At 46.2% G+C, this 267,492-nt stretch overlaps 7 protein-coding genes and 2 pseudogenes across 33 annotated transcripts in view; 3 read left to right on the forward strand and 6 right to left on the reverse strand.

Moving 5' to 3' along the window:
- Positions 1–52,509, reverse strand: part of KIF24 (kinesin family member 24) — a 92,653-nt gene extending 40,144 nt beyond the window's left edge. For 3 of the 8 annotated variants that reach the window (XM_058445476.1, XM_058445478.1, XM_058445477.1), the window contains exons 1-6: positions 52,112–52,241; positions 32,154–32,801; positions 27,689–27,878; positions 17,775–17,872; positions 10,917–11,132; positions 7,390–7,477 (exon numbers count right to left, since the gene is read on the reverse strand). In XM_058445476.1, coding sequence (XP_058301459.1) covers positions 7,390–7,477; positions 10,917–11,132; positions 17,775–17,872; positions 27,689–27,878; positions 32,154–32,776 — 1,215 coding nt within the window. In that variant the 5' untranslated portion in view covers positions 32,777–32,801; positions 52,112–52,241. Of the gene's footprint in view, positions 1–7,389; positions 7,478–10,916; positions 11,133–12,757; positions 12,856–17,774; positions 17,873–27,688; positions 27,879–32,153; positions 32,802–49,499; positions 49,556–52,111 lie in introns of those variants that run through there. The other 5 variants (XM_058445475.1, XM_032163993.2, XM_058445481.1 and 2 more) reach the window with 5 other exon arrangements.
- Positions 3,293–3,522, reverse strand: LOC116476081 (U2 spliceosomal RNA; annotated as a pseudogene).
- Positions 38,073–42,747, forward strand: LOC116475380 (serpin H1-like; annotated as a pseudogene).
- NUDT2 (nudix hydrolase 2) lies at positions 51,823–67,901 on the forward strand. 3 transcript variants are annotated; one of them, XM_032164011.2, is made up of 5 exons: positions 52,576–52,607; positions 59,097–59,209; positions 62,039–62,173; positions 62,351–62,493; positions 66,451–67,901. In XM_032164011.2, exons 4-5 carry the CDS (start codon positions 62,367–62,369, stop codon positions 66,765–66,767), a joined length of 444 nt encoding a protein of 147 aa, XP_032019902.1. In that variant the 5' UTR covers positions 52,576–52,607; positions 59,097–59,209; positions 62,039–62,173; positions 62,351–62,366; the 3' UTR covers positions 66,768–67,901. The 3 variants fall into 3 exon arrangements, with proteins under 3 accessions (XP_032019903.1, XP_032019901.1, XP_032019902.1); XM_032164010.2 differs by lacking the exon at positions 59,097–59,209 and having other exon boundaries at positions 51,825–52,607; XM_032164012.2 differs by lacking the exons at positions 59,097–59,209; positions 62,039–62,173 and having other exon boundaries at positions 51,823–52,607.
- A 22,036-nt stretch (positions 67,902–89,937) lies between these two features.
- Positions 89,938–121,844, reverse strand: SPMIP6 (sperm microtubule inner protein 6). Of its 7 annotated transcripts, none has more exons than XM_058445487.1 (7): positions 121,243–121,844; positions 109,050–109,194; positions 106,132–106,247; positions 104,725–104,800; positions 104,254–104,488; positions 103,006–103,092; positions 89,938–90,165 (listed from the first exon to the last, which is right to left on the reverse strand). In XM_058445487.1, exons 1-7 carry the CDS (start codon positions 121,375–121,377, stop codon positions 90,150–90,152), a joined length of 810 nt encoding a protein of 269 aa, XP_058301470.1. In that variant the 5' UTR covers positions 121,378–121,844; the 3' UTR covers positions 89,938–90,149. The 7 variants fall into 7 exon arrangements, 6 of the variants coding, with proteins under 6 accessions (XP_058301470.1, XP_058301469.1, XP_032019894.1 ...); XM_058445486.1 differs by lacking the exon at positions 89,938–90,165 and adding an exon at positions 102,378–102,544 and having other exon boundaries at positions 106,132–106,244; XM_032164003.2 differs by lacking the exon at positions 89,938–90,165 and adding an exon at positions 102,378–102,544 and having other exon boundaries at positions 104,259–104,488.
- Positions 90,159–100,395, reverse strand: MYORG (myogenesis regulating glycosidase (putative)). Its single transcript, XM_032163995.2, has 2 exons — positions 100,141–100,395; positions 90,159–96,283 (listed from the first exon to the last, which is right to left on the reverse strand). The coding sequence occupies exon 2, from the start codon at positions 96,218–96,220 to the stop codon at positions 94,076–94,078; it is 2,145 nt and encodes a 714-aa protein (XP_032019886.1). The 5' UTR covers positions 96,221–96,283; positions 100,141–100,395; the 3' UTR covers positions 90,159–94,075.
- An 87-nt stretch (positions 121,845–121,931) lies between the features above and the next one.
- On the reverse strand, positions 121,932–180,401 carry FAM219A (family with sequence similarity 219 member A). 9 transcript variants are annotated; one of them, XM_058445489.1, is made up of 7 exons: positions 180,054–180,401; positions 129,657–129,705; positions 129,373–129,447; positions 126,443–126,545; positions 126,121–126,201; positions 125,379–125,433; positions 121,932–124,831 (listed from the first exon to the last, which is right to left on the reverse strand). In XM_058445489.1, the coding sequence occupies exons 1-7, from the start codon at positions 180,078–180,080 to the stop codon at positions 124,673–124,675; spliced, it is 549 nt and encodes a 182-aa protein (XP_058301472.1). In that variant the 5' UTR covers positions 180,081–180,401; the 3' UTR covers positions 121,932–124,672. The 9 variants fall into 9 exon arrangements, with proteins under 9 accessions (XP_058301472.1, XP_032019896.1, XP_032019895.1 ...); XM_032164005.2 differs by having other exon boundaries at positions 121,932–124,828; positions 180,021–180,401; XM_032164004.2 differs by having other exon boundaries at positions 180,021–180,401.
- A 219-nt stretch (positions 180,402–180,620) lies between these two features.
- Positions 180,621–241,306, forward strand: DNAI1 (dynein axonemal intermediate chain 1). Of its 4 annotated transcripts, none has more exons than XM_058445484.1 (20): positions 180,621–180,869; positions 203,389–203,421; positions 205,087–205,185; positions 205,383–205,463; positions 209,585–209,711; positions 210,293–210,417; positions 210,662–210,781; positions 211,793–211,852; positions 213,465–213,599; positions 217,379–217,463; positions 220,998–221,115; positions 221,414–221,457; positions 226,890–227,137; positions 232,293–232,382; positions 232,521–232,608; positions 233,296–233,375; positions 234,578–234,726; positions 234,824–234,923; positions 237,477–237,662; positions 240,980–241,306. In XM_058445484.1, exons 1-20 carry the CDS (start codon positions 180,822–180,824, stop codon positions 241,076–241,078), a joined length of 2,115 nt encoding a protein of 704 aa, XP_058301467.1. In that variant the 5' UTR covers positions 180,621–180,821; the 3' UTR covers positions 241,079–241,306. The 4 variants fall into 4 exon arrangements, with proteins under 4 accessions (XP_058301467.1, XP_058301465.1, XP_058301466.1 ...); XM_058445482.1 differs by lacking the exon at positions 240,980–241,306 and adding an exon at positions 240,349–240,522 and having other exon boundaries at positions 180,645–180,869; XM_058445483.1 differs by lacking the exons at positions 203,389–203,421; positions 240,980–241,306 and adding an exon at positions 240,349–240,522 and having other exon boundaries at positions 180,645–180,869.
- A 38-nt stretch (positions 241,307–241,344) lies between these two features.
- ENHO (energy homeostasis associated) lies at positions 241,345–243,456 on the reverse strand. The gene is made up of 2 exons (XM_032164013.2): positions 243,098–243,456; positions 241,345–242,178 (listed from the first exon to the last, which is right to left on the reverse strand). The coding sequence occupies exon 2, from the start codon at positions 242,015–242,017 to the stop codon at positions 241,787–241,789; it is 231 nt and encodes a 76-aa protein (XP_032019904.1). The 5' UTR covers positions 242,018–242,178; positions 243,098–243,456; the 3' UTR covers positions 241,345–241,786.
- Positions 243,457–267,492: the final 24,036 nt, after the last annotated feature.

Below are 267,492 nucleotides of genomic sequence, written 5' to 3' on the forward strand. Positions count from 1 at the left end.
CCCAGAAGTTCAAGACCAATCTGGGCAACATCTACACAAATTTTTTTTAAAAATTAGCCAGGTGTAGTGGTGAACACCTGTGGTCCTAGCTACTCAGAAGGCTGAAGTGGGAGGATCGCTTGAGCCCAGGAGGTTGAGGTTGCAGTGAGCCATGACTGTACCGCTGTACTCCTGCCTAGGTGACAGAGTGAGACTCTACCTCAAAAAAACAAAACGAAAAACTGTGGTGGTGCTGGGAAACATCATTCAGGGACTTAATAAGAATAATGCATGTGGAAAGTTGAGCCAGCATCATACTATAAATTTTATGTATGTTATCTCACTTCCTTCTCCCCATCTTCCAACCCAATCATCTACCATTATCTACATGTTTCAGGCTCAGAGAGATAAAGGATATGCTCAAGGATACATGGCACTGTAACTGGCTGCCCATTACAGCCAAGGCAATGATAAAACATGAAACAAGTTTATCAAAATTCCTAGGAATGAATACCTCTGACTATATAAAATGGGTATAGGAATGACTTTAAAAAACTGTGAATCTCTAAAACTGAAAACATGCCCATTAATTGTCTGACAAAATCTCGATTCCAAATCTGGGAAATGTGATGAGGCAGTGAGTCCTCTGTAAAGGCAGGAAGTTCTGGTGCCTGCATTGGCAAGAAATCAAATACACTGGGAAGCAGAAACTTCCTGGAGGAAGGACAATCTCATTTGAATAATGAAGCTACCAGTTGTGCAGGCAGGCCATGCCTGAGTAATCCTGAGGGTGATCTGAGAGGGTAACACTCCAAGATGACACTTGAGCAAACACATGGGTGACACCCGAGCGAGTATGAACAGTGACATCTGAGAGTGAAATGTGACACCTGAGTTAGCAAGTGCTGTTGTTTCAAGTCAATAAATGTTTATTTATGAGGATAACTGTGTCAGGTATCCATAAATTATATAAACTTTCCATCTTGATCTCAGCTGGCTCCCTCCTTGTACAACACCATATGTACTGCAGACTGAGGGTATCAATGGCGATAATATGTTGACTAACAAGGAACTTTTTTTCTGCCTTTCTTAGGAACCATACTTTAGAATAGAACGGTGCCATAAACTCTTCCAGGATGCAGGGGTTGACTCAACACCAGACTGCCTGCATTTACAGTCTAAAGGCAATGAAGAGTCTTCTTCCGAGTGTTTCCTTCTTTCCCCTTTATAATCTTCAGTGACAAAGGAATCCTGAGGACCAGACTCACCTGATGCTCCTGGCCAAATGTGGGACTGGCTGGAGGTAGCGGCAAAAGGACCACAGGGAACAGAGTATGAGAAACAATTTCCTTAGGACTCCACAGCGGAGGAAGTTCTGGGGAGAATGGTCAGCCCCAGGGCAGCCCTTCAGCATGTCCCACACACTTTTGTTCTGTGCCTACCTTTGCAATCACTAGAAAGGGGCTCTTAGGTGACCCTCTAAAACAGACACACTTGGGCGCTATACTCAGGTTTTGGATCCTAGGACCCAGGAATCTAATAACGCAAATGTGAAGTGTCATCCCTTAAGCAAAATTTACCTACAGCATTTGTCTCAGGAAAAAGAAACTTAGAAAAAGATATATACCAATGATGGGCTACTATGCCACTGCACACACCCAAGTCCCAAGTATTAATTTTGAAAAAGCAACAACAAAATTTTCCACAAACCCTGTTATCTGAAGATTAAACAGTCCTTTAAACACCTAATTTTAGGCAAATGATAACAGAAGACATTGTTATCAATGTATTAATTCATTCAGTGAGTGTCTTTTCTCTTCTCTTCTTTTTTTTTTTTTTGAGATGGAGTCTTGCTCTGTTGCCTGGGCTGGAATGCAATGGCACGATCTCTGGTCACTGCAACCTTTGCCTTCTGGGCTCAAGCAATTCTCCTGCCTCAGCCTCCCAAGTAGCTGGGATTACAGGCGCCCACCACTAAACAGGGCTCATTTTTGTATTTTTAGTAGAGGTGAGGTTTCACCATGTTGGCCAGGCTGGTTTCAAACTCCTGACCTCAAATGACCTTCCAGCCTTGGCCTCCCAAAGTGCTGGAATTACAGGCGTGAGCCACTGTGCCTGGCCTCTCTTAATTTCTTAAGAAAAATTGATTTCTAATTATGCACTATAGGTAGTATAGTATAATGAAAAGGGCTTCAGAGTGAGATAAATCCAAGCTGAAATCTTTGCTCTGCCAGCTGTTAGCTATGTGAATCTGGGTTATCACTTGATTTTAACCTCAGTATTTTCATCTCTTAGAGAAGTTTACAATATTTACCTTGATTTTGTGATGATTAAATGGGGTAATATTTGCAAAAACCTCTAACAAAGCATTTGGTAGATAGTGCTCACTAAACATTTGCAATTATTATTAGAACACAGTGAAAAGGAAGGCAGGAAAGATCAAGAGTAGAATCAGCTAGAGAGGCTTGAACTTTGGCATTCGCTGGAGGCATTTCTACAATGCCAAACCTGACCGCTTTCCTTGGTCCCTTAAGCTTGGTTGAAGACTCAGATACTTCTCCCTGGAGGAGTGTACCGTGAAGCTATATGAAGCTAAGTCTTGTCAAGTGCCTGCCCTATCCTTTTAGTCCTCTCCCTTCTACTCTAGCCAGGTTTATTGGATGTACTAGAAGAATGACTGCAATGGCTGCATGTTAGAATCACCTGGGGAGCTTTTAAAATAATACCCATCCTCATACTGCTGGTGGGAGTGTAAAATGGTAAAGTCACTTTGGAAAACAGTGTGGCATTTCCTAAAAAAAGTATGGCCCAGCGATTTCACTCCTAGGCATACACCCAAGAAAATGGAACACATTTGTCCACACAAAAACCTTTGTACATGAATGTTCACAGCAACATTATTCATAATGACCAAAAGTGGAAACAACCCAAATGTCTATCAGCTGATGAATGGATAAATAAAATGAGGTATCTATACAATGTAATATTATTCAGCCACAAAAAGGAATGAAGTCCTGACACATGCTGCAACATGAATGAACTCTGAAAATAAACTAAGTGAAAGAAGCCAGAGACAAAAGGTTGCATATTGTATAATTCTGTTTATATGATACGGACAGAATTGGCAAATCCACAGAGATAGAAATTAGTGGTTGCCAGGCACTGGGCGCAGGAGAAATAGGGAGTAACTGCTAATGGAGTTTCATTTTGGGGTGATGAAAGTTTTCTGGAATTAGTGGCAATGGTTGCATAACTTCACGAATATACTTTTAAAAAATCACTGAATTGTATACTTAAAAAAAAAATCCCTCAGGGAGGATGCACCATTCCTGCAGGTCTTGCACTGCCAAGTCAATGCATGCAGTGGACAGAGCAAGCTCCTACTCCATCTCCCTGTTCCAAAAATCCATTTAATAGGTTGTCCTTGAATAGAACATGTTAAACTGCTGAGAAAAGATACTACATTTTCTATTCTGAAACATTGGTCTTAAAAAAAAAAAAAAGATACTACATTTGATCTTAGCCAAAAGACTGAGAAACAATGAATTGTATGCTTTAAAAAACTGAGCGGGGCGCAGTGCATCACGACTGTAATCCCAGCACTTTGGGAGGCCAAGGCTGGTGGATCACCTGAGGTCAGGAATTCGAGACTAGCTTGGACAACATGGTAAAACCCCGTCTCTACTAAAAATACAAAAATTAGGCAGGCATGGTGGCAGGAGCCTGTAATCCCAGCCACTCAGGAGGTTGAGGCAGGAGAATCACATGAACCTGGGAAGCAGAGGTTGCAGTGAGCCCAGATCGCGCCATTGCACTCCAGCGTGGGCGACAACAAGAGCAAAACTCCGTCTCAAAAAAAAAAAAAAAAAAAAAGAATATTATAGCTGGTCATGGTGGCTCATGCCTGTAATCCCAGCACTTTGGGAGGTCAAGGTGAGACGACTGCTTGAGTCCAGAAGATTGAGACCAGCCTGCGCAACATGGCGAAATCCCACCCCATCTCTACTAAAAATACCAAAAAAGTTAGCCGGGTATGGTGGCACACACCTGTAGTCCCAGCTACTCAGGAGACTGAGGTGGGAAGGATCACCCGAGCCCAGGGAGGTTGAGGCTGCAGTGAGCTGAAATCGCGCCACTGCACTCCAGCCTGGGCAACAGGAGTGAGACTCTGCCTCAAAAATAAAAAATAAAAAAAGAATGAATATTATGGTATGTGAATTATATCTCAATAAGAAAATTATATTAAGAAAACCAGTGGATCATACACTTTAAAAAAGGTGAATGTTATGGTATATGAACTACATTTTAATTTAAAATAATAATAATACCCACACCTGGGCCCCACTCCTGAGGGATTCTGATTTAATTGACCTGAGGAGGACACAAGCAAGCATTAAAAGATATTATGATGAAACCGGGAAAACAAGCCACAGAATGAGACAACATGCTTATGATACAAATAACCAACAAGACTCATATCTGGAATATACAAATCAGCAAGGAAAAGACAGATAACTCAAGATGAGGAAAAGACCCAAACTGGCATTCCCAAAAGAGGAACTCCAAATTACAAGTTAAAAATATGAGAAAATATTCAATTTTATTCTCAATCAGGGAAATGCAAATTAAAACCCCACAATAAAATATAATTAAACACTCCAGACTGGCAAAAATTCAAAATATCTATCAATTGAAAGTGTCTGCAAGATGAAGCGCAACGGGATTGCTCGTATACTGCTTGTAGGAATGCACACCACTCTGGGAAACAGTTGGCAGCATTTAGTGTAGCTGAAAATATGGGCCACTGTGCCTGTCATCCCAACACTTTGGGAGGCTGAGGTGAGAGGATTACTTGAGCCCAGGAGCTTGAGACCAGCCTGGGCAACATGGTAGGACCCTGTGTCTACAAAGGATAAAAAAATTAGCCAAGTGTGGTGGCATATGCTTGTGGTCCCAGCTACTTGGGAAGCTGAGATAGGAGGATTGCTTGAGCCCAGGAGGTCAAGGCTGCAGTGAGCCACGTGTTGACGCCACTGGACCCCAGCCTGGGATGGACAGAGCAAGACCCTGTCTCCAGAAAAAAATAAAAATAAAAATAATAAAAAAAGAAAAAGCATATCATCTGACCTAATCATTTCACAACTAGGTATATATCCTAGACAACCCGTGTGCTCTGTACAGAAATACATGTATAAGCACACTCACAGCTGCAATGTTCCAAATAACTCTAAAATAGAAACAACCCCAGTTGTTTATTAACAGGAGAATGTATAAATAAATTGTGGCATATTCCTATGATAAAACACTCTACAGCAAATAAAAATGAAGAAAACTAATGCCAAATGCAAAAACCTCAATGGAACTGAAAAGCATAATATTGAGCAAAAGAAACAAGACACCAAAAAATACAGTGTAGTTCTACTCATGCCAAGTTCAAAAACAGATGAAAACTAAGTTAGATGGTTTGGGGATAAATACATAGGTAGTAAAACTATAACAAATAACAAGAAAGTGATTAGCACAAAAGTCAGGATAATAGGGGGGTGTTATTGGAAAGTCACACAGGGGGTTTGTAGGGTGCTGCAATGTTCTATTTCTTGATCTGAGTAGCTGATTACAAGCGTACTTGTTTCTTTATACTATACATACTTAGGTTTTATGCATTTTTCTGTATAGTGCTATTTTTCACAATAAAAAAGGTTAAATCATTTTTTAAGCAAGGAAAAAAAGGCTCCAAACAATCTAATGTAAAGCCAGGGTTGAGGAACACTTCCTTAAAGGAAGGTTCACCAGAAATCTATTTGTACTTATGTAAATAAATGCCCAGAACAGGAAAAAAAAAATTAAATATTTTACTGTGGACAGTGGATAGCTCAGTGGGGAACAGGGGAAGTGCGGTACGTACAGTAAGTTAGAGGGGCCTTTACTATCTTCTTACATATTTCTGTAATGTTTAAATTTAATGATAAGTATGACTTTTATTACAATAAAAGAATAAATTAATAAAAGAAGCAGATTGAAAAATTCCTTTGGAAGGACACATAAAAAAACTAGTAAAATTAGTTGCTCTGGAAAAGGAAATGGAAGTGGGTATTTTCACTTTTGAATTTTGAACTCATGTGATAGTATTACTTATTAAAAATTGTGTTTAAAGTAAGGGCCAGGTGAGGTGGCTCACGCCTGTAATCCTAGCACTTTAAGAGGCCAAGATGAGAGGACTGCTTGAGGTCAGGAGTTCGAGACCATCCTGGGCGACACAGCAAGACACCATCTCTACAAAAAGTTTTTAAAAATTAGCCAGGTCTGGCTGGGCGTGGTGGCTCACGCCTGTAATCCCAGCACTTTGGGAGGCCAAGGTGGGCGGATCACGAGGTCAGGAGATCAAGACCATCCTGGCAAACACGGTGAAACCCTGTCTCTACTAAAAAATACAAAAAATTAGCTGGGCGTGGTGGCGGGTGCCTGTAGTCCCAGCTACGCGGGAGGCTGAGGCAGGAGAATGACATGAACCCGGGAGGCAGAGCTTGCAGCGAGCGGAGATCGTGCCACTGCACTCCAGCCTAGGTGACAAAGTGAGACTCCGTCTCAAAAAAAAAAAAAAAAAAATTAAAAAAAAATTAGCCAGGTCTGGTGGCATGTGCCTGCAGTCCCAGCTACTTGGGAGGCTGCAGTGAGCTATGATTACACCTCTATACTCCAGCCTGGGCAACAGAGCAAGACCCTGTTGCTTAAAAAAAAAAAAAAAAAGTAAAAAGAATTTAAAGTGCAAATATTTGTCTCCAGCAGCTTTTCCCAGAGCCTACTGCCATAGAGAAACACATTAGCAGCATTTGAAACTGGCCCAATAAGGCTGGGCGCGGTGGCTCACGACTGTAATCCCAGCACTTTGGGAGGTCGAGGCGGGTGGATCACCTGAGGTCAGGAGTTCAAGACCAGCCTGGCCAACATGGTGAAACCCTGTCTCTACTAAAAATACAAAAATTAGCTAGGTGTGGTGGTGGGAGCCTGTAATCTCAGCTACTCAGGAGGCTGAGGCAGGAGAATTGCTTGAACCCATGAGGCAGAGGTTGCAGTGAGCCGAGATTGTGCCATTGCACTCCAGGTTGGGTGACAGAGCGAGACTCCATGTCAAAAAAACAACAACAAAAAAAAGAAACTGGCCCAGTAGTATCCTTCCAATGAATTAAGTTCTCCCACATGCCCTACGTCCCACTAATCGTGGGAGAAACCCTATAGAGAAACAAGCTATCCTCTCAGAAAAGAATTCACATTTTACAGATGTGAAGTGGTGGGCCTGTCATTGCCCTTTGCCTAAATATAAGTCCACTGTACTTGCTTAGTAGCAAAATGAATTTGTTCCCTGTACTTACACTGTTGTGGTGGGGTAATAAAGAAGGAAGAATTAATTACCTCTAAGAGGAGCTCCACACTGTCCACCTGAAGCTCTTGCAGGCCCACTATCTGCACCATGTGCTTGCTATCTTCTCTTGCGAAGAGCCTGCAGATGCAAGAAAGTGGTTGGTATGATGTTGCTACTAAAACAGACTTTGTTCTTGCCTCCCCAGAAACCATTCCACCATTCCTCTATTAAGTGGCAGTTTTCTGGTTGAGTGGGATGGATGCTTATATTCCTCCCAACCCCACCCTCCTGACCTCAGCCGATTCAGGGGTGGTTGTTGATTGTTGTAAAATAAATCAACAACTCTGGCTACAATTAAAAGAATGAGCACATATCTAAACTATGCTAATCAGTGGATGATGTACACCTGGCTACACTGTGATTTGCTAAGAGGTGGATACGGGATCTCTGCTGGTCCAATCAAAATAAAGTCCTGGTCTCTGGTTGTTAGATGCCTGGTGAAGTGATGCTCTCCCTTTGTCCCTGGATGTGAAACATATGGCCCTGTGGCCCTGGGAGCAGTGGAAGCCATTTTGTATCTACAAAGAGAGTTGGCTTCAGGATGAAACTAATAACACAGAAGACAGAATGAAGAGATGCAAATAAACTGGGTCCTTATGGCATCCCTGAGCTGCTGGAATAAACCAATGCTGAAGCCCGACTGTCCTCTAAGCTTTCCAGTTATTTGAGCCAATGATTTCCCTAAATGCTTAAGCTAGTATACATGGGGTTTTCTTTTATTTGCAATGTAAAGAGTCCTGATACATCTTATAAAGGAGCAAGGAAGAGCTGGGCTGCATCTGAATGCCTTAGGTCTGCATTCAAGGTAATAAATGGTTATGGTCTACCATCATCATTAAACGAGATCCACTCAGAGGCATATGTTGAATCTATCAAAGACTCTAAGATTATTTTTCCCTCTTAATAAGATACTGATTAGGGTTAAGAACGGAATTCCACTTCATAATTTAAAATACAAGAATTATTTTCTCAAAAATAATTTTTTTCTCAGTCTACGCTTCATCCCAATTTTCCAGATCTCTACAGAAGGATTGGAGGGAAACAGCCTCACCAATGCCCATCATCTCTCTGAAAACAAATCTATTAAAACAGTCAGCCTTCTGGAGTAAAAGAATCTAGCTGTTGGATGCAGTGGTGTGTGTCTGTAGTCCCAGCTATTCAGAAGGCTGAGGCAGGAGGATTGCTTGAGCTCAGGAGTTTGAGGCTGTAGTACGCTATGATCGCGCCTGTGAATAGTCACTACGTTACAGCCTGCATAACGTAGCGAGAGCCCATCTCTGTCTAAAAATTAAAAAAAAAAAAAAGGAAGATCTAACTTTTAGAGCCCTGCTGTCATTCCTGGGCATATTTCCCAGGCCTTAATCTCTGAGCCTACCCCAGAAAGATTCCTCATGGGCAGCCTAAAACGTACTTCAGTTTTTATGCAAGGGTATAAAAACAATTTATCTTCTACTTCTAGGAACTAATTTTAAGATCCTTAAGCTTTGTTTTCCAGTTTAAGAGGCAGACTGAACATACATACTTTTGTCTACCCTTGTCAAAGCCCCACTATTATAGAAAATAAATCTTATTAAAAAATTGGTCAGGCACAGTGGCTGAAACCTGTAATCCTAACACTTTGGGAGGCCTAGAGGGGAGGATTGTTTGAGCCCAGGAGTTTGAGAACAGCCTGGGTAAGTAACATAGGGAGACTCTGTGTCTACAAAAAATAAAAATTAGCAGGGCATGGTAGCATGTACCTGTAGTCCCAGTTATCTGGGAGGCTGGGATGGGAGGATCACTTCAGCCCAGGAGGATGAGGCTGCAGTGAGCTGTGGTGGCACCACTGTACTCCAGCCTGGGCGACAGAGCAATACCTTGCCTCAGAAAAAGAAAAAAAAAAATCAACAGGGTAAAGCATAACAGCATAAACAGGAAAGGGTGCCATCAATGGACCAGAACATTTCAGAAGCCCCAGAAAGGCAGGAAATAGATATTAGACAATTAAATGCATATATATATATATACATGAACCCCACAGGCCATGACACTTGTAGAATAAGCATAGGTCTTCCCTAGTGAGCCTCAGAGAAGCATCAAACCCTAGAGTTAATATATGCCTATTCCCCTGCTACAACTGAGGAATGCAAATATACAGGGCAATAAAATAATCTGGGCAAGTCATTAAAGAAATGCGTTCAGAAAGAGCTAGATATCCTAACCTCCCTTCACCCAAACAACACACACACACTCACACACACACAGCACAATGGCTTTTATTCTATGGCAATTGTTCTTTAAGGGAAGTGGGCATTCTGACTGGAAAGGGCTCCTAATGAGGGCATTGGAGCTTGATGGAGAAGCTGTGATTGAGCTAATTCGAGACGTCAACACCAAGAAGGTAAAAAAGGCAACTCCTCCTCAAGCATCCCCAGAGTTGCACCCTCTTTTATTTCACAGTTGTTTTGTCAGGACTGAACTCGGAACACCTATACCACCTCAAGTGGCAGATCTGAAGGTCTTCTTTTCACTGGAATAGTCTATAGGAGAGAGGCCTGCCTAAGCCCACTCGCTGGCTTCTCCAGTTATGCTACTCAGTACCCTAGTGACCCTCTACAATGGGGGCCTGCCCTATCATGGTCTCCCTATTGAACTGGAACTGCTCCCCCACTCCCCACTCCATTGCTTGTTTGGAGCACGCAAAGCTTGTGCATCCTTTTGGACAGCTCCATAGAGGCTTAGATACCTTTGTTGCGGGGCTAGTCTCAAGCTGATTAGGTTTCCCTAGCCTTCCAGGAGGCTCAGCCTCAATTCACTCCTCCAACGTCTCAAATCTGGTTAATTCTGTTATGACAACCTTTAATCCTTCCACCTCCCCCATTCCCTCTAACCTCTATTCTCCCATTTCCTCCACAACTTCTTTTGCCTCCTACTCAGTTTAAGTCATCTGTTTCAACCTAAACAAAACTTCATGCAAGAAAAACATAATAGGTGTTTAAAAGTAGAGTTACTGAATACATTTCTAAATTACTATATTATGTTGTGAGAACAATAGTTTAAGCCTAGCAAGGGTTAAAACTCTAAAGAGAAGATTTTCTTTTCTTCTTACTGATTTCAGAAAACTATCATGGTGTTTACCCTAAGATTATTTAGAGGAAAAACAAGAGAAAGTAGAAACATTATTTATAGTTTTTCCAGTATAATAATAGGTCAAAAGAACAGGAAGGGGTTTAAGTACATGTTGATTTCCTGACTTCCTGAAATTATGACCTTCTTCATAGACCAAAATAAAAGGGAAAGTCTTTTGATAGACATTAGAATATTGAATACTTAAAAAAAATTAATGAAAAGCTAATTTACATTTTCCTATAGCTGAATTGACAGCTAGAAAATATGTATCTGATGCAGGAGCCTCATTTCACAAAAGGGCACTAATGTACCAAAGCATCTCATTAAAGCCCATGATTCAGTGATTCTCCGGGACTCTGGCTTAAAACAGCAATGAACAGATTTATCTCTTCCCACTCATATTCAGTACCTTTTTCTTCTATTTAGGAGGTCATAAAGCTGTCCACAGTAAATTTCATAGAAGCTGATCCACACAAAGAGGTGCTTTCTTGGCTGGGACACTTCTAGTTGCCTGAAGATGTCTTTGGCAGCTAGAGCATACAATCCTGGGTTCTCATGAGTTCCTATCATGGTGTAGGTCTTTCCAGCACCTGTCTGTCCATAAGCAAAGCAAGTGGCATTGCCTCTGGGGAAAGGATAATTTGCATTACTTATGCATATTAAGAGAAGTATTAGTTTACCCATAGATTTTTAATGACAAAGGTCAAATGCAAACATAGAATCCTAGAGAAAATTCAGCTATAAACACATAAACCTTTAAGGAGAAGAGGACTTCACATTACAAGAACACAGGAAGAGGAAAAAAAAATCCTCAAACCACTACGCAAGTTTTCCTTTTTTTTTTTGTTTTTTGAAATGGAGTCTCACTGTCACCCAGGCTGGAGTGCAGTGGTGTGATCTCAGCTCACTGCAAACTCTGTCTCCCGGGTTCAAATGATTCTCCTGCCTCAGCCTCCTGAGTAGCTGGAAGTACAGGTGTGTGCCACCATACTGGGCTAATTTTTGTATTTTTAGTAGAGATGGGGTTTCACCATGTTGGCCAAGCTGTCTCAAACTCCTGACCTCAAATGATCCGCCCACCTCGGCCACTCAAAGTGCTGGGATTACAGACGTGAGCCACCATGACCAGCCTGAGTTTTCTTATAGTAATTTTCTTACAGAACCAGTAAGAGAAACAACTCTAGAAGATAAAGAAACAAGGGCTTTAAAGAAACCACTTAGCCAATAAGCATTTGCTGAGTTCCTACCCCATGCTAGGTGCTTTAGAGGATCCTAGAGATGATCTACTATTAATCTGAAAAGTTAAATTTAGTGAAAGAATAGAGAATTAAATACGAGAAATAATAGGAGATCACGTGATAAGCAAGATGGTAGTGACCACTCATAACTAAGGAAGTTTAGATAAAGGGGAAATCGATGTAAGCAAAATATTTGAGGAAGGACTCACAAGAGTAGGAATTGGGCTGGGCCTTGAAGGCAGAAGCTGAAAAGCAGAGAGCTTCCACTGTGGAATAGGAATGGTGTGAACAGAGGCCACAGTAGTAAAGATGGCAGCAGGCATACCAAATCTTGAGGGGAAAAAAAAAGCCTGGGCTCTGGTTTCTGCCCTACCATTAACTAACCATATGACCTTAGGCAAGTCCCCTCACTTTTCTCTGTGCCTCAGTTTTCACTTTTATCAGTAGATTAGTTTCTAAGTAGTAGTAGATTGGTTTCTAAGATCCCTTCCAGTTGTGATGCCCTATGATTCTAAGTGAGAATCATTGCTCTTGTATGTGGGTACATGTGTGCGTACACACCCTTTATGAGTGTGAAGAATTGCAGAATAAGAGGTGGAGAATGGAGTTGGGAGACCAGCGTATCAATCACAGTATGTTTTACGAGAAGGTGGAGACCAAAATTATCTGAGTGTTGTGGGATTCACCACGCAGTGCTAAGTAGAGAATGAACATAATCTTAGAGCTGTTGCAGACTCTTAAACATGAATCTCGTGGATTAATGATAAAAATAGCTGCTTGCAGCAAAAAAAAAAAAAAAAAAAAAAAAAAAAAAAACTATGCATTGTGACAGGAAAATAAATCTCAGGACCCCGAACTCACTTAGCCAAATGGAAAAGTCAAGCTGGGAAATGGGTCCCGCAAACCTGCCTCCCATTTGGTTCCTAAGTAAGATGGCTACAAAGATAAAAAGCTACATATCTCCCTCACATTTTGCCCACTAGGAAATTCCTTGTAGGCCCATGACCTTTACCTTAAAACAGTTGTGTTGAATTTCACCCTGGCAATGTCAATTGATAGCTTATCTTCACAGGTGGAGGACATAGGACAGAGCTCAAAGTCATCCCTCTGCTCACCTGAAATAAATGCATATTTGATGCTTCCTCTGCCCTATTGTTGTCTACATTATCTAATGTAAAATGCAGTTCACTGGGCCAGGTGAAAGCATGAAGAACTGTCTTCTCCAATCCCCAATATGAAAATTGAGTATTCAGTGAAAGACTGATTAAAGACTCGAAAGGATGCAACTGTTTTGTATCTATTGAAACATTTAAAACATATTTCTCTTCCTCCAATATCCACCCTTTCCCCTGTAAATTTTTTTTCCTTTTCTTTTTATTATTTTTTCCCCTTTTATTTGCTCTCAGATCTTACCCTTTAAATACTGAAGCCCTCAAAATCGTCTTTGGAGAAAGGTATAGACCTGTCTCCTGGGCACACGTTCTTAACTTTGGCAAATAAATCTACAATGATTGAGACTTGCCTGGGTCATTTTCTTTGATTTATAGCATGGACAGGGATGGGGGAGGCTGGAGGTGGGCAGAGAGATGAGTACACAGAAAATGATTTGAAGCCAGGTAGAAAACAAAGAAAGAGTAAAATGACAAAAGCAAGGGAACCATGGAAATGTGAGAATCAAGGCATGGGAGTTAATTAGCTGTAAGCTGCTTGGAGCAGAGACCAGCTACTCTTTGCCTTTTGAACCCTGGCTCCCAGCAGTGTGGGTACTATAAATACTGGCAGAGGCGGAGTCAGGAAATGAATTACAGGAGAAAAATTTGAACACACTAAGGAAGATCCAGCAGAGTAAGAGGAAAGAATAATATCTACTTTACTTTCTGAACAGTTTAGGGATGAGCTTTTTCAAAAAGCAATAATACAGGAGTGAAAAACCTTATTATACTTTAAAGAGTGGATACACTTAACTTGCAACTCTTGTTATTACCAAAGTCTTAACATTCAAATTCTAACTTATGTTAGAAACCTACTCCTCAAAAATCATTCCCTAGATTTGGTGCCCTTACTAAGAAATTGAACCTAAGAGATATTTCACATTTTTAGCCTGCTCATAAAATTTAAAAAATTAAATAGCTTTTACAAAACAACAAAGCACAAAAAAATGGGCAAATGAGGATATCCAAATGGTCAGTAAGGACATGAAAAGGGCCAGGCATGGTGGCTCACACTTGCAATCCCAGCACTTTGGGAGGCGAGGCAGGCAAATCACTTGAGGCCAGGAGTTCGAGATCAGCCTGGTCAACATGGCAAGACCCCATCTCTACTAAAAATACAAAAATTAGCCAGGTATGGTGGCACACACCTACAATCCCAGCTACTAGGGTGGCTGAGGCACGAGAATAGCCTGAGCCGGGGAGGCGGAAGTTGCAGTGAGCTGAGATCGCACCACTGCACTCCAGCCTGAGTGTCAGTGAGACTCTATCTCAAAAAAAACAAAAAAAAAAACCCAAAAAACAAAACAAAACAAAAAAAGGCCAGAAGCGGTGGCTCAGGCCTGTAATCCCAGCACTTTGGGAGGCCGAGGCGGGCAAATCACGAGGTCAGGAGATTGAGACCATCCTGGCTAACACAGTGAAACCCCGTCTCTACTAAAAAATAGAAAAAATTAGCTGGGCGTGGTGGCGGGCCCCTGTAGTCCCAGCTACTCGGGAGGCTGAGGCAGGAGAATGGCGTGAACCCAGGAGGCGGAGCTTGCAGTAAGCCAAGATCGTGCCACTGCACTCCAGCCTGGGCTGTGAGACTCCATCTCAAAAAAAAGAACATGAAAAGAAGCTCAGTATCATTAGGCATTGGAGAAACTCAAATTAAACCTACAATGAGATTATTTAATACCCATTAGATTGGCTAAAATAAGAAAGCCTGACAATATCAGATATTGCAGAACTACAATTCTCATGTTACTGTTGGGAGTGTAAAATGGTACACTTTGAAAAGTTGTTTGACATTTTCCCTTTTTTTATCTTCTTTGAGACAGGGTCTTGCTCTGTTGCCCAGGCTGGAGTGTAGTGATCACAGATTATTGCAGCCTTGATCTCTTGGGCTCAAGCAACAACCTTCCAAGTAGCTGGGACTACAGGCATGTGCCATCACACCCGGCTAATTAAAAAAAATTTTTTTAGAGATAGGGTCTCACTATGTTGCCCAGGCTGGTCTTGAACTCCTGGCTCAAATGATTCTCCCATCTCGGCCTCCCACAGTGTGAAATTACAAGCATGAACCACTGTGCCCGACTGACACTTTCTTATAAATATAAACCTATCCTATGAGCCAGCAATTCCATTTCTAGGTTTTTACCCAAAGTAAATTGAAAACATGCTCATAAAAAAAAGTATACAAGTATGTTCTGGCCATCATGGAGAAACCCCATCTCTACTAAAAAATAAAAAATTAGCCGGGTGTGGGATTACAATCCCAGCTACTTGGGAGGCTGAGGCAGGAGAATCACTTGAACCCGGGAGGCAGAGGTTGCGGTGAGCTGAGATCGCACCATTGCACTGCAGCCTGGGCAACAAGAGTGAAACTCCGTCTCAAAAAAAAAAAGAATGTTCATACTTTATTCATAAAGTCCAAAGCCGGAAACAATGCAAATGTCTGTCAACAGAATAGACAAAACAAAGTGTGATAATTTCATAGAAGGGGATATTACTCAGCAATGAAAACCACAGATACATGTAACAACATGTACTAATATAAAACACCATTATGCTAAACAAACATTATGTTAAGCATATAAGTATAATGATTCTATCTCTATGATATTGTAGAACAGATAAAACTAATCTATGCTGACAGAAAGTAAGTCAATGATTACCTAAGACCTGGGGGCGAGGGTGGAGGATTAACTAAATAGGGACACAGGATAACTTTCTGGGGTGATGAAAATGTTCCATGTCTTGTTACAGATATTTGTTACTCACATATATAAAACTATCAAAACTCATCAAATGTGAATACTTAAGATCTGTGCATCTTATTGTATGTAAATTATCCCTTTGAAAAAGTTATTTGAAAAAACAGTCAAAATTCTCTGGAATCAGCAACACTAGCAGGCTACTTGGCATTTTCTATCATACATGCCTACAATTTTAATAGATAGGTAGGTAGATAGCTAGGTAGGTGGATTAGATAGGTAGGTAGATAGATAGGTAGGTGGATTGGATGGATGGATAGACACACAGACAGACAGACAGATAGAGGCGGTGTCTTGCTCTGTTGCCCAGGCTGGAGTGCAGTGCATGACCACAGCTCCTGCAGCCTTGACCTCCTGGGCTCAAGCAATCCTCCCACCTCAGCCTCCCAAGTAGCTGGGACCACACGTGCACATCACCATGCCTGGCTAATTTTTAAAAAAACTTTTTATAGGCCAGGCATGGTGGCTCACACCTATAATCCTAGCACTTTGGGAGACTGAAGCAGGAGGATTGCTTGAGCCCAGAAATTCAAGACTAGCCTGGGTAACATGGCAAAACCCCATCTCTAAAAAAAATACAAAAATATTAGCTGGGCGTGGTGGCAGGCGCCTGCAGTCCCAGCTACTGAGGAGGCTGAGGTGGGAGGATTGCTTGAACCCGAGAGGCAGAAGTTGCAGTGAGCCGAGATTGCACCACTGCACTTTGGCCTGGGTGACAGAGTGAGACCCTGTCTCAAAAATATAAAATAAAATAAAATAAATATTTTTTGGTGTGTGTGGAGATAGGGTCTCCTTATGTTGCCCAGCCTGGTCTCAAACTCTTGGGCTCAAGCTATCCTCCTGTCTTGGCCTCCCAAAGTGCTTGGATTACAGATGCAAGCCACCACATGTGGCCCATACCTATATTTTAAATACTTACGCAACAGAGGCCCTTACTATCATTCCTGTCCCGTTCAATGTTTATTAAGTGTGAATAATAATTTAAAAATACATCTGGCCAGGCGCGGTGACTCACACCTGTAATCCCAGCACTTTGGGAGGCTGAGGCAGGCGGATCACGAGGTCAGGAGATCGAGACCATCCTGACTAACACAGTGAAACCCCGTCTCTATTAAAAATACAAAGAATTAGCCGGGCATGGTGGTGGGTGCCTGTAGTCCCAGCTACTCAGGAGGCTGAGGCAGGAGAATGGCGTGAGACCGGGAGGCAGAGCTTGCAGTGAGCTGAGGTCGCGCCACTGCACTCCAGCCTGGGCGATAGAGTGAGACTCCGTCTCAAAAAAAAACATCTATGAGGCCGGGCACGGTGGCTCACGCCTGTAATCCCAGTACTTTGGGAGGCCAAGGCGGGCTGATCATGAGGTCAGGAGATGGAGACCATCCTGGCTAACAAGGTGAAACCCCATCTCTACTAAAAATACAAAAAAATTAGCCGGGCCTGGTGGCGGGTGCCTGCAGTCCCAGCTACTCGGGAGGCTGAGGCAGGATGAGGCAGGAGAATGGCGTGAACGTGGGAAGCAGAGCTTGCAGTGAGCCGAGATCACGCCACTGCACTCCAGCCTGGGCGACAGAGCGAGACTCCATTTCAAAAAAAAAAAAAATACATCTATGAAAAATTGATAAGTGATATTCACTTATCTGATTCCAAAGAAAAAATTAACTAAACTATAGCCAGAATACACAATTCCTATCATCGAAGTTCAGACTAACTCCAACCACTTGAATCTTTTTCTTCCAAGGACTTTGATGGGATTATATTGTTAACAGCTTAATTTTTCTTTTTTTTTTTTAACACCCTTTCACTATCTATCACAATATATTTTTCCACTAGACAGAGAAATAATATCATCAGTGTAAGAGGAAATTTTACTGCAAATTTCTAAATCCTTGGTAAATCCTATAGAGATACTGCATGTTTTCAGAAGAATCTAAATTTATTAGCTCAAAACACAAATTCATGTTTAAGTCAAAAGCACTGAAAAGCATGTGATGTTTATAAAGAAATATGGCCTAATGGAAAATTGAAAATAAAAAGCAAGAAAAGCAAATAATCATTATCGTACCCATTGAAAATATGCTGAATAAGTGGGTGAGTAGTCTTCATGTATACATCCCGATTGGTGCACGCCTCACCAAAGACTTCATCAAAATAAAAAACATGCTGAAAAATAAATTTGATTTTATAGAAAGAGACACATTCTGGATTTTCTTAATCACTATTCTAGTTAACAGATGATAAACGCCAAAATATGTCTTTAAGTAACAGTAACTGACCATATCAAACTTAGAGGTAAATAAGCAATCACTATTAAATGACAGGGCCTCCTCTTACTTGAGATCTCTGTAGACATGTTCTTACAAGGTAAAAACTAAGGCACGCAATTTTTGTTTTCTCTTAAGAGAAGTAAATTGATAAACACAAGAGTGAGCCAATCCTCCTTAGGTCTAGGAGAGAAAGTGAATTCTATGGGGATTATCCTCGTATTCCAACTAGAGCTAGTATATTTAGAATTTTGGAGGAATTTGTGATCTGGCGCGGTGGCTCACGCCTGTAATCCCAACATTTTGGGAGGCCGAGGCCGGCAGATCACAAGGTCAGGAGATCGAGACCATCCTGGATAACACAGTGAAACCCCGTCTCTACTAAAAATACAAAAAATTAGCCAGGCGTGGTGGCAGGTGCCTGTAATCCCAGCTACTCGGGAGGCAGAGGCAGGAGAATGGCCTGAACCTGGGAAGTGGAGCTTGCAGTGAGCCAAGATGGCACCACTGCACTCCAGCCTGAGTGACAGAGTAAGATTCCATTTCAAAAAAAAAAAAAGAATTTTGGAGGAATTCTAGGGGAAGATCTCAATTCTGTAGGTTACACAGCTTAACTTTTAATTCCATAAATATTTATTGCTCAGCTGGTAGCACATACATTGCAGTAGGCACTTGAAGGTGCCCAAGGATATAGACATTACCATAGCATTTCCCTATCTTACCTCCTAAAAATATTAATCTACACAAGTATGCAAATGACTGGAAGGTAGAAGAATCTTAAGATAAAGCACGTGTTGATTTCAAAGGAAAACATATTCTCTCTGATTATGAAAAAGACTATACTGAGAATGGACCATGGGGGAAGAGGAGGAATTTGAAAGGGAGTGATGGAAGGGGGGAAGGTATTCCAGGCACAGGGGAAGTATGAACAGAGTCAAAGCATAAAAGCACAAGGAATTAACTTTAATTAATTAATGTTTAGGATTCAATGTGATTGAAATACAGTATCACAGTAAGTAGAGAAGTGAAACAGAGGCCGGGCGCAGTGGCTCCACACCTGTAATCCCAGCACTTTGGGAGGCCGAGGCGGGTGGATCACCTGAGGTCAGGAGTTTGAGACCAGCCTGGCCAACATGGTGAAACCCATCTCTACTTAAATTACAAAAAATCAGCCAGGCGTGGTGGTGGGCGCCTATAATCCCAGCTACTTGGGAGGCTGAGGCAGGAAAATCGCTGGAACCCGGGAGGCAGAGGTTGCAGTGAGCTGAGATTGCACCATTGCACTCCAGCCTAGGCAACGAGAGCAAAACTCCATCTCAAAAAAAAAAGAGAGAGAGAGACAGAATACTAGAATAATGAGTTAGGACTGTGTTGTAGGGGTCTTGGGACACCAGTCTTAACTGGGGGGCAGAATGCTCATATTTAATTCAATAAATAGTGGGTAAACAATGAAAAACTAACTTTATAGGCAAGAAGGATGATTTCAGTCTTTACTGGAAGATTAATCTGGCTTCACACTATGAATGGTTTGAGAACAGAGACACTAGTAATTCAGTGGTGAGGTAAAAAGCATCTAAATTATTTGACAACCATGGAAATAAAGAGATGGATACAGAAGAAATTTGATAACTGACTAGAGATGGGGAGCTGGGGAGAGAAAGGGGTCCAAGACGACTTCCAAATGAAAAATCACGGTAATTTGGAAAAAGACAGATAAAAGACCCCATTACATTGGGTCTGAAAAGCATTAATTCAGCAGCTGTAATTATTTCCATAATTTAGAGGCTTACCATGTTGGTAGGTACAACTACATATATATATATATATGTATGAATATACATATGAATATTATTCTTATGTTGGTAGCTCGTATATATAGTATATATACGCACATACATAAAAATATATATACATATATATTCTTATATACATATAGCCCAACTATACGTATATAAGAATAATATATATTTTGTTTGTTGATTTTTTTTCTGAGATGGAGTCTCACTCTGTTGCCCAGGCTGGAGTGCAGTGGCACGATCTTGGCTCACTGCAACCTCCATCTCTCGGGTTAAGCAACTCTCCTGCCTCAGTCTCCTGAGTAGCTGGGATTACAGGTGTCCGCCACCACGCTTGGCTAATTTTTGTAGTTTTAGTAAAGATGGGGTCTCACCATGTTGGCCAGGCTGGTCTCGAACTCCTGACCTCAAGTGATCCATCTGCTTCAGCCTCCCAAAGTGCTGGGATTACAGGTGTGAGCCCATACTGGCTGATATATGTTCTAATATATTATTTGCACCACTGCATTCTAGCCTGGGCCACAGATGAGACCCTGTCTCAAAAAATAAAAAAATTAAAAAAAAAAAGTAACATGTATTTATAGAATATCTCTGGAAAGATACACTTAGAATAGGTAACCCCAATTGCCTTCATGGAGGAAACAGGATTGGAGGGACACTTGTATTTTACACTTTTGTACCTTTCGATTTCAAAATAGGTGAATCTATCCTATTCAGAGGTATTTACTTTTTCATATAAAACACAGAATAATATATATTCTTTTATATATATACAGCTGGGCTACCAAGATGGTGTGTGTGTACATATATATATATATACACACACATATATAGTTGGTCTAATATGTAAGAATATATATATATGAGAAATCCTAGTAATTTCAAGCCTGAGTATAGCATAATGACAGTCCATACACCATGAATGACAGATAAGGCCTTATCTTCTACATTTTGGGCCTGCTCTAAATATCTAGTCAAGAAAAAATTGTATGGACAGATTCAGAAACCTGGACTTGGGCCAATTTACTGTGAGTCACTCTACCCCAAGTTTGAATCTGTTGTGTGTACCATTACATTACATTAGAATGGAAATTTGTTAGATTGTCTAAGAAGAAATTGGGAACACAAATCCAAATCTACAAGTTAGAAAAAAAAGTTACAAAGTAAGAAAATAATGAATCTGAAGAATAATAAAGAGATATGTGAACTTTTAATGCTTTGAAAAATGTGGTAATATTTTAAGAACACTAAAATATTAATAACTACTGAAGTTGGGTGACAGGTACATAGAGAGGTCATTAAACTTTTGATTAAGCTTAAAAAGGTCAATAATAGTTAAACATATTTTTTAAATCTGGTGGTGGTTTTTTTTTTTTTTTTGAGACAGAGTCTCACTTTGTTGCCCAGGTTGGAGTGCAGTGGCGTGATCTTGGCTCACTGCAACCTCCCCCTTCCTGCTTCAAGCGATTCTCCTGCCTCAGCCTCCCGAGTAGCTGGGATTACAGTGCCCACCACCACGCCCAGCTAATTTTTTTGTATTGTTAGTAGAGACAGGGTTTCACCATGTTGGCCAGGCTGGTCTCAGAGCTCCCGAAGGTGATCCTCCTGCCTCGGCCTACCAAAGTCCACCTGCCTCGGCCTACCAAAGTGCTGGGATTACAGGTGTGAGCCACTGTGCCCAGCTTAAAATCTGGTTTTAATGAACATTATTTATATCTATCTCATACATGGTTACTAGGCAAGGAGACAAATTAATTCGTTGCTCAAATTATCACCATAGGTTTTTAGAGTTAAGTATGAAATCAAAAACAAAGAAACCCACTAAATCTATAGTTACCTATAGATGTGGATATATTCGGCATTTCTCAAAAAAAAAATAAGAAAAAAACCCCAACTAAAGTGAGAATACATTTTTTGGTTTCCTTTTATTACAGCGAGTATATGGCAATTCTGTCTCTCCTTCTAAAAGTGCTCATGGATAGCTTTAGCTTTTGAGTAAAGACCTTAGAAAGCATTTATTGATTAAGGGAATTAGTATCTTTCCTTCCAATAAGGTTTAGATATTGGTTTTCCCAGTACTTTTGTAAATATCTTTCATGAAAGATATGTAAACATGCAAGATTATTATAGTTAATGTATATACACAATTCATAACGTCCTTTGCATCACACACATTTTCATTTGCTCACATTTTATCAGTGAGGCTGGAGTAACACCTACGTTGACCTTACTAACCTTGACAGAATCAGAGTTCCACAGTTTGTTTGTTTATTTTGAGACACAGTCTCCCTTTGTCGCCCAGGTTGGAGTGCAGTGGTGTGATCTCGGCTCACTGCAACCTCCACCTCCCAGGTTCAAGCGATTCTCATGCCTCAGCCTCCCGAGTAGCCGGGATTACAGGCACGCAGCCACCACACCCAACTAATTTTTTTGTATTTTTAGTAGAGATGAGGTTTCGCTATGTTAGCCAGGCTGGTCTCAAATTGCTGCCCTAAGTGATCTGTCCACCTCGGACTCCCAAAGTGCAGTTTATTTTTTAAATAAGTTTTTCTTCAGATTATAAAAGTAACATGTGGGCCAGGCGCTTGTAATCCCAGTAACTTGAAAGGCTGAGGAGGGTGGATCACCTGAATTCAGGAGTTTGAGACCAGCCAAGGCAACATGGAGAAACCCGGTGTTTACAAAAAATACAAAAGTTAGCCTGGCGTGGTGGTGTGATGCCTGTAATCCCAGCTACTCAGGAGGCTGAGGTGGGAGGATCGCTTGAGCCCAGGAGGTTGAGGCTGCAGTGTGCCATGACTGCACCACTGTACTTCAGCCTGGGCAACAGAATAAGACCCTGTCTCAAAAAATAAATAAAATAAAATAAAATAAAAGTAACATGTATTTATAGAGTATCTCTGGAAAGATAAACTTAGAACAGGTAACCCCAGTTGCCTTCATGGAGGAAAAAGAATTAAAGGGACACTTTTATTTTACACTTTTGTACCCTTTGATTTTGAAATAGGTGAATCTATCCTATTCAAAGATTTTTACTTTTTCATATAAAAGTAACACAGTTGATTGTGGAAATTTTTAAAAATATGGAATTTATTTATTTATTTGGTCTCAAACTCCTGGGCTCAGGCAATCTGCCTGCCTTGGCCTCCCAAAGCGTGGGATTATAGGCATGAGTCGCCGCACCTAGCCAAATATGGAATATTTTTAAAATTACAATACAGGCCAGGTGCAGTGGCTCATGTTTGTAATCCCAGCACTTTGGGAGGCCAAGTCAGGAGGAGTGCTTGAGCCCAGGAGTTGGAGACCAGCCTGGGCAACACAGCAAGACCTTGTCTCTACAAAAAAAATATACCCATTAGCTGGGTGTGGTGGCATATGCCTGTGGTCCCACCTTTTCAGAAGGCTGAGGTGGGAGGATTGCTTGAGCCCAGGAGGTCGAGGCTGCAGTGAGCCATAATCATGCCACTGCACTCCAGCCTAGGCAACAGAACAAGACCCTGACTCAGAAAAATTAAAAAAAAAAATACAATAGAGAACAAAATATAGAGAATAGAGAAGAAAATAAAAGTATCCTTAAATCTAGGTGTTCAGCCACTGTTAACTTTTTGATGTATTTCAGATTTCAGTATCATCTTTTTTTTCTATATATGTATTTTTTTCTTTTTCTTTTTTTATTTTTTTTGAGACAGAGTCTCACTCTGTCACCCAGGCTGGAGTGCAGTGGCGCGATCTCGGCTCACTGCAAGCTCTGCCTCCCGGGTTCATGCCATTCTCCTGCCTCAGCCACCCTAGTAGCTGGGACTACAGGCGCCTGCCACCATGCCCGACTAATTTTTTGTATTTTTAGTAGAGACGGGGTTTCACTGTGTTAGCCAGGATGGTCTTGATCTCCTGACCTCATGATCCGCGGCCTCGGCCTCCCAAAGTGCTGATTACAGGCATGAGTAATGCCGGTGCGGTGCCTGGCCTCTTTTTATTATTAAGACAGAGTCTATCACCCAGGTTGGAGTGCAGTGGCACAATCACAGCTCACTATAGTCTCAACCTCCCAGGCTCAAGTGATCCTCCCACCTCAGCCTCCCAAGTAGCTGAGACTACAGTCACATGTCACCATGCTTGGCAATTTTTTTTTTTTTTTTTTTTTTTTGAGACAGAGTCTCACTCCGTTGCCCAGGCTGGAGTGCAGTGGTGCAATCTCAGCTCACTGTGAACTCTGCCTCCCAGATTCAAGGGATTCTCCTGCCTCAGCCTCCCAAGTAGCTGGGATTACAGGTGTGTGCCACCAGGCCCAGGTAATTTTTGTATTTTTAAAAAAGACAGAGTTTCACCACATTGGCTAGGCTGGTCTTAAACTCCTGACTTCAAGTGATCTGCCCCCATCATCCTCCCAAAGTGCTGGGATTACAGGTGTGAGCCACTGCGCCTCACCACCAGCTAATTTTTTTTTTTTTTTCCGAGATGGAGTCTCCCTCTCTCTCCCAGTCCAGAGTGCAGTGGCGCGATCTCGGCTCACTGCAAGCTCGGCCGCCTGGGTTCACGCCATTCTCCTGCCTCAGCCTCCGGAGTAGCTGGGACTACAGGCAACCGCCACCACATCCGGCTAATTTTTTGTATTTTTAGTAGAGATGGGGTTTCACCATGTTAGCCAGGATAGACTCGATCTCCTGACTTTGTGACCCACTCGCCTCGGCCTCCCAAAGTGCTGGGATTACAGACGTGAGCCACCGTGCCCAGCCTAATTTTTTTTTTTTAATTTTACAGAGACAGGGTTTCACCATGTTGCCCAGGCTGGTCTTGAACCCCTGGGCTCAAGTGATCCTCCTGCTTTGGCCTCCCAAAATGCTGGGATGCTAGGCATGAGTTACCATACCCAGCCTATATTTTTTCTTAAGAAATTGGTTATACAGGCAAGCAGAGGCCAGACCATGTAGAGTCTTGTTAAAACTTTAAAATTTTATTCTAAGTGCAATAAAGAGTCTTAAAGGATTTTAAGTAAAAGAGTATGTCTATATTTAGCAACTATCCTTCTGTTTGTATTTTACCAACAGTATTTTAATAATCAAGTATGGTTGTTGCATTATTAAACAGATGCTTTTATAGTGCCTATCACAGTTAATAGCTTTCCTAGTACTGAATTTGGATTATACTTGCCGGCCAGTATAAAGTACTGAAACTAACTTGTTAATGTCTTATGTAGGCTTTTGTACTCATATTTATAAATAAGATTGGTCAGGCCAGGCGTGGTGGCTCATGCCTATAATTCTAACACTTTGGGAGGCTAAGGCAGGTGGATTGCTTGAGTTCAGGAGTTTGAGACCAGCTGGGCAACACGGCAAAACCCCATCTCTACAAAAAATACAAAAATTAGCCAGGTGTGGTGGCATGTACCTGTAGTCCCAGCTACTCAAGAGCCTGAGGTGGGAGGATCACTTGAGCTCAGGAGATGGAGGTAGCAGTGAGCCAGGATCATACCACTGCACTGCAGCCTGGGCGATGGAGACAGACCCTGTCTCAAACAGACAGACAAAAACCATTGGTCCATAGCTTATTTGTGTGTTTGTGGGCCAATCTTACTCTCTTTGTAATATGACATCTGCATTAGCTTCCATATTAAATTTGTATTCACTTACTGCCAATTTCAAAAAACTAGAATGAAACAATATGGTTTGTTTCCTTGTTTCACTCATTATATTGATATAAAGTTTAATGGTTTGGTAGGATAGCATACTACGTGTATATGATCATATTTACTAAGTAACAAGATTTGAAAAGATAGGACATTTAATAAAACAAACAAAAAAACCTATTATCTCTAAGTATGTTTAAAAATAAAACCCAAAGAATCTATGATCAATATTTATTTAGCACTCAGTTTGCTATAAACATACCTTTTCTTCTTTCTATTTGAGGAAGAAAAAAGAAAAAGAAGTCTTCCCAGCATTTTTATATCATAGCATTGACAGGTAAGGACTTGGACCTATGAGAGCAAAGGTCCAAAGTTCAAACAGCAGAGAAAGTGCCATGGAAACTGTGGGTATTCAATAAGTATTGAACAGTGGTAATGACAAAAAAAGTAAGGTTATTGTGTTTGGGGATAACAGAAAAATACAAAAGATAAGATGATGCCTCCTTGAGGGAATTACTGTGACAGAAGCATCATTAAGGAAGTCTTAGGTAGACAGTGATTGGATAGGGCTATTACGATGGCTATAAGTAGCCATGGAACTAGATAGCATTACAACTAATTGGTCATTTAGTCCATTTTCAAAATAAATATCTCCCACTGAGACCTAATAGACCATGCATTGATCAGCAATCGATAAAGCCGTTAAAGTGATTGGGTTGGTTTTACAGTGGCCTAATAATTTAGTACCAGTAGAAAGACTCAGTGTATTACTCTGAATATCTCTGTGAAACACAATTTTGGTAACCAAAGAAAAAGAAGAACAATACAAGTTCGAAAGAGGGTGAAAGTGTTAACAAATTTGACTTCAGCATTAAAGAATTTATTCCACTAATGTAAGATCTCAGCTGACTAAGCTGAATTGCTAGCATACCAGATTTTTTTTCTCCCTACCAGTCACTGGTAGGGAGGCAAGAGAACAAGAGAGAGAGAAAGAATAAATATAATATGAACGTTTAGGGAAGTAGATTCAGAGTAAGAGAAACTGTGTACTCTCAAATCTTAACATCCAATGGATTATCTGGTTTTAGATTACTCACAATTGTTTCACAATTTTAGGAGTACCTAAATGATGATTCTTTCCATCTGTGGAGTTTGCTGTTTCCCTATGAGACTAAACAATTATTGCAAGGTACCTTCAGCTTGGAATAAGTTTCTTTCAACACCAAACTCTTTCTCCTTGGACTCTTCATAATCACTGTAGCAGGCAGTGAACATTATTTACATGCCTGAGTTATTAGTGTTTTATTTAAACCCTCATATGTTAGATGTGAAATCATATCTCTGCATTTTATTTACCCACTGCAATCTACCCTGTATAAAGTGGTCTGCTCAGAGCCCAATTTTCACCAATTAAGTATAGCCCAAGACAGCTGAGAATCAAAATAAGCATGTGGCTGGCAATTGTCGGTCCTGTTGCCCAAAAAGATATTGTCCATCATTAAACCCAAGTCTCAAAGTCAGCAGAATGAGAAGTTCACACTGTGAGATGCAAGCAAGAATGGAAATCAACTGTGTGACATCTCATAGTCACTCTGGGGCATATATTCAGTGACTGGTCCTGTTGACAACTACTTAATTATTTGTTTTTTATTTTTATATTCTTTTAGAGGCAGATCCTCCCTCTGTTGCCCAGGCTGGAGTGCAGTGGTGCAGTCATAGCTCACTGTAACGCAGAACTCCTGGGCTCAAGTGATTCTCCCGCCTCAGCCTCCTGAGTAGTTAGGACTACAGGTATACACCACCATGCTGGGCTAGTTTTAAAATCTTTTCTGGAGAGACAGGATCTCGCTATGGTGCCCAGGGTGGTCTCAAACTCTTGGGCTCAAGTGATCCTTCCACTGCAGCCTCCCAAAGCACTGGGATTATAGGCATGAGCCACCACACCTGGCCCCACTTCATTATTTAAATTATTTTTATTCCTTCATTCCTCCTTTTTTTGCTGAATATGTATAATTAAATTCACACAAAGCATGTTAAGTGAATATATGATGTAGCTCCACTGCACAAGAGAAATTGTTTTTGTATCCCCTACTGCACCATCTTTTTAGAAAACGAAGGCCCTGGGTATCAATGACTTAATACAGTGTCACATCAGGAATGAATGTCAACACCTGAACCAGAGCTTGATTTTCAGTGTTCTAACAGAAACTTGTATGCCACCACTCAAACAAAAAGCAAAAAAAATGACATACTTGATAATATTAGTTCCAAATGTAAAAGGAAAACATCATACTTGCAGAATATATTGAGTGAGGTCAACTGCTTCTTTCTTCTCATGCACAAGTAGAGTTTCTTTGTCTTCTACAGTAATAATATTAATTTCTCCACGACGTACCTCCCTCATGCCCAGGGGGCGTTTTCGAACACAAACTCTGATTTTCTCCATCTCAGTCCAAGGATTCTGTTTCTCTGAAGTGTTCTGTCTAGTATGTTTATAAACAGGCTTTTAATTTTTAATAATAGGACAAGATTACTTAACAGGTCAAAGTATTGGTACTTTTTAGCCAGGCGCGGGGACTCATGCCTGTAATCCCAGCACTTTGGGAGGCCGAGGTGGGCGGATCACGAGGTCAGGAGATCAAGACCATCCTGGCTAAGACGGTGAAACCCCATCTCTACTAAAAATACAAAAAATTAGCCGGGCGTAGTGGCGTGCGCCTGTAGTCCCAGCTACTCGGGAGGCTGAGGCAGGAGAATGGCATGAACCCGGGAGGCGGAGCTTGCATTGAACCGAAATCGCACCACTGCACTCCAGCCTGGGCGACACAGCCAGACTCCATCTCAAAAAAAAAAAAAAGTATTGTTATATTTTGCTGTATATTAGGCATAATAGATTTCTTAAAGTTACAAAGTAAAGTGTCAACCCTGAGAAAGTTCTATCTCCATCCCCGCCCTACTCCACCCTTTTCCCTGCAAAAACACAAAAACAGAACAACAACAAAAAACCAACCAACAAACAAAAAACCCCTAAGAGATCTTATATAGGATACTATTTTATACAATTGTTTCATATCAATTCTGATTTCCTTAGCCCTCCAACTGGCTGCTGAAAAAAAATTTTTTTTGAGATAGGATCTCACTCTGTCACCCAGGCTGAAGTACAGTGGCATAACCACGGCTCATTGCAGCCTCAACCTCCAGGGTTCAAGAAATTCTACCTCAGCCTCTCGGGTAGCTAGGACTGTAGGCGTACAACACCACAGCTGGCTAATTTTTGTAATTTTTGTAGGGGCAGGGTCCCACTATCCTGCCCAGGCTGGTCTTGAACTTATGGCCTCAAGCAATCCTCCCATTTTGGCCTCTCAAAGTGCTGGGATTACAAGCATCAGCCATCATGTCCAGCCTGGAAAATAATTTTTTTACTGGGATCTGAATTGGTTTAAAAAAAAAAAAAAAAACCAGCAAATAATTTTCTAATATAATGCATAAAGCACTACTTTTATGGCATGTTTTAAAGCAAATTTTATTTTCTTAACCAACATTTAGGAACTTTAAAATGCATCATTTTTGCAAGAAACTGCAGGCGGAATAAATAAATGAAAGAATAAATGAAATGTACCATTTTGAGATACTGTGGGAAAATCCTGACAATCATTAAAACTGGATGACGGGCCAGGTGCGGTGGCTCACGCCTGTAATCCTAGCACTTTGAGAGGCTGAGGCGGGCAGATCACTTGAGGTCAGGAGTTCAAGACTAGCCTGGCCAACATGGTGAAACCCCATCTCTACTGAAAATATAAAACTTAGCTGGGTGTGCTCACTTAAACCCAGGAGGTGGAGTTCACAGGTGAGATAGTGCCATTGCATTCCAGCCTGGGCAACAGAGCAAGACTCTGTCTAAAAAAAAAAAAAAAAGAAAAATAAATTGGATGATGGACATATTGGGATTCAGTGTTCTATTTTTTTCTTCTTTTGCATATGTTTGATTTTTCACAAGAAAAGGGAATTTTTTGTTTTGTTTTGTTTTGAGACAGGGTCTTGGTCTATCACTCAGACTGGAGTGCAGTGGTGCGAGCACAGCTCACTGCAGCCTCAACCTCCTGGGCTGAAGCCATCCTCCCACTTCAGCCAATAGTAGCTGGAACTACAGGTGCACACCACCATGCCTGGCTAATTTTTGTATTTTTGTAGAGACAGGGTCTCACCATGTTGCCCAGGCTGGCCTCGAATTCCTGGGCTCAAGCAATCTGCCTGCCTTGGCCTCCCAAAATGCCAGGATTGCAGGCATGAGCCACTGTGCTCATCAAAAATGAAAATTTTTAATGCTTTTTTTTTTTTTTTTTTGAGACAGAGTCTTATTGTGTCACCCAGGCTGGAGTGCAGTGGCGTGATCTTGGCTCACTGCAACCTCTGCCTCCTGGGTTCAAGCGATTTTCCTACCACAGCCTCTAGAATAGCTGGGATTGCAGGCACCTGCCATGACGCCCAGCTAATTTTTGTATTTTTAGTAGAGATGGGGTTTAGCCATGTTGGCCAGGCTGGCCTTGAACTCCTGACCTCAGGTGATCCACCCGCCTTGGCCTCCCAAAGTGCTGGGATTAGAGGTGTGAGCCACTGCGCCTGGCCTAATGCATCATTTTAATAAGGGTTTTGTGTTAAAATCTTTAGTTGTTGGATATCAATAACCTAATCATATAAAGCTGATCAAAGAGGACAGAAAATGTTTAGTCCTTTTTAAAATTGTCCAGGGCTCTAGGATGACTCATATGAACAAAAGGCCCATAGTTTCAAGTTCAAGGGGCAAAAAGACATGCATGTTTTTCTAAAAAGCTCTAGTTTTGGCAGGGCAGAGTGGCTCTCACCTGTAATCCCAGTGCTTTGGGAAGCTGAGGTGGGAGGATCACTTGAGGCCAGGAGTTCAAGACCAGCCTGGGTAACATAGTGAGATCCCCAACTCTACAAAAAATTGAAAAATTAGCTGGGGACAGTGGTGCGTACCTGTAGTCCTAGCTACTTGGGTGGCTGAGGCAGGAGGATCACTTGACCTCAGGAGTTTGAGGCTGCAGTGGACTATGACTGCACCACTACACTCCAGCCTGGGTGACAGAGCAAGACCCTGTCTCTACAAAACAAACAAACAAACAAATAAACAAAGAGTCAAATAAATGAAATGGTAATGGTTAAACTAAAATATCCATCCTATCCTTGATGGTGTTAAATAATGCAAAGTGGTATTTTTATTTATAAGTAATTCCAATTTAGATTTTTATGTATTGTTCAGTAAAAAAGTAACATTCAAGAAAATAGGCCAGGCGTGGTGGCTCACGCCTGTAATCCCAGCACTTTGGGAGGCCGAGGCAGGCGGATCACAAGGTCAGGAGATCAAGACCATCCTGGCTAATACGGTGAAACCCCACCTCTACTAAAAATACAAAAAATTAGCCAGGCATAGTGGCGGGCGCCTGCAGTCCCAGCTACTCGGAAGGCTGAGGCAGGAGAATGGCACGAACCCGGGAGGCGGAGCTTGCAGAGAGCAGAGATCGCGCCGCCCCACTCCACCCGGGCTGGGAAAGGGGGCCGCCCCCCCTCCAAAAAAAAAAAAAAAAAAGAAAATATTTACTCCTTCACCGCTGAGGTAACCAATAGAATAGCAACAATCTGCCTTTATAGTCAAGGAACAATCTATTCCTCTCAGAGTTAAAAGAAGAAAACAGTATTACATGCTCTGTGATCTCCTAGACCAAACAAAATGTTTTCAGAAATATTATAATAAAAATTCACTTATGTATTTCAAATTATTAAAGATATTTTTACTGTTAAAACTGGGTCTTCTATTTTTATGGAGTAAAATAACTGATCATGAGATCTTCTGAAACCTTAGCCAATGTAAGACCAGATATAAATTCTTTATCTTAAGGTATGAATAACAGTATTTTTAAAAAGAAAATATGGCTCAAGAATGAATTGTATTTTCCCATAACTCACATATATAATGTTTAAAATAAAACAAGGAGTACTTTTTTTTTTTTTTACAAGAACATATTTCCTATTATACCATCGTTAGTACTAGGGATTACTTGTTATTTCACCTCTTAGGGACCTTATTTCAAATTCTAACTCGAAGCACTAGGTGAAAATAACTTATTGTCACCCTGACTCTCAAACTCTCATCTCCACCAACAATGTCTGTTTGTAGTCACCAAAATTATCTGTTTTTTTCCAGGGTTGAAATTGTAGAAAGCACTCAAAATCAGGATCATATTTCAATGTGTGTAGGTGAACTAACTGCTCCAAAGACCTACTTAATTAAACTACATGCCCTTGTTTTTAACAAAGCATCTTTAAGTCTCCTGGTTGGGTTAAGTGAATTTGATAACCTTAAAAAAGTCCTGTGGATTGTGTAATTTTTTTCTCCATTGTAGAAGGGTTAACTATTTCACTTTCACAGATGTACTAGATGAATCATGTTACGCTATAATAAATAATAGAAACAGATCTGCTACAGATCCTGGCAAGTAGCAGCTGTTTTGATGTACATGAACAATATCAACTTTCTCCCACCTAGAAACTCCCAATTTCTCATTAATTTTCCCACATCCAGGTATTCCTATTATTGATGCAAAAGCTGTTCATGCTAATTTCTGTTATATTCATTTACTGTAAATAAGGAGTAGATGCTGTCTGCTGGACATGAAGGAGAGGCCTGCCCTTGCCTGAGGCTACTTTCCCTCAAAAGAAAGAAAGATAAAATTTATTACCTGATACAAGAATGAGGGATTCCATAGTTATACCCTGAAACATGAGAGATTCTTTGAATAATGGGAACATCACAATCCCCCAGTATTGGAGAAAAGTAATTTGGTGAAAAGAGTGAAGTGCTGATTTCTGTTTGCACATAGGAATCACCAGCTGTGGCATTCAGAATTCCTGTTTTTGTATGATACTGGGAATCATCTGGTAGCATATGTTCTAGCACTTTTAGGTAAGTGGACTTCTGTTCATTTGCAGAGAAATCTGATAAACCGCACATTTCAAACCCATCATTGCTGGCATTTCTGTCTTTATTGTCAGCAGGAGAATCAAAATTCAGTTGTCTGCGAGGGCCAGATCTTAATTCCTGAGACTTGATGCGCAGGCTGCTTGTCTGAAGATGACGCTCTGGGATGCTGACTGCTTTATCTTCTTCTTGCATAATCTTAATAATTTTGATAAGTTGGAAGAGACGTTTGCGGTCGTTCATGTCATGGACTCCTAATTTGGAGTAGTCCTTCATTGTAATCTTGGCTAATTCATCTATTTTCTGAAGGCCAAGGGCAGTGAAATGAGAATAATACTGTGCAAGTTCAGCTTCACAAAGACATTCATATAACCAGGATGCCATTTTGGTGAATAGGTTTCTATAAACTCTGAAGAGAGAAAGAAAAGCCATTCGCTTGAAATAGATATATGTAATACAATTATTTATTTTAAAAACTGAAAACTACAAAACCACAAAACAAACATGCAAAAAATGTTTTATCTGTCAAGTTCTCAATAACATATTTTTCTTCTGAAATTATTGATTAAATAGCATAACGCATGAACAAAGATGCTTTGTATTGCATATGAAGAATTTGTGGTAACATATAATTTGTTAATTTGCTTAATAAAAAGAGACTTTCCATTTTATATATGTATATATATATATATATATACACACACACACACATAGATACACAAATGAACACATACATAACACGTAACTTACTTATTTCTAGGGAGTTCCTTCCAACCTTGCAATGTCTACTTAACACATGCCACAACTATTGAAACCTTGTTCCCAACAACTGATTGTAGCAGGACTAATTTTAGATGCTCAACTTAATGTCAAGGCATGCTGCACAACTGTTTCCCATGAATAATGAACAGGGGCTAAGAACTCTTTCAGAATGAAAAGCAGAATTAAATGGCATACCACAGAGGATTATAAACTAATGTAACTCAAAGGAAGATAGCATTTGTATTTGCTGAGTACTGGCAAAAGTTAAATAGAAGTAAAGACATCATCAGTTCAGCATCAGCCAATTCAGGATTTCAGATCATTCTAAAAGGTGGTCATCGATCTCTACCTGTACAGAATATGAATCAAATAATTTGCCCAGGAAATTAATAGTAAGGTCAAGATTTTAAATAGTTGTACATTTAAATGTTTTTTAAAAATTTTAACATCGAGATATTTAATTAAATACTAACAAATAATGTGGTAATAACACATAATCCTGGTCTATTATTAAAGTCAGGATCCTGAGCTCTCTATATAGCTGTTAATCAAGTTCATGAGACTATCCAAAAGTAAATACAGTACATTTTCTTTTGTTTTGTTTTTTTTTAAATTTTTTTTGCACACAAAAACAATAAACATTTTCTAAAAATACATACAAACAAAAAGATGCATATCAGACATATTAGGAAGGTTGCACATGGGAAGTCGGGGAATAGAAATGGGGGGTGGGAGTTAAAATAAATGTGAGAGGGACTTTATATGGATCAGTGATAATAACTCAATCCTCAATTTGACAAAGAAGAGGCAGAAGGAAGAGGAAGAAAAAGAAAGTGGGATAAAGGATCAGAAAGGGAGGAAAATAGAAAAAATTAGAGTATGACTCCAGGGTAGACCTGTTTTGTTGTCACTGAGTTGGTTGGTTGGTTTGTCTGTTGTATTTTTCATGTTTCGCCATGTTGGCCAGACTGGTCTCGAACTCATAGCCCGAAGTGATCAACCCGCCTCGCCCCCCAGAGTGCCGGGACCACAGGCGTGAGCAACCACGTCCAGCCCCCACATTGCTTCTGGCCTCCGTGGTAGACCTCCGAGACGGAGCGGCCGGGCAGAGGCGCTCCTCACTTCTTCCCAGACACGGGGCGGCCAGGCAGAGGCGCTCCTCACTTCCCAGACGGGGCGGCCAGGCAGAGACGCTCCTCACTTCTTCCCAGACGATAGGTGGCCGGGCAGAGGCGCTCCTCACTTCCCAGACGATGGGTGGCCGGGCAGAGGCGCTCCTCACTTCCCAGACGATGGGCGGCCGGGCAGAGGCGCTCCTCACTTCCCAGACGGTGTGGGTGGCCGGGCAGAGGCGCCTCGCCTCCCGGACGGGGCGAGGCCGGGCAGAGGTGCTCTCCTCACTTCTCAGAAGACGGTACGGGCAGAGGCGCTTCCTCACTTGTGACGATGTGGTGGCCGGGCAGAGGCGCTCCTCACTTCTTTCCCAGACGGGGCGGCCTGGCAGAGGTGCTCCTCACTTCCCAGACGGGGCGGCCGTGGGCAGAGGGGCTCACTTCTTTTCCCAGACAGGCGCGGCCGGGCAGAGGCGCTCCTCACTTCTTTCCCGGACGCGGCGGTAGGGCAGAGAGCGCTCCTCACTTCTTTCCCTGGCGACGGGGCGGCCGGTACAGGCGCCCTCACTTCTTCCCAGACGGGGTGGCCGGGCACAGGCGCTCTCACTTCCCAGATGGGTGGCCGGGCAGGCGCCTCACTTCTTCCCAGACGGGGCCGCCAGGCAGAGGCGCTCCTCACTTCCCAGTCGATAGGTGGCCTGGCAGAGGCGCCCTCGACTTCCCAGATGAGATGGGTGGCCGGGCAGAGGCGCTCCTCACCTCCCAGACGATGGGTGGCCGGGCAGAGGCGCTCCTCACTTCCCAGATGGGGAGGCCGGGTAGAGGGGCGGACGGGCAGAGACGCTCCCTACCTCCCAGACGGGGCGGCGGCCGGGCAGGGGCTGCAATCCCAGCATCCTGGTAGGCCAAGGCAGGCGGCTGGGAGGCGGAGGCTGCCGCGAGCCCAGACCCCGCCACTGCACTCCAGCCCGGGCAACACCGAGCACAGGGTGAGCGAGACTCCGTCTGCAGTCCCAGCACCTTGGGAGGCCGAGGCGGGCAGAGCGTTAGGGGTCAGGAGCTGGCGACCAGCGTGGCCAAGATGGCGAACGCGCGCCGGCAGCCAAGGGAGAAAAAAGAGGCAGCGGTGGCCCGCGCCCGTAGTCCCAGGCAGTCCGCGGCGCGGGCCAGCAGCGAGACGAGGAGATTGCAGCCCGGGCCACAGAGGGGAAGGAAGGAAGGAAGGACGGATGGAAGGAAGGAAGGAAGGAAGGACATTTTCTTTTTTTAAATGGTTTCATAATTCAGAGTTTTTAAAAATTCAGTTAGGTAACTAGTGGTACAACTTTCCTGTTTTCATTTTAATTTCTATTTCATCTTCTTTCTAGCAGAAATAAAGAGTTGAGGGCAAGGTAATAAAGATAACCAAAGAACCTTGAATAATTAGCTTTGGGGGAAATACTACTTAGGCTAAAAGGCTAAATGGGCTGAGTAACACATCCTAAACTAATCCTGGCCTTTTCTATTTGTGGTAGATTTGTTTTTTTTGTTTTTTGTTTTGTTTTGTTTTTTGAGATGGAGTTTCACTCTGTTGCCCAGGCTGGAGTGCAGTGGTGATATCCTGGCTCACTGCAACTTCTGCCTCCAGGTTCAAGCAATTCTCCTGTCTCAGCCTCCTGAGTAGCTAGGATTTACAGGTGCGTGCCACCACACCCGGCTATTTTTGTATTTTTAGTAGAGAAGGGGTTTCGCCATGTTGGCCAGGCTGGTCTCGAACTCCTGACCTCAGGTGATCCACCCACCTCAGCCTCGCAAAGTGCTGGGATTACAGGCGTAAGCCACCACACTGCCCGGTAGATTTGTTTTGTGAAGGCAGATTTGTTTTTTAAAGATCAAAAATTTTCTGCAGGTCCTTCCACGAAGAAGTGAAGTCTATTTCTTCCCTCATTCATCTAGGCTAGCCTTGTGACTTGTTTTGTCCAATACAATATGGTAGAAGTAATGCTATGCAACTTCCATGCCTAGGCCTCAAGGGCCCAGCCAACAGCCATCACCAAAGCCAGACATGTGAAAGAAGTCATCTTAGACTATCCAGGCCCAGTGGCACCACTAGATGATTGCAACCACATGAGTGACCCCAGGTGAGATCAGGAAAAGAACAACCCAAATATCTGGGCAAAGCCCAGCCCAAATATCTGACTCACAGAACTCTGAGCAAATAAAATGATAATTGTTTTAAGCCACTAAGTTTTGAGGGTAATTTGCTACACAGCAGTAGATAACTGCAATATCTCTCTTTAAATAATAATAATTTTTTAAAACAAGTTTTTAAGAAATTATTATTATTATTATTATTATTTTTTAGAGATAGGGTCTTTGGACTCAAACTTGTAGGCACAAGTGATCCTCTCATCTCAGCCTCCCAAGTAACTGGGACTATAGGTGTGTGCCACCATGCCCAGATTAAAATTATTTTTTATTAAACTTTATTTTCTAGAGCAATTTTAGGTTCACAGCAAAATTGAGTGGAAGGTATAAAGACTTCCCATATATCCCCTGCCTATCACATGTATAGCTGCCCCCTGTCATCTGTTTTTTTGGGAGGGATGGTCTTGCTCTGTTGCCCAGGCTGGAGTGCAGTGGTGTGATCATGGCTCACTGCAGCCTCAACCCGCTGGGCTCAAGTGATCCTCCCACCTCAGCCTCCCAACTAGCTGGGACTACAGGTGCACACCACCACATGTGGCTAATTTTTACATTTTTTTTTGTAGAGAAAGGGTCTCCCTATGTTGCCCGGGCTAGTCTCAAACTCCTGGGCTCAAGTGACCCTCCTGCCTCAGCCTCCCAAAGTGCTGAGATTACAGGTATAAGCCACTAAGCCTAGCCTAAATATGCTTCTGCGTACCACATTCCATTTTACAATGTTGAGCCCCTCCTCCTTCTTCTGAGATAGACATCAGAATCACTCTAGACACTTGGGTTTTTTTGTTATTGTTGTTTAGTGTTTGTTTGTTTTTTGAGACAGTCTCGTTCTGCTGCCCAGGCTGGAGTGCAGTGGTGCAATCTTGGCTCACTGCAACCTCCGCCTCCCGAGTTCAAGCAATTCCCATGCCTAAGCCTCCCAAATAGCTGGGAGTACAGGCGCACGCCACCACGCTCGGCTAATTTTTTTGTATTTTTAGTAGAGAGGAGGGTTCACCATGTTGGCCAGGTTGGTCTCAAACTCCTAAACTCGAGTGATCCACCCACCTCAGACTCCCAAAGTACTGGGGTTACAGGCATGAGCCACCATGCCCAGCCCAGTTTAGACACTTTAAAATATATAGATACCTGAGCCCCATCCCAGATCTATAGAAAACCAAAAAACAACAAGAAGTAACTCCCAGGTTTTAGGAAAGGCAGACATAAGAACTTCAGAAAAGTTCCCTAGGTGATTATGATTGCATGCCACTGATTTATATCTATCAAAATTACAAATGCAAATGCACTGATCCAGCAATTCCACCTCTAGGAACTTATCCTTATCCTTCAGATAATACGTACAAGTGCAAAATGATGTAAGTATAATGTTATTCATTACAGCACAGCTTGTAATAGCAAAGTCATGGAATAGAGACTGGTTAAATAAATTATGATAGTCCATTTAATGAAATAATGCTATGAGACAATTACAAAGAGTAAGTAACTGTAAATTGTTATTTAAAAAAGAAAGCTATCCAATATATTGTTAATAAAGCAAGGTACAGAACAGTTTGTAAAAGAGAGAGATAAATGATCTATAATAAATCTATATATTTACTTATCAGACAAAAAATGTCACTGGCAGGATGCACAATAATAGTGGTCTTGAGGGGGTGAGGGGAAGTAGGTGGTAGAGGGTGATTATGGGAAGGAAACTACCATATACTTTTAAATGCTGGTAGTTATTATTACCTTTCCTATTGTCATTTCTATTTCACTGGTGTCTCTATCACCCAGGGCAAGACCTAAAACAGTTTATTTTTTAAATTTTGAAACTATGTGACTGTAGTATTTATTTTAAACATATATTTCTAAATAAAAAATTATATATATTTCTAATTTCACCTCCCTTCCTCCCTCTCAGCCTCCCCAAATTGACCTGATACAATTGTTTCTTAAGATCTTGGTGGCTTTCTAGCCTTTTAAAAAATTGTATATAACATTGTACTCATAACTATATTGAAATCTATGTTTTAACATAAACATTCTCATATGCTATATGTTACGGCCATAAAAAAAATCCATACTATCATAAATATTTGACTAGATTAATTACCTCAGGGAAATGTGACTTCTCTCTAAACTCCTGCAGAGTTTTGGTGATAAAACTGATAGGGCATTTATGACATACATACTCATTTTTTAAAAAATGTATTGCCAGTCTTGTTCCAGAGATAATATAAGATGGTTCTGCCTTGTACTACTGTGTGAATTATTAAAGACAAAAGCAATATGATCCCACTCAGTCAAGCACTGTGCTAGATAGGTGTGCAACAAATATTTTAAGTGAATAGTATCCGCTTAAATTCTGTTCATTTAAAATATTTAGAAATGGGCCGGGCACAGTGGCTCATGGCTGTAATCCCAGCACTTTGGGAGGCCAAGGCCAGTGGATCACTTGAGGTCAGGAGTTTGAGAACAGCCTGGCCAACATGGCAAAACTCTGTCTCTACTAAAAACGCAAAAATTAGTCAGGCATGGTGGTGTGCGCCTGTAATCCCAGCTACTCAGGAGGCTGAGGCAGGAGAATCACTTGAACCCAGGAGGCAGAGGGTGCAGTGAGCTGAGATTGTGCCATTGCACTCCAACCTGGGTGACAGAGCAAGACTCCGTCCCCGCAAAAAAAAAAAAAAAAAAAAAAAAAAAATTTTAGAAATGTTCCATTATCAGCCGGGCGTGGGGGTTCATGCCTGTAATCCCAGCACTTTGGGAGGCCAAGGTGGGTGGATCACGAGGTCAGGAGATCGAGACCATCCTGGCCAACATGGTGAAACCCCATCTCTACTAAAAATACAAAAATTAGCTGGGCGTGTCAGCATGTGCCTGTAATCCCAGCTACTCAGGAGGCTGAGTTTCACTTGCACCTGGGAGGTGGAGGGTGCAGTAAGCTGAGATCGCGCCATTGCACTCCAATCTGGCAATAGAGCGAGACTCTGTATTAAAAAAAAAAAAAGTTCCATTATCTCTACTGTTTTGCCCAAGGCAACGAAGTGATTAAAAGATTCCATGACACCTGCTTATGTGGCCATAGAGCCATTTTCTCTGAGTTTCCTAATTCTTTACGAGTCCCATCACCCAAAGTAATGGCAACATCCTCAGGGCCCTTACGACTTTAAGAAACCAAATATCCACAATGTTGTTACCAACTTCACTCTGAACACTTCATATGGTTTAAAAAAGCATTTTATATAAACGGCTAATTCCATTATGTCAGCAGATAGTCCACATCCATACTACTTTGATGATCTGATTAAACTAAAATGTATTGAGTTCTATTTTATGCCAAGTACTATGTTAGATGCTTTATGTAAAAAATGTTATTTATTGTTAAGTCAGAATTCCGTTTTTAAAAACTCTGTTGAAGCAAACTCCTAAAGTAAAAATAGTGCTTACTGGCTGGGCGTGGTGGCTCATGCCTGTAATCCCAGCACTTTGGGAGGCTGAGGCGAGTGGATCACAAGGTCAGGAGTTCAAGACCAGCCTGGCCAGCATGGTGAAACCCCCGTCTCTATTAAAAATACAAAAATTGGCCGGGCGGCTGAGCACGGTGGCTCACACTTGTAATCCCAGCACTTTGGGAGGCTGAGACGGGTGGATCATCTGAGGTCAGGAGTTCAAGACCAGCCTGGCCAAAATAGTGAAATGCCGTCTCTGCTAAAAATACAAAACAATTAGCTGGGCGTGGTTGGCAGGCACCCATAATCCCAGCTACTCGGGAGGCTGAGGCAGGAGAATCACTTGAACCCGGGAGGCAGAGGTTGCGGTGAGCCGAGATTGCGCCATTGTACTCCAGCCTGGGCAACAAGAGAGAAACTCTGTCTCAAAAAAAAAAAAAAAAAAAAAAGAAAGAAAAAAAAATTGGCCAGGCATAGTGGCACACTCCTGTAATCCCAGCTACTCTGGAGGCTGAGGTAGGAGAATCACTTGATCCCGGGAGGCAGATGTTGCCGTGAGCTGAGATCACGCCACTGCACTCCAGCCTGGGTGACAGAAGGAGACTGTCTTAAAAAAAAAAAAAAAAGTGCTTATTTACTGGTTGTTGTTTTTAGATTGACAATTTCAATGTAAGTTATAGTAGTACCTGTCCTCCGGTTTAGCTTTCTGCCATTTCAGTTACCCTTAGTCAACCAGTCCAAAAATATTAAGTGAAAAATTCCAGAAAGAAACAATTTGTAAGATTTAAATTGTGCACCATTCTTAGTAGCACAATTAAAATCTCTCACAATACCGGCTCCCCCTTCCTGGAATGTCAATCATCCCACTGCCCAGCCTATCCACACTGCATAAACTACCCACTCATTAGTCATTTAGTAGCCATTTTGGTTACCAGATCAACTGTGGGGTATTGCAATGCTTGTGTTCACGTAACCTTATTTTACTTACATAAAGGCCCCAAAGCAAAAGAGTAGTAAAGCTGGCAATTCAGATATGCCAAAGAGAATCTGTAGTGCTTCCTTTAAGTGAAAGAATGAAAGTTCTAGACTTAGGAAAAAGTATAACCTATAATAGGGGTTGGTACTATCCATGGTTTCAGGCATCCACCGGGGGTCTTGGAATATATCCTCTTCGAATAAGGGGGGGATACTACCATACCCTTAAAATCTTAATTTTTTAATTCAAATTGTATTATTGGATTTATTTTTCAGTAGTTACGGGAGCATGGGAGCAAAGGATTGCTTTAAGAATCCTTTCCTCAACATGTAGAAGCCTGATTAGAAAATTAGGGAGGAAAACAAACAAGTCTAAAGCTGGTGGTTTAACAAGATAAATACATGAATAATGCAGCCTGGGCAACACAGTGAGACCCTGCCCCTAAAAAAAAGGCATGAATAATGAACATATAGGTAACCCTCAGCTATAAGTTGTAAAACTTACATAGAAATAGGCTATAGAAGAGTAGAATCCTGTCGCGCTCCAGAGCGAGACTCCCGTCTCGGAGCCAGCCCAGCCCAACCCAGCCCAACCCAGCTCGACCCAGCCCTGACAGGTCCACCGTGGTGCACGCAAACCACCTCCCAGCCATACGCTCCCTCCTGCTCCTCAGCGCCTTCTGCCTCCTGGCGGTGGCCTTGGCGACCGAGGTGAAGAAACCTGCAGCCACAGCAGCTCCTGGCACCGGAGAGAAACTGAGCCCCAAAGCAGCCACACTGGCCGAACACGGCGCCGGCCTGGCCTTCAGCCTGTACCAGGCCATGGCCAAGGACCAGGCGGTGAACATCCTGGTGTCGCCCGTGGTGGTGGCCTCGTCGCTGGGGCTGGTGTCGCTGGGCGGCAAGGCGACCATGGCGTCGCAGGCCAAGGCAGTGCTGAGTGCCGAGCAGCTGCGCGACGAGGAGGTGCACGCCGGCATGGGCGAGCCGCTGCGCTCACTCAGCAACTCCACGCAACGTGACCTGGAAACTGGGCAGCCGCCTGTAGGGACCCAGCTCAGTGAGTTTCGCTGATGACTTCGTGCGCAGCAGCAAGCAGCACTACAACCGCGAGCACTCCAAGATCAACTTCCATGACACGCGCAGCGCGCTGCAGTCCATCCATGAGTGGGCCGCGCAGACCACCGACGGCAAGCTGCCCGAGGTCACCAAGGACATGGAGTGCATGGATGGCGCCTTGCTTGTCAACGCCATGTTTTTCAAGCCACAGTGGAATGAGAAATTCCACCACAAGATGGTGGAAAACCGTGGCTTCATGGTGACTCAGTTCTATACCGTGGGTGTCATGATGATGCACCAGACAGGCCTCTACAACTACTGTGACGACGAGAAGGAAAAGCTGCAAATCGTGGAGATGCCCCTGACCCACAAGCTCTCCAGCCTCATCATCCTCATGCCCACCACGTGGAGCCCCTGGAGGCCTTAAAAAGCTGCTAACCAAAGAACAGCTGAAGATTGGGATGGGGAAGAAGCAGAAGGCTGTCGCCATCTCCTTGCCCAAGGGTGTGGTGGAGGTTCCCATAACCTGCAGAAACTCCTCACTGGGCTTGGCCTGACTGAGGCCACTGACAAGAACGAGGCAAACTTGTCACGCATGCCATGCAAGAAGGACCTGTACCTGACCAGCGTGTTCCACGCCACCGCCTCTGAGTTGGACACAGATGGCAACTCCTTTGACCAGGACATCTATGGGAGAGAGAAGCTGCGCAGCCCCAAGCTGTTCTACTTCGACCACCCCTTCGTCTTCCTGGTGTGGGACACCCAGAGCGCCTCCCTGCTGTTCATTGGGCGCCTAGTCCGGCCTAAGGTTGACAAGATGCGAGACGAGTAGTAGGGCCTCAGGGTGCACACAGGATGGCAGGAGGTAGCCAAAGGCTTCTGAGACACATGGGTGCTATTGGGATTCGGGGGAGGTGAGGTACCAGCCTTGGATACTCCATGGGGTGGGGGTGGACAAACAAACCAGGGTTCCCGTGTGCTTGAACGGACCTTCCCACTAGAATTTACTCCACTTGGACGTACCATGATGCTGAGCCCAGAAACTCCACATCCTGTGGGACCTGGGCCACAGTCATCCTGCCTGCCCTCAAAGTCCCAGATCAAGCCTGCCTCAATCAGTGTTCATATTTATAGCCAAGTACCTTCTCACCTGTGAGAACAAATTGAGCTAGGGGGGTCAGCCAGCCCTCTTCTCCTGACACTAAAACACCTCAGCCACCTCCCCAGCTCTATCCCAGTCTCTCCCAACTACAAAACTAGGTGCTGCAGCCCCTGGGACCAGGCATCCCCAGAATGACGTGGCCCCATTGAGGCAGATCGAGAAAGAGCTCACAGGACAGGCTTCTGGGCAGACTCTGGTCAAGAATGGCATCATAGGGATGAACTTTTTGTTTCTTTTTTAGTTCTTCAAAGATGGGGAGGGAAGGGGGAACATGAGCCTTTGTTGCTATCAAACCAAGAACTTATTTATAGTTTTTTTTCGATAAAATGTTTCCAACAAAAAAAAAAAAGAAAGAAAAAGAAAAGAAATAGGCTATAACCAGCCAGGCACAGTGGCTCGTGCCTGTAATCCCAGCACTTTGGGAAGCAGAGGCAAGCGGATCACCTGAGGTCAGGAGTTCGAGACCAGCCTGGCCAACATGGCGAAACCCCGTCTCTACTAAAAATACAAAAATTAGCTGGGCATGGTGGCGGGCGCCTGTAATCTCAGCTACTCGGGAGGCCGAGGCAGGAGAATCTCTTGAACCCAGGAGGCGGAGGTTGCAGTGAGCCAAGATTGCGCCACTGCACTCCAGCCTGGGCAACAAGAATGAAACTCCTTCTCAAAAAAAAAAAAAAAAAAAGGAAGAAAAGGAAAAGGCTATAACCTACAAATAGCTTCAGATCTCCCTTGGGAAGGAGGGGAGAGGGGAGGACCTAAACTAATTTTTCTCTTTCCACAAATTTAAGTATGTTTGAATTCAAGTTGCCAAAATGTTACTGAAATGACCTTTATTTTACCTGTACCCCAAGATTTTTGCTCTAGATCTCTTTAGACAGGCTTACCATGTACTTAGCTATATCTGCATTGTTCAAATATGTGCTTTTATTTTTATTCACTGTTTTCTTTGTAGCTACATATTTTATTGTAAGACCTCCCTCCATCCTTCTTAGAAATAGATTAACATAATTATTGACATGTCACTAGATTTAGAAGGTAACTAACACTAAAGCATTGGTATAACACATCAGAGACATCCAATAAACATAGGCCCTTGAACTACCACTGCCACCAAACACATTCTTATTCTGTAGGGAGGGAGATGGAATTGAACAGGGAGCAAAATACGTACATGGTTTATTTTTTCTATTTCAAGATGTTAAATAAGATTTTTATTTCAAATATCTGTCAGTAGACTACCAAAGTGTTTCTGCAGTAGTAACTAGTATAGCAGATTACTAGATTAGGAGGCAAAAAAAAACCGAGGACTCAGTCAGGCGCTGCTAAGAACCAGGTGTGATACATGGTCAAATTATTTAACATATATGAGTCTCTGCTTCTTCAAGTGTAAAATTGAAATAATTTATACAGGCATTGACAGTAAAATTAGATATGTTAAAGTACTCTCTACAAGTGTACTGATTACGCATTTGCAGGAGACAGGTTCTGTAACACACCCACTAAGCGTCTGGAACAAAAAAGGCACAGTGATCTACCGATAGCATTAAAAAAAAAAAAAAAAGCTATACATACATACATATTTTTTTTTTTTTCTTTTTAAGAGAAAGGGTCTCACTCTGTCACCCAGGCTGGAGTGTAGTGGTGCAATCACGGCTCACTGTAGTCACAAACTCCTGGGCTCAACCAATCCTCCTGCTCCAGTCTCCCAAGTAGCTGGGACCACAGGTGCATGCCACCAAACCTGACTAATTTTTTTTATTTTTTGTAGAGATGAGGTCTTCCTATGTTGCCCAGGCTGGTCTGGAACTCCTGGGCTCAAGCGATCCTCTTGCCTCAGCCCCCAAAGTGTTGGGATTACAGGCATGAGCCACTGTGCCTGTCCTACATTATATTTTTGTAAGATTTTTTTTAAAGGAGTCCCACAGCTAGCCAGGTCAACAATCTAATCTGTAGCTGATCTAGCCTATAATATTTGGTCCATGAAGGATTATCTTCATATTTTGCAGTCTGGCTTGCAAAGTGCTTAAAATTTTTTTCAATTTGTTGTACTGTTTAAAAAATTAGGAGTAATTAAAAATACCCAGTTCCTGCTTTTCCTGAAAATTAAAAGATGTAGTTACATCGGGCCTGCAATTAGATAAGGAAGTAGTAGACCAAAACAGAGTAGTGGCTGTCCCCTTTAGAAGGGCATATACTCTTCTAATACACCCCATGGTCCTACCTGCTCCTAGTCTTTATAGCAACCGACTTTATTCATTTACATTAAGAAACCCAGTACCCAGTGGTAGTCACTCCCCATTTCCCCCCAACCCATCTAGCCCTAGACAAACACTAATAATGATCACTTTTTTTTTTAAGAGATGAGGTCTCAATGTTGCCCAGGCTGGTCTCAAACTCCTGAGTTCAGGTAATCCTCCTGCCTTGGCCTCCTAAAGTGCTAGGACAGGCATGAGCCACTGCACCCAGCCTAATAATAATCACTTTTAAAGAAGTTACTAACAAAGTTACTGGGCCCACTGGACTATTAGAAACTTATACAAGGCCAGGCACTGTGGCTCATGCCTATAATCACAGCACTTGGGGAGGCCAAGGTGGTTGGATCCCTTAAACCCAGGATTTGAGACCAGCCTGGGCGACATGGTGAAACTCTGTCTCTACAAAAATTACAAAAATTAGCTGGGTGTGGTGATGTATGCCTTTAGTCACAGCTACTTGGGAGGCAGAGGTTGCAGTGAGCCGAGATTGCGCCACTGCACTCCAGCCTGGGCAACGGAGTGAGACTCCGTCTCCAAAAAACAAATTAAAGAAAGTGATACAAAAGAAAATCAGCATTTTCAATCAATTTTGTTATTAAAACATTTCTGTACCCCATATTAGGCATAAGGTCACTAAGAACACAATAAATTCAGTATTATCAGCGAGAGATTAAAGGGTGAAAAATATAGTATACACTTTTCCCCCTACAAGGGAACTTATTTCAAACTCTAGGGATTCTTCTATCTATAGACTACTGATCTCAACAGAAGACAGATGATACTAGACAACTGCTTAAAACAGCTGCTGCAAAGGAATTAGAATATATGATACTTAATAGAATTCTTAAGGCAAGATGTGGATTTGGGGATATAAATCATGTAAATTATATCCATTTTTAAAAAGTAGTTTTCAAGAAATTGTTTCTGTTTTTAACTAAAAAAAAAATAGTTTCAAGTTTGTTTATGGTTAAGTAGCTAATGCTCTACAATTACTACAATTCCCCTAAAGAGCCCCACAATGAGTTTACTACGTTTTTACATTTGGTGAAAAGCATGAGCAATCACCTAAAAATAAACATAACAAAATTTTATAACCTAGTTATCTTAAACCAGTGCAAGTATTACTTTCTCTAAATATAGACGTTTAATTCTGAAAGACTTCTCAGTAACAGGTGGTAACCAACGTTGGGTTTAAATTCAGTGCTTTATTTTTAAAATCTTGGTCTGACAAACTGCAGGAAGTTGTCATTTGCAGATTTTTGCCACACTGCAGTCATAAAATACTTTCAACAAAATATATTTCACGTGTTCAATCAGAAAAATAACTGTTACAATCAGTTTTCATAAATTAACAAGATGACATTCTTTGAGTCCCTTTGGGAACTGTTGCCACCATGGGACCAGGAATTATTTCCAAAAGAGTGACATCGAGAAAGCAAAGAATGACTAAAACAATAATTTCATTCACTGTAATCAAAATTATTAACATATAATTAATTGTGCTACCTGAATAATCCTCCAAGACTTTTTGTGATAGATGTCAATTAGTATCATCTCCCTTTTTACAAATAAAGAAACTGAGGCACAGATAATTTAATTTATTAAAAACCATGATATAAATTTGTTTTAGAAAGTGATAAGATAGCCATATATTGGCTACATAATTCTATACCACTAGTTTTAACTAATCAAATCTCACATAAGCAAGTGGCTAATTTAAAAGACTGTAATAGACACAGTACCACCCCTCATTGCTGGTGAAATCTCAACTAGTCTCTTTGGTCTGGATGTTGTGCAATATTATTAAGTGGGTTACTTCCAGAATCCCAACGTAACTTTAGTTCACCTCGTAGTAAAACAGACAATCTCATTGCTATGTGTAGCAGCAAAAACTGCAGGAATTACTATAAAAATGTCTCCACAGTTGAGCATCTGAACTTGTCAATAACAGAATTCATTATACCTCCTGACAAAATCTGCCCCCCCACTTCTCTCCTTTGGAAGGGGGGTGAAAATACCATTCATGCAGTCACTCAGAACTAAACGAGAAAGCATGCTAGAGGCCTTCTTCTCCCTTAATCCCAAAACTAATCAATAGATCCAGCCAATTTAATCTCCCACATACTTGCCAAATTTCTCCTCTCCTATCCTCATTTCTACCACCACTGCTCTGGTGATTCAGCCCCATATCTTCCACCTATTCATTACACGTCTCATACCTGTTCTCCTGGCCTCCAGTCATGCCCCTCCTCAAACCATCTTCCAGAATGTAGAGCCAGATCACTCTTTTGAAAGCAGTTATAACAATGCTGCTCCCTTATTAAAAACCCTTCAATGGCATCTTATCATCTACACACAGTACAAAGTCCAAACTCCTAAGCATGACCCACAAATCCTTCTATAATCTAGCCCCTTCCTCACTCTACAGTTTAGTCAACTTCTTAGACCATTGTATTTCTCTGTGCATTTATTCACATTGTGCTCTTAAGTGGCCACCTCCACTATCATCAAACTTTCCTTTACCTGTCTACCTCTTACTGATTATAACAACAAATGAAGTCTTTTCTGGTCTCCCCCAATGTGATCAGATGTCCCTTTCATGTCTGCATCATACCTTTTGCATATCTCTATTATTACAGTTAATTATATTAATAATTATTACATGATAATTATTTGACTATGTCTATTTCCCCAATAGAGTATAATTTCTTTGTGGTCAAGGAATGTGTCTTGCCCAGGCAGAGTGGCTCACACCTGTAATCCCAGCACTCTGGGAGGCTGAGGCAGAGCCCAGGAGTTTAAGACCAGCCTGGGCAACATATGGAAAACCCATCTCTATAAATAAGTAAATAAATAAAAATTAATTGGGCATGATGGCACACACCTGTGGTCCCAGCTACTTGGGAGGCTGAGGTGGGAGGATCACTTGAGCCCAGGAGGTTGAGGCTGCAGTGAACCATGATGACACCACTGCACTCCAGCCTGGGCAATAGGGTGAGACTTCGTCTCAAAAAAAAAAAGCAATATGTCTTATTAGTCTTTTTATACCCAGGTTCTAAAACGGTGCCTGGGGCCGGGCACGGTGGCTCATGCCTGTAATCCCAGAACTTTGGGAGGCTGAGGTGGGTGGATCACTTGAGGCCAAAAGTTCAAGACCAGCCTGGTCAACATGGTGAAACCCCATCTCCACAAAAAATACAGAAATTAGCTGGGAATGTTGGCACACACTTTGTAATCCCAGCTACTCAGGAGGTTGACATGAGAATCGCTAGAACCTGGGAGGAAGACGTTGCAGTGAGCCAAGATTGCGCCACTGCACTCCAGCCTGGGCAACAGAGCGAGACTATCTCAGAAAAAAATAAAAATAAATAAATAAAACAGTGATTGGAAATAATAAATATTCAATAATTGTTTAATGAATAAATATCCCTACACTATATTAAAACTCTATAAAAGCATTTGATATCATTTGTGCTAACGGGTGGTAGAAACTATTTATCAGGGTAATTTGATTACTCAAGAAAATTGTGACAGAGATGCTGGTGCCCTGAGTCACTGCTCCTGGACACCAAAATTATGCAAGTTTGTATTACTCAAATGAATCGATATGGACACAGATATGGTCACAGTTCCAAGAGGAACCTTTATCTAATCTTCAAGAAATATTTTTTGAGAGACTTGTATAAGATAGGCCCTGTTTTATGCACCGGGAATATAAGTGAACAAAACAGACAAGGTCAGCCAGGCACAGTGGCTCATGCCTGTCATCCCAACACTTTAGGAGGCCATGGGAGGATTGCTTGAGCCCAGGAGTTTGAGACGAGCCTGGACAACATAGTGAGACCTTGTCTCTACAAATAAACAAAATTAGCTGGGCATGATGGTACATGCCTGTGGTCCCAGCTACTTGGGGGGCTGAGGTGGGAGGATTGCTTGGGCCTGGGAGTCAGAGGCTGCAGTGAGCCATGATCACACCACTGCAGTTCAGTGTGGACAACAGGGCGACAGAGTAAGAGCCTGTCTCAAGAAAACCCCCCAAAAAACAGATAAGGTCACTGCCCTCATGACACTATTATTTTAATGGGAAGAGATAATTAATAATCAATAAGCAGTAATTTTAGATGATGATAATCACCACAGAAGAATAAAGCCGGATGCAGGGCTTACTTTACATTGGATGATCAGAGAAGGCTTCATTCAGAAGAGAATATTTGAGGTGAAACCTGAAATAACATGGAGTCACTTATGTAAAAATCAGGAGGAAGAGGGTTCCACGTGAGCACATTAGCCCAAAGGTGGAAATGAGCATGGCATGATCAAGCCATCAAACACGGACAGGTTGGCTGGCATAGTAGTTGAGAAGGAGAATAGTATGAGGAGAGAAAGGTAGGGGCCAGATTATGTAGGGTGTACTGGGCCACATAAAAGTGTCTGAATTTTACTTTTAAGTGAAGTAGGAAGTCATTAGAGGATCTTAAGTGGAGAAAGTATACACTATGATACATGTCTTTAAAGTTCACTCTCCCAGTTCTGTGAGGAATGGATCACAGCAGGTGGGCAAAAGTGGAAACAGGGAGATCATTTAGGAAGCTACTGCATTGAACTGACAAAAAAAAATGCTGACTTGGAAAAAATGTTTCCTTTCATGAAGGTTAATTAGAATAATGTAAATTAACTGCTAAATTTAGTGTCTGATATATAAACACTCAACAATATATTATACTATTATTATTAGTTTATACCTACAGAAAACTCTTCTTATTCAACACGATATGAACATCAAAACCCTTGAGACAGTAACTTGGGAGGTATACAATGACCCTACACTCAAGGTTTAAGAAGTAGAACTCTATTATTTATTTAACAAAATGTGTTGAGGATCTACACTGTGCAAATTATAAACTGGTTTGCTGAGCCAGCATAGGGAAACTGGATTAATAGGTCAGGCATCATAGAATACTAGATCTGGAAGGGATCTAGAAGAGTTCAGCCCCTCACTTTACAAATGACAAAAGAGCAGCCCAGAGAAAGAAACTGTGGTTCTCCCTAAACTAAAAACTGAGAGGATCATACCTTAGGTTGCCCCAAGGACACACTCTGAATAACTAAAGATTTTCATTAACAATATAAAACCACAAATTTTAAATAAAATGCTATCTTAGCAGTACATTAATGTGCTATACTAAGAAAAATGTAATATGTATATAAAGCCCTGGATACAGTGCTTCGTACGAGGTGAACACTCAATAAATGGTAACTACTACTTTCAGCAGCTAAAAAAAAAAGTCTGTATGGTCTTTGGAAGGCTGAGAGTGTGTGGTCTACCTGACATCGACTACTTGACTTGACAGTAGAGACACAGGAATTTTAATCTAATTCAATTCTTTGATTTTCCAGATGGAAAAAATGAGGTCTAAAGGGGCTAGATTCAGGCGTTCAAGGCTGCGGTGAGCTATTATCATGCTAGTGCACTACAGTCTGGGTGACAGAGCAAGACCTTTTCTCTAAAAAATAAATAAATAAATAATAATAATAATAAAGGGACTAAATGACTTGCAAAGCCACCCACAGTGGATTAGAGACAGAGACAGAGCCAAAGCCAAACCCACATGTAGTGGGTTTCCACTACACGTCACAGCTATAAGATAGTGTTTCAAACTTTTATAAAAGGGTAACAAGAACATAGCTGCTGTACTGAACTTTTTCACTCCCTTTATTAAGGCCACCAGTGAGCTATGAATTTGATATAAGGAAGAATCACACCAACAATCAGGCTGTGAATATATAATCCATGAGTTAACAATGAAACAGTCTTAGGAACGCAATTCTATCATAGACACCTGATGAACAGATGGGCGTTCACCTGAGCAGCTGTTACATGCACTTCAATACAGAGACTACAGAGCCTCTCTACTTGTAGAATACAAACACAAAGAAGATGCTTTAAAACATTTTCCAAAGCACACTTAAAATGTGACAATAGCTGCCGGTCACTAAGAAGCTAAAGGGAGATATATTCTCTTGGCATACAGCAACGGAATGGTTTATTTTAAGCAAAGACTAAAAGGAGTCTAATAAAATTATCGGGAGACCAAGGCTAAAAGCCACAAATGCAGGAAGAGTTGTAGCAACCAATCCAAAAAAGTTTAGCCTTTCACAAAGAGTAGAAAGGCCAGCTGTGGACTGTGTGTGGACTTTTAGGTCTTTTTTGCATTTAAGATTAGGGTGGCCTCCCCCTAGCCTCGAAATAAAAAATCGTCTCTGAAGCGGAGAGACAACGAGGCAGGGCATGAAGAAGAATCCAATCTATTTCCTGTAAATTAAATTCAACTCAACAAATATTTCCTGAAAATCTACTATGTGCAAGGCATCGTGAACGATGCTTGCCTTACCTCAAAGGCTTCAAAATTTTATGGGAAAAGGGAAGCGAATGGACTTCCCGGAAGTAAACAACCCAAGGCCGAACAGAAGTGTCCTAAGAGAGGTGCCGGTCAGGGCTATCCGTTCAAAAGCAAGAGGACTTTGGGACTCAAGAGTTTAGTGTCCCAAAGTGAGAGAAGTGGCGTTCAAGATAATTGCTGAAGAAAAGGCAGAGATATGGGGATGAAAGGAAAGCAGATGAACTTTAGGAAGAACCAAGAGGGGCCAACTCCCGGCTCCCTCACAACTGCCAGTTTCCTCCCGCGCTCAGCGGACGTCACGCGCACCCCTGTCCGCAGGCAGGCGCCACGGTTCCAGACCAGACCTACCCCTCCTCTATTCTCCCCGCCCTTTCTCACCTCGGTCCAAACTCCTCGGTCTGTCCTGTCTGAGAAGAGGAGAAGACAGTGCCGTCAGGAGTGAGCCCCAAAGCCCGCAACCTAACAGTCCCGTCAACCCGGGAGTCACCGTCGGCGGCCAGGCCGCATCTCCATGGCAACGCCGCCAAGCGCCAGTTCGAACGCTCGCGCTGCGGCCCGCGCGTCGCCAGTTCCGCACCGCCCACCAATGGGCACCCAAGGAATCGGTTGGCGTTCGTTGACTTCCCCTGTAGAAGACCAATCAGAGGTCTGAAGAAACCGTGGGCGTAACTCTCAATTTCCGACCTTCAGCCAATCGTTCTGCTTGAGGGAAGATCTCGCGACGTTCTCAGTGTGAGATAGGCACCTTTTAGGCGGGTCGAACATCCTTCTGCCGAATTCTATTGGTGGGCCCAAGGGTAACCAGGCTCTTCTGATTGGCCGGTGTACTTCCAGTTTCCGTCCAAGGTCCGCCTCCTGCCTCCCTCTGCTTCGGGTGAGTATCCTTAGGGCCCACTTGATTTTAGTTCTCAGTGGAGGAAATGAGCCTTGGAGCGATGGGAATCTGCCTCCGGCAAACCTCTGGTCGCTGCAGGGCCCGAGATGGATGCGTCCTCCTCCAAGTTGGCAGTGAGGTGTGGGCAGGCCAGGTCCCATCCGCTCTCAGGACCTCAGTTTTCCTGTCTGCACCGGGAGAAGGAAGGTTCCCTGACCCTGTGAGCCTTGCTTGCCCCCGTCCGAGTGGGGATGGGGTGGGTCGTCCAAATCCCAGAGGCGGGAGAGGTCCAGGTTTAGGGCCCAGAGGCCCGGGCGCCGAACCTTCCCCTCCCTGGGCCTCAGTTTCATTTGTTGCTACCCATTAAACCCCGCCTGCTTTCCAAAAGAGATTTTATGTTTTCTAATTGCTTCAGTTATTGAATGGATAATGTCGTGGCAGTTATAGAAGAAGTAAAGAAAGTCGAACAAGAGCCCCACCGCCTTAAAAAAAAAAAAAAAAAGTGACAGCGTAAACAATGCAGGCCGGGTGCGGTGGCTCACGCCTGTAATCCCAGCACTTTGGGAGGCCAAGGCGGGCGGATCACGAGGTCAGGAGATCGAGACCATCCTGGCTAACACGGTGAAACCCCGTCTCTACTAAACAAAATACAAAAATTAACCAGGCGTCGTGGCGGGCATGTATAGTCCCTGCTACTCAGGAGGCTGAGGCAGGAGAATGGCATGAACCCAGGAGGCGGAGCTTTCAGTGAGCGGAGATCGCGCCACTGCATTCCAGCCTGGGCGACAGAGCGAGACTCCGTCTCAAAAAAAAAAAAAAAAAACTGAATGCAATCAAATTGTCAAATGTAAAACGCTATTACAGAGTCAAGGTTATGATCATTGATGTTAGGAGTCAGGCAGACCTACATTTGAGTCACTTACCCAGACATCTCTGAGCTATAGTTCCCTTTCTACTCTTCTGAAAAATGGCAGTAATGCCTCAGCGGGTTGTTGTGAAGATTAAGTGAAATAATGAAGGTAAAGCACTTGACACAACGCCTGGCAAGTAGTAACTTCTTAAAAAATGGTAGCGGCCGGGCGCGGTGGCTCACGCCTGTAATCCTAGCACTTTGAGAGGCCGAAGCGGGCACATCACGAGGTCAGGAGATCGAGACCATCCTGGCTGACACGGTGAAACCCCGTCTCTACTAAAAACACAAAAAATTAGCCTGGCGTGGTGGCGGGTGCCTGTGGTCCCAGCTACTTGGGAGGCTGAGGCAGGAGAATGGCGCGAACCCGGGAGGTGGAGTTTGCAGTGAGCAGAGATCGCACCACTGCACTCCAGCCTGGGCGACAGAGCGAGACTCCGTCTCAAAAAAAAAAAAAAAAAAGGTAGCTATTATTCTTATAATAAGAACAGGCAAATACACTAGTCAGTGCATTGGTGTACTTACTGTAATTGAGTATCCAATTTTGCCCAAAATTAGTCAGTTAAGGGAAAAAATGGTAATTCTTACTAATAAGGAAACAAATCCATTCTTCAAAAGATAAATTATTTTTCTAGTTTCTATATTAAAAGGAATTTATGCTGTGGGACCTTATAAGGAATATATATACTGTGGTGAACAGTGTTGAGCAGTTTTACAGACAAAATGAAAAGTCATTTCTTTAAAACAGGGAAGCTTTCTGATGGTCTTTTATGACACACAGGTAACAGTAACTCATATATTTAGTACCTCTGATAATGTCAGACCCTCTATATATATCATTTATAAACTCCACAACAACCATGCAAAGTAGGTGTTAACTTCATTTTACAAATGAGAAAGTTAAGTATCTTGCTCTATTAACTTCAATAACTAGGCCTTTCTGACTGCATAGACAGCCATACTTTTCTGTGTTTCTGACTAAAGGAGGATGAAAATGCTTGGAATACCAGATAGATGCAGGGGCAGGTTGGACAGCGTGACCTACCTAAATTGGAGGAAATGTGGGCTGCAGAGGTACCTATGGTAGGAGCAATATCTTGCCCTAATAGAAAATTTTCACCGTGGTCTTGGTAGAGAGGGGAGGAGAAAAAAATTGTTTTAATAAAAATAATTTTAAAAAAGAAAATTCCCACCTTGGGAAATGAAGAGATAGGATGAGATGATCACTGAACTTTAGACCCATCTGTTCATTTATCTTATGGGTAGACTATAGCACTTCAAATTCAACTTGTCCCAAACAAATGATTCACTTGCACCCCCTCCTCCACCCAGGCACTCAAACCAAAGCCTTTCTCTTTCCCTTGGCTTATGAAACATCTCTCTGTCCCTTAGACAATGAAATATCAATATTGTCCATTTTACTTTGAAATATCTCTCAGATTCATCCCTTCGTTTCCTTTCTCACAGCCTCTGCTTTGATCTAACTGGAATCATTTGTTAACTGGTCTGTTGCAGTAGACTTGTAACTGTTTAATCTCTCTGCCTCCAATCTGTCCTAATTCGTTCCCCAGCTTGCTTGCAGCTAGAATATCTTTGTAAAATGTCAGTCTGACCAAATTATAGCCTTGCCTAAAACCAGTCAGAGGCTTCATTGCCTGCAGAATATAAACTAAGCTGTTTACCAATGAGATGTCATTTTGTACTTGAGGGTGTTGCCCACACTCCTCCCTTTGCTGGCAGTGCCTTTACATCCGCCTCCCTTCTGCCTGGTAAACTAGCGACCCATCAGAATCCTCATGGGGTACCTTGTTAACCTAAAGATGCTTCTTTGCTGCCTTTCCATCTTATGTGGCACAAAACACACTGTAACTTGTCTGTTGGAATGTCTTCTACTTTCACTAGCCTGTGAATCTCTAGGAAGTTGGTGCTTGGTAGTATTCAGCTTCATATCTATCTATCAATCCTTCACACTGTCTGTTGCATGGGATACACACAACAAATTCCCTGAGTTAGCTTTCTAGAATTGTACAGCAGATGGCACTAATAGGCTGCTTAACAAATCCCCTTCACTAAGAATGATTTTTGTCCCAACCTTGTCTGACTTTGGCCTTATCCTAGAAGCCAATATTTATGCCATTACAGGTAAAATCTCCTGTTTCCTCCCTCAGCCAATAGCAAAAATAGCAAAATGACTCAGCAGCTTCATCTCTGCAAGAAGAATGGAGTGGCAGATGTCCAGGGAAAGGTGCATTTGAGGGAATGTTTTCTTTGTCTCATGGCAGTTGGGGCTTTTCTTTTACATTTCTTTCTTTTTTCTTCTCTTCCATTTGTTATTGTTCTTACAAGAAAGAGCTTTACTCATGGGTGGGTGCCTCATTTCTGTCCACTCCAAAAGGGAAGAAAGAAACTGGCAAATTGGAAAAAAGATGATGATGATGTGGGAAGTGAGGGAGTAGTCATATAGAATTGCAGTCACATAGAATTGCTTGTGGGCAGGCAAACAGTTGGCTTTCCTCCTCATCTGGAGGAGGGCCTGGGCAAATTTTCTGGACACTAGTGCCCTAAGTTAAGTGGAACATGTGGTTTTAGGTTCCCGCTTCCCAGAAAAGAGCAGAGGAGGCATAGAAACCCTTATGAGATGTGTGCTATTAGGAGCCTGAGGCTACATTTTACCCCTCCTTCAGAGTCTTCTTCGGATACCAGGATTTAACATCTACAGCCCTCTCCCCCCAGCTAAAACCTTTTTGGTGGAAATGATCCCAGCTAGACATCTTAACCTCCAAATGAATATAGATTAAAGACTGGGAATTTGGGGCCAGGCACGGTAGATTGCACCTGTAATCCCAGCACTTTGGGAGGCCAAAGTGGGAAGATCACTTAAGGCCAGGAGTTCAAGACTAGCTTGGTCAGCATAGCAAGACCCCATCTCTACAAAAAAAGTGTTTTTAAATTTAGCCAGATGTGATGGCTCCTGCTTGTAGTCCTAGCTACCCAGGAGGCTAAGACAGGAAAATTCCTTGAGCCCAGAAGGGATGCAGTGAGCCCTTGAGGCTGCAGTGAGCTATGATCATACCATTGCCCTCCAGCCTGGATGTCACAGAGAGACACTGTCAAAAAAAAAAAAAAAAAAGGACTGGGAATTTTGAAACTGGAAATGATTTTGTAAATCGTTTGTGTGTCTGTCCTCTCTCAGGGCCATTTGTGTCCTAAGCCCTACTCTTTCATGGTGAACAGAGCTATGAAAGGGACAAAAATTATAGACTTTGGAGTTAGACTTACTTGGACTGAGATCCCATCCTTTACAGGCCAGCTATGCCCTTGTGCAAGTATTTTAACCTTTTGAAATAATATCAGTGTCCTTGTAAACTAGATATAATAATGCTGTTCTTGAAAGGTTATTTTGAGCTTTAGAAACAATAGTTGTCAAAAGTCTTGCACAGTATAGCTGGTACAGTATATATAGATGCTTAATTGATAACGCGGCATGAAACACTGTTTCTGCTAAAGGGATATTAGACTATGGAGAACAGGTCAGAGGGAAAATTTGGAGAGCTCTTCCTGTACCTAAAGTTACATTTCTGAGGGCTTTTTACAGCTACTCTGATTAATTTGATGAAAATATTGAAAGAAACAGCATAGCCATGTATTCGTAAATTCTTTTTTTGGTACCTAGGTCCCGAATCTCCTAGGCTCTGAGGGAATTTTGTATATGGAGAAAGCCAAGAATATCTTTCCTTAGCTTCTAGAACCTTCTGATGACATTGAGGGTTTTTTTGTTCAGGTTTTTTCTAACCACCTCAGGCACTCTGCCACTTTTTTGAAGTGTGAATTGCCTGCTGTCAGCCTGGAGTTCTCACCTCCGCAATCCTGGCTGCAGGCATATTTGCATATTGGATGCTGTGTTCCTTAACCCCGTGAGGTTTGAATCCACTTGGAGTCTGTGTGTGAAAGCTGGCTACTTTCAAACCCGTGGACAGTTTCAGCTTTGTGGTCTCCAGAAAAACAGAAAACCCCCAACAATAGTTCCATTCACTTTTATGTAAATGGCACTCTTCAGGAAAACACTGGGCTATTTCCCAGGGCCCCAGAACATACTCAAACATTTGTTTGAGTGGGAGGTGGGGAGAGAGTTCTTTTTAGTCAATGAACATCTGTTCAGAACTGCTGTGCTGGGTCCCAAGAAAACAGAGCTTATAATCTGGCTCTTCCCTGCCAGAGGTATCAGCAGAGATTTACTATACTAGGTATATGTGCTTGTGGTGGCATTGTACTGTGTGAGTTTAGCTAAGCTGGATTCCCAGTATCCTTCCTATCTGCTTCCAGGTGAGGGTTGTCCACAAGAAAATTTCGTGAGAGATTTGGAAAGCTAAATTGAAGTAGCAGCCAGTACACTGTGAAGGACAGAGCAGGGTCTGTACGCCGTGAAGGACAGAACAGGGTACCAGGTGTGGTGGCAGTACCTGTACTTTCTCTCTGATCTGGCTCACCTTGTTGATGAAGGTCATCACACAGCCCCCAGCACCCCTAGCCCTACTGAATTTCCTCCTTCAGCTCCTCTGAGTCCTGGGCCATGTGTGCAGTCAGCTCTGTAGCAGAGGGCTCTGGCTTCTCCAGATCACCTGAGTCGCTGAGCTTGGGACCAGTGAAAGGAAGTTGTGGGTTTCAGTTTGTCCTCATGAGTTCCAGTTGTCCTTGTAGATCCCAGTTTGTTCTCAGACGTTCCAGTTTGTCTTTGTTCTCTTCCACCTCACATCCAGTTTTCTTCCCAACTGCTGGCCTCACAGACTTCGGGCCCAACACCAGGTGCAGAGGCAACAGAGTTGCATGGATTTATCCACCAACTTCCAAAGATACACAATGTCTACTCCTTATAATAAATCTTTAGTTTTCTGTCACTCATAGCATTTGCTTCCCTGATTGAACTTTAAGTTTGTTCAAGCTGTGTTAAGGACACAGAACATGGAGTGATTAGAAGCCAGAAAGCTTCACAGAGGAGGTGACATCTGAGCTGCTTCTGACGAGTAGGAAGTTGTGTGTATAGAGTGGGTAGGAGGAATTCTAGAAAATAGCTGGCTCAAGCCAAGCAATTGAAAGAGCAGTGAGGAGTTCTGTATTTCTAGAAGAACTGTTCTTTCCATGGGTCCAGAATATAGGTGGAGAATGAGCACCTGATCCTAGCTTTTCTGGCGCCTTTGAGATTAACTGTTAGCTGATGTGGTTCTTAGATGTGGTCATCCCTAATACACTGGCATCCACTGAAATACTTTCTTGCTAAGGTACACCCTTGTCACTACCCTAAGATTCGTCCCCCACCCCACCGCTGCTTTCCTCTCCCCAGTGGTTCCATATGGCTAACCCAGGCTTGTCTTTTTGGCTCCCCATGCAGGCGTCTTTGCTTGTCCATGATGTGTTGATGGTGGTAGTGGTATGGAGTTCCTGTCTTAGGCAGGGCACTGTGCCCTCTAGTCTTGGATCCCTAAGCTTATTTAGGGGTTCTAACATTCAATCCATGGGACCTGAGGCAGGAGCAAGGTACCCCACATCTATAACTTTCTAATGCTTTTTGAGCATCTTTATAGGGAGGGCATGGGATCAGCTACCTGTTTCTGCCTCAACCATGGACCAATAATAGGAGATCTTTGTTCACCAGTTCTACAGTGATGGGGTGCTTCCTTTTGGCTTCTGGAATGGGGTAAGTTCTTGGCATAAATAGGGAGTCCAGGAAAATAGAACAATGAAATAGAACAGAAAAATGAAAGCCTACCACTTTATATATGAATTTGTAAACTCAAACAGGGATTTCATTATACATACTATTCAGAACTATCTTCTTTTCATGTGTCTAAAAATTTTTCTTACAAGCAACACATTAGGCTTGACCTAATTTTTTTTTCTTTTTCTTTTATTTTTGAGACAAGGTCTCACTGTATTGCCCAGGCTGGACTGCAGTGGTGCAAACATGGCTCACTGTAGCCTCAACCTTCCAGGCTCAAGCAATCTTCCCACCTTGGCCTCCCAAGTAGCTGGAACTACAGGTGCATGCCACCACACCTGGCTAATTTTTTTCTATTTTGTGTAGAGACAAGGTCTCACGATGTTGTCCAGGCTGGTCTCAAACTCCTGGGCTCAGGCAATCCTCCTGCCTCAGCCTCCCAGAATGCTGGGATTAAAGGCATGAGCCACTGAACCCAGCCTCGACCTCATTTTTTTAATGGCTTCATGCTATTTCATCATATAGATATACTGTACTTTTTGCCTATTCCCATATTGATGGATATTTGTTTCTGGCTCTTTTCCTTTTTGATATTGCAAACAAAGTTGTAGTGAACATCGTTGTATGTACATCTTTTTTTTTTTTGAGACAGAGTTTTGCTCTTGTTGCCCAGGCTGGAATGCAGTGGCCCCGTCTCGGCTCACCACAACCTCCACCTCCTGGGTTCAAGTGATTCTCCTGCCTCAGCCTCCCAAGTAGCTGGGATTACAGGCATGTGCCATCACGCCCGGATAATTTTTGTATTTTTAGTAGAGACGGGGTTTCTCCATGTTAGTCAGGCTGGTCTTGAACTCCTGACCTCAGGTGATCCACCCGCGTTGGCCTCCCAAAGTGCTGGGATTACAGGCATGAGCCACTGCGCCCGGCCCGTTGTGTGTACATCTTTTTTTTTGATGATCATGCCAGGTGGGCTCACTGCACCCTCCGGTTCCCGATTCTCTGCCTCAGGACGGGGTTTCACCGTGGTCTCGATCTCCTGACCTCGTGATCCGCCCGCCTCGGCCTCCCAAAGTGCTGGGATTACAAGCGTGAGCCACCGCACCCGGCCTTGTGTGTACATCTTAAACCTATATTTCTTATGTGAGAATGGCTAGAAATGGAATTGCTTGCTCTTAGGGAGTGTGCATTTTATGATTTGATAATTATTATCAAATTGCCCTCCTAAGGGGATATGCTAATTTACTTTTCTACCAACAGTATATGAGAGCACAGACCATTTCAGAAATCCCCTTTGAGATTATTTCCAATCCTTAAAAACGTTTGTTACGGGTTTAGAAAAGCTTGGAAAGGTCTTGGTGTTGGGTGTTTGGTTTTTGGTGAGAAACTGCTATTGTCTACAGTAACATTACCATCTGTTGGCAGTCTTGAGAATTGCCCTGGAGTAGGTTTCTTTTTTTTGAGATGGAGTCTCGCTCTGTCACCCAGGCTGGAGTGCAGTGGCGCGATCTTGGCTCACTGCAAGCTCCGCCTCCCAGGTTCACGCCATTCTCCTGCCTCAGCCTCTCCGAGTAGCTGGGACTACAGGCGCCCGCCACCACGCCCGGCTAATTTTTTGTATTTTTAGTAGAGACAGGGTTTCACCATGGTCTCGATCTCCTGACCTCGTGATCCGCCCGCCTCAGCCTCCCAAAGTGCTGGGATTGCAAGCGTGAGCCACCGCGCCCGGCCTGCCCTGGAGTAGGTTTCTGTTTGGGCCTCATTTTTATGCCTTTGATAGCTGCAAACTCATCTTGATTGAGCACCAGCAAAGGGGCTGTGGAGGATAGCAGCTCCTGCTCCAGCCGCCCTCTCTGCATCAGCTGTGCTACCCCCGGGCACCAGCAATATCAGGCAGTGGTGACATGTTGCCTGTATTGCCAGCTGCTCGGGAGGCTAAGGGGGGAGGACCACTTCTTTTTTTGAGACAGAGTCTCGCTCTGTTGCCAAGCTGGAGTGCAGTGGCCCGATCTTGGCTCACCACAACCGTAACCTCTGCCTCCCGGGTTCAAGCGATTCTCCTGCCTCAGCCTCCCGAGTAGCTGGGATTACAGGCATGTGCCACCACGCCGGGCTAATTTTTGTATTTTTAGTAGAGACAGGGTTTCACCATGTTGGCCAGGATGGTCTCAATCTCTTGACCTCATGATCCACCCAGGGGAGAGGACCACTTCTGTTCGGGAGTTTGAGGCCAGTCTAGGCAACATAGTGAGTCCCTGTCTCTTAAAAAAAAAAGAAAAAAAAAAAAAGATAAAATAAAAGACTAAAAAAATATCAGGCTGGGCATGGTGGCTCATGCCTATAATCCCAACACATTGGGAGGCTGAGGTAGGTGGATCACTTCAGCCCAGAAGTTCAGGACCAGCCTGGGCAATACAGTGAGACCCTGTGTCTAAAAAAGAAAAAAGAAAATTAGCCAGGCATGGTGGTGCATGCCTGTAGTCCCAGCTACTTGGGAGGTTGAGGTGGGAGGTTTGCTTGAGCCTGGGAGGTCAAGGCTGCAGTGAGCCATGATCACACCATTGCACTCCAGCCTGGTCAACAGTGCTAGACCCTGTCTCAAAAAAAAAAAAAAAAAAAAACTCAACAAAATATTTTTTTCTATATGAAGTTACCCTCCGTAGATGACCTCTTTGCATTGTCAGAAACCACATTGCTGGGGGGTTCTGTGCTTCAGGGGCTCAGGATATGGGCTGGGGGAAATGGGGTTACAGGTTTGATGATAAAACTTGTACTGCCTCTCTCCGATTCTCAGCATCTCTCTTGTTTTAGTGCGTTTGCTTCTGAGGATCTCCAGTGTCACAACAAACGCATGCCAGCCCTGTTTTACAGGGAGCCCTGGAGGAGTTGGGATAGAGGCCACATTGACTGAGGGTAGTTGCCAGGGTCCTGCAGTTATACACAAAGGTCAGTTTCTGATTCCTGGATGCCCTCCATTGGTCCTGGGCATGCTGCCTTTTTCTGTGGGCTATGAGATCACAGTTAGCTAGTCTGCACTACTGTCCAGCACCAGATTGCTACCCCCCTAGTATGGAGCTTCCTATTTTGTGTAACTTCTCAATATTCTGTATCTTCTTTGTTAAGTCCTTAGGATAAGACCATGGCCCTGAGAGCATGTGGCTTGATCATCTTCCGAAGATGCCTCATTCCCAAAGTGGACAACAATGCAATTGAGTTTTTACTGCTGCAGGCATCAGATGGCATTCATCACTGGACTCCTCCCAAAGGTAGAGGCCAGAGGGGCCAGCTTTTGGGAAACTGCCAAGCACTGCTCAGAAATCTACCCTGCCAGGCCCTCCCCAAGGCTTAATTCCCAGTGACTGTGTAGCAAAAGGGGGGGTAGGGAAGGTAGGAGCCCTTGACCCTTTCTACATACAAGGTCTCCAGACCAGGCCAGAGTAGAGCTGAGAATTCTGTGACTGAATTCCAGGGTAGAAACAGCACCTGGTGTTTTTATGAGTATCATTCGCCAGCTCTCCAATCTCTGTGGTGAATGGCTGGGTAAGAGAAAAAACAGTGGGCAGGGAATTGGGGACCTTGAAGTTGACTGAGCTATGTGCCCACCTCTCAGCTTTGAGTTTTTCATCTGTCAAACAAGGGCTTGACTAGAAAATCCTAAGTTTTCAGCCAGGCACAGTGGCACATGCCTATAATCCCAGCACTTTTGGAGGTCGAGGTGGGCAGATTGCTTGAGCCCAGGAGCTCGAGACCAGCCTGGGCAAAGTGGCAAAACCATGTCTCTACAAAAAATACAAAAATTAGCCAGGTGTGGTGGTGCACACCTGTAGTCCCAGCTACTCAGGAGGCTGAGGTTAGAGAATAACTTGAGCTCAAGAGATCAAAGCTGCAGTGAGCTGAGATCGTGCCACAGCACTCCAGCCTGGACAACAGAGCCTGTCTCAAAAAAAAGAAAATTCTAAGTTTTCTTCCAGCCTGTCTCTGATTTCATTTGATCAATTTCCTTTGACTCCTAGTTCAGTGTCCCTATCATTAGGTTTTTCTTTTCTTTTTTTTTTTTTTTTTTGAGACAAAGTCTCGCTTTGTCGCCCAGGCTGGAGAGCAGTGGCGCCATCTCAGCTCACTGCAACCTCCACCTTCCAAGTTCAAGCATGCTTCAGCCTCCTGAGTAGCTGGGATTACAGGTGCCCACCACCACGCCCGGCTGCTTTTTGTATTTTTAGTAGAGATGGGGTTTCACCACGTTGGCCAGGCTGGTCTCAAACTCCTGACCTCAGGTGATCTGCCCGTCTAGGCCTCCCAAAGTGCTAGGATTACAGGCGTGAGCCACTGCACCCAGCCAGGTTTTTCTTTTGAACTAAACACAGAGAGTATGACTTCTACAGTGTTTCTGAACATAGTTGTATTTTGAGTTGGAGCATAGAGAAGTTGGGCTCCCTGATCATAGATTCATCTGCAGATTGTGGCAGGAGCGGAGGAGTGAGGGGATGGGCAGGGCCTTCTTAGACCAGGAGGGGATGGGCAGGGCCTTCTTAGACTGTAAAGATTATGGAGACCTTGAGATTGCAGCTTGATCAGCTAGCTACCTATGCCTTGAGTCTATCACTCAGCACTGAGGGTGGAGTTGGCCAAGTCTCCAGAGGGAAGAACAGTGAAGACTACTGGCCTGAGGCCTTAGGCCAGGCCAAGATCTGTTTGTAAGCTGGCCAGTTTTCATCCACCAGCACTGCTGACCCCACCTCTAGGAGTAAGAAAGCTGCAGTAAGAAGCCAGGCTGTGTGGGGAGAAATGAGAAAAAGGAGCCCTTCTTGGCTGAGGCCCTTGGGATGGTTTGAGTTGGGAGGGACAGACTGTGGCTCAGGTGCCTGCTGGAATGAGGAATAGCCCTCAGACAGAAGGAAGCAGGGACTTTATTTTTTAAATTATTTTGTTATTATGATTTCTATTTTATAGAGACAGGGTCTTACTATATTGCCCAGGCTGGTCTTGAACTCCTGGGCTCAAGTGATCTGCCCACCTGGTCTCCCAAAGTGCTGCGATTATAGGCGTGAGCCACCACGCCTGGCCGGAAGCGGGGGCTTTAAAAGGGAGTGGGGTTAGAAGGGATGGACAAAGATCCAGGATTGAAGGAAAATAAGGAAATGGGAACAGGAAATAAATTTTGCATGTTTGAGTTGTACTGGGGAGAAACAAGGTGAAAAAAGAGACAGAAGCTTCACAAATACTATGAATAGGAATATTCACACTTGTCTCCAGATTACATGAGTCACACTGCCTTGTTCCTCTCACTACCTGATGTCAGTGGACTTCTCCTAATCCTTTCCTGCTTCGGCAGAAGCTACCCTGTTAATTAACACTGATGGGCAGAATACTGAATAGATGGCCCTGGGAGGGGTGTGCTCAGGGACTTCCATACACCTCTGAGGGGAGGTAGGAAGTCCTGAATCAGTATCGCCCGTCACTACTAGCATCCCTCCCACCTTGCTCCCCTGATGCATTACCTGTCTGTCTTTGTGTACACCACTATAGGAGGTGCTTGTGCAGAGAAAATTCCCCAGAAGCCGTAAGCTAGAATGGTTTTTAAGTGCTAAGTTTCTGGGGGTTTTGTTTGTTTGTTTGTTTGAAACGAAGTCTTGCTCTGTTGCCCAAACTGGAGTACAATGGCACAATCTCGGCTCGCTGCAACCTCTGCCTCCTGGGCTCAAGTGATTCTCCTGCCTCAGCCTCCCGAGTAGCTGGGATTACAGGCGTCCACTGCCACACCCAGCTCATTTTTGTATTTTTAGTAGAGACAGGGTTTCACCATGTTGGCCAGGCTGGTCTCAAACTGCTGACCTCAGATGATCCACCCACCTCGGCCTCCCAGAGTGTTGGGATTACAGGCATGAGCCACCCTCCCCCGGCCCTTGGGGAGTTTTTTGTGCAGAAGCTGGCTCTGGGCATTGTAGACCCCTGGGAAGGAGGAGGGCCCCCATCTCCAAACCAAGGAGGGAACAACTGAGAGTTCCTGCTCCCCATGAGCCTGTGAGCCAGGAGGCCTCCCTAGAAACTTACTGGAGCCAAGTGTAGACAGAGTCTGCCAGACCCTTCCCAGTCTTTGCCCGCTCTGGGGAAGCTGAAGATTTGTGGGAGGGGCCTAGAGGTAAAGCTGAGAGCTGCTCCAGTCTGCAGAGCTTCAAGTTCTCCTACAGCAGTTTCTTGGCAGCTGTCTTCTTGGGTTTGGGTGTTGCTAACACATTTTCTTAGAAGTGGTTCTCAGCGGGCCCTTAGTCTAAGTTCCCATCAAGGGTTTCCCTATGAAACTGAGATCTGGCCTTGGCCAGTAAGAAAGAGGAAAACAATTTGGAAAAAGCCTTGATAGCTTCATGGAAACAGCTGCTCATTCAGCCCTGCAGGGTTTTGAGCCTGTTGGCCCTGGAATGTCAGGGTCCACCTGCAGACAATGTTAAGTCTTCATTGGATTGTAGGCAAAGTACTTCCTTGTCAGCTAACTTCCACTTGTTAAGGAAGGACTTCTCCCTCCTTGGAAAAATCACTTCAAGGTCTCCAATAGAAAAGTGATTCCTTAGAGCATGGGATGAAGAAAGTTCCAAAGAATAAGAAAGCAGACGTCTGAAGAAGGTCATCTCACACCATAAAAGAGCAGTATTCTAAACCTGGCTTGCTATACACATGGTCTGTTTCACTCTCTGCAGAGAAGCTGGAGTGGGAAGGTGGGATTGCTCAAACCCCGAGAACTAGACACTACCTGCCCTGCACCCCCTTCCCAGGCATGTTAGGATATTGCCAATCTCCAGGCTTCCTTTAGCCTAGGAACACCTAGAAAAGACACTGAATGGCTGGGTGTGGTGGCTCATACCTGTAATCCCAACACTTTGGGAGGCTGAGGCAGGAGGATGACTTGAGGCCAGGAGTTTGAGGCAAGCCTGGGAAATATAGTAAGATCCCATCTTTACCAAATAAATAAATAAATAAATAATTAGCTGGGCATGGTGGCACATGCCTGTTGTTCTGACTACTCAGGAGGCTGAGGTGGGAGGATCACTTGAGCCCAGGAGTTCAAGGCTGCGGTGAGCTGATTGCACTACTGCACTCTGGCCTGGGCAACAGAGTGAGTCCCTGTCTCAAAACAAAACAGAAAAAAAAAAAAATCTTGTCTGGAAAATCCAGCTTTGGGAACTTTGGAAGATTTCCTCCTCCTTTTGTTCCTCTTTTTTCCTAACTAGGCCATGTGGAACCAGGAGAGGATGACTTGGAAACAGCCCTGAGGGAGACTCAAGAGGAAGCGGGCATAGAAGCAGGCCAGCTGACCATCATTGAGGGGTTCAAAAGGGAACTCAATTATGTGGCCAGGAACAAGCCTAAAACAGTCATTTACTGGCTGGCGGAGGTGAAGGACTATGACGTGGAGATCCGCCTCTCCCATGAGCACCAAGCCTACCGCTGGCTGGGGCTGGAGGAGGCCTGCCAGTTGGCTCAGTTCAAGGAGATGAAGGCAGCGCTCCAAGAAGGACACCAGTTTCTTTGCTCCACAGAGGCCTGAGCTGACTGGAGCAGAGTCATTTGCTTCAGTAGGATCCTTGTGGGCCTTCTAAGATGAAGCCACCCTCAGGTCCAGGGAAGGTTGTGCTGGTATTTGGCTCATCACAGCCAAGAGCAGATAGATTTGTGAAATCGGCTCAACTCCCAGGTGAGAGCAAGCAAAAATCTTGGCTGGGTGGAAAGGAAGGCAAAGAGTAAAAATAAAAAAGGCCAGGCCCAGTAAGTGTACCTTGTACTTTATAAATAAACCTCAAGCAGCTCAAGGTTGTCCTTCTGACCTGTTGGGTTTATTTCTTGGACTCTTGGCATTGGTGGGGAGAAGAAAGCTGAAGTGAATCAGAGTTCTGACCTTAACCAGAGGGAACTCTGTGTCCATACAGTATCCCCAGAGAACTTAAGAGCTAGGGATCCAAATGGAAGAGACCCAGCACTGCCAGGATGGCTCTCTTGCCTCTGGAATGCCAAGCACACCCACCCCACCCCCACCAGGGGCCCTGAGACTTTGTGACCCATAGTCAGAATTTCCAAGTGAGTGGGACTGGAGTGCAGGAATTGGGTCTGCCCTACTCACTAATATATCTTTTACCAGCACCAGGCACATATGTTGTAAGTACTCAGTAAATATTACCTTAAATAGGGCCAGGCATGGTGGCTCACACCTGTAATCCCAGCACTTGAGGCCTAGGTGAGCAGATCACTTGAGGTCAGGAGTTTGAGACCAGCATGGGCAACATGATGAAACCCCATCTCTACTAAAAATACAAAAATTACCTGGGGGTGGTGGCACACACCTGTAATTCCAGCTACTCGAGAGGCTGAGGCAAGAGAATCACTTGAACCTGGAAAACGAAGGTTGCTGTGAGCTGGGATCCTGCCACTGCACTCCAGCCTGGGTGACAAAGCGAGACTGTCTCAAAAAATAAAAATATTACCTTAAATAATTAGAGACTGGCTAGGCGTGGTGGCTCACGCCTATAATCCCAGCACTTTGAGAGGCCGAGGTGGGTGGATAACTGAGGTCAGGAGTTTAAGACCATCGTGGCCAACATGGTGAAACCCCATCTCTACTAAAAACACAAACATCAGCTGGGCGTGGTGGTGCACACTTGTAATCCTAGCTTCTTGGGAGGCTGAGGCAGGAGAATTGCTTGAACCTGGGAGGTGGAGGTTGCAGTGAGCTGAGATGGTGCCATTGCACTCCAGCCTAGGCAACAGAGTGAGACTGTCTCAAAAATAAATAAATAGGCTGGGCACAGTGGCTCACGCCTGTAATCCCAGCACTTCGGGAGGCCAAGGCAGGTGGATCACCTGAAGTCAGGAGCTCAAGACCAGCCTGGCCAACATGGTGAAACCCCCTCTCTATTAAAAATGCAAAAATTAGCCTGGCATGGTGGCTCATGCCTGTAGTCCCAACTACTTGGGAGGCTGAGGCAGGAGAATCACTTGAACCCGGGAGGCGGAGGTTTCAGTGAGCTGAGATCACACCACTGCACTCCAGCCTGGGCAACAGAGCAAGACTCCACTTCAAATAAATAAATAGAGACAGAAGGAATTTTAGACTCACCAAGTCACAACAGAGAGAGGAGGGACAGGCAACCCTGGGCCCCCAGGTCAGTGACACGTGTACTCTGTGCTCTCAGCCCAGGCCTGCCTCCCAAAGTGATAAGCCTTGTCAACATGACTAAGGTCACTGGGAATGAGGCAAGCCCAGACCCAAAGGAATCTGCTGGGCCACCCAGCAGTCACATCATTACACCTGTGCATTCCTCACCTGCAGCTGCCTTCCCCACCCTCAACAAAACCTCATCATTAATGTTTCTCTCTGCCTATCTACTTTTTTTTTTTTTTTTTTTTTGAGACAGTTTCGCTCTTGTTGCCCAGGCTGGAGTGCAATGGTGCCATCTCGGCTTACTGCAACCTCTACCTCCCAGGTTCAAGTGATTCTCCTGCCTCAACCTCCCAAGTAGCTGGGATCATAGGCATGTGCCAACATGCCCAGCTAGTTTTGTATTTTTAGTAGAAATGGGGTTTCTCCATGTTGGTCAGGCTGGTCTCAAACTCCCGACCTCAGGTGATCTGCCTGCCTCGGCCTCCCAAAGTGCTGGGATTACAGGCATGAGCCACCACGCCCAGCCTTCCTATCTACTCTCTTTGTCCGCAACTCCACTGTAAGACCCAGAGGTGCAAGAGTTGGGTCTCAGCCCTGTTTTCCCTTGCTACTAGGGCTCAAGGAATGCAGGAGCAGGTGTTAGATCCCACAGCCCTTCCAGGAGCTGTTAGCAGCTGGATTCATGTGGATTTTATTAGAAAGTTGTTGCCCAATGAAGTGCAGAAGATTGGAAGTGAAGGGACATTGGCAGAGGTCAGCCTGGATTACCAGGGTCAAGAACAGCCACCCCCAAAGGAAGAAAAGACAACTCGCCCAGGTCTTAAGCAGACTTCCAGATGTTTTTAGTCCCCAGCTCTCCGTGCAGACAGGGCAAAAGTACTAGTGAACAGGATCTTGGAGCACAGCCGGGGGCCTGAATGGTTTTGTTCCTCACCCTTCTGAGCAGCATTCTCTGAAGGAGGCCTGCTGCATGAAGTTTTTGGAGCTTAATGTTCTTTTTCCAGGCCAGCAGGGACCACGTCGCACTGATTTAATAAATGCCTGCTGGGTGGTAGTGCTAAACCACAGACGAGCTGCCTCCTAACAAGGGCTGGCCGGCTCCACACTTTCAGAATGGGAGGCTGTGGAATCTCAAGTCTAAGACCTCATACATCAAAGTTGGAAGGGACCTGGAAAATGACCTGATTTGGCTGCTCATTTTTATTGCTGGGGAAATTGAGACTTAACAAGATAGATGGCCCTGGCAGTATCTATAGATGGGGTGCTTTGAGGAGGGGGTGCCAGAGGGAAGACTGCTTTAGAATATATATATATATATGGCTTTGGAGTCATTCCTCTGGGCCTTACAGAGTGTTCCATTAAAATGTAGGTACTTTGGTGAAGAGGTCCCCTGTAAGCTGTATTTCTTTTTTTTTTTTTTTTTTTTTTGAGAAGGAGTCTCGCTCTGTCACCCAGGCTGGAGTGCAGTGGCATGATCTCGGCTCACTGCAATCTCCGCCTCCCAGGTTCACGCCATTCTCTTGCCTCAGCCTCCCGAGTAGCTGGAATTACAGGTGCCTGCCACCACACCCATCTAATTTTTTTTTTTTTTTTTGTATTTTTAGTAGAGATAGGGTTTCACCGTGTTAGCCAGGATGGTCTCAGCCTCCTGACCTCGTGATCCACCCACCTCGGCCTCCCAAAGTGCTGGGATTGCAGGTGTGAGCCACCGTGCCCGGCTGTAAGTTGTATTCTTTGCAGGAATAATTGACAGTAGGGTGGGACTAAAGCATGTTATGGGAGGTGGATGAGGGTCAGAGAGAGGAGCTGAGATTAGGATGTGGCAGGTGAGTAGGCTTTGACAACATTACCACTTTGCTTTTGGCCAGTGGGGCTTGTTCAACCTGAACTCAGACCCCAGAGCATTACAAAGTCCAGCTCCCAGGCCCCACCACCCCCCTCTCAACTGGCAGAGCAGCACTCTGCCGATGCTGCACTTTGGGTTAGTCCAGGCCTCAGGGAGACCTCAGCAGAGTTGTACCAGTTCAGGAGATGCTTCCATGTTGAAGTTTTCCTCCTGAGAATGGGGCTGGTCAGAACTAATCTAAAATTGGAGGACAGCCCTGCCCCAGCCCCTCTGAGGGAGAGCTCTCCCCTGGGACCTCAGCCAGTTTACCAGCTCTTTGGCTGTCAGAGTCCCAGAGTTCTAGAGTCCAGTCTTTCCCAGGTTCTTTTGTTCTTTTTTTTTTCTTTCTTTTCTAGAGATGGAGTCTCACTCTGTTGCCCAAGCTGGAGTACAATGGCGCGGTCTCAGCTCACTGCAATCTCCACCTCCCAGGTTCAAGCAATTCTCCTGCCTCAGCCCCACCGAATAGCTGGGATTACAGGTACCTACCACTGTGCCCAGCTAATTTTTGTATTTTTTAGTAGAGGCGGGGTTTCACCATGTTGGCCAGGCTGGTTTTGAACCCCTGACCTCAGGTGATCCGCCCGTCTTGGCCTCCCAAAGTGCTGGCCCAGGTTCTTTTTTTTGGGGGCGGGGGACAGAGTCTCTCTCTGTTCCCCGGGCTGGAGTGCAGTAGTGCAATCTCGGCTCACTGCAAGCTCCGCCTCCTGTGGCCCAGGTTCTTTATGTAGAGTTTCAGTGGATTAAGTGAGCAGGGCAAGCAAAGAGATTGCTGATGTGGTCGTCTTTACACTCCACAGGAGTTTCCCTGGGGAATAAGCTTAGGGAGTGGGGAGCTAGAAGAGCATCTTGCTCCATCATGGAGTTGGCTCCAGAGTGTAGCCTATTGCTTCTTTCTACAGGGATCAGAAGAAAGATGACAAAGGTTGGGCATGTGGCATTGGCTCACACCTGTAATCCCAGCACTTTGGGAGGCAGAGACAGGAGGACCACTTGAGCCCAGGAGTTAGAGACCAGCCTGGGCAGTGTAGTGAGACTCCATCTCTACCAAAAAAAAAAATTAGCCAGGCATGGTGGTGTGTACCTGTAGACCCAGCTACTCAGGAGACTGAGGAGGAGAGAACTGCTTAAGCCCAGGAGGGTGAGGTTGCAGTGAACCAAGATTGTGCCACTGCACTCCAGCCTGGGTGCTAGAGTGAGACCCTTATCTCAAAATTAATTATTATTATTATTTTTTTTTTGAGACGGAGTCTTGCTCTGTCACCTAGGCTGGAGTGGAGTGGCGCAACCTCAACTCACTGCAGCCTCTGCCTCCCGGGTTCAAGTGATTCTCCTGCCTCAGCCTCCTGAGTAGCTAGGTCTACAGGTACACACCACCACACCCAGCTAATTTTTTTTTGTATTTTTAGTAGAGACAGGGTTTCACCATGTTAACCAGGATGGCCTCGATCACCTGACCTCGTGATGTGATCTGCCCGCCTTGGCCTCCCAAAATGCTGCGGTTATAGGCGTGAGCCACCGTGCCCAACCAATTAATTTTTTAAAAAAAGGAAGAAGAAGAAAAATGACCAGTCCTTCCCAAGTTCTCCATAGAGAGTCACTTAGGGAAGGAACCTAGGCAGAACCACAGTTTGGAGAGGAGCAGCCTCTGGCTTGAGATACCTTTGTTTAAACATTTATGTCATCACTTTTGTGGCTCCTAAAGTCCTGCCTCCTTCAAATAGCTTTCCCAGGATACTCAGAAATTGCTGGTTTCCATTTCCCTTATGGCTACTTCCCCTCTCTCAAAACTCATCTGGCACCTTAGGAAGTTGCTTCATTAAAAAAAAAAAAAGATCTGTATCCAGTATGACCATTGCTCCTTTAGCTCAGGGGTCCCCTCCCACCCACCCTCTCAAGATGACCAGTGTTGGCTGGGCACAGTGGCTTATGCCTGTAATCCCAGCACTTTGGGAGGCCGAGGTGGGTGGATCACCAGAGGTTGGGAGTTTGAGACCAGCCTGGCCAACATGGTGAAACTCCGTCTCTACTAAAAAATACAAAATATTAGCTGGGAGTGGTGGCAGGCGCCTGTAATCCCAGCTACTCAGGAGGCTAAGGCAGGAGAATCGCTTGAACCCAGGAGATGGAGGCTTCAGTGAGCCGAGATTGTGCCACTGTACTCCAGCCTGGGCAACAGAGCAAGACTTTGCCTCAAAAAAACAAAACAAAACAAAACAAAAAAAACAAAAAAAAGATTACCAGTGTCGTTGGCCCTCCAACCTTAGGCCTTTTCCTCCCTGCCTATTTCATGTGCACTGTGTCTCAGACACTCTCAAAGACCATCATTCTCAGACACACATGCTGAGGCAAAAGGCACAGGGCTGAGAGAAGCTGCGTGGAGTGATGGTCTGGTGTTTATGTCTGGCTCTGTCACTACCTGGATATGTGATCTTGGGTAAGCTCTGAACCTCTCTGGACCTTATTTTCCTCATTACAACAAGGGAGTTGGACAAGATGATCTCAATGGTTTCTTCGAGATCTGACAACCTGTAGGATTGGGTTTGAATTTTGACTCCTCAGATTACTGTGTAAAGATCAAAGCTCCGATAGATGCTTCCTCTGTTTGATTATTCTATTTTTCTAAGACACTCTAGTTTTCTAATTTGAAGTTCAAAGTGCTAAGTGTAAAGTTATTCAGTAAGTATTGCTTAGAATAGTATATAATTTAAAATACCTGAATACCCATTACCAGGGATTAATAAACTTTGACACATGCATGATATGAAATATTATGCAGCCATAAGAAAAAAATAGGATGGTCCTTACACAGAACCTTTGTACCTATTAAAATTTAAATTTAGGCCAGGCGCAGTAGCTCACGCCTATAATCCCAGCACTCTGGGAGGCCAAGGCAGGTGGATCATGAGGTCAGGTGTTCAAGACCAGCCTGGCCAAAATGGTGAAACCCCCTCTCTACTAAAAACACAAAAATTAGCTGAGCATGGTGGCACATGCCTGTAGTCCTAGCTATTTGGGAGGCTGAGGCAGAGAATTGCTTGTACCCGGGAGGTGGAGGTTGCAGTGAGCCAAGATCATGCCATTGCACTCCAGCCTGGGCAACAGAGCTAGACTCCATTTCAAAAAAATAAATAAATTTAAATAAGAACAAAAGCAAAATGCCATATGTGGGGCTATCTGGCCACCAGTGGAATCAGGGGTCTGATGCAGTGTGGTGGCCAGCTGGGACAGGATAAGGGATGGAGCAGTCAGCCATGTTGCTCTTTGCAGCACTTTGGCTTTCTTTCTCTTTTTCTTTCTTTCATTTCCCACACTACACCGATGTAGAGTTTTGCTTTCTTGAGTGGATGTTGAGGGTGACAATGACGACTCCCAGGACAAACGCCAGGCCAAAGGGCTGAAGCCAACATGGCTGTCTGAAATTGGTTCGGTAAAGGAAGAGAATAATGTTGTGCTTCCTTCTTGACCTAATTGCCACTTCTAGTGGAGCTATAATAGTACACCTGTTGGAAGGTGAGAATAGCATAAACTCTATCTTCCAAACTATCTCCTTTGCATTTCTTCCATCACTCCTACCCAAGATCATGCATAGTATTTATTCCCAAGGACATATGGGCACTTATCTTTCGCTAGTCAGTTGAATGTCTTTTCCAATGGTCTAGCTTCTCTGGCAGGAGTCAGAGAATTACAATGTGAAGAACAATTGTGCAACTCTGTTTAAAAGTTAGGAATGAGAATTGGGGTCATTTTAATATGGACTGGATATTAGATCATATTAGGGAATTATTAATTTTCTTAGATATGAAAACCATTGTGTAGGAAAATGGCCTTAGGAAATGCATGCTGAAGAATTTAGGATGTAGTGTCACAATGTCAGTAAGTAATGCAACTTTGAAATGGTTCAGGCCGGGTGTCTGATGCCTGTAATCCCCCACTTGAGGAGGCTGAGGGAGGATCACTTGAGCCCAGGAGCTTGAGACCAGCCTGAGCAACATAGTGAGACCCTGTCTCTCCAAAAAAAAAAAAAAAAAAAAAAAAGTTAAAAAAAAATTAGCCAGGCATAGTGGCACATGTTTGCAGTCCCAGCTTCTCAGAAAGCTGAGGTGGGAGGATTGCTTGAGGTTGAGAGTGCAGTGAGCCATGACTGTGCCACTGTACTCTAGTTTGGGAGCGAGACCCTGTCTTAAAAAAAAAAAAAAAAGTGGTTCAGAAAAAAAATTCACACATACATAAATAAGGCAAATATAGCAAAATTTTAACAACTGTTGACTCAAGATGGTGATATATGGGTGCTCATATACTAGACTTTTAATTTTTCTGTATATATGAAGTTTTTCATGAGAAAATTTGGGAAACAATGAGTGTGAGCGTGGTCTCAACTAGGCAATAAAACTATGCATTTAAAAAAAGGCAGGAAGAGGCCAGGGACAGTGGCTCACACCTGTAATCCCAGTACTTTGGGAGGCTGAGGTGGTATGATTGTTTAAGCCCAGGAGTTCGAGAACAGCTTGGGAAACATGATGAGAACTCGTCTCTAAAAAAAATTTTTAAAAATTAGGTGGGCATCGTGGTGCATGCCTGTGGGTCCCAGCTTCTCAGGAGGCTGAAGCAGGAGGATTGCTTGAGCCTGGGAAGTCGAGGCTGCTGTGAGCCAAGATTGTACCACTGCACTCTAGCCTGGGCAACAGAGTAAGACCCTGTCTCAAAAAAAAAAAAAAAAAAAAAAAAGCAAGAAGACAGCTGGGTACTGTGGTATGCCTGGGATGCTAAAGTGGGATGACTGATTGAGCCCAGGAGTTCCAGACCAGCCTGGCAACATAGCAAGACCCCATCTCTATGAAAAGGCAAGAAAGGAATTGTTAAGATTGGTTGTTTTTGGATGTGGAGACGGATGATACTGTCATCTTCTTTCTACTTTTATGAATTTTTCAAATTTTCTATAATGACAATGTGTTGCCTTTGTAGAAATGATGACTTTTAAAACATTTTATTTCTATTTAGATGTTGTTAAAAGTTAAAGTTTGAAAAAGAGACTTTGGGCTGGGCATGGTGGCTCACGCCTGTAATCCCAGCACTTTGGGAGGCCAAGGAGTGTGGATCACCTGAGGTCAGAAGTTCGAGACCAGCCTGGCCAATGTGGTGAAACCCTGTCTCTACTGAAAATATAAAAATTAGCCGGGTGTGGTGGCGGGCGCCTGTAATCCCAGCTACTCATGAGGCTGAGGCAGGAGAATTGCTTGAACCCAGGAGGTGGAGGTTGCAGTGAGCCGAGATTGCGCCACTGCACTCCAATCTGGGTGATAAGAGTGAAACTCTGTCTCAAAAAAAAAAAAAAAAAAAAAAGAAAAGAAAAGAAAAAAGAAAAAGAGACTTTGGTCCCTCTATGGAAAAAAATAAACACTGATTTGACATGGGCAAAAAATGTTTAAAGGCTAGCCAAGTGCTTTGTGAGCCAATGTAATTTTTAACAGAACTTATGCTTCATAAGACTGGGAGATAGGAAAGGCAGTGGGGGGCGGGGTGGGGGCTGGCAAAGAGAAAGTAAAATCTGTCCCCAGTTTGAAGAGGACATTCAGGTCACAGTTATTCCTTACAGCTAGAACCAGAATTCTCTGTTTCTATGTTCATTCTGGCAGGCTTTAAAAAAAAAATGAGATACATTGGCCGGGCGCAGTGGCTCACGCCTGAAATCTGAGCACTTTGGGAGGCCGAGGCGGACGGATCATGAGGTCAGGAGTTCGAGATCAGCCTGACCAACAAGTGAAACCCTGTCTCTACTAAAAATACAAAAATTAGCTGAGCATGGTGGCGTGCACCTGTAATCCCAGCTACTTGGGAGGCTGAGGCAGCAGAATTGCTTGAACCTGGGAGGCAGAGGTTGCAGTGAGCTGAGATTGCACCACTGCACTCCAGCCTGGCAACAAAGCAAGACTCCTTCTAAAAAAAAAAAGAAAGAAAGAAAGAAATAGAATTCATTTATCATGGCCAGGCATGGTGGCTCACACCTGTAATCCCAGCACTTTGGGAGACTGAGGAGGGTGGATCGTTTGAGCCCAGGAGTTTGAGACCAGTCTGGGCAATATGGCAAAACCCTGTCTCTACAAAAAATACGAAAATTAGCTGGGCATGGTGACATGTGCCTATAGTCCCAGCTACTTGGGAGTCTGAAGTGGGAGGATCAGTTGAGCTCCAGGAGGTGGAGGTTAAGTTGCAGTGAGCTCACATCATGCCACTGCAGTCCAGCCTGGGTGACAGAGGAAGAAACTGTCTTTAAAAAATTCATATATCATAAAATCTACCTTTTTAAAGAGCACAATTTAGTGGTTTTTAGTTTGTTTACAAGGTTGTATAATCATCAACACCATTAACTAATTCTAGAAGATTCTCATCACCCCAAAAAGAAATCCCCATATCTATTAGCAATCACCCTCAATCCCCCAACCACCCTCAAACCCTCCAGTTCCTGGCTACTGCTGCCTACTTTCTATCTATGCCTGGCCATTTCATATAAATAGAATCACGGCCAGGTGTGGTGGCTTACACCTGTGATCTCAGCACTTTGGGAGGCTGAGGTGGGCGGATCACCTGAGGTCAGGAGTGTGAGACCAGCCTGGCCAACATGGTGAAACCCCATCTCTACTTAAAATACAAAAAATTAGCTGGGCGTGGTATGCATCTGTAATCCCAGCTACTCTGAAGGCTGAGGCAGCAGAATCACTTGAACCTGAGAGGCAGAGGTTGCAGTGAGCCGAAATTGCGCCATTGCACTCCAGACTGGGGGACAAGAGCGAGACTTTGTCTCAAAAAAAAAAAAAAAAAAAAGAATCACATAATATGGGGCCTCTTGTGTCTGACTTCTTTCAGTTAGCATAGTGTTTTCAAGGTTTATCCATGTTATAGTATGTATTATTACTTTATTCCATATTTATTATTATACAGCCTTGTTGAAATATAATTCATATACCATACAAGTCACCTATTTAAAGTGAAGTGTAGGCCTGGCGTGGTGGCTCATGCCTGTGATCTGAGCACTTTGGGAGGCCGAGGCAGGTGGATCACCTGAGATCAGGAGTTCGAGATCAACCTGGCCAACGTGGTGAAACCCTGTCTCTACTGAAACTACAAAAATTAGCCAGGCATGGTGGCGGGCACCTGTAATCCCAACTACTCAGGAGGCTGAAGCAGGAGAATTGCTTGAACCCAGGAGGCAGAGGTTGCAGTGAGCTGAGATCGTACCACTGCACTCCAGCCTGGGTGACAGAGCGAGACTCCCTCTAAAATAATAATAATTATAATAATAATAATAATAAAGTGAAGTGACAATTCAAAAGTTTTAATATATTCATAGAGTTGTGCAACCATCACAATCAATTTTAGAACATTTTCATCACCTCCCAAAGAAGAAAACTATACCTATTAGCAGCCACTCCTCATTTCCCCCAAACCTTTCCAGCTTCAACTTTTACATTCCTACCAGCAATGTGTACAGGTTCCAATATTTTTATATCTGCACCAACATCTGTTATTACCTGTCTTTTTTATTATAGTCACTTTGTTTGGTGTAAATTGGTATCCCATTGTGGTTTTGGTTTGCATTGTCTTAATGGCTAATTATTTAGAGCATTTTTTTTTTTTTTGAGACAGAGTCTCGCTCTGTCGCCTAGGCTGGAGTGCAGTGGCGTGATCTCGGCTCACTGCAACCTCCATCTCCCAGGTTCAAGCAATTCTTCTGCCTCAGCCTCCCAAATAGCTGGGACTACAGGCGTGCGCCACCACACCTGGCTAATTTTTGTACTTTTAGTAGAGATGGGGTGTCACCATATTGGCCAGGCTGGTCTCGAACTCCTTACCTCATGATCTGCCCACCTTGGCCTCCCAAAGTGCCGGGATTACAGGCGTGAGCACTGCACCCGGCCTATTGTGCAGTGCTTCTTAGGAGAAATGTCTAATTTTTCCTAAGAATGTATTTGCTTGTCTTCTTAGGAGAAATGTCTAATCAGATCCTTTGCCTATTTTTAAGTTGGGTTATTTGTCCTTTTACTATTGAGTTGCAAGAGTTCTTTATGTACTCTAGATTCAAATCCCTTATCAGATATATAAGTTGCAAAATTTTCTCCCATTCTGCAGACTATCTTTTTACTTTCTTGATGGTGTCCTTTGAAGCACAACAGTTTTTAATTTTAATGATGTTAAATTGGTCTGTTTTTTTCTGTTGTTGCTTGTATTTTATTGTCCCATCTAAGACACCAATGCCTAATATAAGGTCATGAAGATTTAGATGTATGTTTTCTTCTAAGAGTTTTATAGCTTTAGCTCTTACATTCATGTCTGTGATCCATTGGAATTAATTTTTGTATATGATGTGAGGTAGAGGATCCAGCTTTGTGTTTTTTTTAATGTGAATACAGTATTCAGTTGTCTTGGCATCAGTTGTTGAAAAGACAATTCTTCCTTCCATTGAAGTGTCTAGGCACCCTTGCCAAAATTCATTTGATCATGAATGTGAAGATTTGTTTCTGGGCGCCCAATTCTGTTCCATTGCACTGTATGTCTATCCTTATGCCATTACCACACTGCTGTTTTATTTTATTTTATTTTAGAGATGAGTTCTTGCTATATTGCCCAGCTGGTCTCAAATTCCTGGGCTCAAGCTATTCTCTGACCTCAGCCTGCCAAGTAGCTGAGACTACAGGCCTGTGCTGTTTTTGTTTTGTTCATCACTAGTGTATAGAAATACAAATGACTTTCATTTTTTTTTCCTGCAACACTGCTGAACTTGTTTATTAGTTCTAATGGCTTAGTTGTAGATTCCTTAGGACTTTCTAAATATAAGATCATATCATAAAGAGATAGTTTTACTTTTTCCTTTCCAAATTACATTCCCTTTATTTCTTTTTCTTGCCTAATTGCCCTGGCTAGCAAATCCAGTACAACCTTGAAAGTAAATGGTGAAAGTGACATTCTTATCTAGTTCTTGATGTTATGGGAAAAACTTTCAGTTTTTAACCATTAAGTATGATGTTAGCTGTGGGTTTTTTGTAGATACTGTTTATCAGATTGAGGAAGTTCCCATTTTATCCTGGTGAGTTGAGTGTTTTTTTTTAATCATGAAAAGGTGTTGGATTTTGCCACTTTTTTTCTGCATCTGGGATAATCATGTGTTTTTGTCTTTTACATGATCAATATGGGGTGTTACATTGATTGCTTTTTGGATGTTGAACCAACCTTGCATTCCTGGGATAAATCCCACCTGGTCTTGGTGTATAATCCTTTTTTTATGCTGTTAGATTCAGTCAGTATGCTAGTATTTTTTTTTTTTTTTTTGAGATGGAGTCTCACTCTGTTACCCAGGCTGGAGTGCAGTGGCACACTCTTGGCTCACTCTGCCTCCTGGATTCAAGCAACTCCCTGCCTTAGCCTCCCTAGTAGCTGGGATTACAGGCATCCACCACCATGCCCAGCTAATTTTTGTATTTTTACTAGAGACAGGGTTTCACCATCTTGCCTAGGCTGGTCTTGAACTCCTAACCTCAGGTGATCCACCTGCCTCGGCCTCCCAAAGTGCTGGGATTACAGGCATGAGCCGCCACGCCCAGCCTCAGTGTGCTAGTATTTTATTGAGGATGCTTGCATCTACACCTGACACTTGAAAAACTTGGGGGTTGTGGTGTCAACCCCCCACACTGTTGAAAATCCATGTATAACTTTTGACCCCCTCAAAACTTAACTGTGGCTAGATTTACTTGAGTAAAAACTTTAAAAACTTAACTACTAATAGTGTACTGTTAACTAGAAGCCTTACTGATAACATAAACAGTTGATTGACACATATTTTGTATGTTATATGTATTATATACTATATTCTTATAATAAAGTAAGCTAGAGCAAAGAAAATGTTATTAAGAAAGTCATATGGAAGAGAAAATGGATTTATTATTAAGTATAAATGGATTATCATAAAGGTCTTTGTCGTCTTCACATTGAGTTGGCTGGGGAGAAAGAGGAAGACAAGCAGTTGGCCTTGCTGTCTCAAGGGTGGCAGAGGGGGAAGAAAATCTGCATATAAGTGGACCTGCACAGTTCAAACCCATGTTGGTCAAGGGTCAACTGTATATTCATAAAGGCTATTGGTTTGTAATTTTCTTTGTGATGTCTTTGATTATGGTTATCAGGGTAATACTGACCTCATAGAATGAATTGAGAAGCATTCCCTCCCCTTCTATTTTTTGGAAGAGCTTGAAGTATTGGCGTAATTTTTCTTTAAATATTGATAGAATTCACCAGTGAACCCATCTGGTGTTTCTTTGTGAGAGTTTTTTAAATGGCTAATTTAATCTATTTACTTTTTATACATCTGTTCAATTTTCTATTCCTTCTTCAGTCAGTTTCTGTAATTTGTGCCTTTCTAGGAATGTATCCCTTTCATCTATTTTATCTGATTTGTTGGCATATACCTATTGATAGCACTGCCTTATAATCCATTTTTATTTCTGTAAGGTTGGTACTAATGTCCCTTCTTTTGTTCCTAATTTTAGTAATTTTAGTCTCTCTTTCACTAATCAGCATAGCTAGGTTTATGAATTTTGTTAATCTTTTAAAAGGACCAACTTTTGTTCTTATTGATTTTTCCCTATTGTTTTCCTATACTGTATTTCATTTATTCACACTCTAGTCTTTATTATTTTCTTCTTTCTATTTGTTTTGGGATTTAATTTGCTCTTCTTCTTCTAGTTTCTCAACATGGAAGCCTAGGTTATTGATTTGAAATCTCTTTCTTCTTTTTCTTCATCTTCATCTTCGTCTTCGTCTCCGTCTCCATCTCCATCTCAGTCTCCTTCTGTCTCCTTCTCTTTCTCCTTCTTCTTCCTTCCTCCTTCCTCCTTCCTGCTTCCTCCCTCCTTCTTCTTCCTTCTTCCTTCTTCCTTCTTCAATGGGTTTTGTTATGTTATCCAAGATAGTATCAAATTTCTAGGCTCAAGCGATCTTCTAGCTCAGCCTCTGGAGTAGCTGGAATTACAGTCACATGCTACAGTGCCTGGCATGAAATCTTTCTTGTTAAAAAAAACTATATTCTTATTTTTCCCTGGTATACAATACATATTAAGTATATTGCCATGCTATATAATAGATCCACAGAACTAATTCATCTGTTCTAACTAAAACTTTGTACCCTTTGACCAACATCTCCCCATTCCTCCCAGCCTCTGGCAGTGACCATTCTACTCTCTGTATCTTGAGTATGACTTATTTTTAGACTCTACATATAAATGAGATCTTATAGTATTTGTCTTTCTGTGCCTAGCTTATTTCACTTAACATGATGTCCTCCAAATTCATCCAATACAAATGACAGTATTTCCTTCTTTTAAATGGCTGAGTAGCATTCCATTATATAAATATGCCACACTTTCTTTATCCATTCCTTTACTGGTGGATACTTAGGTTGGTTCCATATCTTGCCTATTGTGAATAATGCTTCAGTGAACATAGGATTGTAGATATCTCTTCAACATACTGATTTCATTTCCTTTGGCTGTATACCCAGAAGTGGGGTTGCTGGATCATCTGGTAGTTCTATTTTTAACTTTTTTAGAAATCTTCATACTGTTTTCCATAATGTCTTTCTTCTTTTTTGTGATAGGTATTTATAGCTATAAATCTCCCTCTAAGTACTGCTTTCACTGCCTCACATAAGTTTTAGTATATTTTCATTTTCACTTATCTTGGAGTATTTTTTTTTCTTTTTTTCTTTTTTTTTTTGAGACGGAGTCTCTCTCTGTTGCCCAGGCTGGAGTGTAGTGGCATGATCACAGCTCACTGCAACGTCTGCTCCCCAGGTTCAAACAATTCTCTGCCTCAGCCTCCCGAGTTGCTGGGATTACAGGTGCCCGCCACCATGCCTGGCTAATTTTTGTATTTTTAGTAGAAACGGGGTTTCACCATCTTGGCTAGGTTGGTCTTGAACTCCTGACCTCAGGTGATCCACCTGCCTCAGCCTCCCAAAGTGCTGGGATTACAGGCATGAGCCACCGCACCCGGCCTATCTCAAAGTATTTTTAAATTTCTCTTGTGATTTATTTTCTGATCACTGGTTATTCAGGAGTCTGTTGTTTAAATTCCACACATTTGTTAATTTCTCCAACTTCCTTCTGTTATTAATTTCTAATTTTATTCCATTGTGACTACGGAATATACTTTGTATGATTTCAGTCCTTCTAAATGCATTGATACTTGTTTTATGGAATAATAGATTACCTACCTTGGAGAATGTTCCATGTGCTCTTGAGAAGAATATATATTCTGTTGTTGCTCATGGAGTATACTATAGATGTATTAGGTCTGGTTGGTTTGTGTTGTTCAAATATTCTGTTTCCTTGTTGATCTTCTGTCTAGTTGTTCTATGTATTATTGAAAGTGGGGTACGGAAATCTCCAACTATTGTTTTTTTGCCATGGAAAAACCCTCTTATTTATTTGATTAAACAAAAATAAAATAAGCTGCATAGGAACAATTTTAAAGTCTACAGAGACACCAACCTTGTTTTAGGGCTGCAGTAGTTGATATAGCATCTCCGCGGCCTTCTCCAGCCTACTCTGTGGACCACAGCAATACATTCAAAAGCCTGTTAGCTAACGCAGGTGTTTTTGAACACTTTTCCATTGGCTCTTGACCTGCTCATTGCCTGTCATACCTGCAGCCTGCAATCATAGCATTTAAGATTTAAAAGTGAAAGCCAAAAGAAAAACAAACAAAAACTCACTTTTGCCTAAAGCTTTGGGGGAAATGTTCATTTCCCCACCCATCCAGTGAATTGACAGAATTCACACCACCATGGCAAAACCCAGTTAAAAGAGGCAAAAGGCAGTCAGCACCCCAGAGGAACTTACAGCATGGTTTCTGCAGCCAGGGGAGTTGTTTTGGTAGTACACAGTCCTTGAATCATGTCTGCCTTGGACAAATAAAAATTAAGAGGTTTAACTTAATCATTCTAACATAGGCAACATGCCCATGTTAATCCCTCCAATTCTGCATTCATTTTTTTCTTAAAAAAATAAAATAAACTCAACTGAATCATATCTTGTGCAGTTAAAAATTAAAGCACTAGGCTGGGCACGGTGGCTCATGCCTGTAATCCCAGCACTTTGGGAGGCCAAGGCGGGCAGATCACAAGGTCAGGAGATTGAGACCATCCTGGCCAACATGGTCTTTTTGTACTACTAAAAGTATAAAAAAATTAGCTGGGCATGGTGGCGCGTGCCTGTACTCCCAGCTACTTGGGAGGCTGAGGCAGGAGAATATCTTGAACCCAGGAAGCGGAGGTTGCAATGAGCTGAGATCACGTCACTACTGCATTCCAGCTTGGCTACAGAGTGAGACTCTCTCAAAAAATAAAAATAATAAATAAATAAATAAATAAATAAATAAATAAAGCACTAGCTATTTGGGAGGTTGAGGTGGGAGGATCTCTTGAGCCCAGGAGGTCAAGGCTGCAGTGAGCCATGATCACAGCACTGCACTCCAGCCCTGGCAACAGAACAAGACCCTGTCTTAAAAATAAATAAACAAATAAATAAAGCATTTTGCCAATATAGCACAAGGTCTAATGGACAGTATAAAGCAAGTTTCTAAAAAAATACTAACAACCCTCCCATTTACCCAAGTATACCTAACATGCTAGTAAAAAACAACATCCCTTACCAACCCACCTGCATTAGGAGAAAAGGAAAAAAGAATGAAATCTTACCACCCTAAAAACAAGATAACCCCAGGAAAAATATTTCTCTGAAGAAAGACAAGTACAGAGACTGCTAGAAACATAAAGAATGATTACAGAGCTGGTTATTTAAAGCAAGTAAACACTTTGCTACACACATTAACATTCAGTCAGTGTGCTCTAAGACTGTCTTAAGGAAAATAGTACCCGAGCTTATAAGTTAATACAATCATTAAAAGAAGGTCTAAGATCATGTGGATACACAAAACTTTCAGAACCATTACTGGTTAAGTGATGATGGCAAACATCCCACCAGGCTGGCTTGTTAACCCGTAAGATGAATTTTAAAAACAGACATACTTGAGGTGCCTCTTCACCATGGTGTTTATAAGCCAAACTCACAATAATGACAGTGGTTTTGGACCCTCCTCTCTTCTAACTAAACCAAAAATTAACTAGGGAAGAAAAGAGGCAGAAGGGCCAATACGGTATATTCTGGTAATGTGCTTCTCAACTTTATCAAGTACTTAATAAACAAGTAAAGGGAAAAAACAACCCATCAATGTGTTACTTTGGTAGAAAAAAAAATTAAAACATAAAACAAAAGAGCAACACACTTCATCAGTCATTGCTCAGTAAAAACGGTGATTTTCCAATATTATTGTTATTCGTATATATATATATGTGTATATATATATTTTTTGTTTGTTTTTGTTTTTGAGATGAAGTCTTGCTCTGTCGCCCAGGCTGGAGTACAATGGAGCGATCTCGGCTAACTGCAACCTCCGGCTCACTGCAACCTCCGCCTCCCGGGTTCAAGCGATTCTCCTGCCTCAGCCTCCTGAGTAGCTGGGATTACAGGCACCCACCACCACGATCAGCTGATTTTTGTATTTTTAGTAGAGATGGGGTTTCACCATGTTGGTCAGGCTGGTCTCGAACTCCTGACCTCGTGATCCACCCGCCTTGGGCTCCCAAAATGCTGGGATTACAGGCATGAGCCACTGCACCACCACACCCAGCCCCTTTTCTTTTTTATAATAGCAATGGGATCTCACCATATTGCCTAGGCTGATCTTGAACTCCTGGGCTCAAGCAATCCTCCCACTTCAGCCTCCCAATGTGCTAGGATTACAGGTGTGAGCCACTGCACCTGGCTGTTGTTATTGAAATGTCTAGTCTTCCTTCAATTCTAACAGTTTTTGCTGTGTGTCTCTTTGGACTTGTTGTTTCACCCAACTTTTATGCTAAGAGTTAGACTAAATCATAATTGATCATTGAAGTCCATTAAAAGTGGGTCAAATTGTATGTGTTACACATTTAAAATCTTGCTTATCATTGTATATCACTTTTTAAATAGAATGTAATTTATTTTGTGGCCAGGCACAGTGGCTCTTGCCTGTAATCCTAGCACTTTGGGAGGCTGAGGCAGGCGGATTGCCTAAGCTCAGGAGTTCAAGACCACCCTGGGCAACATGGTGAAACCCTGTCTCTGCTAAAATATAAAAAATTAGCTAAGTGTGTTGGTGCGCACCTGTAGTCCCAGCTACTCGGGAGGCTGAAGCATGAGAATCGTTTGAGCCTGGGAGGCAGAGGTTGCAGTGAGCTGAGATCACACCGCTATACTCCAGCCTGGGTGATAGAACAAGACTCTGTCTCAGAAAAAAAAAAAAAAAAAAATTATTTTGTGCTTTTGATTTTTTCTAGAAATTTACTTATACAAAAAGCACTGTTTATTTGTTTTAAAGAGATGGAGTCTTACTATATTAGCCAGGCTGGTCTCCAACTCCTGGTCTCAAGCAATCCTCCCTCCTCAGGCCCCTAAAGTTCTGGGATTACAGGCATGAGCCACTGTGCCCAGCACCTGAAAAAGCACTATTTGGTAGAGTCATGTTTTAACATAGACTCAAAGCTTCCCTGCCTCTGAACAGGGGCCACAAAGTCCTAGTCTGGCTTCTGTGTCATGTTAAGAGGATGTGGAGTCCAGACAGAATCATCAATGGTCAGGGTCAGGGCTCAACCTGGGGTCCAGAGTGGTTATGTCTGGGAGGCTCAGTGGAATAGCTAGGAGTGGAATTCAAGCATAACACTATTGAGAGGCCAATTGTGGGCACTAGGGAGGGAAGAGGGAGCAAGTGTTCTAAGTGCAACAGACTATGTATGTCCCTGTGCCTGAAAGAACTGGTCCCAGCCAGGTTCTGGCCCCCAAGGTTTGTAAGGTTTAGAAAGTGGCCAATATCTCTTGTGATGTCTCAGGCACAGAGATAAATGTGCAAGGAACTATGTACCTCTTCTGGCCCCTGTGGGGTGGACTCTGGCTGGGTGATAGGGAAGGCAACTAGGTAAATATTGTGGGAGTCAGTGAAGGTGGGTAGCTTACCTCCTTGTATCGGATGTGGTTTCACCTATGACGGGACATGTGGGGCTGAGACCTCAATTTCCCCTTCAATCGGGAGCCCTCCAAGCTCCAGAGCATCTCCTCCTAGAAATTTTCCCTAATAACCACTCATCCTATTTTCCCACCCACACAAAAGAGGATCTGCCTGGAGCACCACCTGTTTCCCCACTACCCCTTCACTGCTCAGGGTGAAGCAGCGTCAAATGATCCTCTCCCCAGCAGGGTGGTCTTAAACTTTTACCTCCTAGTGGCATTTCATAGAGGCAGTAGAAAACCAAAATACCCTTTTGACCTTAAAAAACAGTGCCTTACACCTTTACTGAAAGTGCTTGTTTGCTGAATTGAAGACTTTAAGGAATGAAGTTATAATGGTAGAATCTCAATTGAAATTCCTGTGCAGATATGTGACCCCAAGTGAGGCCCCTATGTTTGGGGAGTAGAGGCTCTGACCTCTAGCCATCTAGCCTTTGGCCCAACTCATTCTTTCTTTTCTAGAAGTGCCATTCCCCCTTCCCCCTGCTGCTGCCCTCTTGAAGCTGTGCTACGGGAGCCCAGTCTCAGTGAGACCAGTTGTCTGCCTTTCCTCAGTCCCCACCAAATCCACTTTCTGTCCCCTCCCGCCCCCATCCTGCTCGGGATTATGTAATAGGAAGTTCTCAACTAGACTCCCTGGGGAGGGAAAAGGGGCCTGAGAGGGAAAAACAGCACAAGAATACAGAGCACAAGAGGCACAACCTTTTCCTGTTCTCTAGACTGAGAGCTCCCCAGAACGGGGCCTCCTCTTCTGTTTTCTCCCATACCTCCCCGCAACCCTGGAGCCATGCAACCCAGGGCTCACCACATAAGGCCAAGTATTCTACCCTCCCCTCAAGCTGCTGGAAAGATCCTTGGGCAGGACTAGCCTTAAGATAAAAAGCAGGCTGCTTCCTTGGGAGCAGGGGTGTGTCTGGAGAGGGTAGGGTATCAGCAGAAGCCCCACTGAGTCGAACAATGGCAGGAAAGGAAACCACGCAGTTGCCACTGCATTTTTCTTCAAGGCTGAGTCTGCACAGACCTTTCCTGGAAGGGATGGTTGTACAGCTGTTTCCAGAATAAAAGGTAGCATTTCTTCAAATGCTTTTCAAAATATGATGGGGTGTGTGTGTGTTTGTGTGTGTGTGTCTCCCTCACAGAAGCAGAGACAGAGGAGCGAAAAGGAGCCAGATCACAGAGGCTTTGAATACCAAAGCTTTGATTTTTTTCTAAATGACATGATTGAATTTCACGAAGATTTCCTTGGCTGCTGTGTGGATTGGTGGTTTGCCGGGTCCAAGAGCGGAAAGGATTAGGAGACCACTACAGTGGTCCAGGCTCCAATTGATTAGGTCTGATGTGGGATAGTGGCCAGGGGACAAAGAGGTCAACATTGGCCCTTACTCAGGGAGGGGAGAAAGGACCAGAGTACTTGGTGAGGGGAACCAGGAGAATAAGATTTGCTCTGGAGCCAGATCCAGGGTCAGAAATCTGGGGAAACAATGACAAAAACTCTCCCAGAAAACCCATAGCTTGGGCTCATAGAGCAGGCTTGGCTGGGGCTCAACCCATTCATATAGTGTTGGAAGGGAAACTGAGACACACTCTCGGGAACAGAAGGTCACAGAATGGGAGCCTAGGCTCCGGTCCCAGGCTTCCTGCAATGGCCATTCAGTTCATCCCCATTACTCCTGAAGAAGGGAGTTCCCATTTATGCATATCACACCCACTGCCCACCAGCCCAGGGGTAGAGGGGAGACCAGTGAGGAATTCTGGCTACGACAAGGCTGCTGGAAGCTCCACAGGGGAGGGTCAGCACCCGCCCCCACCCAGATCCAGATGTGCAGAGAGAGATAAATTTGGAATGTGCAGGGATAAGGGACTGGACAAGGCTGGCAGGAGCCAGAGTTCCTGGCACCCTGGTAAATTAGGGATAGGGATAGCTGGCAGCCCAGTTCTTTTCTCTTTCCCTAGCTCCAAGAAAGATCCTCATGAATCCTCACATTTCAGCATGCCCTCCCAATTACTTGAATCTTTTTTTAGCATCAATGGAGAAAGGGGAAACACTTCTTGGCCTAGAATCAGGCCCACTTGGTGGCAGCTTCAGAGATGCACATTTCAGCTAGCTCCCATCCTTGGAGGTATACACACTGGGATGGGCCATGCTGTTGAAAGGGGGTGAGTTCTGGGTCTGAGATTCTAGATCCCTGGAAACAGGATACCAACGTTCTAGTGCAGCTGTGGTTACTAATTTTCCATATGACCTCAGGCCAATACCCTCCTCTCTCAGAGCTTCAGTTTGTTCATCTGTGCTTTTGTGATTAATGGGGTCAATGGCAGAAGCCAGACAAGAAACCAGATTCCAAGCCAAGGGCCAGTTTGGTGGAATTTGGCCAGACAAGGTGTGCAGTCTGGTTTCCATCCAGGCTGTCAGACACTCCTGCCTGCCTTCAATGCCCTTCTAAAAGGTACTCCTCCTCCAGGGAAGCCTCACAGATTATCTTCTTCCTCCCCATGTCACACACTGCTTGGTCCAGGGCTGTCCAATAATACTTGTTGCAACTATGGAAAAGTTCTATAATTTGCACTGTCCAATATATTAGCCACTAGTCACATATGGCTGTTGAACATTTGAAGTGTGGCTAATGTGCCTAAAGAACTGAATTTTAATTAATTTTAGAAGTAAATTTAAGAAGCCATATGTGGCTACTCACTACCATATTGGACAATACAGGTTCTAGCCAAGGCTTTTCTCTCTTTGTTCCTTGTTTATAATAGTTCATAGGAGTTACCATTTATTGAGCATTTACTCTTTGCCAATTTTTGCATAAGTGTTTTATTTATTTTTTTCCTTTTTTAAATTTATTATACTTTAAGTTCTAGGGTACACGTGCACAACGTGCAGGTTTGTTACATATGTATACATGTGCCATGTTGGTGTGCTGCACCTGTTAACTCGTCATTTACATTAGGTATATCTCCTAATGCTATTCCTCCCCCCTCCCCCTGCATAGGGTTTTATACACATCTCAGTGAATCCTAGAAATTCCATTTTAAAGATGAAGAAACCAAGGTTAGGTAAACTGGTTTCAGGTTGCATAGAAAGCTGGAGAGCCATTCAAATGTGGGTCATGTTCTCCAGCCATTTAAGGAACTTTCCAGGGCCCAGCCTGGGGTTCTCCTTCTACACTTACTCCAGAGCACATGGCTGGACACCAGGGTCTGGGGAGGCTTATCAGTGAGTATCATTTGGTAGATGGTAGACACTTGATGAAAAGGAGAGAAACTATATTCACTTTCCATCTCCCAGGGACCCAGGAATCCTGGCTCCTGACATCCCACCTTGAGGTATCTCTCTTTTTGCCTTTCTCCTGGACTACAGTGTCCTTTGGGTCACAAACTCAGAGTTCAACTGGGTGCTATGTGCAGAGGACTGGGGATGGGGTGTCACAGCAGGCCCAGAGAAAGCCATCCAGGCTGAGAGCTGGGTTCTAGAAGGATCCTTGTTTTTAATCAATAAAACAAGAAATAGTATTATAATAGCTACCATTTATTGAGCACCTACTTTGTGCCAGGCACTTTACATACATTTGTGCTTGTAATTCTTACAACAACCTCGGGAGGTAGGCATTATTATCACCATTTGACATATGAGAAAACAGAGGCTTAGCAAGGTTAAGCAGCTTGTTCAAGGTCACAGAGCTGGTAGATGAGTGATAGAATCAGCACTTGAGTTGTGCATCTCTGAGGGCCCCAAAGCTTTCATCAGGCATTTTCCACACTGAGGAAATAAAGAAGGTAGAGGAGTGGTGTATTAGTCTGTTTTCACACTGCTGATAACGACATACCCGAGACTGGGTAATTTATAAAGAAAAAGAGGTTTAATGAACTCACAGTTCTATGTGGCTGGAGAGGCCTCACAATCATGGTGGAAGGCAAAAGGCACATCTTACATGGCAGCAGGCAAGACAGAATGAGAGCCAAGCAAAAGGGGAAACCCCTTAAAAAACCATCAGATCTCGTGAGACTTATTCACTACCACCAGAACAGTATGGGAGAAACTGCCCCCATGATTGAATTATCTCCCACCAGGTCCCTCCCACAATTATGGGAGCTACAATTTAAGGTGATATTTGGGTGGGGACACAGCCAAACCATATCATTCTCTCTCTGGCCCCTCCCAAATCTCATGTCCTCTCATTTAAAAATCAATCATGCCTTTCCAACAGTCCCCCAAGGTCTTAACTCATTTCAGCATTAACTCAAAAGTCCACATTCCAAAGTCTCATCTGAAACAAGGCAAGTCCTGATCGCCTATGAGCCTGTAAAATCAAAGGCTAGTTAGTTACTTCCTAGATACAATGGAGGTACAGGCATTGGCTAAATACACCCATTTCAAGTGGGAGAAGGTGGCCAAAACGAAGGGGCTAAAAGCCCCATGCAAGTCTGAAATCCCGCAGGGCAGTTAAATCTTAAAGCTCCAAGATGGTCTCCTTTGACTCCATGTCTCACATCCAGGTCACATTGATGCAGGAGGTGGGTTCCCATGGTCTTGGGCAGCTCCACCCCTATGGCATTGCAGGGTACAGCCTACTTCTTGGTTGCTTTTACAGGCTGGCACTGAGTGTCTGTGGCTTTTCCAGGTGCATGGTGCAAGCTGTCAGTGGATATACCATTCTGATGTCTGGAGGATGGTGGCCTTCTTCTCACAGCTCTAGTAGGCAGTGTCCCAGTGGGGTCTCTGTGTGGGGGCTTCCCCTTCCACATTGCCTTAACAGAGGTTCTCCATGAGGGCCTCACTCCTGTAGCAAACTTCTGCCTGGACATCCATGCATTTCCATACATTCTCTGAAATCTAGGCAGAGGTTCCCAAACCTCAGTTCTTGACTTCTGTGCACCCGCAGGCTCAACACTACGTGGAAGATGCCAAGACTTGGGGCTTGCACCCTCTGAAGCCAAGGCCTGAGCTGTACCTTGGCCCCTTTTAGCCATGACTAGAGCAGCTGGGATGCATGGTACCAAGTCCCTGGGCTGCACACAGCAGGGGGACCTTGGGCCTGGCCCACAAAACCATTTTTTCCTCCTAGGCCTCCAGGCCTGTGATGGGAGGCACGGCTGCAAAGGTCTCTGACATGCCCTGCAGACATTTTCCCCATGTCTTAGTGACTAACATTCGGCTCCTTGTTACTTATGCAGATTTCTGCAGGGGGCTTGAATTTATCCTCAGAAAATGGGTTTTTCTTTTCTATCTCATCATCAGGCTGCAAATTTTCCAAACTTTTATGGTCTGTTTCCCTTTTAAAACTGAATGCTTTTAACAGCACCCAAGTCACCTCATGAATGCTTTGCTGCTTAGAAATTTCTTCTGCCAGATACCCTAAATCATCTCTCTCGAGTTCAGAGTTCCACAAATCTCTAGGGCAGGGGCAAAATGCAGCCAGGCTCTTTTCTAAAACATAGCAAGAGTCACCTTTACTCCAGTACCAAACAAGTTCCTCATCGCTATCTGAGACCAACTCAGCCTGGATTTCATGTCCAAATCATTATCAGCATTTTGGTCAAAGCCATTTAACAAGTCTCTAGGAAGTCCCAAACTTTCCCACATTTTCCTGTCTTCTGATCCCTCAAAACTGTTCCAACCTCTGCCTGTTACCCAGTTCCAAAGTTGCTTCCACATTTTCGGGTATTTACAGCAGCGCCCCACTCTACTGGTACCAATTTACTGTATAGGTTCATTTTCACAGTGCTGATAAAGACATAACCAAGACTGGGTAATTTATAAAGAAAAAGAGGTTTAATGAACTCACAGCTCCACGTGGCTGGGGAGGCCTCACAAGCATGACAGAAAGGCACGTCTTACATGGCGGCAGGCAAGAGAGAATGAGAAGTAAGCAAAAGGGGAAACCCCTTATAAAATCATCAAATCTCATGAGATCTATTCGCTACCACCAGAACAGTATGGTGGAAACTGCCTCCATATTTCAATTATCTCCCACTGGGTCCTTCCCACAACACATGGCAATTATGGGAGCTACAATTCAAGATGAGTTTTAGGTGGGGACACAGCCAAACCATATCAGGTGGGGAAACGGATGCATTCTCTAGGGGGTAGGGGTCTGGTTTTGCTACCAGAGCTGTTGATGGAAGCTAAAGTTCACCCTGTTTCCCACCGACCCGCTCTGGCATGCCACTTTTCTCCAGACTCAGCTGCAAAGTCACAAAAAACTCACTCCGGCTGAGGTTGCTCTTCTTAGAAACAGAAAATGGCTGGCGTGATGGCTCATGCCCGTAATCCCAACACTTTGGGAGGCCAAGGTGGGTGGATCACTAGGTCAGGAGTTCGAGACTAGCCTGGCCAACATTGTGAAACCCCATCTCTACTGAAAAATACAAAAAGCCAGGCATAGTGATGCATGCCTGTAATCTCGGCTACTCGGTATGCTGAGGCAGGAGAATCGCTTGAACCTAGGAGGGGGGGGTTGCAGTAAGCTCACTTGCACTCCAACCTGGGTGACAGAGCAAGACTCCATCTTAGGGAAAAAAAAAAAAAGAGAGAAAATGGCTGAGATGAAAGACCTTCCCCTGTCTGTTTATTGGTAGTTGTCAGTGTGTGCATGTAGCCTGTGTTCAGAAGCACAGACCACCAGAATAAGAACATCACTCCCTTCTAGGCCACACCCCAGGCACATGTGCAGGGGGTGAGGCAGCTGAGGAATCTTGAAAGGGCTATTTATTTCCTACTAGAGTCCTGGGGAAACCACCTGGGAGGAGGCTGGCTTAGCAATCAGAGCCTCACATTTGCTCCATGACCCCTTCCTCCAGGTTATCCAGCCTCAGAGAGGTTGTGTTCATTTCACAGATCACGGACCCATGATGCGTGTTTCTCTCTCTCTCTCTCACACACACACACACACACACACACACACACACGCACACTCTTGAGTTAAGGCACAAAGTCTGGCCTGCATGGCCCTGCAAGTCTGTTCCCATCAGGCACATTTGGCCCAGGGCTGATCCCATGTATGTACACAAATGGGTTAGTGCAGTGTTAGGAGTCTGTTCACAAATAGGGAACACGATGATGGCCCTGTGCTAAGCCCAGTCCTCCTGTTCCCTGAGAGGGGATCTCTTGCCTCCTTGTCAGTTAGCCAAACACCTCCCCAGCTGGACTGGGACCAAATCAGCCACAGTTCAGGTGAGTGCTGGGGACTCAGGGCCTGGCTTCTAACACTAAGAAAGCACACTTTCTAAGTGTGGTGGGGGCTATTTGGAGACCTTAAATAAGATCAAGTCCCCACCTAAGATGGACAAAGATGGCCACGAAAGCCAGGATGGAAAGGTTTCTCTTTGTGCTTTTAAACCCGAACCACGTATAACAGGAACAGAGCTGACCTTTTTCCTCTAAGCTCTCTGGCTTCCACCCCAGGGAAGAGGTTTCTGCAGATTGGTGTGAGTGTGGGGGTTGAAAGGGCACAGTAAGGATTGTGCGTCGGAGCAGGAGATTGCTTCAGTGCCCCCTCCCCAGGCCCCACCTTCGGCAGCTGGTTCCAGCACATTTAAGTCAGCAGCCACCTAATGGGTGGTATAGAGGTGGAGGTTCCTGGGAGTACATGGTGCGAGTGTGATGTGACGCAGGGTTCAGGGTCTGCATGAAGGCTAGGGGCTTTGCAGTTACCGGGCCCTGGGCTGGGTCAGGATGCCCAGGTAAAGTAGGCGATCTCATCCAGGTCGACCGGGTAATCGGTGAGCAGCACCGGCGTCTTGTCGAAAAGCTCACCCTTGTAGCTGCGCCACTTGCCGGCGGGCAAATAGACGTCGCGCTCCTGCTTGCCCGGCTCCAGCACCGGGGCCACAAGCAGCGTGTCCCCAATAAGGAACTGCGAGTCGATGCGGTGAGCTGTTTCGTCGCCGGGCGCAATCCACCAAAGGGGGCGCACGATAGGGTCACCCGTGTCGGTGACCTCGCCCGCCAGCTCAAGCAACAGCGGTGCCACAAGCGAGGCCCGCAGGGCGGCGAACTTCTGCGCGATGGCCACCACTTCCGCGTCGTAGCGCCAGGGCGGGATAGAGAACTGCATGGCAGGCATAAAGGCGGCGACTTCCAGCCAGCGAATGTAGAGCTCGCGCTCGGGCACATCGCCGCCGGCTGTACGCTGGGGCACGGCGTTGCCGCCCACCATATCGGGTAGGATGAATGGGTAGCCCAGCATGCTGACGGTGAGCACCGCGGGGATGAGTGAGCGCAGCCCCAAGTCGTAGCCCCACACAGAGTCGCGATCCACCAGGCGGAAGAAGCAGGAGATGTTCTGTGACTGGTAGCCCACGCGCACCTCCGCCAGCGAGAAGAAGGGCAGCGCCATCTCAGTGTAGCGCCGGCTCCAGACGCTGGGGTCCGGCAGCGGCCGGTAGGTGCTGAAGTCCCGCGGCAGGTAGCTGACCTCGCCCGCGTCGAACTTGAAGGAAGCCACGGAGTAGCGAGAGCGCAGCCGCCGCAGGTGTCCCTGAAACCAGTCGCGGGCCTTTGGGTGCGTGAAGTCGAGCACCGCGCCGATGCCGTTCCACCAGCGCACCAGCGCGGGTAACCGGCCCGTGGGTTCGCGCACGAACAGCTCGCGCTCCACGCCCTCGCCGAAGCGCGACGAGTTGTAGTTGACAAACGGGTGCACCCAGAGCGTGACGTGGAAGCCGGCGTCGCGGAGGCGGCGGAACATGTCGCTGGCGTTGGGGAATTTGACCTCATCGAAGTCGAAGTCGCCATAAGCAGGTGTGTACATGTCGTCGATTTCCAGGTGGCTGCTGTTGAAGTGGTGCTGGCGGATCTGTTGGGCAAAACGCAGCACCTTGTCCTGGTCCACGGCGCGCCCGTACAGCGCCCACGTGGACCAAATGGGGTCTCGGAAGGCCTCGGGTGCTGGCACCCTTGAAGGCTTGTTGAAGTAGCGGCGCACCATGTACTTGTGGATGGAGGTGACGTCCGAGCCCACGCACACTCGGTAGCTCAGCTCTGGCGCTGCGGCGCGGCCGGCGGGTGGCTTGTAGGGCGTGTCGTGGTAGCGCGCCTGAAGCCGCAGCGAGCGCTCCGTGCTGTTCCAGCCCAGGTGGAAGGGCACTGAGTCATTGACTTTGATGGCGGCCGCGCGCGAAGATAGCCAGTAGCGCTCGAGGATGCCCCCAAACGCGGCGTCGGAGGAGTAGACATCGCTGGTGACGAACGGCTGGGGCTCCTGCTGGCCATCCAGGCGGATGGGCCAGTGTTGCGTCCTCATCTCGGCGCCACCATACCAGTGGGCCGCCGCGTCACCCAAGAACATGGCGTGCTCCACGGCCCGGCCCGGCGCTGCCTCCTCCCAGCGCACGCGATAGCACATGACCGTGTCCTTGGGCCGCACAGTCTGGATGAAGAAGTGCAGCGGCCGCCCGTCGGCCGTGAGCGAGCAGCCCAGCAGGGCGCCATCGCGGCTGCAGGAGTCGAGGTCCAGCGCGCCGGAGCGGAAGGCCAGGCGGAAGACCTGCTCTCCCTTCTGGTTGCGGATGGAGAAGCCGCCAGCTTTCAGGTCCAGCAGCTCTGCGCGAAGTCGTTCCGCCTTGCGTAAGGAGACGCTGTAGTAGCACCAGGCCACCACCGCGGCCAGCACAAGCAGCAGCCCCAGGACCGCGGAGCCCAGCAACGGCTTCAGCTCTTTGGAAGGCTTGGGCTTGGCAGGCGAGAAGTTGTCTGGCAGGAAGGTGTACATAGCTGCGGCTGCGATGGCCTCGGGGTTCTGACGGTATGCGTAGCAGCCAGGCCGGCGGCGGCGGAGGTAGGCCTGGCTCTTCTCCTGAGGGTTCTGGAGCATTAGTGGGCTGCTAAGAAAGGAGCGGGCCGTGGGGCCATCTGACTGAGCTCATCTCACCCTGCTCTGAAAGGAGGAGAGAGATGGAACTGAGCTAGCTCATCCCATGATATTCCCATTTGCTGCCGTAAGCTAAGAGGAGGTGTATACTTTGGGAAGGTGAATACTGGAACCTGAGGGCTTGAAGAGTGGCAAAGGTGAGACCCTTACCAGGACAATCTATGCCTAACCCACCCTTTCTCATGGGACCTAATGCTTGTCCAAATTAGGACTCTGTGACTGGGGGGCGGCGCATGTGACTGGGAGATGGCACGCATCTTCATTTTCCTAGTGGAGAAACAAACCCTGAGAGGGTCAGGAAGCTTTCCAGGATCACAGGATAAGCCAGGCCTCCCCGGATCACACATGGGGCCGTTCGGGCTGAAGAGACAGGGAAGGAACTAGAAAAGTCCTGCTCTCCTAGAGGTGTGGATGGTCGGGGTGGGAGAAGGGATTGTCCAGCCAGCTCCTTGAGACTTTTTTTTTGTTTTTTTTTAAATGGAGTCTCCCTCTGTCACCCAGACTGGAGTGCAGTGGCGTGATCTCAGCTCACTGCAACCTCTGCCTCTTGGGTTCAAGCGGGTCTCCTGCCTCAACCTCCCGAGTAGCTGGGATTAAAGGCGCACACCACCACACTTAGCTAATTTTTATATTTTTGGTAGAGACAAGGTTTCACCATGTTGGTCAGGCTGGCTTCGAACTCATGACCTCAAGTGATCCACCTGCCTCAGCCTCCAGAAGTGCTGGCATTACAGGCGTGAGCCACCTCGCCCAGTCCCCCTTGAGACTTTTAACAGGGCGGTAGGCTAGCTTCCCTGTCCCCAGAGCAGGAGAGGAGGGAGGAAGGGAGAACAGCTCAGGAATGCGCTTTTATCCTGAGTCAAAAGCCTGATGAAGTCTGGAGATTAAAGAAGACACCCAAAGCCAGACTTAGTCCCAGGGCCTGGGTTGGAGGGAGGTAGAGTTGGGTTCAGACATTAGGGCCTGGGGCAGGAGCCTGGCATGGGGGGCCAGTTGTTTCTCACATCTGCTTCTCTTTGCCCTCAAACTCACCCTGCTGTCAGCCATCATCCATCACCACATCCATTCCCCTGCCTGCCTTCCTGCTTTGCTCCTGGCACCACATCTGTGGGCCAGCTACTTCCTAGCTCTGTTTCACCCACTGTTCTGTTTCTGTCATAGTTTGGGCACTGTCACTTCTCCCCTGTATTACTGAACGCTTCCCCCAACAGGCCTCTCTGACTCTAACTTCTTTCTCACCAGTGCCTTCTGATCACGGCAACCATAGTGATCTTTCTAAAGCACTTATCAAGCCATATCTGTCCCTAGCTTTGAGAGCTGCTCATTACTTCCATGATGAAATTTTAAAGTGTTTGCTTTGCATTGGAGGCTCGAGGCATGATGTGTTCTCAGCTACCGTTCTGATTCCATTTCCAGCCAGGCCTATCTTGTGATTACCAAGCTCGTTCCTTCCCCAAGCTAAATCCTTTAGGCCACCTGCTTCAGGAGATTTCACCCACCTAGCTTGGGCCAACGCACCTCCTCCACCTACCTGCTCTCCAGGGATCAGACACCCACCACTACCACTAACACACATAAACTCTGACACACTATATGCTAAATATCCAGATATGAGGCCATGCACGGTGCTCATGCCTGTAATCCTAGCACTTTGGGAGGCCAAGGAGGGCAGATCGCTTGAGCTCAGGAGTTTGAGACCAGCCTGGGCAACATGGTGAAACCCTGTCTCTACCAAAAATACAAAAAAAAAAAAAAAAAAAAAAAAAAAAAAGCCAGGCATGGTGGTGTGCACCTGTAGTCCCTTGGTGCTACTTGGGGGGCTGAGGTGGGAGGATCACTTGAGCCCAGGAGGTCGAGGCTGCAGTGAGCCGAGATTGTGCCACTGCACTCCAGCCTAGGTGACAAAGTGAGACCCTATCTCAAAAAATAAAAATAAAAAAGTAAAGATATGACTACAGGGAAACACAGGCTCAGGGGAAGAGGTGTGTCCTACTCTGCCACTCAAGGCCACTGACCGTTCCTGTCCCAGGCTTCAGAGCAGAGTCCAACAAAGAAATAGCACCACCCAGGTGCACACATGGGCATACACACAGCCAGCCAGTTGGTTGCCCAACTGCTGCAGCTCGGGGGAAGAAGAGAAGGAGACCGGCAAACAGTAATTAGCCTGCTCCCAGATGTCAGTGTCTGTCTGTAAGTCCCCAGGGACTTCCAACGAGATGCCGGAACTACTCAGGTTTTTCACCTCCCCCATGCAAGAATGCAAGGTGTGGAGCAGAATTTGATCCTAAATGTCAATACACAGCTCCTCCCATAGGCACTTCCCACACCGTGCTAGCTCAGGGCCTCATTCTCAGTGCCCTCTGCCCCCAGCTGCCTAAGCTTGTCAGCCCTAGCTAGTCTGGAACAGACTCTTATTCCCTTTCTCTCAGTCTACAACGACTTAGCTTTCCTCCCCGTTCCTATATAGATACAGCTTAGAAAACACCTCCTGGAAAATGCAGCCAGTGGCCTTTAGCTGATGCCCTCAAGCTGAGCAGAACCCAAAGAAGGCCTTAGGTGGCTCAGATCACACCTGCGAGTTTATATTCATTCATTCAAGATAACCAAAGCCCTATTCTGGGCACCAAGGAAATAAGGAGAGAGAGGGTCAGTATCTGAAGAGGAGAGAGACTTCCTCATCCTCAAAACTTTCATATGAAGTCAGCCTATCTCATGAGCCCTGGAGGCAGGAAGAGGCCACCAAGGTGGATTCAAAAGCGCTTTCCAACAGTTATGTTTTGAGAATCTTAATTTTCTGGGATCTGAAGTTCTTTGATGAAAGACAGAAGCCCACAGGCCTGGGCACCCACCCACCCCAGACACCATGATAGTGTCCCAAATGCCACCACAGCATCCAGTTCTATCAACAATGTGGAACAGCAGACATAGCTACAGTGTCCATTTTACAGATGAGGAAACGTGGCCCAAACAGAAAAACGAACTTGTCTGAAGTTAGCCAGGTAGCAAGGCTGCCTGGATCTAAAATCCCAGCCTAGCTCTCTGCAGTGTTAAGTTTTAGGAGATGGGAGATAATGATCTGACCTGGCTGCCTGAATGCAGTAGCAGAAAGGAGCCCTGGGGCTGAGCTGGTGGGACCAGCTTCCATCAGATGGACATGGCATGGTGAGGCCTGTCTTTCCAAGGGCTGGTGCTGCTGCTTGCTCCACGTGGACCACGAGCACCACGAGGGCAGCAAAGAGGGCAATTTTAATGGCATCTGGTACTGGGGCTTTGGGGGAGGAAGTCTGTGGTTCCGGTGTTAACAGTGGTGCCAGAGACCTCTGTAATCTGCCGCCTCCGCCATCTAGTCAACCCAAGGCTAGTGCTAGCAGGTGGAGTCTGCAGGGCGGGTCTCCCTGGGCTCTGCCCCTGCTGAGCCTCTCCCCACTGGACACTCAACCTCAGTTTTGGCTGCCACAGCTAGTCTGGTCTGAAGGGGAGGGCCCCGCCCGACTCAACTGAGGGGAGGCCATTCCAAATAGAATCGTTAGTTGGACACAGTTCCCAGGGGGGATGGAAATGTCAAAGGCAACTCGATCCGGCCCATCTCCCTCTCCTGCCCGGGCGACGGGATCCGCGGGGATCGAGTGACTGCCTACACAGCCTGGAATACTCCACAGCCGCCCTCAGCACCCCACCCGAAGGCTATACTGTCCGAAGGGGCCGACCGAGGTCAAGGGACCTGTCGCCCCACGGGAATCGCGGCCGTGGGATGGGCCCAGGTGTTCAGGCTCGCTCCACCCATTCATCGGTGGGAACGAAAGTTCAGGAATAGTGCTCCTTCAGCAGCCCCCCACCCCCCACAGCCCTCCCGCTGGGCTCACCCATTGCAGTTACAGCCCGGCAGAAGCAGGGGTGAAGGAGCTTCCCGCCGATCCCCTGCGCTTGAACCAGAGTGAAGCTGCTGCCGCGTCGCGCGGGGCTCTGTCTGGCAGGGCACAGCCGAGCCCCTCCTCGGGCCCCGCCCTGGGGTTCCTTGGCCACGCCCCAGTCATCAAGTCTCGCCTGGGGCCTCAGAGTCCAGCCCTGCCCTTGACGTTCGACCCCTCCTCCCAGGTTATCAGGCGGATCTGTGGCCCCGCCCCTCAGCCCCACCTTCCTCCCACCGCTGTGTGCTCTGCCCCTGGCATTTCAGGCTTGCTCAGTCCTGCGCCCCGCGGCTCCGACTCCCGCGGCGGGCCCGCCCCTGCTCGGTCACTGCTAACCCGCAAGCAGGCGGGGCTCGGCCCCAGGCCTGCTGGGACATGTAGTTCTGCAGAAAGGAGCAGCTGCGGAAGGTTGGGGTTGTTGCACCTCTAGGCTAGGTTTGGAATGAGGATGAGAGGGAGAGAGCTGCAGGGTAAAGGAGCAGAGCTGGCCATTGGAATTCCTTCCTTCCCTGTTTGGGCAGGTGGAGGCCATATCGGTATAACGCTCTCACAAGCCCTCAGTTTTCCATAGGAAAAGTGGTGGCGGAATTCCGCGAGTATCTCAGCGCCCAGTGCAGGGTGCTTCCAATCAAGGGCCCCACGGAGGGAGCTGTAGTTCCAGCCCGCCGGGAGTCCAAGCTGTCAGCTCCCACCGGACCAAACCAGCAGTGTCCGAGGTCAGGGACTGAGAAGACCGGTTTCTGCTTGGTGTTTTGCAACGTCACCCGCCTCCCAGACCGCCACCCCAGACTAGTTATTTATAGGGTCCAGCCCCTCCTCCTAAGTTACAGCCTTTAGTTAGAAATGCCCAAGCTGCGGGAAAGTGGGCGTGCCCGGCCATGCCCCTCTCCCCGGGGGCTGGGCAAGACTCTGAGGTTTCATTGCTTTTCTTTTATTTTCTTTTATTTTTATATTTATTTATTTTTGAGTTTCGTTCTTGTTGCCCAGGCTGGAGTACAATGGCACGATCTCGGCTCACTGCAACCTCCGCCTCCCGGGTTCAAGCAATTCTCCTGCCTCAACCTCCCAAGTAGCTGGGATTACAGGCACGTGCCACCGCGCCTGGCTAATTTTGTATTTTTAGTAGAGACAGAGTTTCACCATGTTGGTCAGGCTGGTCTCAAACTCCTGACCTCAGGTGATCTACCTGCCTCGGCCTCCCAAAGTGCTGGGATTACAAGCGTGGGCCACCGCGTCCGGTCTTATTTTATTTTTTTGAGAGAGGGTCTCGCTCTGTCGCCCAGGCTGGAGTGCAGTGGTGTGAACATAGCTCACTGCAGCCTCAATGTCCTTGGTTCAAGCTATCCCCTCCCGCCTCAGGCTCCTGAGTAACTTGGACCACATGTGTGTGCCACCATACCCTGCTAATTTTTAAATTTTTTTGTAGAGAAGGGGTCTCCTTATGTTGCCCCAGCTGGTATCGAATTCCTGGGCTCAAGTGATCCTTCTGCCTCGGCCTCCCAAAGTGCTGAGATTACAGGTGTGAGCCACTGCACCCAGCTGGTTTCATATCAATTTGATGCAGAAATAAAAATACTGAAGATCACAGAGATTTTAGAATGGCCCTTTCTTGCTCCCTGAGGGGCAGAGAAACAGGGCTTTGTTTTGCAACTTGAAATTTCTTTGTCATGAGACCCTCCAAAATTATGTTTTGACCAGTTGGACTTGGAATTGGACTTGACCCCTTGTGCAGCAAGGGTGTCTGAGCACAGAGAGGCTTTTGGGAGGCTGTGATGGGGACTCCGGGAAGCAGAGATCAAGAGCTTTGGGTGTAGGGATAGGGCTTTGACTGTGGAAGGAAGGATTCTGGGTCCTCTGATGAGTGGGAGGGCATCTAAGTTTGGGAGCATACTGAAGAAATATTAGCTGGAGGGTCTTCGTGGGGTGGAAAGTAGATGGCTCCTGCCTGCATTGCAGGGTGGACCCACCCGTTTGGGCTCTGGGATTCAGGGGAGGAGGACAGCAGCTGCATATAAGGCTACTGTTCTGTGTCAGGAGGGCACTCAGGGATGTACTGAGATGATGGGGTTGGAAGGGCCCAGGGAAGGGTGACTTTGAGAAAAATTGCATCTCAGTTGAAGGGGTTTGGTAGAGGCCTGAGTGACTGGCCCTTCACTTCCAGATCCTGCTGGGTAAGGACACAGGAGGCAGGCTTTGGGGGTGAAGAGTTTATTTGTTTGTTGCTCTGCCCCCGTGGCCCAACAAGCCCAGGCTCTACCAGCAACGATAGTCGGGATAGGTCTCAGACACGAACTCAGGATGGATAACATAGTTGTTTCTCTGGGGACCACCAGACTTCTTGAAGTGACTTGTGTCCCATCTACAGGAAGAGATGGGTCAGCCCTTTTGGATCCTCGTATGTCAAAGTGAATATCTGACTCCAGTTTGCAATGCTAACCTTATCCCTACACTTTGCCTATAGCACTGACCTTGGGTTCCAATACTGACCTTCTGACCTTAGAACTGTTAAGTTGCTGATACCCAATATTTCCTCCTTAACATCGACTTCTTACTCGTTACTTCAAGCTCTGAACCAACGCCTTTGGCTGTAAGCCCACTGCCAACCTGTAACCCCTTCAATACCGGCCTCCTAACCCTCTCCTAAGGTCCTCTGTCCTTACCACCTTTGACCGCTCCATAGCACTAGCTCCCCCTGGTGGTATGTGCCTGTCAGTGCACCGCGGAGCGTTCTCATCCCATCTACCAGCCATCCTCCCCCAGCCCCGTCTCTCCAAGCCTTCAGGGTGCGTGTGCAAATGAGTGTGCGCGCGTTAGACTTACCTAAGGTTCGGATATGGGTAGTATGACGGCGGGGGAGTTGTAACAGCACACTGCATTCCGGGCCGGTGCTCGTAGGGAGGTACACATCTGGAGAAGGAGGAAGCCGCGAGCAGGGAGTGGTTGGGCCTTTTGACTCTCAACCCCCGATTTAGACCAAGTCCCTGGGCGGCGCTTCAGGTGTCCGTCCCAAGGCTCGGAAATCCTCCTCTCCTTCTTCCTCACCCATCAAAACCCCCACTGCAGCACCGACTCGGGAACCCCCCTTGGAAGACTCCTGGCAGGGCCTCATTTCTGCCATTGAGGGAAGAGCGCTTGCACCCTGGGGAAGGTCGGGCTCCGGGCGTTGAGGACCTGGAACTACCGGATCCCCGCCACTGGACAGCAATTTCTCCAGCACTAGGACGAGGCATCGTTTCTGAGCTTCCTAGAGGCTCAGACACTTTCCCACTACCCTATGTCCTTGAGAGGGATAAGACTCAGTCTTGCACAATGAATCAGGCTCTCTCGGCCTGGAGAGGGGCGGAGGATCACTATGGACCCCCACTGCACAGCTCTCTGGGCTAACGCGGACAAAGTTCTCCCGGGCTTGGCTGCCGCCTGGTGCAGGACGAATGCCGAGCTGCAGTCTGGGCTCCAGCTGTGCGCTCGGGCCTCAGTTTTCTTAGCAGTAACACGCGAGGGTGCCCACCTCCGCAGGTGGTGCGGGATCCGAGAAGGCCAGAGCCATTCTGGTAAAGTGGTCACCATTTCCTGGCTCACGTAGCCCCCAGGAATGACCGCACCCACTACCGACGGTGACGGGGGACCAGCAAGAGAGGACATTTTTCTGAGAACGCAGGGCACTCCACAGGCTAGAACCTGCGTCTCTAGGGCCAGGAGTCCAGGAAAGGGGGCAGGGCCAAGGAGATGGGGGAAGAGGATGCGACTGATGTGCGGGGTTTCTTCCTCAGAAACCCTCTGGCGGGACCTCCAGAGCATATAGAGAGGCCAGGTTGACCTTGAGCCCAGTTTGAGAGGGACAGGGGTTGGGCACTTGGAGTAACCTTCGTGCTGGTTCTCCCGCCTCAGTTGTTAGTTCAGGCCTTGGAGCCCGAGGGCGGGACATGGCGGGGCCTCGAGAGCGTGCAGCGCGGGGCTAGAGCAGGCTAGGGGTCTGCACGGAGGCTGGCCGGGCTGGAAGGGGGCGGGGTTCTGGGGCGGGGCTTGTGTGGGGTGGAGCCCCGCTGAGGCAGGCGGAGCCCTGCGAACCTTACAGTCGGTTGCTCCTGGCACCAAGGCCGCAGGCGGCGGTCGGTGCAGGGCGCCCCGCTGGCGTAGTAGTCCATCCCGCGCAGACAGTAGTGGCGGCCCGAGCAAGCACTTTCGTAACCATGGAAGGGCAGGCGGCCGGGCAGCGAGTCCACGCACCCGCATCGGGGCGTGATCGGCGGCAGCTGCTGGTTCCGCGACAGTGAGTTCAGCATGTTCACCATCACTTCGCGCTCTGCGCCCGCGGGTCCCCAGCGCAGGAGACCCAAAGACGATGCACAGGGATGGGAAGAGGCCGGGTCACGGACAGAGTGAGGCGGAGACAAAAGCCGAGACGGATAGATTCAAGGTTCCACCCTCTCCAGGACCCTCGGCCTCCTCCCCGTCCTTCAGGTACCCGTCTCGCCCTCCTCCCGGCCTTCCCCAACCCTCTCCACCCGTTCTTTCCAACGCCCCACTACCACTCTTTACCGTAGGCATTGAGCCGCTCCGGCTTAGGAGGGCATTCCAAGGGCATTCCTCGAACTGCTGTCTCCATCCTGGCCTCCTGGAAGCGGCACACATGCTACCTCAAGCTCTGACCTGGCAGAGCTGCTCCCTTTTAGGGGTCCTCCCAGAACACCCAGACCTATCACCACGCGGCACCTTCTCCCGCCCTTCAGCAACTCCCCACCTCTCCAGGGCTCTGTGTTGGCGGCTGTCGCCGGGCAACGCGTTTACACCGCCTACAGGGGCGGGGTGGGGTGGGAAGGGCTGAAGGTGGATGGGGTTTGGCTCCTGGGCCTGTGACAACCCTGTTTCAGCGTTTGCCTTTGATTTTACCCCTCTTTGTCTAGCTGACTCTGTTTAGCTGTGTCTGGGTGTCTCTCTAATAAGGGGTTTTCAATATTGCTTGTCCATTCCGTGGAGAACTTGTGAAAGATTCTGATTCTTGAGGAAGTTCTAATTCAGAAGGGTTCCGTCAACCCAGGGTCAGCCATCAGCCTGCAGTTAAGAGCCCCGGCTCTGGTTTTGGGTCCTCTCAGGTGCCCTTGAGTTTGCGGCCGTGGCTGGACCTTCTCCTATGTCCTCGGAAGACTCTCCTGTATCTGCACTGCCATTGAGTAGCCTTGGTCTTTCTCCTTCCGTCTGTGCTCACATCACAAAAGAGGAGAAGGTGGAGCAGGGAGATTCATTGTATCGCTGACTCCTTGGCTAGCCCCAGTATCACAGAGGCCAGACTATATGGGGGAGGGGCCAGCTGGCAAGCTTCGGAAAGGTAGTATATCAAGGAGTGCACACCAGCCATGTCCCTACAGAGCCCAGCCAGGGATTGGGGCCCAGGGCACCCAATCCCCAGAGATTGAGAGCCAGGGGCCTAGCCCAGCCCCACTTTTGGGTTCCTTTTTCAACTAAAAATATTCAAACCCGGCCAGGTGCAGTGGCTCATGCCGGTAATCCCAGCACTTTAGGAGGCCGAGGCAGGTGGATCACTTGAGGCCAGGAGTCCAAGACCAGCCTGGCCAACATGGCAAGATCCCCGTCTCAACCAACAATACAAAAATTAGCCAGATGTGATGGCGCATGCCTGTAATCCCAGCTGCTCGGGAGTGTGAGGCAGCAGAATTGCTTGAACCCAGGAGGCGGAGGTTGCAGTGAGCCAAGATTGCGCCACTGCGCTCCAGCCTGGGTGATAGAGTGAGACTCTATCTAAAAAAAAAAAAAAAAAAAAAGCAAAAAATACAAACTCTAATTATTTCACAGAAGGGGAAGAGCCCTGGGGCATTCGTTGGGAAAGCAATGAGGACCTAATGGTGAAATATCAGTCACTGTGGTTTGGGAGGTGGTGGGGTATGCATGTCCCAGTCCCCAGGCATCTGTGCTGGGTGCAACAGATACCTTAGGCAGCCGAGGAAGGTAGGTGGTATACTTGTTGCAGCAGCTGCTGTTGTAAGGTTCCATCCTCCATGTGTTGTACCGGTCACTGCCCAGGTAGTTTGGGCTGCATTTGTCTGCTGGATAATAGGGGTGGAGATGTCAAATAGTGTTACTTCTTACTCTACTCCAGGATCTGAGATCCCCTACATGTTTCTCTTCCGATTCCCAGCACGAAGCTGACCCTCACAGACTGTCCTCAAGCCAGACTCCAAGCCCAGCCGCGCCTACACTTGTCTTAAACACTGAGATGCAGCCCATGTCCCACGTAAGGCAACCTTCTGAGTTTAGTCTGGATCCACTGTGCCAGCCACTTTTCATCCTGCCACTACCCTTTTTGAATCAGCCAGCCTGGACAAGGGGCCTCTTCCCAATTCCTCCCTCTCTCTTATCTTCTACTCTAGGCTCTAAGGTTTACCTATTCTGCCTCCTCCAAAATCACTCGAATCTGGCCAGGCAAGGTGGCTCATGCCTCTAATCCTAGCACTTTGGGAGGCCAGGGCAGGCAGATCACTTGAGGTCAGGAGTTCGAGACCAGCCTGGCCAACATGACAAAATCCTGTCTCTACTAAAATACAAAAATTAGTTGGGCATGGTTGGTGTGCGCCTGTAAACCCAGCTACTCAGGGGGCTGAGGGATGAGAATCGCTCAAACCAGGAAGGCAGAGGTTTCAGTGAGCCGAGGTCATGCCACTGCACTCCAGCCTGGGTGACAGATCAAGACTCAGTCTCAATAAATAAATAAATAAATAACTTGAATCTACTTCCTCTTCCAGTGCCCCATGATCTCACTTCCATATCTTCGCAGCACCTTAACCAGGAGACAATATAATGTCTTGGTTAATAGATACCTAGACAATATAATGTCTTGGTTAATAGATACCTATCCTGCAGATAGACTGCTTGTGTTTAAATTTCAGTTTTGCAATTATTATCTGTGTGACCCTGACCGAGTTAATTAATTTTGATGTGTCTCAGTTTCTCCAACTTTAAAATGGGGATAATAGTACTATTTACTTCACAGGGTTGCTGTGAGGTTTAAATGAGTTAGTATATGTAAGACATTTAGAATGATGCTTGGCACATAAAAAACTATTATGATTATTCTACTGTTATCCTTACCTCACCTTTGAAATCCTATAATCCAGCCTTGACATAGCAGCTGTGGTACTTTTTCACAAATGAAAATTTGACCAAGGCACTCTCCTACTTAAAACCCTATAGGGTTTGTCCACCTTAGCCCCCAGTCACCTAAGCCTGTCCTACAAGGCCCTCCATGATCCAACAGTCTGAAAGAATACATATGCGAGACGGTGTGGAGGAAGCCCTAGCAAAGAGCGGCTGTGTGAGGGGAGGGGTGGAGTGCTGGGATTTGGAGTTCGGGGATGGAGGTTTGCACATACTGAAACAGGTGTTTGGGGACATCCAGGTCAAGATGACTATAAGCATATGAAGAAGAGTGGAATTCTGGTGAGAGGACAAATCTGGAAATTAGGATTTGAAGCTGTCAGTAATTAAAGCCTTGTGTTAAATCAAATGGCCTTGGAGGAGAAGCAAGGGGAGAAGGGGGTACAGGATAACACCCCGAGGAACCCCATGTTTCCATGGTGGATGCACAGGAAAGGGAGGAATCAGAGAAGCTGAGGAGGAAGTTGTTTCAGGAAGTAGAGTGTGGTCATAGCGTGTGTGCTGGAGGATTAACATACAAAACCACATCAACAACAAAACAAGTAGAGGGTGGTCAGAAGAGTGCAATTCATTGGTCTAGGAGGGTAAAGGTCTCAGAGGGTAAAGACTGCAGAGTCCTGTGGATTTGGTAATCAGAGCCACGCAAGAGCAATTTATTGTTTCATCATAGGAGATGCACATTCCCAACTTCCACTGGGAATTCTCAGTCCATTCAACAAAGACTTATGAAGCCTGGCGCTGTGCTCGATGGAGGGGCACAGCTGTGAATAAGACCAGACTTGGCTCTTTCCAAATGTACAGCCAGACAGATTATAGACATCCAAGCAAATGAGAAAGACAGTTTCTCATAAGGTATAAGAAAGGGTGAGCAAATAGAGACAGTGAGTATGGACCATGTTTCCAAGAACCTAGGCTATTGAGGAGAGGAGCAAGAGATAATTTTTAGTTGGGAAGAAACTAGAGAAGGTTCCAGGTTGAGGGAAAGAGGTGTGGTGGGGCAGAGGGATGCAGGAGAGATGGAAGGAGCTGATGGGAGCAGGGTGGCTGGGAAGATGGGAGGAGATGGCATCTGGAATGCACTTGGAGGGATCTGTCTGTGGGAGGTTAATCCTTTCTCCACCTCTCTAAGGATGGGACCCAGGGCCCTTCTAGCTTTTTTTTTTCCACCGACAAGAACCCCAAAAAGCAGGGCCTAGGTCATCTCCTCTAGGGCCAGGGTCAGGTCAGGTGGTTGGGAGTGGGGGGTGATTAGGGAAGAAATCTAGGTCATGGGTGGAGATAAAGTTGACATAGAATCAGGATGAAGGCTGGGCATGGTGGCTCATGCCTGTAATCCCAGCACTTTGGGAGGCTGAGGCGGGCTGATCACCTGAGGTCAGAAGTTCGAGACCAGCCTGGCCAAGATGGTGAAACCCCATCTCTACTGAAAATACAAAAATTAGCTGGGCCTAGTGGCACATGCCCGTAGTCCCAGCTACTCAGGAGGCTGAGGTAGAAAAATCACTTGAACTCGGGAGGTGGAAGTGGGTTGCAATGAGCTGAGATCATGCCATTGCACATTGCACCCAGATGGGCAACAAGAGCGAAACTCCGTCTCAAAAAAAAAAAAAAAGAATCAGGATGGAGGTCACGATCTAGGTGGTTGGGTTCAGGTTGGGGGTCATTTTAGGGGTCAGCAAAGGGTGAGGCCTTACCTTCCTCTTGAGAAAGCCAATACTTCTCAGGCAAGTAGGGGTGGCCTGATATGGACCCCCTATAAGTGTAGTCCTGTACGGCACATTTGGCCATCTTCTGCAGGGCTTCGGGATCCACATGTCTCTCCATGGTATGAGTCAGACCCTGGGCAAGGGGAGAGGGGAGAAGTGGTTAGGGGCACAGAGACCCCAGCCCTGGGGTCTTGCTGGAACTAGATCCAGCCTCTCTTGAGAAGGTCAGCCCAGGTGGGTTTCCCAACCCCCCTCCCCATGTCAGAGGGATTCCCATGCTAGCCTTGGCTCCTCTGCACAGTTCTCTTGTCTGAATCACCCTTTCCTCCTTTCATTTCATCCAACGCTGGGGCTTGGAGCCAAGCGGTGGCCTTACGTCAGAGTAGTTTTCCGACTTTCTCATTTCTGCCATTTCCTGGTGGGGAGCTCATGAAGGTCAGAGCTACATAGACCTGTCCTTTTTCTCCTAGACTGTATGCTGCCTGGGAGCAGGGCCGGGTCTCTGCCAACAGTGCATCAGGCCCCAGTCTCAGAAAAGAGGGCTACCCTGGGAGCTGGCTGCCTTATGTAGGTGTCTTGGACAGGAAAGGCTCTCTGGGAATCTAGCATCTTAAAGAAAATGAAGGACAGTGCTAGAGGGGCACCCACTTTAAAATGTAATTCCCGGCTGGGCGTGGTGGCTCATACCTGTAATCCTAGCCCTTTGGGAGGCCGAGGTGGGCAGATCACGAGGTCAAGAGATGGAGACTACCCTGGCCAACATGGTGAAACCCTGTCTCTACTAAAAATACAAAAATTAGCTGGGCGTGGTGGCGAGCACCTATAGTCCCAGCTACTCGGGAGGCTGAGGCAGGAGAATCAACCTAGGAGGGAGAGGTTGCAGTGAGCTGAGCTCGTGCCACTGCACTCCAGCCTGGCGACAGAGCAAGACTTCATCTCAAAAAAAAAAAGTAATTTCCTGACTGCAGCCTGTCCCTGATTCTGCTGTGGCTCTGGCCCTGACACCAGTGTTGCCTTTGACCCTGACCTTCAATTTGGCCTGGTCTTCATCCTACCTTGACAGTTTTCCTGTTCTTGGTCCAGGCCCTGGGCCCCTCTGCTTTTTGCGGTTCACCTTAACTTACCCTGTCACTTCTTGTCTGACTAGATCTGTGAAGCCTGGATCAGGGCCTCCCTAGGGGGCCCCTTTTTCCTCAGCTGAGGGCTGAATGACAAGTTAGTTGTAGACCTACAGGTATCTGCAGGCAGCTGGTCTGAAAAGGCAGCTGGGTCACAGGGGTGGGACACCCAGCAAAGTTGGATAGGGCTTCTTCCTCATAACGGGCAGTGAGGTGCTGGGACAGTGATGCTATCACCCACACTTGATCCTTATGATTTTTTTTTTTGAGACAAAGTCTCACTCTGCCACCCAGGCTGAAGTGCAGTGATACCATCATGGCTGCAGCCCTAACCTCCCAGGCTCAAGTGATCCTCCCGCCTCAGCCTCCCAGGCATGTGCACCACACCTGGCTAATTTTTGTATTTTTCATAGAGATGGAGTTTCACCATGTTGCCCAGGCTGGTCTTGAACTCCTGGACTCAAGGGATCTTCCCACCTTGGCTTCCCAAAGTGCTGGGATTACAGGCATGAGCCACCACACCTGGCCCTTCTCTTGGCCAAGGCTGAGACCTGGTTGCTCCAAGTGCTCCAACCATCCTCAAAACCTCTCTGCTCAGGGGCTTCTGGGATCGACTGTGCCCAGCTGACATTGTTCTGTGAGCAGATCCTGCACAGCCACACTTCTATGTGGGTGGAGGGCAGAATGTGGGAGATGTGGGTACATGGGTCCCGTGACTCAGCATTTCTCCGAGCTTTACACACACACATACACACACACACACACCCCTGTGTACCCAGATACACCCATAGATGCACATATAGGTGTATATTCATACATACACACTCAGATACACCCACTTACACACTAAACACAGATACACGCACACAAACAAAACAGTCATTTAGAAGAATTCATAGACATCATCAATTTTTCTGTTAGATGCTTTCCTCAGATGTTTCCTCTTTGTCTGCTCCTGTTGATAAGTAGGAGATTATAAAAGCTTATTGAGCTGTGTGTGGGCTTTGTCCACCATCAGCATCACTGTAGGATGATCTCGTTGGACAATATTTTGCAAACTCTATTGTCAATATCTGTAGGTCTTTCCTCTTGGCTGATGAGATTCTTCAGAAAAGACTCCTTCAACCTTTGGCCTGAGGATAATGACTTAGCTGCCAGTGTTCTGAGAATCCAGGGCTGAAGATTGCGCTGGAGATTTTAGCATTCAGTATATGGAGGTTCACTTGTTTTCAAAACGGTAGCCTGTCCTCAATTGGTATCCCCAGTCCTGAGGTCCTTGCCAAAAATTAGTCTCCTGACTTTAGCAGAGACAGAGGTGGGCAGTTACTCTGTGGCATGAAATAGAAGGGGTGATTAGTGAGTTTAACTGCTTTTTTTTTTTTTAGGTGGAGTTTCGCTCTTCTCACGCAGGCTGGAGTGCAATGGCGCAATCTTGGCTCACTGCAACCTCTGCCTCCCGGGTTCAAGTGATTCTCCTGCCTCAGCCTCCCAAGTAGCTGGGATTACAGGCGCCTGCCACCACGCCCGGCTAATTTTTTTTTTTATTTTTATTTTTATTTTTTTATTTTTAGTGGAGACGGGGTTTCACCATGTTGGCCAGGCTGGTCTCTTAAACTCCTGACCTCAGGTGGTCCGCCCACCTCAGCCTCCCAAAGTACTGGGATTACAGGCGTGAGCCACCTCACCTGGCCTAACTGCTTCTTAACAGTTTTCAAATAATCCTTATTTTTGCCTTGGTCCTGTCCCATCCTCAGTTCCAGAGAAGCCTAGGATTACCAGTTCCTGAGCCTTTTGAAAATTGTGAAAAGTTGAATTATGGCTTGGCTTTTCCATTGCTGGCTTTAGATTCAGCTTTCTCAGATCTGCTAAGTCAGTTACTACTTATTTATCATCTTTTCCAGCTTCCAAATTTGTATTGCCATTGCCTCTTCCTTCTCACTCTCTTCGTGAGTTTATCTCTTAAATATTCATTTACTGTAGTTTTAGAGGGGTTTTAGGAGGGAGTCAAAATATGTGTTCAATTTTAACCAAGAGAATTATAATTCTTTATATATTCTGTATATTAGTCCTTTACTATTGGCACCTATACATGTTGCAAATATCTTTTCTGTTTGTGGCTTCTGTCTTTACATTTCTGTTCTCTCTCTCTCTTTTTTTTTTTTTTTTTTTTTGGGACAGGGTCTCACTGTTGCCCAGGCTGGAGTGCAGTGGCACAATCACAGTTCACTGCAGTCTCTACCTCCTGGGCTAAAGCTATCCTCTTGCCTTAGCCTACCGAGTAGCTGGGATTACAGGTGCACACCATCACACCCAGCTGATTTTTTTTTTAAATTTGTTTATAGAGATGATATTTCCCTGTGTTGTCCAGGGTGGTCTTGAACTCCTGAGCTCAAGTGATCCTCCTGCCTTAGACTCCCAAAGAACAGGTGTGAACCATTGCACCTGGCTTTTACTTTTCTTTATAGTGTCTTGATGAACCTCTTCTTGTGTGGTCAGTGCTTTCTGTGAATTATTTAAGAAATTCATCCATACTCTCAGATAATGGAGACAATGTTCTCTATTTCCTTGTAAACACAAAACAGTTTTACTTTCCGTATTTAATCTGTCAGGAGTTTGGATAACTCATCTTTAAGTGTGTTACAGCTATTTCTTGAACTTTTGTCCTTCTCTATAAATTTTTAAAAGTTTGTTGAAGCCTTCAAAAAATCCTGTTGGGATTTTAATTAGTAACTGGGACTACAGGCACACACTACCATGCCCTGCCAATTTTTGTATTTTTTGTACAGATGAGGTTTCACCATATTGTCCAGGCTGGTCTTGAACTCCTGAGTTCAAGCAATCTGCCTGCCTCAGCCTCCGAAAGTGCTGAGAACTGCGCCCGGTGGCACTGAATCTTTATGATAGTAACTCTTCCCATTTGTGAGCATGTTATATCTCTCCATTTATTTAAGTATTTTTTAAAAAGTATTCAATAAAGTTTTATAATATCCATACAGTTTTACATACATCGTTAGATTTACTTCTAATTATCTTTATTTTTTGATGCTAGAATGATGTATATTTTAAAAATTATGCTTCCTAAATATTTGCTTGTGTTAAGAAATGTGATTGACTTTTAATATTTATCCAATTATTCTAACAATGTGTGTAGATTCTTTTTTTTTTTTTTTAAGACTAGTCCAGCACACTAGTGAGAAGGAGACAAAGAGTGGAACAAGGAGTTTGATCTGTAACTGACTGTGAACAATCAATTGAGATAACTCACTACCTTGGACCAGCCAATTTGTAGTTTCTATATATGCAGTTGTATTATCTGCAAATAATGACAATTTTGTTTTTTCCTTTCCTATTCTTATATCTTTTTACTTTTTTTGTGTGTGTGTGTGTGGTGTCCTTGCCAGGACCTCCAGTACAATGCTGAATAGAAGTAGTGAACATCCGGCCGGGCGCGGTGGCTCACGCCTGTAATCCCAGCACTTTGGGAGGCCGAGGCGGGCGGATCACGAGGTCAGGAGATGGAGGCCATCCTGGCTAACATGGTGAAACCCCGCCTCTACTAAAAATACAAAAAATTAGCTGGGCGTGGTGGTGGGTGCCTGTAGTCCCAGCAACTCGGGAGGCTGAGCCAGGAGAATGGCGTGAACCCGGGAGGCCGAGCTTGCAGTGAGCCGAGATTGTGCCACTGCACTCCAGCCTGGGTGACAGAGCAAGACTCCATCTCAAAAAAAAAAAAAAAAAAAAGAAGTAGTGAACATCCTTGCCTTGATTCCAATTTTTAAAAGAATGCTTCTAACACTTATTCAGAATAATGTTGGTTGTATATTTTTGGTATATATTTTTTATCAGGTTATATTTGCTAAGTTTTTCTTTTTTAGTTATAAATGGGTAATAAATTTTAGTAACTGCTATTTCTGCATCTTTTTTTAATGGCTTCATTGAGGTATAATTTACATACCATAAATTTCGCTCAAAGTGTACAGTTCAAGAATTTTTAATAAGATCTCATGTCCATTTCTGCATATTTTGAAATGATCTTGTGGTTTTTTCTTGAATCTGTTAATGTGATGAATGATATTTATTTTTCTAATGTTAAACCATCCTTGCATTTATGAAATAAATACAATATAACCATCATAAATTATTTTTTATACACTACCGGATACGGTTTTCTAATATTTTATTTAGAATTTTTGCTTTTGTATTGTATTTATGAGTGAATTGGCCTGTATACTTTTATTTTCTTATACATTTTTGATTAATTTTTTTTGCGGGCTTAAGCGGTCCTCCTGCTTCAGCCTCCGCAGCAGCTGGGACCATAGGTGCGTGCCACCACATCTGGCTAATTTTTAAATTTTTCTATAGAGACAGCGTCTCGCTATGTTGCCCAGGCTGGTCTTGAACTCCTGGGCTCAAGCAATCCTCCTGCCTCAGCCTCCCAAAGTGCTAGGGTTACAGGTGTGAGCCACTGTACCTGGCCTTCTTTATTAATTTTGTATCAAAGTTATGCTGGGTTCATAGAATGAGTTAGGAATTATCCTCTTTTTTTCTGTTCTCTGACAGAGTTTGTATAAGACAACTGAACAGTTGAGGAATGTAACTGTTTATCTATGCTGGGTGTTTTCTTTGTGGAAAGTTTTCAAATTACTGGTTTAATTTTTTGAATCGTTATAGGAGCATTCAGATTTTTTCCAATTCTTGAACTGGTTTGGCAAGTTTTATTTTTCTTGTGTTTGTCCATTTGTTTTCAATTTTATTAGCATACAGTTGTTCAGAACATTCTCTTACTTTTATTTTCTTCTACATCCATTGTTAGACCCTTCTTTTATTTGTCTGTGCCTTGTTTTTCTTAATTCTCTAGAGATTTGTCTATTTTATGAGCCTCATCAAAGAAACAACTTTTCCCTGTTCATCTTGTTGAATCTTTGCTTTCTAGTTTAACTTTTGCTCTTATTTTCATTATCTCCATTCTTCTATTTTTTTTACATTTATTCTTTTCCCCATAAGTTGTTAAGTTTGATGCTCAGGTCATTTATGTTTCACATTTTTTTAGAAAAGGATTTAGGGATATAGGTTTTCCTCTACAGCTTTTATTGTACCCCACGAGTTTTGATATGCAGTCTTTTCAGTTCTGAGTATATTTCCATTTGTTTTGATTTCTTATTTGACCCATTATTTAGAATGGTGTTTTTCAAAATTTTAAACTTACAAATGATTTTGGTTATCTTTTTGTTGTTGATCTGTAATTTTATTATATTGAGGTTAGAGACAGTTATTTGGCATGATGTCAATCTTTGAATTCTGTTTATGTTTGTTTTATAAGCTAGTACTTGGTTAACTTTTATCATGTTCCTTGTACGTTTAAATCTGTAGTTGTTGGGTTCAGGGTTTTATTTATGTTAAATAAATCAAGTATACTAATTATATTGCAAGAGTTTTAGATCTTTACTTTTTTGGGGGGGTCGGGGATGTCTGCTTAACCAATCAGTAATTGTAGTGTGTTACAATCTAATATGGTATATTTTGCCAATTTCTCCATCTGGTAATTCTTTATTTTTATTTAAAAAAAATTTTGTAGAGATGATATCTTGCTTTGTTGCTCAGGCTGGCATGGTTTTTTTTTGAGACAGGGTCTCGCTCTGTCACCCAGGCTGGAGCACAGTGGTGTGATCATGGCTCGTTGCAGCCTCAAACTCCTGGGCTCAAGCCATCTTCCTGTCTCAGCTTCCTGACTATAGGCACACACCATCACACCCAGTTAATTTTTAAATTTTTTTGTAGAGTTGGGGTCTTGTTATGTTGTCCAGGCTGGTCCTAAACTCCTGGGCTCAAATGATCCTCCTACCTGGGCCTCCCAAAGTGCTAGAATTACAGGTCCTTCTATTAATTCTATTAGGCCAATACAAGTTTGTAATTATAATATCTTCCTGGTGAATTGAAACTTTGTCATTTATGTAGTGATCCACATAAAAACTGTTTGTGTGTGTGTGTGTGTGTGTGTGTGTGTGTGTGTGTGTTTAATCTGAAAATCTCTTTTGTCTGTTATTTTTTAGCTTACTCACTTTTTTGTTATTGTATCCATATCAGTCAAGTTTGGATCAGAGAAACCACTTTTAGTGATATAGCATAAGGGATTTACTTGAGAGATAAGACTTTACACAATTGTGGATACTGGTTAAGAACTCTGCAAAGCTGTTGTCTTTGCATCCATTTTTAAGCCTGAAGTCAGTGGCTGGCATCAGGAAGGAGAACTGGACATGAAGTGGGGAAGAGCAAGGACAAACTGGAACTCATGAGGAGGACAAAGTTAAATTAACATCTGTCTCATTGCCTACAACACTGATGATACGGATGGCCTTCAGGACAAGCTGGTGCCCTTTGCCATGGAATTGTACATACACCTGGCCCAGGACCCAGAGAGGTTGAAGGAGATCCAGTGGGAGCTAGAGGAATTGTAGCCAAATGCTGCTCTATGGCAATAAGGTGAACTACTAAGTCAGCAACATTGTGCATAAGCTGCCACAGTGCTTGGTACCCCACATCAATCTGCAGAGGGTAAAAATGGCTGTTCTTTCATTTATGCTTTCCAAATATCATGCAGATTTCTCTCATGGCCAATTAGGAAACATTTAGGGAAGGGAATTCTTGCAAGTATAGTTCCAGCTAGTTGACAGTACAAAACTATAATATCTTATGCTCTCTTTAGAACAATGGGAGAATCTAGGAACACCTAACTCTGTCCTGTTCCAACTTAAATGATAGTTTTCTAATATTTTAGTTCTTCCTTTAAATATAACAAATTAAAAGCCATTATAATTATTTTCTATAGATAATGTTTGCTTAAATTTACCTCATGTTTATCAGTTCCTTACCATTCCTTCTTGCATCTCAGACTTTCCTTCTGTGATCATTTTCCTTCTCCCCAGAGTATATCCTTTAGAATTTTCTTTATTGTATATAGACCTGATGGTAATAAACATTTTCATTTTTGTTTTCCTGTAAATGTCTTATCTTTCCTTAGCTTTTGAAAGGATGACACTTGGAAAATTTTTTTTCTTTGTCTGCTTTTAAGGTCATCTCTTAAGCTGGTGAACTGCAGTTTTATTGTGAGGTGCCTAACTGTGGAATTTCTTCTATTTTTTTTCTCTCTTTGTGGATTCATTTATTTTGTTAGTTCTGGGAAATTCTGAGCCTTTTTCTTTTTAGATAATGACTGTTCTTTATGCTCTTTCCTTCTGAGATTCCCATTAGATGTGTGTGGGATCTTCTCATTCTGTCTTTCATATCATTTAATGTTTCTTTCATATTTTCATCTCTTTGTCTCTCTGTGCTGAGTTCTGGGAAAATTCTTTCAGTCTATTTTTCATTTCACTGGACTTTTCAGCTGTGTTGACTCTACTCTTTAATCCATCTGCTGAGTTTTTGGCTTGGCAAATAATTTTTCATTTCTAAAAATTCTATTCAGTTCCTTTTTACATTTGTCTACTCATTTTTAATAATCTCTCATTGCTTGCTTATTTTAATGATTTCATATTTTTAGTTATTTTTATTTTTTAAATAGAGACAAGGTCTCAGCTAGTCTTGAACTCTTGGCCTCAAGTGATCTTCCTGTCTCAGCCTTCCAAAGTGCTGGGATTACTACAGGCATGAGCCACTATGCCTGGCCAGATTTCACATTTTTAAAAAAATCATAATTACTCTATATTATTATTATTATTATTTTTTGAGATGGAGTCTCACTCTGTCGCCCAGGCTGGAGTGCAGTGGCACGATCTTGGCTCACTGCAAGCTCTGCCTTCTGGGTTCACGCCATTCTCCTGCCTCAGCCTCCCGATTAGCTGGGACTACAGGCGTCCACCACCATGCCCGGCTAATTTTCTGTATTTTTAGTAGAGACGGGGTTTCACCGTGTTAGCCAGGATGGTCTCGATCTCCTGACCTCATGATCCACCTGCCTTGGCCTCCCAAAGTGCTGGGATTACAGGTGTGAGCCACTGCACCCGGCCCAATTATTCTATATTATTTAACTGTTAATTCTAATATCTGAAATTCTTGGGAGTTTATTGTTTGTTGTGTCTGCAGATTCTGTAATATGGTGGTTTGTTTTCTTTTATCTCTTATTGTGAGCTCACGTTTAATTGGCCATTCTTCAAAGGATACCTGGAAACCTACATTGAGAATGTTTACCGCCATTGAAGATAAATATTCATGGGGTGTGTGTGTGTGTGTGTGTGTGTTGGGGGGCAGAGACATGGAACTTTCTGGTTAAGTTTAGAATTTACAGATTTAATTCCTGTATCTTTCAGCTAGTTTAAGGCTTAAATGCCTGTTTATAGTGCTAATAATGGCATTTGTCCTCAGGACAATCCTGTCTTCTTAACTATACTTACCACTCATCTCCATGAGAGTCCAACACGAAATAAAAATTAATTTTTATTCAGAACTTAAGTTGTTTCAAAGCAACAGGGCCCTTCAGAGTTTCTAGACCACCATACTGCCAAAAGCAGAAGCCTTTCCTTCATTCTTTTTTTTCTTTTTTTTTTTTTTAAGAGACAGGGCCTCGCTCTGTCATCCAGGCTGGAGTAAAGTGGTGTGATCAAGGCTCACTGCAGCCTCAACCTCCTGTGCTCAAGTGATTCTATCTCAGCCTCCCGAGTAGCTGGGACTATGGGCACATGCCACTGCACCTGGCTAATCTTTGTATTTTTGGTAGAGACAGGATTTCACCATGATGCCCAGGCTGGTCTTGAACTCATAGGCTCAAGCAATCTTCCTGTCTGCCTCAACCTCCCAAAGTGCTTGGATTACAGGCATGAGACACCATGCCTGGCTTTTCCTTCATTCTTAATACCACTGCTATCTGACTTTCGCTCCTCGCCATTCATTGAAGCTGTCTGGCTAAGTTACCAGGAGTTACTACATCCAAGGGATTTCTTTCTCTGTCACTAACACTTGACACTGATCTTTGTCTAATAACGCTGTCTTTATTGGTTTATCTTTGATTTTCCTCCTAGTTCTCTGGCAATAATTCTCTGTCTTCTTTTATGGCTTTCTTCCTTTACCTACCCTTAAATATTTATATTCTCCAAAGTTATGTCCTTGGCCATTTTCTCTCTCCTTTGGCAATTCCATCTCTTCCTATGACTTCACCCACCATTTATATGATGATAACTTCAAGATCTCTATCTATAATCCAGACCTCTTTCCTTTGCTTCAGATATGTATATCTAACTACTTGCCAAACATCTTTTCCTGGATATCCTCAAATATTTTTGTTCTAAAATGAACTCCAAATCTCTAATCTGCTATCCCAAACCTCAGTTGATAGCATTAGCATTCCTCCAGTTGCCACAGCCAAAAACTCAAGGGTCACCCTAATCTCTCCCCTTACCATCCAGATGGTGACCAAAATCCATTCATCTACTTTTAAAAATTCCCTTCTATTGAGTATGGAGTCAGGTACTCTCATATTTTACTTGTGGAAATGTAAATTATTACAACCCTTACTTATTATGGCAATTTGAGGTATATAGCAAAAGTTTTAAAAATGTGTAAATCCTTTCTCCCAATTTCATGTCTAGTAATTTATTCTAAGGGAATAATTGGAAATGTGTACAAAGATACATGTATAAGAATGATTATACTAGCAAAATTTTGTAAAGTACCTAAATTTTCAATAAGATTCCTTAAATAAACCATTTGTAATAAATTTTATTTATTTTTATAATAAACAATATTTGCTTCCTGAAAGGGCATACAATAATACATTAACAATGGTTATTTTAGGTAGTAGGATTTTAGACCTTTTTTCTTTGTGCTTCTCTGAGTTATCCGCATTTTCTACATTGAGCGTATATTTATTTTGTAGTTAGACAAAAGAAATTATTTAAAAAATTCTCTCCTATTCAACAAATTCCTTTTTTCATTGTGACAATCTCCTTATCTCCCACCTACATCCTCCTTCCTCATCTTTCACCCCTCGCTGGCCTTCCTGCCCTCAACCCCAGCCCGTGCAGTTCCCTGACACTGTGGCCAGAGTGGCCTAACTCACAATTGAACCATGACTCTCCCTCCCAGGTTCAAAAACCTGGAGCCTTATGTCCACGCTCCACAACATAGCCAGAGAGCCCTTCTTGGTCTGCAGACTCCTCTCTCACCCGAGGACTAAACTCTCCTGCTCTAACAGTTTCAGTTTCTGGTAGGTCCCTGCCCACAGGCTGCCTTTTCTCATGACTCTCTTCTGCTGGAAGCCTCCTTCTCCAGGATCCCTCAGTAGATCTGCCCTTCAGGTTGGGCAGTGCTCTCCCCTTTCTGGCTCTCCACCTCTGCTGGTGCATGTTCCACATTGGCCAACTCTACTTTGTTCACTTGTTTGCTGTGAGCTCCTCAAAGGCAAGGTCTGGTGGCCCTTCCCTTTTGTATCCTGGGTTGCCTACAGATGAAGATACTCAGCAAAGTTGGATGGTACACACAGATAAATTCTCTTAGGCAGAGTCACAGTTAGACTCACAGATTTCCTCCCACCCGGCCACCAATCTTCAAGCACAGACACAAGGAAACTGTGATACACATACATAAAGGCATGCATATAGGACAGTTTCCGGCATATTCCACAGGCAGCCTCAGGGCCTCTGCACTTTCTGATCACTCGTCTGGAACTTTCAGCCTTTCTATTCTTTCAGGTCTTCATGTGGCTAGTTCTATCTCATCTTTCCAGTCTCAGTTTATTGTCACCTTGAGAGAGGGTTTTCCATGACCTAAGTAGCCCTCCCTTTCCATTCCCACTTCCACTACTCTGTTTATTTCCTTTACAGTATTTTTGAAGAATTTATAAAACTCATGTTTATTACTTGTTTATTATCTGCCTGTTCCTACTTTCTACCCTAATGTAATTCCATGAAGGCAGGATTTTGTGCTATTTTACATACCATTGTAAATTCTGTGCCTAGGTAAATGAATAAAGCACACACATACACAAAGCTACAAATAATTACAAACACACATTGCCAGGCATCCAGACTGGCCATACGCTCTGGCCTGCCCCTCCCCACCAATCTCCCACTTACCGGAGTCAGAAACTTGTTGGCTTCCCAGGCACACAGAGGTGGGTCCTTATAGACCTCCTTGATGGAGGTGGGAGCCCTGTAGGAGTCACTGTAGGTACTGATAGGGGTCCTGGTCTTACGGGAGAACAGGAACATGGTGTGGTCTTGGAGATGCCGTGGTGGGCTCTACCTGTCAAGGGCTCCTGCTGGACATCAGTGGCCACCCTTCCCCTAGACAGGCCACACCTCCAGCCTGGCAGGTGCCCCTAGCTGCTATAATCCCCTCCTGCAGAGGATCTCTCAGCTTCCTTCCCCAACAGCCTTCCTGCTCCCACCCCACAATGATGCCCCCTCCAGGATGGGCACTGCCCATTGTGATATCACCTGGCTCAGCCCCATCCCTGGGAAGGTGAGGAGGTCTAATTCCCTCCCTGCTCCTGACCCCCTCCTGCCTCAAGCCTATCAAAAGAGCCCAATTTCTAAGAGTTCAGAGGGCCTCTGGAGATCTTCTAGGTCAGGCTTCTCACTGTTGGAGAGAAACAGAGGTTCGGAGGGGTTGTGACTCACCCAGGGTCATGCAGCAGGTCAGTGGCATGTCTGGGAACCCACAGGTGGAGGTGGAGTAACATGTGTGCCCAGAGGACCGGTTCTCTCTGCTTCCCAGCCCATCTGCCCCTTGCCCACACCCCAGGGAGGGAGCTGAGGCTGGCTTGTTTGATGCTTTTAATATCATTATTTGTGTTACACGATACACAACCAAGGATGATGGTCAATACTGCAATGAAAATGTTAAAAAAAATATTATACACGGCTCATGTCTTCCACACACCTTCCTGGAAATAAATTAGTGAGCACGGAGAAACCTGGCTGGGTGGCAGCCACAGCTGAGAGAGGAGGGAGTGTTAAGGCAGTATCTACAAGGGGAAGGGTGGCAGGAGGGCAAGCTAAGGCCTAGATTCTTCCCTCCAACCTCCCAGACAGGGAAGGAGGGAGCCACACCCCTCCCTAGACACAGAAGCTGCCACTGCCAGCTTCCTGCCTCTCTCTGCCACACATACACTGCCTCAGTTGGAAGCCCTTGCCTGCCAGGGAACTAGTATGTCCTGTGGTGGGGAGATTTTCCCTGGTGTCTCAGGGCCACAGGGATTGAACAATGGGCCCGAGTCACACAGTAAGTCAGCAGCAAAGGCAGCAGTCTAAATGAGCCCCCAAAAAGAGGAGGTACCCATGTTCTAGAAAGGTGAGCCAAGGAGCCCCGGGGTAGTGGTGGTGGTAGTGGGAGGCCTGGCTCTGGGGTCCAGATGATGGGGGCACAGGGGTTGGGAGGATGTTGATCTGGGTGGGAGAGGTGGGTTCAGATGGGGGCCAGTATGGGCCTTGTGGGTCCTGCAGGTACCTTCTCTGTCCTTGTCTCCCTTTGTTTGGCATTTTCTCATCATCTAACTTGGGTCCCTGCACTAGAGGAGGTAGGGATGGGTTGGAGGAGTGGGGGGTGGTGAGCTGCACCCCAATATTTTGGAGCTGGCAGTTCCTGGGTATGATGCAGGGAGAGGTGCCACCCTTCCTAAGCCAACAGCCTCACTCCCTCCTCTCATTGCTCCCCATTCCAGCTCCCACCTCCCAGGATTGGTGTCCAGAGAGTGGGCTGTGGATGAGTCTACTTACTGCATGCGTGCAGCATGTGAGTGGATCCATGGGAGTGGATCCACCAGCACATGTAGGGTGTTAGCATGAGATGATCCACCTGGGCCTGTTCTATAAGGTATGTGGGCACAGGCCTGTGCAGTCTTAGGCTATCTGTGCTTTCATTTAGGGGTGGGCCTTCCTTACCTCTTCCCTCTTGATTTTCAGCCTCAGCTTTCCAGTCCCCTCCCCTAAACCAGCAATAGCAGAAGCAGCTGTATACACATCTTGATTTACAGACACCCTATACAGCCACACACAATAGACACCCCTCCAACACACATACACATTTACAGACAAACACGTAATCCCAAACAGAGCCACATGTGCTCAGACATACACAGTCCTGATAGGAACTGCCCCTTTGCCTTTCTACAGAGACACACAACTCCGCCCCACCCTAACCTCTAGGTGTACTGAGACACACAGAGATTGCCCCCTCCCCACCACAGAAATTTCTATGAAGAAACTCTTTCAGATATAAAAGGATCTTCAACATAATTTCAGCTGCTGTTCATTTTCTAGTTGAGGAAACTGAAGACGAGAGAAAGCAAGTGGCTTGTTGAAGATCACAGGGAGGGGCCAGAGCTACGACCAGAACCCAGCCTTCTGACTCCCGGTCCAAGACTGTCAGCCCATTGCACTGCTGAGCCGCCTTCTGCACTGTAAACAGACCACACAGGCACTTCCCCACCAGGGACACCCACATCTATGACAGGAATAGACTGAGGAGAGACAGGTCCAACAGAGACACACACCCACCCACCCCGACAGCCTCAGAGATACACACACATTCTGCTAAGCACTCCCTACCACGTCCAAACAACCACATCCATATAGCCACTCAGCCCACTGGATTCACCAAAGCTTACTCCTGGATTCTTACTGGGAAGCAGCCTCCCAGGTCTTGGGCTGGGGTGAGGGGAACAGGCCACTGGAGTCCAGCCTTACTCCCTGCTTCCAGGCTGGGATTGAGACCAATGAGCAGAAGGGTGGGTGAGGGTGGGGGTGGGGTGGGTGGGCTGGTGGCAGACAGATAGATGCATTGGTGAGGGGCCAATTAGGACAGATCACACCACCCAAACCTCAGCCTGTCTCTAAGGCCCACCTTACCCTGCCCCACTCCCAGAGAGCAAGGAAGCGGATGAATGGGGCAAGAGGAGGAAGAAGGCAGTGATCCGATGGGTGAGGGGCACTACCCGGTTGGGCAGCTTTGCCAGGCTTCCCATCTGAGGACGGGGAAATGCAAATAGAAACATGGGCCGGTAGGGGGCGTGTGAAGGGGGCTCCGAGGTCCTGGGACCCGTCCCCACTGCCCTGGGCCTTTCTCCCTCTGAGCCCCTTTCCTGGTTAGGCTGAGGCCGGGGCTTGGGAGTTCATGGCTTCGCTGGGGGCGGGGGCCAAGCCCCTGGCTTTGTGATCCCCCCACTCGTTAATGTTGACCTCCCTGCCGTCCAGTCTTCTCTCTTGGCCAGCCCTGGGAAGCGGGGCAGGGTGCTGGGTGAGGTTCCCCCAGGTAACTGAACAAACGGCCCCCACCCCTCCTCAGCTCCCGGGTGGAGAGAGACCCGGTTTTGGTTTCTCCAGCTCCATGAACACACAGAGGTACACGTCCTACCATAGGAGGAAGCAATGACTGTTATACGAGGTTGGCGGCTGTAGGGGCGCGGGGCCGGGGGCAGGCAGACGAGCTGGGAAGGGGTCGGCCTCTGCCCGTCCTACCCGGCCCTTGGCGGCCCCGCCCAGGCGGCCGCAGCGGCCCCGCCCGCTACTGAATGTGGCAGGCGGTGGAGGACGTGGCCTGGCAGCACATGCAGGTGGGGTTCACGGACTTGGGGGGGATGAGGTCTAGGTCCTCGTCGTCGGGGATCTCATCTAACCGGTAGCCGTCCTTCAGCAGCTGGATGTTCAAATCTTGGTTGATCTGCTGTAGGCAAAGGGGAGGGAGGTCAGGCCCGAGCGGCAGGGAGGCACCACCCACGGCTCTGTGGCCACTCCAGGCCGTCTGCGCCCCAGTCCAGCCAGGGCCCTGGATATCAGCCCCACCCTGTCCCGGGTCTGTCCATACTCCCAGGCCCCGCTCCTGCCTAGGCACCCTCCTTCACCTCTGGCCTCACTTTCTTTCTAGTCACCCCTCCCCATTCTATGGTCAACTTCGCACCTCTGGTCCTGCTCCTATTTGGGTTTTGCCCCTATCTCAGGCCGGCTACTAGAGGATATCAGCTGTATTTTACACCCGTTCTATTTAAATGGCCTGCTGCAATCTAAAGCCCTGCTCCTAACCCTGGGCTCCCCGCACTTGAGGCCAGTAACCACTTCTTTTCCATCCTATCCCAGGCCCACCCTGTGCAGGGCACCACCCAGCCTTGCCCAGCCCTCTTTTTCCTTGTACTTGGGCGTTGGCCCCAGCCCTCCCCCTGGATGGCGGTGATCCTGCCGGGTGGTGTCTAGGGTGAGAAGGGGTAGGGGCTCACCTCAGCAGAGGAGTAGCCGGAGGAGGAGTATCTAGACATGTCAAAGTCATCATCGCTGGCCATGGAGGAAAGAGAGGGAAAGTGATACCAAGAAATTACACAGAAAACTCTCTGCAATCCCACCTCCCATTAGTCAGCATCCCATACCTCCCTCACAGTTCCAAATAGCAAAATCTCAATACAAACTGTGCTTGCTGTGCAAATCAGGATTTTAAAGACAAGTTCCCTAGCCCCACCCTTAAAATCAATTGCTATCCTCAACCTCCTTCTAAATATTACTCCTTTCACCCCCTTCCTTCTCATGTTTTTTGTTTTTTTGTTTTTTGTTTTTTTGTTTTTTTTTGTAGACTCAAATCACCCTGACTTGTAGGATATTCCCAAAGTCCAAGTCTAGCCAGGTGTTTTCCAGGGAGGAGGGCTCCTCCCTGAGGGGATGGGGCATTAAGCATCATATTCTGCTGTCCAGAGACAACATCACAGGCCAATTAGGGACAACCATTGGATCAGTTGTCCCAGGATGACAGCAGACAGCGCAGGCCCCCCTTTCCTCTCTCAGCCATCTCTCTTCAACCCCCAGTCTCTGGTGTAAAAAAATTTCCATCCCTGGAGAATTCACCCTTGGAGAGATTCTGGCTGAAGAATACCCCAATTCTGACATTATAACAGGTGTGGCCTGTACAGCCCACTTGTGCTACACAGGTTCCTTTGGGCTGCCCAGCTACCCCCAAGCCCCCATACACACCTGTCCGTGTCAAGGGCTACCAGTGGCTTCTCATCAGGGCTCTGGTCAAGCGAGGAGTAGCCTTTATTGGGGACGACCAGCCTGGGTGAAGAATTTCGGGAGTTAGAGTGGCAAAGTGGAGCATAGAAACCTGGCAAGGGACTGGGTTGGGCCCCGTCCCACCACTTCCTTCCTTCCCTCCCTCCCCACCTTGGATCCTGTTAAGGCTGTCTCCTCTCAGAGAGGAGCTGGGCCTGAGGAGGGAGGAAAGAGGGGGAGGCTCAGGACCAGCAGAAATAGGTCCTGGCTGGCAGGGTCCAGGTGGGGTAGGGAGGGCCTCTACCTTGTTCGGGCCATGACATTGTTCTTCTTGGGTTGCTGGTTGACAGGGCTACCCATGCTGCCATTCTTCAGGGAGCCCTTCCGGGCCAGCTCCCGCTGCTTCTCTGCAGGAGAACATGGGAAAGAAGCTGTGTCCTGCCCCTGAGGCCACCCTGTCTTATACTCAGGGCAGCCTGGGCTGGGCCTCCACTGTGAAACCACTTGCTTCTAGAAGGACTGAGGCAGGGATCCCAACTCCAGGCCCCTGCTGCCTGGTGGAAATAGTACCTGGCCCTGCACAACCTGAGGCAGACAGTGGGGGGCAAAAAGAGGAGGCTGACCCCTGTTTTCCAGGAACCACAACTCCCATGTTAGGGTAGTTAGTGTGTACTTGATGCCAGGGAAAGGCTGGAGGGGGAGAGACAATCACAGAAGGATGGCACAGTCAGAGAGGGCTTCCTTTAGGTGACACCATGACCTGGGGAGAGGTGGGCATTCTAGGAAGGAGGGATAGTGCGTGCAAAAATGCATTTAAAAGTGAGCAGAAGTGTGGCTCTGGATAGAGGGGTGAAGAGAGAGGTCAGGTTAGAGAAGTAAAATTCATTTATTCAGTCACTTATTCAACAAATATCCATGTCACTAATTATATGTCAGGTCCTGTGCTAAGGGGCTGAAGACTCTCTCTGGTTACAAACTCAGAACATGAAGGACTTGAATGCCAGACAGAGGAGTTTGGGATTAACGCAGAAGGAAGAAGAAGCCACTGAAGGTTATGGTGTGGGAGGGGCAGGATGGGGCTACAAGGTAAGGGGCAGGAGGCTGGGGGAGCCCATTTGGCTACGCTGCCTGAGTGGTGCTCCTGACTCCTTTGCCAAGGTCTGAGTTCTCCAAGGTTCCAAAGCCTACCAGGTTCATGGAGCTCACCATCAGGTGACCCAGTCCACTGCCTTGTATGTGACAACTGTTACCAGAAGTAGCTGCCTGGGTCTTGGAGGAGTCCCATCTACTCTTCCCTACTCATCTCAAGTAAAGCCCAGATCTAGGAAAAGGAACTGTTAGGTGGAGAGGGACACTAGGGAAAATGACTCATAAAATAGCCAAATGCTGCAAAGGATAAGGATGGGAAGGACCTTTACAGCTACTGTGACTCACTTTGAAATTTCCCCTGACCTCATGTCTCTGAATCTCTGTCTCCTACTCTTCGACCCTCTTTCTTTGCCACTGCTCAGCTGATTCCAGCTTTTTCCCAGCTTCTTTCCAGCAGGTGGCAGCTGCCATTACCACTCCAGGCCTCTAGGGGGTGCAATTTGCCTTAAAGTTCCTGGTGGTACTAGGTGCAACTGAGACAATGCTGTGAATTTTCATGAGGAGCTTTGATGGTAATGTAATGGGGAGAAAAAAAGATGTTATTTTAAAAGCATGCTGAAATTGTTTGAAACAGTGGGAAAAAAGCAAACAATAAACTGGCAAAACCAAACTACAGACTACTATACAACCATTTAAAAGAATGAAGCCACAATATGCTGACATTGGAAGGAGCTCCAAGATTTAGGTGGTGGGAGAGGGAAGGCCAAGTTTCAGAAAATGTGCACAATATGATACCACTTATGTTAAAATACAAAGTAAAACTACAAAAACTAAAAAGGCTTGGAATGGTTACCTCTTAGGAGTAGAATGTGATGGGGGAGAGTAAAGAAGTTATGCTTGTTAAAATACTTGTATTGTTACATTAAACAATAATAGGCTGGGTATGGTGGCTCATGCCTGTAATCCCAGCACTTTGGGAGGCCGAGGTGGGCAGATCACTTGAGACCAGGAATTCCAGACCAGCCTGGCCAACATGGCGAAAGCCTATCTTTACTAAAAATACAAAAATTAGCTGGGTGTGGTGGTGCGCGCCGATAATCCCAGCTACTTGCGAGGCTGAGGTAGGAGAACCACTTGAACTGGGGAAGCGGAGGTTGCAGTGAGCCAAGATCATGCCACTGCACTGCAGCCTGGACAACAGAGAGAGACTCTGTCTCAAAAAAACTAAAAACAAAAACAACAACAACAACCAACCCCCCCCCGATAAATAAAATTGGCTGCAGTTTTAATCTGATGTCCTAGGAATAGAAACAAATTCCAAGGAGAGAACTATTCTTGTTTAGAAAAACAACTCGAGGGGCTCCCTAGATGTGGTCTGGAAGGAGAGAAGCAAGCAAGGTAAGAAAAAAAGATAGTAGTTGAATAATAAAAGTATAGGCCTCTGTGGAAAGGAAGGAGAAAGTTGTAGGCAAAAGGCCCTTAGGACTGAGGAGGCATCAGTAATTGTTGGGCAGCTGGAGCCTGAGGAGGAGGATGGACAGGAGGGTGGCCTTGATGGCAGAGGAACTTGGAAGGATAGTAATGACCTATATTTAATTGTAAACTCTTTCCTGTATGTCCTGTTTTATAATTTCTCTTCAAGAAACCAAAGTTTTCATAAAAGTGTGTTATATACAGCAGCCATGAGACAGTGAAACTTTGGTCCCTGAAGGGAGAGGGACAGCACATGGGGTGAAGGGAGGGCAATAGTGGCAGGAGCTGTGGACAGTGGCCAGAAGCGAGGGGACTTCACAGGATCAGGCTGCACAGTAAACTGACTTTGGAGTGGACATGAGACAAAGCCACGAGGGAAATGTGACCCGGAAAGGAAGGGAGATATTTGGGTTTTCTAAGAAACTAAGGGAAAACTCCCCCAAATAGGTGCCAACTGGGCCCAGAGATCTCTAGATGGGCTGAGATTGTAATCAGGAGAGGGGCTCGGCTTCTAGGGTTGGAACTCTCATTCCTTTCTATCTCTTAGACATAACAAGTAACACTCCACTTCTAAGGCAGCTTCCTCTCAGTCTGATCCAGTGTGTGATGGGACTTCCAAGTCCTCTCTCTGGGGTTCCATGCTTTTCCCCCTGCAGCTATCCCCCAGAATACCTGGAATGTTCTTGGCTTCAGAGATGCCTCTTAGAGTTTCAGGCTCCTGCAGAGAACTGTAACTGCCCTCTTTGCCTGCAGGAGACAAGGTGCCTGGCAGTGCCAATGACTTGAAGGCTTGAGTCTTGGAATCATCTAGGCTGAGCTGGTTTATTTGTGGCACCTCATTGTAGACCCAGCCCAGAGCATCTTGCCTACTCCCCACATCTCCCTCACCCCCCAGACACACTCACCCAGCTTCACTTGGAGCGGGGATGGTTTGTAATTCATGGCTACTGACTCACCCTCCCGGGCGTCACAGTCTCCGTCAGAGATGGAGGCGGCGGCTGGGTCCTGTGGGGAGAAAGCAGTAAGACAGAGAGTTGTTAGGGAGTGAAGACAGGGGGCTGCTCTCAGTCCTGAAGCTAGCCTTCCCACCTGCCCTCTGGGCTTCTGTGAGCATTCACCCCTCACAGCAGGCAGGGCATTCAGGGAGAGAGGGGCAGACCCATCTACCGTGGGACAAAAACACTGGGCTAGGTAGAAGAACCAAGGATCTGGGTTCCATGTACACCCAACTTGGTGTCTGTCCTCAAAGTCCTGTGTGGTCCAGCCTCCTCCAGAAAGCCCATCATGATTTCTTTAAACTCACAGGACTTCCTTCTCCTAACTCCCATACTAGTAGCCCTTCCCCTCAGGCCCTTCCTGTGTACTTGCTTGGCAAGGTCTTCCTAGGTTCCTGTGAGTTTAAGTCTGGGTTAAGGGGAGAGCAGGTGCTGTCTGAGATGGATCTTCTCCCTCTGTTTCCCTGTGCTGGACAGGTCCCTTCACAGGATCCAGAGAACTGACTGGCCAAGCCACACCAGCCTTCAAGGCTACAGCCACTGGACAAAAAATAGTTCTAATGAGGACTTCTCCAGTTCACAAATGATGCCTAAAGAGTGTCTCCTGGGAGAACCTGAAAAGTTGGCTAGGTACAGTAGGTGAGAAGACAAATAATGACAAACCAGCAGGTGACCAGTTAGTCTTTTGCTGCCCAGAGTGCAAAACACATTCTACAGATGGTCAGGAAGATAGGAAAGCACACATTCTGTGTATTGTCCTGAGTCTGGAACCTTTGACATCCTCCTCACTGCCCTCTTCACTTCACTAATCTCTAATTGGGCTGGGAACTGTGCGCTGTCCAGAGTCCTTTTTTTTTTTTTTTTTTTTTGAGACGGAGTCTTGTTCTGTCGCCCAGGCTGGAGTGCAGTGGTGCGATCTTGGCTTACTGCAACCTCCGCCTCCCGGTTTCAAGCAATTCTCCTGCCTCAGCCTCCTGAGCAGCTGGGACTACAGGTACACGCCACCATGCCCAGCTAATTTTTGTATTTTTAGTAGAGACGGGGTTTCACTATATTGGCCAGGCTGGTCTCGAACTCCTGACCTCATGATCCGCCTGCCTCAGCCTCCCAAAGTGCTAGGATTACAGGCATGAGCCACCATGCCTCGCTAAGCGTCCTTATCTAGCCTTGCCATCCCCTCCCAAACACCCTCTTCTGCGGCAAGATCCAGGGCCGTGGCCCAGCCTGCCTCAGTCAGTTGGAAGTGGCTGAAGTCATCCACATTCTCCCTGAGACTGTGAGGACCAAATATTGACAGGTGTGCTGCCATCCCAGTTGTCTTTGCATTTTAATCAGGGCCTATAGATTGCTAAGCCTAAGGTGTGAGGAGTGCAGAGGGGATCCAAGGCTGCTGCCTGTTCTGCCTCTGTGGATGCAGGGAGTAGACAGATGGGCATGTAGAATGCTGCCACAGTGTCAGGCCCAGGGATCTGAGTGGCTGCTGGTGACCCAGCAAGAGAAGGATATATAACCATTATGGTGGCTTCTGTTCTTTTTAAAATGAGGCAGTGGGCATGAAAACATGCTTGTCACTAACGGGAAGGGGAAAAGTCTAGCAGGTTTGAGAGGGAAATCCTGGCCTTGTCTGTGTTCCTTCAGGCCATCCAGAGCACAAGGCTCTGGGTGGGCTGTGTTGCCACAGTGGTTTGCAAGTTCCGGAGGGCAAAACCTGTGCCTCCCTCCCCTGCTTTGATCCCTAGCCCTTAGCCTTGACTGAGTAAAAGGGCAGGAGGCTTTGCTCAGAAAGGCTGGGTGCCGCAGTGCCTGCATCTTGGGCAACTTCCCATGCTGCAAGTTCTTCATCCTCCCTGGCTCAGCAACCTCCTTGAGAGACTAATAGATAGCACCTGTCCTGCACAGCCTTGGAGAAGCAAACCTCTAGTGGCCCTGACGTGCCTCTCTGCAGCCAAAACAGCCTCTCAGCTGCTACCTGCAAGGGAGGTGGAGATGGGACAGTTGGGCTCTGGATTTCCTGTGGGCCACAGAGACTGCTCACTGCAAAGCAGCCAGAGGGAAGGCTTTTTAAAGAGCAAATCCCATAAACATGCTGATAGGACCCTACCAGGGCAGCACTGGCACATTTCCAAGTCCCAAGTCACATTCCTTCACTTTTTTGGTAGCATTTGTCACATGTCACATATACCACATCCATTTGGAAAAGGCTTCCTCCCTTGGCTCATCTCTTGCCTCTTTAACTATCATTTCTCTGTCCTCCCACAACCCTTTGCCTCCTCTGTAGGGTCCTGCCCTTGGCCCTCCTCTCTCTCCTTGGGGAGCCCTGATGTCTCCTATATTTCTGATTGGCGTTTTTACACTGATGACTTCTAAATCTGTGGCGTTTCAATCCTGCTTCTCCTCCTTAACCTTCTAACCCATCTATCACATGAGAGTGTTAGGCCTCACCATCCTTTCCCTGGGGCTGATTTTTAAAAACACAAGCCCTTAGACATTTGGAGCTAATTTTTTACTCCTCAGTGCAAATGAGTTCATCAAAGTTTCTTCTCTCAGTCTGGAGGTACTGGGTGTAAATGGTAACACGGGAGGTAGATTTCACAGGAAGGACAGGGCTAGGAAGCTGCTGAGCAACTCTGGTCACAGGGACTCACATGTGGTCCTTGAGGCCTACTGGGCAGTTCCTGGTGGTATTTGATCCTGGGTGAAACTGCCAGCTCCTTTGGACCACAACTCAGGAGGGCCTGACCAGGGGGCAGAGCCCTAGGCTGAGAGGTCCCATGCAAAACCCACCATTCAGCATCTCCTCCATCACTATCCATGACAGAAGGCCACCTTAGTGGCAAGCACAAAGACCTCTGGCACTGTGCCTGCAAACATAAGCCTTTACTGTGAGCTTCCTCTATGTCTTCCCTTAGAAATGCAGCCAATGCACCGCAACCATTGCATGGCAATGTAATCAGGGAGATTAAATGTAAAATATTCATGAATGTAAGTGCCAGAAAAGACTCCAGGCAGAAGGAAGTGCCTGGCTCCAAGAAATCAGGGAGAATTTAAAGTGCCCCCCAAGGACATCTGAAGGCGTTAGCTAGATCCGGGAACTAGAGTGGGGATTAACAAGATTATTAATAAACATTCAGCAGAGACAGACATTGAAATGCATCTCTAACAGCAGCCCATGTTCTGCAACCCTTCACGTAAATTCTCTGAAGACTACAGAGATGATTAATAGCCCAGCCTCACTGTTTCTGGGACAGGATATACAGGCTAATGGCTAGTGCAAAGCCAATATAGCTAGAGGAAGGCAAAAGCATCAGAAGAATCCTTAGAATTACAATAGTTTGGTCCACTGATTTTCATTAAACTGTGTTCCCTGAGTGACTGTGAAGGGGAAGCTATAGGATGGTGGTCTGGCTTCCCTTTAATAAGAGTAGATTCACCTTTATTTCATTTATGTATCAGCCTGTTGCAACATTTTGGTTGGAGAAAAGGTTCTATTTTTTAAAAAAGGTTAAAATCTTTTGATTTTAAATGTTTAAAAATGTTTTATTATGGAAATTATAACAAGTAGAGAAAACAGTATAGTGAGATCATAGGTACCTATCAACAGCTTCAACAAGTATCAACTTATCACCCATTCTTTTTAAAAATGAGGAAACCTGGGCCGAGAGGGGAAGTGTCTTACCCAAGGTCAGTGATGGAGTCAATAACCTTTCAAAGCATGTAGGGAGGGACATAGGGAAGAGAACATGATTTGGGCTTGGAGCTAAAGACAGGCCCTCTGGGAGGCTGCTCCATTCCTGCAGGCCCAAGCATCAGTCTGCATATTAACCTCTTCCCCTGTCCCCCTGCCCCAGGGCTGTACCAACTCATGAACTGTCTTTAGCTGGCTGGCCTTACTTGTTGGAGCTGTGGGTAGTGCAGTCAATACAATGGTAGGCTGGGACCCAAGAGATCCCAAATAAGCAGGATAGAATTGGGTGGTAAAAAAGGGAAACAAAGGAAAAAAACCAAAGTGTGGAACCTTCAAGGCTCATGCCTGGAGTCTTAAGAAGGAGGATCTGGATAAGTAGATGGAAGAGTCTGCTTTCCTGAATGACCCGCAGACCTTTACGGGCTACTCTGGTAGGACTCTAGGTGGCAAAAAATAAAACTTGTAGAGGGTCTTGTAGTTCCTAATGTATGTCTTCAGATCCACGAGCTTATCTGATTCTCATAAGTACCCAGTAGACATGTGATTGCCTCCCCAACATTCAAATTATACTCCTCCTCCACTGGGCAACAGACATGGCTTGGATGAGCTGACCTCACTCTCAGTGCTAAAGGGATGCTCTGACTAAAGGAAGACAATCTACACAATCCCATCCTCCTTGCCACACAGACTGAAAGGAAGATTGTAGTGGTTAAAAGCACAGACTCTGGAGCCAGAGTGCCTAGGTTCAAATTCCAGCTCCTCCAGTTAGTAGCTGTACAATCTGGGTTTCAGCTTCCTCATCTGTAAACGGGACTAACACTAATACCTAGTTCAAGGGTTCTTGTGAGGATAAAAGGAGTTAATATGTATTAAAGCAGTTAGAATAGTCCTTAGCATAGTATACCCTTAGCACTATATCCATGTTAACTGTAAAGATATCATTAGTATAGGTTCAGTGAGGCCTATACTATCATGGTCAGTGTGCCCTGGGAGTGGCTGGCCTGTAGCTGTAGCCCTGAAACCACATAGGTTGGAGCCTGGCTTATATATGGAAGTATCTGTAGAAAAGGTGTGCCCTCCTTAGGGTGATGAAAGGCCTGATCACAGGGCACCCTGTTTCCTCTCTTCCCTCACTCCAGCATGATACAATTCTTTCATTTAATTAATGATGATAGGGCTCACAAATACAAATAGAAAAGAGTCCCAGCTGGGCATGCTGACATGCACCTGTAGTCCTAGCTACATGAGGCTGAGGCAGGAGCACCACTTAAACTCAGGAGTTCAAGTCCAGTCTGGGCAACATATTGATATATTGAGACCTTGTCTTTAAAAATAAAAAAAAGGGCTGGGCATGGTGGCTCACGCCTGTAATCCTAGCACTTTGGGAGGCCAAGGTGGGCGGATCACGAGGTCAGGAGATCGAGACCACAGTGAAACCCCATCTCTACTAAAAATACAAAAACTTAGCCAGGCACAGTGGCGGGCGCCTGTAGTCCCAGCTACTCGGGAGGCTGAGGCAGGAGAATGGCTTGAACCCGGGAGGCGGAGCTTGCAGTGAGCCAAGATCGCGCCTCTGCACTCCAGCCTGGGCGACAGAGCAAGACTCCATCTCAAAAAAAAAAAAAAAAGAAAAAGAGAACAGTCCCATCTTTAAGAAGCTCCCAATAATTATTAATAAAGGTAACCAAGAGCCATATAAAAGTAGAGGGAATGGGACAAAGGGAGGGTGGTCAAAGGAGACACTTGAAAAGATCTTAAAACATTAGGTCACCAGTTTAAGAGCGAGGAGTAAGGATATTCAGGGAACATGCGAAAAGTCTCAGAAGCATGAAACTAGCATAGTGCATTCAAGGAATAGTCGGCATTCTGCTATAGTTGAAGCTCAGAAGGTATGGTGAAAAGTTGCAGGAAATCAAGTTGGTGGAGTCAGGAAGGGGGCTCAGATTATGCTGGAAGGTGGGCTTTGATTTTTTTCTTTACTCAGAAGATGATGGGGAGCCAATGCAGCCTTAAGCAGGGAGTAACATGGTCAGATTCGAGATGGAAAAGGACCCTCCGATAGCCATGTGCAAGACGGGTGGGAAGGGAGTGAGACTGGGGGTAAGGATAATTAGGAAACTACTGCAACAATGCCAGCAAGAGATAATAGGGGCCTGAACCAAGCAGCAGCAGAAGATAAAAGGACAGAAAGGAAGATGTCAAAAAAGAGTAGAATTGGCAGGCTTCTGATATAAAATGTAAAACAAAGGGTCTGGACATTCCTGGTTTTCTGTCTGGAGGTAATTGGGAAGAGTAATAATTATTAAGACATGTTATTAATGCAGAAGAAGGCACAATTGCATTGCTAGGGAAAAATCAGATGAGTTCATTTGGGAACATGTTGAATTTTGAGGTGTCTTTTGGACACCCAGATGATACCACTAGTTGGTAGGATTTGAAGTGTGGGAGCTCAGAAAATGGGTGTGGGCTGGTGGTGATGTAAGTCACAGTGAAGAATAAGGTCTCTCAGAATAAGCAGAGTGAAAAAAAAAAAACCAAGGGTGAAGTTCTGGGAAATATCCAACCTTAGGTAATGAATGGAGGAAGGAGACTGGGTAGGAGCAGAGAGGAGTAAGAGTAGAACTAGGAACCATTCAAGTAGAGTTTCAAGGTGGAAGAAATCAACAGTGTCAAATAAGCAGATGGGTCCATAAGATAAAAACAAAATTTAGAAATAAGAAAGTCATAGGTAGTCTCAGTGAACACGATTTTAGCTGAAGAGTAGAAACAGAGCCCAGATGACAAGGGATTTAGGAGAGAATAGGAGATGAAGAAGCAGACAGAGTGACCACAGGCCGTTCTTTAAAGGAGCAAGACTGAGAAGGGAAGGAATGAGAAAGGGCGGCAGCCAGAGAGAGCTTTAGAGTTCTAGAATTTCTTTAGAGCTAGGGAATACCAGACCTGTCCTAGACTGAGGGGAAGGAAGCTGTGTAGAAAAGGAGATGTTTGAGGGGGCATGGTCTTTGAGGAATCATGAGCAGATGGAGCCAGAACTTTGGACCATAGGAGGGAGTCTCCTTAACAAAACAGAAGGGAGGTAAGGAAGGCGAGGTGAGGAGGAGAGGAAAGGAGGAAGGGAGGTGGGGGGATTCAGATAACATGGAGGCAGAAAGGGGATGGAAAGTAAGGGGAGTGCCTTCCTAAAAAAAACTCATTAGTAAAAGGAAAAAGGTGAACACTAAGGGGTTGGGAAAAAGAGGAATATTTGGTGGTTGGCCAGAGTGGAAGGAGATCAGACTGGCTGGGCTCTCAGCTACAATCCTCATCTTTCACCCAGCCATGATCCAGTCCCGAGGATGGAAGGCGCTCTCCGTGGTGCTGAACAATCTTGCCATTGTCTTGTGGACCGAACACGATAATCCAGGGTAGAGACATGATTCAATATCAGCCTTCCCAAGAAGAGAAGGTGACCTCTGTTCTCACCTCCAAGTACTAATTCTTAGGAAGATGAAAATGGAAATGGATTATACGTATGAAGAAGCAAAGCGCTCATACCAATACTATCTAACCCTTCATCACAGAACACAAAAGAATTTTCCTTTAGTTTTAAGGCTAATTAGGGGAGGCAGTTCTGAGTTGGAGAATGCTAGAAGGCTACTTCTGGAATAAAGGGAAGGATTATCACACTCGGGCCAGAGTTTGGGAGCTCCAACTGGTCTTGGGAGTAGCTGAGGATTTTCTGACTCCTTAAACAGCTGCTAGTATAGAATTCATTACTAAAAGTAAGCACTGCCAAGCCTTAGTATCTTTAATGGTATTTGTCACTGGGAAACCAAAATGGTGGAGGGTGCTACTGCCCCCAGGCCTAGTAACAACTGTAGCTATGAAAAGTTTTATAGATTTTTCTACTATAAAGTAATACATGCTAAAATTTTAACAAATCACCTTTAGTTTCACCACTTTGAGAAAAACATTTGATAATGTTCTACGGTATGTGAGTCTTTTGCGTATACTACAGCAGCAACACTCTGGGGCTTCCCTTCCTTCTTTGGGAGTTGGTGCTGTTCCCATCTTCATGATCATAGGAGTGAGCCTCCAGGAACTATGCTGGTTCTATGTGATTCCACCCAATTGAATAAATGCCTGGATGAGGCAGAGCAAATTAGTCTCCCCCAGAATCGGGAAGTGGGACTTAAATGGAGATGTAAAGTTCAAGACTGTGGATTAGGTAACAGAGAGAGCCATTGGGGAGGGAAACAAGAATACAGCTGATGTTCAGAAAGAAGTGAACACAAGAGATGGTGAGAGTGCTCCCTAGGTTTCAGTCTCTGGTTCTAGAGCCTGCCTTACCCATCCAAAGCCTGACTTCATGCTGTGCTTAGGCATTATAAGAAACCCAGCCTAGGCAAGATAGCAAGAAGACTCTCCAAAAAGACAAAAAATTATCCAGGTGTGGTGGCACGCACCTGTAGCCCCAGCTACTCGGAAGGCTGAGTGAGAGGATCGCCTGAGCCCAGGAGGTTGAGGCTGGAGTGAGCTATGATTGTGCCACTGCATTCTAGCATGAGTGAGACAGTGAGATCCTGAGAAGAAAAAGAAAGACAGAAAGAAAGGAAGGAAGGAAGGAAGGAAGGAAGGAAGGAAGGAAGGAAGGAAGGAAGGAAGGAAGGAGAAAAGAAAAGAAAGAAAAAGAAAGAAGAAAGAAAGAGAAGGGGGAGGGAGGGAGGGAAGGAGGGAAGGAAGGAGGGAAGGAAAGAAGGAAGGAAGGAAGGAAGCAGAGAGAAAAGAAAGAAACCTAGTGTCTTCATAGTCTGTTCTCTTTCTTAGCTTCAGTTGGGTTTTTTATTTTGTTACTGTAATCAGAGAGTAGCAACTAATACACGTGCATTGAACAACGTTTAAAGAACATAGTATATTTTGTGGCCGGGCACTGTGGTTCATGCCTATAATCCCAGCACTTTGGGAGGCCGAGGCAGGAGGATCACTTGAGGCCAGGAGTTCAAGACCAGCCTGGCCGACATGGCAAAACCCTTTCTCTACTAAAAAATATAAAAATTAGCTGGGTGTGGTAGGGTGCTGAGGCACGAGAATTACTTGAACCCAGGTTGCAGTGAGCCAAGATCATGCCACTGGACTCCAGCCTGGGCAACAAAGTGAGACTCTGTCTCAAAAAAAAAAAGTATATTTTGTATTTCTGTATTTTAAAAATTAGTATCAGAACATGAACATAATCAGCTCTCCATATTCTTTTTTTTTTTTTTTTAATAGAGGCAGGGTCTTTCTTGTTGCTCAGGATGGAGTGCAGTGGCTATTCACAGGCACGATCATAGCTTACTACAGCCTTGAACTCCTGGACTCAAGTGATCCTACTACTTCAGCTTCCCAAGTATCTGGGATTACAGGTACCTGTCACTGCACCTAGCTTTATCTTCTCCTTCTTCCTTCTTCCCTCTTCCCTCCTCCTTCTTCCCCTTCCCTTTCCCTTTCCCCTTCTCCTTCTTCTTCTTCTTTTTGGAGTCAAGAGTCTCGCTCTGTTGCCCAGGCTGGTTGCCCAGGCTGGAGTGCAGTGGTGTGATCTCGGCTCACTGCCTCAGCCTCCTGAGTACCTGGGATTACAGGCGTGCACCACCACATCTGGCTAATTTTTGTATTTTTAGTAGATAGGATTTTGCCATGTTGGCCAGGCTGGTCTCGAACTCCTGGCCTCAAGTGATCCTCCTGCCTCGGCCTCCCAAAGTGCTGGGATTACAGGTGTGAGCCACCATTCCCAGCCCCTAGCTTTATATTCTTACACAGTTTTTGTAACTATCAGTTTAATGGCTGCATAATATCCATACAGAGGATGTAGAGTAACTTTGTAACCATTCATTTATTTTTGACATTCAAGTTGTTTGCAACTTTTCACTATTATAGATAATGCTACACTGAAATCCACATATATTTACATTTAAGATCATTTCCTAAATAAAGTAGATTACTCAGTAAAAAACATGAGTGCTTTTAAGTTTCTTGATAGATATTGCTAAAATGCTTTCCCAAAGGATTGTTCCAATTTACAATGCCTCCAGTCATGACTGAGAGTATAGCTGGTTTTTAATGCTTTATTTTTCACTGTGTGCCAGGGAATTTCAGGTCATCACATTTACCCATTATCTTCCATGAGAGCTCTGTTCCAGTCCTCATTTACCTGGTTCCCTCTGGGGAATCTTCTTTCATAGAACAGAATTTCCTCTGGGCATCACCTGCCAGACAAAATACTCCTGACTTGAGGCCACCAATTAAGAACAAAAGGAGGGAAGACTCTTACACTGAAGATTGGGAAGGGCTTTAAGTGGAGCACTGGCGCTGCCTGGCAACTGGGCACTGTGCTTTAGCCAGTCCTCCCCTGTGCCAGCATGTCAGCTGTAGGAACCGTGACGGTAATTGTGGAGCCAGAAAGCAAATCTCACAGAATGTCTCCCTTGCTTTTAGATTTGGGGTGGAAGAATTAACCAAAATGGCTCTGGAGTTACCCCAGCTAGGGCAGCAGCTCCTATTACCCTACCTATTATTTAGTTTTCAGAAATAGCTACTCAGGAACAGGGAGAGAAAAGGATGGTGAAAGTATGAAGCTGGTAGTGATATGGTAAAAAAAAAAAAAAAGGATTTGTTTTTGAAATGAAGAGACGGGGCCAAAGAATGTTTTAAAAGATGATTTAGAATCCTGCTCTGCTTCTTCATGGTTAGGACAAGACTGATGTCTTAGATTGATGCTCTGCTATTCATTCCTATCACCATTCACCAGGAAACCCTGTCATCAAAAAGCCTTCATTTGGGAGATAGGATAAATACCTCAACTCAGGGATAATCACTGTAGCTATGGCTTGGGGGAAGCCTGTGCATAAGGGCCTAAGGGCCAAGCCTCATGACCCAGGAGGCAGACGCCAGAGTCATAAGTGGAGAAGGCTTACTTCCTTCTGGGAGGACTGGCTTGGCCTACTCCTGACCCTCATCCCCGGAGCCAGATGTTAAGGAGGCTCCTGCCTTACACTTGGACCAGTTTAAGACATTGGTCTTGGCCTATGTCAAGTCTTGTGACCTACAAGGTCTTTGAACCCCACATCACCCTCATCTCCCCCATTTCAATCTCTTTAGGGAAAGATCATCTAATTTAATGGAGAAAGGAGTTAAGGTACAAAGTTCTTTAAAAATAGATCTACAATGGTTAAAATTGCAGTGGCTCATGCCTGTAATCCCAGCACTTTGGGAGGCCGAGGTGGGTGGATCACTTGAGGTCAGGTGTTTGAGACCAGCCTGGCCAACACGGCGAAACCCTGTCTCTACTGAAAACACACACAAAAAATTAGCCAGGTGTGGTGTTGCACACCTGTTACCCCAACTACTCAGGAGGCTGAGGTAGGAGAATCTATTGAACCTGGGAGGCAGAGGTTGCAGTGGGCCAAGATTGCACCACTGCACTCCAGCTTGGGTGATAGAGCAAGACTCTGTCACAAACAAACAAACAAACAAACAAACAAACAAACAAAGCCCCACGATGGTTAAAATGGCAACTTTTATGTTATGCATACTCTAATACAATTTTTTAAAAAAAGACTGAGAAGCAGGACCTAGGCAGAAAAATAAGAAGGTGTGTGGTGGGCAGTGGGGAGGAGGCAGTCCCTTCTCTTTTCATATTCAGATTCAGACAACACAGACTTTTGGGGATGAAGCCTTTCATAGGAGAGGGAAAATTATTCTCAGAACAGGGGAGTTGGACGGGGCTGGGGATTTGGGGTTGGGTTTCTGGGGGCTTTCTCCTTGAGGTGCCCCTTAGACAGGGCCCAGAGGACAGGAAGATGGCAAGGTTGTTCAAGGTTAACAGCGCTTTAGGGAGCACAGTCCAGAGGATCTTTCAGTTTCCTTCTAGAATGTGGGTTCCAGTTCTTCAAGGTAAGGGAGGAGGCATAGACACTGAGGAGAATACTGCCCAGGAATCAGTACAGGACATGTGGTTGGAGACTCCTTGAGAGCCCCACACCTGGAAGGAAGTGGAAGCGGGAGAAATGCCAGCAGACACTGACATTTGTCTGGGCCAGATTGACTTGTGGATCCTTGTCTGAATCTTGGCCCCAAGTCTCACTTAAGGCTTTTCAAGAAGCTTCAATTACTCAAGGAACTGAGCCTGGCCTGCACTGGTTCATAAATCTTTGGGGCTCCTTAATTTCCCAGGAAAGCAAAGTAATTGGCAGAGTCTATGGGATTTCTTCCCTCTGGCCTTGGAAGAATAAGGACCAACTTGTCTGCAATGGACAATGGACTTGGAGGGCTGGTATCAAATAGCTTTTCCCCTCTGTGGCATTTCCTGTCACTGCCCTTCCTCTCCTTTTTTAGCTTGTTCTAAGTCTCTAACCCCCATTATGCCTGGCAGGCACTACTCTTTGCCCACAAAGATAATTTGCAGCTCTAAAGCTCAGCTCTCTAGCCAGAGCAGTCTCCTAGTCTTCCCTTTTTGTCATCCCAATAATTAAACATTGGTGAACTTGCCACTTGTTTAGAACTTTGATAATCACTGAACACCAACAAGGGGGAGGGCACAATGTACACTGGGGAGGGAAAAACACCAAGCCCTAGTTCTTGCCAAGAAGAATTTAAAAGTGCAGAGATGACAGGCACACAGATCAGCCTATTTAAGGAAGAGAGAGGAACAGCAGAGGCAGGAATGCATGGAGGGTGGTAGGAGCACAGAGGAGAGTGATAATGGTAGTGATATTATCTTCTCTGACGTACAAGATTGGGCCTGGGCAGGAGCCGGGTTAAAGCGGAGACCTGGCTATTAGTCACTGGGTACTTTGGCAGAGGGTTTAAAGCAACTACTGGTGAAGCTCCGCCCTGGGGGCTAGGACTCTACCCTTACGACTTTTCGACTTTTCATTGCTGCTGATGTAGTTCCTACCCTGCCACAGGGCACTCACTTATCCCCCACCTCATTTTGGGGGGGTCAGTTGTAGCAGGGCCTTTTCCTTTACCATTGAGATAAACTGATAACCCAAGGGAAGGGTCAAGAGGCTCTAGGTGGGTGGCTGGAAAGGGTTTTTATTAAGAAGGCAATCAGGGACTGAGAGTCCTGTCCTAAGAGTGCCTAAGAAAGAGAAAGGCCAGGCGTGGTGGCTCATGAGGCTGTAATCTTAGCACTTCAGGAGGCTGAGGTGGGAGGATTGCTTGAGCCAGGAGTTCAAGACGAGCCTGGGCAACAAAGTGAGACCCCATCTCTACAAAAAAGAAAAAAAATCTTAGCCAGGTGTGGTAGCATGTGCTTGTGGTCCCAGCTACTTGGGAACCTGAGGCAGGAGGATCACTTGAGCCTGAGAAGTTGAGGCTGCAGTGAGCTGTGATCACACCACTGCACTCCAGCCTGGGTGACAGAGTGAAACTCGTGTGTGTGTGTGTGTGTGTGAGAGAGAGAGAGAGAGAGAGAGAGAGAGAGAATGGCTCTGCTGAAACAAACTTTTGCTGCATCCAGCCAAGCCTAGGGCCTGCAGTCACTCTCACAAGGCCTGCTCCGTGAAGCAGGGAGGTCAGGGCTGAGGGGCCCATAGAGGCTTGGGGGCCAGCCTGGGGTCAAGCAGGTCAGAGAGGGGAAACCCTCCTTATGAATTCCCATCTGAGTCTCCCAAGAGAAGAAAATTCATGTGTGTGTGTTATAGGGGTGTGCATGTGCCAGCTCGGAGGACAGAGGTAAGGAAGGGAGATTGTAGAGTAACACCAGCTCGGGGTATGTTTTCACGGGTGAGGCTAGCCAGTTGCTAGTTATGCATCTCCATGGAAAACAATACTCAACTGCTAAGCTAGATGGTCCTAGGGTCCTTGCAGGAGTGTCTCTGCAGGCTCAGGGCAGTAGAGAGCCTTTCCCTGCCCACCTGTCACTCCCTGGCTGGTGCAGTGACACTCACCGGCTAACTCATACTCAAGGCATCAATAGGAAGGAGTACCACCTCGTACTCAAGGCATCAATAGGAAGGGGCCCTGAAACAGCAAATGACCAATACTTCCCAAAGAGCCCCCTACAGCTCTACAGCCCACATCTCTGAGGACACTTCCTCTTCTCTGAGTACAGCCCCCTGCCACAGCCTCCCCCGCCCCCATACAACCTCTACCTCTTCTAGACAGCTGACACACCTGCACTGCCTCAACCCTCCACCCCTGCTGAACCCATCTGTGCCCCTAGGACAGTGTTTCTTAATATATTAATGTGCATAGGAATCATCTGGGCATATTATTTAAATGCAGATTCTGATTCAGTAGGTCTGGAACCTGAATTGTCAGCATTTCATATTAGCTCCCAGGTGGTACCAATGCTGTTAATATAGGGGCCACACTTGGAATAGTGTGGCTCTAGGCCAGCCTCTCTACGCCCACACCATCCCCAGACAGCCTCTCAAAGAGCCCTCCACCCTGACCTTAACCTGGTTACATTCCCAGTGGCAAGAGGGAACAATAGTCTGGGAAGGGAGGAGAGAAGAGGAGGGACTTCTCAAAGCTCACGTTGGGGAGGCAGCTCTACTAAGAACTCTGGCTGGATCCAGGCAGGGAGTTGTTCAGGACAATTTAGCCCAGGTGTAGTTCTTCCAAAACTCATCCAGTCACTTAGTTAATGTTGCATAAATACCTGCCAGAGGTACGGCCATGGTGCTAAGTGCTTTATCTATATTATTTCATTGAATCCTCCCCAAAACCAAGTAAGGCAAATATTATTTTCATTTTAAAATTGAAGAACTAGGTTGCATAAAGTAATATGTCCAAAGTCACACCTGGTAGGCAATTTGAATCTAATTTCCTCATCTGTCTTACCCCAGCCCCTTCTCAGAGACTTAGATAAAGTCATGAGATTAACAACGCACCAGAACTTACACCTCTGTGGGACTGTTGTCTTGCAAAGCAGTCACTTGGAAGGCTGGTACCTAGTCCAATCATGTCTCTAGAGCTCAACACACACTTGTAGCCCCTCTTTAGAAAATAGCATGGATGCTTTCTGATCACAAGCCTCCTGCTCAGTGAGTTCTCCACAGGAAGGAAATATTGGAGCCACTGAAGCAGTCGATAGCTCAAGATGGAGAGAGAGACTGGCAAGAAGCAACAAGAAAGAAAATGCATTGGAAACTGAGAATGGTGAGCCCAGGAGACAAAAGAAGAGGGCAGTGCAAGAAAAGGAGATGAAAGGGGCCTTAGCCACCAAATTCAGTTCTGGTCCTACATTTTAAGGGCATCTATATTCTAGGCACTGTGCTGGGTTCTGGACATATAAAAATAATATGGGCTGGGCGCAGTGGCTCATACCTGTAATCCCAGCACTTTGGAAGGCTGAAGTGGAAGGATTGCTTGAGCCCAGGAGTTTGAGACCAGCTTGGGCAACATAGTAGGACTCTATTTCTACAGAAAAATTAAAGAAAATTAGCCAGGCATGGTGGCAGGTGTCTGTAGTCCTAGCTACTCAGAAGGCTGAGGTGGGAGGATCGCTTGAGCCTGGGAGGTTGAGGCTGTAGTGAGCCATGATTGCACAGAGCGACAGAGTGAGACCCCTTCTTCTAAATAATAATAACAATAATAAGGCCTGTGCCCATGAAGAGCTCATAAGCCAGTGAGTGAGGCAAGTGAATAAGCAGATAATTTTAATCATATGCTGAGTGCTATGACAGAGGTTTGTATGTGTACAGGACAGAGGCAACTATCCCACTCTGGGGAATTAGGGAGGACTTCTCCAAAGAAAACTGACGGAAGAAGCAAGAATAGGAAGTATTAGTGAACCAGATGAGGAAAGGAGTGGCAAACAAAAAGAACAAAGAAGAGAAAGGACTGGTGGGAAAGATGCATGTGACTATAGAGCAGGCAAAAAGAACAGGTCAATTTTGCTAGAATGTTAATGTTAGGGGACGAAGTGGCAGGTGATGAGTCTAGAATGACAGGAAGACTTAAAATCATGAAGGGCTTTGTAAGATATGTTCAGGGTTTTGGACTTTACCTGGAAATAATGGGGAGCCACTGAAGGATTTTCAGGCCATTGTCAGATTTAGATAGACTGACTGCTCTGGGAGCAGGTCTAAGGAATGGGCAGGAGTGATTAAACTGGAGGCAGGGAGACCAGATAAAGGTCATTACAGTAGGTGACAAAGCTTGAAAAAGTCAGTGTCAATGGAGTTGGAAAAAAGGAGGTGGAGAAGAAAAACATGTTGAGGTCAAACTGCTGGGGCACTAAGGCTGATTGGATCTGGGTGTGAGGGAAAAGACTTGAGCTAGGATGACTCCCAGGTTTCCTCCTGACTCAGGTGACTGCGTGAATTGTGATGCCACCAAATAAGATGGAGAAACAGAAATAAGAGTAAGGCTTGTGGTTTTGTTTTGTGTGTAAATATGTGTATGTTTATAAATAAGAAGGGCTAGAGAAAAAAAATTGAGGAACACTAATATTGAAAAAGTAAGCAGAAGACTGACAGCTACGGTCAGAGGGGTAGGGAACCAAAGAGAGATCAGAGTCATGGATGTCTAGGAAAGGCAGAGTTTTGAGAAGAATAATGTAAGACAGAGGAACCAGAACCAGAGTCCTAGAGGGGCTCTTGTATGACAAGAGAGACTGGAAAATAGTTGAGGCCAGGAGAAAGAACCAGCATAGAATGGCCACTTGTTTGAAGACATCAGGGAGGACTCAAGACGCTGTTCTCAGGCTTGCTGATATTTCAGCAAAAACTTATTTTGTTCTAAGAAATTATGGGTCTGATTCTTGTGAGGCTTCCAAGTCCTCAGAGAGAGACATTCTCTAGTAGAAAAGTCTAGTCATGGTCCAGAGATCATGGCACATCTGCTGTTTTTTAGGAAGTGTGGGCAAGGGGTGGGCTGAAGGCAAGGGAGGCTGACCAGGGCTCGGCCAAACTAGAGGTAATAGTAAGCAGTTAGGTGGTAGTCGCCCCAAATTCTGGCTGCACCAGAGTCCCCTGACTTAGTTTTGGCCTATCCTCCCCAGGCTATGGCAAAAAGCATCAAAGACCCTTGACTTCTAGTCCTTAAGGCAGGGGGCCAAAGCCAACATGGACCTACCAGGAGTGGCCTGAGAATCCAGAACACAGAGAGGAGCAGCCTGCATTGCGATTTTCCCAGAACCCACAACACTTGTTCCACCAACAGTGAACATCCAGAGAGAGGCTCAACCATGGAACCTATACTCTGTTATGTGGTAATCATGCTTTCTCACCTTTTTATTTTATTTTTTGAAATACGGTCTCACTCTGTCACTCAGGCTGGAGTGCAATGGCACGACCTCAGGTCACTGCAATCTCCACCTCAGCTCAAGCAACCTGCCACCTTAGCCTCCCGAGTAACCAGGACTACAGGTGTGTACCACCACACTCAGCTAATTTTTTGTAGTTTTGGTAGAGATGGGGTTTTGCCATGTTGCCCAGGCTGGTCTCAGACTCCTGAGCTCAAGCGATCTACCCCCTCGGCCTCCCAATGTGCTGGAATTATGGCATGAGCCACTGCACCCAGCCCTTTCTCACTTTTTTTATTATTATTCCTCATGCCCAGTCAAAACTTTCTCACGTTTAAACCCTTCAATAATAGTTTTCTGTAAAAACAAGCAAATGAAGCCGGGCACAGTGGCTCACACCTGTAATCCCAGCACTTTGGGGGGCCAAGGCAGGCAGATCACCTGAGATCAGGAGTTTGAGACCAGCCTGGCCAACATGGTGAAACCCCGTCTCTACTAAAAATACAAAAATTAGCTGGGCATGGTGGTGGGTGCCTGTAATCTCAGCTACTCGGGAGGCTGAGGCAGGAGAATCTCATGAACCTGGGAGGCGGAGGTTGCAGTGAGCCAAGATCGTGCCCCTGCACTCCAGCCTGGGCAACAAGAACAAAACTCTATCTTAAATAAATAAATAAATAAATAAATAAATAAATAAATAAAATAAACAAATGAATAAATAAAAATAATCACTTGACTTAATTATTAATCTTCAGAGCCAGTAATGTAGTCAGTAACCTGCATGCCTCCACTGTGCTTGGAGAAGTTGAAAAATGTGCAGTTAGTGTTAAGGGGAGATCCTTGTTCTTCTGTCTCCTGCATGCAAACACTGACACCTATGAGTGAGTGGGCAGTGCACTGAGGTGCAGGAAAGCCAGGCTCACACGAGGGCAGAGGACTGGCAGCCTCAACGAGGTTAGACTGACTTTTCCCAAAACTCTGACCTTGGGGACCTACTGCATTATTAAAAAAAAATCATATTCTGGGAAAGAACAGCCTGTGCTTGGCTATTTACAAAAGTAGGTCTGTGAATGCTGTTAGAGTTGAATGAATGTTTTATGCTATTTGGTGCATTTTAAGTAACCCAATAGGCTGAAATATTTTTGTTGTGAAAGGAATGCTTGTTCTGTACAATTAAATTTGGTTAGAATTAGAAACTCCAAAATTCCTTTGTTCCTGGCAGGGGAGCAATAGTTTGTCTTCACCTACTCTGCAACCTTGTGGCTGTCAGAGGGTTAGTTATAAGGCCTTCACATCTGGGCTTCACAGAAGCACAGAATAGCCATTCAAGGAGTATTTTGGCTTTTATACGGACACCTAATTTCACAGGCAGTAGGATCTTGAATTTTTTTATATAATGACTTTCACTCTTTCCACCACTCCCTTCTATTTTTCACTCCAATGAAAACATCCCAAATGTTGAAACATCAATGATTTTGTCCTGTTCCTATGTTTAGGAGAGGAATTTTCAGCTCTTTGTTATGTCCAGGTGGGGCTAAGATGAGTTGTATCTTTATAGATAGGAGAAATGATGGTATATGGAAAGAACCCAAAAATCCCAGATCCTAGTCCATAGTACACCCTGGGCTGTTTTGGATTCTGAGATAATTTTGCATCCTCCCCTTCCCCACCACTAGCCCAGCTCTAGCTAGCTGCAAATTGTCTGGATCGAGCTGCTTCGACATGCTGATGTTATCGGCCTCACAGTGCCTGGAGCATGCAGATAGGAACAGGCAATGGCGCCGTCTCACTGGACGTAGTAATGTAATTTAGTTTCTGAAATCCAAGTATAAAATCTTGAAAGCTGACTTTAAAATCTGCCTCAGGAGGGATGGTGGTGGAATTCCCAGCAGAACCATCTAAATAGGGAAATGGCTTCTGTCATGTATTAATAAACAGTTCAGAGCAATGGAAAAATAGAGAGAGGATTGCAGGGAAAGTGAGTGCCTAGTTTTTCTTCCTCCTCCCTCCTCTGAACTGGGCTGCCAGGTGAGGACCACTCCATTTGTGTGATCCCCAGGTTGGGGCTAGAAGCACCTCTCCCTGAGCATTCCTGTGAGGCCCCTGCTGCTAGGAAGATGGAACAGCAGTTTGGGTTGTCTCAACCAGCACTTTTTTTTTTTTTTTTTTTTTTTTAATCTCCAGACCAGGCTAAGAATGATGGCAAAGGAGCAGTCACTTGCCTTTACTTGTATCTCCCCAACCTCATCTTGTGCCACTCTTCCCCAGGCTTACTAGTTTGCACACTGGTCTTCTTTACTCCTGATGGGGTATCGATATCCTTTTTAACCTCATGCTCCCCTTCTGGTTAAATTTTACTACATCCTTCAGGCCTCAGCTGACACACATCACCTCTTGTTTTTTTGAGACAGTGCCTTACTCAGTTGCCCAGGCTGGAGTGCAGTGGCGCAATCTCGGCTCACTGCAGCCTCAGCCTCCTGGGCTCAAGTGATCCACTTACCTCAGCCTCCCAAGCAGCTGGGACTACAGGTGCATGCCACTACACCTGGCTAATTTTTGTATACATACATATTTTTGTTGACATGGAGTCTATGTTGCCCAGGCTGGGACACATCACCTCTTAAAAGAAGCTTCCCATAAATGCCAGGCTCAGTTAGATCCTTCTATAATGTAGTCTCACAGCCCCTGCTCCCCCATACATTTCTTTCATGCACTTAGCAAATTTTATTTAAATGACTATTTGTATAATTTGTTTAATAAATGTTCGTGAAGGTAGGGACCATGCCTGCCTCCACTGTGTCCTCCCAATGCTTGGCATAGAAAATGAAAGGCCATAATCTGAAAAGACAAACACTGCCTTCTACTTGATTTGAAGGCATGGCAAGGATTTTTCTATAACAGAGAGGTGGCAAACACTCCTGACCTATCAGACCATGCTGGAGTCTTGTCTAATGGTGTCCCACAGACAGATGTTGCATTTTGTGCTCTTTGTAGGACTAACTTCTTCACTGTAAGCCTCTGGTCAGGGGCTGAAAATTATTTTGGAGAACAGCCAAAGTAGGAGTCCCCCAAACCCTCCCTCAACTCATCTGAAGGCTTGGCCTAGTTAAAACTCCACTTAAGGTCCACAGCCAAAGCAGCAACTCAATTTCAGGTCAACTTCTCATGGAGACTAACAACAAACTGAGCAGATAGATGCAGCCTTCTCTGTGACTAAAGGGCTAAGATCAGCCATTAGCTTGCAGATAGATACTTCCACAATCAAATGATTAAGGCCCAACTCTTGTTACTGAGTTCAGAAGAATGGCAAACCAGCTTGGAATCCAAACCATCAGAAAACTCTTTGGAGGGACAGAGGAGTGGGGCTGTTCCGATCCTCTGTCTGTTCAAAGTGGTTTCTGACAACCTGGTTCTTGTAACCATGTTCACCAGGCAGTAAACACCCAAGGCAGGGAAACTCTTCAGGGTTTAGACATAAGGGCAAACAGATGGCAAAGGAAAATGCAAGAAACCTCCTGGAATAGTAAACACAACCTCTGGCTGGAGAGTAGGGCCTATGAACAGTATACCTGTGAACTGCACTGACTCTGAGAGTCTAGACAGGTTGTCTCACTCTCTGAGCTTCTAGGTCTGTTTTTATTCAGGCCCTGAGATCCCAGAAAGAGCCTCCAGGGTAGAGAGTAAATGAGTTGTCCCAGGTCAATGCCAGATGGCAGCCCTGGGATTAGAATTCATGGGCCCTTGTTTGCAGCCAGCTGCGCCCTCCCCTGAGTCCTGCAGTTTCTTCTTCTGAATGCTCAGGATTGTATTCAATTTAGTAAGGTTTGTGGACACATAATCACAGCTCCTAAATAAAACAATTACTACAGAGCATCCACTGTGAGGAAGACAAACACTGGGCACCTTTGCCCCTGAGAGCAGACTGAGAGTGAGCTCTGGCTGAGTTTAGGTCTGTTCCACTTGAACAAAACCCAATACAAACAAACCCTCTTGGGATCTGGCAAAGTCCTCATCTGTTCTTGTTTCTTCTCCAGGATTCCTTGTGCATTAAAAGAGCCTGTGCTTAAACCCACAGTAAGGGCCTCTGCTGGAAGCTGGAATGTGCTGTTTCCAGGAGCAAGAGAGAGGCCAAGCTGAGGGACAGCCTGGATCCAGATCCTCTGAACATTTTTTCACCCATAAATTCATTACTACATTGTCAATGGCCCCATCTCCAGGAGCACTATCATGCAACACCTCTTGAGGTGGGCTGGGGGCAGCCCTAGTCCTTCCAGCCCAAATTCTGCCAGGCGTACTCAAGGCTCAGAGAACACCAAAAGTTCTTTTCTTCTCCTTGCTATCCCCTCCCATTATGACTGGTTGGCGCTAGAAGAGGGAGCCTGCAGCTGTTCTCTCAGGGTTTCATTATTTAGCATCAATTTCTTTGACCAGGAGGTTCTTTGAGGTATAATGCATGCCTTTGGGCTTGACAGTTCCTTCAATAAGGGACCCAGAAGCCTAAGAGAGGTGAAAAAAACAAGGTCTCAAAAGGAAGAGGGCCTTGCACAAATTCCAGAGCAGGGCTGGTTGAGAGGAACAGGGTCCTGAGTGTTTTCATTGAGCCTCAACCCAGGCAGACTTACCCTCCTCACTCACCAGCTCAGGGAATCATAAAGTGAGAGCTGCTCTGATTCATTTAGCCATGGAAGAGACCTGGAGGTAGAGGAGGAACTTTCAACCAGAAAATTTAATCCCTAGTATATGCTTATGATTCTTCTGACCTTTCAGACTCCTCACACATGACTTGGGGAATTGGGAGGAAATCCCTCTATAGTGTGAATTTAACTCTTCTCTGCTTGTGGGCTCTGGGGGCCATGTGCATGACTAGGGCTGGGATGGCAGGTTGCAAGCTCCAGACTCGCTAGTTTTATTTCTGCTTCCATTTGCTACAACCCGCCCCTCCAACTCATGTCAATGTCCTTCCCCCCACAAAAAAAGACATATTTAAATTAAGTATATTCCTATTGGTAGGCCGAAAGTCCAGTGATGGCTCATGAAAGGATCCTGCTTCAGGCCTTGAAACCTGCTCAGTGTCTCTCCTTAATTTCCCCTCCTTCATGCTCCCTTCTCCCAGATTGAAGAGTGAAGTACAGGGGTATTAGAGACAGAGGACCTTTTAATATTCCCTTGTTCCACTGGTTTCTTACCCCATCCCCAGGACTCCTACTATCCTGAAGTATTAGGGTATCAGGCCCTGGCCAGGGACAGCTTGGGAGATGACATAATTGTCTTGCAAGCTTACTTCACCTTCAGAGTGATGGTGACCTCAACAGAGAGCTAGACGTGTGGGGGGAGGTAGGGCAGCACCTGGAGGGGATAAGGGGGAATCCCTAGACCTACAGGGCTGGTCTTGGAAAGAGAAGAGGTCATGCCCCTTTCACAGCCAGAGACATGTGCAGGAAGGCTAATCAAAATTAAATAGGCATGGTAGGGCTCAGTGGCTCATCCCTGTAATTCCAGCACTCTGGGAGGCTGAGTTGGGTGGATCTCTTGAGCCCAGGAGTTCGAGACCAGCCTAGGCAACATGTCAAAACCCTGTCTCTACAAAACAAAAACAAAAACAACAAAAAAAGAAAACACACGTTGGGAGGCTGAGGTGGGCAGATCACGAGGTCAGGAGACCAAGACCATCCTGGCTAACATGGTGAAACCCCATCTCTACTAAAAATATGAAAAATTAGCCTGGCGTGGTGGTGGGCGCTTGTAGTCCCAGCTACTCAGGAGGCTGAGGCAGGAGAATGGTGTGAATCTGGGAGGCAGAGCTTGCAGTGAGTCGAGAGCGCGCCACTGCACTCCAGCCTGAGTGACAGAGCGAGACTCCGTCTCAAAAAAAAAAAAAAAAAGACAAAAAACAAACAAACAACAACAACAAAAAACACTAGCTGGGCACGGTGGTACATGCCTGTAGTCCCAGCTACCCGGGAGGCTTAGGTGGGAGGATCACCTGAGCCTAGGAGGTGGAAGCTGTAGTGAGTAGTGATCATTACACTCCAGTCTGGGTGCCCGAGTGAGACCATGTCTCCAAATAATAATAATAATAACAACAACAACAATAACAATAAGTTAAAAGGGCACAAGACCTTAAGGACACAGCATCCAGGCCTTTCAGACTCGGCACGAACAGGAGGAGCTCTCCAGGGTTCTGAACCACCTCCCCTTAAGTCCTTGGAGGCTCTGGGCAAGCGCCCTGCCTGCTGGTTAATGCCGATCTTAAATGCCACTGGCTCATCTCTGCCCATAGTTGATAGCAACTGCTTGCTTGGACTCATGGCCCACATGAACTGAAGTAGCTCCTGCATGACTCCAATCTCTCTCTACGGCTGCAGCCTGGGCTTCACGCCAGCAGCCTGGCTGCCTGGCCAGATTTTCAAGGGGTGAGGCAGAGGATCTTGGTGTGGTGAAAAAATATCTCCTAGTCCCTCTGGAAGCTCAGGATAAAATAGACCTGGCTTGGGGACAAAGTGGCCATAGGGGAGGAAGGGAATTCTCCATGTGATAAATCAACAGACAGCTCATCAGCTCCTCCCCTGCCCTCAGCAGCTGCTGCACACATATGGACACACATACAAACTCACACACGCATATACATGCATGCCAGATTCTCCTTCCTGTCACTGCAGAGCCTGTATTGCTGCAGAGAAGGTAGAGTCTCTTTTGTCTGCACTTGAGCACAATGCACCTGGCTTTGTTTCCCTCATAGATATCACAGAAATCTGGCAAAGAGCACCAAAACTTAAAACTTAAATTAAATAAATAGTTATTTCTTTTCCTAAATCCAAGAGTTGAGAGAGCTGGGTGTGGTGGTATATGCCTGTAGTCCCTGCTACCAGGAAGGCCCAAGTGGGAGGATTGCTTGAGTCCAGGAGTTTGACTCCAGCCTGGGCAACATATTGAGACCCCCCTCTCTAAGAAAAGCTAATAAAAAATAAAAACATCTAAAAAAGAGGAATACATAGTCACTGTAAAAATTCCAGATAAGCACAAAAGAAAAAGGAAAAAAAAATAAACTTACTCCTACTATCTAGAGCTATCCAGTGTTAACCTCCTGGCACACAGCCCAGGTCCCTGGGTGTATGTGCATATGTGCACGCATGTGTGAGTGTGTCAGTAAGAGGCAGTATAGTCCAGTGCTTAAAAGCATTGGTTTTGGAGTAAGTCCTATTTGTGCCGTTTACTTATCTGTGTGATCTGGATAAGTTTCTAACCTCTCTGGGTCTCCGTGTTTCATCTTTAACATGAGGAAAATAATAGTACCTGTAGCTTCCAGCCTACATTCTGCAGCCACAGCCAGGAGATGGCAGGGGGCTTCCTTTTGGTCAAAGTTCTCTCTTCCTGAGCTTTGGGCCTCAGCCCTTTCACCCACTTGTTCTGGCCATCACTTTCTGCCTTTGTGCCCAGTGGTGTACCATTCTTCTCCAGGGGCTCCTTACGTCAGTCAGTCCATTTGCCTGGCTTGGGCAAGCCTGCTCCTCACTGTGAGTCCTGGCAATTCGATTCTCACATCCACCACCCTCAGCTCTTCTTACCTGCTCTACTTAACATTGTTCTCCCTGCAGTCAGCACTGAGCACCTGGTTAAAAGCCAATGGCTTTTTCTCAGGTGATCTTCTACCACCTTGGGCATCACTGGACAGTGCTGACCACATTTTTCTGGAAGCTATTTTCCCTTGGCTTGTATGGAAACATTATATCTCTATCTGTTTTGACTGCCCTTCCTACTGTCCCTCCTCTTATACTCTAGACATAAGTGCCTTTCCCAGTGGTCAGTGATTCTCTTTCCACATGTTCTCTCTTCGCATCTCATATAAACATATTATTTCAAGTAACAGCTCTCTGGGCTTTACAATCCCAAGCCCATATCTCTAGCTCTGACCTCTCTCTCCAGACCCCATTTCCAACTGCCTACTACTTCCACTGGCGTCATGTTCCTCCCCCAGCCTCGTTCTTCCTTTTAACTATCTTTATCTTGTTATTGGCAAAACACTTTCCCAGTAAATAAACTCAAAAATGGGGGAGGGGCAGTGGGGTATCATTTTAAAAACTTAATTATTGAAGTAGTTTTAAAAAATTATTTAAAGAGATAGTGTCTCACAATGTTGCCCACACTAGTCTTGAACTCCTGGCCTCAAGGGATCCTCCTGCCTCAATCTCCTGAATTGCTGGGATTATAGGCATGAGCCACTATGCCTGGCTTATTATTGAAATAATTTTGCATTTACGGAAGAGTTACAAAGACAGTCCAGAGAGTCTTTGTATTCACTTCATATATAAAAAATTGGAATCCTTCTGAAAGAAATATTTGTCCTTTCTCCTCCATTTACTTATTCAATCATGTATTTATATCAGTATGGATTAATGTATACTTATTTTGGGAGGTTATAATCCAATATTATCATATTTGTTTTGTTGCTCAAATGGTTTCAGCTTTGGCCATTGAGAACACTTTCAGGTTGGCTCCTGTTTTAACCTCCCTATGGGCTCGTTTTGATCTACTTTCTCCTTTATCTCTATGGGAAACTAATAATGAACCTAGAAGGTTCTGCAGAATATCTAACATTTATCTTAAAAAAAAAAATTATCAGCCAACAACCGCTTCAGGCCCTTCTCAGCATATTCCAGGATCACTGCAGTAGTAACCCACTCATCTCCCCACCTTGTCTCCTCTTCCTCCAACTCATCTTGTATATTACTGTTAAAAGGCTCTTCTGAGAATTAAACACTGCTCTGATTGCAGTACTCCTTTGCTCAAGACCTTCTGATAGCTCCTACCACTTAAAAACTCCTCAACCTGACATCCAATAAGTTTTAAAAACATGACCCCAGTTTGCCAATCTGGCTGCTCCTCCAACTGCCATCTTTCTAAATCCTTTGATCTCTTTGCCCTAACTGTCAGCCCTCTATGCAGATGACTTCCAATTTCTATATCCAGACTGACTGTATCATTTTAAGCCATTAAAAAAAATCTGTATTGGTTTCCTTAACTTATAAAGGTAATGCATATTCAATGGGGAAAGTAAAACAATACAGAAGTGAATCAAGTAGGAAATAAGCCTCTGACTCTCCTCTGCCCTCCCTGTTCCTCAGGTTGGTTTTAAGAATGAAGTGGCCTTGGCCGGGCGCGGTGGCTCATGCCTGTAATCCCACCACTTTGGGAGGCCAAGGCAGGCGGATCACAAGGTCAGGAGATCAAGACCATCCTGGCTAACACGGTGAAATCCCGTCTCTACTAAAAATACAAAAAATTAGCTGGGCGTGGTGGTGGGCGTCTGTAGTCCCAGCTACTCGGGAGGCTGAGGCAGGAGAATGGCGTGAACCTGGGAGGCGGAGCTTGCAGTGAGCCAAGATCGCGCCACTGCACTCCAGCCTGGGCAACAGAGCTAGACTCTGTCTCAAAAAAAAAAAAAAAAAAAAAAGAATGAAGCGGCCTCTCCAGATTCTTCAGTATCTCTCCTATCTTCCTATTAAATTGCTATACCACAGTAAACAGATTTAGAGACATGCTTCTTGACATAAGAGTTTACAATACAAATCAGAAAAGGTTAAATTCAGAAAATATAGATATTTACTTTTATATTGCAACTTAAAATTTCAAGGCTTTTTCCTCATTTTATTTCATTTAATCTCTGATAATCCATCTATCATTTATCTCAATTTTACAGAGAAAAAGAATCTGAAGCCCTATAAAGCTGAGTAACTCCCCTGAAGTCCCATATCCAGAACTGGGCCCCAGGTTTCCTGGTCCCTTTCCCACTTTACCACATAAAATGGCCATACAGAAAACCATAACACAACAAGAAACAACAGTAATGGGAGGAAGGCCAGAAGCCAAAGAGAACCATCCAGAACATTCAAATATTAGTGATCATAGTTTTACCTTGGGGAATGTGAGAGTAAATGTGTTCCCTTGCTTTCCTTTTCTTATATGGTGAAAGTGGAACTGTAGGAGATCTTTCAACAGGGAGTAAGAAACAGAAACAGGAAGGTATCTGCTCAATGTTGATGGTTTTCTTTCTTTCTTTCTTTCTTTTTTTTTGAGACAGAGTCTCACTCTGTCACACAGACTGGAGTGCAGTGGTGGGATCTCAGTTCACTGCAACCTCCACCTCCTGGGCTCAAGTGATCCTCCTACCTCAGCCTCCCAAGTAGCTGGGACTACAGGCATGTGCCACCACACCTGGCTAACTTTTTGTATTTTTGGTGGAGATGAGGTTTCACCATGTTGGCCAGGCTGGTCTTGAACTCCTGAGCTCAAGTGATCTGCCTGCCTCAGCCTCCCAAAGTACTGGGATTACAGGCCTGAGCCACTGTGCCTGGCCAGTGTTGATGATTTTCTGTTTCCAAAGAAATGCCCTGCCTCCTAGAAGCTACAGGGCTCTGTAGAACCTGAGAAGGAATTGGGAAGATGTGAGTAAAGTGTGGCATGTCAAAGCTGGGGTGCGTAGCAGGAACAAGATTGTTTAGACAAGTGACACACAGGTCTCTGGCAGCATTTCCACACTCAATTCATCTTACCCCCTTGTTGGTATGCATACCCAATTTAAAAATATGGAAAGCATGAGCTCTATCACCTGGGTAAAAATGATAGAGTCAAAGAGCATGATTTTTGACCATTTGTTTCCCCAAATAGAAAAAAAATTCAAAGAAAAAGGTGATGTTGTTTTGTCATAACAAATTCAAATGCAAAAAGGTGAATACAGAACATGAAAGTTCTCTTATAATTCATTACTATTGCCAGTTTATTTTATACTTCCAGACTTTAAAAATATGTAATCATATATACCAATTTAAACATAGATGGAATCAGATGATCCATCTTCCATATGTATTTTATCCAGTAACTTTTGTGTTATGTGCACCTTACCACAATGAAATGCATCTATCATGAATATCTTTTTATGTCAATTCATATTAGATTTACATCCTCCTTTTAAAAGGCTGCCCATATGTATGCTATGGGATGGAGGTACCATGATTTATTAAATCAGTCCTCCCTGATGGAGGTTTAGATTGCTTTTTTTTTTTTTGAGATGGAGTCTCACTGTGTCACCCAGGCTGGAGTGCAATGGCATGATCTCGGCTCACTGCAACCCCTGCCTTCTGGGTTCAAGCGATTCTCCTGCCTCAGATTCCCAAGTTGCTGGGATTACAAGTGCCCACCACCACACTTGGCTCATTTTGTATTTTTAGTAGAGATGGGGTTTCACCATGTTGATCAGGCTGGTCTCAATCTCCTGACCTCAGGTGATCTACCTGCCTTGGCCTCCCAATGTGCTGGGATTACAGGCGTAAGCCGCTGTGCCCAGCCTACATTGCTCTTTTCTCACCTTTTTCTCACTATTATAATGTTGCAGCTACTAATAACTATTATAATATCAATTATAACTATTATAATGTTATTATAAAATTATATGTGTATTTATTTATAATTATTATAATTTCTGGGATTTTTTGGGTTTTTTTTGAGACAAGGTCTCACTCTGTCAGTCAGGCTGGAGTGTAGTGGCAACCACAACTCACTGCAGCCTTGACCTCCTGGGTTCAAGTGATCCTCCCACCTCAGCCTCCCAAGCAGCTGGGACTACAGGCACCTGCCACCATGCCTGGCTATTTTTTAAAAAAATTTTATAGAGATGGGGTCTTGCTTTGTTGCCCAGACTGGTCTCAAACTCCTAGGTTCAAGCAATCCTCCCACCTCGGCCTCCCAAAGTGCTGGGATTATAGGTGTGAGCCACAGAGCCTGGCCTATGATTTCTTATTAAAGAAAGTCTTTATATGTTTGTCTATTTCTTTAAGAAAGTCCTAGAAGTAGAATAGCTGAGGGGGTCAATGGGAAATGTACACATTGTATTTTGAGACACTGTTGCCAGTTATTGTTCCAGAGAGGCTGTGACAATGTATACTCTCACCAACTGGCTGTGGGAGGTACTTGGGTTTTGAATTTGGAAAGACCTAGATTAGTTCTCAAGCCACCTGGTTGTATGACTTCTGGCAAGTTATCTTTCTTAGTGTCCCTTTCCTTTCATGGGTGTCATATTACCTACTTTGCAAGGCTGGTGTTAGAATGAGATGAAATAATGTATATAGAACACTTTGCAGCATGCCTGGCATGAACAACAAAGGGTAGCTGGTTTTCGTTTGTTTGTTTTTGTGTTGCTCTCTCCTCATTTACTTTGTTTCCATCTAGTCTAAAGTATTCATCAGTCCTAATTTCCCTGCTACCAAAAGGAACTTGGGATGTGGACTAACTTGAGCTATGAGAACCAGCAGCAAGAGGCGTTGCCCTCTTAATGGGTTTGCACTTCCCAGGAAAGCCTTGAAGCCAATTTCCGGGGCTCTATCTTTCATGAGGAAATCTCAAGAAGACAAATACTACTCTCTCACTCTCTCCCTCTCAATTATCTTGACTAGGATCTTAATCAGGTCATGCTTACTCTCCAGGACACTGCCGGATCAGGCCATTTCAACAGCTGGCCCTTCTCTTTAAAACAGGACACTACATTATGATCTGGAGGCTACAAAGGATCCATGGAAACAGATGGGGTGAGAGACCCTGAGACATATACGCCCTGGAACCCTGGGGAGTCCTGGTTGAATTCCATCCCCAGTGTCCTTCCACAGCCAGGGCCAAAAGTGGAGCGCTAGAACTGAAGCATGGCTTCTTGGGGCTTTCAGTTCTAGAATATACAGACTTAAGAGTTGAATTAACCAGGGCCCAGTGACAATGCTCCAAAATGCCAAAAGGGGGCAGTGCAGTGTTACGGCTAAGAGCATGGCCTTAAAGACTCCATACACCTGGGCTTGAAATGGTTTTGCCACTTACTAGGTTGTGTGACCTTAGGTCTCACTTTCCTTCTCTGTAGATTAAGGGTATACCTTCTTTGCAGAGTTGAGAGGATTAAATGAAACACTGTGTGTCTTGTGGCAGATAAGTAGTAAGTGTTTTCTGAGAGGTGACAGCGTGCTGGCAGTCCTCACAGCCCTCGCTTGCTCTCAGCGCTTCCTCTGCCTGGGCTCCCACTTTGGTGGCACTTGAGGAGCCCTTCAGCCCGCCGCTGCACTGTGGGAGCCCCTTTCTGGGCTGGCCAAGGCCAGAGCCGGCTCCCTCAGCTTGCAGGGAGGTGTGGAGGGAGAGGCGCGAGCGGGAACCGCGGCTGCGCGGAGCTTGAGGGCCAGCTGGAGTTCCAGATGGGCGTGGGCTTGGCGGGCCCCGCACTCGGAGCAGCCGGCCGGCCCTGCCGCGGGCGATGAAGGGCTTAGCACCCTGGCCAGTGGCTGCGGAGGGTGTACCGGGTCCCCCAGCAGTGCCAGCCCACCGGCGCTGCGCTCGATTTCTCACCGGGCCTTAGCTGCCTTCCCGCGGGGCAGGGCTAGGGACCTGCAGCCCGCCATGCCTGAGCCTCCCACCCCCTCCATGGGCTCCTGTGCGGCCGGAGCCTCCCCGACGAGCGCCACCCCCCTGCTCCACGGCGCCCAGTCCCATCGACCACCCAAGGGCTGAGGAGTGCAGGCGCATGGCACCGGGACTGGCAGGCAGCTCCACCTGCAGCCTCGGTGTGGGATCCACTGGGTGAAGCCAGCTGGGCTCCTGAGTCTGGTGGGGACGTGGAGAACCTTTATGTCTAGCTCAGGGATTGTAAATACACCAATCAGCACCCTGTGTCTAGCTCAGGGTTTGTGACTGCACCAATGGACACTCTGTATCTAGCTACTCTGGTGGGGCCTTGGAGAACCTTTATGTCTAGCTCAGGGATTGTAAATACACCAATCGGCACTCTGTATCTAGTTCAAGGTTTGTAAACAAACAAATCAGAACCGTGTGTCTAGCTCAGGGTTTGCGAATGTACCAATCGACACTCTGTATCTAGCTACTCTGGTGGGGCCTTGGAGAACCTTTGTGTCTAGCTCAGGGATTGTAAACGCACCAATTCAGCACCCTGTCAAAACAGACCACTCGGCTCTACCAATCAGCAGGATGTGGGTGGGGCCAGATAAGAGAATAAAAGCAGGCTGCCCAAGCCAGCAGTGGCAACCCGCTTGGGTCCCCTTCCACACTGTGGAAGCTTTGTTCTTTTGCTCTTTGCAGTAAATCTTGCTACTGCTCACTCTTTGGGTCCACACTGCTTTTATGAGCTGTAACACTCACCGCGAAGGTCTGCAGCTTCACTCCTGAAGCCAGCAAGACCACGAGCCCACTGGGAGGAACGAACAACTCCAGACGCACAGCCTTAAGAGCTGTAACACTCACCGCGAAGGTCTGCAGCTTCACTCCTGAGCCAGCGAGACCACGAACCCACCAGAAGGAAGAAACTCCGAACACATCTGAACATCAGAAGGAACAAACTCCGGACACGCCGCCTTTAAGAACTGTAACACTCACCGCGAGGGTCCGCGGCTTTATTCTTGAAGTCAGTGAGACCAAGAACCCACCAATTCCGGACACACTTCTAAACAGTAGGATACACGTATGCATGGTGTATGGTTGAATGTCAGATACGACATGGGGTTACCAAGTAAATGAGACTAGAAGACAATTCATTCAGTCATTCATTCATTCAACCAAAAGATATTTAGTGAATGTCCATTATGTGAAGGCACAGGAGACAAATGGTAAGTAAAAATGATTCTGGTTTCATGCAACAGCCTTCAAAAGGACCCATGTTAATAGACTAATTATACATACTTATGTAAAATTATAAATGTGAAAAGTGCAATAAGGGGAAGACTACTGACCAAGTCTAGGGATTGTCCTCTGTGATGAAACTATAGCTGAGCTAAGAACTGAAAGATGAGTAGGAGTCAACAACAACAAAAAAAAGGTAGAAGGTGCAGCAAAAGCATTCCAGGCAGCAAGAACATTATGTGCAAAGGCCCTCAAGCAGAAGGGAGCCTGGGACATTAGAGAAGTGGAGGAAAAGCCAGTGAGGCTGAATGTAGTGATTGGGGGTAATGTGGTATGAGATGAGCTGAAGAGGAAGGCAGGAGCCAGATCACATATTAGGGTTATATTAAGGATTTGAGTCTTTATAGTAAGAGCGAGTGGAAGCTGTTGAAGTGTAAGGGGCCACACGGGGCACTCCTGCTACTTGGTGACACTTTCCTCTGATGTTTACTTTCATGTGGATAAAAGGGATAGGGCTTCACACAGTCCCTTCTGTGACTGCCCAGGAGAAGGGAGCAAAGAAGTAATCAGCAACAGGTCCCTTCCCAAAACAGAATGAGGCCCTCTGGATTCTCATAGCCTCAGGAAGAACTAGACATAAGGAAGAGTGTGGGCAGGGTATCCAAGGCTGTGAGGCTCTTATCAGGAATCCTGTACTGGGTGGTCAGCTGTCACTGCAGACCTCTATGTTTTCTGGCTGTTGCACAGCTGGTCCCTAGCTAGCCTCCACCTCTCAGACTTCCTGCTCCATCAGATGCTCCATTGTGTTGGGCATAATTATCAGGGGACTAACAGCTCTTAGGCTGGGTAGTAGAAGTGGAAGACTCCCATGGGCAGGGAACCAGACCTAAGGGTGGGTACAGGTTTGCAAGAGGCAGCTTTCAACTTCTGTGTGCTTCCCTGGTGAGCTGGCTTGCAGTGCCCTCCCTCGGTGCATGTACTGTATTTGTCTGGGGCACATGTACACACTCTCCTCTGTGAGGAGAGACAATAGGGGTGGAGATATTGGGGCAACACAGGAATGCCAAAGTACCAGAAGGTAGTGATGTGTTCCAGCCCTCACAGGTTTTTTTTTTCTTAATTAAAAAAAACAATTTTTGGCCAGGCGCAGTGGCTCACGCCTGTAATCCCAGCACTTTGGAAGGCCGAGGCGGGCGGATCACGAGGCCAGGAGATCGAGACCATCCTGGCTAACACGGTGAAACCCCATCTCTACTAAAAATACAAAAAATTAGCCGGGCGTGGTGGCGGGCGCCTGTAGTCCCAGCTACTCAGGAGGCTGAGGCAGGAGAATGGCGTGAACCTGGGAGGCGGAGCTTGCAGTGAGCCGAGATCGCGCCACTGCCCTCCAGCCTGGGCGACAGAGTGAGACTCGGTCTCAAAAAAAAAAAAAAAAACAACAACAAAACAATTTTTAAAGAACTGTTATCTTACTATGTTGCCCAGGCTAGAGTGCAGTGGCTATTCACAGGCCTGATCATACAGCACTTAGAGCCTTTAACTCCTGGGCTCAAGTGATCCTCCTTCAGCCTCTCGAGTAGCTGGGACTCCAGGCTTATGCCACCACACCTGGCTCTCACATAGGTTTTTAAACTTGGCTGGAAAGAGGAAAGAACCTAAGAGTTCTAGAATTGCCTGCCCCATCCCTCCCCCCAGCCTCTCCCGGCTTGTAGCCCAGCTAAACAGGAAACCAGGCTTGGGTCCTTGCCAGAGCCCAGGCTGGGGCAGGAAGCTCAGGAAACAAGTAAGACCCTCCTCAGCATAGAAGAAGGCTGCTCAGAAATCCGTGGGAAGCAAAAATAAACCCAGCCCTTGCTGAACTCTCTCCCAGAGGAGGAAAGGACCACAGTTGCTTCTACTCCCTAGCATAAGTCAAGCATAGCCCTAGGAAGATTCAGAGAGCAGATGCAGGAGCTTCATGAAGTGAGATACTGCTGTCCCAGTGAGAACACACTCAGTAAGGACCCTCCCCTCAGAGAAGCACAGGGCTTAGTGAAGCGGGGTGGGATACATGTGGCCTGAAGACACTCCAGGGCTATCTTGGGCTGATAAGGAAGGAAATGATGGTACAGGATAAGAGCAGTGGTGGAAGAAGCAGACCTAAAGGAGAGAGAGCCCGAGACCAGGTGATACTTGTGGGGTATGAAGGCAGAGAATTAACAGGGTTCTTTGCTGTACAAATGTGAAAGAAATTCCTGATGGAATAATGAATCAAGGCAACGACAGCCAAGGGCTGTAAAAATATCAGGTGAAAGGCTGAAGGGGGCTTTTATTTATTTCTTATTTTTGAGACAGGGTCTTGCTCTGTTACCCAGGCTGGAGTACAATGGCACGATCATGGCTCACTGAAGCCTCAACCTCCTGGGCTCAAGCAATCCTCCTGCCTCCCAAGTAGCTAGGACTACAGGTGCACGCCACCATGCCTAATTTTTGTATTATTTTTGTATGGGGATGGGGTCTCACTATGTTGCCCAGACTGGTTTCGAACTCCTGGCCTCAAGTGATCCTCCTGCCTTGGCCACCCAAAGTGCTGAATTACAGGCCACTATGCCTAACCAACTTTTATAATGGAGAGATCAGGCTAACTACACCACGAATCAATGTGAACACCACACAAAATAGGATAAACATATGTCATGTGCTTCTTGGTATGAAATACATACACATCATACCTCAAAAGGTAAACTGTGGCATACACATCACACCTCAGAAGGATTCTTTACAAAAAGTTGAATTTAAGTCTGATCAAACCTTGAGATCTAACTACCAATTTGCAAAAATACAGGAGACAGAATAGGATAAAAAACATCACAAGGATGTAGTCAACAAAATCCAGAATGTGGGAAACTCTATAGGACAAAGGACTGAACTTTTTGTTTGTTTTTGTTTTTGTGTTTTAACAAATAAATTGCAAGAAAAGAAAAAGTGGTGGGAGAAACTACAGATTAAAAGAGACATATCAGGCCAGGCATGGTGGCTCATGCCTGTAATCCCAGCACTTTGGGAGGCTGCGGCAGGTGGATCACCTGAGGTCAGGAGTTCGAGACCAGCCTAGAAAACATGGCAAAACTCTGTCTCTACTGAAAATATGAAAATTAGGCGGGCATGATGGCAGTGCCTGTAATCCCAGCTACTCAGGAGGCTGAGGCAGGAGAATTGCTTGAACCCGGGAGGCAAAGGTTGTAGCAGGCTGAGATCACGCCACTGCACTCCAGCCTGGGTGACAGAGCGAGACTCCATCTCAAAAAAAAGAGACATGTCAACCAAATGCAATGTGTGAGCCAGATTCAAACCAACCAACCAATTTTTATGATGTTAAGGAATTAAAGGATTTTTATGGTATTTATGTTAAAAATAGTAATGGTGTGATAATGGTAGTTATGTTGAAAATTATCATTTTTAGAGATAGTATAATGTTATAGATGATTATTCACCCATACCCCACCTACTGGATTGTCTTGAATATTAAATTATTAAATTTAATTCAAATATTCAAACATTAAATATTCAAATATTAAATTATTCAAAATAATCCAGTAGGTGGGGTATGGGTGAAATAAGATTAGCCTTGTGTTGATAGCTGTTGAAGTTGGGTGACAAGTACTAGGGGGTATGTGTTTGAAAATTTCCAGGGCAAACCATTTAAAAATGTAAAGGAAGTGAGCAATCTGGATCTGCCTCCTCTAGCCCACTGACATTGGGGAGAATAATAGCAATGTTGACTTTTTCATATGTTTCGTGAGCCCTGAAAATTGACCTTTGGGAACCAAAACAGCAGTAGGACACCCTCCACTATCACCAATGGTGGGGATCTCTAGGAAGGCCCACTCTGCTAATAGACTCAGCCGCCCTCTACAGGTCCCCCAGCCCAGCCCCACTCAATGGGAATCCCTTCCATAGATCAGTGAAAGCACGGAGCAGGTCCTTCTCCAGCCTGGCCTCACCACAGCCCTGTCAAGGAGGCCAAAGACTCTTCTCATTTGGTGATGAGAAGAATAACCCATCTCCTCACTCTCTCCCACAAAAGTTCCCTTGGGATTCATGGACAGAAAATGGAAATCAGCAACCCTTTCATTATTATCAACCCTTAGACCAGAAATTATAATAGAGTAATTTGCAGCTCATTTTCACATACATGATCTTATTTATTTTACAAATGCCTGAAAGAGGTTAGGAGGCTGGCCAAAGGTCATAACAAAAGTGGTAGTAGCTAGGATATGCCCAGCCTACTTACCACTGCTGTGCACAGCTCCTGCCCTAAGGCCTGTGCCCCCCACTAGCTTATCCTAATTTCCCCACCCCCTCAAGCATACTCATACCAGTTCCTCCTGTGGGAGCTTCCTGTGACTGTCTCTCTGCTGTATCAGAGCCCATGGCAAATGAAGGATGTGAAATATGAGATTTCATCAGGAAGTTCACAGGGAGGCTAACAGATGGTCAAATCTTGGTTCTGACTGGTCCCCTTTGGTACCAATGTTTGCTACATTAAATACCAACCCCCAACTTGGTCTCCCTCCTTGACTCCACATAATTCTCCCTCCCCTTCCCTAAACCACTAGCTACCACCACTTCCTCATATCATTATCCCCACTTGGCCTTTCACTGAGTCCTCTAGGCCAGAGCTGGATGCAGCAGGTCAGCTGAGAGCAGAGAGGACTTTCTGGAAGCTAAAATCCTCAGCGAACAGCTTTGGCATTCATAGGAGGCCCAGTGGAGGCCCCTTTCACCAGCTGCTGCAATTTGCATGCCAATGTGGCTACTGGCTTTCCCACCAGAGGCAAGTCTGCCCCTAGACAGAATGACCTATACATTTGGGTTTTGTGGTAAGGAGAAACCCATGCCTGATACACTAAGAACAGGACATCCAGGCTGGCACTCTTCCTTTCCTCCAAGATCCCCAGAGACCTTATCCATTTCCAGGAGGATGTGTACAAGTCATATAATGTTGGAAGACTCAGGTAGGAGCTCTTCATCAGCAAAGCTAAGTTTTTTCCTCATTAAATATTAAAGCTTAGAACTCCATTAATAGCTTCTCCAGCCCCCACAACAAAGCTGACAGCACAGTTATCAGCTCTGCTACCAATGAGAGAGGGGCTGGATTGCCCTTCTTATGTTATTCTACGTCCCTCACTTCTGAAAATGTACCTAATGCTGCAAAGGGAGAAGATGGGAAAAGGCCAATTTGTAAGGAACTCAGATTGCTAACTCAGCTAGGCACCCCTGCCCACTGGGGAGCCAGGAGCACATCACTCCTTGTAAGAACAAAATCCTTCTCATCCTGTGGTCTGAGTTCAAACATCACTTTCTCATAGAAGCCTTACCTGACATCCACAATCTAATGTAAGAGAATAATTTATTATTCTCTCTTTTCCTACTGCATTTCTTATCTTTTCTATCACTTGTCATAGTTGGTAATTGTGTTTGTGCACTTTGTTTAGTATCTGTCTCTCCTACTGGATTGCCAGCTTATGAAGGTAGGTACCATGTTTGCTTTATTCATCATTTTACTTCCTATGTTTGGCTCAGTGTCTTGCGTATAGCAGATGCTCAAAAGATATTATTTGAATAATGAATGAATGTCCCATCCCTGTATTCCCCTGAATCTCCCTTAATTCCCCAACATGTAGCTTCTACTCTACTAATTCTCACCTACTCATCCCCCTCTAGGTCTTTGCTGTTCCCCTCCTTAGAATAACTTCTCAACCTCCTTTCCACTCTTACTCATCTTTAAAGGAGCCAGCTGTATTCTTCTGTAGTTCTGTTTCATAAGAGCAAGTATCTTCTTCACCAGTCTGTAAGTTCTAGAGGTAGAAGCTATCTGCCAAGGAGATCAAAGGGGAGTTGGGGTGACAAGACTCACAGCACATTAAAGTGGACACCCTAAACCAGAATATCATTTGTATAAAGTTATGTGCTAGAGGTTATAGAGGCTTAGGGATTGGTCACTAGAATATTCAGGGAAAGCTCTCTGAAGAATGGGAGTTTATATTGATCTCTGAAGAATGTATATGAGTGAAATGGGCAGAAGAGAATTGTTAAGAGGAGAGGAGGCCTCAAGGTGCCAATAGATGAAAGGTGAAGGACATGGCTGGACTTACTAGAAAGAAAGTTGGCTTGAATGGTAGCAAGTATGGCCAGCTTTGAGGGGTAAAAGCCTAGTGTAGATGCCTCAAAAGCCAGTGGAGAAGTTCAAGCTTGATGTAGAAGAACTTAATTGGGTTCCAAGTTGTGAAGGAGGGTCTAATCTAGCCCATGCCAACCTCCAGCTGGGTAATGGCTAAGCCTGTTTACCTTTCTGGGAGTCTGCTTGCAGATCTATAAAGTTGGCAAAATGATTTTCCTAATCTACTTAATGAGACGGTTCAGGTGCGTTGGAAACATCTTTTCACCACCTTAAAAAGGAGTTAAAGATAGGCTGGGTGCAGTGGCTCATGCCTGTAATCCCAGCACTTTGGGAGTCCGAGGCAGGAAGATCACTTGAAGTCAGGAGTTTAAGACCAGCCTAGCCAACATGGTGAAACCATCTCTAATAAAAATACAAAAATTAGCTGGGTGTGGTGGTGCATACCTGTACTCCCAGCTACTTGGAAGGCTGAGGCAGAAGAATTGCTTGAACCTGGGAGGCAGAGGCTGCAGTGAGCCAAGATTGTGCCACTGCACTCCAGCCTGGGCAACAGAGCAAGACTCTGTCTCAAAAAAAAAAGAAAAAAGGGGGGGGGGCAGGGGGAATTAAAGATAGGGATAAGACACTGTACCCATAAACTTTATACAATGACAAGGTATTAGGGCCACAGGACAGGTAAATGGAGAGCTCACATCTCACTGAAGGATAGAAAGGGATGCATGAAGAAGATGCTGTTTTTGTGACAGGGCTTGATATATAGGAAACATTAGCAAACACCTATTCACAGAAAACTAGAAAAGTGCTGCTTGTGCTAAGTTCCACAGTGGATTCTTGGAGAAGTTTATAGTACACACACATAACACAGCCATGTTTACTGCTAGAATATTATTCCTAGCACCTACTTTGGAAGGACTAGGACACTTGCACAGAGCAGTGTGTCTTCCTGGTGCCCTGGCCTCTGGCCCAGTTTAAGAACTGCTACCATAGAGAATGTGAGGTAAAAACACATTCACATTCCCACCATGGCTCTGGTTCTCCCTGTGAAGCTACAGATAACATGAAGACTATCCTCCTTTTCTTTCCTAATCCCAGTCCTTTACGTATTTGAAAACCTTAAAATGCTTTCTCTGAGACTGCTTATTCATAGGCCAAACAGCTCAGTTCTTCCAACTATTCTCACATGACATGGTTTTGACTCCTTTCATTATTCTAGTCACCCAATCTCTTGAATGATGATATCAGTACAGAATGGAGGATTTCAGATGGTGATGACCAGTACAGAATAGGGCAGAGTAGGATGATTACCTCCTAGGAACTGAATTCCATGCTTCTATTAATGTAGCCCAGCAGCACATTAGCTTTGTTATATAGTAGACTTCTATTAAGCTTTCTGTCCACTCAAGCACTAGCTCTCTTTAAAGGTCCCTACCTTCTCCAATCACACAGCCTCCCTAGATTCCTATTGAAATTCTGTCTTGCTGAATTCAGCCAGCTACCTTTCTGAGAATAAGAGTCACATTACACACATGTAGTGTAGTTGCTAATAAATGTGGAACCATCATCTCACTATCCTCAGTGGACTCTTACCTGTATTGGCAGTAAGCCTAGCTCAAGATGTGATTCCAGGTTCTTGCCTTGATTTTACACTGCTAAGGGAAAGGGCTACTCTGTTCCAGATATGTTCTGAGTTCAATATAACAATAGGTATGGCTATTAAATGTGATCATGGAAGCTCAACTGACAATAATAAAAGTACAATATCAATATTATGGGTAGTGGCAGTCCCACAATAATCTGTGCTGTGCAGATCACACGTACAGCTCTGTGTTCAGTTTCAGGGGTGAGAAACGTAAAAGTATCCACTAGGGCAGCTAGGATAACTGGGAATTTGGAAGCCAGTGTCCCGGGAAATGGTAAAGGGAAAAAGCAGCCTATTTAGCCTGGGTAAACAAAAGAGCGCTAAGGCTGTATAACCTATAATAGGGCCTTTCCTCGCCAGTAACTTCTGGCTTATGGGTCTCTTCTTGTAGCCTGTTCCTTCTTGCTTCTTTGGTCAAGGGCTTATAATTTCATATTAAGTGTGGCCAACCACTCATATGAAATTCATGAGATCTTTTCCTGAATCTGCTTCTTTCCCCCTCTTATCTGCTCAGCAGAGTCAAGGTTACTCCCTCTCACCTGGCCTATTTATTTCAAAAGGATTTTAAACTTTATATTAATTCAACACTTCAGAAACCAGTGCTGAAGATCAAGTAGAAAAAAAACAGTTTTCTTCATGTTTTTTTTTTTTTTTTTTAAGACAGGGTCTTGCTTTGTAGCCTAGGCTAGAGTGTAATGGTGCAATTATAGCTCATTGCAGCCTCGAACTCCTGGGCTCAAGCCATCCTCCCACCTCAGCCTCCCTAATGGCTAGGACTACAGGCATGCGTCATCATGCCTGGCTACTTTTTAATTTTTTGTAGAGACAGGGTCTCACTATGTTGCCCAGGCTGGTCTCGAATTCATGGCCTTAAGCAATCCTCCCGCCTTGGCCTCTCTAAGCACTGGGATTACAGGCATGAGCCACTGCACCTGGCCCCTTTATTCATTTCTTAAGGAGCCATATCGTAAGACTTTAGCCCCTCAGTGAAACAGATTGCTTGGCTGGCTAACATCCCCAAGAGTTCCCCTTTCCTGTGTTCTTTGCCCAAGATAACTATGATGATTCAGGGCCGCTGGGATGGCAAGCAGAATACTAGAACTGTTGTTCCCCTTGCTGAAGACCATAGCAGACACGGAAAATCAACTAAACCATGTCAGTCTTTCGTATGGAACCAGGATTCCGCCTTAGCATCCATCTTAACACAATGCTCCAGGCAGCAACTACTGATCAAGGGGCACTGGCATGAAGGGTAATGCTTGTTTATCATCCGTGCTTTATGTAGCCTGTGGAGTAGGAGGGTATAAAATAATCATGCAGGAATGTCTCTTGAGCTGTTGTGAACAGTGGGAACATTTATTGATACTGCAGAGGAAGTACTGAAACATCTCCTAATCGGGGAATCCACTTTTCACCTTAAATCTCAATTCAGATGGGATTCTTCCTGATGAAAGATTTGGATTATCTTTATCTTCTCTACTGCTTGGCAGAACATAAAAGCACAGAGCACAGCCCAAGGTAAAAATGAGAAATAGAACTAGGCCATGGTGGGAGCTAAGCTATGAGGACACAAAGGCCTAAGAATGATATAATGGACTCTGGGGACTCATGGGGGAAGGGTGGGAGAAGGATGAGGGATAAAAGACTACATGATGGGTACATTGTACACTGCTTGGGTGACAGGTGCACCAAAATCTCAGAAATTACCACCAAAGAACTTATCCACATAACCAAAAACCACCTGTTGCCCAAAAACTATTGAAAAAAAAAAAAAAAACTCAGCCATGGGATAGCCACACTGGTTTAAAAGTAAAGTACTAGCTGGGTGCAGTGGCTCACACCTGTAATCTTAGCACTTTGGGAGGACATGGCAGGTGGATCTCTTGAGCCTAGGAATTTGAGACCAACCTGGGCAACATGGCGAAACCCCATCTCTACCAGAAAAAAAAACAAAAATTAGCTGGGCATGGTGGTGCACACCTGTAGTCCTTGTTACTTGGGAGGCTGAGGTGGGAGGATCACCTGAGCTTGGGAAGGTCAAGGCTGTAGGAAACAGAGTGAAACTGTGTCTCAAAAAAAAAAAAAAGTAAAGTACTAAATGGCTAATGTATACAATATATAAATTATATCTCAATAAATCTGTCCAAAAAAATAAGCATCAAACCAGCATTTGGTAGAGGGACATAAGGGAAATAAAACTCCCTTAGAAATATTATGAGAAAAACAAGGCACTTGGTATTTGCCTGTGCACCTAACCAAAGTTCACCAAGAGCTTCCTACTGATAGCAGCAAGTTCAGACCCTGAAACAAATCAGCAACATCCCATTAGACACTAGCATAGGGCAAAATGGTGTGGGTTATAAAAGACATTTAAAAGAACTAGGAAGACTATAAATCTAGACTGGATCAGCACAGATACTAATTTCTAAGCTAAAGTTTTCCAAAGAGTATTTTCCATGAAACACATTGGTTCTGTAAGATGTTAACAGATGTAACATGAAAAAAGGTTCTATAGTTAAATAAGCTTGGGAAACGTTGAATTAAACAAAGTTGAAAAGGTTCCTTTAATGCAGGACATCTCAGAGCCTTTAAAATATCAGTGGGCATTGTGATGGGATAGAGCATATAGTCTTTCCCAAAGAAATTTTTCTACGGAGCCTTTTTCCGCCATGAAGCATCCCAAAGGATCAATATTCCTAATAGAATACTATAGGAAATGCTGGTCTAAACCCTGCATGGTGCGTGGCCAAGGGCTTCACCAATTCCTTCATAAGGATAAAAAGGGAAATTAATATGGGAACTAGGTCGGGCATGGTGGCTTACACCTGTAATCTCAGCACTTTGGGAGGCCAAGGTGAATAGATCGCTTGAGCTCAGGAGTTTGAGACCAGTCTAGGCAACATGGCAAAACCCCTTCTCTACAAAAAATACAAAAAATTAGCTGGGCATGGTGGTGCGTGAATGTAATCCCAGCTACTCAGGAGGCTGAGGCGGGAGGATCGCTTGAGCCTGGGAGGCAGAGGTTGCAGTGAGCCAAGATTAAGCCACTGCACTCCAGCCTCAGTGCCAGAGACCCTGTCTCAAAAAAAAAAAAAAAAAAAAAAAAAAGTGGGGGGAACTATAATTTATACCTTGTACATAATTATGTTTAACTACGTAGTGAAATATATGTGGTTCTCACTCCACAGTTTGCATGTAGTTAATTCAATAAATCTTTTTTTTTTTTGAGACGGAGTCTTGCTCTGTCACCCAGGCTAGAGTGCAGTGGCACAATCTCAGCTCACTGCAACCTCCGCCTCCTGGGTTCAAGCAATTTTCTGCCTCAGCCTCCCGAGTAGCTGGGATTACAGGTGCCCACCACCATGCCCGGCTAATTTTTGTATTTTTAGTAAGGACGGGATTTCACCATCTTGGCCAGACTGTTCTTGAACTCCCGACCTGGTTATCCACCCGCCTCCGCCTTCCAAAGTGCTGGGATTGCAGGCTTGAGCCACCGCGCCCGGCCAATTCAATAAATCTTAAAATACTCCTTCAGGTATTGTTCTCGATAGATGGGATGTACTCTGCTTATAACAGCCAAGAATCTGATGGCCAAATCAGAAAAAACCAGGCAAGGAGCCACAATCACTGGTCTTGTTTCTGCCTGGGTGTGGCCTCTTGTCATATGTTTAGACTCAGGGCTGGAACGGTCATTCAGAAAACACCATTCATAGCTCTATGTCCCCTCTTGCACGCACACTCACATACCTCACCACCATCATAGAAACTTAAAATTGACCTTCAATAACCAAACCATCTGATCCTCAATTTGCTATCTCTGAATAACAATAATAACAACAAATACAAGTACAGATTTGCTTGAACTCTCTCCTAAGAATGTAAAGCCTAGGAAGAAACTCCTGCGGGCGTGTGTCTACCCTCTCTCCCAGGCCAGACGCTACAGGCCTCTTTCCTAGATGACTTCCCTACTCCAGAGTCCCTCCCTGCAGCCAGAAGTTGATTTGGCTGTCCCACAGTGAGGTCTGTGGATCATGTGCCAATCTCTAAACTCCAGAGCAGACTCAAATCCAGAGCTGGTTCCCCTCCTTCCTTCCTTCCTTTCTCCTGCCCAGAAAGCCAGATTCCCATCAGAGCCTCCTTAAGAAACAATGACTTGGGACCCTGCTGAGCCACACCTCTTGTTTCCTTCAACCAGCACCTCTGGTTATCTGCCTCAGCCCAGTTCTCCCCTTCCCACACGCTCTGGAGCTCCCTGAACCAGTTCTCCCAGGTCTCTAGGAAGACATGAAGCAGCTAAGCCCAAGAAGCTAAATTTCCCATGTTCCCTTTCCAGACACGAGGCTCCACCTGCCTTTTTAAGGAGTTGAGAGGGTCCCTGAGACTAATCAGGTTTGAATGAAGAAGACTGTTTTCCATTTCTGCTCACTCTGGGCTATATAGGCAGTCAAGGGCAGCAGGCAGCTGGGGCTGGGAATGACTCAGCCTGAACCCCAGCTACCACAGAAGCACCTACCCACAGAGGCCACACTGGGACCTCTGAGAAGCCAAGTGACCTCTGAGTGATCTCACGCCAGAATCCTGCTCCTTTGGTACACCTTGCCTGGAAGAAACGCTTGGGCTCTGCTTCCACCCAACTGCAGCTTTTCAGGCTGGTCTCAGAAAAGGAAAGTACGTGTCCTTTTGCATTTTGACATCTTGCAGTGATGTAGTAATACATATATCCATTCCAGAAGGAATCAGTGAAAGAGCCCAGCTCCATCAGTCAGAAAAAAACCCATAGATTTGACTAGAATGATGGTAAAAGGCAAAGCCAGAAACTGCAACATAAAGCACTCAGACAAGAAAGGATTTTATTTTTTCTTCATCAAAGTGCTACTGGAAAGAAAATAACAACAAAACCCACTATGGCTCCTTGCTGCTACCACCAATTCTCTTGAATTCATCAAAGCAGGCTGCAGGGGAGAAGTATTCACTGGCAGATGAGTGTGTTTCTCAGCAGCCCTTTTGAGGCAGAGGGGGGCCGAGTGCCACTCTGACCTTTGGTTTTCTAGGACTTCTGGGTTCCTCATAACCCCAAGAATGTAGCTTCAGCAGTAGAGCAAAGGAAAACAGCAGCCTTTTCTGTTGTAAGAAGTCCCTGAGACCAAAAGGTACATGGGCTCCTGAGTTTCCCAAGGTGATGATGGTCTCTTCCTCCATCCAGGTGTCCATGCCACAAACTTGAGAGTCATCCTTAACTCTCTACCTCTCCATTCCACCTCCCAACAGATATCATATCCTGCCTATTCCACCTTATTAGTACCTGTGTATCTGTCCCATTGTGTTTCTCTGCTTCTGCAGGCCTTCATTATCTCCTAGCAGAATTATTACACCCACGTCTGTATTCGTTTTCCAACTTCCAATCTCATCTTCTCCAATCTCTCATCCACCACTAACCTAAACTCAGATTTGATCATGTTATTCCTTTAATTATAACTCTTCATTCATTCCGAATGCACTCTTTTGTTTCTTCTTCCATGCCCTTTCTTTGCTTGGCCTCATTTTGTCAGTTTGCCAAGCTTCTAGTACTCTTCCTATGGCCAGTTCCTAGGGCCTCTGTGAAGCCTTCCCTGACCACTAGATGAGAACCCTTCCTGCTTTCATTTGGTGCTCCTGGGCCTGGTTCTTCTCTTGCAGTGCTCACTATTCTATAGTGCCTCAATCTGAGTTCTAGACTGTGCATCTCCCTGGAGCAAAATTCTGTGCTATTGAGCCCAGAACAACATCTAACAGAGAATAGGTTCTTACTTGGTGTTTGTTTGATGAGATGAGTAGTAAGGAGCTGCAGTCTTGAACAAACCTGATCCTCAGTTTGTAATATAGGGCAGGAAAGAAGGGTGCCTCTGCCCAGGAGCCTGAGAAATACTGCTGGGTCATGAGCCACATGGACCCACTAGGAGAATCCAACCTTAAACTGAAAAGTCATCTGACCACAAGGAGGCAACTTAAGGTGCCCAGAACATAGAATATATATATAGGTCAGTTTTCCACGGTGGCTACTTGCTATCTTTATAATGTTCTCTCCGCCACTTTCAGGAGCCGCTGTGGCCTACCCACTGAATTAATGTCCCGTCCTGACCATCCTCATCCATCCCTGAGTGTCAGGAAGCAGTAGAAGTCTGAAACTCCTTTCCAAGCTCATGTAGTGAAAGAGTCAGAATCTCAGCATTCCTCACCCTCTCCCAAAGGAGGGTGTCACTCTTTCTCATGACACTTCATTGATCTCTACTCTTTTTGACATATATCTAAAAACCTTCCTATAGCCATCTGAGCCCATCCTTCTCTTGGCCACCCACTGGAGAGATCTTACTTGTCCCTGTATCCTTAAAGTACCTGATCTGAGTAGATGCTCGTGAACTAAACAAATGAGTTAACTGATAACCTGGTTTCAGTGAGGCTAGAGTAACATTTCTTTCAGCTGTGCAGAGATCCTATCTGGTGCCATTTGCCATTCTTTAAGTCTCTTTGGTCCCTGAGAGCACAGGAGGCAGGGTGTTGCCTGACACAATTAAGTGCTTAAAAGCTCCATTTGTTCTTACAACAAATCTCTTCCTCTCCAATTGCAGCCGAAGAGAAGACATAGACTGTGCGGCTGCACCAACAAGCTGAGCAGACAGACAATAGGGCCAGAGAGCCTATCCCTGTTGCTCATACAAACAATATACCAAACTCAACCCAACTGATCAACAGAGAGCCTTGGGCTGCTGGGAACTTCTCTAGATCAGTGAGGTGTATGGCTCAGACACAGAGCTGATACACAAAATGTGCCTATCCCTGGCAGTTTCTTTGGGAGAATCTGTGCTCAGAAACACTCAGGATTGTCTGAAAGATAGATACAGCAGGAGTGGAGACCAGTGGATACGTCTCTAAGAGGAGCTCTCACTCCTTTCATAAGAAGACAGGAGGCTGAGTGCGGTGGCTCACGCCTGTAATCCCAGCACTTTGGGAGGCCAAAGTGGGCAGATCATGAGGTCAAGAGATCAATACCATCCTGGCCAACATGGTGAAACCCTGTCTCTACTAAAAATACAAAAATTAGCTGGGCGTGGTGGCGTGCGCCTGTAGTCCCAGCTATTCGGGAGGCTGAGACAGGAGAATCACTTGAACCCTGGAGGCAGAGGTTGCAGTGAGCCAAGATCATGCTACTGCACTCCAGCCTGGGCAACAGAGCGAGACTCCGTCTCAAAAGAAAAAAAAAAAGGAGACAGGAAGAGACCATGGGGAGCTCTCAGGGATAGACCGGGCCTGGTTCAGCTGCTGAGTTGCAACAAGGCCAATTAAATAATTGGTGTGATGGGGAAAGGAGGGAAGCCACTCCTTTCAGGCAAACTCCCACCAGAGACAGGAGGCTCCATGCAGCTGTGACAACAGCAGCAGCAATAACAGGGCAGGGATCTCCTCCTCTTCCTCCCACTAGCTGAGATCTAATGCTTAAATTAGCACCTTGGAAACACCCAGATCTGCTGGCTGCCTTCTCTCCCAGTTCTGCCACGCCCCCAGGCCTTCTTTTCAAGCCTGAGTTTCTCTTTCAATTAAATAATTAAAAAAATAAAGATGTGCTCCCCCTAGAGTTTATCTTTCCAAGTAGGCAATGGCCTCTGGATTCTTCCCATCACTATGGGATGGGGAGAGTTATTTGATGATGGCGCCCATGTGACAAGCCTTTATCCATACAGCTTGGTCCAGAAAGGGGCAATGACGATGACACCAGCATTGCCTGGCTCCCTTGGGGCTTAATGAGTCAGCCCCTACTCTGCCCCCAGTGGAGGATCACACTAAGAGAGTGAGCAAGAGAAACAAACTTTGACAAACTGTGGGTTCAAGAGCAGGGTCACATCTGTGTCTGTGTTGCTAACCACATCCCTAATACTCAGTTTAATATTTGGGACAGAGCAGATGCTCAATAATTATTTGATAAATCAATTGCTGAATCAATGATATCAGGTCTCTGTGGTATTCTTTAGAAGGGAGAGTGAGGAGCTGTTGTTTAAACTTTAAAGAGATAGTTTGTCTTCATCTCATCAATGGAAAAACAATCTAGGAAGGAGGAGAGACTTCTAGAGGTCTCAATAAATGGCAAAAAAAATGAAATAGGTCATAGCTAAGTCTGAGCCTGGGACCCTGGTTTTTATGGCCTATCCAAATACTTTTAAAGAGCCATTTTGCCCTCTTTTTTGCCCTTTACCTCTATGATATGCTATCTTGATTTTTTTTTTTTTTGAGACAGAATCTTGCTCTGTTGCCCAGCTGGAATGTAGTGGTAGGCACATGGCTCACTGCAGCCTCAACCTCCTGGGCTCAAGTAATCCTCCTGCCTCGGCCTCCTGAGTAGCTGGTACTACAGGCATGCAGCACCATGCTGAGCTAATTTTAAATATTTTTGTAGAGATGGAGTCTCACTGTGTTTCCCAGGCTGGACTATCTTAATTCTTTATGCCCCAAAACGAAGACTCCTGAAGAAACATCATACAAGATTCTGCTGGTCTCAACAATACACAGGGTATTTAAAGGGTTTTGAGGTGCCTCTGGAATACAACCTGGGGACAGAGGTCCGGAAGCGGGGCAATGTCTATGACCCTCAAATGAGGGATGCTATTTCCATAAGGCTCTCACTCAACCTCAATAAAGTATTCTCAGGCCAGGCATAGCAGCTCACTCTTGTAATCCTAGCATTTTGGGAGGCCGAGGCGGGCAGACCACTTGAGGTCAGGCGTTCAAGACCAGCCTGGCCAACATGGCGAAACCCTGTCTCGACTAAAAATACAAAAATTAGCCATGCGTGGTGGCAGGGGCCTATAATCCCAGCTACTTGGGAGGCTGAGGTAGGAGAATCGCTTGAATCCAGGAGGTGGAGGTTGCAGTGGGCCAAGATCGTGCCACTGCACTCTAGCCTGGTTGACAGAGAGGGACCCTGTCTCAAAAAAAAAAAAAAAGTATTCTCTTGCAGACAAGGGTGACTTTAGCAGTTAAAAGGGTCTGAAGGCAGTCAGAGCTTTTCTAAGTGCCTCCTTGCCACAGATACTTCTCCAACTCCAGGGCCACACAGACCGGAAGCAGCTCAAGAGTTCTCTACCCAGCCAAACCACTGTTCAGAATTTCAGGCAATAACAGAAGCACCAAGGACAACTGAGAGAGCCTGGTGGCTCTTTCTTCTCCCCTTTCTTTGAACAGCTATTTCCTCCCTTTTTGGGAACCCCAGATGGGAGACAAGAAACAACTCATTGCTTCCTTTTCCTGACACACTTGAACCTCCTCTTCCTTCATCCACCCTCTATTTTGATTCTTCATTAGATGCTTAGAACTGGAAGGGCAATCTAGTTTGACAAGCCAGGTTAGCTAGAAAGAGAACTCAGAAAGGAAAATTATCTTCAGCCAGCCCAAAGTCCTTCTTTAAGTTCATGGGATGGACTTCTCTCCAGGATTTTCTGGCTCCCAAATAATCCAATGATGGCATGAGGCTAGGAAAAAGTCCTGTAACACCTCTCTCCGGTTTAATATTGTATGCTTCTGTAAAACTTCTTTGTTTTGGCTCTTAGAACTGTCTAAGTAGTCATGAAAGGGGGAAAAAGCCTTTTGTCTCCTGCTAAGTGGCCACTAATGATTCTCTCTACCATCCCCCAAAAGGTGTGACAAAAAGGTGGTGATGGGTCCCTGCCAAGGCCCATCTTGGCTGCTGTAATGGGTAGGTTACTCGCCCAGGAAGCTACAAAGCACATCTGTCAGCCAGGGGGGTTATAGGTCCAAGGGTAGACCTGTTTCTGGCCACCCTGCCTAACACAGAAGCAGAACTTCAGAATTTGGAGAGCTCAGCTCTGCTCCAGCCAGCATGGCTCAGAGAAATGGGGCATCCACACTTTCGGGTTTGTAGCCCACCTTGCCTCCTTCCAATTCCAGCTCAGGCTCCAGGGGGATAAAGCGAACATAGCCTAGACATTCGCTCTCTTCCCCCCTCACTATACGAGCTGGCTAGGCCTCCACGTCTCCCACCCGGTTGCCTGACAGACAAGCGAGGCCAGGTAGCCCCCTGGGCGGTGGCCAGCAAGCATGGTCTCCCTTAGGCCTAGCCTCGGTGCACCCGAGTTGCCCTCCCCCTTCCATTCCCTCCGCGCCAGCAGCGATGACATCATTCCTCCCTGACTCCGGGACCGCGGACAGGCGGCAGGATCCGCGCCCAGCAAGGACTTCAGGCACGTAGGCCTAAGATGATGGGGGCTCTTCCCAACCAGTGGGCACAGGCAGCTCCAGTGCGACCCCACTTCCTCTCCCGTCGGTTCCCGAGCACTCTCATCTGCATCGCGATTCCCCATCTGGTCGCCGCGCACTCTCCTTCCCGGTTTAGATGCCCGCAGCCTGGTCTGCCTGCGCTCCCCACCGGAGAACGGAATTCCCAGGTTCTGCACCAACCACCTTCCCCCACTGGGTCCCTCGCCCCGGCCCAGCGTTCCTGTCCGTATATCCAGCGGACAGGCGGGCAGGCCCCTCCTCTTCTAAAAGCTGATTCCCAATCTCTCTTAGCCTGACGGCTCCCCCGCCCTAAGCATCACAGGCCTCTAGGGCTAAACGCCTCCCCACCGCCCATCCCAGCCCCCTGGGCCTGCCGCCGGCGTTGCCTCATGGCAGTTCCCTCGCCAGTCCCCGCTATGGGCCTCCGCTAGCGGTGTGCACCTTTGTGCCCCCTCCGTTCCATCCGACGGTGCTCTGCTTCCACCGACGGTGCCCTCCGCCCTTACAGGTCCCTTTGCTCTCATCCAGCATATTCTCCCACGGTTTTCTTGTCCTGCAAGTCCCCGTCCTCCGGCAATACGTTTTCAGGGATCTCTTTGCCCCATCCGATGGCGCCCCTCCGCACGATCCCCCCGGCCTGATTCCCTCCCTCCCCCTCAAGCGACTCCCCCTCCCGGCCTTGGCCTGCCCGCCGCCCGCCCCCTCACCAGCGGCTGCATCTCCGAGTGCGCGGTGGGCACCTGGAACCGGTCGATCTCCTCCATCATGGTGCCGGCGGGCGAGCGGGCCAGGGGCCGGGCGCGGCCGGGGACACCGACGGGACCGCGCGGGGCGGCGGCCCCAGGAGCCCGGCGGGTGGTGCAGACTAGGCCTCCCCGGACCAGTCGGGCGGGCAGGGGCCGGGCGGATGCAGGGGTGGGCGGGGGCGAGAGGTTCGCAGACTGGCTGAGGCCGGCGTGACTCCGTGGGCTTGCCTAGCACTACCGCGGCTGTGGCCGGGCCGAGCCGCAGGTCTTGCCTCGCCTCCTACTCCGCCGCCGCCTCCTGTCAGTAGCTCAGCCACTGCGGTGACTCGGCAACTCCACTTCCGGGTCCGGGACACCGCCCGGAGCTTGCATTATTCATGAGGAGGCGGTGTCTGGGGACCCCAGCCCCACCCACATGCGAGAGTTCCGAACGCGCGGGAGCCCGGCTGTGATTCCTGAGGGGGCGGGGCTTAGTGGAGACTCGCTAGCCGCGCGCCCAACTCCGCCTCCTTCCCGGGCCGGCTGGGCGCGCCAGAAGCGCCTGCGCCTTGGCTGCTGGTCGGTTGCTGGGTAACCGCGTCAGGGAGTTGGATTCTATCCTGCAAGGGCACGGGGACCCACAACAACGGCTGTCCCTAAAGAACCGTTGCGACTGGTAATTGAAGTGGAAGAGAGTCCAGATTTCTTGTGTGTGGTCAAGGAGACGGACAAACTTTTTGTCTTCAGACGAGGGAGCGTTTTGTAGGCTCTCCAGGGGTTGAGATGCTTCCTGCTTCTGCGAAGGCTCCCCATAAACAGCCTCGTAAGCAGGTAACGCACGCACACCTTCCTTCTGATGACCTCTGACTTTCGTCGTCGCCAGTGACCACTAATCATACCTCTCCTACTGATCCTTGATCTTTTCTCTGTTGACCCCAGCCTTCTCACCCCCGTGACCTCTGGCAAGTGCTCCCACTGACCTCTGACTCTGTCCTGCTCTTTCCCACTAATCCCGGCCTCCTCTCCCATACTACCCCAACCCACCGTTTCTTACCTCTCTCCTTTTATCCACCATTCCCATCTCTTCACTTCACTTTACCCCATGGACTCATTCTGACCAGTCTATTCTCCTTAACTGCCCCATCCCCATTCCCACGAGTCCCTTCCTCCTTGTCCTCACATTCTTGTCCCAAAGGAATTTTTCTTTTTCTTTTTTCTTTTTTTTTGAGACAGAGGCTCGCCCTGTAGCCCAGGCTAGAGTGCAGTGGCGCCATCTCAGCTCTCTGTAACCTCTGCCTCCTGGGTGCAAGCGATTCTCCCACTTCAGCCTGCCGAGTAGCTGGAACCAAAGTCATAGGCAACCACGCCCGGCTAAATTTTGTATTTTTGGTAGAGACGGGCTTTCCGCATTTGCCCAGGCCCGCCTCTAACTCCTGAGCTCAAGCGATCCTCCTACCTTGACCTTCCGAAGTGCTGGGATTACAGGCGTGAGCCACTGCACCCAGCCTCAAAGGCATTCTTTATCCAACCCTTTGCTGTGTGCCTAGCTCCAGGCTAGGTGGAAACACAGGCCTTGCTGTTTGGGAGCCCACAGAGGGTGTGCAAGAGAACTAAACAGAATACAGGACAGGCTATGTGCAGGAGTGTGATTTTATTTTCTGTGCTGGGAGATTTATGAGGAGAGAGAGGGCAGGCAAAGAGGAAGAGGAGAGAGGCCATTTTCTCATCCCCGTCCCCACCCCCACAGTGCACAACCCAAACACTCCACCCTAACTATTTCTAGAGCCTCATGTCTCTCTTCCCTGCGAGCCCCTGGTCCACTCCTATGGTTCATTCAGCTATGTGAACATTATGCTCTTATTACCACCTGGACAGATGTCATCCCTTCTCACAGGAAACCCGAGTCATCCCCCACTTAACCCACTGAGCAGAGTTCTGCTTTCTTCCTCAGCATCACCACGGAAGGCAAGGCAGTCCCAGTTTCCCAAGGAGTCTTCTGTGGTGAAGCAACTCAGTCCTTCAGGAACTTTTTCCAAACCGTTTATGAATTACCACTCAGGCTAATGTGCAGTTTCTAGCTCTGGAAAGCAGGACTTCTATTTATTTATTCCAGATTTACCCCACTCAAGTCTAGGTATATTGAGGTTTAGAGAGCCAATCTCCATGCTACTTATGACTTTGCATATTTTGGTCTGGCCACCTCCATGTTAGCCTTTGCTCCTCTGCCTCTTTTACCTGGGCTTCTGTAGCAGATGGACCTGACTTTCTTAGGTCTCTGCAGCCTTGGGGAAGCTGCTAGTCCCATATGAACATGCCCTAATTTTATGTTGGGGTTGGGCTTTACGTTGAAGTTCATGTACTGTGTTTGAGCCTCCTAACCCTATATTTACAGGCAGTTTGCTTTTATTTATTTTTTATTTTTGTATTTTTTATTTTTGAGACGGAGTTTCGGTCTTGTCACCCAGGGTGGAGTGCAGTGGCGCAATCTCGGCTCACTGCAACCTCCACCTCCCTGATTCAAGGGACCTGCCTCAGCCTCCCAAGTAGCTGGGGTTACAGGCACACACCACCATGCCTGGCTAATTTTTTTTTTTAATTATTATTATTTTTTTGAGATGGAGTCTTGCTCTGTCGCCCAGGCTGGAGTGCAGTGGTGTGATCTTGGCCCACTGCAAGCTCCGCCTCCTGGGTTCACATCATTCTCCTGCCTCAGCCTCCCAGGTAGCTGGGACTATAGGCGCCTGCCACCACGCCCAGCTAATTTTTTTGTATTTTTGGTAGAGACAGGGTTTCACTGTGTTAGCCACGATGGTCTCCATCTCCTGACCTCGTGATCTGCCTGCCTCGGCCTCCCAAAGTGCTGGTATTACAGGTGTGGGCCACCACACCCAGCCAATTTTTGTATTTTTAGTAGAGACGGGGTTTCACCATATTGGTCAGGCTGGTCTCGGACCCCCGACCTCAGGTGATCCACAGGCCTAGGCCTCCCAAAATGCTGGGATTACAGGGGTGAGCCCCCGCGCCCCAGCAGTTTGCTTTTAAAATAAACATTGAGGTTTGGTTTACATATAATAGAATGTACCATTTTAGTTGTACGTGTTGACAAATTTTAACAAATTTACACACGTATAAGCCACCACCACACTCAAGATATAGGATACTTTCTCTATCCCAAGAAGTTCCCTGTGCTTCATCCCACCTCCTGTACCCCACCCCTGGCCTGCCTAAGTAACCACAGATCTGCTTTCTGTCATTACAGATTCGATTTGTCTTTTCTAGCAACTTGCAGTTTGAACAAGCTTGGGTATGGGTTTCTCTAGCCCATTAGGGAGACATTAGAGACTAGTTACACTGAAAGCAAGGAGAGGTGACAGCAGACAGAAAGCAGAAAAAACTGGGTCAACTGGCCCCGTACACATCAGCACTGCCCCATGGAGGGAAGGTTTGTTTTAGTTCAGTATTGGCGTGTGGGGTGTGAGAAAAGGTTGGGTTGTGCTAGGTTGTATTCATCATTTTCTTGCCTCAGTGAAGACCAATTTCAGTCAGTGCTAATCAGGTGTGGGATGTCCTAGAGATGTTTGAGAAGTTGTCCCTGTCCTCTGGGAGTTCAGTTCAATGGGAGAGACAGAACACAGGCAGAAAAAGATAAAGGAGGCTGGGATCCCCGGGGATGAAGGGGAGAGAGGCCTGCAGGTTAGGGCAGCAGAAAGGCTTCAGGGAGGAGGTAGGTAAGACTGGGTTGCCAGAGGTGAGGGAAGATCAGGCTTGGGTTTGTTAGAGGATAGAGAGGAGTTTAAATTCCATTTGTTCATATCACTCCACTAGTTGCCTTTTAATGGTTCCCTGTTGCTCTCAGGATAAAGTCCCAAAAGTCCAATTTGCTTGGTATGGCCTTTGCCACCCTGCGTGGTCTTGCCTTTGCTACCCATCCTACTTCAAACCTCACCATTTCTTTATGAAAATTCCACAATCCCAGCAAACTGAACTGCCCTCACTTCCTGGAAAGTGATATTCACGCTGTTTATCTCCTCTAAGCTTTTGAAATCTTTTCTGTTTGTGTCTACCTACTCTACTCCACCCTACCCCAAATCTTTCCTTCATATCCTATTCATACTTCGGGCCTAAGCTTGGCCTTCATATTCTTCTACAAAGGATTAAGTCCCCTTTCTGGAGGCAGGATAGGGTGATATCCCCTCTAGACTATAAACTCTGTTATGGTAAGGATCATGTCTGTCTTGTTCATTGTTGATTCCCCTCTACCTAGCACAATACCTGGAATATATTAAATTCTAAGAAAATGAGTTCAATATGAATTCTGAATGCCCTAAGTTGTTCTTGGAAATTATCATCTGAATGTGTTTGAAGGATGGGAAGGAGTGAAGCTGGGATGGGGAGACTAGTGGGGAATTATAACAAGGAAATGTAATTGTGTAAGTATGGTTTTCCAGGTACATGTTTACATCTGCTTTGGCAGTAGGGCTATGAATGATTCAAATTTGAACCACACATATCCATGCCTTAAGAGATGGGTTTTGGAGACTAAGAGATAAAAATATTGATGTGTAAATATTCATGCAGTAATTATTTATTGTGCCTACTCTGTGTTAGGTACTGTTCTAGGTATTGGTGATATAGCAAGAAACAAAACAAACAAAAATCCCTGCTCTCATGGAGCTTATTTTTTAGTTGGAGGTAAAGTGGCAATAAATAAATTTGTAAAATATATAGTATATTAGATGGTGATAGATGCCAAGAAGAAAACTAAATCAGAGAAGTAGACTAAGAAGTTCAGGGAATCAGAAGATTATCATTTAAATAAGATGGACAGGGAAGGTGTTACAGAGGTGGCATATGAGCAAAGACCTGAAGGAAATGAAAGAGCTATGCAATATCTGGGGGTGGGGTGTGGGGTGTGGGGTGAAGGGGTGGGATAGGGGAGGCATTCCAGACAGATGGCATAGAAAGTATGAAGTCCCTGAGATGGGAGCCTGCTACGCATGTTCTGGATCAGCAAGGAAGGGAGCGGGGAATGTGGCAGGAGATAAGGTCAAAGAGGTACATTCCCCTACCCCATAGAGTTAATCAAATAACCCATGGCATATTAAATTGGTCATTATGGAGCTCCATAAATCATAATTTGTAATTAAAATGCTTGAATGTCAGGCACCATAGACCATGACCAGCTCAAAACATCACTGGTAATGCCCCAATAGCAAAGCGTCCTTCCTGAAAATTGTGAGAGTGCCAACTGGCTGCATGTATACATGTACAGGAGGAGCTTTGCAGCGTTGCCAAACATTGCCTGGCAGCCAAACTTCTTAGTAGAAAACCGAATTAGAATCTTCTGTGAACTCCAGTTAAAAGCTAATTTTAGTTTATGACTAACAAATTTTAGTACCCCTTTATAACTCGGTTGGTTACCATAAAAAAAAAAAAAAATCAAAGTCTGGAATTTTACATCATTCTCCTGTAAAAGCCAAAGAAAAGACTTTTATTTTGGATCATTTTGTGGTCTCTCAAGAGGCTCCTATGGTGCAATACTTTTAGAAATATTGATCTAGATTAGGGGTGACTAGGGTAGGAGTGAGTGGGCAGGGTTGGGCATAAGGCCAGAAGAGAGTCTTGGATGATTCAGAGATTTTGAGCCTGGTGATGGGGCCTGGTATCCATAGATGAAAAGATAGGAGGTGAACAGAATGTAGGGGAAGGTGATGTGTTTCTGTATGTCCAAAGTAAGATAGCTTCACTCCTGTGACCTCAGTGTCATTCTTACACATATATTCCTCAAGCCCTAGATATGATCTTTTACTCCCTTACCTCTTAAATATCTCTCAAATTAAACTACTTTTTTCATATACACTGCCACCTCCCTAGCCCAGCCTACAATCATCTCTCACCAAAGAGTGCTGTAAAAGCCTAGTAACTAGTCTTCCTTCATTCACTTGTGCCCTTTCCAATCCATTCTCTACACTGCATGAAAAGTGGTCTTTTCAAACTGTCAATCTGATTGTGCCATCCCCCACTCAGAACACTTCAGTGACTTCCCATTGCTCTTAGGATAGGGAGCAGATTTTTAGACAATCCCTCCAGAGACCTGAATGGGCCTGAGACCTACCCGGGTCTCTATACCTTAATTTGTACCACTCTTCTCCATTATTGCTGTACCTTAGTTCTATGTGCTGCCCCCTCTTTCTGGAATGCTCTTCACACCCTCCCTCACACATGTACTCACTCCTAAGATTTCAGCCCCCAAATCAATCCCCACAACCTGACCCCAATGCCCCCTGACCTGTTATGGAAGGTAGGGTAAGTTTCCTCTGTTACATAGCCTCATTGCTCTGTGTTCCTTTCTTCCATAGCATGCATCACGGTTTGTAATTATTCGCTTATTTGTGTAATTATTTGATTATTGTATGTCTCCCCCATTAGATTGTGAGCTCCTTGAGAGCAGGGCCTGGGGATGTTTTTGCTTATATCTGTATTCTCAGCCCCTAAAACAGTGGCCATGATGACGTCAGAAGCTCTTGATGAATGTTGAATGAATGATCAACTGTGGTTGGGGAAGTAGCACAGGGTTCTATGGAAGCACGTGGTAGGGGGTCTTCATTCTGATTCTGGGGGAATTAGGGAAGACTTCTGGGGGGACCACCAGTATTTAAGGTTTGGATAGAAGAAGAAGAGTCCAAAATGGAGAATAAGAAGGAGTAATCAGAGAAGTAAGAAGACAACAAGGAAAAATAATATCCCAGAAGCCAAAGGAAGGATGTGTTTCAGTGAAACTGTATGGTCAACCAAGTTGCATGTTGCTAAGGTGACAATGAAGATAAACACTAAGATATAACTATTAGATTTAATAACTTGGAAGTTATTGGGGACCTTGGAAAGGACAATTTCAGAGTGAAAAGCTAAACTGAATTGAGCTAAGAAGGCAGTAAGAACTATGTAGGCAAAGATTGTTTTTTTTAAGATGAAAGACTTGAATATATTAAGTGCTGAGGGGAAGGATCCTGAACGGAGAGAGAAGTTGAAGATAAAGGAGAAAGATTAAATAATGACTAGAGCCAAGTCTCTGAGGAAATGATGTTGTGGACAGGAGGAGGCACACTTTGTAACAGGACAGGAGAAGGGATGGATACAGTTGATGATAATTTTGAGGTTTAGCAGCAGAAAGCTGAGAGAGTTTTTTCTTCTTTTCCCCTAGTTGTGTTATGGAATTCCTTCTGGAAGTGATAACTAGAAAACTATTTTTGCCAATGGCAGTTCCATTTTGTTATGATTATAGTCATGCTATTTTCAGAGTTATGGTCTGAGGTTTGTCATGCACAATTATCAGATTACAAAACAGCTGTGAGCATTTGAGGCCAGAACTTGTTTTCCTCCCCTGTGCACTAGGGGGCCTAGCACATTGTTAGCACTCAGTACATGCCAGGTACTCAAATAATAATGGCAGAGGGCTCTTGTGCTCGTTGCTGGGCTTTGCAGCCTGCAAGTTGATTCTAAGGAATAATGTTGACTCTCTGGCTCCAGCTGTGAGCAAGCCACATGAAATTGTTTTCTGCCAGTTAGGAATTTGTATCAAGTGTTCAATCTTTGCAGTCACTGAGCACTGACAGAGTTGTATGCAAGAAGCAAGCAAAGGACACAGCTGTTGTAACTTTAGTTTCACTGGTTTGAGTCTCACAGCACTTTGTCCCACTCATAGAGTCACTGGATTCTGGTTTGTATTGTGGATTTATGTCCTCCGTTTATCTCACCTCCTAGATTGAGAACCCTGGGCGTGAGAACCAACTCAATCTTGGTTCCTCTTTGGCTGTCATCTGAGGACCTGGCACATAGTAGATGCTTAATAAATGCTGGATGAATGAATAATGACTGAATGAGTTAGTTGATGAGTGAATAAATGAGTGATGGGAAGATATGTACTGTGCTACTCTGAACACTAACTTTTCTTTCTCGGCCTGCAGAAGAAGCAATTCATGCCTCCTTTATCCTAGTTAAAGCAGCCTAATCCTATTAATTATGTAGGGACTCTACCCCTAATGTTAAGCTTATTATTCTACTTTTATTCTTACATCACATCCATTCGCTTATTTACTTATTTTCTCAATGTGTCATGTATTCAGCCTCAAATCTTATTTGGGAACAAACTGGAGTGTATATGGACAAAATAATCTGCTGTTCCTTGGAGAGTCATCTGCTTCTGTGCCTCTGTGTCTTTATTAATTATTTTGTTCCCTCTGCATGGAATGCCCAAGTCTTCTCTACTCTTTCTGCCCTTTACAGACCTGGCAAACTCTAAGGCACATTACTTTAGTTAAGCTCTTTAAGTTACAAAGAACAGAGGCTCACTCAAGTTACCTCAGATAAAAAAGGATGAGAGAAGGGAGAAGGTATATATGTGGGGAGTTACAGATGGTTATTATAAGTACATAGATAACCTAGAATTGAAATTGGAAAACAATTGATTCTGAAACAGGTATAGGGACCAACTACTTTCTCCATATCTCTCACGGCCTCTCTATTTCTCTTAACAACTATGTTTCATTCTTATTCTTATTTCCCAAGTGGCCAGATTTCCATGGTCTCCGCTCCCTCATAATTTTAGTCTGTTTCCAGCTTATCATAGCTGTTCTGACCTCTCTACCTCATAAACATTTCCATGAATATCTCCATCCAACTACTGGTTCTCCCTGTAGTCCCCTTCAAATTCTTAAGAAGGGAATCTGATTAACCCTAGCTCATCTGTTCATGCTAGGCAATGTCAGCAAGGGACAAGATCCTATGGCTCTTTAAGCAACCAAAGCTAGAAGGAGGTATTCTCTTTGCTCAGCTCCTCCAGTGGAAGATATAACTTGCTTTACTCTAAAGTAACTTCCATATTGTTTCTGGTAAATCTCTTTCTCATGAATTGTGCAGGAAGGGGCCTCAGATTTCTTCTAGTCCAATGCTTTCATTCAGGGCTGATATTTACATTACAAAAGGTCCTGTCTTACAAAAGCCTTTACTATAGGGTTTTAAAAATAGCACATTTCTGCAATGAATTTTAAAATACAGCACACAGGCCAGGCATGATGGCTCATGGCTGTAATCCTAGCACTTTGGGAGGCTGAGGCAGGAAGATCACTTGAGCCTAGGAGTTTGAGACCAGCCTGGACAACACAGCAAGACCCCATCTACACACACACACACACACACACACACACACACACACACACACACACACACAAATTAGCCAGGTTGCATGCACCTGTAGTCCCAGCTACTCAGGAGGCTGAGGCAGGAGGATCCCTTGAGCCCAAGAGTTCAAGACTCCAGTGAGCTATGATTGTTACCACTGCACTCCAGCATGGGCAACAGAGTGAGAACCTGTCTCTAAAATAAATGAATAAAATGCAGTATACTTTATATGTAACCTTAAAGACCTTGATTTAGGGGATTTATATTCTGGCCATGGTGCAGAAATCTACACTGGACTTTCCCTCACACTGTAAACAGCTGTAAGCCTGGACACAATATATGACACTAATGTTTTTAGGTATTGGACAATAGACACCATAGGACAGTGATTCCTGAGGGAAGGAAAACACTCAACGTGAGTCACATATTTACCCTTGCTGTCTGCCTAAGGACAATTTCTTGATCATGGCTCAGAGAGGTAGATCCAAAGGAGAGCATGATAGTACCAGGGAGTAACACAGATGTTGGAATTAGCAGGCAATGTCTTTAAAGCAGCTGTTATAAATATATTTATGGACATAAAGGAAATATTGTTTTAATGGATGCACGGATGGAGAATCTAAGCAGAAAAATGGAAACAGTAGAAAAATACAATATCAGAAATAAAAAATTCGTTGGATAGGCCTAACAGCTGAATGTGAAGATGGATCCATGGAAATTGTTTAATCTGAAGAACAGAGAGGAAGAAGGTTTTTTTGTTTTGTTTTGTTTTTTGAGATGGAGTCTTGCTCTGTCTCTCAGGCTGGAGTGCAGTGGCACGATCTCGGCTCACTGCAAGCTCCTCCTTCCAGGTTCACGCCATTCCCCTGCCTCAGCCTCCCAAGTAGCTGGGACTACAGGCGCCCTCCACCATGCCTGGCTAATTTTTTTTTTTTTTTGTATTTTTAGTAGAGACGGGGTTTCACCATGTTAGCCAGGGTGGTCTCGATCTCCTGATCTCGTGATCCACCAGTCTCGGCCTCCCAAAGTGCTGAGATTACAGGCATAAGCCACCGCGCCCGGCCAAGAAGGTTTTGTTTGGTTTTGTTTTGTTTTTCTTGTAAAAAGAGAGCCTGGCTGGGCATGGTGGCTCATACCTATAATCCCAGCACTTTGGGAGGCCGAGACAGGAGGATCACTTGAGCCCAGAAGTTTGACACCAACCTGGACAACATAAAAAAACCTCGTCTCTACAAAAAATTTAAAAATTAACCAGGTATGGTGGTATGCCCCTGTGGTCCCGCTATGTGGGAGGCTAAAGTGGAAGGATAGCTTGAACCCAGGAGATCAAGGCTGCAGTGAGCTGTGGCTGTGCCACTGCACTGCAGTCTGGGTGACAGAGTGAGACCCTGTCTCAAAAAAAAAAAAAGAGAAAAGAAAAAGAAAAAACAGGTGCCCTGTTACTGAGGCTCCATTAAAAAATAACAATAATAAAAGAGAGGGCCTTAGTGAGCTATGGAATGTATTATATATGTATTTGGAACATGTGTGTAGTTGGAATACCAAAGGGAAAAAGAGGAGGAAAAAATATTTGAAGAAATAATGGTCAAAAGTTTTCTAAACTTGGTGGAAAACATATTGGACTATCAGAAACTCAGTGAGCCCCAAGTAGGATAAATACAAATAAAACCACATCTAGGTCTTTCATAGTCAAACTACTGAAAACCAAAGATAAAACTAAAACCTTGGAAGTAGCCAAAGAAAAATGACACATTGCATACAGGGAAACAATTATATGAATTATGGTTGACTTCTCATCATAAACAATGTAGGCCAGAAGACAATGGAATGGCTTTTTTTTTTTTTTTTTGAGATAAGGTCCTACTCTGTCACCCAGGCTGGAGTGCAATGGCATGCTCACAGATCACTGGAGACTTGACCTCCTGGGCTCAAGTGATCCTCCTGCCTCAGCCTGCCAAGTAGCTGGGACCACAGGCATGCACCACCAAGCCCAGCTAATTTTTTTGTTTTATATATAGAGAGACAGGGTCTCACTATGTTGCCTAGGCTGGTCTTGAATTCTTGGGATCAAGTGATCCTCCTACCTCAGCCTCCCAAAGTGCTGGGACTACAGCACTTTTTTTCTTTCTATTAATTTTCTTTTTGTTGTTGTTTTTGGTTGTTTGAGACAGAGTCTTACTCTGTCGACCAGGCTGGAGTGCAATGGTGTGATCTCAGCTCTCTGCAACCTGTGTCTCCCAGGTTCAAGCAATTCTCTTGTCTCAGCCTCCTGAGTAGCTGGGATTACAGATGCTCACCACCATGGTGACTAATTTTTTTTGTATTTTCAGTAGAGACAGCGTTTCACCATGTTGGCCAGGTTGATCGCAAACTCCTGGCCTCAGGTGATCCTACTGTCTCGGCTTCCCAAAGTGCTGAGATTACAGGCGTGAGCCACCGTGCCCAGCCCTTCTATTAATTTTCTTAAAAGACAGATGACTGTTTAAAGCAAAAAACAAAACAAAACCATTATTGTCAAGTGGGGCTTACACTGTATACAGAAATAAAATATGTGACAACAATAGGGCAAAGGATGAAGTAGTGGTGGTAAATAGAATTAGCATGTTATGAGATTATTACATTGTGAAGTGTGAAGTGATACAATATTTATTTTTAGTAGACTATGATAAGTTCAGGATGCATATTGTAACCCTTAGAGCAACCACACATGCACAAAATACAAAAAGGCACATATGAAAAGCCAATAGAGAAAGCAAAATAGAGTACTAAAAAATTTCAGTTAATACAAAAGAAGGCAGAAGGTGAACAGAGAAACAAAAGCAGATGAGAAAAACTAGAAAACAAAGAGCAACATGGTAAAGACCTCCAATTAAGAGGCAGAGTTTATCAGGCTAGGAAAAAGAAAAAAACAACTATATGTTGCCTGTTACAAGAAATATATTTTAAATGTAAAAACATAGAATGTTTGAAAATAAAAGAATGGAAAAATAAACTATGCAAATGGAAAGCATAAGAAATCTGTATGAGTATCATTATCAGACAAAGTAGTCTTCAAGACAGGAAGTATTCCCAGAGATAGATGGGGACATTTTAAAATGACAAACGATCAATTCGAGAGGGATACATAAAATCACAAAGTGTATGCCTCAAGATATAAGAATCAAAAGAACTTCAAGATGTAAGCATCAAAAATTGACAGAACTAAAGGGAGAAGTAGAAATATTCATAATGATAATTTGATATTTTAACATTATTCTCTCAGTAGATCTGAACAGTGCTGTTAACCAACTTGACCTAATTAACATTTATAGAACACTACACTCAAGAACAGTAGAATGAAAACTACGCCCAAGAACTGCAGAATTTTCACAAGGTTGAGCCATATACTGGGACATAAAATAAGTTCAAATGCATTTCAAAAGGTTAATATCTTACAGTTTAACTTAATTCAAATTCAACATCCATCCTTGCCAAAAAAGAATCTCATCATATTAAGAGTAGTTTGAACAAAATAGAAGTAAATAATATCTTTAAAATCTCTGGGTATTTAGAAATTAAAGAATACTTCTGAATAACCTATAGGTCAAAAAAATCATAAGGGAAATTAAAAAATATTTTTAATTATAATGAAAATAAAACATATAAAAATTGTGAGGTGCTGCTAGAATTGTGCTTAATAGAAAGGTATAGTTTTAAACGCTATATTAGAAAAGAAAGGCTAAGTGTGGTGGCTCATGCCTGTAATCCCAGCACTTTGGGAGGCTGAGGTGGATGGATCACTTGGGCCCAAGAGTTTGAGACCAGTAGGCAACATAGTGAGACCCCTTCTCTACCAAAAAAAAAAAAAAAATTAGCTGGGTGTGGTGGCGTTTGCCTGTAGTCCCAGCTACTTGAGAGGCTGAGGTGGGAGGGTCGCTTAAGCCCATGAAGTAAAGGCTGCAGTGAGCCATGATTGTGCCACTGCACTCTAGCCTGGGCAACAGAGTGAGACCCTGTCTCTCCTGGTCCCCAACCACCACCACAAAAAAAAAGAAAAGAAAAGAAAAGAAAAAGTTTAAGATCGTCCGGGCACAGTGGCTCAAGCCTGTAATCCCAGCACTTTGGGAGGCCGAGGTGGGCGGATCATGAGGTCAGGAGTTCGAGATCAGCCTGGCCAACTTAGTGAAACCCTGTCTCTACTAAAAAATACAAAAAATTAGCCAGGTGTGGTGGTGGGCACCTATAACCCCAGCTAGTCAGGAGGTTGAGGAAGGAGAATTGCTTGAATCCAGGAGGCGGAGGTTGGAGTGAGCTAAGATCAGGCCATTGCACTGCAGCCTGGGCTACGGTGTGAGACTCCATTAAAAAAAAAAAAAAAAATCGAAGTATTTCTTCATATTAACAGGACAAAGAAGAAAAAATCCTATAATGATGACATCTCAATAGATTCAGAAACAAAAACATTGACAAGATTAAACATCCATCCACAAAAGATTGTTATAATGATCAAATAAGATAATATACTCCAAAATGTCTAGTAAACTGAAAGATGCTATATAAATGGGAGTATTTTTATTGTCATCCTTCTGCTGTGACACCCTGAGATGCACAGGCTCCTTTCTAATAAGATTTCTTGGGACCTGGAAAACATACTATTCAATTATTCATTCTAAGCCCTCAGAATGGAACTCAATTGCCTTGCATGGCAGACTGCATGGAATAATAAAAATAATGACAGCCAAAATGTCTACATTGCCACTAGTACTTGAGGGCTTACTTTATGCTGGGCTCTGTGTTAGTGCTCTTCATACATTATTTTATTTTATACTCACAGCAATTCTATGAGGAGGGCACTAATATTTTTCTCCCCCTTACAGATGTGGAAATGAAGTTTAGGGACTAAACGCCTTGCTCAACATCTTACATATAATTCGTAGCAGAGCCAGGTATCCAGCAAAGTCTTACTCTAGAGCTCCAGCTTTTAAATCCTATACTTTCTGGCCTTCTGCAGCCTTATCTGGGAAGGGTCCTATATAATTGGCTTCTGCCCTCCTGTGTTTCCAGAGAGGAATGGGGCTGGTCTTGTATTCTCTTTTCCAGCATTCTGAGCACTGTGCTAACACTACATTCATAGGAAAGAAAAATTTATCTTGTTGATTTTTACATTCTTAATTAGCATTTGAAATTATAAAAGTAATGCATATTTACATTTAATATATTAGGCTGGGTGCAGTGGTTCATGCCTCTAATCCCAGCATTTTGGGAGGCTGAGGCAGAAGGATCACTTGAGGCCAGAAGTTTGAGACCAGCCTGGGCAACATAGTGAGACATTGCCACTACAAAAGATTTAAAAATTAGCTAGGCCTGTTGGTACATGCCTGTATTCCTAGCTACTTGGGAGGGTGAAGCAGGAGGATCCCTTGAGCCCAGGAGGTCACAGCTGCAGTGAGCCGTGATTGTGTTGCTGCACTCTAGCCTGGTGATGGAGTAAGATCCTGACTCAAAAAAAAAAAAAAATTAAAATTATGACAATGAGTATATAACAGTATTAGTCCCCTTCCCCACAATTCTGTAGTCACACTGCATGGACAAAAACCACTGTCAACAGATTCTATATATTCTTCCAGAAATTTTGTATGTATATGCAAATACACATATACACATATTCTTAAAGTAAACAGATGGGGCATCTATTCCTGTAACTTGCTTTTTTATTTGACAATATGCCTTGGAGAGCTTTCCATAGCAATACATAAAAGTTTACTTCATTCTTTCTACTTTATTTTTTCAACAATATACTATTTTTTAATTGACAAAATTGTATATTTATCATGTAAAACATTTTGAAATATGTATACATTGTGGAATAGCTAAATCAAGCTAATTATTATTATTATTATTATTATTATTATTATTATTATTTTGAGACAGAGTCTCGCTGTGTCATCCAGGCTGGAGTGCAGTGGCACGATGTCGGCTCACTGCAACCTCTGCCTCTTAGGTTCAAGCAATTATCCTGCCTCAGCCTCCTGAGTGGCTGGGATTACAGGTACCTGCCACCAGCCTGGCTAATTTTTGTATTTTTAGTAGAGACGGGGTTTCGCCCTGTTGGCCAGGCTGATTTCGAACTCCTGACTTCAGGTGATCCGCCCACCTTGGCCTCCCAAAGTGCCGGGATTACAGGTATGAGCCACCATGCCCAGCCAATCAAGCTAATTAACATATGCATTACCTAGCATATTTATAATTTTTTGGGGTGAGAACACTTAAAACCTATTAGCAATTTTCAAGAATACAATATATTGGTTGGTTGGTGGGTGGGTGGGTGGGTGGGTTAGTTGGTTGGTTGGTTTGAGACAGGGTTTAGCTCTGGTGCCCAGGCTGGAGTGCAGTGCGTGATCACAGCTCACTGCAGCCTTGACCTTCTGGGCTCAAGTGATCCTCCCACCTCAGCCTCCCAAGTAGCTGAGACTATTGGTACACCTCACTACACCTGGCTAATTTTAAAAAATTTTTGTAGGGACAGGGTATCTTGCTATGTCACCCAGGTTGGTCTCGAACTCTTGGACTCAAGCATTCCTTCTGCCTAGGTCTCCCAAAGTACTGGGACTACAGGCATAAACCACCACACCCAATCCAATACATTGTTATTTACTATAGTGACTATGTTGTACGATAGTTATTCTTTTAAAAATATGCATAACATCCCATTGAATTGCTATTATTATTTTGTTATTTATTTACCTAGACTCATATTGGCGGATATTTGTGTTTTTCCATTTTAAAAAATTACAAATAAAGCTGAAGCAAGCAATTTTGTACATACATCTTATGCAGGTGTGACTATTTTTTTTTTTTTTCTTTTTTTGAGACGGGGATTTGCTCTCACCCAGGCTAGAATGCAGTGGCTCAGTCTCAGCTCACTGCAGCCTCTACCTCCCGGGCTCAAGCGATCCTCCCACCTCACCCTTCCGAGTAGCTGGGACTATACAGGCATGCACCACCACGCCTGGCTAATTTTGTTTATTTTTTTGTAGAGATGAAGTCTCACTATGTTGCCCAGGCTGGTCTTGAACCCCTGGACTCAAGTGCTTCTCCTGCCTTGGCCTCCCAAAATGCTGGGAGTACAGGCATGAGCCACTGCACCCAGCCTGAGGTGTGAATATTTCTTTTTTTTTTTCCTTTTTTTTTTTTTTTTTTTTTTGAGACAGAGTCTCCCTCTGTCGCCCAGGCTGGAGTACAGTGGCACAATCCCGGCTCACTGCAACCTCCGCCTCCCGGGTTCAAGTGATTCTCCTGCCTCAGCCTCCTGAGTAGGTGGGATTATGAGCATGTACCACCATGTCCGGCTAATTTTTGTATTTTTGGTAGAGACAAGGTTCCACCATGTTGGTCAGGCTGGTCTGGAACTTCTGACCTCGTGATCCGCCCGCCTCGGCCTCCCGAAGTGTTGGGATTACAGGCGTGAGCCACCGTGTCCGGCAAGGTGTGAATATTTCTATAAGAAAACTCAAAGTGGAGCCATTGAGTTGAGGGGTATATGCATTTTAAACTTTGGTACACATTGCAAACTTTGGTACAAAAAGTTTGCATCAGTTGGCACTACCACAACAATGTATGTGTGCCTGTTACCCTGCATAGACCACTGTTCAAAGTTTTAATATTTTTTTCGACTATAAACACTTATTGAGTGCCTTCTGTGTGCTTTAGACACTGCAGTAGGCTCAGAGATTTAAAATGTATTCATTGTAGCTGGAGGAAGATTTGTTGGTGAATTGCTGCTGTTCCTTTGGGACTAAGAGCTTTTACCCTTTTAGAAACGGAAACTGCAAGCTGGTGAGGTATTTAGTTTCAATTTAGCTTAATGGAAACCTGTTAGTGAGTTTTAAAATAAGGACCAAGACAACTGAGATGGTAAACAAAGTCTCCTGGGCCCCAGGAAGGAGGATGCAGCATCTGTGGGTTTGCATGCTTCGAAGAGCCCCTCTTTCCAGGAACAATCATGTTTCAGCATTGAACTCTTGAGTGGAGACGTGAGCTGCTGCAATCTAGTCATCCGTAAGGCAGGTGCTTCCTAGTAGGCAAAGGGCCACACAGATCCCGTGTGACTGACAGCAGAGCAGGGTCTACAAGTGGGAAGGTAATGCTGTCAGCCATCATTTATTGGGCATGCACTCTGGCCAGTTGCACATAAAGTGCACCACACTATGCACCTTATGTGTGTTGTTGACTCATTTAATCCTCATAACAAGCCTATGATTGTCTGAGGGTGTCATTTTTTAAAATGAGGATACTGAGGTTCAAAGAAGACAATTAACTTGCCTGGGGTCATAAAACTATTAGCAGGTAGCAGAGTGGGGAATCAAACCCAGTTATGGTTGACTTCAAAGCTCACACTTGGGTTCCATGGCTCCATCTGATCACATACTCATTTTTAAAATATTATATATTTATGATAGAGAACAGCTTAAGAATTTTTTATCTCCTTATTTATCCCTAAAATATGCTCAGGGACAAATAGATCGCTTACATTGTTCAGTGGGGTCATGAACCAAAACAGGTCTAAATGCAGGTAAATGACCAGTAGGTGGTAATAATAATTATCTCTTACATTGACAGAATTTTTGTTTTCAGTGTATCCTTCCATTGACCGTGTCATTTGATCTGAACAATTCTCAGTGTCCTTGTCTTTAAGAGGGGAACAGTTTTACCTACTTTGCGGGAAGGCTGTGAAGATTGGGAATAATGACCGTACAGTGCCCAGCAAGGTGCCTAGCTATTAGTGAGTGCTCACTGGATTGCAGTTAGGGATGGTGATGGTAATCAGCTGGTCTCTGCCTCTGTCCCCTCCCGTAACCCCGCTGCAGATAGTACTAGGTTGATAGACTTCAAACATCTGCCCTTGGTGTGTCACTGCTGTACATGAGAATGTCTCTTTCCAACCACCTCATTCTCTCTCAGCTCCTCTCCACAGCTTTCCAGACTTCTTTGGGACTTCCTCTCTGCCCTTTGGCTTCCTCAAGTGTTCCAGGACAGACCGAGTGGGGCTGCACTGGAAGCTGCTTATGGAAAAAGACAGTCCTTAGGGCTGGGCCAAGTTAGGAGGGGTGTTAACTTAAAGATCATCCAAAAGTAGGCTGAGCCAAGGAGGTGATCCAGAGCTGTGCTAGAAGAACAAGGGGGTTAAAGGCCCAGAGAGGTGGCATCTTGAATGAGGTAAGGGGACCCATGCAGACGCTAGCCTGACAGAAGGGTGGCCAGACATCATGGTTGGTAGTATTGAGGGAAGGGAGAAGGATGCTTGGCATAGAGCAGTGAAGTCAGATGGTCCATGGAAGAAATCCTGTGAACCTAAGGAAAGAGAGGAGGCATTTTATTTGGGCAGCTCCCTTCTAAATCAGCCACTATCACCTGTGTGAGGCTTGGGGCATATCTAACCCCTGGGCACACAGGCTCAGTCCCTCTGCTTACATGGCTCTTTCCTACATAAGCTTAGGGAGAATTGTACATGACTGAGTGTGGCTGTAGGAGGGGAAAAGTAGGAGATGAGGTTAGATGCCATGTTCAGGGGCTTGGGCTTCATCTCATGGCAGAGGGTGGGCTCTTGGAGGCTTTATTTTATTATTTTATTTTATTTTGAGACAGGGTCTCGCTATGTTGCCCAGATTGGAGTGTAGTGGCACAATCATAGCGCACTGCAGCCTTGAACTCCTGAGGTCAAGTAATCCTCTTACCTCAGCCTCCCAAGTAGCTGGGACTACAGGCACACACCACCACACCCAACTAATTTAAAAAAATTTTTATGTAGAGATGGGGTGTGGCTTTGTTGCCCAGGCTGGTCTTGAACTCTTGGAGGCTTTAAATCAAGAGAATGACACAATCATATTTATGTTTTGGGAAGATCATTTGTAGATAGTGATTAAGAGTTTGGGTTCAAATCCTGGTCAACTTTGGGTCAGTTGCTTGATGTGTCTATACCTCAGTTTTCTCATTTGTAAAGTAGGAATAATGATAGTTCATACTCCGTATGGTGGTTGTGAAGATTAAATGAAATAATGTACATAAATAGCTTAGTAAATGACCGGCCCAGAGTAAGTTCTCAGTAGCAGTAATTATAATGATATAATCATTAGAGTAGAGAGAAACTGGAGTCAGGGAGATCACATGTGGTTAGGCAAAAGATAGTAAGGGCCTGAAATAAGGAGAGGATTATTAAGAAAGATATTAAAGAAATAGAATTGTTAAGCTTTGAAACATAATGCTAGTGAGAGAGTGAAGAAAGGGCAAATATCTTTAATGGTTCCTAGTTTCCAATCTGGGTGACTAAATGGATTGTGGTGCACTTGAGTGAGAGGGGGAATCCTGGAGGAAGTGGCAGTTTAGGGTGAAAAAAGAACATAATGAGATCAGTTTTAAAGATACTGAGTTTGAGTACTCTGTCATCAATTTGAATATGAGGTTCTGGGAAGTCTAAGCTGCAGAAATAGATCTGGGGAGACCAAGACCCTGTCTCTCTCTCTCTTTTTTTTTTTTTTTAGTCTCAGCTCACTGTGATCTCTGCCTCCCGGGTTCAAGTGATTCTCCTGCCTCAGCCGCCTGAATAGCTGGCATTATAGGCGTGCACCACCATACCCGACTAATTTTTGTATTTTTAGTAGAGATAGGGTTTCACTATGTTGCCCAGGCTGGTCTCGAACTCCTAGCCTCAAGTGATCCGCCTTTCTCAGCCTCCCCAAGTGCTGGGATTACAGGCGTGAGCCATAGTGCCTGGCCATGAGACCCTGTCTCAGGGAAAACAAATAATAATAAGTAGATTTGAGCTTTATCATAAGGTGGAAGATGGAAGATGAAGCTACAGGTGGGGATAAGAGCACCCAAGGGGAGGGTGTACAATAGGAAGACCAGAGGGTCAAGCATATATCCCTGGAGAGGTCAAGGATATTGAGGAGCCATTGGAGAGATCAGTGACATGGAAAAGAAGGTAGAGACATTTCAAGAAGGAGGGAGGGAGCCCTCAGGAATGTCAAGTCCTATAAGAGAACTGAGAAGTGACCACTAGGCAGCTGAGTTGTGATTGGTGACTTTTATAAGAGCAGTGACCTCCATCCAAATGCTAGCCTCTGTGCTAGTGATCCAAAGACGAATAAGACTCAGTTCCTGCTCTCACAGTGCTCACACTGAAGTCCACAACAAGAATGGAAAAATGCTCTGCTGTGAAAGAGTTCAGGCTGAGACATCTGTTATCCCATTGATCTGCAGGGCTAAATTGTCTGCCACGGTGGGCTGGGAGGGTTTCCCCTCCCTGCTTCACTCTTTCATAGACATCTTCCCTTGGCCAAATAGAATGGCCTATCCAAGAGAACAGGACCTTCTTTGGTCAATAGCATAAGAACGCCAAGCTGCCTCCTATGTGTACTGCAGTGTGATGCTTCTTTTCATAATACTATTCCCTTCTGTAGACCAGACCCAGAGACTGTAACAGAGTGTCTATTTACGTTTGATCATTCAGTACTTGTGATGGAAGATGGAAGGTGGAGGTAGCCTTGCTTAAAGTGAGGAAAGGAAGACTAGAGGTAGGTAGGAGAAAGGTGGGAAAGGAAAAGTTAGATAAAGGACTAGCAGAGGCTAGTTGGGTAGGGTTTTATTAGGCAGAGATAGTGGAAGCAGGGAGAGGGAAGGGGAAGATGGCATTCCTGGCCGAGGAATGGTAACAGCAAAGATGGAGAGGTGGGAAAACACAGGCCAGGCTCAGGGACTCGCTGGACTGCACCTCGGAGTCCTAGCACCTGGAATGGAGGCTTGGGGCCAGATGATAGAGTTTTGAGGGCTAGGGGAGGAGTTTAAGCTTTCTTCTGTAGCTTGATAGCTTCTGGGAGGAACCATCAAAAGCCTTTCAGGAATTCAGGTTTGTCTGTCTCAGGTTTCTCATTCTGCAAGACCAAGGGCCCAAAGTGGCAGCCTGACATTCTATCTCCTTTGCCATGGTTGGGAAGTTAGGGCTGCAGCTGATTTTATTGGCCTGTTTTGCATTTATTATAGTGTGGCTTTTATAGTGTGTTAATTGAAATATTTCCAACTGCCAAAAACAATTACACTCAAATTGCCTTGTCAGTTCTTTTATTGCCAGATAAATGTTTTACAGACATATTTACAGGGGGCAGCGGTAACTGGATCTCGTTTTCTATTTAAGGCTTGTGGTTTGGGTTGGGATTGGCCCTCCTGCGCTCTATTGTGTGAGCCTGAAAGTTGTTATACGTTGTGACGCTTCCATCCCATTACCTTATGGATCAGAGGCTCTTCAAAGGAAAGTAGCTCTCTGGCTCATGTGGCTTAGCCTCAGAGAAGGGTTCCCATCGTTGGAAACCTTGGCAACCTGAGAGCAATTTGAATCCTGCTGCCTGCTCTACCAGCAACAATCCCAGCTCAAGATGAGGCATGCTTTTCTCTTTCCCTGGAATTCCTTTCCTCCCTTCCACCCTCCAACCCTCTCCCAAAGACCCTATCATGCAAGAGCTGTAAGAGCCCATCTAGTCTAACTCCCTCTCTTTGCATTTGGGAAACTGACTCCCCTCTCTTTGCATTTGGGAAACTGAGGCTCCCCCAAGATCACACAAGTGGTCAGTGACAGAGCTGGAAGCAGGGGTTCCTTTCCAATGTGCCATGCTGCCACCAACGTGTGCCCTTCGGCTCCTCTGCTGCATTGAACCCTCCTGCAGTGCACTAGGCCTGCTCCTTCCAGGAGTCCCTCCCTCACGTCTCCAGTCCCCTCATATGCTTGATCATCTGAAACACCTATTTGTTCTGTATATATACTGTGGGATTATTGTTGGTTTGTTTGGTGGAACATTTTTTTTTTTTTTTTGAGATGGAGTCCTGCTCTATCACCCAGGCTGGAGTCCAATGTGTGATCTTGGCTCACTGCAACCCCTGCCTCCTGGGTTCAAGCGATTCTCTTGCCTCGGCCGCTTGAATAGCTGAGATTACAGGCGTGTGCCACCACACCCGGCTAATTTTTGTGTTTTTAGTAGAGACAGGGTTTCGCCATGTTGGCCAGGCTGGTCTCCAACTCCTGACCTCAGGTGAGCTGCCCACCTCAGCCTCCCAAAGTGCTGGGATTACAGGCATGAGCCACCGCGCCCGGCCAACTTTGTACGTGATGTTTTCTTCTTCTGAAAAACATTTTCTCCACCTAGACAATGCATACTTGTCCTTTGACACCCAGTTAAGAAATCGTCACCTCTGGCCGAGTGCGGTGGCTCATGTCTATAATCCCAGCACATTGGGAGGCTGAGGCGGGTGGATCACCTGAGGTCAGGAGTTTGAGACCAGCCTGGCCAACATGGTGAAACCCTGTCTCTACTAAAAAAAAAAATACAAAAAATAGGCCAGGTGCAGTGGCTTACGCCTGTAATCCCAGCTTCTTGGGAGGCTGAGGCAGGAGAATTGCTTGAACCTGGGAGGTAGAGGTTGCAGTGAGCTGAGATGGTGCCACTGCACTCCAGCCTAGGCAACAGAGTAAGACTATCTCAAAAATAAATAAATAGGCTGGGCGTGGTGGCTCACGCCTGTAATCCTACCACTTTGGGAGGCCAAGGCAGGTGGATCAACTGAGGTCAGGAGTTCAATACCAGCCTGGCCAACCTAGTGAAACCCCGTCTTTACTAAAAATACAAAAATTAGCCGGGCGTGGTGGCAGACGCCTGTAATTGGGAGGCTACTCGGGAGGCTGAGGCAGGAGAATCGCTTGAAACCAGAAGGCAGAGGTTGCAGTGACCCGAGATCGCGCCACTGCACTCCAGCCTGGGCAAAAGAGTGAAACGCTGTCTCAAAATAGTAATAATAATACTGTTTTTGAAATCCCTTTATTGCCTGGTACAGAGACGAACACTTAGAATATGCTTTAAAAATATTTGTTGAACTAGTTGCAAATAAAAAATTCCCAGTGCTAAGTTACTTGGTCGTGCTCTTCATGGGTCAGTCCCACTGATGCAGAAACTGGGTTGCCTCAGGTATAGGACCTGTCTGGCTGGGTGAAAAAGAATATGTTGCCTCTGAGACTGTTTCTGAAACTTGGGAAGGCTCAACATCCTTTGACTGTGAGATCTCTGGGCAGGAGCCTCCCTGAAATGCTGTTTATGATATTTCCATGTCAATTTGCTTATGACTTACCTTCTGTTTTCTGTTCTTCATTTAGAGCATCAGCATAGGCAGAGGAACCAGGAAGAGAGTAAGTGCTGAGACTACCATGGTCTCTCAGCAAGATGCTAATAGTGTTTTTTTTGTTGAAAATATTATTTATATGTTTTTAGAAAATGCAAATGAACTAAAAGAAGAATGTTAGAATCACCCTTAAACCTACCACACTATAATAACTTTAGTTAACATGTGATGTTACATCCTGTCAGATATTTTTATGCATATATAAAATTACATGTATTTATTTCTTATTTTTCTTTGGAGGAATAAGAGAGATATATTTATTTTGAAGTGGAACCAAACTATATGTGTTATTTTATAACATGTTTTTCACATAAAATATTTAGAGTGCCTTCCATTGCTAATAAATATATTTTTATAGCATCATTTGAAATTACTGCATAATATTTTACCATATGTTCCTTAAGACTGTACCATAATTTGTTCAACCATGCCTCATTGCTGGACATTTAAATGTTTCCTTTTTTGGCTGGGTGTGGTGGCTCACGCCTGTAATCCCAGCACTTTGGGAGGCCAAGGCAGGCAGATCACTTGAGGTCAGGAGTTCGAGACCAGCCTGGCCAACGTGGCAAAACCCCATCTCTACTAAAATAACAAAGATTTGCTAGGCTTGGTGGTGCATGCCTGTAGTCCCAGCTATTCGGGAGGCTGAGGCAAGAGAATTGCTTGAACCCAGGAGGTGGAGGTTATAGTGAGCCGAGATCGTGCCACTGCACTCCAGCTTGGGTGACAGAGCAAGACTCCATCTCAAATAAATAAATAAATAAAAATAAATGTTTCCTTTTTCACTGTTATTATCAATCCTCTAACAAACATCAGTGCACCTAAATCTTTGGGCATATTCCTTAATATAAATTCCTACATGTACAAATTTGGGTCAAAGAGTATAAACAGTTATTAGGCTTTGATAAATATTTTCCAATTGGTTTTTAGAAAGGTTAGACTAATTTGTGAGAGCTCATTTCCCCACAGCCTCATGAATGCTGGATATTAGTTTTGGTTGTTTTATAGTTTGCCAATTTTATAGTGAAAAAAATGCATTGTTTTATTTTGTATAATTTTGATTGTTAGTGAGGGTGAACATTTAAAAAAATATGTCATGGGCCACTTTGGCAAGATGTTTAAGTGTCTACCAGGGAAAGGCAAACCTTCTAGTCCTTGATTTTTTTGCTCCAAGGACCTAATGGGACTGTGAGGCTTAAAGTAACTAAGTACAGAAAGTATTGAGTAACCTTAAGGTGGCAGTTGGGAAGATAAAATATAAATTAGAGTTGAAGTAACAGCTTGTCATCCTTTCTTGATGTCTAAACCACTTTGAATAAAGTACTGCCTTTGGCTGTTGGTCCTAAACATTAGCTTCTGGGCTTTACAGAAGGCAATAGGGAGGAACCAGTTCTTCTGGTCCCACTACTGGGGCCAGAGGCCTACCACAACATTCCAAGTTCCGGCTAAGCCTGACCCTCAGGGCAGAGGTGGCTAGGATCTTCCAGGCAATGAGAACTCTGGCCTGAGCAGTTCTTTTGGACTCTTTCATGAGTGGTATGTTGTACATTTTGTATTCTACATACAAGGGGCAGAGCTTGGCTTCTGGGAGTGTTTGTGAATGAAGGGGCTTCCTGTATGCTTGTCCAAGCAGAACAGACACTCCCAAGCCTCATGTGAGGTTTTTGTCTAGGATGAAGATTCAGGGACTGAAGTGGGAGAAGGCACAGATGAATGGGCCCAATCCAAAGCCACAGTTAGACCTCCTGACCAGCTGGAGTTGACCGATGCGGTGAGTGAGTAGCCTCTTGTCCTTGCTCCTTGTACCTCTTCCAGTTTCGGAGATGTGTTCTTCCATAGTACATGATTAGGAGCTTGCCCAGAACCTGGGTGTGAGATGTCTGCTTGATACTCTGGGGGATCCTCCTAAGCCTCAGATAGGGTTGGGGGGCCTTGATGTATGACTGTCTTGGTATTTCTCTCCCTCAGGAATTAAAGGAGGAGTTCACTCGGATTTTGACAGCCAACAACCCACACGCACCCCAGAACATTGTCAGGTACAGCTTCAAAGTAAGTCATCCCCTCCTGGGCAGGGGCATCTATACCCATCTCCTTGGAGTGACAGCGACTTGCTACATTGCAAAAGCCTCTCAGTAATTCTAGAGGAGAGCACTTTTAAACTGAGGTCCTTGGCTAGAATCCTCAGATTTCACATGGAGTTTTCTAGAAGTTTTTGAAATTTCTTTATAAATCTCCCTTGCAGTCTTGCTAATTGTGGTCTTAAGTGTTCTGCAGAGCCAGTCTTTTCAAGAATCTTGAAATGAATCATTTGGTTAGAAAAATGCTTTTCTGATATATGTAACACATTTTTCACTAACATAAACTATTGAGTCTTCAAAAGCTGAGTTTTACTCTAGCCAGGCATCTGGATGGAGTACAATTTCCCTCTAGACAAAAGGAGCTGGTCTTCTCCCCTCCCCACCCCCAGCCCCACTGGAGAAGTTCTAGCAGGTTCCAGTCTCAGCGTTTCTTGACATCACAGCCAGACAGGCTGGTGACCTCCTCAGGGCCCTCCTTTAGTACACGTGGCATGGGTGGGTAAGTTCTGACTTGGTAGATACATACTTGTATACCTATATAGGGGACAATACTCTTTTCACTTATAGCAAGGTCAGCTCCTGTGGGTATGAACTGAAGAGAATTTCTGAGTACATTTGAGCTGCAGTGGAAGGGGTGCATATGTTTCCTATTTCGTTATTCTGAGACCCATTTGTTCCATGCTTACTGTGTGCCAGTGTCAGGTCCTACATTAGGTTTTTTACATGAAATATCTCATATAATCCTCCCATTTCTTTGGTACAGGGACTATTAATATTCTAATTTTATGAAAACTTAGATTAAATTAGATAAACAAATTACAAAAGTCACATGACCAGAATTCAAAGCAAGATTTCAACTAGTTTGTCTGACTCCAAAGCAACATTACATTGCTTCTTTAAAAAAAATTTAAAATATATATGTATAATATTTTGAAAATATAGTAGAAACCTATGGCGCAAATTTCAAAAGATTCAAAAAACAATGAAAACACAGTCAAAATGAAACCTCCCTCTCTCCCCGTCCTCTTTCCTGAAGACAAGAAGAATTTCTTTTTTTGTTTTTTTGAAAATTTTATTGATATTTAATTTACATACTATACAATTCACCCACTTAAAGTGTACAATTCAGTGGCTTTTAGTATATTTATGGGTTGTACAATGACCACCACAATTTTAGAACATTTTCACTTCCCCCCAAGGAAACCTCAAGCCACTTAGCTGTTCTGCCTCAGTCTTCCATCCCTTCCAGCCCTCAGCAACCACTGAACTCTTTTCTGTTCCTATAGATTTGCCTATTCTGGATGTTTCATATAAGTGGAATTATACACCATGTGGTCTTTTGTGACTGGCTTGTCTCACTTAGCATGATGTTTTCAATTCATGTTGTAGTATGTGTCGCTACTTCATTTCTTTTTATTGCCAAATAATATTCACTTGTATGAATATACTACATTCTATTTATCCATTCATCAGTTGATGTTCATTTGAATTGTTTCTGCTTTTTGGCTATTATGACTAATGCTGCTATGAACATTTATGTGTGAGTGTTTGTGAAAGATTTCTTGAACACACTGCTTCTTATTTAAGATTGTGTAGTCAACCCCTACACAAAGAGGCTGAAACAAATCCAGAAATGTTTCTTTTTTTTTTTTTTTTTTTTTGAGACTGAGTCTCGCTCTGTCGCCCAGTCTGGAGTGCAGTGGTGGCACAATCTCGTCTCACTGCAAGCTCTGCCTCCCAGGTTCATGCCATTCTCCTGCTTCAGCCTCCCGAGTAGCTGGGACTACAGGCGCCCGCCACCACACCCGGCTAGTTTTTTGCATTTTTAGTGGAGACGGGGTTTCACCATGTTAGCCAGGATGGTCTCAATCATCTGACCTCGTGATCCACCTGCCTCGGCCTCCAAAAGTGCTGGGATTACAGGCATGAGCCACTGCGCCCAGCCCCAGACACATTTCTTGAAAGGTGCTACTTGTGAGTTTTGCGAATGGCTTCCCTTGGGCAGCCTGAAAAGGTCAGAGGGAAGCTGCCTTATCCTCCCTGATGTTATGCTGTAGCACAGTACACTCTATGGGCTCCTGTTCTTCTGACATCTGAAAGAGGACCTCTGTAGGACTCAGTGTGCTGACCATGGGAAGCACACTACAGGCAGAGGATTGGCATTGCCTTGTCAATTTCTTTTTTTTTTTTTTTTTTTTGAGACGGAGTCTCGTTCTGTCGCCCAGGCTGGAGTGCAGTGGCGCAATCTCGGCTCACTGCAAGCTTCGCCTCCCGGGTTCACGCCATTCTTCTGCCTCAGCCTCTCCGAGTAGCTGGGGCTACAGGCGCCCGCCACCACGCCCGGCTAATTTTTTTTTGTATTTTTAGTAGAGACGGGGTTTCACTGTGGTCTCGATCTCCTGACCTCGTGATCCGCCCGCCTTGGCCTCCCAAAGTGCTGGGATTACAAGCATGAGCCACTGTGCCCGGCCTGCCTTGTCAATTTCAGCGTACTCTTCTTGCCCCTCATTTGGGAGCCCAAGTCTCCTGGGAAAGCTCACCTTACCCAACCTTCCAACAGCCTCCCATGACTGGTGGCATCTTCCCACAGAGCTGGTTTCCATCTCATTGGTCCCGAAAGAGCTTTAGGTCCCCGAAGCTGCTACTTTCCTTTGATGTGGTGGAGTAGGGAGGCAGATGGTTCTGATCTAGGCATGCCTTCCCTCCCCTCACAGAAGCAATGGAGTCTGGGTTTCATTCCTAAACTGAAGAGGAGGATCCCAGTCAACCACTGGGGACAGGATGAAGGTGAAATCTCAAATAAAACTGTAAGGGTAATTTATTCCCTTGGGAATCTTCATCATGAAAATAGTTACTATTTTATTGAACATTAATATTGAGCATTTATTATGTGTCAGACACTATGTTAATAGGTTGTTTTTATTATTTTTAATACTTACAATTATCATGCAAATTAGATAGTATTAGCCTTCTTTTGTAGATGAAGAACTTAGGGCTTAGAGTGGTTAAGCCCAAAGTCATGAAGATAAGAAGCAGCAGAATAAAGATTCAAACCCAATTCTGCCTGCCTCCAAAGACCATGCTGTTAACCACTGCGCTGTCTCATCTTCCCATACATCTGAGTTACTGAAAGAGGAAGGGCTCCGTGGTGACTTTTAAATACAGAGCTTTCCAACCTGTGTGATGGCGATCCTTCCAGCCCTCCAGGGGCAGGGAGATCTGTGCAGCTGGACCCCATGAACTGGTTTCCTCTACTGTGAGTTTACCGTAGTGTGCCATACAAACATAGTTTCTATATGGCTTGAAAAGGATTTGCATATCTGTTTTAAAAGAAGGAAGAGATCTCCGGTCTCTAAGTCAATTTTAGTGGTTGCGAGGGTGCTGATCAATGAGGAGGCTATCTGCAGGAACCAGACTATAAGCTCTGTGAAATAAGGGATTGTGTCTACTTTTTCTCAGCTTTATATCCCAGGCACCTGGAAAATACTTGGCACATTGAAGCTGTTCAAAAATTATTTCAAGAATGGATGAACAAAATGACCTGGGCTGTAAGCCTAATCCTGCTTCTCATTTGCTGTGTGACCCGGACAAATGCCAACCCGTATCTTTTCTAGAATTCCATGGTCCTCTTGTATGGAACTAGGGGATTGGGGTTGTCTCTGAGGATCTATCCAGCCTTAGAATCCACTAAGTACAGTGGAGAGAGGGCTATGCCAGGTGTGTTTGATGACTCTATCTGCCCAGGGTATGTGGTATGGCAAGTGAACTAGAAACCCTTGGCATGGAAGTAGGAGACAAGACATATAAGCCAGTGATAGGCAAATCTGGAGCCACTTGAGGTTGGAAAGGCAAGGTATTTTAAAATAAATCCTTGATGATAACTTTAAAAAAGATTTTATTTCATTTGCCTTCTCTTCCTTTTCTTCTTTAAACGGAAATGCAGTGAAATCTTCAGATTAACTGAGGATTTGGTGAGTTACATTTCCTTTAACAAAGATGGACTGTCTTTGATCTTAGAGAATGAAAGCAGATTACATTGTGACTCCAGCTCTTTTAGGGACCCCTGGTCTGACTCAGCCCCTCTTTTCTTAGGAAGGCACATATAAGCCTATTGGCTTTGTGAACCAGCTGGCAGTTCACTACACCCAGGTTGGGAACCTGATCCCCAAAGACTCAGATGAAGGACGGCGGCAGCATTACCGCGATGAATTAGTGGCAGGTAGGACTCTGGGCCGTCCTGAAGCTACAGCCCTGAGCCTGTTCCCTTATTCTGGTCACTCTAGGGAGTATACCTCTAAGCCAGAACTTTGCAGAGCCTCTACTAACATAAACTCCAGGCCGGGGAGGGTGGTTCTTGCCTATAATCCCAGCACTTTGGGAGGCTGAGGCGGGCGGATCATGAGGTCAGGAGATTGAGACCATCCTGGCTAACACAGTGAAACCCTGTTTCTACTAAAAATACAAAAAATTAGCTGGGCGTGGTGGTGCATGCCTGTAGTCCCAGCTACTCGGGAGGCTGAGGCAGGAGAATTACTTGAACCTGGGAGGCAGAGGTTGCAGTGAGCTGAGATTGTGCCACCACTGCATTCCAGCCTGGCGACACAGCGAGACTCTGTCTCAAAAAAAAAAAAAAAAAAAAAAGCCCAATAGCTGGCTGTCCTGAATAGGTCAAGGAGCTAACCCATGACACTCAGCCCAAGGACAACCCTAGGGATAGGTAGTGTCTGAAAAGCAGAAACCAAGAAAGCCCTCCCTGCCACAGATTGGGAGAGCAGGCTTAGACTTTGAACTCTTTGGCAGTATCCTACCAAGGTTCTCAGGAGTCTGCCAAGGTGATTTCAGGAACAGAAAACCTCGAAGAAGATGAAGAGCCCAAGGAGTTAGAAACTGAGCCTGGGAGTCAAACAGATGTGCCTGCAGCTGGGGTACAGTATAATATCACTCTGTGTCCCTCTTCTTCCAGCTCAAGCTGTGGATGGAGGCTTCATGGGTAACTTGGGAAAGGAGGAGGGAGACCAAAGGTGAGAATAGAGGCTGCAGGTGCCAATGTGTCTGGCAGCATCACTCTCTCCTACCTCTGTCCTATCCTAGGACAGGACTTGCCCCATCTCCCGGTTTTCTACCACCTTCTCACAGCTGAGTCCTGATCCTCTGGGTCTTTATTTTCAGGCAGCTGAAAAAGTGACTGAAGAAGAATTGATGACTCCTAAGCAGCCCCAGGAGCGAAAGCTCACTAACCAGTTCAACTTCAGTGAGAGGGCCTCACAGACCTTCAACAACCCTCTCCGGGTAGAGCAGCCCCCACCCTAGCCCCTCTGCAGCTCTTCACTGTGCCTGGCAGGGAAGAAGCAGGCCTGACCCTGGCCCTAGCAGACCTCAGCCTGGCAGGGGTGACAGGACAACAGATGCTACAGTTTATCTCCCCAAGGAGAGCTGAGAGCATGCGTTCAGGTCTCTGTAAGCTATCCAGGCAGGAGTTTAGAGGGAGTAACATGGAGGCTAGAGCTCCCAAAACTCCACTGGAAGGCTTCACCTGGATCTGGGCTTTGTAGAGGGGTAGAAATTAGGACTTGGGAGGGGAGGGGAGGCCACAGTGTGTTCAGGGAACAGGAGGCCTAGGAGCCAGTTCAACTGAAGTTGATGATCTCTGTGATAGACCAGCTGGCAAAGGCCAGAAATTTCCCTGACTCATAAGAGAGGCTCTTGAACACCAGGCTGAGGGAGCCTCTCAGGGTTTCAGGTGAGAGACTCATACGTAAGGGGAGGGTTCTACAGAAATGAATCTACAGATGGAGGGCGAGGTCTACAGGGTGAGTTTTTGACAGTGCCTCATCACCCTGTGTGGTCCCTATGCTGACATTTGTTAATCTGGGTGATACACAATGGGAAGGGGGCACATTCCCCTGGTGGAGCCAGAGACCCTCATATTAGAGAGGCCTTCTCAGGGCAAGGGGTGTTAGTCTGATGGCCTGATAGAGGCTGACCTCTATGCCCTGGCCTGGCATCCTGCAGGTCTATTCATCCCCCACTTGGACTGTATCTTGGTTAAATTGGCACAGTCAGGCTTCCCTGCCCCTGCTTTCCAGCTTATACTTCTTCTGAAGGAGGCCAGAATGGAACACAATATGGGCTTTGAATGCATCATTCAGTTATTCACCCAAGCCCCTCTTTACTTCCCCAGCTCTGTGTCCCACACCTCCATCAGCCCCAACCAAAATGCTTCTCTCAAAGATATACTGTTGGATTAAGTGAGAAGGAGTTGAGGGCTTTTTGTGGATCTCCTGTTGTCTTGTTCTGTAGGATCGAGAATGCCAGATGGAGCCTCCTCCCAGGAGAAACTTTTCAGCCACAGCCAATCAGGTAAGACCCTGGGCCAGCCTGAAACCCCTTACCACCCACCTCTATGTATCCTTTCCTCATTTAGCAGCAAAGGCAACACTGGGTCAAGGGCTCCTCTGGCAGTCTGCCCTCCTCATCTACCTGCCTCCCTGCTCACTGTCCTGAGCATCCAGGCTCTGAACACCAGGTACATGAGACAGTAGGTCCCTATCCAGTGAGCTGTGGGCCAGCCACATGACTCAAGGGCAAGGTTGTCCAAGCTGGAAACAGGCATGGCTTCTGGATGGAGCTTCTTCCATGGCCAGGGGAGAACATTTGCTTCCATGGACTGTCTGGAACCTGTGGCACCCTGTGACTCTGTGACTGACTCCAAAGTGTTAGCACTCTGACCCTGCCCTCCCAGCAGCCTGCAGTGTTCCTGCAGCCCCCCTCCTCCCCCTTCAAGTCCTCCTGGATGGCCACACTTATTTGAACAGGATATGGTGCCAGGAGACCTGATCTCAGACCTCACATTTTCTGTTCATCTTTAAGATCCTGAGCAAACCATGTCACTTTTAATGCCTCAGTTTCTTTCTCTCTAAAGAGAGGATGACAAGCTGCCTCACAGAGTTGTTGGAGGGTCTGAATGAGATAACAAAGATTGGAGTACTTTGCAATGTGGAATAGGAGACTGTGGGGGAATTATTAAATGTAAGGTTTGCTTATCTGACCTCCAGGTGGCAGTGACTGCCCAGCCATAGGGAGCACACGGTGTGATCGGGGGCATTTGCCCAGCCCCAGATCCTTGCTGCTTCCTCTGCTACTATCTTTGGGCTTCTCTTCCTGTCAGATCCATTTAGCAAATGTTCCCTTACCTTTTGCTTATCTCCTTTTAATGCTGAGGTGTGGTCAGTGCCATAGACAGCCAGCCCGAGCCAGTATGTTTATGCCATGTCCGGGGTGGGGGTGGGGATATGTATATATATATATATTTGAGACAAGGCGTTGCTCTGTCACCCAGGCTGGAGTGCAGTGGCACGGTCTTGGCTCACTGCAACTTCTGCCTCCTGGGCTCAAGCAATCCTCCCACCTCAGCCTGCTGAGTAGCTGGGACCACAGGGGCATGCCACCACACCTGGCATATTTTTGTATTTTTTGTAGAGATGGAGTTTCGCCATGTTGCCTAGGCTGGTCTTGAACTCCTGGGCTCAAACAATCCACCTGCCTCAGCCTCCCAAAGTGCTGGCATTACAGGTGTAAGCCACTGTGCCTGGCCTATTTTTTTTAAATATTCTAGTTCAGAGTCTTTTAAATCACCAACAAAAATGGGAACTAGCCTGATGTTTGCCCATTTGTTCTGCCTGCCGGGGGCTGCGTGCTAGAACAATATTGATCTTCATCTGAAGACCCAGCCTCTAGGTTTCAGGATATGTAAGCCCAGCACAGAGATGTCCTTAGAACTCTTTCATTCTTGTTCCAGAGCTGATGGTTAGTAGGGAAGACAGGTATTGAATACATAATTCCAATGGGCCAAGTAGAAGATGCTTGTTGCCAGGGTTAACATGACCAATTCCTTAAGTCTTGAAGGCTGAAAAGAGCTGTCTGGGTAAAAATTGCACCTTACAATGATCCTTCTTATCTCACCCTTGCCTAGTGGAAGATCTATGATGCCTACGTAGAGGAACTTGAGAAGCAGGAAAAGACCAAAGAGAAGGAGAAGGCAAAGACCCCAGTGGCTAAAAAGTCAGGGAAGATGGCCATGAGGAAGCTGACATCTATGGAGTCTCAGGTTTGTTGTTAGTTCCTACAGCTCTGCCACAGAATTTCTGAATGAGGCCTTGGCTTCTGGGTAGACAGAAGCCTGGCTGTCTGGGAGGGGTTCACAGATACTTAAGTCAGGGGCTAATGTTGAGGTATAAATAGTTCTTTCCTTAGGGGAAGACGTGAGGAGAGCTACAGCTGCCTCTAGCATTCCATACCTCCCCCCAAGTAAGATAGATCTGGAGGCTGGCAGTATTTCAGAATTATTGAGCTAGAGGGTAACAGAAGACATATTCCTTATTGAAAGCACTACATGCCTTCTGGAAGAGCTGGGGAGTCTGCTCAGGATGGGGGTGGGATGTGAGGATAAGTCACCACTTCCCTCAGCAAGGGCTTATAGGATCTGGGAAAGTGAGATGTTTTTTCACTTTCAGTACTTGGGTTTACTTGTGTCCTATACTGTAGGTGAATCTTCAGGGCCAGGAGCCAGATCAGAGATGATCATAGGTACCATCAATGCTAGGCCAATGGATTTGGCCACCCTGGGCTAGATTTTCCATGAAAAGCCATGTAGAAGTCATTATAAAGGTCATGGTTGGGGGGCTCACTGTGGGTCTAGCCAGCATAGGTTTGGGGATCATCATGGGAGTCACAGTGATGCAACTATAGGGAGTCACTGAAGGGAGCGTCACCACAGGGAGACGCTGAAGGGCCACATTTGTCCCTTTAACAGACAGAAATCTGGATCAGGAACTAGAGTCCCATTGTGGATCAGGATGGGTTTGACTTGCAGTGGCATGGGAGGGACAATGTCCACAGGAATCTGGGGGCTGGTTTCAGCACCTCGGAGAGTTCCCATGGCTGCTCTCGGGGAAGTGGTTCTGCTCCACTCCAGAATTGAAGCTGGACCAGTTAAAGGAAGTGCTGCTTCCTATGCCTGAGGTGTGTCCACTCTCGCTTAATTCTGTTTCATTATCCTGATCATGTCACATTTTAGGGGAAGTTTGAGGGTCCCCTGCCTTGGCTTTATAGGAACTGTCCCAATGCTGTTTTATTCAGTCACTGACCAAGTACCTAGTGATCATGGCCGTGCTGGGTACTGGAACTCTGAGGTGAAAGATGGAGCCCCTGCCCGGCTACTCTGTACAGACCCTTGGCTTCCCCTGATCCATTCTCTAGAGGTTAGAGGCTTCACAGGGGCCACTGGCCTAAGTCAGGGTTCACATGAAGATCCATCAGGGGTTATGAGCTCTGTGCTGGGACCCATGGTTGCAGAAACCTCAACTATAATCACCAGGACCTAGAAACCAGAAGAAAAGTCCCTGTGGCTGAGACTAGAATCTGACCTGTGTCTTCTAAGCCTTGCCAGAGTTGGTGTCTAACATCCTCGGGGATGAGGGACCATCCCTCTCCATCACACTGGACTCTTCCAGCTTAGCTGACTTGGAAGACTATGGTACAAGCAGATTCCAGCCCTCTGGACCAAGAGTCCACATGGGAGGCAGGACACCCTCCCCCAGCCCACCCAGTGAATGCCTTGCTGTGCACCCTCTCCCCAAGGCAATAATTAGAAATCCCAAGTACTGGGCCAGGCTGTCTGTGCAACACAGTGGGAGAGGCAGTCACCTTCCCCATTGCCCAGGCCCAGTGCTTGAACAGAGTGACACCCCTTCCGCAAAGAATGGGGTCTGATTATGTGGGTAGAAAACTCAAATGTGCTGGAGGGGAGAAAAGATAAAAACTTCATGATATCCTGTAGGAAGGGCCTCCTTGGTGGACCTCAGGTCTCTATCTCATTAATGATTTGGGTGAATGCACAGAAATCAATGCACGTTTGTCTGATCTGAATAATTAGGTAGGAAAGGAGAAAAGGGCTCACAGCCTGCAAGTTCAGTCAGAACTAATAAAGATGTGTGGCTGCTCCAGTGGCATAGTATCTGGGACAAGGAAGGTGACAGCCCACAACACTCTCCTTAGAACACAGCTGGAAACCTGCATCTCCCAGAGCCAGGAGAGGAGTGGTCAGACTGGGGAGGCACTGGCCGGCTGTGTGGATCTGAGAGCATGGACCCTGGAACCTACAGACCTGGATTTATATCCTGGCTTTGCCATTTGTTAGCTCAGTTTTTCTGAAACCTCAGTTTCTTCATCTGTAAAGATACCCTAATGATACCTACTTTGCAAGATTTTCATGAGAACCCAAGATAATACAGTGCAGCCCCTAACATAACACTTTTGTGCTACTGATCAATAAATGGTAGCTATTGTTATTGATATGCCATTTCATGACTGATGGAGCTGGGAGGAGTCACCCGAGGAAGTGCTAACTTGAGGGCATGTGGCCGTGTCCTCCTACCTCAAAGGAGCTATCACCAAGCATCCAATTCCTTGTGGCCAGAGGACAGAGTTGGGCCCATAGGTAGAAGATGCAGGGAGGGAGTTTCAGTTAACTGGCTATCTGGCCACAGAAAACACTGCCTGACCTGGGGGGAGTCACACTTGCCAGGAAGCTGCTAAGGGGAGAGGATTCCCGCTCTGGGTCAGAGAATAGAGAGCGTAGCTGGAACCAGGTGAACTCTGAGGTCCGTGACTGCAAGACTCCAATGAATGCCCTCCTTGTTCAGTTTTCTAAGATAAACTTGGAGTCTCTTTCAGGCGTGCAAAAGGTCCTCAAAGGTCAGTTCCCCAGAATTGACTTCATAACCCTCCGCTGCGCTACTCTGCATGTTTCCTCTGACACCATCACCACCGGGAACCGGGTTAAACACTAACATGTATTATCACATTTCACCATCACAATGACCTGATGAGGCAGATGCCACCATCCGCCTCCACTTACCAGGGGGACTGTAAGACTCAGAGAAGCTAAGTAACTTGCCAGAGGTTGCCACTGGGTTCTAATTTTGGTGGGATGGGATAGGAGTGCAGGTCTGTGCGGCTCTAGAACCCATCCTTTTAACCGCTACCTGATGCTGCTGTTTCTGAGACCTTGAATCTTTGGGAGCCATGGGCCTGGCCCCCTGGCCCCACCCTGGAGAGCTGCCCATTCAGCTGGCTCACTCCTGCCACCTGCCCTAAGCCCTCTGGGCCTTTCCTGTTAGTCCCAAACTCTTTGCTCTTCTGTCAACCTGCCAAGCACCTCATCTTGGGGATTTGTGGAATTTCACACAATGGCAAGCTTCCTTTTGGTTCAAGATGAGTCACGTTTTCCTGAAGTTAAGCTTCTTGCTTTCCCATTGGTCTGGGCTGTGGGGAGGGCCTGGAATTAGGGGTCTCAGTTCTGCCTTGTACTCCATGTATGTAAGCATGTCTCTCCCCTCTTTGGGCCTTCGTGCCTTTCTCAGCCTGTGACTGAGTAAGGGATAAAACCAGATGATCTCTGAGGCCTTTAATGGGAGTCTTTCACTCTCTGAGCTGGTAAAACTTTTCGTCTCCACCAAAGAAGGCTCCAACCTGCCCTTGTCTGCTCTCCCCTGCAGACCCTGGGCTCTCTTCAATGCCCTGTCTTGTGCTCAGAGATAGGCCTTCTCCAAAACAAGTCCAGAATGAAAGCATGAAGCAGGTTGTACCCAGGGGCCAAGTATATCAGCTCAGACCCTTTGTGCCACCTGTGAGGTAGGAGTTCCTAGAAGAGGGTAGTGGCATGAGCTGGGCCTTGAGACATGCAGAGAAACCTTTACAGAGCTATCTGGGGTGAGTAGTGTCAGAGAGGTACTGCTGAATCAATTGCAAATGTGACATGGCTCAGGACATATGACCTTGCCAAGTGCTGGTTTATGAGGACTTGAAGTTTCTGTATCCCCACAGACTGATGATATCATCAAACTGTCCCACGCTGCTAAAATCATGGAGCGGATGGTCAACCAGAATACATACGATGACATTGCTCAAGGTAAGAGTTGAAGTTCTGGCAACCACTATTATTGCCTGCATTAAAAATTTCTCATAAAAGCTTGGGTTATTTGGGTGTCTCATGCTAGCTCCTATAGGTGCAAGCGGAGAAAAAATAATCCCTCCATCCTCTGGATGTCACTGGGAAGACAAGACTTATGTGGATTAACCATGATTGATGGCATAAGAAACAATGTATATACTGATGAGATCTGGAAATGGTGCAGCAAAGAATACCTGCACATTGGTGATCCAATCTCATCTTCCTGATAACCCTGGGAGGCAGACAGAGCAGAGACTTGCCCATACTGTACACATGAGGAAGATAAGGCTAAGGCCACCTAACTAGTGAGTGGCAGAGAGGACCCAAATAGAGGTCTCGAGCTTCCTCATTCTATGCTCTGTCCTCTACTCAGAGCACCTTGGGAATGCTATAAATGCCAGAATGTATGGGGTAGACAGAAACCACTCTGGGGATCCTCACATAGGAGAGAAGGAAAATGACGGATGAGTGGGAGTAGTTATGGAAGGCTTTGGAGAGGGCTTAGCTAGATGCCAAGGGAGAAGCAGAGTGTGTGAGAGAAGATAGCTACAGGGAGGATGTTCTGGACAGGGCTGGCATGAGCAGTGTCTTGGCAGTGAAACTGAATAGGAAGGGACTCTGGGGACAAGGGACAGCAGGCTCCCTGACCCAAACAGGATCTTCATTGAAAAGAGATGAGAGTTCAGGCGGAAGAGGTTGTTGGAGCCCATTAATGAAGGGCCTTGAATATCATGCAAGGAATGTGACCTATCTCTGCAGACAGTTCAGAGAACTGAAACTTTCTAGGTAGGGACACAGCCCGATGAGAGCAAGGCTGGAGGAGGATGTGATTGTGTAGAATATAGGGCAGAGGTGGAGGTGAGGCTCAAATGTGGGGTGGAATGGGCCTTACCACACCTGACCTAGCCTGTGTCTTAAGGGATGGAGAAAGGGGAACAGTTATAATAGTGAGAAACAAGCTCCAGCATTCACTGGGAGTAGCCTGTGTGTCAGGCATTGTGCTATGCAATTTACGTGTTATTGTTTTGTTTGTTCCTGACAGCCACACTGTGAGGTGAATACCATTATTATCTCTATTTTATAGATGAGAAACTTAGGCTGGGATGTTGCCACTTTTTCAAAGTCACAGCTAGTGTGAAGTGTGAGTGGCGGAATCAGAACTCGAACACAGGCCCCTTGGATCCATCACCTAAGCACTTCGCCGCTAGCCTGCAAAGCCACTGAGCTGGAAGAGACATTTCAAATAAACACACTCAATAGATCTATCCTGGTGATTAATTAGTGATGAGTTGAAGAAAGAGATTGATTCAGAAATGCTTAAATCCTGGGGGCCTGGGAAATTCTGGTGTCTTTGACAGTGTCAGGGAAACGGAATCCTTCCCATGGCATGAACAGCACATTCCCAAGTGGCCTGTATTTCCCTAAGAGGTTGTGCATTTATTTGGAGCAGCTGCCTTCCCAGAGTTGGCAGCTCCTCGATGCTGGCTGGTCTCCTTTGCTGACAGCCTAGGGCTCTTCTTGGTGACTTGATGCTCATTGCTCACCCATGGGACACAGAAACCAGGGCTGCCAAAACCAGCAGCCTAAACAAGCCCCCTCATTATCATTCAGGCTGGAAAACGACCTTGAGTGCTTTTCAAAGCTGTCAAAGTACACAGCAGCTGTGAATGAGTTTGTCACTCACACAGCGTGGCTTCTTGAAACCCAGCCTCTGCAAGTGGCCCACCAAAGGGCTGCAAACCTGATTAATTTCCATGGAGAAATTGGCCTTGGTGAACCACTTTCATTTATAAGAACACAGTCACATAAAAATGCATTGAACTTTGATTTTTTTAATTGCATACTCCTTTCCCTTTGGGAAAGTGTAATCATGAAGGAGACATGAAAATAGAGAAGTGTTACCAATTAATCTCTGCTCTGAATTGAAGTATTTTCAAAGATAACCCAAGCTGGGGAATCTCTGATGTAATCAAGGCTCACGCCTCTCTGACCACTTGAATCTTTTTTGTTCTGAGACATTTTTGAGGTTTGAGTGAAGTCCCACAACCTCAAGGTATGGGCACTATAGGAGATGTCAGGGCAATGCCTGGGCATGTTCTTGGCTTCACTGAATGACAGGATTCATTTTCTAATTGGTCACCCTTTGTCAAAAGAAGATCAAGAACTACTTCACTTCTGTTAAGGAATTTCACTGCATTCTTTAAACAGTTGTTGGTTGTCTGTTTTGTGGCTGGCCCTGTGCTAGGCACTGGGGACTCAGAGAATATATATGTGTCCTGCTCTACAGATACTGTCTGGTGCGGGAGAACAGGCAAAAGGATAAATAGAGGCAATCTAGTGTGACAGATGTTTCGGCAGAGGAGAGGCAGGGCTGGAACAGAGGAAGAAATTAACTCTGCTCAAAAGAAAATGAAGGCCTTACAGATGAGGAGGAGTTTGATCTGGATCTGGAGTGAGTAGGAGTTTGCCAGGAAGAACAGGGCATCTTAGACATGGAAAACTATGTAGAAACACCCAAAACAGGAGACAACTGGACTCATTGGCATGATTTGATATGGAGGGGACACGGACAGCTGACTAGAAATAACGTGGATCTCCTCTTGGTTTGATCTCCTCTGCAAGGAGAGCCATTGAGGGGGTTTCAGTGGAGTGAGGAAAGGGGTGTTGTGAGGTGCCTTGTTTGTACTCACACTGATTGTTCTGGGAAACAAGGGTTGGAGAAGGAGTTACTGGAGGTAGGAGACCAGTTAGAGGGATGTTGGCATAATACAGGTTATGGATGTTGGGGACTGAACCTGGGCAGGGGCTATGGGTTTGGAGAGAAACGAATGAATTAAAAAGATAGAAGAAAAATATGAGAAATTATGGAAACAGATCAGTCAAGGATTACTAATTTCTGGTTTAGACAAGTGGGAGGATGGGGCATCTATCTAACTTAAAGAAAGTGGGAGGCAGAGACAATTTCGTGGGTGGGAAATGAAGTTGAGTTCAGAGAACCCATGGGGGATCTAGGCAGCTTCATTATAGGGAGGCTTGGCTATGGATATGAAAATGGGCTGCATTTTAGGGATTTAGGAGGCAGAATTAATAGAACTATTAATCAGCCCCTGGCAGCTGAACCCTTGAAATTTGGCTGCTCCAAACGGAGCCTCCTGAAGTGCTAGGGAAACACATGGGAACAAGGGCAGCGAACCTGGGATTTTATCCGTGTAGACATGGCTGGTGTATTGTAATGTACCTCCAACAACAACGACAGTAACAATAGCTAACACATAGAGCTTACTATGTGCCAGGCATTTTTCTAGGCTCTTTGCATATATTAACTCAATTCATATATCCTCACAACAGAACTCTGAGATAGGTAGTATTATTATTCCCATTCTAAAACAGAGGCTCATTGTTTTGCCCAAGGAGGTGTAGACAGTAAGTGGTGGACCTGGGTTTGCCATAAAGCGGCAGTCCCAGGGCTGACTCTGCCTGTGTGTGTTTAAGATTTTAAGTACTATGAGGATCCTGCTGATGAATACCGGGATCAGGTGGGTACCCTGCTGCCGCTCTGGAAGTTCCAAAATGACAAAGCCAAGCGCCTGTCCATCACCGCCCTCTGCTGGTAAGTATAGGCATTGCAGCAAACGCAGAGCCCCTGAGTGCCCTCTACATCCCAAACCCCCAGTACCCTCTTCTGCACTTAACCATCTTGAGTATGACATGTGACAGTATGGAAAAATATGGAACTTGGATTCTTATGGGATCGCAGGACCACCCCCAGGACTCCCAAGTGGTGAGGGCCTAAGCTGGAGAATAGATGTCTGTAGTATATTTAGGCACCAGTGCCCATGGGAAGGCCCTTGTCCACAGGAGGGCCATGTTCATTTCCTGTGCCAATGGATTCATATTTTTTTTTGTAGGAATCCAAAGTACAGGGATCTGTTTGCAGTGGGACATGGCTCTTGTAAGTGATCTGGCTATTCATTTATTTGCTCATGTAAACAGCAAACACTAAGTACCTACTCTGTGCAGAGCTCTTTGCCAGTTGTAAGAAATACAAAGATGACTGCCCGCAGGGGGTTCACAGTCTAATGGGGAAGACCCACAATCCTACTGGCAATTAGTGCTGGGTGAAGGAATATTCTAAGCTGAATGTGCCAATGGAACCTTGAAGGAATTATTCTGGTGAAGAAAGAGGGGAAAATACTTCTGGCAGAGGGACCTGCATATGCAAAGGCTTGGAGGCATGAAGAATATGGCAGAATATGAAGCTGCTAGGGGGGGCCAGGGTCAGCCCTCAAAGGGCCTGGTAAGCCATTCCAAAAAGCTTGGATCTTCTCCTGAGGGGAAACCACTGATGGAATTCAAGGACAGGGACATGACCAGTGCAGGGAGGAATTGCAGGCATTGCAGGCCTGAGACTGGAGGCCAGGAAACCAGTTAGGAGACTGATGCAGGCATCCCAAGGAGAGATGGCAGGACCTTAACCACACTGTGGAGTGGGGATGGAGGCCCCCCCTTCCTGCCTCCTCAGGCCTTCCTGATCAGGTGGGTGGGGGCATGGGGGATGGGATCCCCTGAACCTTGGGAGCCCACTGCTGTCCAGAGTGTGCCCACCCCTGCCAGTTATCCACCCGAGGCAGGAAGGCAGCACAATGGAAACTGTGTCCAGGCGATTTGCTTTCCATTCATGTTACTTGGTCCCAGAAGAAGCCCCTAGCGCTGTGCTGGCCTGGACATTCCCCTTCCCAACGGGAGAGGGCCCTACACTTCGCAGTAGTCTCGGCTCCCCAGTGCTAACAGCTTGTTCTCTGGCTGGGAGGATCAGCTTCTGCAAACACAAAAACCTTTCCATTCTCCAAGCTGCTGCTGGCTGGCAGGCATACAAGCTCCCAGTCACTGCCCCTCAGACTGCCTGTCCGCCCATTCTTTGACCAGGGTGGGGAGGTGGAGGGGGTGTTTGTCATTCCTCTCAGGGAGGAGACCTTGGAGCTGCTCCCAGTCTTGTGGTCTGGGCCGCCTTTGAGGATGCCCTAAATGCCTGCTTTGTGTCCCCACTCCTGAGGGTAGGCTGCTGCCAAGTGGGAAGTGCCCTCCCCCTCTGGCAGGGAACTAGCACATTCCTCCCCCTCTGCTGCAGCTACTGGGCCTGGAACAGGGCCTGGGGGTTGGGTTGGGCAGGCCCTCCCAGGAGTGGGTGTGGACCCCCCCGTGAGGCTACTCTAAACCCAGGCTTTCTGCCCAGGTCTGAGGCAGGGATATAGGGGTTGCTCCCTAGAAGGTGGGAGGGGAAACTGCTTCAGTTTTAGCGCTATTCTCCCCCCACCCAGGTTCGGAAGCAGGCTCAGCTCGTTGGGGTCATGTGAAGGCTGTCGTGGGGGCTGAGCAGCCTTGGGCAGGAGCAGTAGAGTAGGTCACCTCCCACCAGCAGATGACCTCGAGCCTGCCCAGCAATGTCCTTTGGGCAGGCACTTACCTGGGAACGGTCTCTTTGTCCTTCCTTGATCCCGTTAGCTACATCCACGTGCCTGAGTGGTACCTGTCGGCAGCTACAGTCCTGGGGGTGGGGGTGTCACTTTCCAGTGACACCTGGGGCCAGAAGCCTCTCTGAGCCTTGGTTTCTTCATTGGTGACACGGAAAGGCTGACAACCTGCCAGGCCTCCATTCCAGGGCTATTGTGAGGTACGCTTGAGAGAGAAGAAGTAAACACGCTCCAAGTGGAGGAACCACCTACACATAAAGGACAATCATTGCTGATTTGTCTGTCATTCTTTCTGGTAGCTTTCCTGCAGTACCCTCCGGGGGCCTGAGCAGAAAAGGGAGGCGTGGAGACAGAGGTAGTCTCCTAGGGAGCAGGGCCCAGTGGCAGCAGCAGTGGTATTTGCTTTTGCTGTCACTGGCTCAGGGGTTGTTGGCCGGCTTTCAGATGAGCATCTATTCTCCAGAGCCTTGCATATCTCAGAACCACCTGCAGAGGCCTGAATAGAACCAGGCTGGGCTGAGACTCAGGAAGGCCCCTGCATCCATCCTGAGCTTGCCTCTGGGAGTCCCATGCTCTTGAGTGCCTCCATGGGAGAAAGAGGGCGAAGCTGGGGCAGACAGAAGGCACCCTAGCTGCTGGATGGGGTCGCTATGAGGAGCAGCTGGTCTCACCAGCATCCATCACACTGTCTTTGGAAGCTCCCAGATACCACCCTCCCACAATCAGATTTTGCCCCATGAGGACAAACACTGGAGTGAGAATTTGGGTTTGTTGTTGGATTTGACTCTGGTGAGCTAAGTCTAGACTTCATAAACCTCCTTTTTATGGTATTCCCAGATATTTATTCTGTGACTCAGCCAAATAAAACTTTGGCAGGGGTAGGTATATACCCTAGGAAGGACTATGGCCATTCCCTCATTTCTGGGAGAGGCCAGGTTGCTTGGAGCCAGCCAGGAACAAGCAGGTAGAGAAAAGGGAATCTGGGCAATTGCCTGCAACAGCACAGAAACATCCCTACCTGCTTCCCTTCTATAGCTGCTGGGTACCAGGTAGTGAGCACAATAGGCTGCTTAAAGGGCAAAGATTGGGATCCCCCTTAGGGCCAGGCTACATGTTCCCATCAGAGTAGAGAAAGAGGCTGTCAGTAGGTATAAAGCAGGTGGAGGAAGGTTAGAAGAAAAGGAACTAGCCCAAGAAGAGATGGCCTTGGGACTGCTGGGATGCAATGACGTCAGCCGGCTGTACTGAAGGGGTCCTTTCCAGCCCATTAGCCAATTCATAGCAGGGAAACAGGGACTTCTCATGGTCTGCCAGGCATGGATGGTGGAACAGATCAGGATGCTCTGTGTGGTCTTGAGGCTATCACACAGGAGATGGGGCAAGAAGCTTCCCAGAGAGCCACGGATTGGAAGAGCAGGGGAGCCAGCTGTTCCCCAGCCCAGCCTCTCTCTGGGGACAGCACCCTCAAACGGGGTCAATGTCAGGCTCTGAGTCCCAGCTCTAAATCCCTTCCCACTCTGTCCCACTACATCCTGGCCTGTCCCTGGGCCTGCCCAAGCCAGAGATACACTTTTAGGGATTTAAATCTTTCCTGATCATTTATTTGTCAGCTTCACTAATTAAGCAGTGTTAATTTCATTTACTGAAAATGGAAATTCATCTACCTCATTTCTCCTCATTCATCCTCCACACACAAAATCCATCACTCCTCGGCTGCAGGCTGCGTAAAATTTACAGGACTAATTATGTTGTCAGGTCTCTTTGTAAATACAGTCCGTAAAGGCCACTGTGCTTGCTGGGTTGTAACGCAAGGGCATTCCTGTTGTTAGTTTAATTACTGGTTAGTTATTTAGGTTCTCAAATGTTTGCCTCATTTTCCCTAAATCAAATTAAATGTCCCGCTTGATGTATTCTGTCTCTAAGGCCTTGCTCTTATTTCCACACTGTTTAAATATGACTTCTAATCGAATGAGAGTGCCTGGAAAAGCCCAGCTGCTCGAGAGGATGAGCCCAGCTTGACACCATGGCCTCGGGGCCATGCTTGAGGTTTTGAACCCTCTAGCAACTGATACCCTTCTTTAGAGCAGCCTTGGGCTAGTCCCCTGCCTTTGGAAACTGTGAAAGTCCTAACGCAAGAGGCATTTTTGTTCCTGGAGTCGCAGGTGGCAAGGCTGAAGTATGGGAAATGGAGAGAGGGTTTCATTATTGTCATCAGAAGGGCAGAGGAGCATTGCATCCATCCAGCTGACTTCTAGAGGGACGGCTTCCAAACCATCCCAGAAAAAAAAGTGCCATCTGTGGGAGCCTGTCTCTCTGATTCCTAAAGTAGATTTGGGTCAATTTTCCCTAAATGTCTACTATATTAGTTTCCCGTTGCTGCTGGAATAAACTACCACAAATTTAATGGCTTAAAATAACACAAAATTATCGTATAGTTCTGGAGGTCAGAAGTCCAAAATAGGTTTCACAGAACCAAAACCAGGTGGTAACAGGGCTGCATTCCCTCTTGAGGCTCCAGGGGAGCAGCCCTTTCCCTGCCCTTTCCAATTTCTACAGGCTGCCCACATTCCATGGCTTGTGGCCCCCTTCCAGCAAGCAATCGAATCTTTCTGACATCTGCTTCTATGGTTATATCTCCTTCCCTGACTCTCCTGCTTCCCTCTTTCCCTTATAAGAACCCTTGTGATTACATTGAGTCTACCCAGATAATCCAGGATAATCTCCTCCATCTCAAGGTCTTTCACTTAATCAAATCTGCAGAATCCCTTTTGCCATGAAAAGTGACATATTTACAGGCTCAGAGGATTAGGATATGGACATCTTTGCAGGGGGGCCTTATTCTGCCTACCACACGCCCCCTCCAAGTGCCTCTTGCATGACTTAATAAGGGAGTCATTAAACAGCTGCTGTCTTGGAGCCAGTCCTGGGCTAGACTCATTTAGGACAGCACAGTAAGAGAGGAAGCCTGCTGTCAGTGGCTGGCCTGGTATCCTTGTCTCTGTAGCGTGGCATCTACTTCCTCCTGTCCACTGACCTGGCCTGATGCCCCTACATGCCCTCTGCCTTAGCAGAGTGCCCCCAGGTGGGGGCTGCACTAGCCTTCCACCTTTTCAGCTTCGGCTCCCCTGAGCTTGGTGAGGAGGCTGGGAGGACCGAGCTGGTGGCGGGAGGGCTGGGACTATGTTCATGACTACATATCAGGATGGGCGCCAAGTACACAGAAAATGAAAGAAAGAGTGGGAGGCACTCCCTTGACATGGGGCTGGTGGGGAGAAGGGCCTCTGCTGAGTGGTCCATTGTTGATCGCCAAAAGCTGCGCCCAGGCCAAATGGGCCTGTGGAAGCCTGACTGGCTGGCCTGGGACTTCTGGGTTTGGGGAGCATGCCTAGATCTAGGGCTCAGGCTGAACCTGGGACTGTGGGGATATGCTCATAGGTGGCTAGTTTGGGACTCACCGTAGACAATTCGATGTTAGTTCAAGCTTAGCCCACACTTAGCTGGGGGGAGGGGTACATGGGCATTATCCAGGCATCTATGGAAAGCTGCCTGTCTTTGGCTGGGCATCCAAACCCCCTCTGAGGGTTCTGCTCCTTCCCAAGCTCACACACCTTCTTCACTTAGCAGCCCTTTGAGCCAGCATCCCCCTTTTCTGTACCTCGGGGAGAATTAGGAGAATAAACCTGGTCACCTTGATTGGTTGTTGGATCTTTCCATGATCTCTGAGAAGGGAAAGGTCACATCTCATAATTCCACTTCACAGATGGAAAAGATGAAGCCCAGAGAGGAATCCCACACTCTTGACAGATGCAGAGCAGGGCAGGGCTTGCCCATCTAGCGGGGTAGGGGGTGAGGGCGCTTCCCCAGGTAGGGCAGTTGGATCCTCCAACCTCAGCCGCCCATCTTCCCTGGGTAGATGACTTCATGAAGCAGAGCCGGGGCATGCTGCTGCTCTACAGCTTGAAGAACCCCAGCTTCCCCGAGTACATGTTCAGCAGCGACAGCGGCATCATGTGTCTCGACATCCACGTGGACCACCCCTACCTGGTGGCAGTGGGCCACTATGACGGCAACGTGGCCATTTACAACCTCAAGAAGCCCCACTCCCAGCCCTCCTTCCGCAGCTCAGCCAAGTCTGGCAAGCACTCGGACCCTGTGTGGCAGGTCAGCCTAGAACCAGGGTGGGAGGGGTGGGGATGGGAGCAGCATGAGGGCCTGGAGCCACTGGAGGAGGGAGGGAGCTTGGGGAGGAGAGGACCACAGGCAAGGAGACGAGGATGGCAGGTACCATCAGGCCAGGATCTGGGTGTGAGAAAAGGCAGAAAAGGGCAGAAGGTGAAAGTCAGGAGGCAAGAGGGTCTCCAGTGAGAGCTGGGGTCTGCTGCCCCAGAGCTTCCCTCAGGAGGGCCTCCATCTCTTTGCTGAGGATCTCTTAGATGTGGCAATCAGTAACTCAGAAGACATAGCCAGAAGCCTCTAGGGTCTGACAGGCTCCAGCTGAGTACAGTGGGCCTTTGGACAATGTGGGAATGAGGGACACTGACCCCCACACAGTCAAAAATCTGTGTATAACTTTGGGGTCCTCAAAAACGTAACTACTAATAACTTACTTTTGACCAGAAGCCTTACTGACAACAGTCAAATAACATATATTGTGTGTTATGTATATTTTATGTACTGTATCCTTACAATTAGGCAAGTAGAGAAAAGAAAATATGTTATTAGGAAAATCATAAGGAAGAAAAAATATATTTACTGTTCATTAAATGTAAGTGGATCATCACAAAGGTCTTCATCCTCATCATCTTCACATTGAGGAGGCTGAAGAGGAGGAGAAAGAGGAGGGGTTGGTCTTGCTGTCTCATGGATGGCAGGGGCAGAAGAAAACCTGTGTGTAGTTGGACCCATGTAGTTCAAAGTCATGTTGGTCAAGGGTCAACTGTATGTTAAAGACCAGGTCCTTGTCTACAAGCTTCCTCAACTCCGCACAGGGCCTTTCCTCTGCCATCTGGGCTAGATTTGGGGAAACTCCCAGGCAGGGGTGGCTGCTGCTGGTTGCCTGCCCTCGGGTGGGACTGTAAGGCCTGGTAGGCAGGTCTGTCCCTGAGCCTCTTTGTAGCACCCCCTCTTCTCCAGACATGCCTAGAGTGGTGGGTGGGGCCTCTGCAGAAGTCTGACATCAGCCTGGAACCATTACCTCGACATTGGGGCTGGATTTCAACCCTGACTCTGTGTTTCCCATCGTATTCCACTGGGCGTAGATTTCAGTTTCACTCTCAGAGGGTCTCTTAGCTGTGGCTTTGCAGGCCCTTCCTTATTGTGTCCCAAAGGTCCCCTTCTTTCAAAGGCTGTGTACTATTTTTCCATGGGCAGGTCTGGGAGGACCTAAGGATGAATTTCTGCCTCAAGTTGCTCAAGGTGTCTGGGCTCATCAGGCAGCACTGGGACTCTGTCTTCTCTTCTTTCGCTTCCCTCCTGCCCTGACAGTCTGCAGGCAAGCTCTGCACTCCTGCCTCTTATGGCCCTGAGCTCCCTGAGACATGTGGACACCTTCCCCAGCACTACAGGCCTGAGCAGAGGGAGGACTGCCCAGGCACAGGGGCCATGGTGCCCTCTCAGCTTTATCCTTTATCCAGAGCCTGGGGCAGAGGGTGGGAGGGAGGCAGCCCCTCCTGCCATACGCCCTCCCCGGCTACTCTCCAACAAAGCAGAGACCAGAGGTTGCAGCCTCAGGAGTTTTCTCCACCAAAAAGTCCACCTCCCAATTAATCACCAAGCCTTCCAGACACATGTAGGTCTCCAGGCAGGGGGAGGATCTCTGTAGAAACTTTAAAACTCAGGGAGAGGAGAAAAGGCCTGTCTTGATCATACCTGGCCCAGCCCTGCCCCTGCTTTCCCAGCTCAGATAGCCCAGGGCCAAGCGCAGAGCATCTCTGGTTGGCCTGACCACCTTCCTTCCTCAAGCCAAGCAGAAGGGCAGAGGCCCAAGCCAACCATCCTACTCCTACTCTGCTATGTCCTGTAAATCAAATAGCCAATTGCAGGGAAAATGGGGCATTGAGAGGAAACATTATTGCTTTCACTGAGCAGGTCTCAGGAAGACAGGAACTCAGCTGGACAGAGAAGCCTTCTGCTCTCCTGTCCTGCCAGGAAAACAGGGCTGCTGCCTTTGCAAAATGGAAGACTCAGTTTCTTGTATAGAATCATGGCATGTGACATGGTCAGGACCCACCTGTCTCTCACCTGTTTACTCACTTCCTGTTCTCTTCTTTTCTTCTCATTCCTTCCTCCCTTCTCATTCATTCACTTACTCATTCATACATTCAGTGACTCCTCCCTGTGTGCTCCTCTGGTTGATCTCTGGAGTTCCTGCTAGGGAGGTAACCACAGCCACAGACTGACCAGGGCAGGGCAGTGTGCTAAGTGCTAAAGTAGAAGTGGGGACCAGGGGGTGGAGGGCTGGGCAGATCTTTCTAGAGGAAGCAACACCTGAGCTGGATTGTGAGGGAGAAGAGAGAGTTAGTGAGATGAAGAAGGGTACAAAGGGGTCACATGGGCAATGACATGGGGCATCAAGCAGAGTAGCCTGTTGGGAAGTGACACGTCATTTGAAGCACCCTGCACTTATCTATTAAGTTAAGATGCTTGGACATTGTACGTCTGTGGTTTCAAGCAAAGTGTTCATGCAGAAGCCCATGTTAAAAAGATGAGATTAATATTAAAAAGAGATGAGGAAATATTAAAAAGATAAGAGTGGTGCTCTGTTAGGACCAGGTCCCTGCTTGCTTAAGGGTCCCCTATTTTCGCTCCCTCTACCCCCTGAGCGTAGTTCGAAAATTGCTGCCCAACCATCAGAGAGTTTGGGGCAGAGGAGTAACACAGTCATGCTTGTCTCTTGGAAAGATCCTCCAGCTGCAGCATGAGTGATTTTGAAGCCTGAGCTAGGGCAGGGGCAGTGGAGACAGAAATGAGAAGACAGGGTTGAGAGCTGGTGGGGTAGTAAAATCAATAGAAGGAAATGATTGATTAGATATTAGATATAAGAATTGATGCTGCCTGGGTTTGAGGTGCTTAGTAGGCCATCCATAGGAGTGAGAAATGGCAGAAGAAAAACAGGTTTGGCCAGAAAGTAATACAAGAAACCCAAGGGACACCCAGAGGGAGGCGTCCTCCAGGCAGTTGGCTATATAAGCATGGAGGTTGAAGGAGAGCCAGGCTGCTGAATGAGATGTCAGGGACATCAGAGTCTAAGTCCCTCTTAACGGGACTGTGTCAGAGATACTGTGTCAGAGATATATGGGGGAGGCCAGAGAGGTTGTGTTAGATCTCAAATGCCAGGCTGAGGCAGAAGGAGTTTGTTCTGTTGGCAGTGGTGAGCCACGGAAGGTTTTGGAGCCAAGGAGAGGACTGTCTGTTCTAAGAAGATTGGGCTCCTGTCCCACAGCACAGGCTTCTTCTCCAGGGAACCTGCCTGAGTAGCCAGCTCTGTGCAGGCCCTACTGTGAAGCTTCAACCAGCAACACTCTGTGGGGTGTGTGTGTGTGTATGTGTGTGTGTGTGTGTGTGTGCGCACGCTGGTGCAATTCTGGGGAAGGAGGCAGGAAGGATGTACGAGCAAGAGACGAGGGTCAAGCAGGTCTGCCCTAAGCAAATCAGGCAGAAGAGAATAAATCAGTGAAGCAGGCTCTAGCTCCTCCCTACCACCTGGTCCCTGGGAATTCATTCATTTTCTTAACCTCACTTACCACCCTCCCTCTTTTGCTTTATTCCTACTGGCTCACCTCCACCCCAGGAGCATGTGTGTGACTTGCGCACATACACACATACACAGTCACTTGCAAATACACACACACCACCCCCCACTGGGCATCAGGCTGCTAAGTGGGGTGTGAAATACAATTTCCATGCGGTGCTGGCGTCTGCTCATTAAACACTTCCCTTTGCAGCTCCCTAGCGCCTCTTACAGCCTGGCCTTTGACACCCGACAGGGGGTCTCCCCCCTTTAAAGGGACCACCTTTACACAGAAGGAGAAGCGGTCTCAATATTAGGGCTGGCTCTGACTTATGCCTCACAGGCTCTGTAGCGCTCTCAGTCCAGTGAAAGTGCAAAAGAGCCAGCTGCCTGGACAGACCAAGACGGGACTCAGCCCGCCCTCCTGAAGCTCCGATCCACCAGGCCTCAGGCTGGCTGGGGAGAGACAACCCATTCTCTACTTCCCTCCAGCCCCCAACAACCCTGGTGACAGCTGCAGTTACAGGCAACAGGCAATGGCACTGGGTTCTTGACCTCCCTCACTGGTCCTCTGCTAGTGACAGGGGAAGGGGACAGGACGGTGGTCGCAGCATGGGCGGTCTGGAGGGAGCTAGAGAATGGAAAACTCTGGGCACCCAGCCCCACCCCAGCTCTCTGGGACATGGCTTGGCCAGGCCTCCACATCTGGCAACAGAAACTTGAGTCTCAAGCGTGTCATCTTCATAAGACAACAGCTCTGTCTCCAAAACACTTTCCCATATGTTTGCTTCCAGCCCTCAGAAGATGGGTGGGGCAGGATAATTAACCCTGATTTGCAGCTGGAGAAACGCAAATCAAATCTGGGACTGGGAGCAAAGTTCTGGGAGCAGGAGTTAGTAGCAAAGGAAAGGTGGGAAAGAGGAGACACTTCCTAGAGAAAGGCCAAGCCTGGAAGAGGTGGGCAGGAGACAGGGGCCTGCTCCTCTTCACCCCCCACTAGCAAGCAGGGAAAGGCCCCTGCAGAACCTTGGCACCCAGATTCCTAGGATGATGCTAACAATGAGGACATTAGCTAACATGTATCGAATACTTCATATGTGCAATGTTCTGACGTAAGGGCTTCACTATATTATCTCATTTATTTCTCATAACAAACCTATGCTATTATGACTCCTGTTTTATAAACAGGAAACTGGTTGATGGGCCCTGTTCTTTCCAGGCCATGTTTATTTATGTAAGGTGGTTGAACCCATAGCCACTGCCTTCTCCCCACAGTGGAGCTCCTGGAATCCAACCCAGGGAGGGATTGGGCACCTCCATTGCCAAGCCAGTAAATTAAGGCAATGCTTTGACTGGGCACTATTGCTCCAGGATGGTCAAGAAAGGAATGAGAAATCCCCAAGAAAGGAATGAGAGACACAGATGGATGGAAGGAGGGAGAAAGGACCAATCATGGGATTCTGGGAACTGGGCTCCCAGAACTTGCTTCTGAGCCTCAGATGGGTGCTTGGGGGAGCCCTGCTCTGCCCACAGCCCTAACTCAACTCCTTAGCAGGGTCCCAGAGCTCACATTTTGGGATGTTTCAGGTCAAGTGGCAGAAGGATGACATGGACCAAAACCTTAACTTCTTTTCTGTATCATCTGACGGCAGGATTGTGTCTTGGACTCTCGTGAAGGTGCCTATTTCCCAGAGAGGGCCACACTGGGGTGATTGGGGAGGCGGGGAGCTGAATGGCAAAGGGCACCCCCTAGCCCTGCTCATCTAGCCCAACCCACGTGCCCTCCCCCCCACATCCCTCTGTCTGTGGCTACAGAGTGAGCTGGTTCACGTAGATGTCATCAAGCTGAAGGTGGAAGGCAGCACCACGGAAGTTCCTGAGGGGTTGCAGCTGCACCCAGTGGGTAGGAGCCCCAGCCCTCTCACCTCCAGGCCTGGCCAGGTCATTCAGGCCCAGTGAGGGTCAGTGACAGTGGTCCTTCCCCTGACTGAGTGCTCCCTCCCCAACCTGTGCCAGAGCCTGACAGGAGGTTATAGGAAGGCCTGGCCCTGTCTGCTGAACCCTTGGCCCTTTGTAGACCCGCCCTGTTTATGCAGTTCCCATCCCTGTGTTTGCAGACCCTGTTCCTGTTTATGCAGATCAGGTGCTGTTATGCAGATCCAGCCCTGTTTATGCAGATCAGGCCCCTGTTTACCCAGATCCTGTCCCTGTTTACTCAATTCCTACCCTGTTTATGCAGACTATATCCCTGTTGGCACAGACCATGTCCCTGTTTGCAGACCCTGTCCCTGTTTACCCTGACCCTGACCCTGTTTAACTCAATCCCTGCCTTGTTTACCCAGGCCCCCATTCCTGTCTGCAGAACCCCTGGCCGTTTGCAGAATCCTAACTGCCTGGGACAAGCAGGCCAGAGGGCTGGTTTCTGTTTGCCTGGCCTGGTCCCAGCCCTTACAGGGGCCCTAGTTCAGTCTGTCCTGCGCTGAGTCCCGCGCTGAGAGTGCCTGGGCTGAGCTCCTTTGCTGAGTAGGGGAGGCACTGGGAGCCTCCCTCTTGGAACTGGGCTAAGCCTGCCCCTCCCTCTTTTCCCAAGGTTGTGGCACTGCCTTTGACTTCCACAAAGAGATTGACTACATGTTCCTAGTGGGCACAGAGGAGGGAAAAATCTACAAGGTGAGGCTGCCCTGTTCCAGCTCCTTAGAGGGCCAGTTAGACCTGAGCACCTGGGGAGCTTAGAGTTCTCAACAGATCCTATTTTGATGGATTTTAGTTCCCATCAGTTCTAGAAGGCCTCTTGAGGGAAAAGAATGTATTTCTTGACCTGCTTGGGTGATAGGAATAAGGGCTAAATGCAGGAAAGGGGATGGAGAATCTAGGGGGTGACTTTAGTCCAGCTCAGCATCTTTTCCTCCGGGTCCTCCCTCCCTTCCTGGGAGTTGAGGTAGAAGGGGGAATTTGGAGGAGTTAGAATATTTTGGGAAAACTTCCTGGAGGAGATTTGTACTTGAGCTGAGTTTGGAAGGCCAGAATTATCTCTGAATACTGGGTACATCCCAGCCAGCAGGATGGAACCTCACGGTCAGTTTCTACAAGGTCTCAGTGGTCGTAGGCGAACATCCTTCTGAACCTCCGTCCATCCAGAAATAGCTCTGCTGTAAGCTTTTCTTAGGCTCAGAGACTCAGAATGTTAATTACAGGCAGCCTCTTGGGAGCCCCTGAGGCCCAGCCAGAGCTGGTCTGAATGCAAAAGAAGTCCCCACCCCCTCTTCACCCCTCCCACTGGCAGCCCAAGAGAGGCAGGAGTAACAGGAGATTACTCAGTCACACTGTCTCCTGGAGTGAGGGAGAAAGGGGCATGCTGGTCAGGGCAAAAAACTGAATAGGAAAGCTGGAGATCCAAGTCAGCTTCTGGCTCTGCACCTGCTCTTGCCTGGACAAGGTGGGATGTTATCACTGTTGCAAGGATGATGTCTGGGCTGCAGGTGGACCCAGGGCTCTGTTTGTCCACAGGCCCTGGCCTGGAAGATGGCCAGACCACACCTCACTCAGGGCCTGAGACCTGCTCTGCCCTCTCTTAAGGAGAGAAGGCTTTTTCTGCCTTGCCTGGAATCCTCTGGGGTCAGGGCACTACAGCCCTTTCCTTCATCCTGCAGGAAGGCTCCCCTGCCCATCCTCAACCCCCAGATCCTCAAGCCCTTCCTTTCCCCCAGGGTGTGCTGAGGATGGGAAGGGCAGCCAGGAGCTTGGCCCCAGTTCAGCTGGGATGCGATGTGGGGTAAGGACAGGAGTCTAAGGCTCTGATCCTTCAGACCCCCAGGGAAGTGGTGGCTGCTGATCTTTCTCTCACTTCTGACCCCCGTTCCCTCCCCCACCAGTGCTCTAAATCCTACTCCAGCCAATTCCTCGACACCTATGACGCCCACAACATGGCAGTGGACACTGTGTCCTGGAACCCATACCACACCAAGGTCTTCATGTCCTGCAGCTCCGACTGGACAGTGAAGATCTGGGACCACACCATCAAGTGAGGGGCCTGTTCCTGGCCCTGCCCTGGGCCCTCCCCTGAGCTATGGCACTGTGAGCCCTCTGTGCCATGGGCTTTCCACCCTCCACCTCTGCAGGACCCCGATGTTCATCTATGACCTGAACTCAGCCGTGGGTGATGTGGCCTGGGCGCCATACTCTTCTACTGTGTTCACAGCAGTCACCACAGATGGGAAGGTGAGTGCCAGTGTCCTGACCTTACTGAGTCCCTACTGGAGATCAGGTGTGGTATCTCAGGGGCTTCCTGTTGGAGAACCCACCCCATGCCTAGGTCAGGAAGGAGAAGGCGGGACATAAGGACTGTGTATTTTCCAGGGGCAAGCCATCCAGGGTCCAGCCAAAAGAGGAATCATTCATCCCATGAGGCTTCAGGGAGGAAACGGGGCTGTTCACCTTGGAAGAGAAAGCACTCTGGGAAATGAGATGCCGTGGAGCAGTTATTTCCTCTGCTGTATGGTGGGGAGCTAGAGGGTGGCAGGGCCCGGCTCCATCTAAGGAAAAATGTATGAGCCAGAGTTGATCAGTGACTGAATAGTGTCTATAATGTAGTGAAGTCTCCATCCCCGGGAGTGTGCAAGCTGATTCTGAGGGAACTTCAGTGGGGTGGAATGGGAGGGGGCTATTCAACACTGAGAATTGGTGAGAGCTCAGAAACAAACATCTTGTGAGCTTATTCTTGAATGCAAACCCATTTTCCCTATGGACTTTGGTATAAACTGAGAAGCACTGGCTGCCCCAAGGAAAGAATGCAGCGATGAAGGCACCATCCTAAAGTCCATCAGTCGTCTCTTCCTGGAACAGATAACTACTAAGGGCCAATGATGGTGCCCAGCTCTAGGCTGGACCCTGGTGGCTTAGGTACCTGCTCTTGTGGAGCTTATGTTCTAGTGAAGGGAAAGATACAAAAAGCAACAACAAAATTCTCAGTGTTAAGTTCTAGGCAGAGAATTATTAATAAAAGACTGTGATATGTAAACATAAATGTTCATGGCAGCATTACTCATAACAGTCAGAGTGGCAACAACCCAGTGTCCATCAACTGCTGAATGGATAATCAAAATATAGTCTCTCCTTGGGGATTATGTCAGCAAGGACAAGGAATGATGTGCTGATACATGCTACAACATGGAGGAACCTTGACAACATGCTTAGCGTAAAAAGCCAGTCACGAAAGACCACATACTGTATAATTCCACTTACATAATACATCCAAAACAGGCAAATTTGTAGAGATGGAAAGTCAATTTGTGTGGCCTAGGGTGGTGAAAATGTTCTAAAATCGGTTGTAGAGAAGGTTGCATAACTGTGAATATACTAACACCAAGAATTTGATACTTTAAATGAGTGAATTTTATAGTATGTGAATTATATCTCAATAAAGTTGTTACATTAAAAGAGGAAAGATAGGTTCACAAAGTCCAGGCAACGAAAAAGAAAAAAAGAAAAAGAAAAAATAAAAGGACTGGGTGGTCTGTTGGATACAGTGGTCAGGAAAGGCTTCTTTGAAGAGGTGACACTCACGCTGAGAGTTGACTGGCAAGAAGGAGGCAGCCATGTGGAGATAGGGCAGGGGAGCAGCCCATGGTGAGGAAGCAGGTGGGGCAGATGCCCTGAGGTGGGAACCAGCTTGGGGTTTAAGGAACAGGAAGGCAAGTGTGGTTGGGGTATAGTAAGCAAGGGGCGAGAACATGAGATGAGAGTGGGGAGGTGGGCTAGAGTGAGGGATCTAGATTTTATTTATAGTGCCAAGGGAGACTGTGGGAGGATTTTAAGTGCTTTAAAGGTAAGCCTGCTGCCATATGGATGACGGATTGTAGCAAGGCAAGAGTGGAAGCAGGGAGACCAGTTAAGAGGCTGCCACAGTTGTCCAGGTGAGAGTTGGTAGTGGTTTGGTCTGAGGGTGTGGTGAAGGTAGCATCTAACATGGATTGAGCACTGGTATGTCAAGCACTGCCTTTGCACTTTACATATATTAACTGGTGTAAGCCCTGGCTCTGCCACTTACTAGCAAGTTAGCCTCTAAGAGCCTCTAACTCCTCCGTTATAAAATAAAGATAATGACAGAACCACCTTATAGAGTGGTTGTGAAGAGCATAATGAGGTGATGCAACCATATGATGTGCTTGCCCAGAGTCTAGTACATAGTAAGTGCTCAACAAATGGTAGCTGCTATTTTCTTTTCTTTTCTTTTTTTCTTTTTTTTTTTGAGACAAGATCTCACTCTGTTGCCCAGGCTGGAGTACAGTGGCTCCATCTTGGCTCACTGTAACCTCCACCTCCCAGGTTCAAGTGATTCTCCCATCTCAGCCTCCCTAGTAGCTGGGACTACAGGCGTGCACCACCACGCCCAGCTAATTTTTTGTATTTTTGGTAGAGACAGGGTTTCACCATGTTGGCCAGCCTGGTCTCAAACTCCTGACCTCAAGTGATTCACCCACCTTGGCCTCCCAAAGTGCTGGGATTACAGGCGTCAGTGAGCCACCACGCTCAGCCTATAGCTGCTATTATTGTTAATTCTCCATAGATTTGAAATTTCTCCTAAACTTTTTTATTCTTACTCTTTCAACCATAGGAAAAACATAGAGACACAAAATTCCCCCTCCCTCCACCTCCAGCGTGCTAGCCATTAGCCTTCTACAGTCTTTTCCCAGAAAGTCCAGGGACTCATTCCTCTGAGGTGGAAGACAGGCCTCATTACCCCTGAGTGTGCTGACACCGACCTCTCCACAGGCCCACGTATTTGACTTAGCCGTCAACAAGTATGAGGCCATCTGCAACCAGCCTGTGGTGGCCAAAAAGAAGAACAAGCTCACCCACGTGCAGTTCAATCCCATCCACCCCATCATCATTGTGGGCGATGACCGTGGGCACATCATCTGCCTCAAGCTCTCACCCAATTTGCGCAAGATGCCAAAGGTACAGGCTCTGGGACTTTGAGCTGCTGCAAGAGGTGAAGTCTCCAGGAGGGTGGGGATGACAGAAGGGAGAAGCCAGGGTGACCACCCAGTTTCTGACTTGGGAGACCCAGGGTAAGGATGGTGTCATTGCCTGAATGAGGCTCACAGTAGAAGCAGGAGGTTTGTGAGAAAATAGCAGTTTGACATGCTGCATTTGAGTTACCTGTGGGGCCCCAGGTGAGTCTCCCAGGTGGAGACATCCAGTGAGCAGGTGGATCTGAAGCCTGCAGAGGCAAATGTGGAGGTATCATTGATCTCTTCCCAGTGGAAATGCTGTGGGTAGGGCAGGTCACCTAGGCAGGGGGCTTGGGGCTGAGCCACTGCCTCATTGGCTGGGCTTTCACAGGGCTTCAGCCCCAGTGGTCCCTGAGCTGGGAGCTGTGGGTCTATACAGAGGAAGGAAACGAGCCGCCAGGAGGGTAACTAGGTCAGCAGCTATGCAGCCCTCCTTCTGAGCTCTGGTTCCTGTTTCTAGGGTCTCCAATGATCAGGAGACCCTGCCCAGAGGCCAAGGGCCCCAAATACAGGTCTGGAGCCCAGAGCGATGACCTTAAAGTCTAGATCTGAGTCCAGATCCAGGCTTATGAACCCGGGCTTTGCAGCCCAGGCCTTAGAATCCTGAGCCCAAGAACCCAGAGCCCAGTCCTGCCCATTTGTGTGCTAAGAGTAGAGATGGCTCTTTGCTTTCTGCCAGGTTCTGGGCCAGGATCAGGACTGGGCCAGCTTGCCCTGATGACCATCCCTCCTGGCAATTTGAGGCATTTACTGCAGTTTGAGGCAGTGGCAGGGGCCTGTGTCTTTCGACTACTGACTTCCCTGCACTGTGCTCCTACCAAGGAAGGGACTGCTGCACCATCCCTCTGGTGCTGGCTTGGCCTGTTCCCCACCATGGCCAGGGAGGCAAGGGCTGGGAGTGTGGCTGGCCCTGTAATTGTAACCAGCTGGGGGAGGGGGTGGACTTGGCTATAAATACTCAAAAGGCTGCTAAGCGCCTGCAGCTGTGGCCCAGAGGCTGCGGTGGGCTTGAGGGGAGGGAAGGAGTCAGGCGTGGTCTGAATCTCTTTGCTGAGCCCAGCTAGTTGGCCTCAAGGAGGAGGAAGGAGGCAGCATAATATGTGGAATAGATAAAATGTGTTCTTTTTTTTTTTTTTTTTCCGAGACGGAGTCTTGCTCTGTCACCCAGGCTGGAGTGCAGTGGCGCAATCTCCGCTCACTGCAAGCTCCGCCTCCCGGGTTCACGCCATTCACCTGCCTCAGCCTCTCCGAGTAGCTGGGACTACAGGCGCCTGCCACCACGCCCGGCTAATTTTTTGTATTTTTTTAGTAGAGACGGGGTTTCACCGTGGTCTCGATCTCCTGACCTCGTGATCCGCCCGCCTCAGCCTCCCAAGGTGCTGGGATTACAAGCGTGAGCCACCGCGCCCGGCCAAAATGTGTTCTTAATTTTCTGAGGAGAGAGACCCAGGTTGAAGCTGGCAGAGTTGGACAACCCTCCAGGAGGGATGATGGTCATTCTCTGGGGGAGGAGTACATGACACCATGAGGGTGGTAGACATGGGTGGGAGCCTGCCCTGCCCACTCTGATCCAGGGAGGTAAGCACCTCCCATAGTTTCAGTTCCCCTCAGAGAAGGGTCAGTCATGGCTGGGAGAGCTGGGCTCTGTGTATCTGGGGACGTACATCTCTGAGGACCTGAGAAGGGACAGGTGGGAGCTGGTGGGTACTTGAGTGGATTAGAGGTTCCCGTGAAATTGCCATCTGACCCTATCAGCCAAGTGATTCATGCAAAACGAAATCCTCTGGGCATCCCTACTTCCCTTCCTCTGTGAGCTGCAGACTCCCTGCCCCTTCCAAATGGCTTCCCCACAGAGGTCTGGACCTCCCTGCCCAGGGAGCTCCCATGATGGGTGTCAAGAGCCCAAAGTGTTCAAGGCCAAAGACTGTCTTTCCCTAACTACAGGATAGATGGGAAACTGAAGCTCAGAAAGGCAAAGGCCTTGCCCAAAGTCATATAGGTTGTTAATGACAGAGCTGGAACTAAAACCAGGTCCCCTAACTCCCGGGGGATGGGGTGAAGCCAAGAAGAGAACCCAATCTTAATTAGGAGGGAGAGAGGGAAGAGAGAGAAAAAGAGCTTTTTGTCCTCTGCCTGGAGAGGGTAGAGGTGAGCTAGGTAGTGGCAAAAAGGCACTGGGCTGCAAGGGGATAGGGGAGAAAATTTGGGAGCAGGTATGGGGTCACACCAGGGGGAAATCTGAGCTCCACATGGTGTCAGCAGCCAAAAAGGAGCCAAGGAAGGGCCTACTGGCCCTGCACTCACCGCCCCCATCCCCTTTACAGCCCTGGCCAGACCAAGGTAAGGCTGGGGTAGATGTCAGTGAGCAGTGGGCACAGGTGGCTGAGAGGATGGGGGCCGAGGAGCAGAGCGAAGGCAGGAAATGGGGAAATGGCAACTGCCCAGCCTGCCCCAGCATAGCCCTCACCCCCCTGCCTGGACAGCAGGGAGGGTGGGACTGGTGCTGGTCTTCCAAGGAGTTCTCGGGACCTGTGGGTGACAAACACTCCAGTGTCCAACTTATAATGGAAGGATTAGAGTGCTTTGCAGGTAGGGTGATGGGTCATAAACTCAGGATCTGGTCTTCTAAGGGACAACCTCAGCCAACGACACCTGGAGTCACATGGACTATTCCCTCTGCCCTTATGGGTCTCTTGACACTCTTCCCAACCCTGGGTATGTCTGACACAGCAGGTCTCGCCCCAAACAGCACCCACTGCCCACCTGACCTGAAGGCATCAGGTGAGAGGACTAGGTGAGGGCCGGGCCCCTGAGGCTCTGTCCACAGCCCCTCCCTCCCCAAACACATACCCATTAGCTCCTTGATAGGTCTCGGCCAGGGACCTTCCCATGGTAAGGATGGTGCCAGCAGTCAGCCCCCCTGCCTTCGCAGAGCTGGATTTCCCTGGCCTGGAAGGTTGTTTCCCCGAGGGTCAGGGAATGGATGCCTTTTCCCACTCCCACAAGCATCAAGACCCCATGTCCATCTGAGGTTCAAGCCAGAGCTGGACTCCTTTTTGCAGGCTGTCAGCTGAGCCCCCGTGTCACCTAACCTGAGTTGGGGAATGATCGTATCAGAGGGAGGGGAGGCAGGGATCCAGAATTTACTGGGCAGGGGAGGCGCAGGGCACAGCTGGACAGGCTGGGCAGAGGAGGTGGTGCTGGGACCCAGAGAGGGGGGGCCCACCATTCCTCCCCCATGTATACTTTCCCTCTCCCCAGGAAAAGAAGGGGCAGGAGGTGCAGAAGGGTCCAGCTGTGGAGACTGCGAAACTGGACAAACTGCTGAACCTGGTGAGGGAAGTGAAAATCAAGACCTGAGGGGCTGGCCTCAGTCTGTGTCCCATCGCTTGAATCCAGTACTCCTAGGGCTTGACCCTGGTACCCAGCCCAGCCTTAGCACCCAGCATGTGACCCCACTCCTGATCAGGTCCCAGCATCTTCCCTTCTTATTCTGTTCCTTAAGGTCCCAGCACCTTACCCCAGGACTTGGTCTTCAACCACCATTACCCCTCTAACTTTGCACAAATAAACCTGTCTAGAAACCCACCCCACACCTTTAATTGTGCTACCACGGGGCCCTCAGGAAGAGAAGAAAATCTCAGGGTAGAGCCATAGTTCCATTTATTATCCAGCCAACAGTGGGAGGACCGGGGGAGGGGCCCAGCCTGGACACCCTCCTATTATTGCCATGGGTTCCAGTTTGCTTCCCCAATCTAGAGGGCCTAGAGGTGCTCAGCCTAGGGAAAGAGTGGACCCGGCCCCTGACCCTTGGCCCTTGGGATGGAGCATAGTCCAGATGGCCCTGGCTCTAGCACCAACTCATAAGCCCCCACCCCAGGCCCATCTCCTCAGGGCGACTGAGCTCCTATTGGAGCCAAGCTGGCTAGACTCTGGGCCACTGGGTCCAGCTCCAAGCAGGCGGATTCTTGAGTTCTGGACCCCAGGCTGGCTGAACTCTGGGATCCTAATTCCAGGCTCTAGGTGAGGTGGACTTAGGTCCTGGGCTCCAGGCTAGGCCAGGGGCCTTCAGGGCTGCAGCAGGTAGCTGCCTTCATGGCTGGGCTTCTGGGGTGGTGGGGCCTTCTCAGGACAGGGGCCAGGGCTGGAGTTGGGACTGGATTCAGAGAGAGAGTCAACGTCGGCAGAGCGAGAATGGCAGGCCCAGCAGAGGATGACCCAGAGCAGCAGCAGCAAGAAGCCCACGAGACCGTTGCAGACGATGGCGATGAGGGCCCCCTGGGAGATGGCTGCCCCCATGACGGGCAGCACCCTCAGACCAGCACAGACAGTGGAGCTGCCTCAATGGTGAGGCCCATGCCGAGGCAGGACTCTGGTATGGCCGGCCTTCCGAGGAGGCTGTGCTGTCTGCACGCTCAGTAATTCCTGGGGAGTGGAGATGTCTACCTGCAGTCCTGAGCCTGTTGGGGGTACACAGTAAAGGAGAGGGTGGTGAGGAGGGAGGGTGGGGTGAGGCCTAGGAGGAGAGAGGTAGGGAAGAGAGCCTCCCTCCCACATTTCTGGCCTCCCTGGTGAAAGACCTTGGGTCCCAACAGGCTCAAATACCCCACAGAGCCATCACCCCCATCCGCAGGCCTGGTTCTGGGCACCTGAATGAGTGTGTAGCCAGCGTGGGGAAGCTGAAGTAGGCAGCCGCATCTCATTCTCCTTAGACCTGGTGGGCATGCCCTGGTCCTGCCCACCAAGCTTGCAGCCCTCAAAAGCCCTCTGTTGGTGGGTGGGATCCAGGCAGCCCCCGGCCCAAAAGGATGGGGGTTGTAAGCAGCTCTGGTGTGGCCTGGGCGCCTCCTCTCTCCCAGGACTCCAGCCAGCCCGACCAGGAGACCTCCAGAGGCGCCAGCTTGCACAGAGGGAACTTTGTGGAGGCCCTGGCAGGCATGTGCAGGCTCTTTGCGTCCAGGGCTGTGTGCCTCTATGTGGGGCTGCCTCTCTGGGTCAGGTGTGTGTGTGTGTGGTGTCTCACTGTCCCTCCGTTGGATGTGTGCCTGTGCCTCTGCACACCCACCTCTGTGTGTGTGTGGCTGCCTCTCCGTGTGTCCCCATCTCTGAGTGTGTCTCCTCTATGTCATTTCTCTACCAGTGTGTCTCTGTGTATCTCTGCATCAGTCTCTGTGTCTCTGTCTCTCTCTTCCAGGCCGTATCCCCCTCTGTTCCCATGGACGTGTCCCTCTCCCCTTCTCCGTGGGGTCTTTTCGGTGGTTCCTGTGTCTCTGTCTTTGTGTTCGTCTCTCTCCGCGGCAGTGTGTCTCTGTCTCTTTATCTCCATCTTCGGGTCGCGTGTTCTTGGCCCCCATGTCCGTGGCGGGAGGCCCTTCTTACCTGAGTTGAGCCTGGTGCGCGCCCGCGGGAGGGTCCGGGGCAGCGGGATGCTCGGCGCCGACCAAGGCTCGGGAGCTTGCGGGCGGGGGGCGGCGGGAGGTGGGAGACCAGCAGAGGCGACGTCCGCTCCCCCGGCCCTCCCCCTCGGCCGCGCAGCCTCCGCCGGCCGCTCCCGCCGCGGCGCGACCGGGGCGGCCTCTGCCGCGGGCGGTCTGCGGCGAGCGGGCACCTCCTCCCCTTGGGGCCGCACCTCCTCCGCGGCCGCGGCGCTCGCTCGCTCGGCAGCGCTCGGGCGGCGGCGGCGGGAGCTGCGCGATGTTCGGCTGGGCTCGGCTAGGTTCGGCTGGGCTCGGCTATGTTCGGCTGGGCTCGGCCGGGCTCGGCGGCCAGCAAAAACAGCGAAGAGCCCCGCCTCCTGGGAGGCCGGCGGCCTGCGGCCCGGGGGCGGGGCCATCCCAGCGCCGCTGCCGCCACTCAATTGGCTGGCCGAGCCCTGATTTCCGCACCATTGGTGGTGCGCTGGGGTGGGGACCAGCCCGCTTCTCGTGCAGGCGCGGGGCGGGAGGAGGGCCGAAGGAGTAGCTGGCCCTGGATCCTTCCCGCGAGAGGGGATGGCGTGGGGGCGAGGCCTAACCTCTGGTAGGGATTTCTTGCACCTTCTACACCTGGAAGGGTTGTACACCCCACATCCGAGAAAGGCCAAGGCCTCTGCATTTCCACATCTGAGGAAGCCACCCCTCTGTATCTGGGAGAGGTCTCCAAGTAAGTCATCCGGAGGAAGGCCCCGCGTCCCCACGCCTGGCAGGAGACTGAATCTCCTCACCTAGGGAACCGCCTATAGTGCAGTCCCGCACTTCCCTCTGCCACCTGGGTGTGGACTCTGCATTCCCACTTTAGAGGGCCCCGGGTTCCCTGGCCCTAAGAGGTGTGAAAATCTCTGGCAACATAGGTTCTTTGGACACATATTACTGAGTTCCTACCCAGTGTTGGTCGCAGGCTTGCTGCCAGGCTGTTGGGGAGTCTGGGACAGAAATGGAGTGTCCTGAGCGATGGTTCCGCCCTGGCTGGAATAGATGCAGGCGTGGTGGAAATCCTGCCTTGCCATCCTAAAAGCTCCCCTAAGAAGAAGATAGCTTGGACAGGAGCAGTGAGGTAGACCTTGTCCTCCCCGACCCTCACAGCCCAGTGATTGTCACCTATTCTGATCCGGCCGTCTTCTCATCCCGCTCTACATGCTCTCCTTGGAGGATCACATCCCTGAAGCTATATCATGAAGACTCTCAATGCTCCCAAGTCTAGCCTTTAACTTCTCTCTGGAATCCTAGACTCATATAACTAAGTGCCTACTGTAATTGGGGCGGTATTGATTCCTGGTTCACTTACTAACTTTGTGATCTTGAGCAAGTTACTTAATCTCTCTTAGCCTCAGCTTCCTCATCTGTAAAATGGTTGTAATAATAGCTACCTCTCAGGGTTGTTATTCACTAATTTATACCAGATCAACCACATCTCAGCAAATGCCAGCTGACACAACCCCCAGGACCATGTGACTAATAGGCCCCTTCCCCCAATCCAATGCCATGAAATTCACATAAGACCCCTATAAATCCAGATGCTATCTTGAAAAGAAGAAAGGGAAGACTGAGTCATCCAAAGCTACCAAAGTACTTAGAGACTGTCTAAAATAAATTATTGGATCCTATAGAGTTTACCAGAGTGGATTACTTTTAGCTCCCCCCCACTGCCCATTACCCAGCAGGGTGAGGACATTGTGAGAAAGATCAGACTAGTTATAGGAAACAGAGGAGACTTAAATCATTGCACATCTGAGTGTAATGTGAGCGAATTTTGTGACCCAGCTGCAGGAGTTCAGATTTTATCCTGAAAACAGTGGGGAGCCACTGAAGAATTTTTGAGCAGAGGAGTAATGTGATCATATCCAGAAATTAGTAGGATGATTTGGGCTATGGTGTGGAATGGGGGCTTGAAAGCATTTGAGAGTGAAGGCAGTGATTATAATAAGGGACTGAAATGATGGAGGGAAAAAGTTGCGGAGAGAAAAGGAGAGCATTGAGGATATTTCGGAGCTGCTGTTGGTGGGACTTAGAGAACTAGAGGATAAGGGAGGTAAGCAGGAAGGAAAAGTCTGAGATGACTCCCAGGTTAGTGACTAGGGATACTGTGATGCCATTTACTGAATACACAGATTCAGGAGAGAGGTCCAGGCTAAAGATAATATTTTGTGAGTTGTCAGCAAAAGAATGGTAGTTAAAATGAGAAAAATAGATGAGCTCACCCAGGGAGAGTGAGAACTACTTTAAGCAAAAAGATAAATTTATAATCAGATACTGAAACCTAAGGGCAAGGATGACTCAGGAACAACTGAAACTAAGAGATCAAAAGCCACCCAGAAGAGTTCTCTCTCCACCTCTCAACTCTGTTACTTTCTGCCTGCCTCCATTTCCCTCCCCTGCCCCAAGTCCCTGTCCTCCCCATCCCCAGACTGACTTCCAATATTATTCTAGTCCACATGGCAAAAAACAGGACTTCAGACAATTGTAAAGTTTTAAAGTTTGTTGTGTAGGCATCCAAAGAGACTGGCTGCTGCTGCTGCTGCTGCTGCCAGCTCCTCCTCGTCCTCCTTTCTTTTTTTTTTTTGGTTTCCAAAATTTTCAGGAAATATTTTGATTCAACTTAGATGCTTACCTTTGGACTAATCAATGGTGGTCAAGGAATGAAGATCAAATTGATTAACATGATAACCCTATGGGCAGTGGGGAGGTGGAGGTGGTGGTTTCCAGGGGAAGGAGCATCATAAAGAAGCAAAATGGCAGGTGTCCATACAGTCCACCCTTTGTTTGCCCAACACATGTACATCATTTCCTATTATATGATTCCAAAAAGGCCCTCATCTACATAATCCAATCATCCCACGATACAAATGCCAATAAATTTGTCTCCTTTCCAGTGAAGAACAATTCAGTGACACATCCAGCTGCTGCTTCTGGAGATCATAGCATAGATCAGGACCACTGTTCTTCAGATATAGGTTCTCCAGGTAATGTCCCTTCGTGCTCTAGTGAGGTCTCCATGAGGTATGAAATGTGGCTTCTAATAATCCCACTACCTTTTAACTGCCTTTGAACTATTTTTAAACTACTCCCCCTATGAAAAAGTCCTGATACGTAGAGATAGAAGAAATAGTGAATAAAATTGGGTGAAAAGGAAGCACTGTGCATTGGTCACTAATCCAGAACATCGTCTACTGTAGATGTTTTTGGCCATGAGTAATAATGAAATGATAGAACTAGCAAATCTCATGGCATCTGTTTGTTGATTTGCTCCTTTGGCTGTGGAGTTCCTTGGTCGGCCAATCTGGCTGCCTTAATTTTTGCCCACAAGGTAGAGATCCCTTATCCAGTGTTTTGAGAGGGTCATTATGGAGGATTTCTCTGTGCGGCACTGTACTGATTAGCACTACACCTTCTGGTGGTGTTTTACAGATTATCCTGGGATTGAAAAATCACAGAGCCCTACACTTAGAAGGATTGGATAAGGGCTTTTCCCTCAACAGATTATGCAATTATTTTGAAACCATAATCAGCTGCCTATCAATTTCATTTGGAGAAATTCCATTTGCTAATAACATGTTTGATTGGTTCTAAGGTGCACTTTTTCCCCCCAGTTTAAACAAATATGTAATCAGAATGTGTCTTTCAATTAATAGCATGTAATCATTTTTTTGCCTCTTTTTTTTTCTTTTTTTTATTATTATACTTTAAGTTCTAGGGTACATGTGCACAATATGCATGTTTGTTACATATGTATACATGTGCCATGCTGGTGTGCTGCACCCATTAACTTGTCATTTACATTAGGTATATCTCCTAATGCTATCCCTCCCCCCTCCCCCCACCCCACAACAGGCCCCGGTTTGTGATGTTCCCCTTCCTGTGTCCAAGTGTTCTCATTGTTCAATTCCCACCTATGAGCGAGAGCATGCGATGTTTGGTTTTTTGTCCTTGCGATAGTTTGCTGAGAGTGATGGTTTCCAGCTTCATCCATGTCCCTACAAAGGACATGAACTCATCATTTTTTATGGCTGCATGGTATTCCATGGTGTATATGTGCCACATTTTCTTAATCCAGTCTATCATTGTTGGACATTTGGGTTCATTCCAGGTCTTTGCTACTGTGAGTAGTGCCGCAATAAACATACGTGTGCATGTGTCATTATAGCAGCATGATTTACAATCCTTTGGGTATATACCCAGTAATGTGATGGCTGGGTCAAATGGTATTTCTAGTTCTAGATCCCTGAGGAATCGCCACACTGTCTTCCACAATGATTGAACCAGTTTCCAGTCCCACCAACAGTGTAAAAGTGTTCCTATTTCCCCACATCCTCTCCAGCACCTGTTGTTTCCTGACTTTTTAATGATCGCCATTCTAATTGGTGTGAGATGGTATCTCATTGTGGTTTTGATTTTCATTTCTCTGATGGCCAGTGATGATGAGCATTTTTTCATATGTCTGTTGGCTGCATAAATGTCTTTTGAGAAGTGTCTGTTCATATCCTTCACCCACTTGTTGATGGGGTTGTTTTTTCTTATAAATTTGTTTGAGTTCTTTGTAGATTCTGGATATTAGCCCTTTGTCAGATGAGTAGATTGCAAAAATTTTCTCCCATTCTGTAGGTTGCCTGTTCACTCTGATGTTAGTTTCTTTTGCTGTGCAGAAGCTCTTTAGTTTAATTAGATCCCATTTGTCGATTTTGGCTTTTGTTGCCATTGCTTTTGCTGTTTTAGACGTGAAGTCCTTGCCCATGCCTATGTCCTGAATGGTATTGCCTAGGTTTTCTTCTAGGTTTTTATGGTTTTAGGTCTAACATGTAAGTCTTTAATCCATCTTGAATTAATTTTTGTATAAGGTGTAAGGAAGGAATCCAGTTTCAGCTTTCTACATATGGCTAGCCAGTTTTCCCAGCACCATTGGTTAAATAGGGAATCCTTTCCCCATTTCTCATTTTTGTCAGGTTTGTCAAAGATCAGATAGTTGTAGATGTGTGGTATTATTTCTGAGGGCTCTGTTACGTTGCAGTGGTCTATATCTCTGTTTTGGTACCAGTTCCATGCTGTTTTGGTTACTGTAGCTTTGTAGTATAGTTTGAAGTCAGGTAGCATGATGCCTCCAGCTTTGTTCTTTTGGCTTAGGATTGACTTGGCAATGCGGGCTCTTTTTTGGTTCCATATGAACTTGAAAGTAGTTTTTTCCAATTTTGTGAAGAAAGTCATTGGTAGCTTGTTGGGGATGGCATTGAATCTATAAATCACCCCGGGCAGTATGGCCATTTTCACGATATTGATTCTTCCTATCCATGAGCATGGAATCTTCTTCTATTTGTTTGTGTCCTCTTTTATTTCGTTGAGCAGTGGTTTGTAGTTCTCCTTGAACAGTTCCTTCACATCCCTTGTAAGTTGGATTCCTGGGTATTTTATTCTTTTGAAGCAATTGTGAATGGGAATTCACTCATGATTTGGCTCTCTGTTTGTCTGTTATTGGTGTATAGGAATGCTTGTGATTTTTGTACATTGAGTTTGTATCCTGAGACTTTGCTGAAGTTGCTTATCAGCTTAAGGATATTTGGGGCTGAGACGATGGGGTTTTCTAGATATACAATCATGTCATCTGCAAACAGGGACAATTTGACTTCCTCTTTTCCTAATTGAATACCCTTTATTTCTTTCTCCTGCCTGATTGCCCTGGCCAGAACTTCCAACACTATGTTGAATAGGAGTGGTGAGAGAGAGCATCCCTGTCTTGCACCAGTTTTCAAAGGGAGTGCTTCCAGTATTTGCCCATTCAGTATGATATTGGCTGTGGGTTTGTCATAGATAGTTCTTATTATTTTGAGATACGTCCCATCAATACCTAATTTATTGAGAGTTTTTAGCATGAAGTGCTGTTGAATTTTGTCAAAGGCCTTTTCTGCATCTATTGAGATAATCATGTGGTTTTTGTCATTGGTTCTGTTTATATGCTGGATTACATTTATTGATTTGCGTATGTTGAACCAGCCTTGCATCCCAGGGATGAAGCCCACTTGATCATGGTGGATAAGCTTTTTGATGTGCTGCTGGATTTGGTTTGCCAGTATTTTATTGAGGATTTTTGCATCAATGTTCATCAGGGATATTGGTCTAAAATTCTCTTTTTTTGTTGTGTCTCTGCCAGGCTTTGGTATCAGGATGATGCTGGCCTCATAAAATGAGTTAGGGATCTCTTTTTCTATTGATTGGAATAGTTTCAGAAGGAATGGTACCAGTTCCTCCTTGTACCTCTGGTAGAATTCGGCTGTGAATCCGTCTGGTCCTAGACTTTTTTTTGGGTGGTAAGCTATTAATTATTGCCTCAATTTCAGAGCCTGTTATTGGTCTATTTCTGAATAGACCAATAAGATTCAACTTCTTCCTGGTTTAGTCTTGGGAGAGTGTATGTGTCGAGGAATTTATCCATTTCTTCTAGATTTTCTAGTTTATTTGCGTAGGTGCGTTTATAGTATTCTCTGATGGTAGTTTGTATTTCTGTGGGATCGGTGGTGATATCCCCTTTATCATTTTTTATTGCGTCTATTTGATTCTTCTCTCTTTTCTTCTTTATTAGTCTTGCTAGCGGTCTATCAATTTTGTTGATCTTTTCAAAAAACCAGCTCCTGGATTCATTGATTTTTTTGAAGGGCTTTTTGTGTCTCTATTTCCTTCAGTTCTGCTCTGATCTTAGTTATTTCTTGCCTTCTGCTAGCTTTTGAATGTGTTTGCTCTTGCTTCTCTAGTTCTTTTAATTGTGATGTTAGGGTGTCAGTTTTTGATCTTTCCTGCTTTCTCTTGTGGGCATTTAGTGCTATAAATTTCCCTCTACACACTGCTTTAAATGTGTCCCAGAGATTCTGGTATGTTGTGTCTTTGTTCTCGTTGATTTCAAAGAACATCTTTATTTCTGCCTTCATTTCATTATGTACCCAGTAGTCATTCAGGAGCAGGTTGTTCAGTTTCCATGTAGTTGAGCGGTTTTGAGTGAGTTTCTTAATCCTGAGTTCTAGTTTGATTGCACCGTGGTCTGAGAGACAGTTTGTTATAATTTCTGTTCTTTTACATTTACTGAGGAGTGCTTTACTTCCAACCGTGTGATCAGTTTTGGAGTAAGTGCAATGTGGTGCTGAGAAGGATGTATATTCTGTTGATTTGGGGTGGAGAGTTCTGTAGATGTCTATTATGTCCGCTTGGTGCAGAGCCGAGTTCAATTCCTGGATATCCTTGTTAACTTTCTGTCTCGTTGATCTGTCTAATGTTGACAGTGGGGTGTTAAAGTCTCCCATTATTATTGTGTGGGAGTCTAAGTCTCTTTGTAGTCTCTAAGGACTTGCTTTATGAATTTGGGTGCTCCTGTATTAGGTGCATATGTATTTAGGATAGTTAGCTCTTCTTGTTGAATTGATCCCTTTACCATTATGTAATGGCCTTGTCTCTTTTCATCTTTGTTGGTTTAAAGTCTATTTTATCAGAGACTAGGATTGCAACCCCTGCCTTTTTTTGTTTTCCATTTGCTTGATAGATCCTCCTCCATCCCTTTATTTTGAGCCTATGTGTGTCTCTGCACGTGAGATGGGTTTCCTGAATACAGCACGCTGATGGGTCTTGACTCTTTATCCAATTTGTCAGTCTGTGTCTTTTAATTGGAGCATTTAGCCCATTTACATTTAAGGTTAATATTGTTATGTGAGAATTTGATCCTGTCATTATGATGTTAGCTGGTTATTTTGCTCGTTAGTTGATGCAGTTTCTTCCTAGCATCGATGATCTTTACAATTTGGCATGTTTTTGCAGTGGCTGGTACCGGTTGTTCCTTTCCATGTTTAGTGCTTCCTTTTGGAGCTCTTGTAGGGCAGGCCTGGTGGTGACAAAATCTCTCAGCATTTGCTTGTCTGTAAAGTATTTTATTTCTCCTTCACTTATGAAGCTTAGTTTGGCTGGATAGGAAATTCTAGGTTGAAAATTCTTTTCTTTAAGAATGTTGAATATCGGCCCCCACTCTCTTCTGGCTTGTAGAGTTTCTGCCGAGAGATCAGCTGTTAGTCTGATGGGCTTCCCTTTGTGGGTAACCCGACCTTTCTCTCTGGCTGCCCTTAATATTTTTTCTTCATTTCAACTTTGGTGAATCTGACAATTATGTGTCTTGGAGTTGCTCTTCTCAAGGAGTATCTTTGTGGCGTTCTCTGTATTTCCTGAATTTGAATGTTGGCTTGCTTTGCTAGATTGGGGAAGTTCTCCTGGATAATATCCTGCAGAGTGTTTTCCAACTTGGTTCCATTCTCCCTGTCACTTTCAGGTACACCAATTAGACGTAAATTTGGTCTTTTCACATAGTCCTGTATTTCTTGGAGGCTTTGTTCATTTCTTTTTATTCTTTTTTCTCTAAACTTCTCTTCTCACTTCATTTCATTCATTTGATCTTCCGTCACTGATACCCTTTCTTCCAGTTGATCAAATCGGCTACTGAAGCTTGTGCATTTGCCACGTAGTTCTTGTGCCATGGTTTTCAGCTCCGTCAGGTCCTTTAAGGACTTCTCTGCATTGGTTATTCTAGTTAGCCATTCGTCTAATCTTTTTTCAAGGTTTTTAACTTCTTTGCATTGGGTTTGAACTTCCTCCTTTAGCTTGGAGAAGTTTGATCGTCTGTAGCCTTCTTCTCTCAACTCATTAAAGTCATTCTCCGTCCAGCTTTGTTCCGTTGTTGGTGAGGAACTGCGTTCCTTTGGAGGAGGAGAGGTGCTCTCATTTTTAGAATTTTCAGTTTTTCTGCTCTGTTTTTTCCCCATCTTTGTGGTTTTATCTACCTGTGGTCTTTGATGATGGTGACATACAGATGGGGTTTTGGTGTGGATGTCCTTTCTGTTTGTTAGTTTTCCTTCTAACAGTCAGGACCCTGAGCTGCAGGTCTGTTGGAGTTTGCTGGAGGTCCATTCCAGACCCTATTTGCCTGGGTATCGGCAGAGGAGGCTGCAGAACAGCGAATATTGGTGAGCAGCAAGTGTTGCTGCCTGATCGTTCCTCTGGAAGTTTCGTCTCAGAGGGATACCTGGCCGTGTGAGGTGTCAGTCTGTCCCTACTGGGGGGTGCCTCCCAGTTAGGCTACTCGGAGGTCAGGGACCCACTTGAGGAGGCAGTCTGTCCATTCTCAGATCTCAAGCTCTGTGCTGGGAGAACCACTACTCTCTTCCAAGCTGTCAGACAGGGACATTTAAGTCTGCAGAGGTTTCTGCTGCCTTTTGTTCAGCTATGCCCTGCCCCCAGAGGTGGAGTCTGCAGAGGCAGGCAGGCCTCGTTGAGCTGCGGTGGCGCTCCACTCAGTTCAAGCTTCCCTTCCTGGAAGCTTTGTTTACCTACTCAAGCCTCAGCAATGGTGGGCGCCCCTCCCCCAGCCTGGCTGCCACATTGCAGTTCGATCTCAGACTGCAGTGCTAGCAATGAGTGAGGCTCTGTGGGCGTAGGACCCTCCGAGCCAGGCACGGCATATAATCTCCTGGTGTGCTGTTTGCTAAGACCGTCAGAAAAGCACAGTATTAGGGTGGGAGTGACCCGATTTTCCAGGTGCCATTTGTCCCCGCTTCCCTTGGCTAGGAAAGGGAATTCCCTGACCCCTTGCACTTCCCGGGTGAGGTGATGCCTCGCCCTGCTTCGGCTCACGCTCGGTGCACTGCAGCCACTGCCCTGCATCCACTGTCCGACAATCCCCAGTGAGAGGAACCCAGTACCTCAGTTGGAAATGCAGAAATCACCTGTCTTCTGCATCGCTCACGCTGGGAGCTGTAGACTGGAGCTGTTCCTTTTCGGCCATCTTCCTTTTTTCTTTTATTTATTTATTTATTTTTTGAGACAGAGTCTCACTCTGTCGCCCAGGCTGGAGTGCAGTGGCACGATCTCAGCTCATCACAACCTCTGCCTCCTGTGTTTAAGCAATTCTCCTGCCTCAGCCTCCTGAGTAGCTGGGACTACAGGCGTGCACCACCACGCCTGGCTAATTTTTGTACTTTTTAGTAGAGACAAGGTTTCACCATGCCGGCCAGGCTGGTTTCGAACTCCTGATCCACCTGCCTCGGCCTCCACTGTGCTGGTATTACAGGCAAGAGCCACTACACCCAGCCCTCTTTTTTCTTAGTCGTTTATAAAATAACTTGCCTCTTATAATCAATGGAATCTGAGATTATTAAGTATAGTAATTTTATCAGTCAGGGTTCTTTTTCACAAATAATACAATCCATTCTGGATAAAGCAGAAAAAGGATTTGTTAGAAAAGATTATTTAGCTCAAAACTGTTGGGAGGGCTGGGGAAATGGACTTGAGGCTAAGATCCTAGAACAACACCCAAATCATACCACACACCTGATGGGGAAACCACAGCCATTTCCACTCCAAATACTAAATACCAAGAGTTCAATTTGACTGCCAATTTTACAAGCTCTATGGCCCTTCTGTGATAGGAACTCAATATTGCAACCACTGGGAAACCACTGCTGTTGCCACTACCACCCCCAAAAGCTGGACACTTGTGTTACTACCGGCAACAGCAGAAATCGAAGCCCTGTGTCTAACCTGCTTCCTACCTACATCAATCAGGATTAGCTAGGTAACACGGTAGTTACAAACAACCTTCAAATCTTACTTAAAACAAGAAAAAATGTATTTCTTCTTCATGCCATAGTTCCAGCATGGGGCGGGGTGGGAGGTGGGGTCGGGAAGTCTTGCTCACTGCGGCCACTCAAGCACCCAGGCTGCTGGAGGCTCCACCATCTTGTGATGATGCTGCCTTCTTGACCTTCTTGACATGAGCTTTCAGGGTTTGCCGTGGCAGGAGAAAAAAGTGAGGAGAAGCATATACTGGCTTCTGCTCACATTGCATTGATCAAAACAAATCTCACAGCCATGCCTGACATCAAGGGACAGGAGAAGTACAGTCTTCCTGGTACTCAGAAGGAGAGGAGACCCAGAAATATTGGTGAAGTTTAGTGTTTCCCTCACTCATTTTTCTCACTTCCAAATGGAAGTCTCACGTGGGTGAAGTATCATCCCTGTAAACAATTGTACGTGGTGAATTTCAGTTCTGACTTCTATATTGAGTAGGCTGGATTTTGAAATGGGAATTTTCTCATATTAAAAAAACTGTATGAAAGGTGAAGGACATCCATGAATACATTTCTACTACCATAATCAACACCAGAATTTTACAGAATCATGCTTCTAGAATCTCTAGGTTTACCAAGATGATTCAGGGCCTGAGCACACTTTTGGAGCCATTTCTCTTTTTTAGCTCTATGTCTGGGTCTTTTTCAGTCCCTCTGACTATGCCTTGTGGCTTCATAGGAAATCGTAGGCTGGACTAGAAGGGCTGGGATCCTTTCTTCTTCCACCTGCCCTGGAACGATGCCCTTGCTTCGCCCCATTCCAGTCAATGCACTTTACAATGGGAGGCACCATCACATTTGCCTGGCAAGGTGGGGACAAGAAGGGCTTTCCAATGCCGAATCTTCCAGTGTAAGTCCTGATTGCTAGGTTCGTACAGTTTCCTAATCAGGGTATTAACATTAGAGCGCAGCAAATAACCCAGCTCCTGAAATTCAGCAAGGCAATAATTATCTTACTCCTGGTAGTCTGAGGTCAAGGCTGAAACAAATTTCCTTATCCAAGTAAAATGCTTACTCTCTTGTCCCCTAACTGCGCACAGACCACCCATTTTGAATAACTCATTTTTGTTGTCTTGGCTTTTTATTACGGTATTTTCTTTTCTTTTTTTTTTTTTTTTTTTTGAGACAGTCTCACTTTGTCACCCAAGCTGGAGTGCAGTGGGGTGATCTCGGCTCGCTGCAACCTCTGCCTCCTGGGTTCAAGCAATTCTCCTGCCTCAGCCCTCCCAAGTAGCTGGGATTATAGGTGCCCGCCACCACACCCGGCTAATTTTTAAATTTTTAGTAGAGACGGGGTTTGGACATATTGGCCAGGCTGGTCTGGAACTCCTGACCTCAAGTCATCCACCCGTCTTGGCCTCCAAAAGTGCTGGGATTACAGGCGTGAGCCACTGCACCCGGCCTATTACCATATTTTCAAGTGCTTCAGCTTCAGTCGACATATGAGCTAAGACACAAGAGACAACAGGTGCTAGTTCAACTAATTGCTTTGCTATGATGTAAAAAGGACTTCCAGTTTCCCAGGCTGGGATTAGGAGATTCTTACTGCCCCTCTACACATCTCAACTTGGTTTCTCACTTTAAGTTCTATCATTTAGAATACTTTGGTCCTGATACCTGATTTCCTAACTTGAACTAGTTTAGGCAAAGGGGGCATTTATTTTCAGAAAACTATAGTGTTTCGTAGAGTCCTAGTGCAAGAATATGGCTGGAACTTGGGAACAACTGGATCTGGCAATCGGAATGTCATCAGGACTCTCTACTGCTCATCTACGTGCCTTTCTGCTTGCTTCCTCTCTCCCCCGCCCCCCGTCCTTCTCTCTCTGCCCCTCGATCTCTCCCTCCTTCCCTCTTTTCCTTCATCCTTCAACCTCCCTCTCTAGTCTACATAATAATAAACCCAGCTCCTGACAATTATCAGACTTTGCAGCTTACAACCCAGGTACCCAAGAAGATGTTGGCTCTTTTTCAGTTCCAGCTCCAGCTTATCCTTGTAAGTTTCAGTTCTGTAATTCCTCAGGACTTGCTCTCATCAGCCCGGCTTTGGACAGATGCCATTCCCTGCACCAGTAATCTGTTGGGGAGGTCATAAGGCCAGGGCTTCCATGATAAACACAAGAATGGTTCCCACCAGAAGGGGATGCCCTCCAGACATAACATAAAGGAGTCCACCATGCTAACTTTCATGGATGCAGGGTAAAGACAAATCTGCAAAGTAGATAAGGAAAGATATGTCAGAGACGCAGAAGGAAAACTGGGGGAGACCATAATTTTAGGGAAGCCAAGAAAGGACAGAGGTTCAAGAAGGAAGGAAGGGGTCACTACTCCAAAATTTCAAAGACAGTCGCAGTTATTGTAGAAAAGGGACCATGGAACTTAAGAATAAGGAGGTTCTTGATTATCCTCACAAGGAGTAGTTCCAGTGGGCAGTAGGAAATGGAAATGGGGTATGTAGTGAAAGCCAGAGTTTAGTGGTTTCCAGAGTGAGTAAGAGGTAGATATAGGCTGGGAGCTGTGGCTCATGCCTGTAATCCTAGCACTTTGGAAGGTTGAGGTTGGAGGATCACTTGAGGCCAGGAGTTTGAGACCAGCCTGGGTAACATACCAAGAACCTGACTCTGCAAAAAATACATATATATAAAAATTAGCCAGGCGTGGTGGTACACACCTGTAATCCCAGCTACCCAGAAAGCTAATGAGGGAGGATTGCCTGAGCCTAGGAGTTGGTGACTGCAGTGAGCCATGATCATGCCACTGAACTCCAGCCTAGGTGACAGAGTGAGACTCTTGTCTAAAAAAAAAAAAAAAGAAAGAAAGTAGATACAACATAGAGGATTCTTTCAAGAGAATTGACTGATTGACTGTGAAAGTTAGAAGGAAGGAGAATAGATCAGAAAGACATGGAGTCAGAGGAAGTTTTTTTATTTTAAATAATTTCTTACATGTTTCTGACATGGAATGTTTAAATACTGGCGGGATGGAATCATGAGAAAAGATATAATTGATGATAGCTATTTTTGTTAGCTATCTCCCATCTCCCCTGGGCTGGAAGGGCCAGGAACAGGAGATAAGGCCCAGGCTAAAGGTGTGAACCATTTCAACTTTTTTCCCAAGCCACATTGGAAAGTAGGGCAAAGAGAAGAGGTGCCTGTCCTCAGCACTGGATGAGCCAGGTTGGGGCCCAGGGCACAGCCAGGGGCCTGGGATTGTGTGGAGAACAAATGGTCCCAAGGCTGGAGCCAGTCCTCTGCGGTGGGAGAAGGGTGGGCACAGAGCAGCTACATCCAGTGGCAGGCAAACTTGCCACAGGCTCCGACTTCCCCATCTCAAAACCCTGCCTGTTGCTTCTCTGCCCACCTACTACTCAGTGTCCCTGCCTAGCTGCCACCTGTTGTCTCAGCTCCACTTTCCCACCTCCCATCACTCCCCAGCCGCTGCCCCTGCCTTCTGCTCTCACCATCCCTGAAGTTGGCTCACCAAGGTCACTTTCACCTCCTTGTCACTTCCAGTGAATACCTTTTAGTCCTGATCTGTGTTGACTACTTGGCAGCCTTGAGGCTGTTGGTCCTGTTTTGAAACTCTGTCTTCCCGTGTCCTCCATGAAGCTGTTCTCTCTGGGAACATTTGTGCCTCCTCCTAAAACAACAACTCCTTTATTAAGCACCTAGTCTCTGTCGGGGCTTTACATTCGTTATAGATAATCCTCACCTGGATGCAAGACGGGTCCATGAGACAGATGAGGAAACTGAGGCTCAAGGTGGTCAAGGGGTTTTTCTAAGGCCCCATGGCAGCAGGTGATAGAGCCTGGATTAGAACCGAAATTTGCTGCGCTGCCTTCAACTCCAGCTTGTTGTCTCCCTTACCTCTTGGGCCCCTCCTCAGCTTCTTTGATGGGCTGTGCTCTCAGCCCCCACCCTCTTCTCCTCACAACTCAAGTGAGCACCTCTGTGTCTATGGCTTCCATGCCCATTTTTCTTTTTTCTTTTTCTTTTTCTTTCTTTTTTTTTATTTGAGACAGAGTCTCGCTCTGTAGCCCAGGCTGGAGTGCAGTGGCACGATCTGGGCTCAGCCTCCACCTTGGCAGCAACCTCTGCCTCCCAGGTTCAAGCAATTCTCGTGCCTCAGCCTCCCGAGTAGCGGGGATTACAGGCGTGCACCACCACCCCTGGCTAATTTTTGTATTTTTATTAGAGTCGGGGTTTTACCATGTTGGCCAGGCTGGTCTCAAACTCCTGACCTCAAGTTATCAGCCTGCCTTGGCCTCCCAAAGTGCTGGGACTACAGGTGTGAGCCACTGTGCCCAGCCAGTGCCCATTTTTGTGCTGACAATGCTTTAATACTAACCCAGACCTTACTCTCAAGTCCCAGACTGGTATGCATTGTTGTTGTGGCTGCTGCTATTGTCATTAAGAACTAAGATTCACGGAGTGTCTATAATATGGCAGGTACCACGCCAGTTTCTTTATATACATTAAATCCTTACAACGGCTGGGTGTGGTGGCTCACGCCTGTAATCCCAGCACTGTGGGAGGCCAAGGCCAGCAGCTTGAGCCCAGGAGTTTGAGATCAGCCTGGGCAACATGGCAAAATCCCGTCTCTACAAAAAATACAAATATTAGCCAGGCTTGATGGCGCACACTTGTAGTCCCAGCTACTCGGGAGGCTGAGGTGGGAGGATCCCTTGAGTCTGGGAGGCGGAGGTTGCAGTGAGCCAAGATTGCACTGCACTCCAACCTGGCTAAGAGTGAGACCCTGTCTGAAAAATAAAATAAAATAAAAAGTAAAAATCCTTACAACAACCCTATGAGGTAGTTACTATTATCCGATTTTCCACTGAAGGAAACTGAGCATTAAAGAGATTAATCAGGCTGGGCGCCATGGCTCACGCCTGTAATGCTAGCACTTTGGGAGGCCGAGGAGGGTGGATTGCCTGAGCTCAGGAGTTTGAGACCATCCTGGGCAACATGATGAAACCTTGTCTCTACTAAAATTACAAAAAATTAGCTGGGGGTGCTGGTGCATGCCTGTAATCCCAGCTACGTGGGAGGCTGAGGCACAAGAATTACTTCAAACCAGGAAGTGGAGGTTGCAGTGAGCCAAGATTGCACCATTGCACTCCAGCCTGTGTGACAGAGCAAGAGACTGAAAAAAAAAAAAAAAAAAGAGAGAGATTAATAAACTTGTAAATTTGTCCCAAGGTCAACAAGAGCCTAGGTTTGTCTGACCCCAGAGTCATTCTCTTAACTGCTATGCTGATTCAGTGTCCTCTCCCAAGAGGTCTTAAACTTGACATGTCTGCATCTGAACTCATCTGTCCATTGCTTCGTATATGACTGTAGGCAAGTGAGTGAATGTCTGAGCCATAGCTGTTCCACTTGCCCAAAGCCTGTCCTCCTCCCATGCTGTTTCAATAAACAGTCCTGCTGCCTCCCAGTCAACAGGAGCTGCACAAGACTCTTCCTTTTCCCTTCCCTCCCAACCACTCACTCATCAAGACATGGCGACTGTGTGCTCTAAAAGCCCCATTCTCACTGCCCTGGGCCTAGTCCTCTCCTGTCCGGATATAGCAAGAGCTGGCTCTCAGGCCTTTCCCATCATTCATTCAAAGAACCTTCCTTAGGCCTGCTTATTTTCTCAGCCACCATGGGTCCCACATTCTCTTCCCTCCTAGCCCGACTCTGCACAGCCCCCAGAGCAGTCTTTCCAACACACAAAGCTCACCAGGTCTCTCCAGCTCCCTGAACCCCTGATTCTGAGCAAAAGCTCCTGAACCTCAGCCTGGCTTTCAAACCACAGACTGTGTGGTTCCACCTCCTCTGCAGCCCCAGCGCCCACCCAACCCTCTCCTGAGCACAGGAGCATCTGCACCATTGCTGGTCTTCCCGCCCATCCTTTCTCCCGCTCTGCCCTGCATGGGTAGGGGATGTCCTCTGCCTCTCCACAGTCTCAGCCCCACTCCCCATATGTTTTTCTAGTGACACTGCCCAGTGGTAGGCGTGCTAAGGTTGCAAGATCAGTAATGTCTGTTTTATAAAAACTAAATATATGGTTGTGCAGTAATGTGAATGTATTTAATGCCATAGAACTGTGCACATAGTAATGGTTAAAATGGTGGCTGGGCATGGTGGCTCACACCTGTAATCCCAGCACTTTTGGAGGCCGAGGCAAGAGGATTGCTTGAGCCCAGGAGTTTGAGACCAGCCTAGGCAACACAGAGAGACCCCATCTCTACAGAAAATTTAAAAATTAGCTGGACATGGTGGTGCATGCCTGTTGGGGACCAGCCTCAACACCACCCGTAGAGTACCTGAAGTCTGGTGGTGACAAAGGATTGAGAGGAGACAAGAGTTGAAAGGTGGGGAGCCCCGGGGGCCAGCTGCAAAATGGAGGCTGCAAAAGGCTTAGAGCTCTGGTCTCCACACTATTGAGTACAATCACTTAGATCTGAGAAGCAGATGTTCAGGGCGAAACAGTGAAAGGGAGGCAATGCGTCATAGGCGTAATCTATAGTAACAGCGGTTTAAATGAATCTCCTTTATGCTCAAACAGCATATCTTTAACTTATCAGAGAGTAGCTAGTGGGAGCGGGCTTAACTAGGAGCCTGCACATCTGTCCACCTTCCAGTGTTTCGAAGGCGTGTCTTTCTCCTTGAACCGTGTTTACAAATAAGAGAGTGTGTCTTGCTCTGAGCAGGGGAACATGATGGCAATTAGGAGGCTTTCCTCCTGAGAGGCCTTTTGTGGCTTTCCACAACTTATTGTCCCATATTTTTATGGCTAGTCTATGCAGGAACCCCATAAGCCTTTTTCCCAACACATACCTGTAGTCCCAGCTACTCAGGAGGCTGAGGTGGGAGGATTGCTTGAGTCCAGGAGGTCGAGGCTGCAGTGAGCCATGATTACACCACTGCACTCCATCCTGGGCGACAGAGCAAGACCTTGTCTCAAAAAAAAAAAGGGGGGTTAAAATGGTAAAACAAAACTAAATATAAATGCCTCCCTCAGGGTTCTAGTCCCTGGAGCGAGTAGATAGGTCATGATTGCCCCCTCTCCTCACCCCATCCTCCCCAGCTTACAGAGGGCCTGGGTATTTTATGCTGTGATCCCCATGGGCTCTGCCGAGATGCCCCTGTTGGGAGGTCAATGTCCAGGAGCCTCCCTTCCTAAGCCCACCCTGCTCCCACTCCTGGGGTACCATTAGGGAGTATTAGTGGGTCCCCCTGCCCATGCAACCACAGACTGTCTTTCAGTGTGTGTGTTGGGGGGTCTGGATTGCTTCCCCTCCTCTCCCTTCGCCTTAGTATAGTTCTCTCAAGAAGTTTAGGGTTCCAGAAGGTCAGGGTCAGGAAGATGGCTGTGGTTGACTTCAGCTTTGGGCCTGAGATCCTCCCTACAAGAGACAAGGAGAAAAAAAAAAAAAGCCTGATGCGACCTTCTGCACGAGACAGGAAAGGGAAGATTGTGATGGAGCAAAACTCAGTTAACATCCTTGTCAGTCATCCTGGCACACCAGCTCCTGCAGCAGGTAGTCCAACCCCCTGAGGGCAGAAATCAAAAGGTGTCCTTCCCTGCATATGCAGACACACACTGACAAACACGCATACATACAACCCACAAAGCAGAGACACATACATACAAGCAAAGATGTATGTACAGACAAGCCTACCCACAGACTCAGGCATGCACATAAAAACACATCCACACAGAAACACAAATGATTACACCAACTACACACATACCACATGGCCGGGAAAACACATGAAGAGATTCACAGGCCTCCATCTCTCTCTCTCTTTCTCACACACACACAAACACACACGCAAAGATAAGCCTACCCAGAGTCACTAATAGGTGTCAACAAATGTGTTCTAGACCAGTGACTAAAGGAAGAAGTCAGAGAAGTCAGAGATAGACACAGATCAGTTTTCTAGAGATTGGAAGAATGTGTGTATGTGGAGGAGGACAGACTGGTGGGAGAGAAAGCCAGTTAAACATAGGGAAGGGAGAGATCCTGGCTCCAAGAAAGGAGGGTCTTGGGTAATTATCAGGTGCCAACCTCTCGCCTAGCCCTCCTTGATTCATCTATGCGTTAACAGTTACTGAGCTGAGTCCTCTGTTGGGCCCCAGCCCTATCCTCACATATACACAGCCCGGGAGGAAGAGAGACCTGTCCATGAGGAACTATCACACAGAGTGGCATGTGCTATGCTGGGGGTGCACAGCCCAGCCCCACTCTGGGCAGCAGTGGAGGGCAGATGTCAGGGAAACGTGAGTAAAATGCTGAACATGTAGGAGTTGGCTGGATGAAGGGGATGGATGGGGAGGTCACCTTGGGCCAAGGAAACAGGTGTAAACATTAGTTTCCTTTTGCTGCTGTAACAAATTACCATAAATGTAGTGGCTTCAATACAAAAATTAGCCGGGCACCTGTAGTCCCAGCTACTTGGGAGGCTGAGTCAGGAGAATCGCTTGAACCTGGGAGGCAGAGGTTGCAGTCTCCAGCCTGGGTGACAGAGAGAGACTCAGTCTCAAAAACAAAAACAGAAAAACAAAAAACTACACAGATTTATTTTCTTACAATTGACTGTTCAGAGGTCTGAAATCAGTTTTTGTGGGCGAAAGTCAATGTGTTGGCAGAGCTGGTTCCTTCTGTAGGCTCCAAGAGGAGAATGCATTTCCTTGCCTTTTCAGTATCTAATGGCTGCCTGCATTCCTTGGCATGTGGACCAGTTCTCCATCCTCAAAGCACAGCACTCCAGTCTCTGCTTCCATCATTCCACTGCTGTTTTCCCTGACTCCTCCTGCCTCCCTCTCTCCTGTCGGAATCATTGTGATTATATCACCACACCTCAGATAATCCAGGATAGTCTTCTCATCTCAAGATCCTTGACCACATCTGCAAAGTCTCTTTTGCCATATAAGGTAACATTCACAGGTTCTGGGAATTAGGATGTGGACATCTTGGGGGCCATTATTCAGCCTACCACGAGGGGAGTGGCATATTATCTCACAGTCTTTAAAATGCCCTCCAATTTTGTTATTACCAGGCTGAAGATAAGGAATTAGAGGCTTATAGAAGTTAAGTGATTTGCCTTAGACAGGTGGACAGATAGATAAATGATAAATGTTTTCTAAAATAGACAAAAGAATACAAAGAAAAATGCAACAAAGCACTCAAAACCTCACCACCCAGAAATGATCAGTATTACATTTTGTAACCATATACATAATACATAAAATTGAGGAGAGAGGTTAGAGAGAGAGCCAGTCAGGTAGAAAAAATATCCAAGAATGGGACTGTTCTCATAGTCCTAATGGGATATACTATAGAAACTATTTTTTTTTTAGGCCAGGTGCAGTGGCTCACGCCTGTAATCCCAGCACTTTGGGAAGCCCGTCCTGGCTAACATGGTGAAACCCTGTCTCTACTAAAAATACAAAAAAATTAGCCCGGCGTGGTGGTGGGCACCTGTAGTCCCAGCTACTCGAGAGGATGAGGCAGGAGAATAGCGTGAACCCAGGAGGCGAAGCTTGCAGTGAGCCAAGATCATGCCACTGCACTCCAGCCTGGGAGACAGAGCGAGACTCTGTCTCAAAAAAAAAGAAAAAAAAGAAAAAGAAACAATTTTTTTAACCAAAAGTAGAAAATGTACGTTTACTTGAGTTTAATAGAGAAAAAAAGAAACTAAAGTGAAAATGAAGGAATAGCTGAGATATTTCTTCACCTTAAAAGAATAGTCATTCCTAAAAGACCTCTCTCAAGAGCCATTTCAATTAAGAGATTGGGCCAGGCGCAGTGGCTCACGCCTGTAATCCCAACACTTTGGGAGACCTAGGCAGCAGGCTCACTTGAGCCCAGGAGTTCGAGACCAGTCTGGGCAACATGGAGAGACCTTGTCTTTACAAAAACTTAAAAATTAGCCAGGCATGGTGGCACATGCCTGTGGTCCCAGCTACTCGAAGGCTGAGGTGGGAGGATTGCTTGAGACCAGGAGGTCGAGGCTGCAGTGGGCTGTGATAGCACCATGTCACTCCAGCCAGAACAACAGACCAAGACCCTGCCTCAAAAAAAAGAAAAAAGGAGGTTGGAGTAGGATTTTACTATTATATTCTAGTTTTATCTCTTTATTGACGTAGCTATGAACAAAGATGTGATTAGTACTTTTGCTTTCCTTGCCACCTCACCTCTCCATTCCAGACTGCATAACTTTCGACTCCCCTGGCATTACTAATAGCCCACTGTTGATGAGAAGCCTGATTAATAACATAACAATTGATTTGCACATATTTTATGTTGTATATATTGTATACTGTATTCTTACAATAAAGCTAGAGAAAAGAAAATGTTATTAAAAAATGATAAGGAAGAAATAATATATTAATATTTACTATTCATTAAGTGGAAGTGGATCATCAGAAAGGTCTTCATCCTCGTCTTCATGGTGAGGAGGCTGAGGAGGATGAGGAAAAGGAGGGGTTGGTCTTGCTGCCTCAGGGGTGGCAGAGGCAGAAGAGGGAGAGGGAGGCAGGAGAGGCAGGCAGTCTTGGTGTAACTTTTATTGAGTTTATTTAATCTGTGAATAAGTGGACCTGCACAGTTCAAACTCGTGTTGTTCAAAGGTCAACTATATTTACAGTGTTTTGCAACTAAAATTCCCACAGTGTAATCTTAGCTTAAATTGAATTAAGGTTAATTCCTACATGGAATTAATGTCACCACCAGTTCTTTACCATGAATTTCCCTTCCTCAGCTCCTGAACTTGACTAATCTCTTGGCCGAATGGATTTTGTCATTGAGTGGTCTTTTCTGGAAAGGTTCGTGAGTACACCATCCCCCAAATTTATGATTGAGATCAACCACTCTGTTGGTTGCGGTTCAGGGTGACACTTTTTTACCCTCAGAACTCTGTAGATATTGCTTCATTGTCTTCACTTGTCAAATGCTACCTTGGAGAAGTCTGAGACCAGACTGAATATCCCCCCTTGTAAATAAATGGCTTGCTTCTTCTGTCTAGATGCCTTAAGTATTCTTACTTTAGCCCCAAAGTTTGGTAACTAAATCAATGTGTCTTTTTTCTTTTTTAGAGGGAAGGGTCTCACTACTATGTTGCCCAGGCTGGCCTCAAACTTCTGGGCTCAAGTGATCCTCCCACCTAAGTCTCCCAAAGTGGTGGCATTACAGATGTGAGGCACCTCACACAGCCAAATCAATGTGTCTTAGTATCAATTACTCTGTGTCAACTTTTCTGGTGTACAGTATGCCCCTTTCAATCTGAATATTCAGTTCTTTCATTTCAGGGGAAGATTTCTGTATTTCATACCTTAATATCATTTTAAGTTCCATTTTTGGAACCCCTCCTTTAGGGCTGTTAATAGTTAAGCTTATGGTAGCTTGTCTTTGTCCTATTATCTTCTCTCCAGTTGCTTCAGTAGCTTTATCTTTTCCCACCACATTTACTCTTAATATCTTAAGCCTTTCCTATTACTTTGATTTTTAACCACTATCTAATGGTTAAAGTCTATTAATATCTATTATATTAATATTGATTGTTTCTCTGTTTCTAGTTTATTACATCTTTAAAAATAAGATTTCAGTCCTCTATTATTTTACTTGCTTCTCTAATATCCCTTTCATCTAATTCATTGTTTTATCATCTTGCCTGAGTTCTTTGTTCTCCTGATTTCATGCTATTAATAAGGCCTTCTATAACAGGAAGGATTTGCCAGGACTCTGCTTTTATTCCTTTGGGTGTGTTTTCTTCTAGATCGGGGTCTTCATCTGTTGTTGTTTTTTTCATCATCTTTCTTGCTCCTTTCCTTCTTTCTCTCCCTCCTCCTTTCCTTTCTTCCATCGTCTTTCCTTCCTGCCTCCATTTTGGCTGTGGTCTTGGTGTCTAAAGGCCACGCCATTTCCTTTCCTCTTACTCCTCTCTGCCATGGCCCATGTTTAGCCGACCTCTCCTTGCCCTGGTGTGCAGGCCCTGGAGCCCCTTCCCATCTTGTCTGGGCCCATTTGTCTCCTCTGGAGCCTATGGTTTGCACGCTGGCTGTTGCTTTCGAACTGTGCCCACCCCTGCCCCCGTGAGGTCTATGGCCTGAGGGTGCCTGGCTAGGGCTGCCTGCTGCCCTTGATGGGGCCTAAGTGCTGTCCGTCCTCTGAGGCCCTGTTAGACATCTTGTTCCAACTGGTGGGTGGGGCACTGGCTTGTCCCCACCAACCCCTGTCCCATCCCCTGGAAGGCACCAAGCCATGGCAGCTGTCCTTGCTTCTACCGAGGTCTCATGGAGAAACACAAGGTCTTCTCCTTACAAAGGTTTTTTCCCAGACTTTTCCTAAGCCTGCCTACGCACCCAACAGTCCACTTCTCTTAGATGACAGGATATTGGTGTTTCGTGGACTCACCTTTTTGGGAATGGGATTAGGAGACATACTACTCACTCACTGCACCAGAATCTTCTGTTGTTTCTTTGGATGTCACATTTTAAGGTTTATAAAAAGGATTTCCTTGTTTGCTTGGACTTAGTGAGTTTGTAGTAGCGTTGTTGTTTTTGTTTGTTTTGGCTTGTGTTCATTTTATTAGAGGGAGGTGGGGTGGGGGGATTCTGTGACGGTGTTACTTTGTCTCATTAACTCAGAGGTCCCCACCTTGCTTTGTCCATACCTCTCTCCCTTTGGACCGGCCCCTCTGGCAGCCCCAGCCCCCAGCACTTTCAAGTTCCTGGGATGAGACAAGGGCCCATAGAATTAGGCCTCAGCACACAGTGGGTTTCAGTTCAAGGAAGAGAGGGAATGAGCAGGAAGCATTTCATAGAGACAGAGTCAGAGGGAACTCAAATGCTTCTCAGGAGGGCATCTGGGCAGAAGCACAGCATGAACCAAGGCATGGATGTAGGAGAGGATGGGAACAATTACTGGGGAACAGGAGGAGTCCAGCTGGAGAAGTGCCAGCTGGAGAAGCTGGGGAGAGCCTGGAGTGGTGGGCAGGCAGGGTCCAGGCAGGGGCTGCCCTTGTTGTGACCAAAGCACTTAGCTCTTGGGTCTGAAATCTCAGGGATACTAATGGTGGGCGGGGCAGGTGTAGTAGGGAAGCCTGGTTCCCATTTCTCCTCCCCATCCTCAGCCCGTCCCAGAGACCTTCCTCTGAATGCTACTCTCCCAGTGCCCCCTTGTCCTGGTAATGCCCAAGGTGTTCCTGCTGTCGTCCTGACAGCTGCAGGTAAAGCCTCAGCCATGGCCACACCAGGCACACGCCATCACACACGAATGTAGCACATATGCATCCCTGGTCACCTAGCCACACTAAAACAAACATGGTGCACAGCTGCATACCATCACTGCCATTTGCACGTGATGGCTCAGTGACACATGCTGTTGTGGGCATACTTTGCACACAGCCCCACAGTCTGGCTCCTTCTCTGGGTCGGTGGCTTCTGAATTTCCCGAGAACCTGTCCTGCCCCCTGGTGGCCATTCCCCAAGCCACTGCCCCTCTGGAAGGACCCCTTCTATCTCCTTCTTGCCTAGAACAGGCTCTTCCCTCAAACTGGAACTATGAGACCAGGCCCCTCAGACATCCTCCAGACCAGTCTCCCCCATCGGACATCCTCCAGACCAGCCTCCCCCCATCAGACGTCCTCCAGACCAGCCTCCCCCCATC

This window comes from Hylobates moloch, unplaced genomic scaffold (assembly GCF_009828535.3).
Source record: "Hylobates moloch isolate HMO894 unplaced genomic scaffold, HMol_V3 SCAFFOLD_10, whole genome shotgun sequence".
NCBI classification, from domain to species: Eukaryota; Metazoa; Chordata; class Mammalia; order Primates; family Hylobatidae; genus Hylobates; species Hylobates moloch.

Excerpts from the sequence above, each read along its gene's own strand:
- NUDT2 (XM_032164012.2), top strand. The coding sequence starts at position 62,367 with ATGGCCCTGAGAGCATGTGGCTTGATCATCTTCCGAAGATGCCTCATT. Across the intron at positions 62,494-66,450 it reads TCACTGGACTCCTCCCAAAG|GCCATGTGGAACCAGGAGAG; the intron begins GTAGAGGCCAGA and ends TTTCCTAACTAG.
- MYORG (XM_032163995.2), bottom strand. The coding sequence starts at position 96,220 with ATGCTCCAGAACCCTCAGGAGAAGAGCCAGGCCTACCTCCGCCGCCGC.
- SPMIP6 (XM_032164002.2), bottom strand. The coding sequence starts at position 121,377 with ATGTTCCTGTTCTCCCGTAAGACCAGGACCCCTATCAGTACCTACAGT. Across the intron at positions 104,801-106,131 it reads ACCTTCCTCGGCTGCCTAAG|GAGGCCAGGATGGAGACAGC; the intron begins GTATCTGTTGCA and ends TGCCGCTTCCAG. Across the intron at positions 104,489-104,724 it reads GGAGCGGCTCAATGCCTACG|AGCGCGAAGTGATGGTGAAC; the intron begins GTAAAGAGTGGT and ends CCGCGGGCGCAG.
- FAM219A (XM_032164004.2), bottom strand. The coding sequence starts at position 180,080 with ATGATGGAGGAGATCGACCGGTTCCAGGTGCCCACCGCGCACTCGGAG. Across the intron at positions 129,448-129,656 it reads AGACTGTGACGCCCGGGAGG|GCAAAGAGGGCAGTTACAGT; the intron begins GTGAGTCAGTAG and ends TGTCTCCTGCAG. Across the intron at positions 126,202-126,442 it reads AATGTCATGGCCCGAACAAG|GCTGGTCGTCCCCAATAAAG; the intron begins GTAGAGGCCCTC and ends TTCTTCACCCAG.
- DNAI1 (XM_058445482.1), top strand. The coding sequence starts at position 180,822 with ATGCTTCCTGCTTCTGCGAAGGCTCCCCATAAACAGCCTCGTAAGCAG. Across the intron at positions 203,422-205,086 it reads GCAGAGGAACCAGGAAGAGA|GATGAAGATTCAGGGACTGA; the intron begins GTAAGTGCTGAG and ends GTTTTTGTCTAG. Across the intron at positions 213,600-217,378 it reads TGACATCTATGGAGTCTCAG|ACTGATGATATCATCAAACT; the intron begins GTTTGTTGTTAG and ends GTATCCCCACAG.
- ENHO (XM_032164013.2), bottom strand. The coding sequence starts at position 242,017 with ATGGGGGCAGCCATCTCCCAGGGGGCCCTCATCGCCATCGTCTGCAAC.